This window comes from Rhodofomes roseus (genome assembly GCF_022264815.1).
Source record: "Rhodofomes roseus strain CIRM-BRFM 1785 chromosome Unknown C8Q71scaffold_40, whole genome shotgun sequence".
Taxonomy (NCBI): domain Eukaryota; kingdom Fungi; phylum Basidiomycota; class Agaricomycetes; order Polyporales; family Fomitopsidaceae; genus Rhodofomes; species Rhodofomes roseus.
The window spans coordinates 1-255,924 of record NW_025952996.1 but is presented as its reverse complement, the minus strand read 5'-3'; the positions used below and the strand labels follow the sequence as shown (position 1 = coordinate 255,924).

General features: G+C 54.1%; 56 protein-coding genes across 56 annotated transcripts; 26 read left to right on the top strand and 30 right to left on the bottom strand.

Moving 5' to 3' along the window:
- Nucleotides 1-2,357, top strand: C8Q71DRAFT_791042 (uncharacterized protein; the record flags this gene model as incomplete). Its single annotated transcript, XM_047925336.1, has 6 exons — nucleotides 1-248; nucleotides 282-486; nucleotides 533-721; nucleotides 768-890; nucleotides 946-1,689; nucleotides 1,744-2,357. Coding segments are annotated over 6 exons (1,881 nt in total), but the record flags the coding sequence as incomplete, so codon positions are not given.
- A 602-nt stretch (nucleotides 2,358-2,959) lies between these two features.
- Nucleotides 2,960-4,743, bottom strand: C8Q71DRAFT_791041 (uncharacterized protein). The gene is made up of 7 exons (XM_047925335.1): nucleotides 4,324-4,743; nucleotides 4,031-4,274; nucleotides 3,949-3,966; nucleotides 3,651-3,883; nucleotides 3,474-3,599; nucleotides 3,267-3,423; nucleotides 2,960-3,219 (listed from the first exon to the last, which is right to left on the bottom strand). The coding sequence occupies exons 1-7, from the start codon at nucleotides 4,552-4,554 to the stop codon at nucleotides 3,131-3,133; spliced, it is 1,098 nt and encodes a 365-aa protein (XP_047772817.1). The 5' UTR covers nucleotides 4,555-4,743; the 3' UTR covers nucleotides 2,960-3,130.
- Nucleotides 4,728-6,512, bottom strand: C8Q71DRAFT_791039 (uncharacterized protein). Its single transcript, XM_047925334.1, has 7 exons — nucleotides 6,104-6,512; nucleotides 5,808-6,051; nucleotides 5,735-5,752; nucleotides 5,447-5,676; nucleotides 5,268-5,393; nucleotides 5,023-5,217; nucleotides 4,728-4,967 (listed from the first exon to the last, which is right to left on the bottom strand). Exons 1-6 carry the CDS (start codon nucleotides 6,332-6,334, stop codon nucleotides 5,032-5,034), a joined length of 1,035 nt encoding a protein of 344 aa, XP_047772816.1. The 5' UTR covers nucleotides 6,335-6,512; the 3' UTR covers nucleotides 4,728-4,967; nucleotides 5,023-5,031.
- Nucleotides 6,513-6,579: 67 nt separating this feature from the next.
- On the top strand, nucleotides 6,580-7,475 carry C8Q71DRAFT_791036 (uncharacterized protein). Its single transcript, XM_047925333.1, has 4 exons — nucleotides 6,580-6,718; nucleotides 6,766-6,809; nucleotides 6,877-7,005; nucleotides 7,062-7,475. The coding sequence occupies exons 1-4, from the start codon at nucleotides 6,589-6,591 to the stop codon at nucleotides 7,422-7,424; spliced, it is 666 nt and encodes a 221-aa protein (XP_047772815.1). The 5' UTR covers nucleotides 6,580-6,588; the 3' UTR covers nucleotides 7,425-7,475.
- Nucleotides 7,476-8,186: 711 nt separating this feature from the next.
- Nucleotides 8,187-9,169, top strand: C8Q71DRAFT_791032 (uncharacterized protein). The gene is made up of 4 exons (XM_047925332.1): nucleotides 8,187-8,287; nucleotides 8,337-8,380; nucleotides 8,442-8,567; nucleotides 8,629-9,169. The coding sequence occupies exons 1-4, from the start codon at nucleotides 8,221-8,223 to the stop codon at nucleotides 9,019-9,021; spliced, it is 630 nt and encodes a 209-aa protein (XP_047772814.1). The 5' UTR covers nucleotides 8,187-8,220; the 3' UTR covers nucleotides 9,022-9,169.
- A 13,177-nt stretch (nucleotides 9,170-22,346) lies between these two features.
- C8Q71DRAFT_694333 (uncharacterized protein) lies at nucleotides 22,347-22,547 on the top strand (the record flags this gene model as incomplete). Its single annotated transcript, XM_047919898.1, has 1 exon — nucleotides 22,347-22,547. A coding segment is annotated over one exon (201 nt), but the record flags the coding sequence as incomplete, so codon positions are not given.
- Nucleotides 22,548-36,153: 13,606 nt separating this feature from the next.
- On the top strand, nucleotides 36,154-36,750 carry C8Q71DRAFT_728195 (uncharacterized protein; the record flags this gene model as incomplete). The annotated part of the gene is made up of 2 exons (XM_047921932.1): nucleotides 36,154-36,278; nucleotides 36,327-36,750. 2 exons carry the CDS (start codon nucleotides 36,154-36,156, stop codon nucleotides 36,748-36,750), a joined length of 549 nt encoding a protein of 182 aa, XP_047772812.1.
- A 3,784-nt stretch (nucleotides 36,751-40,534) lies between these two features.
- Nucleotides 40,535-42,282, bottom strand: C8Q71DRAFT_728193 (uncharacterized protein; the record flags this gene model as incomplete). The annotated part of the gene is made up of 5 exons (XM_047921931.1): nucleotides 40,535-40,720; nucleotides 40,822-41,585; nucleotides 41,609-41,916; nucleotides 41,963-42,073; nucleotides 42,161-42,282. The coding sequence occupies 5 exons, from the start codon at nucleotides 42,280-42,282 to the stop codon at nucleotides 40,535-40,537; spliced, it is 1,491 nt and encodes a 496-aa protein (XP_047772811.1).
- Nucleotides 42,283-43,498: 1,216 nt separating this feature from the next.
- C8Q71DRAFT_863397 (uncharacterized protein) lies at nucleotides 43,499-47,327 on the bottom strand (the record flags this gene model as incomplete). Its single annotated transcript, XM_047928169.1, has 12 exons — nucleotides 43,499-43,734; nucleotides 43,784-44,697; nucleotides 44,743-44,854; nucleotides 44,908-45,099; nucleotides 45,150-45,541; nucleotides 45,593-45,738; nucleotides 45,784-45,946; nucleotides 45,996-46,174; nucleotides 46,221-46,588; nucleotides 46,645-46,773; nucleotides 46,831-46,984; nucleotides 47,034-47,327. 12 exons carry the CDS (start codon nucleotides 47,325-47,327, stop codon nucleotides 43,499-43,501), a joined length of 3,279 nt encoding a protein of 1,092 aa, XP_047772810.1.
- Nucleotides 47,328-49,206: 1,879 nt separating this feature from the next.
- On the top strand, nucleotides 49,207-52,076 carry C8Q71DRAFT_863395 (uncharacterized protein; the record flags this gene model as incomplete). Its single annotated transcript, XM_047928168.1, has 6 exons — nucleotides 49,207-49,383; nucleotides 49,433-49,737; nucleotides 49,810-49,935; nucleotides 49,984-50,300; nucleotides 50,348-50,800; nucleotides 50,854-52,076. 6 exons carry the CDS (start codon nucleotides 49,207-49,209, stop codon nucleotides 52,074-52,076), a joined length of 2,601 nt encoding a protein of 866 aa, XP_047772809.1.
- Nucleotides 52,077-52,254: 178 nt separating this feature from the next.
- On the bottom strand, nucleotides 52,255-55,491 carry C8Q71DRAFT_728189 (uncharacterized protein; the record flags this gene model as incomplete). The annotated part of the gene is made up of 6 exons (XM_047921930.1): nucleotides 52,255-53,478; nucleotides 53,530-54,426; nucleotides 54,475-54,836; nucleotides 54,877-54,957; nucleotides 55,006-55,234; nucleotides 55,282-55,491. 6 exons carry the CDS (start codon nucleotides 55,489-55,491, stop codon nucleotides 52,255-52,257), a joined length of 3,003 nt encoding a protein of 1,000 aa, XP_047772808.1.
- Nucleotides 55,492-55,747: 256 nt separating this feature from the next.
- On the top strand, nucleotides 55,748-57,181 carry C8Q71DRAFT_863393 (uncharacterized protein; the record flags this gene model as incomplete). The annotated part of the gene is made up of 4 exons (XM_047928167.1): nucleotides 55,748-55,784; nucleotides 55,832-56,781; nucleotides 56,829-56,886; nucleotides 56,934-57,181. The coding sequence occupies 4 exons, from the start codon at nucleotides 55,748-55,750 to the stop codon at nucleotides 57,179-57,181; spliced, it is 1,293 nt and encodes a 430-aa protein (XP_047772807.1).
- Nucleotides 57,182-60,216: 3,035 nt separating this feature from the next.
- C8Q71DRAFT_863392 (uncharacterized protein) lies at nucleotides 60,217-62,838 on the bottom strand (the record flags this gene model as incomplete). The annotated part of the gene is made up of 8 exons (XM_047928166.1): nucleotides 60,217-60,741; nucleotides 60,802-60,898; nucleotides 60,973-61,145; nucleotides 61,205-61,340; nucleotides 61,408-61,636; nucleotides 61,700-61,904; nucleotides 62,040-62,494; nucleotides 62,571-62,838. The coding sequence occupies 8 exons, from the start codon at nucleotides 62,836-62,838 to the stop codon at nucleotides 60,217-60,219; spliced, it is 2,088 nt and encodes a 695-aa protein (XP_047772806.1).
- Nucleotides 62,839-64,784: 1,946 nt separating this feature from the next.
- On the top strand, nucleotides 64,785-65,272 carry C8Q71DRAFT_695855 (uncharacterized protein; the record flags this gene model as incomplete). Its single annotated transcript, XM_047919914.1, has 2 exons — nucleotides 64,785-65,003; nucleotides 65,084-65,272. Coding segments are annotated over 2 exons (408 nt in total), but the record flags the coding sequence as incomplete, so codon positions are not given.
- Nucleotides 65,273-66,604: 1,332 nt separating this feature from the next.
- Nucleotides 66,605-68,501, top strand: C8Q71DRAFT_718405 (uncharacterized protein; the record flags this gene model as incomplete). Its single annotated transcript, XM_047921225.1, has 5 exons — nucleotides 66,605-66,777; nucleotides 66,852-66,948; nucleotides 67,009-67,527; nucleotides 67,711-67,789; nucleotides 67,849-68,501. Coding segments are annotated over 5 exons (1,521 nt in total), but the record flags the coding sequence as incomplete, so codon positions are not given.
- Nucleotides 68,502-68,931: 430 nt separating this feature from the next.
- On the bottom strand, nucleotides 68,932-69,381 carry C8Q71DRAFT_718446 (uncharacterized protein; the record flags this gene model as incomplete). Its single annotated transcript, XM_047921232.1, has 1 exon — nucleotides 68,932-69,381. A coding segment is annotated over one exon (450 nt), but the record flags the coding sequence as incomplete, so codon positions are not given.
- A 4,099-nt stretch (nucleotides 69,382-73,480) lies between these two features.
- C8Q71DRAFT_718407 (uncharacterized protein) lies at nucleotides 73,481-74,198 on the bottom strand (the record flags this gene model as incomplete). Its single annotated transcript, XM_047921226.1, has 2 exons — nucleotides 73,481-73,825; nucleotides 73,953-74,198. The coding sequence occupies 2 exons, from the start codon at nucleotides 74,196-74,198 to the stop codon at nucleotides 73,481-73,483; spliced, it is 591 nt and encodes a 196-aa protein (XP_047772802.1).
- A 144-nt stretch (nucleotides 74,199-74,342) lies between these two features.
- Nucleotides 74,343-75,915, bottom strand: C8Q71DRAFT_718426 (uncharacterized protein; the record flags this gene model as incomplete). Its single annotated transcript, XM_047921229.1, has 4 exons — nucleotides 74,343-74,506; nucleotides 74,564-74,749; nucleotides 74,811-75,051; nucleotides 75,778-75,915. The coding sequence occupies 4 exons, from the start codon at nucleotides 75,913-75,915 to the stop codon at nucleotides 74,343-74,345; spliced, it is 729 nt and encodes a 242-aa protein (XP_047772801.1).
- A 256-nt stretch (nucleotides 75,916-76,171) lies between these two features.
- C8Q71DRAFT_791029 (uncharacterized protein) lies at nucleotides 76,172-77,122 on the top strand (the record flags this gene model as incomplete). The annotated part of the gene is made up of 2 exons (XM_047925331.1): nucleotides 76,172-76,591; nucleotides 76,797-77,122. Coding segments are annotated over exons 1-2 (341 nt in total), but the record flags the coding sequence as incomplete, so codon positions are not given.
- C8Q71DRAFT_891026 (uncharacterized protein) lies at nucleotides 76,939-77,610 on the bottom strand (the record flags this gene model as incomplete). The annotated part of the gene is made up of 2 exons (XM_047928663.1): nucleotides 76,939-77,100; nucleotides 77,187-77,610. The coding sequence occupies 2 exons, from the start codon at nucleotides 77,608-77,610 to the stop codon at nucleotides 77,060-77,062; spliced, it is 465 nt and encodes a 154-aa protein (XP_047772799.1). The 3' UTR covers nucleotides 76,939-77,059.
- A 2,401-nt stretch (nucleotides 77,611-80,011) lies between these two features.
- On the bottom strand, nucleotides 80,012-82,057 carry C8Q71DRAFT_718459 (uncharacterized protein; the record flags this gene model as incomplete). Its single annotated transcript, XM_047921234.1, has 1 exon — nucleotides 80,012-82,057. The coding sequence occupies one exon, from the start codon at nucleotides 82,055-82,057 to the stop codon at nucleotides 80,012-80,014; it is 2,046 nt and encodes a 681-aa protein (XP_047772798.1).
- Nucleotides 82,058-83,661: 1,604 nt separating this feature from the next.
- On the top strand, nucleotides 83,662-87,061 carry C8Q71DRAFT_863387 (uncharacterized protein; the record flags this gene model as incomplete). The annotated part of the gene is made up of 8 exons (XM_047928165.1): nucleotides 83,662-84,153; nucleotides 84,203-84,802; nucleotides 84,854-85,760; nucleotides 85,809-86,015; nucleotides 86,064-86,244; nucleotides 86,302-86,353; nucleotides 86,422-86,959; nucleotides 87,009-87,061. The coding sequence occupies 8 exons, from the start codon at nucleotides 83,662-83,664 to the stop codon at nucleotides 87,059-87,061; spliced, it is 3,030 nt and encodes a 1,009-aa protein (XP_047772797.1).
- A 1,583-nt stretch (nucleotides 87,062-88,644) lies between these two features.
- Nucleotides 88,645-89,399, top strand: C8Q71DRAFT_718429 (vesicular transporter; the record flags this gene model as incomplete). The annotated part of the gene is made up of 3 exons (XM_047921230.1): nucleotides 88,645-88,957; nucleotides 89,024-89,205; nucleotides 89,268-89,399. The coding sequence occupies 3 exons, from the start codon at nucleotides 88,645-88,647 to the stop codon at nucleotides 89,397-89,399; spliced, it is 627 nt and encodes a 208-aa protein (XP_047772796.1).
- A 1,285-nt stretch (nucleotides 89,400-90,684) lies between these two features.
- Nucleotides 90,685-91,897, bottom strand: C8Q71DRAFT_791022 (uncharacterized protein; the record flags this gene model as incomplete). The annotated part of the gene is made up of 7 exons (XM_047925330.1): nucleotides 90,685-90,795; nucleotides 90,834-90,857; nucleotides 90,908-91,046; nucleotides 91,135-91,240; nucleotides 91,291-91,353; nucleotides 91,410-91,506; nucleotides 91,562-91,897. Coding segments are annotated over 6 exons (762 nt in total), but the record flags the coding sequence as incomplete, so codon positions are not given.
- A 6,593-nt stretch (nucleotides 91,898-98,490) lies between these two features.
- On the top strand, nucleotides 98,491-99,891 carry C8Q71DRAFT_891021 (uncharacterized protein; the record flags this gene model as incomplete). Its single annotated transcript, XM_047928662.1, has 9 exons — nucleotides 98,491-98,610; nucleotides 98,660-98,736; nucleotides 98,757-98,987; nucleotides 99,009-99,086; nucleotides 99,175-99,207; nucleotides 99,228-99,609; nucleotides 99,639-99,704; nucleotides 99,731-99,760; nucleotides 99,802-99,891. The coding sequence occupies 9 exons, from the start codon at nucleotides 98,491-98,493 to the stop codon at nucleotides 99,889-99,891; spliced, it is 1,107 nt and encodes a 368-aa protein (XP_047772794.1).
- A 2,059-nt stretch (nucleotides 99,892-101,950) lies between these two features.
- Nucleotides 101,951-103,340, top strand: C8Q71DRAFT_728181 (uncharacterized protein; the record flags this gene model as incomplete). The annotated part of the gene is made up of 2 exons (XM_047921929.1): nucleotides 101,951-103,073; nucleotides 103,198-103,340. 2 exons carry the CDS (start codon nucleotides 101,951-101,953, stop codon nucleotides 103,338-103,340), a joined length of 1,266 nt encoding a protein of 421 aa, XP_047772793.1.
- Nucleotides 103,341-106,486: 3,146 nt separating this feature from the next.
- On the top strand, nucleotides 106,487-107,394 carry C8Q71DRAFT_891019 (uncharacterized protein; the record flags this gene model as incomplete). Its single annotated transcript, XM_047928661.1, has 2 exons — nucleotides 106,487-106,676; nucleotides 106,724-107,394. 2 exons carry the CDS (start codon nucleotides 106,487-106,489, stop codon nucleotides 107,392-107,394), a joined length of 861 nt encoding a protein of 286 aa, XP_047772792.1.
- Nucleotides 107,395-109,745: 2,351 nt separating this feature from the next.
- On the bottom strand, nucleotides 109,746-110,616 carry C8Q71DRAFT_728179 (uncharacterized protein; the record flags this gene model as incomplete). Its single annotated transcript, XM_047921928.1, has 3 exons — nucleotides 109,746-110,097; nucleotides 110,155-110,418; nucleotides 110,522-110,616. The coding sequence occupies 3 exons, from the start codon at nucleotides 110,614-110,616 to the stop codon at nucleotides 109,746-109,748; spliced, it is 711 nt and encodes a 236-aa protein (XP_047772791.1).
- A 2,084-nt stretch (nucleotides 110,617-112,700) lies between these two features.
- C8Q71DRAFT_694193 (uncharacterized protein) lies at nucleotides 112,701-113,003 on the bottom strand (the record flags this gene model as incomplete). Its single annotated transcript, XM_047919895.1, has 1 exon — nucleotides 112,701-113,003. A coding segment is annotated over one exon (303 nt), but the record flags the coding sequence as incomplete, so codon positions are not given.
- Nucleotides 113,004-113,731: 728 nt separating this feature from the next.
- On the bottom strand, nucleotides 113,732-115,726 carry C8Q71DRAFT_718418 (uncharacterized protein; the record flags this gene model as incomplete). The annotated part of the gene is made up of 4 exons (XM_047921227.1): nucleotides 113,732-114,052; nucleotides 114,115-114,214; nucleotides 114,272-114,593; nucleotides 114,691-115,726. The coding sequence occupies 4 exons, from the start codon at nucleotides 115,724-115,726 to the stop codon at nucleotides 113,732-113,734; spliced, it is 1,779 nt and encodes a 592-aa protein (XP_047772789.1).
- Nucleotides 115,727-117,893: 2,167 nt separating this feature from the next.
- On the bottom strand, nucleotides 117,894-118,993 carry C8Q71DRAFT_863379 (uncharacterized protein; the record flags this gene model as incomplete). Its single annotated transcript, XM_047928164.1, has 2 exons — nucleotides 117,894-118,154; nucleotides 118,940-118,993. The coding sequence occupies 2 exons, from the start codon at nucleotides 118,991-118,993 to the stop codon at nucleotides 117,894-117,896; spliced, it is 315 nt and encodes a 104-aa protein (XP_047772788.1).
- Nucleotides 118,994-122,392: 3,399 nt separating this feature from the next.
- C8Q71DRAFT_691565 (uncharacterized protein) lies at nucleotides 122,393-122,750 on the bottom strand (the record flags this gene model as incomplete). The annotated part of the gene is made up of 2 exons (XM_047919866.1): nucleotides 122,393-122,644; nucleotides 122,694-122,750. Coding segments are annotated over 2 exons (309 nt in total), but the record flags the coding sequence as incomplete, so codon positions are not given.
- Nucleotides 122,751-129,909: 7,159 nt separating this feature from the next.
- Nucleotides 129,910-131,786, bottom strand: C8Q71DRAFT_863376 (uncharacterized protein; the record flags this gene model as incomplete). The annotated part of the gene is made up of 4 exons (XM_047928163.1): nucleotides 129,910-130,203; nucleotides 130,263-130,620; nucleotides 130,902-131,340; nucleotides 131,651-131,786. The coding sequence occupies 4 exons, from the start codon at nucleotides 131,784-131,786 to the stop codon at nucleotides 129,910-129,912; spliced, it is 1,227 nt and encodes a 408-aa protein (XP_047772786.1).
- A 2,224-nt stretch (nucleotides 131,787-134,010) lies between these two features.
- Nucleotides 134,011-134,556, bottom strand: C8Q71DRAFT_863375 (uncharacterized protein; the record flags this gene model as incomplete). The annotated part of the gene is made up of 3 exons (XM_047928162.1): nucleotides 134,011-134,346; nucleotides 134,419-134,451; nucleotides 134,524-134,556. The coding sequence occupies 3 exons, from the start codon at nucleotides 134,554-134,556 to the stop codon at nucleotides 134,011-134,013; spliced, it is 402 nt and encodes a 133-aa protein (XP_047772785.1).
- A 5,191-nt stretch (nucleotides 134,557-139,747) lies between these two features.
- C8Q71DRAFT_863373 (uncharacterized protein) lies at nucleotides 139,748-141,181 on the bottom strand (the record flags this gene model as incomplete). Its single annotated transcript, XM_047928161.1, has 4 exons — nucleotides 139,748-139,995; nucleotides 140,043-140,100; nucleotides 140,148-141,097; nucleotides 141,145-141,181. The coding sequence occupies 4 exons, from the start codon at nucleotides 141,179-141,181 to the stop codon at nucleotides 139,748-139,750; spliced, it is 1,293 nt and encodes a 430-aa protein (XP_047772784.1).
- Nucleotides 141,182-141,437: 256 nt separating this feature from the next.
- C8Q71DRAFT_863372 (uncharacterized protein) lies at nucleotides 141,438-145,557 on the top strand (the record flags this gene model as incomplete). Its single annotated transcript, XM_047928160.1, has 6 exons — nucleotides 141,438-141,647; nucleotides 141,695-141,923; nucleotides 141,972-142,052; nucleotides 142,102-142,454; nucleotides 142,503-143,399; nucleotides 144,364-145,557. The coding sequence occupies 6 exons, from the start codon at nucleotides 141,438-141,440 to the stop codon at nucleotides 145,555-145,557; spliced, it is 2,964 nt and encodes a 987-aa protein (XP_047772783.1).
- A 178-nt stretch (nucleotides 145,558-145,735) lies between these two features.
- On the bottom strand, nucleotides 145,736-148,605 carry C8Q71DRAFT_863371 (uncharacterized protein; the record flags this gene model as incomplete). Its single annotated transcript, XM_047928159.1, has 6 exons — nucleotides 145,736-146,958; nucleotides 147,012-147,464; nucleotides 147,512-147,828; nucleotides 147,877-148,002; nucleotides 148,075-148,379; nucleotides 148,429-148,605. The coding sequence occupies 6 exons, from the start codon at nucleotides 148,603-148,605 to the stop codon at nucleotides 145,736-145,738; spliced, it is 2,601 nt and encodes an 866-aa protein (XP_047772782.1).
- Nucleotides 148,606-149,094: 489 nt separating this feature from the next.
- Nucleotides 149,095-149,504, bottom strand: C8Q71DRAFT_728173 (uncharacterized protein; the record flags this gene model as incomplete). Its single annotated transcript, XM_047921927.1, has 2 exons — nucleotides 149,095-149,314; nucleotides 149,371-149,504. 2 exons carry the CDS (start codon nucleotides 149,502-149,504, stop codon nucleotides 149,095-149,097), a joined length of 354 nt encoding a protein of 117 aa, XP_047772781.1.
- A 1,338-nt stretch (nucleotides 149,505-150,842) lies between these two features.
- C8Q71DRAFT_718422 (uncharacterized protein) lies at nucleotides 150,843-154,313 on the top strand (the record flags this gene model as incomplete). Its single annotated transcript, XM_047921228.1, has 11 exons — nucleotides 150,843-151,167; nucleotides 151,302-151,591; nucleotides 151,638-151,816; nucleotides 151,866-152,028; nucleotides 152,074-152,219; nucleotides 152,271-152,662; nucleotides 152,713-152,904; nucleotides 152,958-153,069; nucleotides 153,115-153,685; nucleotides 153,836-154,028; nucleotides 154,078-154,313. The coding sequence occupies 11 exons, from the start codon at nucleotides 150,843-150,845 to the stop codon at nucleotides 154,311-154,313; spliced, it is 2,799 nt and encodes a 932-aa protein (XP_047772780.1).
- A 1,216-nt stretch (nucleotides 154,314-155,529) lies between these two features.
- On the top strand, nucleotides 155,530-157,373 carry C8Q71DRAFT_728171 (uncharacterized protein; the record flags this gene model as incomplete). Its single annotated transcript, XM_047921926.1, has 5 exons — nucleotides 155,530-155,651; nucleotides 155,739-155,849; nucleotides 155,896-156,203; nucleotides 156,227-157,086; nucleotides 157,188-157,373. 5 exons carry the CDS (start codon nucleotides 155,530-155,532, stop codon nucleotides 157,371-157,373), a joined length of 1,587 nt encoding a protein of 528 aa, XP_047772779.1.
- Nucleotides 157,374-171,428: 14,055 nt separating this feature from the next.
- Nucleotides 171,429-172,383, top strand: C8Q71DRAFT_911935 (uncharacterized protein). Its single transcript, XM_047929160.1, has 2 exons — nucleotides 171,429-171,624; nucleotides 171,675-172,383. Exons 1-2 carry the CDS (start codon nucleotides 171,478-171,480, stop codon nucleotides 172,299-172,301), a joined length of 774 nt encoding a protein of 257 aa, XP_047772778.1. The 5' UTR covers nucleotides 171,429-171,477; the 3' UTR covers nucleotides 172,302-172,383.
- A 4,151-nt stretch (nucleotides 172,384-176,534) lies between these two features.
- C8Q71DRAFT_728168 (uncharacterized protein) lies at nucleotides 176,535-178,276 on the bottom strand (the record flags this gene model as incomplete). The annotated part of the gene is made up of 6 exons (XM_047921925.1): nucleotides 176,535-176,725; nucleotides 176,787-176,933; nucleotides 177,114-177,210; nucleotides 177,254-177,334; nucleotides 177,390-178,082; nucleotides 178,136-178,276. The coding sequence occupies 6 exons, from the start codon at nucleotides 178,274-178,276 to the stop codon at nucleotides 176,535-176,537; spliced, it is 1,350 nt and encodes a 449-aa protein (XP_047772777.1).
- Nucleotides 178,277-179,023: 747 nt separating this feature from the next.
- C8Q71DRAFT_728167 (uncharacterized protein) lies at nucleotides 179,024-179,509 on the top strand (the record flags this gene model as incomplete). Its single annotated transcript, XM_047921924.1, has 3 exons — nucleotides 179,024-179,230; nucleotides 179,283-179,303; nucleotides 179,351-179,509. The coding sequence occupies 3 exons, from the start codon at nucleotides 179,024-179,026 to the stop codon at nucleotides 179,507-179,509; spliced, it is 387 nt and encodes a 128-aa protein (XP_047772776.1).
- Nucleotides 179,510-180,498: 989 nt separating this feature from the next.
- On the top strand, nucleotides 180,499-181,476 carry C8Q71DRAFT_891002 (uncharacterized protein; the record flags this gene model as incomplete). The annotated part of the gene is made up of 3 exons (XM_047928660.1): nucleotides 180,499-181,027; nucleotides 181,082-181,212; nucleotides 181,262-181,476. The coding sequence occupies 3 exons, from the start codon at nucleotides 180,499-180,501 to the stop codon at nucleotides 181,352-181,354; spliced, it is 753 nt and encodes a 250-aa protein (XP_047772775.1). The 3' UTR covers nucleotides 181,355-181,476.
- Nucleotides 181,477-198,770: 17,294 nt separating this feature from the next.
- C8Q71DRAFT_718450 (uncharacterized protein) lies at nucleotides 198,771-202,103 on the bottom strand (the record flags this gene model as incomplete). Its single annotated transcript, XM_047921233.1, has 7 exons — nucleotides 198,771-199,688; nucleotides 199,904-200,019; nucleotides 200,070-200,261; nucleotides 200,314-200,854; nucleotides 200,918-201,080; nucleotides 201,130-201,311; nucleotides 201,372-202,103. The coding sequence occupies 7 exons, from the start codon at nucleotides 202,101-202,103 to the stop codon at nucleotides 198,771-198,773; spliced, it is 2,844 nt and encodes a 947-aa protein (XP_047772774.1).
- Nucleotides 202,104-205,930: 3,827 nt separating this feature from the next.
- C8Q71DRAFT_891001 (Cys/Met metabolism PLP-dependent enzyme-domain-containing protein) lies at nucleotides 205,931-207,563 on the top strand (the record flags this gene model as incomplete). Its single annotated transcript, XM_047928659.1, has 8 exons — nucleotides 205,931-206,055; nucleotides 206,120-206,144; nucleotides 206,213-206,312; nucleotides 206,367-206,443; nucleotides 206,675-206,824; nucleotides 206,884-206,938; nucleotides 207,111-207,186; nucleotides 207,281-207,563. 8 exons carry the CDS (start codon nucleotides 205,931-205,933, stop codon nucleotides 207,561-207,563), a joined length of 891 nt encoding a protein of 296 aa, XP_047772773.1.
- Nucleotides 207,564-209,883: 2,320 nt separating this feature from the next.
- On the bottom strand, nucleotides 209,884-212,964 carry C8Q71DRAFT_728162 (uncharacterized protein; the record flags this gene model as incomplete). The annotated part of the gene is made up of 14 exons (XM_047921923.1): nucleotides 209,884-210,163; nucleotides 210,214-210,508; nucleotides 210,554-210,715; nucleotides 210,768-210,955; nucleotides 211,018-211,136; nucleotides 211,189-211,349; nucleotides 211,527-211,594; nucleotides 211,644-211,726; nucleotides 211,779-211,941; nucleotides 212,046-212,225; nucleotides 212,305-212,422; nucleotides 212,576-212,619; nucleotides 212,808-212,823; nucleotides 212,865-212,964. The coding sequence occupies 14 exons, from the start codon at nucleotides 212,962-212,964 to the stop codon at nucleotides 209,884-209,886; spliced, it is 1,977 nt and encodes a 658-aa protein (XP_047772772.1).
- Nucleotides 212,965-213,184: 220 nt separating this feature from the next.
- On the top strand, nucleotides 213,185-215,016 carry C8Q71DRAFT_890998 (cytochrome P450; the record flags this gene model as incomplete). The annotated part of the gene is made up of 9 exons (XM_047928658.1): nucleotides 213,185-213,233; nucleotides 213,296-213,465; nucleotides 213,522-213,733; nucleotides 213,757-213,854; nucleotides 213,913-213,981; nucleotides 214,037-214,304; nucleotides 214,359-214,382; nucleotides 214,562-214,721; nucleotides 214,786-215,016. 9 exons carry the CDS (start codon nucleotides 213,185-213,187, stop codon nucleotides 215,014-215,016), a joined length of 1,281 nt encoding a protein of 426 aa, XP_047772771.1.
- A 411-nt stretch (nucleotides 215,017-215,427) lies between these two features.
- C8Q71DRAFT_863351 (uncharacterized protein) lies at nucleotides 215,428-216,696 on the top strand (the record flags this gene model as incomplete). Its single annotated transcript, XM_047928158.1, has 5 exons — nucleotides 215,428-215,443; nucleotides 215,495-215,813; nucleotides 215,868-216,060; nucleotides 216,116-216,388; nucleotides 216,475-216,696. 5 exons carry the CDS (start codon nucleotides 215,428-215,430, stop codon nucleotides 216,694-216,696), a joined length of 1,023 nt encoding a protein of 340 aa, XP_047772770.1.
- A 1,508-nt stretch (nucleotides 216,697-218,204) lies between these two features.
- On the bottom strand, nucleotides 218,205-220,745 carry C8Q71DRAFT_863350 (Gryzun, putative trafficking through golgi-domain-containing protein; the record flags this gene model as incomplete). Its single annotated transcript, XM_047928157.1, has 9 exons — nucleotides 218,205-218,330; nucleotides 218,381-218,845; nucleotides 219,157-219,559; nucleotides 219,628-219,643; nucleotides 219,690-219,753; nucleotides 219,814-219,857; nucleotides 220,142-220,345; nucleotides 220,397-220,492; nucleotides 220,547-220,745. The coding sequence occupies 9 exons, from the start codon at nucleotides 220,743-220,745 to the stop codon at nucleotides 218,205-218,207; spliced, it is 1,617 nt and encodes a 538-aa protein (XP_047772769.1).
- Nucleotides 220,746-222,304: 1,559 nt separating this feature from the next.
- C8Q71DRAFT_728158 (uncharacterized protein) lies at nucleotides 222,305-223,602 on the bottom strand (the record flags this gene model as incomplete). Its single annotated transcript, XM_047921922.1, has 5 exons — nucleotides 222,305-222,598; nucleotides 222,658-222,740; nucleotides 222,791-223,089; nucleotides 223,137-223,442; nucleotides 223,508-223,602. 5 exons carry the CDS (start codon nucleotides 223,600-223,602, stop codon nucleotides 222,305-222,307), a joined length of 1,077 nt encoding a protein of 358 aa, XP_047772768.1.
- A 2,195-nt stretch (nucleotides 223,603-225,797) lies between these two features.
- Nucleotides 225,798-227,562, top strand: C8Q71DRAFT_890996 (uncharacterized protein; the record flags this gene model as incomplete). The annotated part of the gene is made up of 8 exons (XM_047928657.1): nucleotides 225,798-225,907; nucleotides 225,980-226,064; nucleotides 226,117-226,188; nucleotides 226,242-226,444; nucleotides 226,509-226,537; nucleotides 226,591-226,694; nucleotides 227,434-227,482; nucleotides 227,540-227,562. The coding sequence occupies 8 exons, from the start codon at nucleotides 225,798-225,800 to the stop codon at nucleotides 227,560-227,562; spliced, it is 675 nt and encodes a 224-aa protein (XP_047772767.1).
- A 944-nt stretch (nucleotides 227,563-228,506) lies between these two features.
- Nucleotides 228,507-229,842, bottom strand: C8Q71DRAFT_799772 (uncharacterized protein; the record flags this gene model as incomplete). Its single annotated transcript, XM_047925913.1, has 3 exons — nucleotides 228,507-228,580; nucleotides 228,642-229,803; nucleotides 229,840-229,842. The coding sequence occupies 3 exons, from the start codon at nucleotides 229,840-229,842 to the stop codon at nucleotides 228,507-228,509; spliced, it is 1,239 nt and encodes a 412-aa protein (XP_047772766.1).
- A 3,309-nt stretch (nucleotides 229,843-233,151) lies between these two features.
- Nucleotides 233,152-234,297, bottom strand: C8Q71DRAFT_718439 (uncharacterized protein; the record flags this gene model as incomplete). The annotated part of the gene is made up of 1 exon (XM_047921231.1): nucleotides 233,152-234,297. A coding segment is annotated over one exon (1,146 nt), but the record flags the coding sequence as incomplete, so codon positions are not given.
- A 2,817-nt stretch (nucleotides 234,298-237,114) lies between these two features.
- On the top strand, nucleotides 237,115-239,669 carry C8Q71DRAFT_791018 (uncharacterized protein; the record flags this gene model as incomplete). The annotated part of the gene is made up of 6 exons (XM_047925329.1): nucleotides 237,115-237,266; nucleotides 237,315-237,448; nucleotides 237,504-237,680; nucleotides 237,735-238,775; nucleotides 238,832-239,010; nucleotides 239,062-239,669. Coding segments are annotated over 6 exons (2,217 nt in total), but the record flags the coding sequence as incomplete, so codon positions are not given.
- Nucleotides 239,670-249,947: 10,278 nt separating this feature from the next.
- On the bottom strand, nucleotides 249,948-253,546 carry C8Q71DRAFT_863345 (uncharacterized protein; the record flags this gene model as incomplete). The annotated part of the gene is made up of 10 exons (XM_047928156.1): nucleotides 249,948-250,143; nucleotides 250,191-250,289; nucleotides 250,341-250,411; nucleotides 251,573-251,614; nucleotides 251,665-251,901; nucleotides 251,951-252,337; nucleotides 252,387-252,646; nucleotides 252,695-252,955; nucleotides 253,008-253,166; nucleotides 253,219-253,546. 10 exons carry the CDS (start codon nucleotides 253,544-253,546, stop codon nucleotides 249,948-249,950), a joined length of 2,040 nt encoding a protein of 679 aa, XP_047772763.1.
- Nucleotides 253,547-255,924: the final 2,378 nt, after the last annotated feature.

Here is a 255,924-nt window from a genome sequence, read left to right as displayed (position 1 = left end):
GATGCGACGGGCGGTGACGCGCAGGTCGAGGACGCGCCGGGCGAGGATGCGGATGGGGCAAAGGACGCGCTGGGCGACGACGCGCAGGTCGAGGACGTGCTGGGCGACGACGCGCAGCTTGAGGATGCGACGGGCGGTGACGCGCTGGTCGAGGACGCGCCGGGGGAGACTGAACCGGGCGAGGACGGTGAGGACCGCGATGACCGCAACGACGACGACGAGGCGACCGGTGTAATACCTCGCACGACGTGCAAGCCCCGCCACGACTGACATCCATGCAGCCCGCCTGCAACACCACCCGTATGCGCAACGCGCAACGCGAAGGCCAACGAGGCGCGGGAGCGTGAAGACCGACCCGCCCTGCCCCATACGAAGGCGACGTCGCCTGTTGACGGCAAGGTCGAGGTCGAGGCGGCAGATGAGAGCGAGTTCGAGGTGGAGGAGGCAGATGAGAGCGAAGGTCGAGGTGGAGGAGGCGACGAGCTCGTCGACAGCGAGGACGACGATCGGCCGACCGGAACCAAGGGCCAAGGGGAAGGCCCGAGGGGGAAAACGCATCAGCAGCAATTCGGCGCGGAAGGCACGGGCAGCAGGCAAGGGCAAGGCGTCGGCCGTGCCCAAGCGTGAGGACCCGGAGGTGGACAACTCTGCGCCCAAGTGGGAAGGGCAGTGGACCCTTCTCATGCCCGCAACTGAGAAGAACGACAACGTGCACGCGAAGGTGAGTTTCTGTTACGACAACACGTACTTCGCTAACTCTCTTACAGTTCATGGGCAAGTGGCGATGTGCGCAGTGCAAGAAGAGAGGCGCCACCGAATGCGTCATCCGCGGCCTCGGACGCAGGTGCGTCGCCTGCATCACCGGGCATAGATCTCCATGCGACATTAAGGTAAGTACAAACCTCTCTGCAAAACCGTTTAGGACACTGATTAAAGACTATGAAGACCTACTACGAAGCAGAGGCCGTCTACGTGAACGACCAGAAACACGGTCGATACGCTGACCTTCCCCCCGCGCGCTCGACCACTGCCCCCACGACCTCAAAGATCAACCCGCGCAAGCGGATGGCGGTCTCTTCGAGCGAAGAAATGTCGGACAGCCCGGGCGAGGACGACATCGTAAGTCGCACTCCACAAAGCGGCAAGGCGAAGACGGCTGCGAAGCCCAAGACGAAGGTCGCCGCACCCGTCTCCAGGACGTCGGCGAAATCGGCGACGGCCACGCCGAACAAGCGCAAGAAAGTCGACGCCACGCCGGAGGCCAAGCCGTCATCGGCGAAGATATCGGCGCGCGCATCAAAGCCTGGGCCGTCCCAGAAGACGGCCGACAACAAGAGCACGCGCGCCGAGGCAAGGGAGACGATAACCATCGACTCTGACTCCGAGGATGACCAGCCCCTACGCGCCTTAGTTGCCGGTGCGGCGAGCAGCCCCGACGCTCCCGAAGACGCGATGGATATCGATGAGCCGCAGGTCGTCGACGGCAAAGGGAAGAGTAGGGCGGGCGACCTTGGGCAGCTGCCCGAGGCGGTCCAGAACGACAGCGAGCCAGACGACCACGGTTCCCCGTGGCACGGCGATCGGAACGCGGTAGTGACGATGGGCTGGCTCGGTACGCGGTGGAAGGAGCTGATGGAGCAGATCCGGGACCGCATCGAGGACGAGGTGGAGAGCGCGGTGGGCTACCACGTATGTATCCGCCTTGCACTCATTATCATTCCACTAACGATGCTCTCACACAAGATTGCGAAGATGCAAGCTGCGTCCAGCAAGCCGCAGGTCCCAGCTCACCAACCGCCCGAGGACCTGGTGCGCCGGCCGGGGTGGTACCCCAAATACGACGGGCCGAGGCCTACGCCCATTAACAACCTGAAGACCGAAATGCTCGCGTCGAGGACCTCGAACGCGGCTGCTCCCTCTTCCTCGAGCGGCGCTGCGCGGTCGTCCTCAAATCCCACAGTGTCGAGTTCTAGGAACGCCGCAGCGTCATCGTCAAAGGACGACATGGCCGCATTCGCGCCCGACACCCCGACCCCGAAGCAACGCGGCGGCGGCTCGACAGCTTCAGCGTCGCGCAAGACCACGGGTGCCAAAAAGGCGGTCCACAAGGACTAGGACAGCTCGCGATGTGTGATTGTACGGACAAGGTTGGTCTTGATAGTATGTACATACACAAACGCCGTGTCTTGCTGGGCTGCGTCCCATGTCTTCTGGTCTCTAACGCTATCGCACCGTGTCGCGTGTCGTCAGCGCATATCTTGTCATACTCGTATTGTTCTCGCTCGCTCGTCGTCGCTGCCGTGTACCCAGGTCGTACTGTATCATACTGTTGCAATGTCATAACGTGTACCATGTCAGCTGGCGTGCCCCGTGTATATGGATGTCAGGGGATCTCGCGCGGGTGCGCAGGATCCCCTGGAACGTCCTCAGTACATGGTGCGGCGCATACATACGGGTCTGAGGGGATCTCGCGCGGGTGCGCAGGATCCCCTGAGACGTCCTCAGTGCGTGGTGCGACATACAATATGGCTGTCAGGGGATCTCGCGCGGGTGCGCAGGATCCCCTGGAACGTCCTCAGTACATGGTGCGACACATACATATGGCTGTCAGGGGATCTCGCGCGGGTGCGCAGGATCCCCTGGAACGTCCTCAGTACATGGTGCGACACATACATATGGCTGTCAGGGGATCTCGCGCGGGTGCGCAGGATCCCCTGAGACGTCCTCAGTGCGTGGTGCAACATACACATATGACTGTCAGGGGATCTCGCGCGGGTGCGCAGGATCCCCTGTGACACCTTGCGTGCGTGGTAAGACATACAATATGTGTCTGAGGGGATCTCGCGCAGGTGCGCAGGATCCCCTGTGACGTCTTGCGTGTGTGGTGCGACACATACATATGACTGTCAGGGGATCTCGCGCGGGTGCGCAGGATCCCCTAGGACGTCCTCGGTACATGGTGCAACATACACATATGGCCGCCGTGGTACGCTGACGCGACACTGCATTGCGTTATGCGCGGTGCGGAGAAGTCCCTTCGATTGTGGTATACCAAACGCATCAGCCACTGCCCAAGATAGACGGATACTCTATGCTACATGTTCAAGACAATACTCTGTACTACAGTTGTCTACTTCCGAGCACGCTTCGCCTTCTTCTGCTTGTCTCGCGACCCTTGGGATTTGCGCTTGCGACCACCGGAAGGACCGGGCACGGAATCTACAAAGAGCTTGAGTTTGACAGCAGCTGCGGGGAGGACAACTTACCAGCAGACGCGTTCGTCAACGCCGCGGACTTGTTAGACTCAGAGACCACGCTTTCCGAGCCTGACCTTTGGGAACGCTGACTAGGGTCCGGTGTCGCCTCACGAGAGTCCGAGTCATCTTCTAGCGACTGTTTCTTGAGCGCATCCATAGTTTTGCCCTGTATGATTCTATGAGTACCCCGTAACCGTGCGAGGACAGGATGCGCACCTTATGCTCGCATCCAAGCTTGTGTACGCGGCATGCCACGCACCTAGGCTTTCCGCCATCTTGCGGGACACGGCACTCAAGGTAACGCTTTTTGATGCATTGCGCGCACATGCCGGGACCGCAAATCTGGCCGTCCAGCACATGAGCGTTGTAAGGAGCAGATCAAGAGAAACTCACCACAATGTCGCCCGCGGGCGGAGGCAGTTTTGCAGGCCGCGCAACCGACGCTCCAACTTGGAGCGGTTCATCCATCCTTTCAGGCGCCCAACCTCGCGCTTGCAGGTTCAGGTACAGCTCCTTCGATTGCGCTGCTGCAAGCCGCTCCGCGTCAGTGACAGCCTCATCCCTCACTCGGTACACGGTGAAGCCGGGGAAGTCCTTCTCCTCGCCGAATTGTACTGGGGTTGCCGCTTCAGGCAGGGGTGCGCCGTATGTCAACACAAAGCGGCAAAACAAACCGCAAGCATGCACGTACCGTGCAGTCGATCGTTTGCTGTGCAACAACAATGTACACCGAACGGTTAGCGGGCACACTAGTATACAACCCGGGGACTGACCCATCCAAATGTCGAGGAAAAGGTCCGCCGCCCGCTCCATGTCCTCGTCGGTGTGCGTGTCCGCCTCAAAGTAGAACGGCTCACACCTGCGCCATTTGACAAAGTAACGCCGCATGCTGAGATCCCGCGGCCATGCGCCCTCCTTTGGTGCGTCCCAGCAAGCCCAGTCAAGGACTAGCTGCACGAGGTGCGGAATCTGCTCGTCCTCGGGCAGCGCTTTGAGCGCATCAAGAACATCGTCCGTCTGAACAAGTCAGATCACACGTTCTGGTCAAAAGATCATGTAGACGTACGAGGATATGTTGCATGACGATCTTCTTGAAAGCGTCCCAGTTGAACGGCCCATTATACAGCACGCGCAACGTGCGGTTCAACTGTAAGAGCACCGGTAATGTCCAGTCGTCCGTGGACGGCAGCCGGTCGGTGAACTGTAACATATCCCGTCTACCGCTAAAACTGGGCCGACGCTTGACGGCCTCGCGATAGTACTTCCCCGTGTCTTCATAAGTCCATGGGCCAACCATGCTGGGCGGTGGGCGGCTCGTCCGACGTGGCAGATGTTGAGGTCGAGTGCAGGTACAAGGGCTGCAACGAGGAATGCGAGAGAGTGATATCGAAGCGAGGCCGCGTAGGCGAGAAACGGTCAAGAGCGAGGTAGAATCTGACCGACGGGATGCTAGCCAGGTCAAGCGCGCACGCCACACCGGCCGTCCGAATTAGACGCTGAGCGCGTCGCACAGATGGCTGGCCACGTCATATGACCGTGTTCCGCGGGCCGTGTTCCGAAGCCACTGTGGGCGCACCTGGTGGATGGTAAGGATGATGCGCACTCGAGACATGGTAAACGTTGAGACCGGAGGTGTGGATGCACGCGCATGGCATCAGGCAGCGGCGCCATGTCAATGTAATAGTCCGGGTATTTGCAAGAAACAGATTGCTAATTCCTCGCATTAAACGGAGTGCTACCACGATACTACAGTAGTGTCACGCACAAACGCCCTTCAAGACCGGGTATGCTTCACCTCCCTCTCCTCCTCAGACAACGTGTCTGCTGTGCGCTTCGCGCTGCCGGACGCGCCAGCAGACGACGACGGACCTGCACTGGAACCTTGAGAGACCGATGCCTTGGATAGCGCGCGGGGCGGGTTGAAGAAGGCTGGGTCCGCGCGCGGATCAACCAGCTCGGTCTATCTGTCCCGTGAGTCTGTTGTGCCAGAGATATCCTGTGCGCACGAACCTGATAGGCGCACTTGATCTTGCGCACACGGCACGACACGCACTTGGGTAATTCGGTATCGTTTGGAACACGGCATTCGAGGATGCAAGCCTTGACGCATTGTAGGCACATGTATGGCCCGCGAATCTGGTCACCTAGCGCATCAACAGCAAATGCAGAGCACAACCCTGTAAACTCACCACCGTGTCGTTCTCAGCCGGAGGCAGGTTCTCTGGCCTCTTGTACGACCTGACCTTGATCCAGGCCTTCATCTGCAACGGCGCACCGCACCGCCACTCCTGGTTCAGGTATGCCTCCAACGCCTCCGCCGCCTCGCGTCGCTGTTCGTCCGTGACATCTTGCATCCTCAACTTGTACTGCGTCACCCCAGGGACATCCTCCGCCTCGCGATACTGCACAGGTGTGTCCGCTGTACATGCGCGCCAATCGTCATACTCACACAACCGACCAAAGAGGAACAAACGCACCATACAGACGGTCATTGGCTGACCAGCGGGACACAGTGAGCGCACGCACACACGAACACGGTGATGCACTCACCGATCCACATATCCAGCAGAGCGTTGGCCGCCTGCTCCATGTCGACGTCGGTCGACGTGTCCGACTTGAAGTTCAGCGGCTCGCAGTGGCACCATTTCATGAAGTAGCGGCGCATGCTCAAGCCCGGCGGCCACGCTCCCTCCTCCGGCGGGTCCCAGCAGGCCCAGTCCAGGACGAGCCGCACAAGGTGAGGCAGCGCGACGTCTTTCGATAGATTCTTGAGCGAGTTCAAGAGGTCGTCCGTCTGACGCACGTTTGACTCATATCATCCGAGACACTGTGAGCATGCGACGCACCATGATGTACTTCATCAACAGGACCTCCGTCGTCTCCCAGTCAAAAGGCCCATTGTACACACCACGCAGGTTGCGGTTGAACTGCTCAAGCAGCTCAGCCGTCCACTCGTGCGTGGGCGGCACCTGGTCCGTAAACTCTAAATGTTTGCGCGTGCCGATGAAATCCACGCGTTTCTTCACCGCGGCCCGAAAGTACTTCTGCGTATGCTTCTCCGTCCATGTGCCGACCATGGTAGGTGTTGCGTGTAGAGATGCGATGGGCCCGCGGGCGTGGACAAGCGCGTGATGCGGTGTTGCCAAGATTGATGAACGCGGCGAGAGCAGGCAAAGATGCCGAAAGAAGCGACAACGGAACGATGAAGCGCGAAGTGGACCAACAAGCGCCTACCGCTGTACGCGTCAACAGATCATATGATCGCGTCCCCAGGGGCCGCCCAAGTGTCGCGCTCGCGTGCGTGTCTCACATGACCGTGTGTGGGCTACGCATGTTTGCCTTGCGCTCCAAGATGATACCGGGCGTCATCGTCGGTTTCAACTGTACCAACTTCACCATGTATGCATCACCGTTCATATATGGGTGGGGCAGTGCCGAATCAGGACTGCAACGCAACCGAGGTAAGACATTCCCCAAACGTCCGCGCCTCGCACTCATCCAAGCTCAGAAGGAGATACAAAACAGGCACCGGAACCGGTGTCGATTTCCAGCGTGCGAACTCGTCCTCTCTACATAACTGTTTCCGCCGCTGTGCCTACTGACATATGTTTGGTGGCAGTACATTACGGCTCACGAGAAATGCTCAGTTTGCACATGTCTTCAGCATGCTCGCTGTGATGTGCTTCCGGGCTCTATGAGCTGCTCCCAATGCGTTGACTTGGGCGTCCAGATACTGTGTACCGTGACCGTGGTGAGCATCGCATTTCTCAATGAACATAGCACCGACCAGGTGTGCTTGGGCAGCAACCATCGAGGGCACGCATGTGGCAGCGCGTCAAGAGTGAACCAGCCTACTACCTCAGCCACCACTTCATGGCCAATCTGCAATTGGTTTTACACGCATGGGAAGCCCAGCGCGCGCGCCATGCGCACGCTTATGAACACTTTCACCACACAGTATACCCGCGTCTTTCCAATCCGCTCTCGCCGCTCTACGAGAGCGATAAGACGGAGTATCTTGAGATTTACTATAGTTGGAGAGCGGTCAAAACAATGACGCTCATGCTATACGCATACGATGGAAGTTACAGGCGCTTGTTACAACGGCTCAGAGAGCAGCGCGCACGTCAGGAGGCACGTTCGAGACTTCGCGTATGGTCTTACTAGTAGAGTACATACTTCTTCTTGTGGAATCCAAATCAAGATCATGTGCGTCTATGTATGGATATGCGTGGCGCCCCGCGCACGTTCCCGCATCTGATCTATCAGATATGCTGCAGTGGCCGGCGGCACTTGTACTCATTGTTCGACTCCGATGACTGCGATAAACCTGCCGCAACACACCGGTAACTTGATGTCAGCTATGATATTGACCGGTTGCATTGACACGCCACATGCGCAGCAGAGAGTCGCATGCGACGGGAAGTGACGGTCGTGGTGCGTGGTGATGTCCCATGACAGACGCGTCCAAACTCACGGTTAGCATAGCGTCGTGCGAGCGAACGATGTATACAATGTCAGGCGTCAAACGCAACCTACTGCGCGGTGCGCGCACATGAGGTGATCTGCGCACGTTGCACTGATCATGCCGGTGATGATCCCTGCTCGTTCATGGTGAGCTTGCGCGTCCATGCATTCATGGATCTGCCATATCAATCAATGTTCCTCAGGCTCGGAACAACAATCCAAGGATGCGCACCGCATAGTACATACTACTGCGCATATTGCCACTTGTATAAATAGGCGCATTGGCGCAGGACTCTGCGCATGCGCAATACAACGTCGCGACATCAATGCGGATACCGGGGTGCAACCACTGATTTTACCGTGTGAATGCAATACTGCTCACTGTGGCCGAACGGAGGTTCGTACCGCAGGAAGCGCCCGCCGCCACACAACTCACATGACGCAAAACATAGCACTCGGTATGTCAGGTGCCGTCTTCTCTTCTCAAGTCGCTGCCATGTCCAGCTCCAACACTCCCCAAAGTGTGTCTGCCGGTGGTAGTGGAACGACGTGCGAAGCCAGCGGTGAGTACCGAGCATTTATATTCCAAGTAGCGGACTGACCATTCTCAAGCCGGTGAATACTTAGCGTGCCCGCGCCGTGAACAGCCAAAATCAGTACGGACCCCTGCTAGTTGTAGGTACTCAGTGGCGTCCAGGGCTGACTCGCTACCTACAGATGCATGGCGCCGACCGGTGTGCAATGTGCATCTTCCACCGCAGTGCCAATTGCGACGTACGTCCAAACTCGGAGACATGCGAGCAGTGCTTGACACGCGGATTGGGAATAATGTGCACGGTAGCGGTGAGTGTCCATCATGTCGGTATCTGGGTAACCCTCAGACTAACTGTGCCTGCACCGGCAGTCATCGTGGCCGCACAGGATGAGTGCCGCGTTTGACAATAACCCACACGAGTACATGTCGGCCGAGTTCATGGCCAAATTCATCAAATTTGCGGCTCCGTACGCGGGTAGGGTACTAGAGCTCATGGGCAAGCGCATGGCGTATACCTGTGAGGCTGACACTCAACTCGTGATACGCGTGGATCAAGTTTGGGACCCTAAGGCTCTGGAGCGTTACTTGGATGAGCGGCGCGCCCGCTTCGACGCGATCGTATGTGAGCAGAACCTCATGGATACGTTATGGCCAGTGATGGACCAGTACATGGGCTTGTACAAAAGGGAGGCAGAAGCGATCGCCCTTGCGGACATGTTAGAGATTGAATTGAACGCGGACTGGAATCGTTTCATGTCCTAGGCATCTTAGTATCTGTATCTCTGTCTAATTTTGAGCGGATCTGTCGTTTGTACATGGGACATCGGGGTGTGATCGGCAATTCCCAGATTAGCGATAGCCTTGTGTGTGTCTATGTACGGACATCTGTAGCGCTCAGAACCGATCACTTCATCACACACAATCGATCAGATTGATCTGACAGCTTGTTATCGTGTCTCAGATGCTGCGGCTGCAATGTGCATGCACACTGAGACCATGTGCGTGCATTATGTTCTCAAGCATTGGGAAGTGAGGTGATGCTGCGCGCTCGCGTGAATCCCAATAATGTATGTGCGCATACTACGAAACACAGTACTCCTCCAAGGGGATCTTGCGCGGGAGGGTGGGATCCCCTGTTACATGGTGCGCGCAGTACCGGAGACAATAGGTTACTTTGAGGAACCTAAGGCATGGTTCGCGATGCTGACATGTGCTTGAGGGGATCTCGCGCACGCGCGCGAGATCCCCTGGGAGACTGTGTGTACTACGTTTGAGTACACGGACGCGTCGTGCGCGCGTACCCTTTCTAGGGGATCTCGCGCGGGTGCGCAGGATCCCCTGAGACCCCATGTGCGTACGCTGTGCGGGTACATGGAGGTATCATACATGCATATACTTTGTAGGGGATCTCGCGCACCCCTGGGGACTGTGTGTACTATGTTTGAGTAAATGGATGTGTCATGCGCGCGTACCCTTTCCAGGGGATCTCGCGCGGGTGCGCAGGATCCCCTTGGAGCCCATGTGCGTACGCTGTGCGGGTACATGGAGGTATCATACATGCATACCCTTTCCAGGGGATCTCGCGCAGGTGCGCAGGATCCCCTGGGAGCCCATGTGCGTACGCTGTGTGGGTACATGGGGGTATCATACATGCATACCCTTTCTAGGGGATCTTGCGCGGGTGCGCAGTATCCCCTGGGAGACTGTATGTGTACAATGTTTGAGTACATGGATGTGTTGTGCGCGCGTACCCTTTCTAGGGGATCTCGCGCGGGTGCGCAGGATCCCCTAACACATGGTGCGTGGTGCGTGCATGGCACATGGGACTGGCATATGTCCCAGGGGATGTCGCGCCAGTGCACAGACCCCTGACATTCAGTACTGGATGTTGGTCTTGACGCAGTCCACATAACTGGTGTTGAGAGGTGCGCAGGGGATCTCGCGCGCCCGCGCGAGATCCCCTGAGACATGTAGGTGCGGCCCGAAGTCAGCACTTGCCTTATATGGTAATGGCCCAAAAAGGAATTACCATATAAGGCAAGCTGAGGGCACGCTGACCCCCCCTGGACTTAGGTGAAGGGGGTATAATAGTTTGATACAGGTCACATGCTGTATCAGTGGTTCATCAGTAAGCACTAAGTCCGAGGTTTTGGGGATATGAGTAAGCTGGTAAGCAGCATGAGTAAGCCAAAACTCGGAGTTTGATGTGGAGAGATATATGAAACGTGATGGAACATCAGGAATAATATGAGACATGATGGAACATCAAAGAGTAATATAAGACGTGATGGGACATCAAGGAATGATATGGAACGTCATGGAACATCAAGGAATGTCGTGGAATATCATGGAATGATCCAGACTAAAGTCACATGATGTGATCTAGGCAAAGTCCATCAAAGAACGTATGTAATCTGACATCGCAGAATATAAGTCCATATCCGTACATAACTGATAAGATAAGAACACTGAAAACTCGGAAGTTCAACACAAAACCCACCCCTGCCCGAACAGGTATACCAACACCTATCGACGCAGTACCCGATACGTGGAGTGCACCCCCGAGAACGCAAATCTCGAAGAAGAATCGGATTTCAGCGAAGAAGCAGCTGAATCCTCTCACACTCATATCCCTCCGGCGCAAGAAACAGCGCCCGCACCTCCCCAAACAGAAGCACCTCCCCCGCCAGTCAACGTCGACGACATGGCAAACGCAATGACCGGCGCCCAGATCTTGGAGATGATCCAAGGTCTCGCCCAAGGCCTGCAGCAGACGCAGACGACGCTCGGGCAGCTGACCACGCAGGTCGCTGCTCTCGCCAATAACTCGGGTCGGCCCTCCGACAACAAAAGCACGGTTCAGCGCCCGGCTACCTACTCCGGCAAGTCCAGCCCGGACGCCAGACGCTTCGTGGCTGCCTTCTCCCTCTACGCGCAAGAGATGGGCAGCAAACTCAACACACGCGTCGGTGATCTGTGGCAGCGCGATGATCAGCGCTGGGTACGGTCGGCTCTGTCGTTCCTGACAGATGAGGCAGCGGTCTGGGCTACGCCCTACATTGAGGCAATGGTGGCTGAGAAGCCTGCGTTCACGAACTGGGATGCCTTTGTCACGGCATTCAAGCTGCGGTTCGAGACCCAGGACGAGTTGGCGGACACGAAGAAGGCCCTTTGCGAGCTGTATCAGGGCAAGCTCTCGGTTCCGGAATATGCTGCGCGTTTCCGTGAGGTCATGGAACGGACTGGTTACTCGGACGGTGACCTGCGAGATCGCTTCTACGAGCATCTCAGCAACGACATCAAGGACCTCCTCCCGATGACCGAGCGCTCTACCAAGACGCTCGATGAACTCATGTTGGTCGCTGCGGACTTCGACACACGGCTGCGTCAACGCCGTGCCGAGAAGGCCCGCGAGGCGGGTAAAACGTCGAGTACCTCGTCAACAAGTGCCCCGGTCAGGACAACAGCGGCTCCGTTCGTGATTAGCAAAGATCCGAACGCGATGGACATCGACGCGACGCTGCAGGCGCCGAAAGGCGGTAACGGGAAGACCCGGGCGGACTTCCTCAAGGTCATGGGCGGTCGTTGCTTCGGTTGCGGCTCCAAGGATCACGTCAAGCGAGACGGTGGTCACGAGCGCGACGTCTGCGACTGGTGTGGTGGAACCGGGCACAAGACCCCGGTCTGCCAAAGACGGTTCCTCGGGTTGCCAAAGAAGGCAACGGCAGCTGCGACGTCTTCGACGTCCTCTACGGACAAGGAAGTGGATGAGATCTTCTCTCTGGAAACTTCCTCGTCAACAAGCGAGGAGAAGACAGTGGCGGCCACCTCGCAGATGACCGACATTGTGAACGCGATGCTCAAGCAGCAGGCTGAGCTCGCAGCGCAGATTGAAGCCCTCAAAAAGGCTTTTTAGATCGACCACACGCTACCGTGGCAGCGGTGTCGTGGTCGTGGGACAGGTATTGGCGTTTCTTCGGTTCTATTCGCATAGCTAGTTGTACTATACCAGAATCAGAGCTTCGAGATGTACATTTACGTATTGATGTATCGGTCTCCGGAAAACGTCGAGAAAAGCAAGTAGCTGCCATGATTGACTCAGGTGCTACGGGATTGTTCATTTCTTCTCGTTTTGTATTAGAAAATCATGTAACTACCGTTCCTATGAAACATCCGATCGTTTTGTATAACATCGATGGCAGTAAGAACAAAGCTGGTAGCATCACTCACTACGCTCGTCTTAGATTACAAGTAGGTAGCTTTGATGAGGTGTGCGATTTTTTAGTTACGAATCTGAACAAGGAAGATATGATACTGGGTATCCCGTGGCTAAGAGAGGTGAATCCTAGCATCAACTGGAAGGAGGGTACGGTCACGTTCGACGAGGAACCGCAGGAGCCGGTTTCATCTGAGAACGATGATCTCCCCTTTCAGAAGATCGCTGGGACGAGGAAACTCCGGCGCGAATGGAAGAAGCGCAGAGTTATAGATGACTTGGCCGATGAGCTCTGGTGCTGCGCAGGTGTAACGTACTCAACCACGCTGGCAGCCCAAGCCAATCAGCAGAAGTCCAAGAAGACCTTCGAGGAGATGGTGCCGGAGCACTATCGAGACTTCGCCAAAGTCTTCTCGGAGGCAGACTCGGAACGTCTTCCTGAGCACAAGCCGTGGGATCACACGATCGACCTAAAGCCAGATGCGCCCGAGACGCTACGGTCGAAAGTGTATCCAATGCCGGTAAACGAGCAAGCGGAACTAGACAAGTTCTTAGAAGAGAACCTCCGGAAAGGCTACATTGTGCCTTCCAAGTCACCGATCGCTTCGCCTGTCTTCTTCGTCAAAAAGAAGGACGGCAAGCTCCGGATGGTTCAAGACTATCGTAAGTTAAACGATGTCACGATCAAGAACCGATACCTGCTCCCGCTTGCTACCGACATAGTCAACCGGCTACGCCAAGCCAAGTACTTCACGAAGTTCGATGTCCGCTGGGGATACAACAATATCCGTATCAAAGAAGGTGACGAATGGAAAGCGGCGTTTGTAACCAACCGCGGACTGTTCGAGCCGAACGTCATGTTCTTCGGCCTCACCAATTCCCCAGCGACATTCCAAACACTCATGAATTCCATCTTCGTCGATCTCATCGCCGCTGGAAAAGTAGCTGTATATCTAGACGACATCCTAATATACAGTACTGACTTGGACAAACATCGCAAAGTAGTATGCGAAGTTCTCCGCCGGCTACAGGAACACGACTTGTTCCTGCGACCCGAGAAATGCGAATTCAAGCAGACGAGCGTCGAGTACCTAGGCTTGGTAATCTCGGAAGGAAAGGTCAGCATGGACCAAGTCAAGGTCCAGGCGATCACGAGTTGGCCGGACCCCCAGAACCTGAAGGCACTTCGAGGGTTCCTGGGCTTCGCCAACTTCTATCGCCGGTTCATCAAGGACTTCGCTAAGACAGCACGTCCTCTGAATGACCTGACCAAGAAAGACGTATCCTGGCATTGGGGGCCAGAGCAGAAAGAAGCATTCCAGACGCTTAAGGACGCGTTCACGTCGGAACCCGTTCTAGTCACATGGGAACCCGACCGTCCTACGCGCGTGGAAGTGGATGCTTCCGGGTTCGCGACCGGTGGAGTTATCCTGCAAAAGACGGCAGATAATCTCTGGCACCCGGTTGCGTTTAGGTCACAGTCGATGGCAGAAGCTGAGCGCAACTATGAGATCTACGACCGCGAGATGCTAGCTATCATCAGAGCTCTCGAGGACTGGAGGCACTATTTGGAAGGCCTTCCGGCCCCCTTCGAGATCATCTCCGATCATAAAAACCTAACGTTCTGGCGAACTTCGCAGAACTTAGGACGGAGACAAGCTCGCTGGTCGTTATGGTTGTCACACTTCGACTTCACGATGACGCATAAACCCGGAAAGACAAACACTCAGGCCGATCCCCTGTCACGTATCCCTTTGCTCCAAGTCATGGATGCGGAGGATAACCAGGGTCAGATCGTGTTGAAGCCTGAGCGGTTCGCGGAGATTTCTGCTACCCTCAACGAGCCAGAATCCCCACTAGAAGACCGCCTTCGACAGGTTAGCGAGCGCGAAGCTGAGGTGCTTACCGCGCTACGCGAGCTCCGTGAGCATGGCCCACGTTGATTGACGAACGGACTCTTCGAATGGGAAGAAGACAAGGGTATCATTTACTACAAAGGGAAAGTCTATGTCCCTGCCGACAATGGGCTGCGCACAGAAGTCTTACGTCAGTGCCACGATGCGCCCACGGCAGGACATCCCGGTAGAAATGGAACCCTTGAGCTGGTCAGCCGCCATTACTGGTGGCCAGGAATGGCCAAGTTTGTGGAGAAGTACGTCGCAGGATGTGACAGGTGTCAGCGCTACAAGCCAGCAGCTCATCCGCCGGCTCAGCTACACCCCCTGCCCGTGCCTAGAGGACCGTGGACTACGATGGGCGTTGATCTGATCACTGGATTGCCACTGTCCAACGGATTCAACGCCATAGCCACGTTCATTGATCTCTACGGCAAACAGGTGCACTTCATACCCACGACCTCCACAGTAGACGCTTCGGGTATCTCCGATTTGCATTATCGTGAGATATTCCGGCTGCATGGGATCCCCAACGAGATTGTGTCGGATCGCGGTCCGCAGTTTGCTGCTAAGCTAATGCGCGAACTGTACAAGCGGCTAGGAATCAACTCGAGTCTCACTACGGCCTACCACCCGCAGAGCAACAGACAGACAGTGCGCGCTAACCAGGAAGTCGAAAAGTACATTCGACTCTTCTGCGATAAATGCCAAGACGACTGGTCCCGGCTTCTCCCAACTGCCGAGTTCGTAATCAACTCGCGTGTGGCATCGGCTACGGGAAAGACTCCCTTTGAAGCCATGTATGGGTTTACACCGGACTTCACTGTCCCTGTGGGTAGGAAAACAAGTATTCCTGCACTCGACCAAAGATTGGCACTCCTTGCAGAAGCGCGCAAGGAGGTGGAAGCAGCACTTCGTCTAAGCAAAGTCGCGATGGCGGATCAGGGCAAAGTCAAAGCCCCGGTGTTCAAGGTTGGCGACAAAGTCTGGTTAGCCGCCAAGAACATCAAGATCCACCAAGCAAGTCAGAAGCTTGGGCCGTGACAACTCGGACCTTACGAAGTAACCAAAGTCCGAGAGAAAGACGACTACGTGCTTAACTTGCCGCCTGCGCTCAAGGTGCATCCCGTATTCCACGTGGATAGACTATCTCCCTACAAGGGTAATGACGTCAACGGACTCCTTCCTCAGCCACCCGAACCAGTAGTAATTGATGGTGAGGAAGAGTACGAAGTCGAGACCATCTTGGATTCCCAGTTCTTCAGACGCCAGCTTCAGTACCTAGTCCAATGGAAGGGCTACGGTGCGGGAGACAACAGCTGGGAACCCGCCAAGAATCTCGAACATGCCCAGAAGGAAGTAGCGGAGTTCCATCGGAAGCACCCCAATGCACCTCGCAAAATAAACGCCGCTCTTTTTGACAGAATCGTGTGGCGATCTCCGGAGAATATGATGGATGTCGTGCCCACAGACCTGGAATGGGAGACGGGGGGCGACGTGTTGGGATAGATTCGTCGGGACGACGAGTCTTAGGAGGGGTTGTACTAAGTAGAGTGCAATGTAACTAACTTGGAGTTGCTAGTCATTGCGTTCTACGCTGTCTAGACTGTTGTTGACCTCGGTCCAACACCTTGAGGTCAAGTGTTTCCGTTATTAGTTCTGTTTCTAGTTGCGTCAGACCTAGCTCCACGACAAGAGTGAATGAGCTCAAAGGGCTCTGTCGCTCTCAACGTAGATGGCGGAAATGCTTTGTTATGCATTTTCCCTTCCGCACATCCTGGGCATATAGGATCCTCCCTAGGGAACTCTATCGAAGATGGGAAACCCTCAGTGTGTTTCTGTGCTTGCCGTAGTACGTCCTTAGAAGGATGTCCTAGGCGGCAATGCATAGTGTGGTAATCGACGGAATAAACCGTCTGATGGATATTCATTGCGTCCTGTGAAGGCAAGGACTGTATTTCGAATATCGTTGAACCAGGGTGCCGCGGCTTGAACACATATAGTGGTTCACGCGCTCCTTGTTCATAGAGGTCGACGTGCTGCGCACCACCGCGCACTGTCATTCCTTCACGGAGGAACGTTCCCATGGATAGGAGACGTTGATGAGGACCTTGGAAGTAATAAACGGGGAATAATCTGGTCGTCGTATGACTACCATCGTCATTCTCGAAGTTCAAGAAGACAGTCCCACGCTTTGTGCATACGGCAGAGCCGTTTGCGGTCGACAAGACAATTGGCTCACTGAGGTCCTCAATCTCAGCAAAATCATCTAAATTGTTGGAAAAATGTAATGATGCTCCAGAGTCCAACATCCAGGAGTCTGACGACTCAACCGGCTCTGGTTCATGCCAAGCCTTAGCTTTTCCCTTACATTTGGTGCATGCAGCGAAATCGCGCAAATGCCGACAACCAACTGATTTGTGCAACGAACTACTGATACATTCATTCGTTACACTGCGACTACGACTGCGAATACTACGTCTCTTTAAAGTAGACCTAGTGCGTCTACTACTACATGCGGCTGTATTAAGCGCAGGGTTAGCAGGTCGCTTGGGAATAGAAGCTGAAGGGACTGACCCAGCATCAAAGTCCTCTCCTAAGCCGGCGGCGTTAGCCAGCTCGTCGTCGATGTGGTACTGACCGTCTGATCCCCAATCAAGTGGATCCTGAGTCGTAGGACCTTCGTCCTCGTTGTACGAGTTGTACATCCCGTCCATGATCGCGTCGATCGCATGGCCTACTTCAGAACCATGACGAGAGCGTTTGGACGCCCGAGACTCTGACTCCGAGTCGGAGAGGTACTCCTCAATCCGAGCGGAATTGTCAACAACCTCAGACAACGTCGTAAGACGCTGTGAGGTGCCAGAGACATCGATGTCTTTGGCGAGCTCGAGGGCACTCTTGAGCCACCGGTGAGCATTCTTGCTGTGGCCGGTTTTGGCGGGATGGGTGGTGATGGTGTGAGACTTGCTGCCCGAAGGCGCTATCTCGACGACTTTGGAGGTGGTAGGACCCGCTATCGACGCCTGCGAGGCGAAATGCGCATGGTCCGTATGATCTCCCTGGTTGGCGCGGGACTTAACTTGCTTGCCGCTGTGTTTACCGCGCTGCTTGCCTTTGCCCTTGCCTTGACCTTCCTTCGCACCACCGCTGCTGCTGCCATCCTGGCGCTGCTGCTGCTGGTTGAAGTTTGGTTCGCCGTGCTTACGCTTAACGGCGGAGATCTTCTTCGCGCTCTGCGAAGATGACGCCTGCTTGCCGCCTTGCTCATAGGCAATGACGACAGACTCCCGGATGTAGTCAATCTTCATCTCCGTAAGCTCTTTGGCTTGGAGGATCGTGGTGACGACGGTGTCGTACCGGGAGGGCAGCGCATTGAGCGCTATCATCGCCCGCAGTGGAGGGCCTTGCTGGTCGTCTTGTTCTTGACAGCCGCCTTGACATCAGGATTTCGTGCAATTCCTCTGACGGCCCTGTCAGGGGCTTCATAAGCGCTCAGAACGCTTCATTTTGCATCAGAACGGCTCATACGGTCCAACCTCAGAATCTCGGATTTCTACAAAATCTCTGTGTCAGACAGAATTGTCAGACAGACTCAGACAGCATCAGAATTGTCAGACAGACTCAGACAGCCTCAGAATTGTCAGATGCTGCATCAGACCCTCAGAGGTACTCGACATATGTTTAGCCCCCAGATGTATTGCTTGTAAACGTCACAATTGATTAACAGCTACGCTAGCATAGTACGTATATACAATTCAGTAGACTCGCGCGGTACACTACAAGGTGAGCCCATGCGCATCATGGCGGGGATTCTCCTCGTACTCGCCTCGGCACGTTGCGTGGCGTGCTCCTGTCCATTTGCTGGTCTCGCCGCGCTCGTCTGCGTCGTACTGCCTCCGTTGCGCCTAGCTCCGGGAAGATCATCACCAATACGAGATTGAGAATGAACAGCATGAGGTGTGCATTGCATATCTGCGAGGACAGCGGGTCTAGAACCCCGTCAATCGCGTTCGTCCGTGACTCCTGCGTAGGGCCTAGGGCCATCGCGAGCGGTGCTAGTTAACCCGACGAGCCTCGTCAGTAACTCGTTTGAAGTACATGCAACGACGCAAATATGACTAACCTGGAATGGCTGCAAGAAGCCTCCTTCCGGGGGCTGCTCTCATGAGTGCTTGCTCCTCCGGCATTGAATCGAGTGGAGGCGGCGCTCGCCAGCCTCCGGGGAACAGTGCCCTCCTCGCGCTCCGACGATGCCAGCGATCCTATCCGGCGACAACGCATGAGTGTACAGGAGGTAGGGGAGGAGCCGTGAGAGGAACGGGTCGAGCGCGGTGAGTGGTAAGGCGAATGTCGGGGCCAGTGCGTGCGCGGTGAGTGATGGAGGGAGGAGGGTTTGGACGAGGGGCAGAGACGGAGCGGTGTAGTTCGGCGGAGACAGAGACGTTGGGGCGGACACAGCGGAGGCGGCGGGCTCATGGAGCTGGCGGCGGGCATGTCGAGGTAGGTTATGCTCTCAGTGGCATCACTCTTTCCCGGGCTAGGATGTGGCGCACTCGTTCTCGGCGGGCCTCTACGCGTCAGTCTTGGGCCTACCGCGTTATTGCTCAATCCGTTCTGGCACGTTGCGCAGGTACCCAGCGGTGGAGACCGGTGGTCTTGTGATTGTCGTGCGGTCCTCCGCATCAGCGTACGGTGTATCCCTCGCTACATCTGTGCGTGTAGACGCGTGTCGCATCATTACTGCGTGCGGCAGGCTTGAATTTGCCGTGTCCGTACGCGGCGGCGGTGCGCTGAGGCTTGGCTGGTGCATGGCTACTGATTCAATGTTAAATGCACACACTGGGACCATTGCGCTGTGCTCGTTCTCCGAGTCGTTGGTAGTGAACGCACCGGTGTTGTCTCCCTTGTATTAATCTCTGGCGGGCCGTCTGCGGATCAGATTGATAAGCGGGGGCATACTCACCGGTGCTCAAGTTTCTAGCCCTGCAGGTCACCCGTCCTTTGCGAGCCTCCAGGACTGCTCGTGCTGGCACGCGAACTTGGGGGTGCACGGCGAGTCTAGACATGCACCCAGTCTCAGGCCGTTTCATGCGCACTGTCTTTCAGACAGGCATCCACTGTGCCACAGAGGTAGGCAGCAGGGAACGAAGGACGCGGCGGGGGGAGAGACAAGGAGGAAGGCGGGAGAGGGTAACAAAAGCGAGAGAAGTGGCAAGCGCCGGCACGTGTGGCATGTCGTGGCAGAGGCGCTTAGCACTTGAACTGCGCCTGCGAGTCGTGACTCACATGACGTTCACGTATGCACCTTGCCGCTCGCTTTCTCGCACCTCCACCCGTCGTTTGGCCACCTGGCCACCGATGTACCCGCTCCTCCGACCTCCAGTGCACTTCCCTGACCTTAACAGGCACGACCTTCCGACGAATGCGCGTGGATGAGCCTGTGCGGACGTCTTCAACGACCGCCGCCTCGGACTCTGCACCACACCTCGTAAGCCTGACAGGCCAAGACGACAGACGGCTGGCGCGCGCGGCTCCGGACGTGGATGCAGATAGAGAGCGAGCACAAGAGGGGGACGGGATGGTGCAGATGTTGGGGAGATGAAGCGCGAGACGAGGTGCGTGTACCTCCAAGATCCTGACACTGTTTATACCCGGCCGTCCGCCCTCCCGCCGCTCAACAGTCACAGTCCTTGACGATTCCACGCACAAACACGTCCGTTGATGCACTCAATGCGCCTTGGGTGAGGAGTCCCTGCGCTGATCGCGCCGTTGTGCTGGCTGGGGCACAAGACCACCGGGTGAGTTGCTACCCATTCTTTGGTCTGTGTCACTCTCCACACTCTCTCGTAGCGTGGCTGTGAACGCCCTCTGAGTTGCGTGCAAGAACCGCGTCCGTGTCGGGAACCAGCGCCGTGGCGGACCATGCACCCAAGATGTGCGCCGCCATACCTTCACCGCGCCAAACGCGCCTCAGTCAGGGATACAGCGCGGCGCCTTCCCCTCCTCCGAGCGACGGGCAGCTCTCAATGTATGCACGCTCTCAATGTATGTACCCCCTCCATCCAGTTATGTGCCTCCCATGCAACCTGTGTACCACGCCGATCCAACGAGCTCCCGACTCATTATAGCACACGTTCTGCTGAGCTAACCGTCAATTTCGAGCCTATTACCCAGAACCTTACCATGATTGCCCAAGACTACACTCGATTCGCAGACATTGTCATGCAGTGCAGCAAGAGCCATGTTCACAGGGTGAGTGCTGCCTCCTGCATCATTCCCTAGCTGTCCGCATGGCGTCTGTCCTCCGCGGCTCGACGTGCTCACTCCCTTAGGCTATGTCCCTTCACCTCCCTCACCTCTCCCTTGTCCAGACGGCCTCTCGACTTGTCAAGTCCCACCGCAGCGCTCAAGTCAACTGCGTGAGAGTATGACCTACTGTCTACACATCTCGCAGCTGCCGCCCTCCGCTGACGCGACTGGATCGTGACCCTCGCGTCCACTGAACGCAAGGATGGAGAAAACCTTGCCAACGCATCGTAAGAGCAACAAGGCCCTACGTACATGATATGTTCCGATGTGTAGGCATATATTATGAAGGTCGTAGTAGTCTTAATACATCACATTTGCCCCATTTTACATGCAGGAGAGGTTTCCTGACAAAATGCATGATTTCAGTGGTCTGATGTTCTGAGCTATCTGATACTGTCTGTCACTGTCTGGGGTCAACTGAAGTGATCTGATCATTTGTGACATCTGGAGTGCCCTGATGTCTCTGAAGGCCAGCTCTCAGACACACATACTGTCAGAGATTGCATGGTTTCCTGATGGACGGACGACGTCAGGCGAAGATGGATCGACCCCTGTGCCTTCTGATCGTGCTGCAGCCACTCGTAGTAGACTGAGGCATTCTCTGTGTCTAGTGTTGTCGTAGGCCAGGCTCGCAAGCCCAAGCCCGGCCCAGCCGAGCCCAGCCGAGCCCTGAAAAGCCTGGCCTAAGCCTCTTGAAGCCCGTTCAAAAGGCCCGGCTTTTAAGTTGTAAAGCCCAAGCCCGGCGGCTCAGGCCCGGGCTCATTACCAGATACGGTAACTACGAACTCACCGAGCGCGGGCGAGCAACTCGCTGACGGACCACCATCCGCCTCTGCCGCTAGCTTCCCGCCGCCCTCCCGCCGCTCCCTCCGTCTGACCAACACCCCGGCACCCTCGAAAATACCGCCTGTGGGCCCGTCCGCAAGAGACAGGCCCGTGATGACGCGCAAACATGTCCCTTTGTCTGGCCGGCGCGTGCTGGAAATTGCGCCTTAAGCGGCTGCGACGGCTCCCACGACGCTGCAAACGCGACTGGAGCCTTAGGGAGGAACCAGAAGTAGGAGGAGAGGGGGAGAGAGGCCAACATGGCCATAATGAGGTGAGTATCCTTCTCCACGAGCTGCAACCATCGACGGCCCGCGGGCGCAGGTCGAAGGAGCCCCCCCGCCCACTTGTCCTTTGCCTCAACGCGGTGCCCATGCTCCCGAACGACCGGGCCGCAAACGTCGCAGCGCTCCCGCCCACGCCGTCCACCGCGCACTCGTCCGCCGCGCCACCGGCGATGCCTACGATGCCCATGCCGCCTAGCTCGTCGGAAGTATGCAGAAAGCGGATGGCCCCACCCCTGCCCCGTGGCCGCCATTCACGACGCCCGCAACCCTCGTGCACGAGCACGCACGCACTCCCAGCCTGTCATGCCAATACCCGCCGCCCGATGTACACCAGCGCGCCCGGTGGCTCATTCACCCGCTCGCTGACCTTTGCCTATCCATCCAGCTGCCTGCTTACTCGGCCGCCCACTCACTCGGCCGCTCACGCTCTTCGACTCTCGCGTCCAGCCACTTTGAGCCTGACCCCAACGTGCCTCATCCTGACGCACCGCATCAACCTCATCCCGCGCCTTGGCCTGGTGCCTCGTCGAGCGCGTCTGCTGTGATGCCTGCAAGGGTGATGCATCACTGCACACTGGCCGGCTCACAGACCGGTCAGCGCTCGGGCTCGCCGCCGTGAACACGCTCAGCTCGAACGAGCTTGTGTCCAAGTCCAAGGTCGTCACGCACACGCACGCCGTGTTCTGGAAGGAGTCCGGCTGCCTCTTCAGGATCGACAGCACCAAGAACAGCTCCGGCGTACCCCTCAACCATCCATGGCACGACGCGCATGAGGGTACAGCGCCGCACCGAGCACAGCAGGCCCGAGTTCACTGCAGACGCAGTAGACAATGGGCACGACGCACACATCACCGCGACGTGCGCGATGCACACGGCATGACGGCTGATGAACAAGGAGTGTTGTGGCTAGCCTGAGGCAAGGCTACAAAAGAATACTACAGGAGCACAAAGAGCACTGTAGTAAAGGAGGACTTACAACAGATCTCTTAAGAGCTGAGAGGGAAGACTCAGAGGCGTTAAGACGAGAGGAGAGACCGTTACATTCTAGGGCGTATCCAGCCCGGTATATATACACATGAGAGAGCCATCACATGATCGTACAGTAAGCGTAACAGCGTAGAGTCATAACGGAGCGATATGGTGCAATGAGCGAATACACAAGGATGAGGCGATATTGCATCATGAATGGAATGTCATGGAAAGGACTGGAATAGCGATGTGCTTGATGATGCAATACGATGCAATCAAGGAATGTGCTGGAACATGCTGGAAAGCGGTGGAATGTTCCATCAAGGTCTAGATCTAATCATGTGCTACAGGTCTGGAACAAATCCGAAAAGAATGTATGTAATATGTAGCATAGTAGAACATAAGTCCATAACGGGTAAGAATAAGTCCTATCCCGTGTGATAACACCCAAAACAGTTGAAGTTCAACAACGGCGTGTGCGGCGAGCACAGCACGGTGGTACCAGTATGCACGACGGTCACGAGTGTCGAGCCCAAGCACAACTGGCGAATGGCTTCCCGGTGCGGGCATGGCACAGAGAGCAGGCACAAACATGGTGCAGATGAATGGACACCAGCGCAAAGGAGAGCGGGCATGGAGGACAGCCTGACCAGCAGAAGCAGTGGCGGGCGCGGACAAGCTGGAGCGGGAATGGGTGGGCGGCGACACACGCAAACAAATGGAAATGGACGCAGACCAGCAGGAGCGCACAGGTGTAGGCAAGCTTGCATGGGGCAGGGAACAAACGAGGGTGCGGGGATGAGGGCGATGGCACTACACCGCCCGTCGAACGTCGGCCAGTGATAGGGTATGAAGGTGAGCCCAAATCCGCGAGCAGTGCGCCCGCGGTACGGTGGCCTCCAGTGCCAGACTGTTTGTGTGCTATAAGCCCGGGCCCAAGCCCAAGCCCGGCCGGGGCCCAGCCTGAGCCCGCTCATCGGGCCCGGCTCCTCATTCACTGAGCCTGAGCCCGCCAAAGCCGGGCCCTTGCCCGGGCTTACAGGCCCAGCCCGGCCCCAACATCACTATCTGTGTCCAGAGTAGGCTGGGGCCAGGTCACATTGACAATGATCCAGACCTCCTGCGCCATGAGGAAGGCTGACATTGATTCAGCCCAGGCGCGGTAGTTGGAGCCGTCAAAGACGGGTGTTACGGATGCAGTAGAACACGTCAAGTCCGCGTACACTACTATCTACAAGAACACCTTCGGTAATCGCGAGCCGCACGTCTTCGTAGCACGTACATAACTACTGGACATTTAACTCCTGTATTCTACTCTGTAATTACTGTAAGCGCGCGCGTGCAGCCACTTCGCGCGCGCGCAACGAATAGACGCTAAGCATCTTATACTCCTACCACTTCGTCCGCGTGTGATACCCGCACCGTCCGAACTGGAGTTTGCTGTCGTCGAGAGTGCTCCTCGCTCCTCGACAAACCGAGCAGCTCCTCGCTGTCTCGTCTCTCGGGCTCCTCGCCGCGAGCACGCTCGTCTCGTTGGCTCCTCGCCAGCGCACGTCCACAATCCTCGCACCGGCTCCTCGCCAAGGCTCGATCGACTGTATCTCGCGGGCTCCTCGCCCTCGCACGTCGGCTTGCTCGTCTGAACGGCTCCTCGCCTTAGACTGACGACCAGCCTCTCGTTGGCTCCTCGCCGACGCACGTTAGCGTAACCCGTGCCGGCTCCTCGCCAAGGCTCGGCTACCCGCATCTCGTGGGCTCCTCGCCCACGCACGTCCGCTAGAGCGACTCGACGGCTCCTCGCCCTCTCTAGTCCTCTCAGCTCCTCGCGGCTCCTCGCCTGCGAACGACCTCACGACCTCTCACGACTCGGTCGCGTCGCGACCACCAACGTTCTCCCCGCTTAGACAGCCCGTTCCCTACCAGTGCGAGCTGACGAAACCAGCGTCTCTCACAACGGGGACAGTGGTGAAGAGGGTGTTGGAGGCCATTGGTAGAGGGTTTGAGGTGATAAACTCGGTAAATGGGGAATACTGACAACAATGTCGTCAGCCCTCTACTCAATGACTAATGCAGCCATAGAGGCGCAACCACCACTGTGGTGCATGTGCCGGGGATAGCAGCAACAGAGTTGCGCTAAGACTTGCAGCGATGTACGTGCATAGTCCCCCCCTGGCTTCTAGCCACTAAGGCGAAGCCGCAGGTAAGCTGGTGCGCACACTGAGACGCAGCCAGTGAGGCACAGTACTCAGGCAGTGACCAGGGCTCATAACCTGTTGAGCAGGCAGCTCCACGCAGTGGTGCGCCCTCACAACTTACCTGCAAGGTTGCTGATGCTTGATGCACACGCAAGTACTTCGACTGAAGGTACTGGGGATTGAGCTACGCTACTGGGGTCCTTATATACATGAGGAGACCGCTTATCTAAGCTACTGTATAGTACGTTCCCACGACATACAAGGTAAGTGGCGTAGCCATGTGATAACACACAAATGACATCATAGATGACATCATGGACCCGGAGCTTCCCATAGAACCGGTCCGGCCTGTGTTTGAACCCGGCAGCCCGGTAGGCGCCTTCCTAGTTCAACACAGTGTTTCCTTGGTCTACACATTCGTCAAGAACGTCTTGCACGTCGTATCTTCGTTGACCAGGAAGACTATATTCAGTCTGTTTTGGAGAGGTTCCAAATGTCCAACTGCAAGTCTGCAAGGACGCCTCTTCCCGCTGGAGCAGTATTAGAGAAGAACACTGACACTGCATCTGAAATTTTCCGAACCCGTTACCAGAGCATCATTGGCAGCATCATGTATGCTATGCTTGGTACTCGCCCAGACATCTCGTTCGCGGTCACGCGTCTGGCGAAGTTTTCTTCAAATCCGTCTAAAGAGCATATGAAGTTTGTGTAGTACTATGTCCTGAGATATTACGATCCCTGAGGTACGAAGGAATCATTCTTATGACTGGAGGGCATGAAACACCTTACAGTGGCGCCCGATATGGAAGGAGTCCACGTGACTTTTTGAGGCCCAGATAAGCAAAGATAAGTAACTGATACTGATGTCCTATTAGCGGGACCAAAAATTTGAAACTCCCAGACGACGTGACTTACACCAACAGATACAAATAAATGCTGTGGCTGGCTGCTCTGTCCTGGGGTGAGGGCCCATGAAACACCTTCCAGTGGCGCCCAATATGGCAACTGGCAGCTTTCATCATGTGACTTACAGGCTGGCTGGCTGCTGAGGCCTGCCAGCGCTCACACTGTATACAGTCAATTAGTAAGTAATCATAGTAGACATAGTATGCCCATCTGATAGCCATCCGTTCAAAGAGTATACAGTAATATTCCTAAGCACTTACAGTGGCTGGTTGGGCTGGAAAGTGCAAAACAAAAAAATCTACATGTGCCTCTGCATAAGTCAAAGCACCTCTGTCTGCTCCAGATACTCACTGAATTGTCAGGACAGTGACCTCATGCAGTAGAATGACTTTGTATGTGTCAGTTGCTTCTGTGATACAGCAAAGATGAGCAATATTGGGCAATTTGACCACTAGTGTGCATATAATTGCTTATGTGTCATGTCTATCACTGACTTGTGTCATTTATGATGACCAACTGTGCCTGTTTAGTTTCCTGATATATTATCAGGATTTTGTGCATTTTTACAAGCTCATAACAAGCCCATTTGCCCTGTATCAGCTGTGGTTTCCTTATTGGGCAGGTTGCCTGCTACTTATGGCAATACACAGAACAGCACACTCATAGACCTCATCTGGGCCCCTCTGACTAAACACTGCATGTATGATACATCTGTGGGAGTATGTGTGCCACACAGACAGTGACTAGAGCCTAATGTATTGCTTCTGTAAGCACTGGGCTGATGATACAGCAACCAATGTAGATGTATTGAAGGTGTAACATGAGATAGAGTCTTTCTTCTCAATTGGAGCCTTTCAATTCATTGTCTATGCTTTTGATAATATTCACTGATTTCTCCACATTTGTTTAGATCTGTACAAGCTAGTTTAAGAGAAGTAACAGGCTTACATCGCTTACTAAGCGCTCATTAAGCGCCCGTGTGCCGTTCGGAGTTGCATCCACCTGGAATTTCCTGGTGGATGCAACTCCGTGCGGCAGGGGAGCGATGCCGATTGGCTGATAAGCCAGTTTCCTTGCCCTATTAAGGCAGGCCTGCCGATGTTTGGGCTGAGTTTAAAATTCAGCCACAAGGCCATTAGTAGCACAGTCACTCTGCTACTATAGGCCAATAAAATCCGTAAAATCTTCAAAATATTATGCTTTGTAGCCCTCACACTATAGAGTCTATGGCTAGTCTTACCTTCTCATGCACTTCAATACTCAGGGCACAATTCACGAAATGAAAAAATCATACAAATGCCTCCGCGACATGCTTGTAGTCCTTTGCACCTGGTAAATGATCTCTAAGAATGCACTTGTATGCCTATAAGCACCTTTGTGTCTAGTAGTGTACATTACAATCTACTTGCTGTTGTTTCTGGTATGTGGATCCACCTTTGTAGATGCAGAGGCACATGTGAGTTTTTTTGTTTTGCATTTTGTGGCTTTGCTAGCCATTGTATATGCATAGCATTCACATTATATATCCTCTGAATGAAGGGCTTTCAGGAGGGTATAGTATGCTAGTAGTCCTCATACTATAGACTCTATAATGGGTATCAGTTTGCTGTAGTGTCCATTACTCATGCCACAATATACAAAACAAAAAGTGCACAAGTTGTCATGGTTTTCTTTACTTCGTGCACATGATTCAAATAAATAACACAGCATATCCACATTTTTAGACCCACTGGGTAGTGAAGTTGTATCATTGCTAGACTGCTGAATAAAAATGCAAAACTGGGAGATTGGATCCAGGGTAACTCTCATCAGACATACAGTTCATAAGGTTCCTTAGATAATATCTATGCAGGATAGCAATGACACTCCCTTAGCATACTGCTACTTTTGGTCAAAACTGCGCTTTTGAGTGTTACTGCTCTTCCATGGCCATGATAAAATCAAAAATACCCCAAAAATCCACAATGGTATGTGTCATATCATAGATGTGATCTTGGGTATCACACTACCATGTAGCCCCAGAGACTTCCGACTAAATTTGGTTTCTCTCCCACTTATCTGATTCATATAACCAAATAAAATACTCACAGACATTCCATCAAAGTATCTAGCTACTATATTGGGCAGAAGGATTTCCCTGTGAGTTGGTGGTTTGCTAGTTGATCTGAGCTCAATAATCATTACAAAATTAGGGGATGCTTGACAGTTGTTGTGGTGTTGCTTCACAACAGTGATAGCTTCTGTGCAAGTCATATGACTGCATTTGTGTTTGCAGCCCAATCCAATATTCAAGATGGCTACTACAGTGCTGCTCATGTGATTTCTGATCAAATATTGGTTGAAATGACTGACAATGGCTATATAGTGCTGTACCAATAGTGATAAGTTGAAACTTGTCAACTTCATGCTGCCCACATTTTTTGTTGTGGCAACACCTCTATGTAGCATCCAATGAAAACCATTGAGTGTTCACTGACTTCACTACAGGGATTCCAGCAGCTATCTGTGTTGTACTAGGCAAAATGAAGCATACTTACATGTTGGATCAATACTATATAGGTACTACCACCAGAATACATCTCCACATGCCTATATCACCACATAAAGGGTCACTCAGCATTGTGTACTTTATGCCAATGTGCATGCCATCACTCAAAATCAAAAAGAAATTAATGGGTAGAGATTCAATGAGAACACTGGCTCAATAGGGGAAGTCACAAATACATGTTCCTGAGGCAGATGGCCTTGGAGCTCATGGAAGGAAACCACATTGTTTTTTCATTAGCAAGTGGCTGTAACCCCCCTCCCTGCAGTTACTACAATACATCACTACGGACACTTAACTTACACAAATGTCATGGTTCCGCACACATACTCGTCACTGTTCCTTCACGTTACATAAGTGATTCCCTTCATGTTTGGATTCACACCTTCATTGTCCTTTAGTCTCTACTATTGCACAATGAAGGTATGTACTCCAGTACACCGCGATATGCTTGTACTTATGAGTCTCTACTATTGTGCAACGAAGACACTTGGTTCCTGTTCTTGTTCTGAGTGATTACCCGGTGTTAGGGATAGAGGCTTGATAGCCTCAGAGCGCACAGAAACTCGTTAGAAGTGTTTACTTACCGAGTGGCTGCATCAGTGAAGGTTTGTTATGTGCTTATCTTACTCTCCTTATCTTTCCTTTATTCCACTGAATGGACATCAATGTAGCACTTTCATTGTTTTATGACTGAGGTACTGATTACTGATGTTTTGATGCTTTAGAAGCACTTGTTACTGTATCTACTAAACAGACTATTACCGAGTTTCTAGTGTGTTCTTACTCATTATGACCAGATGCTTTCAGTACTGATACAAGAGCTAGTGTATGCTCGGTAAATGATGGTTATCACCAATCAATTACTGAGTCATAATGGTTTTGTATCGGCATAGAAAGGGATGGCTGTGCAACAATTACCAAGCCATTCCCAAAGCCATGTTGAATGGCTGTGCTATCATTAGGCTGTACACTGAAAATGCGGACTCTTGCATGCCTCGGTAATGCCTCGGGAATCATAGTCCTGAAACAGTGGCTGTACTGTGGCTGTACTAGGATGACTCGGTAACATAGCTTGCCTCGTTGGAAACAATGAAGTGTAAGGCTATGATCCTATTGTTCTCCTAGAATGGCCTCTGAAGCGGTGTAAATGAGCCAAGGACATGTACTATACACTTCTACAACACTCCTTGATTTTCTATATACTTCCATGTAGCTCCATTGGCTGTGTCCTCGGGAATGGCATAAAAGGGCATTCCCGAGCACAGTCAAGGACATCTATCTTCAATTCACCGTCTACTCCTCACCAAAACAGACCCTGTGTGCCACTCAAAGTCTTACTTTGTCCCGAGTGCTAAGTTAGCCATACTAGCCACTCAACCGCTCTCGCCGAGTTCTTACTGACGCACTCTAAGACCTGCAACAGTGAAACCTTACTTAGTACAGTCCTCGTGCTACTAGTAAGATTAAGTAACTCATTGACTGACTTCACCAGTTGGGTTCAGTAAGAGAAGGTGCTTAGTCATCATCTCATTCTGTAAACTTGTTTTTACCAACATCAATAGATCTCTGTATCAACTAGTTCCATACTAGCACGTCTCAGTGGCATTACTATAATTAAAGTGGTTAGCCTAACCAGCAACTCACTTGACACTAAAGCAAGCCTTATAGCCATCAGCTGGCTGAGGATTCATTGCCTTAGTGAGCTCCGCTTGAAGCACGGCCTTGCGCTACTACATTAGGGTTTTGTAACTTGCCATCGTCACTGTGCAGTCAAAGCTAGCTGTTCAGACTTCCATTCAACTTCTGTTGTGTGACTTCAAATCTGAAAAAGCCCATTCTTTGGAATCAACCTCTGGATACTAATCCTCTGTATTCAGACTTCATCCTCTATTCTAAAAAGCTCTAAACCTCGGCAATAATCCCCATTCATTGCCAACTCAAATCCATTCTTAGCTTACTCTTCCCAGTTGAAGAGCAGTACTGCATACTTGTATAGCAGCACTGACTAAAGTCCCACCCTCTTTTGTATTCGTTGTGGATCTGGTATCCTCATTACAGCTCAACTTTGCGCCATCTCGGTAATTGCATTGCCGAAGATTACCGAAGATTTTACCATTTGTTACCGCTTTGTATAGGCAATACAAATGTCTATTACTGAGGTTCCTATTCCTATTGACTCGGCAATAAACTCGGTAAGTAGCTGTCATTAAATCAAAAACAGAACCATAACACCCAATGTGTGGACAGCGGGCTTACAGTGGCTATATCTATTGAATGTTTTTGATGTGTATTCTGTCTGTTTATCTTTCCTGTCAAAAATTTAAAGGTCATCATTGTATGCTTTCATTGTACTATTACCAAGATATTTGGACACTGACATTTCAATGCTTTGAAGCACTTAACAATGCATATACTATCTGGGCTATTAGTGTGACTGTTTCCCAATTTCTGTTGTGTTCCTGCTCATTCCAGTTGTGATAAGATCCTTCAGTACTGATATAATTGCTGTTTTATGCTTGGTTAGTGATGATAATACTAATCAATTGCTAAGTTATAATGGTAGACTCTATTCTGGTAACCATGTCAAGCATTATCAGGGTTTTCACAACATCTTACCACTTTGAATAGCTCAAAGAGATCTATTTCACTGAGATTCAAATCCCTATTGACAGGGTGATTAACTCTGTGATCAGATGTCTAAAATTGAAGCAGAGATATGACAGATGGGAACTCAAACAGGGCAGAGAATATAAGAAAATATGTTCATTGACATCATCACTCACACTTGGCAGGTCTCTTATGACATCTGTTTGATCATCAATGGTTGATCGTAACATACATATATGAAAGCCATCAATTTGTTGATTGTACTGTAGCAATCACTGACTGATAAACACATCATAAGGCAACCTCCCTGTGCTCTAGATATGTCAGGCACACACCTCAATAATGAAACCATATGCCTGAGCCCAAGGGGCATTCATATGCAACTTAACTGTTCTGACACCACGTTGGCATGCCTATGCACCCTCTAAAATGTGATTATACATGTGACACCATCATAACTGTTCATGACACCAAGCAGCAATAGCATCTGCTAAAATGGAGTGACTACTTGCAATGAATGCTGGTAGATATATGACTGACTCACTTGTGCATTCATTACAATCATGTAATTCATTTTGGATAATACTTGCCAGCTACCATGCACCCAACAGCATCACAGGCACAGATTATAAAATGGACTGAGGACCAAAATTGTGCAATAATCAAAACAGAGGTTAGAGAACATATAAGCGGTGAGGAGTGAGAAATGAGCAATGTTCTAGCCATAGGCAAGGCATTTGAACTCACAATTCTGTGGATCCATGTAGATTAACTGATGGTTGATGGGCTCAATAGTTGTTGGTACGTAGATGGTACCATGTCTGTAGGGAAGTCTGGATATGTAAGTTCAATCATTGTGAAGGTCATGAAGAAGGATAGTGGGGTTATCAAGGCATGCACAAGTCAAAATCCAGAGTGGGAGATATGTAAGATTGAATGTCTGGAGCTGAGGAGGTAGTATTACAGATGTGACACTACTAGACATGTTGCCTGCTTGCTCTGAGATTTCAAACTGAAGGGATCGTATTGCCAGACATGGCCCGCTCCCCAGCAAGTCTTCAAGGGACAAAGGAACTTGCACTTTGCTACGATGGAGGCTCAAACTCTGGTCTGATTGCCTACTCAGACTCAGACTGGGCTGAAGACCGTGATGATAGGCACTCTACATCTGGCTTTGTTTTCCTCATGGCCAATTGTGTCGTTTCTTGGGTGTCAAGACGCCAACCAACGGTATCTTTGTCTTCAACCGAAGCAGAGTATAAGGCCAGCTCCGACTGCATCAGGAAAAACACCTCTGGTGAATTAGCAAGAACATCATGTTATTCCTCGGTATTGGTAGTATTAACGACTATTCTCTCTGTTCTCGTAAAACCAAACATTCCCTGGTCCCAGTGGGTTCAAATATGAATACTCTGTAATACGTGTAATTACAAAGCATTTGCTTGACATACCTATGTAATGAGCAATCTGTTCTACAGTATACCGTGAACATTCACAGTAGTCTAGCATCTCATTTCCATTCACACCAAATACTGAAGAGAACATTACGTGTATTGCACTGCATTCAAATATACTACTACACAAGGGCCTATCGAGCATCACACTACACAGATCCAGTGTCCAATAGTATGAGAGCGAAGGTAGTAAACGGAGAGAACAATCACGAGACGAACAAACGATAATAAGCAATAGCAACAGGACAAAATGGATTGTCCTCAACGACACTAGTATAGAACCTACCCACACTAGCCAGAGCAACAAGACAGGCGGCCTGTAGGGCGAGGCGGAAGAGATGGTTGACAGAAGAGAGCACAGATATCTAGACACAACAACCTTAGCGAGTTTTGCAGACTAGAATGCAGCTGGAAAGGTTGAGACTAAAGAGGGCGAAAGGTAGGGACGGGATAACGGCGGGATCACGACCATTGATTCTTGAGCACACGTACCTAGCCGTCAACACGACGATCCCTCGCATGAAACAAGGAACGTACTCACCCCACACGGATCCGAGTCTTGACGAGGTTCTGGCCCTTCTGCAAACTCACTGCCGCCGCACTTGGCTGCGTGTCATGAACGCGTTCACATTCGCGCATGGATACAGACAATTTCAGGTGCGAGATCATTCCCAGACAAGACCGGGAAAGACTCACTAAGCTGGCGTGACCAGTCCGACATGGGCAGCGAGGGTGCTTGGCTATGGCCTGACCTAGGTGAACACCGGTTGGGCGTTGTGTTCATGCGCGCACTTGTCACTGGACTGCGGGGCCCAGAGTGCCAGGGAACTTGAAGTGCGTGCGGGAAGTAAAGCCGGGAGGCGCGCAAGGTGCGACAGCAGACGAAGGGGAGGAGGTAGCAGAAGAGGGGCGAACATACCTGCGAAGTCGTGAGGCCGCGCGGGGGGGGGGGTACTAGGGCGTGTCTTGCGGGAAGGGCAGCGGGTATATCCGCGCGTTGGACCTGGGGAAGATGCATCAGATCAGCAGGCAAGCGGCGGAGATGAAGGGATGTACTGGAAGGAGAGATAGCATTGACCGGTGGAGTTGGTGTAGGTGGTGGAGTGGGTGAGGACGTGATTGTATGAGCCCATTCAGCGGAATTGCCTAAGCTCATAGATGGCCCGACATGTCCAAATTCTCAAGAGGATAGACTAGCCGACGAAGGCCGATGACTTTAACCTGCCTGAACATCGGGCGTCAGCTTCTCCAACGACCATGTGTCGGCCGACCGCTAACCATAAGCGGTGTGAACGGCCTGTAGAGGGTGCGAGCCTAGACGCCATGGGCGAGTCTCTGCCGGCTGCTCCAAAGGCCATTGGACGGCTGGAATCCCATCAGGCGATTAACCGGCCATAGGCTGAGGCATGCCGGCTAGTGCAATGTCCTTACGGCAAGCTCAGCTTGGCCGCGTGAATAGCTTTGGGTGGGCTGGTGGTCGTTGAAACAATGGCCATTCCCTGACCGATGTTGGTTGAGCCCATTCAGCATTCAGCAGAATTAGCCTCGGTAATGGGCTGGCTGTTAGGCTTGACATGTTAAGTGGGCAGTGAGTTGGTGCCGCCTATCGGCATTGGTCTCGGCCAAGGACGTAGCTAGTGCCGCTTGTCGTGCCTTGTGGGTGCATTGGCCAGCTAACTGGTGAGATGTCAGTATTGCCGGCTGTTTTGGAACGAATAGGCGGATGGATCGTCAGCCAGGCTGACGTTCATAGGCTCGGCCGGCGTACGACGGGGGCATGGTAGCGGTGGTGCTTATCTTCCCTGAGCGTATATGCATTGGTCAGCCGATGCTTGGCTGAGGCCTCAATTGGTCGTTGGTCGGAAACGAGATAGGCAGGCGCAGGGCTGGCCTGACAGATGGGGATGGGCTCGGCCGGGAGTACTGACTCAAGTGTTCGGTCGAGAGAGAGAGAAGCTCTTTGTAATCATACTGCGCGACAGGCGAACATAGCGCGCCAAAGCACGGTGTAACTATCTACAGTAAGTAAACACAATACGTGATGTGTATCATATCGAAGGTGTCCATTCTGGTCCGTATCTCTAAGAGATTGTATGAGTAGAGTATTATTGCGGTCGTGGGGTGTCGGCATCATAATACCCGACATCCCTTGTGGTAGGCCGCTTGTGGATATATATCCGCTTGTTGGCATCCACTTGTAGGGTTCCGCTTGTAGGGCTCCGCTTGTAGGTGTCCCGCTTGTAGGTGGCCTGCTTGTCGGGTGTCCCATGTCACCTGGAGACGTCAGAGCGGCGGAAAGACTGTTGTTGCACTCCACAACAGATGCCTTTGTTTCTTGATAGACAAACATCATTGGGCCGCGCCCGTTTGAATTGCACATAAGCGGACAAAGGTTCTTGATGTAGCACAATGGACATGTATTTCTATTGCCCGCAATTATCGTACAAGGGCTCGGCCCCATTTGCTTTGTTGCAAACCTACATGCACGCCATTCACCATCTGCTGCAAGCGAGTCGCTCAGACCCAAACAGTCGTCGCCTCGCGCGACAGCCACGTCCTTCCAAATCTCCCTGAAAGGTGCTTTCACTTTCAACTGTCCAAGTGCCTGCATGTTCAATACCGAGGTAGGGAAAACATATTGGCTCTCAATATGTTCCCCTTCCTCGGTATTGAATGTGAAGACACATGGCCAGCTACAGCCCTGGAGAGGGCAACACGTCGTTCCAAATCTCCCTGAACGGTGCATTCCCCTTCAACTGTCCAAGTGCCTGCGTTCAATACCGAGGTACAGAATATGTTCCCGTTCCTCGGCATAGAATGTGAAGACGCATGGCCAGCTACAGCCCTGGAGAGGGCAACACGTCGTTCCAAATCTCCCTGAACGGTGCTTTCACCTTCAACTGTCCAAGTGCCTGCATGTTCAGTACCGAGATATGGAAAACATATCGAGAGATCGACTCTCAATATGTTCCCATATCTCGGTATTGAATGTGAAGACGGATGGCCAGCTACAGCCCTGGAGAGGGAGCGGGGAAAGAGACGGCACACAAGGCATGTCGTTCGCAAATCTGTCGGCCCTTCTTATATACGCGAGACGATCCTCGCCTTTGTAAGCCTTTCTATATATACGCGAGGCGATCCTCGCCTTTGTAAGCCTTTCCATATATACGCGAGGCGATCCTCGCCTTTGTAAGCCTTTCTATATTTACCCGAGGCCAACCTCGCCTTTGCAAGCCATTTCATACATTGGACATTCTATAACCTTCGGCGACATAGGATGTAAATGAAGCTCTTGTTGGGTTCCGCTTGTAGGTGGCCCGCCCGTTGCTGGTCTCCCCGTTGCTGGCACGCTTGTTGCTGGCCCGCTCATTGCTGGTCCGCTTGTTGGCAGTCCGCGTGTTTCTGGTGCGCCGGTGCGCCATCTACATGGCGACTTGAAAGATCAAAGCAGCGTAAAGACCAGGCCACAGACTTTCGCTTCTTCACCTTTTGCTTCTTGACAGAACGCATCAGGCGGGTTGCTCGGGTTGCATCTCGATGCCGTCACTGACGTGCAGAGAAGCTGAGGCTATATGGTAATGGGTCTGCCATTGTACGGTCAAATTTATCTCAGTTTCAATTGCCTTGGGGTGGCACAAACCTTATGTACATGCATCTCAACAACGAACAACCAACCCACCATGTGCAACCGCGACTCCTATGTTTGGCACGACAACCTTTACGTGCTGTTCCAACTCCTCCAACTGTCAGTAGAAGCCATTCAGCCCTGGTTCAAGGGCTTTGACGAAGTGGAGGAAAATGATATGTAGGCAGTTCTATTGACTTGCATGCACAAACTGACATATCACTACAGCCTTGACCATAGGGTCATGCTCGTACATATGGTGGGCCAGCACGTGCTCCGAAAGGAAGTCATCACGAAGGACGGCAAGCGGCGCACGTGGACCCTCTACGCCCAGGCCTCTCCCGTCCAAGATGAATATGTCTTGCGTTGGCTTGTCGCCCTCGTGAACGACAATAAGTCTCAGCACGCCGATCCATCTGGAGACGAAAGGCTTGCCAGTGGCTCCATGCAGTGGCTTAGCGACCTCGTCAATGAAAATGACGATGAAGACGGTGCCAGCGGCAGTGAGGACGGTGAAGACAATGCCAGCGGTAGTGAGGGCTGCGGCTATGAAGCCTACGATGCTGGCAGCGGCTGGGATGCGGAGATGGAAGAGGCGGAGATGGAAGAGGCGGACATCGAAGAGGCGGACATCGAAGAGGCGGAGACATGATGAGCGGGTGGTCGGGAGCGCGGGTTCCGACATTGGCGACACCTAACAAGAGACAGATGACCGCTTATCGCATTGGATATTGTGCAGTACAGTTGGTTCAATGTGCCAGTAGACAGACGTCCTTCTGCCCCGCAACTTACTCTGATGACGTTGCTCGTATGAAATGGGGCGGTCTCTTAAAAATGCACAATGCTTGTTGATAGACGGATCTCATGATCATAGGTCCGCTTGTTCTGTGAAAGACTAAGTCGCGCATCTGCCTCCTTCCCACAGTGACCACCTGGCCAGACAAGCGGTACACTTCGGCTGCTGGGTCCGGTCGGCAAGCACTGCAACGTGTATAAGCATGATGTAGAACCTTTGCCGACCATGCGGTAGTACATGTGGTCCCAGCATGTGTGTCTGGGCAATTTTCCATTCTTTGTCTCAACGACCATGTCGCGTCGCAAATGGCACGCAGTGGGCCCGCCACCTTCAGCAGACTGCCTGCTCGGCACTATAAGCTTTTGAGACCCCACCCTCCACTCCCTTTTTAGGTCAAGCGGTTTCCTCCTCTAACGCCACTGCTCGGTTCAGATTTGTTAAAAGGAACGTCAAACCACTGGCGGCCAGGCCATATCATCCCCCCCTGATCTTCTGCTACAACCATGTTGAACCCAGCCCCTTCGCTAGACATCCACTCTTCAATTCTGTCTCTTCCACTAGCTGCGGAAAGTTACACCCGCATGGACATACGCTTCCTAACGAAATCTAAGGAGGATGTGGAAGGAGGATCCATTGTCACCATCATCGGACCCCCTCCATGCTGCATTCAGAGTGGCATGGAGGTCGCGTTAATCCCAGCCGCAGCGGAAGAGGTCAGACCATTTTGTGGAAAATTGGTTACAGCGGTGGCAGCTTCGAGCATCTGGGTGGCATTCGAGTTGAAGGGGGATGTGGGGCAAGACTGTATCTTGTTGATCGACCGCCAGAACGCCCGCCTTAGCTGGAAGGAGCGATGGCAAACCTTCAACGCTTCTGGAACTTGGCTAAACATTTTCCCCCCAATGATCGCCGCATACCATCCTCAGCCAATATCGTTCGGAGCAGTCGGCGAGCCTCTAATGATACCAGAACCAGTGAGTTGACAAAGTCAACAATAGGACACGCATTTACATAGTACAGGCTTGTCATAGCGCAGTCCGAGACACACCGTGGCCATGGACGAATTTCTTGAAACCGGGAGAGAGGCAGCCGGTTCATGAGCACCTGGCGCAGGTGCAGCGGGCAGCAACGGAGACTCAAGATACTCTCGCCAGAGTCGCCTGGGCCGCAGAGGGTGCACTATGTCTCTGAGGTGGCGCACCATGAAGAGAGGTACGCCGATAGTGTCTTTAAGCATTTCCTATCACCACGATGGGTTAATCAAGTATGCACCGCAGTGTAGCAATTGCAAGAATCGCGCCTTCCTTGATCAATTCTCCACATTTGTCAGTAGTACATACAATCATACATCCGTAGCGTTCACGAGTTTTGTGCTCGAGTACCCACCTCACCACACCCTTTCGTGGCCCATCCCGCCCTCGCGGCTGACTCGGGCCACCACAGGTCGCCATCGGACAACACGGGACTTGTGTCGGATCGCCGCGCCCTTCGGGCACAGGCTTTCGCCCAACCGCGGTCGTCTTCTTGTTTTCTTTCTTGTCCTTCTTGCGTTACGATCCCCAACATTCATTCAGTAGAATCCCATCACATGCGATTGAAAAGAGACTCACGTGTCAGATAGTATGTGTTCTGTAATGTCATTCGTGCTCGGATTGTTTACATTGAGAACTCCTCCCTTTGCGCAGAAGCGCAACAAGGGCATAGATGTCAGGCCACAGCCAGTTATGGAGGTGGCTGTGGTATGAGTTTCTCGAAGTCCGCTGACACCTGCGCATGCACCTCTATAACGTCTGGATCGAGACTAGCAGTTCGCAAACCAGTTTGTCATTGGGAATGACAGGCAATCGCGAAAGCTTATCGGGCCGATCAATCAGGCCAAGTGGCGTCTGGCCCGTTGATGACAACCTGCTCTCACCTCTTGCTCTTGTCCGTCACTGCTCCTCAGAAGCCCATCCAAGGATTCGAAATGGCCACGCTCCAAGGATTCGAAATGGCCACGCTGTCAGGTACGAAACTTGCCATGTCAAGCACGGCGGTTGACAGATTGTTGCATGCGCTCAGCCACTGACCTCGTGAGGGTTGTTGCGGCGGTCATGCATAGAGAGTTCGTGATTGCCTGTCGCAAGCTGCAGGCCGAAGGCGAGGACGATATCAAGATGCCGCCTCTTTTGCCCTCGACGGATTCATTTTATCGGCCTGATCTTATATCGGCCTCTCTTGTGGCGGACTGTGGGTACGCCGCTGCTCTCATAGCAAATGCCTTCAGTTCTGTCGGTAAGTGTCGACACCATCGCCCCAGCAGCAGCTCATTGGGGGCCAGTCATTGCCCGAGACATAGATGCAGATCGTTACTGCGCTCGTCTGCAGGAGTCCAAAGGAACTGCGGACCCCGCTATTGACCGCGAACTCCGCCGCTATGGACGCTGCTACGGCCGAAGTCAATCCGCCTATACCGCGCCTTGCACGGTGGTCGACAAGTTTGGGAATATACTCGCATGGTACCTTCCCAATATCCTCACGCATAAACGTCAGGTAAGCACATGATGTTTAGCAATTTGTTGCAACCTTAACGAGGCTATGGAGGCCGCGATGAAAACGGCCATGGCAGGTGCGCGCCAGCAGTTCAGTGCGAATAAGCCTATACCAGGCGAATCGAAGCCCAGCTGGCGACGCAATGAACAAAACTTCATTCAACCTCCTAACCCGGCTGCGCCTCTTGGTGCCCCGACGTTTGCTCCCGCCTGGTATCCAATAGGAAGCCCGGTATGTTTTGAACTATCTTCCTATGCACAATACTTAACGGTCAGCAGTCTGAAAAGCCTACCACTTCTGCAACGTTGAGCGGAGACAAGCGGGAGTCCGGGCTCCACTTCCTCGACGAGATGGCGGAGACGAATGCCCTGATGGCAGCCATCCTGTCTGTCATCCACCCAGAGCAGTTCCAGATAGGCGTACGGGCGCACCAAACCTTGGGGAATGCGGAACCACTCCGCGAGGTGCTCGCTCATTGGCCTTCCTGCTTCACGGCCCTGCAGGTGATCAACAACCGAGTGAGCCCGTTGCATACGGACCCCGGTGCGCCGTACCCTGCTTTCGATGTCATTGCTTCAATTGGCGATTACACCGGTGGCCACATCATTCTTCCCACTCTGCCGGTCGACTTCCAGCAACCGCCTGGCAGTGTGCTGGCGTTTTGCGCGCGTATGCTCCCGCACTCGGTTGAGAAGTTCGTAGGGGACCGCATCTCCTTCGCCTGGTTCATGAAGGACCGAGTGTGTGAGTATGCTGGGGCACCTAAGGTGTCTTGGTGCAATCAAGAGAATGTGAAGCGTCTGCTGGGAACGTACTAGGACATGTATTACCTCAAACCATCTCTTCTGCTATGTACATGTTAATGCATTCGCTGTCTCGAAATTCGTCTATTAAGTCACTTCTTGTTCTTACAAACATCCACGGCGGCCAAGAAGCGTCGGAAGATGGGAACGACTAATCAAGAAACCGCCAACCTCTACTTTATGAGACGGTGTTGCTGCACTGCTCTTCGACAGCCCTTCCGCTTCTCGGCCTCTTGAAATGTCGCGGTGGCGACGTGGCTGGGGCATCGTCCAGGAGCAGCCGCTTCTTTCCAGAGTGACGGACTTCATTGCCAGAGCGCACGGTCGATGACCCAGACGAACTTGAACTGACGGACTCCGCTGCAGCTCGCGGAAGCTGCACGGGCGGCGTAGAGGGGAACTGTGCCCAGGAAAACCCGGGCGGCGGCGCCCCACGAGGTCGGGGTGGAGAGGAGGGCGGCAAGGCGGCATCTCCCGACACGAAGGGGAACCTTGCGATCGACGACTCCAACGGGCACGGCGGGGTGGGCTGTTCCAGAGGGCGGTCTGCCATCAGCCGGCCATATGCACTGCTTCCATACGCCGCGCTCACCGCCTCTGCCTGTCCTTCAGCTGCCTGTCTTTCGGCCGCCTGTCTTTGCTGAACGATCCACGTTCTGGCCACCGCCGCCTGTCTCTCCGCCACCTCTCCTTCGTCTGCCTGTCTGTCGGCCGCCTGTCTTCGCTGACCAATCCACGTTCTGGCCGCCGCCTGTTCTTCGGCTGGCAGTCCTTCGACCGCCTGTTTCTCGGCCGCCTGTCTATGATCAGCAATCCACGTTCTGACCGCCGCCTGTTCTTCGGCCGCCTGTTCTTCGGCCGCCTGTCTCTCGGCCGCCTGTTCTTCGGCCGCCTGTTCGGCCGCCTGTTCTTCGGCCGCCTGCCTCTCGGCCGCCTGTTCTTCGGCTGCCTGTTCTTCGGCCGCCTGTTCTGCGGCCGCCTGTTCTTCGGCCGCCTGGTCTGCGGCCGCCTGTTCTTCGGCCACCTGTCTCTCGGCCTGTCTCTCGGCCTCTCTCCTCTGCGCGTCCCGTGTGGCCCACTCATCGTACATGGGAGGCTGCATGCCGTGCTTGGCATCAGATGCAAGCCACCCCGACATCCTAAATGCTCTCCCTTCGTTTTGTAACTGCCCCCAGTGCCGGATCAGTTGAATGCAGTGAGCCTTCTTGATACTATGCGGCTCATCGAATGTGACGAAGTCGGGCCATAAGCCGCCTTTGAGCCACAGGGACGTGCCGAGTGCCTTGGCGTGTTTCCAGGGGACATACCCCATTCTTCCATTAGAAGCAGCAGCTTGTCTCTTATTAGCGGTGCACGCTATCCAGGACATCGACGCTCACTGTGATGTTCAACGAGGAACTGGTAAACCATCGTCTGCCACTCTTGCGACGTCCTCGTTTCAAGCTTTTCGAGCTCTTCAGGCGGGGGAATTATTGGCAATCCTGTCGCCTCATCGGTGGCAAAGAGCCGACCGAAGTCTGCCCTCTGCTGCGCTACTCTCGCATCCAAAACAGACCGGGGCTTCTCTCCCAATAGATCAGTGGCGAACCTCTCCCAGTCAGACCAGAGGTTCGTCGAGTTCCACTTGGGGTCACGGGTCACATCCGAGAAGTTAGATGGTGCGCCAATTATGGCATTATGATCCACGCTGCGTATCATCAGCATGTGGCCGAAGGATGAAAGGGGAGACTGACAGGCTCACAACTGGTCCTATATCCGTTGTGTTGGCCGCAACCAGAAAGCAGACGCGGACCCCGTTTTCACGCCACATCTTCTTGGTAAATGTCGCGCACTTCTTTTTGAGACTGCGATTCAACGTCCTAGTTCACGGCAGCTTGTTAGACAGACAGGCATCCACCAAGAGGCCAGCCCCAGATAGGCGGATCACTCACTTTGACGGAAGCACGGGCCGAGACGGGGGCACATTGCCGGTGTTAATGTCCGCATCGACTGACTCTGAGCGCTGCAGTGTTGGGAGCTGCTCTGGCTCCCAGGGCACGATTTGGAGTGACATAGCGAGTTGAGGAGATATGCCACTTGCCAACACTTTCGGGCCAGTTCATGAAATATTCGTGGGCGGCGCCAACTGTTTCAAAGTGCCAGCCCAACGGGGTATCATCTTACGCCTTTTACAACCTTCCATGCAACAACCACCTTGAACGCTTCTTTCTACGTAACCGACTGCAAACACCAATGCCAATTGGGGGGTAGTACTGACCAAATGTGGGCAGCACGCGGCCGACTTAGCACCGCTTCTGTTGGAATCCTGCTGTTGAAACGCCATCCAATATTTCGAAGCACTGGTAGCCGCCAATAGCAGGCTTAGAGGCTTTGACACGGTGTTGGGAAGCCCGGTTAATCACCGGATGGCCAATGAGGGTGCTCTATCCTTGCCTGTTTTGTACCGGGAGAGCGTGGAGACGTGCATGTTGCATTTGCAATTACCCGACTCCGCAGATCGGCCGTCGAGCGGTGCGGATCACTATGTGAGGTGCGGAGCTGTGCAGTGCCACCGGCTATTCAGTTCAGACAACCTCGCAGCCTCACGTGCACGAACAATCATCCCGTCACTGCAACAGTCAAGCGTCAAGAGACTAAAACAAGCACCCAAAATGACATCATTATCAGGTACGAGGCTCGTCTTGTGAAGAGCAGCGGTTGACTTAGATTGCTGCATCCGCTCAGCCATTGAAAAGGCGTCGACAGAGATCGACAGCATGTTGGAGCACCCGGCGTGACCAGCACAACATTGAGATCGCGCCACCCGGCGTGCAGACATGCGCCACCCAGACCCCGACCTGGGTCGCGTTCTGAAGGTCTCTATCCACATGAGGAATATTGTCGCTGCGGTCATGCAAAGACAATGCACGATGGCCATCCGCAACCTGCAAGCTGAGGTGGATGGGGATGCCCAACCGCCGCCTCTTCTACCTGTGACTGACCCATTCTATCGACCGGACCTCATCACCGCCTCTCTTGCGTCGGAATGTGAGTCTACTCAAGATGCGGTGAAGCGTCTGCTTGACATAGCGTGATTTGTATTTACCGTCTCTCACCCATCGTTCCACCTGTCAAACAAGCTGCACTATGGAGGCAGGTACCTGAGTTTTCCCGCCTGTACGACAGTAGCTCTGCCTGTCCTGTCCGTCCGAACCGCAGACATTCAATAGTTGGTCGATGTAAAGCCTCGCGGTCAATGTACTGTACTGTAAAGACCCAAATGCAGATCTTCAAGTGGCCAGCTTTGTGTAGGCTGCACGGGCATCCGCTGCTAGACTGAGCCACAGCGCCGCTTGTCGCCGCGCATATGCTTGGTGTCCTGAACTCCCGTGACACCGCATCTTCCACTGACGGGCCTTGAACTCGAATGAGCGGGCCGTCTGTTGCATCTCCTCACCCACCAGGACCAGCTGCTCTCGCCAGCGGTCGCACTTGGCCTTCTCTCGCAGCCAGTTCACGCGGTGCACTGGGGGCCCATGAGCACGTTCCTCAGATCGGTAAGGCAAGACGCGCACGTTCTGTTAGCCACTCTGAGCTCTCCGTATCCCCTCCCACATCGACTGCCCATATCCACGATAGCTCTTTGTGACGGCTTTTCCGCTCTGTGTGGTCTAGCAAGTGTGTCGTCGTCTTGAGATCTTCTTTAGTCAGAGGTCGGTATCGCTGCAGCTGTGGTGGCAGCGTCTTCAGCCATTCACGAAACACTTGCTTGGCTTCCACCTGGGCACTGCTGTTCGGCTGCGATGGCTGCCCAGAGCTTCCCACCCCCTTTTGCTGTGATGAGTCCCGACCCATGGCCTTGTGATAGTCTTTGAACTGCTTCTCCATTTTGGCCGCTTCGGCGTCCCCCATCAGCACCCGTGTCATGCCCGTTCGAGCCAAGGTGTACAGGCGGGCGCACTCTGTGATGACCTTCGTCACTCCACTGACGTCCTTGTATGCTCTCGTCTTCGTCCTTTGGCTGTTAGCGAGGCGAACCTTTGTGCGGAATAGAACGGATTTCATGCCGAGGGCCATACGAAGTCGGTGGAGGGCATCGTTTGCCTGACCCTCCCTCAGGCGGAGCTCCCGACGACCCATCTCGACCTTCCCCAGCTCTTCCAACCTCACCTTCCCCAATGTCGATGGCAGCAGAAGTGAGATGGACTCCGGCAATATCTCATCTTCAGGTTCATCCATCACTATGCGATCCTCGCCCAAATCAGGTTCCTCTTCAAGATCCTCCCATTCCTCTCCGGCGTAGGCCCCAGGGTGTCGGGCCGCTTCATCGTCTGCCTCCTCATCATCTTCCTGCTTCCAGTAGCCAGCTGCTTTGCTCGAAAAGCGATCCACCGCTCGCTTCAATTTGTTGCGCTTCTCCACAAGCTGGAGTCTGTCCGCCAGTAAGGCGTGCTTCTTCAGCTTTCGTGCCAGCGCGCTTACAGCGAGCCTGTTCACATCAGCGCAATACCGACTCTCAGATTGCAGCACCCACTGTTGCTCCTGGATCAAAATTCCCTCCGCCAGCCATGACGTAGATCCGGGGCTGTCCTTCTGTTTGCCCTCCTCTTGTTCAAGCAGAAGCTGCATTTGCTTCTTACCAGGGGCTGCATCACTGTCAAGACTGCATCCCGGATATATCGATTCAACAAGCGCGCACCTTTCTCTTGGGTGACCTCATAGGACTCCATGACCGACAGATCTCGTCCTCTCTCCATCCGCGCTCTCATCTCAAGCTCCTTCCATTTGGCCAACAGTTCTGCATCACTAGACTCCTCGAGTTCCTGTAGCAGCTCTTGGCACAGCTCCTGTTGCTTCTCAGCCTGGATGAACCTCCGAGACAGCATCTTCACTGCATTTTGGGTAAGCGGGGGACTGACAGTGTCGGCAATGCAAACACACCCATGCCGATTGTCTTTCGCCAATTGGCGTCATTCATATGGTCGTCGATGACCTCTTTCCTATGAGATGTTGCCATGGCGCGTGTGCTGCCCGATATCCGATTGAGCGGGGCCCATAATGTCTCGATGATCTCGCCGTCTACCTGTCCAGCGCCAGGAATGAATGAAGGCGAGTACTTTGGTAAACAGTCGCGCTGGTGGCCATGGATGTGGAACAGGCCAATTCCCCAAAATATGTCAGCCGCCTCAGGCCAGCTGAGGTGCGCGCCCTGAGCAAACCTCGCCAGGACCTTCTTGCTGTACTGACATGCGATGTCGTACATGATAAGAAACGTTTGGATGCCTGTGTGGTGCCGTAGCGCCTGGGAAAGCGCATAATCCATGTTCATTTGTCTGGAGCCTTTAAGCTAGCCTCTTCAAGCAGACGACGGATGTTGTACTCACCGTTCCCCCTTCTGGAAATCCACCACCGCATGAGGGATGAAGCAACCATGTCGCCCACAGGCAACCGCGCCAATGCCTGTAGCTTCCATGTCATGGCGGTCGGCATTGGCTTGATTGACGGCACGATGAGCGTGACAGCTTGATTGCTAGAGTGCCATGAGCTTAAGAAACCGCCGAGCTGAGCTACCTACCTCTCGTTGTTCCAATGTGCCCTGGAGGTGATTCTTGTACGGTGCATCTGTCACCATGAAGCCATGCCCGTCACCGATGGCTACATCATCCGCGGGGCAGCGCATCTTCAGATGCTCGGCGCTGAAGTTGCCGTCCATGACAAACGTCTGCATAAACTTCCACCTGCAAAAGGCTTGTCTCCCGGACTGCAACGAACAAGCGGGGCGCTTACCGATCGGGATCCTGTTCCCAACCTGCCTTGAGGTTGACTCCGGGCATTGGACAGGCCACACATCCCAGCGCAAGCTCACCGGGACCCACTGGCCCTCGTTCGTGACCAAAGCCATTCCATTTGCGATATTTGAGGTTTCGCCACTGTCGGCTGACACGCAGAAGCTCGCGGTAGCGGTCCTGTAAACAGTCAGACAGCGCCATATTGAAAAGCTTCCGCTCTCACAGGCACGGCTTGAGGAAACGCGGGGTTCGACAGGCGGCGCAAACGCTGATAGTAGCTCTCGGCAGCACTCCCTGAGATCTTGTTGGCCAGCAAGAAGTCGTTGAGTACCCGGAACGTGAAAGCAGTCCGGGGTGCAAGGACAGAGGCGGGATAGAGCCCTATGGAGAGAAGCTGCATAGCCTCAGGCTCAGCAGTGTGGCATACACATGGAGAAACCCGTATGCTGTGCACGCCGGTGATGTCGACCACTGTAATCCGCTTACATGGTTGGGTGCCGCCATACATGGCGACTAGAGGGCACGACTGCCCAAAGTGACCCAAGAAGACTCGGATCCCGACATCATAGAGAGAGCTTGGTGCGTAATAACCTGAACCGGACGATATAAGACGGGCTCAAGAGACTGAGAAGAGGCGGCCGACTCACCCTCCTCTGATTCAATTGGGCCTTGCTGGATGGGGTCCGCCGCTTCACCGTCGTCGCTATTGTCGTTGCCGTCTGTGTCCGAGAAGAAGCGTACATTTGCCTCATCCGCCTCTTGAGCGATCCATTTCTCTATGGGATGCAAATAACTCGCTGCGTGTCGTCGGCGACAGCAGTCGGTGCACAAACTGGGTGAGCCGACGCATTCAATGCAGCGCCACGGGCTCCACTCTGCTCGGCAATCGGCACAATTCCGCTTCTCTCTTGGACCCTCAAGCTCGATTAGGCGCTCCAAGAACGATTCCCGTAAAGCCAACCATGCGTCCATGAAATCAGCCTGTGTCTGTCGGGCGCTTCAGGACAGGCACCCACAACTATAGATTAGCACCTACTGATCCCGAGTCTTTGGGTCGCTTAGGCAGTGGCCCATGGATGCCAACAAGGTCCGCAACATCGATGTGGTTCCTGGGGTCCATCGGATCCCGTGGATCGTGGCTCGGCAGATCGCCTATTGGGGGTGGATGAATCAGAGGCTGATTACCATCAGCCCTGGATATTTCCACCATCTTGTAGTCAACCCCTCTCCGCGTCTTTGTTGCCACAGGGCGGACAAATTTGAGTCTCTGGGTAGAGCCCAGGACCTGCCATTTGCGAGGAAGCTTGTGTGGCTTTCCTGACCCGGACATGGTGGTTTGGGTCAACAAGCAATTGTAGTGTCGCACGTGGCACGTGGACTCACACGTTACCAAACCGTTGTCAGTCCGCCTGCCTTTTGAGGAGTGCCAAGAAGCGTTGGTCACTTAAGCGCGCACTTCTCCAACAGAACAGTTACTCCATTCCCAAATTGGATCTCTCCATCGTTCCCGCTCAGAATCCCTTGCTCGGAGAGCAAGGCTCTCGCAGGTCGAAATGAACGCTACCCCTTTCGACTGTCGTTGTTTGTTGTTTGCATTCCTCGCCATACCAGTCTTAGTGTGCCTTGTGTCGTCATCATCGTCCAACCTGACACCTCACGCGACCTGCGTATATATTATACTGTTCGTACTTAGCTGCGCCCTGACCCCGCCTCAGGAGGAGGAGGGGCGTCCATTTAGCCACCGGTCGATAGCGCACGTGCGTCTCGACTTGACGGCGACCATGTACAGCCAGTCGAGCATCGTGCAAAAATGTACAAGTGAACGGTTGAACGTACGCGTTGAACGTTTGAACGTCCATACGTCCGAACCGTGAGAACTGGCGCGCCGCGACCGCCTCCTCTACGTTTATCTGCCAGACAGCTGAGTGCGGGCCTTGCGGGGGTGCGGATGCGGGCGGCTCCATAGTATGATGCACGGCCAATCTGCTTCAATCAGCCTAGTACTTGTGAACGCATTCAGCAAGACAAAAAAGAAGAACGAAATTTTGAAGACGCTCACGCAAAACGTCCGAGCAAGGCTGGCACGCCATCGCTGGCGGCATTTCGAGTATGGAGGTACCGTCTCTTAATCAGGACCGCCGTTTGACAAGCGGGTCCATCCTTGGATCTGTCCTGACATAAACGTGTCAAATCGTGCGATCTGTGCCCATATGTCACGTCTGTCGCTGAAGTGCATTCAGCTCAGTTTCAATCGCCTTGGAGTGGTGGAAACCTTAGTTCGTATATTCCCATCGTCAACCCAAACCCACCATGTTCGATGCTGGGTCTACCCTCCGCATCCGCGACACGCCGACGTTGCTCATAGGGATCTCCGCGCACCTAACGGCAATGGAGCCGCATCTCATGGGCATCCCTGGGACCCCAGAAAACTCCCACAATCGGTTGTGAGTGCTCCCAACTCCGCCATGAAATACTTACACTAGGTGATGTTTCACCACAGTACATATCTTGACACCAGCGTCGGGCATGACGACGGGCGGCACCTGGTGAAAAAGGAGCTTCGCACCCGCGACGGCAAGCGCTACACGTGGACCCTTCTAGTCCTCACCTGGGACGGGCAAGACGATGCGGTCGAGGTTCTCATCAACACCCTGGTGGAGCAGAATCGGCTAAAATATGTTGGGGACGGGTCCAAGGAATTGGGGCGCATGGGGGAATAGGCAGTCCTGACGGACGCCTCCCTTGCTAGGAGAGCAAGGCTCTTGCAGGTCAAAATGAACGCCGTCGTTGTTTGTTGTATGTGTTCCTCGCCATACCAGTCTTAGTGTGCCTTGTGTCGTCATCATCGTCCAACATGAGTTTTTCGAAGTCTGCTTGACAGCCACACCTCTATGACGTCTGGATTGAGACTAGCGAATTGCTACAGAAGGGCCACAACTCGGAAGAGGGGCCACAACTCGGGAGGGATGTGATCAATTGCACCGTTGCCTGTATTCAGTTGATACTTCCCTAGTGGCGTTGGCAGCTAGGCAAGGAGGACCATTGTCAATGGACAGGTGTCGCATGGAGCTGGTCAAAGGCGTAAAGATAATGCCCCGTCGGGCTGCCTCTGATTGCTGCTGTGCCATCGCCCACGCGAATGTCGGCCCATCGCAATGCATATGAGCTCACCCGATGGCAGTGGCAGGTGGTGTATCTCCCCACTCGTCATGAAGAAACTCACAGTTTGGGCGGACGATCAGCTCGCCACCATGGAGGCGTACACGGCGGCCTTTCGCCTGGCCGAAGAGCCAGCCAGGAGAAAGGTCGTCGACGATGTCCTGGGGCAACTCAAGACCATGCCGCTGCAGAGTTTGGAACAATTGACAGAGAAGCAACAGAAGGCGGTGAGGGAAGATGTCTCTGGATCATTGAACGTGCTGACCGCGTGTTTAGGCCGTCCTGAAATGGCTCGCACAGAACTGTAAGGAAGGGGGGAAGAAGAAGAAGCAGAAGACAGGGGTTTCCGGCACCACGCGCGGCTTGGACGTGTTCCGGCGCGAGAAGCGGGAGGAGATATATGAAGCGGCGTACGGTGGCAAGGAAAAGAAGCAGTTCGGGGCCTTTAGGGCGAAGACGTACGAGCTTTGGGCACTCGTACCTCCTGCGGAGAAAAAGGAATATGTGGCCCAGGGTAAGGAGATCCGCGGCTTGATCCATGGGAATATCGGCAACGTGGAGCCGCCCGTGCTTCCGTCAAAGTGAGTGATCCGCCTATCTGGGGTTGGCCTCTTGGTGGATGCCTGTTTGCTTAACAAGCTGCCGTGAACTAGGACGTTGAGTCGCAGTCTCCACACGAAGTGCGAGACATTTGCCAAGAAGTTGTGGATTGAAAACGGAGTCCGCGTCTGCTTCCTGTTTGCGGGCAACACAACGGATAAAGGACCAGTTGCGGGCCTGTACAGTGTTCCCTTTCATCCTTCGGACTGATGCTGATGATGCGGCAGCATGGATCATAATGCCAAATTTGGTGCACCATCTAACTTCTCGGACGTGGCCGATGACCCTGACTGGAATCCGACGAAGCTCTGGTCTGACTGGGAGGATTGGGCTACTGATTTATTGGGAAAGAAGGCGGAGTCCGTTTTGCGTTCGGGCAATGTGAGCAAAGCACAGAAGAGGACGGGATTTGGTCCGCTCTTGGCCACCGATGAGGCAACGGGATTGCCGAGGATTCCTCCACCTGAAGAGCTCGACACACTTCAAATGAAGACCGCGCAGGAGTGGCAGTTCATGGTTCGACAGTTCCTCAATGATCACCACAGTGAGCGTCGATGTCCTTGATAGCATGCGCCGCTAATAAGAGACTAGCCGCGGCTTCTAATGGAAAGAAGCGGAATATCCCCTGGAAACGCGCCAAGGCACTCGACACGTCCCTGTGGATCGAAGACGGCTCATGGCCGGACTTCGTAAAATTTGATGAGCCGTCCAAGATCCGGAAATCGCAGTGCATTGAACTGATCCGATACTGGGGGCAGTTACAAGACACGGACGAAGGGAGAGCATTTCGGATGTCGGGCTGGTTGCAGGATGACGGCGACACTGCTATTGACGATCCTGAGGATGTGCAGCCAGGAAGGTACGATGAATGGCTCGCACGGTGGATCAAGGACGCACCCAGGAGAGAAGCGGAGAGACAGCGCGAGGATGAGAGACAGGCGGAGGAGAGACAGGCGGTCGACAAACAAGCAGCCAGCACGCGGATGGCTCAGCAACCTGGAACCCAGACACAGGCAGGGGGGGCGAACATGGCATCTGGAAGCGGTGCGTATAGCTGGCCCGCGTCCAGTCAATCGTTGCTGACTGCACAATGGCAGGCCAATCTGGGAAACAGCTCGCTGCGCCGCACCTGTCTGCAAAAGCCTTAGGGAAGCAGAAAGCAAGGAAGGCCATACCGTCAGAGACCCCCTCTCCATCGTTGTCTCCCAGCTGGTCCTCACCGGAGCCCTCAGTGAATGACACTGAAGAGCAGGCAGGAGACGCCTCTGAGGGGTCGACTGCCGTGAAGCCCACAAGCACGCAAACGGCGACCGCCGAGCCCATCCCAGCAGAGCTGCCCTTTAATGGGATGGCCCCTTCAGCCGCTCGCCCGAGTATGCGCGTCAACTTCTTGCGATCCCTGTCGACCGACAGGCGGTACATGGTTCTGTGCAACGAATATGCTCGCGCGATTATCGCTGCGGCCAAGCCTGGACGCCAACCGCGACCCGCCTATACCCCCCCTGCCATTCCGGGCGTGCCTTGGGCGTCATGGAGTTGGGGTTCACAATCTCTTCCTCAGGAAGTCCACAAATCCTCCAGCGGGCTAGACCCACTTATCACGTATCTGCGCGCTACTGTATGGGTCTCCGAGGGGAAAGCAGCGCTGCGCAAAGTCGAACAGGTTCTCCTCGCTGTCGGACTTGCTCTCCGCGACATCGATAGCGCCCAGTTTGTCAATGACCCTGACGACCCACCTTCGGCAGGGATACCTCCTTTCGTTGTGGCGACGCAACTCGGCATTGCGTCGAGCAACATGCTGCTTGATCTTATTCAGCCTATTGCAAACGCCCGGATTGTGGACGTATTCGGTAAAGCCCCGGCACCCGCTGCGCCGCCTGCCATCACTCCCAACTTGCCTGCTGTTCCTAAGAGCCTGTCACCACGCCCTCTCTCGCCAATGCGTTCCATCTTGCCTCGTGCACCTCTGCCTGGTGCCGCTCTCTCTGCTGCGTCGTCGCCTTCGCCCGCCCCCAAAGCCCATGTGCAAGAAGCGGCCCTCGTTCCCGGTCAGGTTGAGACGCTGCGCCCATCTGACGGGCAGGCGATGGACTTGGAAGAGATGGCAAAGGTTCCTACCGCGTCTCGAAGCATTTCGCAGGGAGGATCAGCATCGAAGGCGCGCAGACGACCGTACGAAGATGGCCCTCAGGCCTACGAGGCAGAGTCTACATTGCGTCCCTCGAAGAAGCCTAGGAGCGGAACCGTTGTAGTGGCTCCCGAGGCCATGTCGCAGCGGCCTCATAGGGAGAGGCGGGCTCCACAGAAGTTGGACTTGTAGCGGGTCTGGTAAACTGGTACTCGCTTCTTGCACACGTCTCATCGAGCGCATGTTTCTTGGGAGCAGTAAATCTTGGTCATCAGTGTATATACGCATCAGGTTCAGTTGTTACAAGCGGCACAGTACGCAACAGAGAGAATGCAAGTACACAAGAAGAGACGGTAACTACGTGCTGACGCTATTTCGACAACTCGCCTTCCTCCATCACATGGGTCTCCGCCCGCGCCTTCGCTTTGCGGGGAAGCCCACGGCGCGGTGACTGGTGGCGAGCTGAGCCGTCCTCGACTTCAAGTGCCTGCCCAACCGCCTCTTCGCCAGTGCCCAGGTCATGGTTGGACCTGTCGGTGTCCGACTGCCGCATCGTTAGGAAGGAAGGTCCTTCAGAGAACGGCGATGACGAGAAGATGCCCCGACCATCGGGAGCAGGGGATGTCAGCGCAGGGTACGGGTTCGGGTTCCAGGCCTGCGGGGGAGTCCGGGGAGGCGGGGTCCGGGGAGGCGGGGTCCGGGGAGGCGGGGTCCGGGGAGGCGGAGGCGGGGTCGGAGTCCGGGGAGGAGGGGTCGGGACAGGGGGAGTCCGGGGAGGCGGGGTCGGGACAGGGGGAGTTCGGGGAGGCGGGGTCGGGACAGGGGGAGTTCGGGGAGGCGGGGTCGGGACAGGGGGAGTTCGGGGAGGCGGGCTCGGAGTGACGAGGTTGATGACCGTGTCCTCCCGCTTCTGCTCGTGCTTGGGAACAGGCGGTGGAGATGGGGCCGCCCGTCTCTTTTCCATGACCTCGTAACGGGACACCACGGCCTCGAGGCCTTGGTTGACAGACTGGACTTGCATCTGCCATCGCGCCTCCAGTTCTTCGCGGGCGTATGAGTCCTCCCGTACGCCATTGAGCTCGTCGCGCAGCCGCTTGAGCTCGTCCTCCAAATCTTGCAGGCGAGCGTCCTTAGCTTTCAGCTTCTCCTCGGCAGCGGCTAGCCGGTCCTCCAGATCCCCAGACGACTGTGTAAGCGTCTTTCCTCCGGCTACTTGCCGCAAGAGCCTCTCGAGCTCGTCCTGACGGTCCGCCTGTGTGTCGATCTTGGTCAGGAGCGCTTGGAAGATTCCAGCAAACTGTCCAGCGCACGGCGCATGCAGCTGAGCGGCTTCGATCTGCAGCTGCAAGGCCCTATCGCGCGAGGACGCCGGCGGCGGCAGTGGAGGTGCGGCGTGTGGAAGCGACGGGTGGGCGAAGGCAGTGTGCGCGGATGCCCCAGTGGAAGGCCCAGTGGAAGGCCCCGTGAACGTAAAGGCAAACGGCTGCTGCTTGTTTCTGCGCCGTGGGATTTCTTGCTCTGGAGACGGTGTCATGGTGGGGATGGTGAGGTGCCGCCGCTTTTTGCCATCTGCCGCACCAGCGGGCTTGTTGGCCTGTGCACATGAAGCGGTCAGTGGACATCTAACAGCCGCTGCAAGACTTACTGCTTGAGTTCCTGTTGCGTCCTGCATCTCGACGTCAGGCTGCTCTTGAGCCTCTTGCTCAGGCACCAACGGTTTCTGGGGCCCTTGTGCGGCCTCAGCAGCCGCCTCTTTGGCGGGCTTCTGCGTCTCTTTCGGCCGCCTCTCCGCCTCTGCAGGCCTCTTCGCCTCCTTCGGCCGCCTCTCCGCCTCTGCGGGCTTCTCCGCCTCTGCAGGCCTCTTCGCCTCCTTCGGCCGCCTCTCCGCCTCTGCGGGCTTCTCCGCCTCTGCAGGCCTCTCCGCCTCTGCAGGCCTCTTCGCCTCCTTCGGCCGCCTCTCCGCCACTGCAGGCTGCTCTGCCTCTGCAGGCTGCTCTGCCTCTGCAGGCTTCTTCGCCTCTGCAGGCTTCTTCGCCTCTGCAGGCTTCTTCGCCTCTGCAGGTTTCTTCGCCTCGGCAGGCTTCTTTGCCTCGGCAGACTTACCGCCGCCGGAGGGCTTCTTCCGCGCCGCCTGCATCTTGGGAGCGTCGTGCGCATTCTTGCCACGCCGGGCGATGAGGTGGACCTTGCCGCTTGCCTGAGCTAACAGGCGAGACTTCTGGTAGTCCTGGAGCTCCTCGTGCACCCAGGGCGACCGATTGTCCCAGGTGATGAGGTCTTCCATCCAGCACTCTCGCGTGTCGTCCCAAACTGCCAGATCCGGGACGGGAAGGTTGACCTTCTGCCTTGCCAGCGCCCACGCCCGCCAAGCCTGCGCTTTGGCCCCAGCTTGCTTGTTCTTGAAAGGCTGGTTCGTGCTCGCACTGCGGGGGGTCAGTGAGCACGCGTTTCCACCGCGGCATCGTTCGCAGCGGCCAGAGGGCTTCGCCGTCGAATACGTGCAGAGCTTCTCATCGCGGAGACAGCGGTCGCAGGGTATTGGCTAAGAGAGGTTTCAGTCTACCAACGAAGAGAAGTAAAGAGCACTTACCATGCGCTGCACGGCGCCCTTGCCCGCCAATGCATCTTCCTCTGCCTCGCCCTTGCCCGCCAATGCATCTTCCTCTGCCTCTTCCTCTTCCTCTTCATCAGACACATCCTCGTACTGCTTCGGCGTTTCGGCAGGCGCTTGTGGCTGTTTCCCTGCGCTCTTGTCGTGGAGGAACCGCGTCCTTGCGAGCGCATCTTCGTCCTCCGACGAGCTGCTGACGAGCGGCTTGGACTTTGGCTTGCTGTATCGCGGCCGCTTCTGTGCGGATCGGCCTTGCTGCTCGTCGCGGCCCTTCGTCTCTTCCTCTCTTGAATGCTTCTGCCCCGCTTTCTCGACTGGGAGCTGCTGGACGGCTGTTGGGGCTGTTATTTGACCGCGTGTTTGAACAGACGGGCTACGTACGGTTGGATACGCGGGCATCCCGCTTTTGCTCTCCCTTTTGCCCTGCCGGAGCCTGAGGCGGCTCCATATCCACATCCACCGCTTGTGTGGCGTCAGCACGAGCTAGAAGCGGAGATGAAATACACTTACCTTGCTTCCACCAATCCTTTTGCTCCGCCGCCTGTCTTCTGAAGTCCACACCCTTTTTGAGATGGGGCAGGGGAAGGGTCCGTCCCAGCGAAGGGTCATCCTCTCGGATGGCTGAGAGCTGGTATCGGCCCTGATAGGACCCCACTTGCTCTATTGCCGAGCCAAGGATTAGCGGCGCGTTCAGCTTTACCTTGCCCGCCAAGGCTTGGATCCATGGCCAGGAGTTGATCTGGGAGCTGCCTGTCAGTCGTGGAATGGTTTGATTGTGAGACTCACAATCTCATGTTGAAGTGCTGCCTTGGCCTCATCGTGGTCGGCGATCGACGCTTGGAGGACGGCCTTGACGCGCCCAGCCAGCTGCAGGATGCGCTCCGTGTCCTCTGGACTCGGAGATGAGGCCTTCGTGCGCGCAGGCTCACCAGCGCCTCTGCCGGAGGCGTGACCGAGTGGGCCAGAGCGTTCAGTGTCCCTGTTTGCTCTGTGCATATTGAAGGTTGAAACGTTGAGGAGCAGAAGCAGCAAGCAGCAAGGGGTAAGACGAGTGGGGATGAGAGAAGAAGTCGTCAATGTTGGACTTTGACGTTGACGCGGTTGAGTGTATCACGTGACTGAATCCCACGCGCGACGGCGTTCGCGTTCTCTCTGCGGACTTTGAAACCTTAAATCGTGGCCATTACTCGCAGCGAGCACGCTCCTGCACGCTCTCACTCGCCCTCCACACTCAACGATTCCATCAGCAGCAATGGTTTCAGTTCGAAGGCCCCGCCCTGTAGCACCAGGTAAGTGTACTGTCGGCCGGGGAGACCTCGCCTCACGTCGTTTCCAGCCGACGCATTGCCGAAGTTTCCTTATCCGCCGCCGTCTGGCCGCTTCTTGCCAAACAAACCGCCGGATGATCTGCTGCCTCAGGCGCAGATTCCTTCCCCTCCCGGCTTCTCTTCGGACTCGCCCGCGTCTTTCGACTCGCCTGCGCCCTCGTCCCGCCCGTTGCTGCCTCGGGCCCCATTCCCTCCCGGCTTCTCTTTTGACTCGCCTGCGCCCCCGTCCCCCCCGTTGCTGCCTCGGGCCCCATTCCCTCCCGGCTTCTCTTTTGACTCGCCCGCGCCCCCGTCCCCCCCGTTGCTGCCTCGGGCCCCATTCCCTCCCGGCTTCTCTTTTGACTCGCCCGCGCCCCCGTCCCCCCCACTGCTGCCTCGGGCCCCATTCCCTCCCGGCTTCTCTTTTGACTCGCCTGCGCCCCCGTCCCCCCCACTGCTGCCTCGGGCCCCATTCCCTCCCGGCTTCTCTTTTGACTCGCCCGCGCCCCCGTCCCCCCCGTTGCTGCCTCGGGCCCCATTCCCTCCTGGCTTCTCTTCGGACCCGCCCCCATCCCCGTCTGGCCCACTGCTGCCTGGAACCCCATTCCCTCCTGGCTTCTCTTCGGACCCGCCCCCGTCTGGCCCACTGCTGCCTGGAGCCCCATTCCCTCCCAGCATCGAGCATCCTAGGATATCGCCTTCACTGCCTCTCACTGCCCAACCACAGCGACAGCGTCAGGTTGCGCGGCGAAGACAAGTTCGGCGCGCCCGCTTCTTGTCACCCACTCCTGCATCTGGAGCGCATGCGCAGGGGGCTTCTTCCTCGCATGCAGGCCCATCGCATGGTGGCGGGATGGGCGGCTTCGACCTAGGCAGACGGGCGCCAATGGCCTTTGACCCGAGCCTAAGAGGCCGACCCATAGAAGCAGTTCGGCGGATGTTGAGTCTTCGCCCTCGCCCTCGCGTGTCCGTTCAAACGGTGAGAGCCAACAAGCGTCCAGTCACTTGCGACTGACATCCTCCCAGCTGGAGCAGAATGACGAGGTATACGAGGTGATGAGAGTGAGGCCAATGGACTTCCTGGGTACGTTGACTTCTTGTTCTATTGCATGTACTGACTTCTTGTTCAAGGGCCTTATGTTGTTCGCTCGCAGGCCTTCGAAGGTCCAGGGATGGCCTTCCCAGGGCCTGTCTTAGTGGTAAATGAGGAGGAATGGTACAGTGTCGAGAGGATCCTGGACCACAGGCACACGAACACGGGTGTGGAGTACCTCGTGCAGTGGGAAGGCTATCAGGACCCCAGCTGGACAGAAGCACACAAAGTGGAGGGCCTTCCGCTGGTCAGCGAGTATTGGAGCGCAAGGACGGCGCCGATGTAACAGTGTAACCTTCACAATACAAATATTCTATGCCATATTGAAAGAGCACCGCTTCTCAATTGCCTGCGGACTGCACTTGGGGCCTGATGGTCGGGTTGTTGGTCTCATTCTGCTTCTTCGCAGTACAGCAATGGGGGCTTAACGCCTCAACGTTTGACGTTTGACTGCCCCGTCTGAAGGCAATCTGTACCGCTTCTTATTTAATGCCGAGTGTGTGCGACTGCTCTCCTGATGGGCAACTGACAGGCACCGCTTCTACAACGGTTCTCGTGATTCTTCTTGGAGCACCCAACCATCGGCCGCCTTATTGCGATAGCCATCAGCTGCGGCCTATCTCAAGACACCTGCACTGCTTCTCATGCCATCGTCCGACCGCAAGCCTGCTAACAGGTCGTCAGCCCGCCGACAGTCGGCCGTCTCAAGATGTGCACTGCTTCATGTCGTCCAATTCTTCATGGAGCAGCCGACGATCAGCTGCCCTATGCCAATGGGCAGTGGACAAGCAGCCGGCCTGCCGACGTTTATGTGCCTCGCAAGGCCGCAGGCACCGCTTCTATTGCAACATGCGTCTGACTCTTCATGGAGCAGCCGACTATCAGCTACTCTATCATGATAGTCATTTGTAAGATGTCGGCCGCCGCCTGTCTGTGCAATAACATTGAGGGTTTTCACGTGTCGGTTCTCTTATATGTATAGGGTATCAGCGCTGCCTGGTGTGATTGTATTGGAAGGAGACGATGGGGTATGATAAGATGAAGCTGCGGTGGGAGCTGGCGAGGGAGGCGGCGGGGTACTTGACTCTGCTGTCGTACGAGAGAGAGGGTGATGAGACAGTAAGTAGGAGGGAGAGTTGGGAGTGCCTGACGTGGCGGTGGCATCGTGTCACGTGCTCTCCTCCGGTCGAGACGCGGGCGTTAATGACTTAGCGACTGAGAGCTACTGTCGTCTCGTCATCAACAACATCTCTGAGCCGGGCTCGCCGCTCACCAAAGGTGAGTAGTACTCGTCTCACCACGAGCTCGTTGACGAAGATTGGTAGGACCGGTGCCCATGCGTACTGAAGGTCTCGTCGTGGTCGTGCGCCACGCCCCTCGCCCCGCGCAGGCGCACACATACCCACCCTCTCCTCTCAACCGCCCACCTGCGCGATCGTACACCCGGCGCCCTCGCATGCATGCACACGGCACGCCTGCCCGCCGCCCGGTCGCGCCTCAAAGGCGAGCAAAGTCGCACCCAAGCGACCGAGCTGCCCGCGCAGGCGACACGCACGGCAACCACAAACGGGCACGGCAAATGCCCAGGGCGCAAGCACGGCCAGTGACCGGACACCACGCACACAAGGTCGCGAGCAAGCGAATGCCAGCAGGGACGGGTGGGGGCGAGGCCGAGAGCACGCAGGCAGGTGAGTAGACCGATGAGTGAATAGGAGGGCAGACAAATGATAGATGGGGAGGCAGGCCAGCAGGTGAGTGGACCGGCGGGCAACGGGTCAGCCTGCCCGCACAGGCAATGCAAGCGGCGACCAGCAGCGGGCGGGGCAAATGCCCCACACACAACAATGGCCGACGAGCGGGTGCCATGCGCGCAGCACGGGCTGCACGTACCCGGGATACGCACGGCAACTGGCAGCGGGCAGGGCCTACCCGTCCACTCATCTATCTACCCACTTGCTCCTCGCGCTTGCGATTTCCCGCACACATGCCCGCACGCCCACACCCTGCTTGCCCGCGCGATTGCGCGCGTCCTCGCACGCTCACTCGCCGTCCACCGCTCTCCTCGCCCGCTTGAGCCGTCGCCAATCCCGCACCCGCGCCAACCTGCGAGACCCGCGGCTGACACGTACCCGCCGGGCGGGTACCACCCTCGCAGGTACGGTACGGGTAAGCCTCCAGTACATTGGATGAGCAAGAATGTCCTCGATGAATGTACTATGTTCTATCATACCTACATCACTAGTACCAAAGCCTTTGACCTTGTATTAGTACCACTATGTTCGTTTGTCACTGGAATATAATGCTTATTTCTGTTTTGTATGCAAACCTGGCGCCTGACGCAGTGAATGACGTCAATGACGCGAATGTTACTTGGTATACAGAAACGGTTCATATCATACATAAGAATTTGCACTAGTATTGAGAATGTCACGAATGACTTTCACAATGTATAGTATTCACAAGTATTCGCAGTAATACTGTGAATGTTGCGGTGTTGATGCTAATTCCGAGGGGGGGATTTTCCTGATGTGCTGTCGTCAGATGGCTTGGCTGCGTCATTTTGGAGAAGAACTGGGAGACAACATGTCTCATCCAACTCCACTTTGTCTTGACAACCAAGGCAACATTTTCCTTGCGGTGAACCCCGCTGTGGATCGCCGCACCAAGCACATAGAAATCCGGTATCACTACAATCGAGAGTTCCACGAACATGGGGAGATGGACATCTATTTTGTCGCAAGTGAAGACCAACTTGCTGATGCCTTGACCAAGAATGTTCCCTTCAGTGGAATCGAGAAATTCAGGTCTTCGGTTGGCATGATGAGATACTCAACATCTTGAACAAGTGGGAGTGTTGAACTTCCGAGTTTTCAGTGTTCTTATCTTATCAGTTATGTATGGATATGGACTTTTGTTCTGCGATGTCAGATTACATACATTCTTTGATGGACTTTGCCTAGATTATGTCATGTGACTTTAGTCCAGATCATTCCATGATATTCCACAACATTCCTTGATGTTCCATGACGTTCCATATCATTCCTTGATGTCCCATCACGTCCTATATCACTCTTTGATGTTCCATCATGTTTCATGTATCTCTCCACATCAAACTCCGAGTTTTGGCTTACTCATGCTGCTTACCAGCTTACTCATATCCCCAAAACCTCGGACTTAGTGCTTACTGATGAACCACTGATACAGCATGTGACCTGTATCAAATGTGTATATATACTGGGCTGGTTTGCCCTGTAATGATAACGATCCTTCGTCCTCTCCTCTGCCTGCCAGCATAGGATCTTCCCTTTGGGACTGGTCTGTTCACTCACTCTTTAGTCCTTCACTGCCACTGGGCTTACTAAGCCTAAAACCTCTTTCTTCAACAATGGACGCAGTAAGAGCCTCGGAGAGACAGGTCCCGTCAAGCATGCCGCGCGCAGTGAAGTCGACACGTGCTGCAGCGAGCTTGTCGAGCCGCTGGTTCGTCAATAACATCTGGCCGAGCGCATGGTACCGGTTGGAGCGCCGCCAGGGTTCCTTCACAGCCTTGATATGCTTGCTCTCGGTAAGTGATGTACACAGGCCATACAAAGCGCCGAAATTCCAGGTGTGGCGGGGTGTGTGCCCATGTGAGTGCTGGCGTGGAATCGAGAAGCCGTCAGGCGGGACACCTGTATGACGGAGGTACTCGCGATGGCGATGATACTCGGCAAGGTGCGTCTCGCATTCGTCGAGCTTCTTGTCGGTCTGCACAGGGTGACGAATGCGATACGCGAACTCGAGGTATTCATGAGCCATGCGGACGAGCTCGCGCGGGACAAGACCTTTGATTGCGGCCAGCCAGACCTGTGATTCATCATGGTGAGCGCGTGTCCATGCCTAGCTGATACAAAGACAAAGACAGACCTTCATGAGGGCTCGGGAATCATCGCCCGTCCACTGCTTGAAGTTACGTCCCTGGTGGAAATGTCGTAGGCCCGCAAATGGCGGCATCGCGGCAATCCTATGATGATCGGCCGGCATCAAAGACGCAACTGTGAGGGTCTGTATCTGTGAGAGGATGATCCTCGCACTCACCGTCGGTCAATCTCATCTAGGATCTCTGCAGCTCTTGCCTCTCCATATGCGATTTTGAGGTATTCGATCGTCCAGTCCACGCCATGATCCTTGAAGGGCTTGATTATTTGATGTAGGAGGTCGCCAGACAGTATCTCATGGATGTCTGCGCGCAGAAAGTCGTTTGTGTACGGCTATATGCCACAGGTGAGTGAGATGGCTAGCCGCCAATGCACGACTCCGATCTGCTTACAATTACATTGGCTACTATGCCGTATTCATCCCACAAGAGTTTGGCATCGAACAGCCGGACGAGCTCCTCTGTGAGCTCTTGCGATCGACGTCCTTGTGCAAAGCCATCGTCGAGGTGATGGCAAGGCCCTGGACAGCTACAAGATTTGTCAGTACACAAGGCACACTCCGGTAAGCGTACACGTGGAACCAGGTAGTACTCACACCGGACACCATCCCTCGACGACGCAGGCGGCCAATGCTTGCTCGGGGTAGTCCATGAGGTTCGGTCCGATACCAAAGATTGCGCGGCGGAAGTGTGAATCAGGGCAGCGAACGACTTCTGGTATAGTCATGGCCGGCCGGAGAGGTTCGAGAACACTCGAGACGCTAGCGTGGTACAGCTGGCGTTTGAATGTACGGAAGGCGGCAGTGCCTTGGTGCTTCTTCTCACCTGGCGTTCCGACACGTAAGCTGATAGCCTGCATCAACTGAGTCGGAAAGTGCTTTCTCTTACACTTTGCGATAGCCAGGAAAGCAACCACGCGGACGGCATTACGGTGAGCACGTCTCACTTTATTTGAGACGTTACCGATGGAAATGTACAATGGATAATACTCGTTATGCCCAGTGGCGACTGACACGGTCGTCTTGTCACTTCCCACAATGAGCGGGACAAACATCGAGCCGTGCGTCGTAGGGTCCGCTGCGGCGATTTCGTCCTGTGAATGAGTCCGTAAGCCGCGGTACTTCCGGTGTGGGAGCTGAACCTTGATTGACAGATGACTCACTGCCTGCCTCCATGCCCAGTTGCCTGAAAAGACGTTTGTGAGTCACCTCCCTCCTTCTCCATTCACCTCCTGATACGGCACAAGGTCGAATTCATTCTCGCCGTTGTAGTCTTCACAGTCAATCAACGAGCGGGCCACGACACGAGTGTCGCGTTTCCAGATGACGTACTTCTCAGTCATCCATGACGGTACGTCGCCTTCCGGGATGGGTCCTTGGTAACTGAACTCGACTTTAGACCAGGGAGCATCCCCAAGGGGAATTGCATCGATCGTATCGAGGAGGTGCGCAGAGTTCTCGAACGGTGGTCTCCCTCCGTACTGAACCAGCGAGGCGGCGCATAGACCCATCAACGTGTTGATGTCCCTCTGCGACATCTGATTCTTCTGATACAAGAACTCCGCAACCTCAAACTCCAGGCGCGAGCCAAACGGTGCCCAATCGCCTTCCGCAGGCCTCTCTCGTTCTGGTGGTGGTGCTCCTGGGTCGAGATAGGAGCTCCCGTCTCTGGTACACGGCAAGGCTACAAATGTATGATGTGAGTCTTCGAGTCATTATGTTCTTGATCGATGCGATCCATGTTCAACGCCGTAGCTCACCATTGAGTGCAGTGTGGTATATCTGTCGCCATCGGATCGGTGCAGCTTCCAAAGGTTCGTGCTCCCTTTCGGGCCCAATGACCGCTGCTTCGTTCTCATGATGTTGATCGTCACGCAGTTCGGCCGGCTCGACTGGTGGTTGCTGAACAGCGGCGCGAGGTCGGGGATGTGCAGCATTGCGATGTTGGGTAAGTCCCGAGCGATTGGTGAACGTCTTGCGGCAAGTGTGACATTGGATAGGGATAGCAATACCGGACTGGAGATCCATTGCGGATGAATGGACGGAGGCTTGCGGTTGCTGCGTCAAGGATGACAGGAGGATGTAGGCGATGGAGGTGAGTCTCTAGCGGTGATTGTTTGACCAAGGCCGATAAGACTTGCACGCTCAGGCTGCTCGCGTGCTTGCGGCGCGGCAATGCCCAGGCGTCCGAGTCACCTAGCGGCAAAGTAGTCAGCCCGCCCTTGCTGAGCAGGCTGTCACCTCATTGGACGGGCACATCCGGGTGGTCCAGCCAATAGCACCCGTTCCCCAACCTTACAACGGCTGACTGATGCCACGTCGTATCACCTCTTCTCCTACCCTCAACCGTCTTACCATTCCCTGCACCATTTGAAACATATCCATTCGTTCAATTATCTCTCTTTCACTCCATTTTTCTCAATCACAGCTCAGGACTTCTCTAGTCCATCCTAATTCTCCTCATTCGAGATCATGCCAACGCCAGCCGCTGATGACGAGACCCCACAGCGTCGCACTCGTGCAGCCAACGCATTTGCGCACCCCGGCAATCGCGTCCTCGAGCAACAAGTCAAACGCCGTAGCAAAGACGAGATGGCTGTGGCTAAGAAGGCTAAGAAGGCTGCTGACGACGCGGCCAAACAGTCCCGTAGCGCTGCGATTCAAAGTGTGGCAGCTCTGCAGCACCAGATGAAGCAGCGCGACACAGATGAACAAGCCCAAGGGCGTGCACTCCCGCCGAAGTTTGCAGTCAAGGGTCGCCAGGCCAAGGCAGGAAAACATGACGGTGCCGTTCTAGTATTACATCACTCCCAGTGCTTCGCTGCTAATGCTCAATTAAAAGCTTCACCGCTCGCTACCAAAGAGCCGTCACAGACCAGCCTAGACACGGCCGCCAGCACTGCTGACAGTCTTCAAGGTACGTTACATACCAGTTTTTGTTGCATAGACTCACTCGAATCAAATGCTGACTACGGTCTTCATGTCGTTCACTCCCTACTGTACACAAAAGACGCTGCCCCCGCCGTTGGCACTGCCACTCCGAGAAAGAGCTCTCGACCAAAGAAGGTCACGCGTAAGGAGATCGATGCATTCCCACTGGTGCCAACCACAGCTGCTGCAGGCGCTCTGTCGAAGTCTTCTGCATCCCCTGCGTCTGCCGGACATCCGAGTCATCAGACTCCACGGGCTGTCTCTGGGAAGCGCAAGTCGGAGGCAGCGGCACCGTCTGAGTGAGTCTCTTCCCTGCTTATTTGTTCCACAATACCTAATAGTACGTTGTCATCATGACAAAACACCGTGATCTTATCCAGGCATGCTGAAGATGTTTCGCGCGCAAAGAAGGCTCGGCCGATGCACCCGTCAGGATTGTTGTCGACATGGAATACTACGACGGGATCTCCGTCTCCAGTACCATCCCAGAACTCAAAGACACGCAGTGCAAGTTCTGGCCGTGGACGGGCCCCTGCCACTGTCGTGCCACAGCCTGAGCCGTCAGGTAAAGTAGCATGTCCCCGTTTGTCTAGATTGAACCAACTACTTACTTTCAACTGGGGTCCCCGGGTCTAGTAGTCAACCGTGAGCCTTCGCCGCCGGCTGAACTGACCGGCAGTGACTCGGACACGCCAGACGTGGTTGACCACAACTCTCCGAATGCGATGGCCGACTTGGACACCCGTGACTTGCCAGTTCGTCGGACCAACACGGTATGATGTTTCCAATACATATCTCCCGGCTGGTGCTCCGTGCTCACTAGTGCACCTTTCTGGCTAATGCCGGCGCAGGGTATAGTCATTGCTGTTGACTCAGATTTGGAGGACTCGGACGAAGAGCTCATGCCGCAGCGCAAGCGCAAGCAACCGTCTGGGAAGGGTTTTGTTGGCATGGAGAGTGATTTTGGGCCTCGCATGCCATCAAAAGCGGGTCATGCTGACACTACAGCAACTGCAACCGCGGGCCCTGCCGAAGTTGCTACCCGTATTCGCGTGACAAACCAGGACCTGCCGAAAGGAACTAGGATGACGTTCAATAAGGTGTTTGTCCCTAAACTCATCGAAATCATCGCGCGTCTCTCGAATCCCTGGGAGTTGCAAGTCATCGATCTCGCCGCCGAACTGGAACGACTGTGGGATGAAGTGTTCCCCGATGTTGACCTCGGGTATGAAGTTGAGCAGCGATGTGACCTGTATATTTTGGTGAGCCATCGCTAACATTGTCTTGACTCCGAGTCGTAATGGCGTTGTTGGAGTGTTGCTTACCTCCCGTTACCATACAGTCTATGCAACGCATCTACAACTGGCGCTCCAGCTTTGGGACCAATGCGATCGCCGCCGTCAAAAGGTTTTGGCAGAACCAGGATATCGAGGACCCGCTTGATCGTGCAGAGTGCGCGAAGGTCGCGCTTGGAAAAGGAGTGCCATATCTGTTCGGACATGTTGACTTCTTGCCGGATGGGGTCACCGTAGCGGTAAAATCCCTACATATTGCACACCTTAACCATCACACTGATCTACGGTCTAACACTACAGAAACGTCAACACCGCTTCGAGAACGGAGCTATCTTGGACGTCTTTGGCGAGCATCTGTGCCTTGTCGATCCTGTGGTCAAAGAGCCGACTGCTTTCCCGCGGGGTGCACTGCTATTAGCATCTGCAGCGGTATGTGTACACTATAACCCTACACTGTCAATGCTATGCTAATGCAATCTCTGTTCCATGTAGGTCGAGAGGGCTTGGAAGCTCGCTTTGAAGGAAGGCGTGATCGCTCCTTCACGCACCGACGCATTCTCCGAGAAGTCTGTCGGTAGAAGCCTTCCATTCCTCAGTGATGCCATCGCGTCTCTCACCGCAGAGAAATGGGCTCGCATTCAATCAGGGGCCCGCGAGTTCGTGGCAACCAAGGATGCAAACACAAGATTCTTGGCTGCCGAAGCATTGATTGATGCCGCCGCCCACTACGATGACCTGTATTCCAACGAGGAGTCCGATGCAACGCCTGCAAAGGGGAACCATGCGGCTGAGGTATTTTCGGGTGATGTACGACCACTTCATTTCTATTGAATGCCTTTGCTGATTCCCCGTGTCCTGCAGATGGTGTAGGAGGCGTGTTTTGCTCCGGCGGCCTGTCATGCCAGCGTTCACATGGAAGTATACCCGGTCCCTGCGTTTCTGAGTCGAGCTTCACTTCACTATATACTACCTACACGTTTCTTCCGAAGCATTACTAATATCTCATAATTACAGTTTCTGTCGACCTCACAGCTCTTGCACTGCACTGCATGTAGTATTATCATGGACTACGTACTTAGCCTGATGAGTTGTGGCTCGAATATATGTTCTCTTTCAGTACTCCAGTGCCTGATCCGTCTAAGTGGTCTAGCTAGGTGGTGCTCTCATATGTCTAATGCCAGTCTAGCATTGTCTAGGATGTCTCATATTAGGCAGGAATCTACTAAATGAACCTCTACCGTCTGAATTCCCTGAATTGCCTATTTGTCTGTATAAGGCAAATTAGATGACCTTAGACTGTATCAGACAACTCGACGGATTTGCTGATGTGTACGCTTACCGGAGTGTGCCTTGTGTACTGACAAATCTTGTAGCTGTCCAGGGCCTTGCCATCACCTCGACGATGGCTTTGCACAAGGACGTCGATCGCAAGAGCTCACAGAGGAGCTCGTCCGGCTGTTCGATGCCAAACTCTTGTGGGATGAATACGGCATAGTAGCCAATGTAATTGTAAGCAGATCGGAGTCGTGCATTGGCGGCTAGCCATCTCACTCACCTGTGGCATATAGCCGTACACAAACGACTTTCTGCGCGCAGACATCCATGAGATACTGTCTGGCGACCTCCTACATCAAATAATCAAGCCCTTCAAGGATCATGGCGTGGACTGGACGATCGAATACCTCAAAATCGCATATGGAGAGGCAAGAGCTGCAGAGATCCTAGATGAGATTGACCGACGGTGAGTGCGAGGATCATCCTCTCACAGATACAGACCCTCACAGTTGCGTCTTTGATGCCGGCCGATCATCATAGGATTGCCGCGATGCCGCCATTTGCGGGCCTACGACATTTCCACCAGGGACGTAACTTCAAGCAGTGGACGGGCGATGATTCCCGAGCCCTCATGAAGGTCTGTCTTTGTCTTTGTATCAGCTAGGCATGGACACGCGCTCACCATGATGAATCACAGGTCTGGCTGGCCGCAATCAAAGGTCTTGTCCCGCGCGAGCTCGTCCGCATGGCTCATGAATACCTCGAGTTCGCGTATCGCATTCGTCACCCTGTGCAGACCGACAAGAAGCTCGACGAATGCGAGACGCACCTTGCCGAGTATCATCGCCATCGCGAGTACCTCCGTCATACAGGTGTCCCGCCTGACGGCTTCTCGATTCCACGCCAGCACTCACATGGGCACACACCCCGCCACACCTGGAATTTCGGCGCTTTGTATGGCCTGTGTACATCACTTACCGAGAGCAAGCATATCAAGGCTGTGAAGGAACCCTGGCGGCGCTCCAACCGGTACCATGCGCTCGGCCAGATGTTATTGACGAACCAGCGGCTCGACAAGCTCGCTGCAGCACGTGTCGACTTCACTGCGCGCGGCATGCTTGACGGGACCTGTCTCTCTGAGGCTCTTACTGCGTCCATGTCCCTCTCCCCGAGTCCTCCAAGCTCACCTCAGGTCGCAGGTGGTCCTCTTGACAATGTCGACGACCTTGATTTCCCGCTCCAAGGTCCTCCGTTGATCCCCGTGCCCATTCCTCAGGCGACCCGCCATGCCGCCGCAGGTCCTGCGGACCAAGCACCTAACGCGGCGGACAATGCCAATCGTGGCGTACCGATCATCGATGCCGACGCTGGCGATGAAGCGGATGGTGGTCCCGGCGAGCGTGACGATGAAGACGATGACGCGGGTGTAGTAGAAGGGCCTCCGATAGAGGCTTTTGTCGTTTTAGCGCGTCAACGAGGTACGTCCCGCGCATGCCTTCAATTCCGGCCAGTTACTGACGTGGCATTGCTTCACTAGCTAAAGGTTATCCAGGTACGCTGGCGGAACTGAGTACCCACATCGAACGTCCTCAACTTCAGGACTGTGTCGCTCAGTTCCTTGCCAAGCAGTTGGGCAAAGATCCCGACGACGACGCTGTACTCGCCGCCTACAGCATCCCGAACCTACGAATATCGGTCTTCCCATCTGCCATCGCAACATTCTACGCTCCGGCTGATCCATCGGGTGCTGGTGGTATGCGGCGCGAACACATCCGGGCGACACCATCTTGGCGTTCAAGCGGCGCGCGGTATGACTGTGCCTATGTCGAGAAGGACTCCACGCAGGACGGCTTTCGGGGATTGAGTGTCGTTCGGGTACACCTTCTTTTCTCATTCAAATTCAATGGTGTGCCGTATCCTTGTGCCCTTGTTGAGTGGTTCGAGCCCGTTGGTGATGAACCTGATGAGGACACAGGCATGTGGATAGTGGAGCCGGAGCTCGACATCGACGCGAAGCGACCGTGCGAGGTCATCCACTTAGATACAATATTTCGCGCCGCTCATTTATTACCAGTCTTCGGCGAGGATTTCATTCCCTTTGGTTTTCGTGCACAGGACTCACTTGATGCCTTCCGTGCATACTTAGTTAGCAAATTTGTAGACTATCATGCCCACGAACATGTGTTTTAGATAGTATGAGCTAGTATCTACATAATGTGTATTCGATTGGTACTACACGAGCGTCACGTATCATACTGAACAATGACCGCAGACATTTCTGACAGCCAAGACTGGGTCGAGACATTTGAGGTATTTCAGAATGCATTTAGGCCGCTGAGACCGGCTTAGAGGTCTTAGGGCGTGTGAGACAAATCACGGGTTTGCTGATGTCTGCGGAGAGCTGACATGGATCTTCCCGTGCATCCAGATATCCCCGCGCAAGATGAAGTGTGTGCAGGCAGAGGGCATGAAGGCGATTGCATGTGCGGCACCTGAGAAGGTCGCCGCACAGAACTTGGGCTCGATGTCTTTGCCGTCGGAACAGAATGTGCCTGTATTATTATATACATATGAATTGAATGTACAGGATTGATCGCGAGACACAGAACAGCACGGTAGCTCAGCAGGCCAACAATTCTTCGCGAGGTATAAGGTAAGGATGGTGTCCTTTCCGTTGCAACTCCGCAACCACCAAGCGATTATGGCGCTTCACCATCTCGTCCAAGAAGAAATTGTACCTATCAACCTGCATTTCCCGAGTAATCGCCTGGAAGCTTCCAAACCAAACGTTGGCCTGCTCCGCAGCTGAAGAATTGAAGCGCCACTTTCCCTCCTCCGTGCGCAGTTCATTCCATATGTACGGATTGCAGTGAGTACCACATATCACATCACCTTCTTTGTGCTTGCATTTGAAGTGAAACACATCAACGGGTAGTGCAGAGCCAGCAAAGAATTTCTGTGTCTCTTCGTCTGCGTTCCTGAGGAGACGCCAGAGGCGGCAATTCTGATCGTGCCATAAGACAGCAGGAAGTGATGCGCGCGTCGGGAACAGTTGTCGCCAGAATTGCTGAAGACATGGATGAGTAATGTGGATCTGTGTCGACAATAAAAGTACATACAAGTACACCGTTGATGGCCTCCGACCCAAAGAAGGTGGCACGTCCAAGTATTACACCGCACGATGCCACGGCCAGCTCCTCGTTGTGGGTGCGGCGTCACCCAAACTGTGCACGGATGCGCTGGTTGCCTGCAGGAGACTTGAGCCCAATGAGTGTACTTTTACGTTCCTAACGGTACACCCGGGCTGCATATTCCCCGTCGTCAACGGAAACCCGACGCCGGCCGGAGAAATGTGTCCGGAGGTTGCAAACCCACCGGCCGGTACCTGAGGTGCCCATTGTTAGCAGACTGGCCGGTCTTGTTTTGAACGGACCGGCCAATGACAGGGAAAATCAACAAGTGTTACTGGACAATGGTCCGGAATTTATTCTATGGTTGTAAATGGACCGGCCGGAGATCAGGCAACTACATTTATAACAGACCGGCCGGAGCTCATATACCCACATCATGGATGCACCGGCCGGAGCTCATACATTCACATTATCAATGCACCACCCAGAGCTCATATACCTTGACTTATAATGCACCGGCCGGAGTTCATGTACCTACATTTATAACATACCGGCCGGAGGTCATATACCTGCATTGCAAAAGGACCGGCCGGTCATAGTCTACCTACACCAAAAACAGACCGGCCAGGCATGACATACTTACACTACACATGGGCCGGACGGTCATAACAAACCTACATTAGAAACGAACCGGCCGATCATATGGAATCTGAATGATAATTGTGCCAAACATGCCAGAACGCATATTCAAAGATGCACTGAGGTTTATGGACCATAAACACACTGGACCTAGGTTTTTTGGGCTTGGAATACATTGACAAACATTCCCTTACATGCTCCCAATTTTATTAGGTACATACAAACCATGCCCATGCTTCAAAAGCACCATAAATGAGCTTTCTAGCCTGGAAACAGACCAGATCCAGGTTTTTCAGGCTGGAATTGCTTCAAAGGCTATTCTTGCACATGTGTTTAGCTCCCTAAATCATATTTACAACAGGTCTGAGCATTCTGCACAATCGCCGAGATTCCACAAAGTCCCGGCGCCGAGGATGCACCAAGTCCCGGCGCCGGGGGTGCACCAAGTCCCGGCGCCGGGGGTGCACCAAGTCCCGGCGCCGCAGGTGCACCAAGTTGCGGCGCCGCACCAAGCCTCGGCGCCGCACCGTCTCGTTAAGCGCCGAGAAACATCGCTCGGCGCCGGGACTTGGTGCACCTGCGGCGCCGCAACTTGGTGCACCTGCGGCGCCGCGACTTGGTGCATCCTCGGCGCCGAGTTGTGCTAAACCTGAGGAATAATGGAGTTTCTAACAATGATCACAAAAAGATTACTGATGTTTGTTACACCAATGACCTTTTGTAGCTCATCTTATAGGGAATGTTAGGTTCATTAGGAAATCTCCTAATGACACTACAAAGGTTTGTATATGGTTACTTATAAAAAGTGATGTTTGTGTCTCATTGTGTAGGGAATGGTCTGTTGATAAGTAAATCTTCTATTGACACTTCAAGGATTTTCAACGGTTAGGCCGGTACAGCTGCTTTTCCTGTTCCGGCTGGTAAGTAAACTCACTAATGACACTACAGTGTGTTGTATTTAATTAGTACATAATGAAATTAAGACAAAGGAACACTGTAGGAACAAGAGGTTGATTATCACAAAAGAATACATCATAGTTACAACCCTGCATCAAGGTTGAACTGTCTAGCATTTACAGAAAAGTCAGTGAGTTCCAAATGTAGGCTGTAGCAGAGCAATGTACCTAGGACCACATGTGTTAATTCTATAGAATGTCTCATATTCATCTGGGATTGGTTTCTACATACAGATATATATGTAGGGTGTGGCCATCATGATCATAGCAGAATGTATGAGGATAAATGAAACATGTATCAGCAACCCATCCATACATGACTTGATGAATGTACTTGTTCATCTGGACACATGTTGGCACAAAAGTTGTACATAAAGGCAACAACTTATCACTTCAGAGACATATCACTAATTGTGCATGTCCCTGCTCCCTTCTTACTCTCCTCACCATGGCAGTATACTTCTTTGCCCACATTAGGTTAGTGGCTATAATGTATGTTCATACAGCCAGCAGCACATATGCCAAATCTCATAGCTTAATCTTCCAAGCTGTAAGTGCTACCAACTTTAGTGTGGGCGCTAGATCAGCCAGAAGTTGTCATAGTACTACACATTTGTAATGTAGTGTTCTGTCTACTGTACAATAACAACAACATGAGATGTACACATCCTTGTAGTCTCATCATAATAGTTGCTTATCAACCTAATGTTCCCCACAAGATGAGATACAAATATGTGTAGTGCTATCAATAAGCTTACTTACTGGCTGAACAAGAAAAGCTGCTGTACTGGCCTAAGCATTGAAAATCCTTGAAGTGTCAATAGAAGATTTACTTATCAATAGACTATTCCCTACACAATGAGATATAAACCTCACTTTTTATAAGTAACCACATACAAACCCTTGTGATGTCATTAGAAGATTTACTAATGAACCTAATATTTCCTATAAGATGAGCTACAAATGTACAAATTGAATACAACATACTGTAGTGTCATCAGTAAGTTTACTTACCAGCCAGACAAGAAAAGCAGCTGTACCGGCCTGACCATTGGAAATCCTTGAAGTGTCAATAGAAGATTTACTTATCAACAGACCATTCCCTACACAATGAGACACAAACATCACTTTTTATAAGTAACCACATACAAATCTTTGTAGTGTCATTAGGAGATTTCCTAATGAACCTAACATTCCCTATAAGATGAGCTACAAAAGGTCATTGGTGTAACAAACATCAGTAATCTTTTTGTGATCATTGTTAGAAACACCATTATTCCTCAGGTTTAGCACAACTCGGCGCCGAGGTAGTACCAAGTTGCGGCGCCGCAGGTGCACCAAGTTGCGGCGCCGCAGGTGCACCAAGTCTCGGCGCCGAAGCAAGTGCACCCCTCGGCGCCGAGCGATGTTTCTCGGCGCTTAACGAGACGGTGCGGCGCCGAGGCTTGGTGCACCTGCGGCGCCGCAACTTGGAGCACTTGCGGCGCCGCAACTTGGTGCACCCCCGGCGCCGGGACTTGGTGCATCCTCGGCGCCGGGACTTTGTGGAATCTCGGCAATTGTGTAAAATACTCGGACTTGGTGTATAAGGCTCAGAGCTGTTGTAAATGTGGATTGGGAGGCTCAATAAATGTGTTCTGATGCATTTCCAGCCCAGAAAGGCTGGTTTTGGTCTATTTTCAGCCCAGAAAGCTCAATTTTGATGATTCTAAAGCTCTGGAATGGTTTGCATGTGCCTGGAAAATTGGGAGCATCTATGGGGATGCTAAAAATGTATTCAAAGCCCAAAAAACCTGGGTCCAGTGCATTTATGGTCCAGAAAACTCAGTGCATCAATGAATATGTTTCCAGGATGGTGGGAGCAATTGATATTCAGGCTCCATATGACCGGCCGGTTCATTTCTAATATAGGCATGCTATGCCTGGCCGGTCAATGTGTAGTGAAACTATGTCATGGCCGGCCGGTTTGTTTTGTGCATGGGTACATTATGACCGGCCGGTTCTTTCTCAATGTAGGTATATCACCTCTGGCCGGTGTGTTATTAATTTAGATATATTACCTTCGGCCGGTACATCATAAACAAAGGTATATGACCTTCGGCCGGACCATTTGAAACCATAGGGATGCATTCCGGCCGGACTATTTCCAAACACAGGGATGAAATCCTGCTGGAGTGTTATAAATGTGGTTGCCACTCTCCGGCCGGTCCATTTACAACCATAGATTAAATTCCGGACCATTGTTCAGTAACACTTGTTGATTTTCCCTGCCATCGGCCGGTCCGTTCAAAACAAGACCGGCCAGTCTGCTAACAATGGGCACCTCAGGTGCCGGCCGGTGGGTTTGCAACCTCCGGACACATTTCTCCGGCCGGCGTCGGGTTTCCGTTGACAATGGGGAATATGCAGCCCGGGTGTACCGTTAGGAATGGGTATGGTCCGCTCATGAATGTGGAGACTTCTCTTCACATTCGATGTCGATGAGCTCGTCATCGTTATCATCGTCCGCTGTGAGTTCCATGCTCTCCGAGGCTAGAAAAGCATCAAGTTCGAACCCCTCCAGAGTGGCTGGTCCGGAGCTCCGTGACGTGGCAGCGTGCGATGTACGCAGACGATCCAAGCGTTGTTTGAGTCGGAACATTGCACAATTCTCTAGCCGCTTGAAGTCCTCGAGAGCGCGATGAGCAGTCGTCCCACAGGTCTGGAAACCTGACTCGGCTGGAGAATCGCACGATAAAATGACACACTTGGTCTCCTTTGCTGCGTGTGACCAACAGTAACGAACACCCTTACGCGGAATGAGAGGTTCAGTACAGTCATGCACAGCACAGCAAGGATGGCCAACAGTCACGCCGTCGGTGACGACCGACCTAATCGCACCTAGTCATGTTATGTCAGCGTAACAATACAATGACGGATGGCTGCAACGTACATACACGCCCCTCGTCATTTTCTGACAGTGAGCAACAGAGATCGCAAGCATGGCTCCACTGCTCTTGTCCTGGTCCAGCCATCAGTCGATTCCGTGCATCCAAGGCAGGACGAAGGCGGTCTGATTGGCGGGTTACATCATGTTCCAGTTCGAGGAAAGTACCTCGTTCCTCATGGTCTTGCAGAATTGAGTACAAGAAGAAAGCATCCCAGACATACTCAACCGTCATATTGAGTGTTGGCCCCCATTGGGCAGGAAGTTGACCCGTAAGATCAGCCTTTCGTAGACTCAAATTGTAGAAGTGTGCGCAATTTGTTGCTGATGTCCTGTACGTATACATGAATGCCGATATGCGGCAGGACAGTCAACTGACTTACCATGAGACGCACATGAGGCTGGCAAACATCTCACAGACTTCGTCCTCGACGAAGAAGTGCTCCGCAATCTGGAGGAACTTCGGTGTTTGTTTATGATAGTAGGTCCGGGTCGTAGCTTGAGCATGGACGTAGTAATTCGGATAATAGCGAGTATGGCAGCCTGCGAAGTCACACCAAGAGTCAGACCAATATAGTACACGGCATATGGCTCACCCACGGCGGCAGTAGAATGATGTAGAGCGAGCCGGAATGGGCCCCAATGCCCTCGTGAAAGCCGTGGCATTGAAGCTGGATGGCTCGCCGAGTTCATGCGCCTGTAGTTGGGTGTGATCGGTGCCCCGCGCTGAATGCGCGCATTGGGGATCAAGACATGTGCGGGTAGGTGGCCGGAAGTGATACAGCACTGGCGGTATCGGGCAACAGTTGATCAGTCGCGGCCCACAGCACACGGACCAATTACTCACTTATATTATGTGGATAGCCGTGCTGGAGAAAGAGTTCGACCAGGGCCTGAACACGGCGCTTAACCGCACTCTCGTGGCCGAGTTGGAGATTCCATGCCACATCCTTGAGCGAGGCCCATAAGATCTTGGTCAATTCGTCCGTGATACCGAGTGCACTCATGAGAAAATTACAGAAAGTCGGAACCACGGGGACATTCGTCCCGGGGACGAGGGACGCGAGACGCGAGACGTCACAGTCAGTCTCAGCACCGTGAGTGGCCGGCCACCATCATCGCTTTACCTCCCATTTTGACCAGCTTTGACATTGACATTATTGAGGGCCAGAAAGACAATTCACCGGTCAGCTAGGTGTCTAGATATACATATCGACTGACTTAGTCACTTACTGACTGAGATTTACGAAGGCGTCACGGAGGCCAGGCATAGTGGCGCGCAGCGCGCTACGTGACGGAGATGATTATGTAAGCATACCACAGGCACTACTCATAGGCTCTTGTATATAGTTTTACCTTGAACGACACCCATTGTTTTGAAACCGTGAGGCTAGATTAGATGGTGTAATTACTCAATACACAACGATCGTTGTACACAGAAACGGGGAGTACATAAGTTATTGGAGGACTTCCTGAAATAGTAGCCCCTGTTACTCAAGTCAGTCAGTGTGACAGCGTCCCGCGGGACGTCCCGCAGAGCGTCCCCGGGACGTATGTCCCAGTCGTTCAGACGTTCTCGAAAATTATGAACGTGGATAGGAAGAGCCTGTTGGAGCACGCGATCGTGGCGAGCTCGCAAGCTCGGCCGCGATAGTACCTGACCGAAATGGATAGGGGGGAGGGGTATATAAACCGTTGATTTTCGTGTATCTACCTCACGCGATTGCCCTTCGGGCATCGCCCACGCCCGGGACACTCGCGCTCGACGTACCATTTATTGCTTGTTCTCACAGAGCCTCGGGAGGCGTTCGAACATGGGGCGGCTGGACCGAACTAATCTCGTCCTTCATCCAACAGACGAGGTCCGCAAACTTGATGATAACCTCAAAATCGAGTGTAGTAGCGATCTCTGGTGCCGCGGTGATGGCCTGATGCACATGCGAGAGCAGCATAGTAGGAGCGGAGTCGACGAGTGGCACGAATAGTAGTGTTTGAGTGCGAGAAACTGCGGTGAGAGCAGAAGTGGGTATGTCAGGGCCACACACAAGCCTTTGGCCAACCTTTATTCATGGTAACTATGGGCTACGAGGGGCGAACAGTGGACACAAAGCGGGTCGACCGATCACCGTGCCACTCGTCATACTTATAGTACTACACAGTGGAGACGGCAAAGCGTTGCCACACGCTTTGTCCACAACGGCCCTGTCACATCAGGAAATAACCCACCTGGGAATTACCGTAAACACTGAAGAATCATCAAGCTTTCGCGGTAATATTGAGTTTTACCTCGTTTCTGATAAACCACAGAAATAGCCATGTCCAGCCTCGTCGAGTCAGAATTACGAGGTTTCTCAGGCAGTAGCTGGACATTACTTGGTGTTTCTGCATACAATGCAGGTACTATTCAGCTCTCCTGACCATATTCACAGCACGGATTCATATGCACACGATAATTGGTAAGATAAATGATATTGACAACCATCTATTACAGTAGCTACAGTATCAGGTATCTACATTCTGCGTAGTATCTTCCAGCCATGACCCTCGCGAACACCGCATCCGCACGCCCCACCCGTCCAGCCACGCCCATCTGTCTAGTGTTGTCCTTCTTCTCGCCGACCTCAGTGTCAGCATGACCACCGACCTTGATGGCTGCGATACTACTATGAGGCTTCACGAGACACAGCTGGGACTTGAGACTGACGTACCTCATGAAGACGGCAAGGTCCCCGACAATGAGCCTGGTGCGGACGGCAGAGGCGTGTTTATGACCGAGCTTGCAAACGAGGATATCTCATCAGTGCATGCCTCGGTAGGGGCGGCTGTGCGCTGACACACCGTGTGCCCGAAGGATACATTTCTTCAAGCCTCTCCCTCACCGCATCCCAGAACGCCGCCAACCTGTTCTGGCGTTCGCATGACTCGGGGTCCGGCACGGTCAGGCCAGCGCGCCGCCACCCCTCCACGATGGAGAAATCCTTCACGAGCGTAAACCCGCCCGCCGCCAGGCTCGCCGACGTGCGCCTGAAGCTTCCCGATCGCTACCGTGCCATCGTCGGCGAGCGTCCCGCCTGCGAGGGTGATGAGCCACGCGAGTCATGCGGCGAGGTGCAGGTCTGCGAGAGAGAGCTGGTCGCCTATCAATCACGCGGAAGGAGAAATGTCATTGAGTGCTCATGTCCTCCATGTAGACGAGGGGAGGGTGAGAGAATGACGTGCTTACCGAGAGTGTACGGGACAATGATCTCCTGGTTGAGCTGCGCGAGCACATCGCGCACGCGCGCCCACGCCTCGCTCGCGTCACTCATGTGCTCACGCGCCTTGTCATCGAGCTTCTCCGCGGGCATGTCCGCCTCGTCGTACACGTCGATGAACCTCTCCGTTGCGACGTTCTTGACCTCCCAGAAGACGCGCGTCTTCGCGGCCTCGTTGTCTGTGAGGAGCTGCGCGAGCGCGAGCGCGGCGCATGGCGAACTTGGGGTGCTCGGTACGGCGAGCGCGCGTTCATTTACTTGAGCGCGTTTGGGTCCGCCGCGGGTGAGTAGCGAGGAGGAGGGTCGCGCAGTAAGGGCGGAATGTGAGTGGGAAGGTTCAAGGCATGACGTGGCGCCGGGCGCCCAGTCGCCGGATCCCTGGCAAAGAGTCATGTGACACGGCAACCCGCTGGCACGCAACTCAAGTCCCCGGCTTAGTACTGCTTCGGTCAACCACTACTTACTGCAACTCCCAGGTTTCCCTCACCGCTGCCGTCCTCCCACCAACCTCGCCGCCGCCACCGACGCCAGCACCCGCCGGTGCCGTCGCCCATCAGCACATGCCCGCCATCGCCTGCCAGCACACACCCACCGCCGCTGCCGCCGTACTGCCACTGGTAGTGTCGACGATTTCTTTTGCGCCTCAACGTCGCCCCTCCGCCCACGACTTTCATCCGACGGATAACCCACCCGGCCAAAATGGACTCGGATGAATAGAGGTGACGCCTCCGCGTGGCTGTACAACGACCGTCGACCTGCAAGATGACGGGGTGATCCACTACGGTCTGCTGGTCCTCACAGGTGCTCCCAAGGTATGTTTGTTCGTAGACACCGTTACATAAATACATAATGGATATCTGGGACGCTCCAGGAGCTCTCCTCGCAGGGCGCATCGGGCGTGCCGGGCTCATCCCGCTGGAAGCGAAGACCAGTATGTACGCTCCCTCCCGCACTCCCCTCAGTCACGTACTGGACGGACGGTGGTTGAGTTGGGCGCAGGGTGTGCGCTGCCATCGCTCCTCGCGTCCACCCTCGCTCTCCCGCCTTCCCTCGTCGTTCTTACGGACTACCCCGACGTGCTGATCCTCGCCAACCTCACGCGAATTCTTGAGCGGAATGTGTCCCGCATCTCACGGGGATGCACCGTGCACAGCCGCGGGCACGAACGGGGCCAGGACCCCCGTCCACTCCTGTACGTCAGCCCCACACTGGGGCCCGGCGTGACTGACAGTGACAGGAAAGCTTGAAATTTGAATCGTGGATTCGGACGCGCCCACGGACTGCGCACTCCGTGCTAGTGATGGGCTCGGTGGTGGAGTTGAGCATGTAGGCTATTGTTAGATAGGCAGACAAGAGGTGCACGCGATGTACAGTAACTTATCATCGCAATTGATGTCTTACATACCTTTCGAACTTTGCATGGTGGGGCCCAATACATACTACCCATGTATCGACTCATGGTAGTGAATGACGCTGTGACTCGGATGTGCCATTCCACGCTTTCGGCGATATATCACTCGTCCACACTTGCACTAGTATCAGGACAGAATTACTTAATAATTACTGACTCGTTCTCACAAGGTGTACACTGTGCTGAGAATTCTTGCTATGAGTCTCGGAATGACAGGCGATTACTGACCTTCTGAGTATTCCCGAGAATATCGACCATTGCCCGGGAATTCTCAGGGGGGTATTTTCCTGATGCACTCTCTGTGACACGCTTGCCCAGTGCGTCCCGCAGGCCGTCCCGCGACACGTCCCGGGGACGCATGTCCCAGTCGTTCAGACGTTCTCGATAGGCCTGTACTGTACGACAGGCGTGCATGTATCACGGCTGTACTCTAATGACAAGGGTGTATGTATCACTCTGCCAGCTCCAGGTGGACGCTCCACGCCTCTGGGTCCTCCTGTTGCAAACGGGTTATCGTCAGCGTGTAGGCATTATTGGCTGCAGCCTGCCACTCGCTGCTCGATCCGCCTTCTTTGCGGACGGCCTTGATTGCCTCATCTCTGATCTCAGTGTGAGCTTTCACAAAGAAGTCCCTAGCGCTCTTCCCGCGTTCCTGCGACTCTTCCTCTGCAGGTGGTGCTGGCACCTCAAGTAGCCGGGGCGTGGTCTGCTTGAGCTCGTCGAAGTGTGGCTTGTTGTTATTGAGATACTTAGCGATGCTCTATGGTGCTGACGTTAGCGACACAGAACATCCATGCGCAGTAGACCAGACTTACAATCTCTCGGTGTTGGATTCGCTTCTGATGTTCAGCCGGGGTTTCCAATCTCGTCTTGCCACCCTTCTTCACGAGCCCAACGACGTCGGGCGAGAATTCCTTCTCGAAATCCTTAGCAACTTTCTTGACGATCTCGTTGAAGCTGTCCCCTGGAGCGGGCGCCCCCTATGCTCTGTCCATAGTCTTGATCAACCATCCCCGCTGATCAACCTTCGTCACCGAGTCCACGACACATTTTCGACATAGACGGAACCGGTCGAGATAGCTCATAAGGATCGACCAGGAGAGACAGAGTGGGAGATAGGTGTGACGCGCAGAAGTAGGGGAGAACGAGCGGCGCGTGCAGCGTGCTTTTATGCAACGCGGGCCACACCATGGCCACAGACCTGAAACGAATGAGGCGTCAGCGAATTCGGCTGAGAGAACTAGCGTTCGCCACTTAGCCTTCAACGGTATTGTGCGCCACCCGACCGGATACCCAGTCAAAGCGAACACGAGGCGGACTTCATAAGCGTGGGGCAGGAACCAGTTACATTGTTAGAGCTCTATACAAACACGATCGTTTCTACTACGTAGCGCGGGAGCGAAGTTGTACAGGAGGGGACGGAAGGCGGTGGAACTGCCCGACGAAGCTGTCGACGTAGAAATGGATAGCACAAGACTCGACCTGGTTGAAGAGCCACTCGTCCTCGCAGTCGAGGATAGTTGAAGTATTGGTACGGAGGAATTCTGGGGCCTTGGGCCATGCGCTGACGATGTGCAAGAAGTGGCGCAAGTTGGCGCGTCTGTTCTTCCAATCGTGTTTTCCGGCTGGCGTCCACACGAAGGTAGGCGAAGACGCGTCGAGGGCGGAGTGCGCAGACTCAACCTCCCCCGTGCGCCATACGTTTGCAATGACTTGATCGCGCTCCCACCGGCGAAAGGCGTCCTCACGCTGGCCAACCAAACGATCATCGAGGGCGCGAAGCTCGCATCGCCAATTCATCTCAAACAGCTCCCAGACGACCAAGGCCCGGAGGTGGTCATCCGCTTTGGCCATATCAACGTTGACCTGCAGCCCGCGATACTTCCAGACACCTGTCTCGTCATATGACGCGAGACCTCCGCACTTGGCGAACAGCTCTCGTACAGCCTGGGCACGATCATATTGGACACTCCGTGTGCGGTCTCCCTGTACTTGCGCGGAGGTACTCCCTGAAGCTGAGGTTGCATGAACGTCGTCGTGCACATCCAGACGATAGTCTCCGTACAGGGCGTGGCGCCAGTCGACAATACGCAGCGGGGACCCATTGATTGCGCCGTCCACGAGGCGCTGTTTGCAGAAGAGGCGTATGCGTGTGTAATTGTGTATGTAGCGGGCCCGATGCGTAGATGCATTGAGGATGAGGAATGGTGGCGGCAAGAAGTAAACAGACGCAACAGGGGGCGGGGAAGGAAGCGGTGACACTCGGCTCAAAGCAGCATGCCAGTTCGGCGATACTTCGACGAGATCCGATGGTGCAGGATCAAAGGTCGTTGAAGGATGTGGGTCTCTGGCTTTGGCCCCTGCGCGTGCCCCTCGCGACCGCGTGCCCCTTTTCTTGGCATTGCGTTGCGTCGAATCGGGCTTGGCGGTGCTAGACAATAGGGGTCGCGAAGCGTCGTCGCCCTTGAACCGTTTGGCCTCGCGTTCAGCGCCCTCGGACCGGATGACGCTCCGTAGTTCAGGCAAAGACGACGAGCAAACTAGGTTGCATACGAAGACCACTGTGGGATGTGTCCACCGGCCGGGGTCCTGATGAGTGCCATCTGGATCATACCATGACTTTGGAATACGAGGCGAAGCGGGCGTCGCGCTGAGTTCTCGCGACCACGGCCGAGTTTGGACGACCTTCTGAATGATGAGAGCCGGCGACCACGGCTGAATGTACCAGTATGGGAGCCCTATACGGTGGAACAGCTGGGCTGTGGATGCGTTGCGGACGAAAGCCCCGAGTACTTTGAGGACCATATGGCCGAGCGGGCTCACATTGGCCATACGCGGCGCCACGACGTTGTAATACACCGTTAAACCCGACAACTCGAGAATGAGTCGATGGGCCATTCTACCGGTGACGAGCGCATGTGCCTGTGTTGTCGGCAGTAGCCTGAGACGATCGAGGGCATTCCTGAGGAGTACGCAAAGTGTTTTCCCGAGACGCTCCTGGGCACTGGACCGATGGGTGGTAGACACCTCACGGGCCCTGGCGTCGTACAAGGCCTGCTCAAATCTGCGTATGACGCGGGTTGCTGTGGTAGACAGCTCGTCCAGAATCATCTTTTTCAAGAACCCAAAACCCGTCACCGGATGCGTGGGTGACTCTTCCCATGGCTGGAAACCGAATCCTTCATAAACTTGAATACCTGGAGAGTCATCCGAGCCGTATCGCGGGATACATGCGTGATGTATACAAGCTTCATTGTACATTTGGGGCCATCGCGTGTACTCCTGCGGTCCCCATAGCCCATCCTCGTACGTGACAATCTCCTGCCCGTGGATGCGCGGAAACTCTGGAATATGATTTTCTGTCGGGGTCGTGAAGACATTGCGACCGTCCTGCGCATCGGCAGCGCACCGAGCATCAAAGGGTGACATCGGGAATCGCCATTCTAGACGTGTGTCTGTAGGTGAGACATCGGACGTCGATAGGTATCAATACGACTCACGCAACGGCGGGGTCTCGGAGAGCACAAAGGTGGAGATTTGGACCGGGAGATGCAAATTCGCGTCGGCCATCTGCTATTCCAGTTAGGCAGAGTTGTACGCTAGAGCTGCGCTACGTACCTGAAGAACGGGAGAGTACGAGAGCTGTGTTTGCGGGCTCGAGACGAGGCTGGCTGGATACATGTTTAGCAAAGAACAACGCAATGAGGTCTCGCATACCTACCTTTCTGTACAGTGTGACTGCTCTTGAGAACGTTCTTCGAGCACAAGAAATCAAACTAGGAGTCTTGGAACTATTGACGGGCAGCCCACGCGAACGCCTCCACTCAGTTAAAGAGTTGACCGAAAGGGATGGTACAGACATACGCGTGTGTGATGTTGAGAGATGCAGATCTCCAGAGAAGCGTTGGCTCCGCAGTGGGACTTGCTTGGCCAAGCTGGTCGGAATTGAGGCCTTGCGCAACTTGAGGACCGGAGACGACCAGAGGAGGTGCAAGGCAGCAGTTACACTGCGCCAAGCCAGATTCGCGCAGGATGATCAGAATCGTCCTGAGTCGCAGAATCTGCCTCTGTGCGTCCGTTGAGTGACCAGAATAAGCAGAGCGATAGGGTGAAGAGTGCCGCCTGGGAGGATACACGAGACGCGGAGGCATCTACGGTACCGTCAACGCCACTTGGGTTAGGTTTGCGAGTGGCTGCTCCGTCCTGCCCAAGTCCCGCCACGAACACAAGTCCCTTCAACGCCCGCCCCGCACTCATCACCCTCTTCACTCTGTCTTCTCGCGTTCACATCTCGGCGACTTCGACCTCTACGTCGACACTGCGGCCCGCTCCCCTATATGCTCCGGTCGGTAACTCAGGCGTCCGCGTTGGTTTCGACCATGCGTCGATGTCTGAGCGGGTAAGCTCCTGCTCGCGATGAGCAGTAGAGCGAACCCTACCGGCCATCATGGAGATCCCCCTCTCGACGCTCGCATGGCCGATACCCTCGATATCTCTCAACAATCAAGAGCAAAATGTGCGCAAACTCGAACCTCGGTGACGCCGTCCTCGAATGTCCCCGGTGAACCGCCCTCTCCAGGATACAACTACGAGTCGACGCGGTACAACGACATCTCACTCGCCTTCATGGTTATCTCTCGCCCACCGGTCCAACGAGGTTGTGTCTCTCAGGTGCGTCGCTACTCATCGCGCGAGCTCTTCGTCCTCACGCGTCTGTCTGTATGGCACACATAGGTCATTGGTGCAGCAATACTATGTGCTCTGTCAAGCTGTGCGCCTTGTACAGCACTGTACGCCTTATTCCGTACTGTACATGTCGATCCCGCCCTGTACTGTACGCCTTGTCCCGCCCTGTACGCCTCGACCTGCGATCTATGCCTCGTCCCGCGATGCTATGTTACCTCAGTATCTCTGCTCGCACTCTGTATGATCGAGTTCCTACCGTCCCCGGACTACAGCGCCCCGCGTATCCACACCTGAGCGACGTTCTACTACAGTGTGTCCTTGTACAATAGTCAAATGCCAAGCCATCTATGCCGTCGAACGATCGCTTTGTCCTCGCACTGCCAAGGGCGTCGCGTGTTCGCTTTGTCCTTGCGGCAGGACCACATCCTCTAGCCACCCGATCTTGGACCTATAGCGCGCCACACCCCACCTTCGTCTGTCTCCCTACGTTCATCTCCGCCAACCTCGCGTTCCTCCCCACTCTACACCCTCAAACGTCCTCCGCAGTGGCTAAGGGGAAGCGCAAGAAGACCAATGCATATGTCTACGTAGACACGGGCTGCGAGGTCATACCCGACGGCCCGGCCACCATCTTGGTTGACGAACATGGAAAAGAGACCGTCCAGTACTGGTCTCCAGGTCGACGTGTGGAGAAGCGACCTACGGACGCGACTATCCCGTCGACTAGCCGTCTTCCATCTCTCCTAGACACCCTCGGAGATCTAGTTGATGAGCCACCTGTTGTGTCGAGTGGCGTCGCGCAGGGAGAGACACGAGAGCATACCACGAAGTCGAACACTGTGAGCAAACAATGTAACTATCCCAGAGCCAGGCTGACTTGTCGCTCAGACCCCACATTCGATCATGCTCACCTTCCTCGAGAAGTGGGCCCAGAAGTTCCTCAACGTCTTTCGCTCCCGCGAGACGGACGCCCACCTGGGCAAACCCTGCTACAAGTGCATGAGCCCCGCTGCGCCGTTTCGCTGCACGGATTGCTTCAATGGACCGATGCTCTGCCAGTCGTGTATGGTCCAACAGCATGCCTTCAGTCCCCTCCACCGTGTACAGCATTGGAATGGGACCTATCTCAAGCGCAAGCAACTCAGTGACTTAGGGCTTGTCTTCTCTGTGGACCACCACGGACGCTCGTGTCCGTCCTCATCATCAGCGCGGACCAGCAACCTCACGGTCGTCCACACTACGGGCATACAGACTGTCACTGTCCAATACTGCGAATGCCGCCGAACCGCCGAACGTCCCCCCGAACGTCCCGTCCAGTTGTGCCAGGCAGGTTTGTGGCCCGCATCGTTCTCCAGGCCACAAACCGCACTCACTATCCACGTCCTCGGCTTCTTTACCCAACTCACATACCAAGCAAAGACCTCCGCGCACGATTTCTATGGTACGCTGCGGAGATTGACGTCGAACGCCTTCTTCGAAGACGTCAAAGTGAGTACGATCTTGGCTGCACGAGCACCCATTCTCATAGTCATTGTCTAGGACCGCTACCGCGAGTTCATGACAGCTCACAGGCAGTTCAACTATCTACAAACCCTGAAACGCTTTGCGACCGACGCCAAGCGCAAACTCGACCCGGGCTCCTTGGCGCTGCGCTGTCCAGCCTGCCCGCACCCGCACATCAACATGGACCCAACATGGAAGGAGCGTCCTAAAGAGGAATGGTACAAGGATGCGCTCCATTTCGCTAAGGACGGCAACTTCAGTCTCAGCCAGCACGACAAGAAAATGGACGCGCACGACTTCCCACTGATGGACGGTGCAGCATACTACGTCGACAGCAACAAGTACCGAGAGTACAAGATGGACGTCTACGAGGATGTACAGGACGAGACGACCACCTGCAGCAACTTCAGTGCGCTTGCAGGTCGTTACAAAGGCAAGATAAAGTCCGGTCAAGTTGGCCTCTCCTGCACACGCCACGGGTTCGTAATACCCTGCGGTACCGTTGACTTGCACATTGGGGAACGCTACGCCAACGTGGACTACGCCACACTCTCCGGAATTCAATGGTTCTTGCCCCTCCGCCTCTTCATCAGCTCCTACGACGTCAACTGCAAATACGGAATCCACTGGTGGGAGAGGCTTCGGAAGATCGCCGCCGTCTTGCCGACTCTCCCTGGAGTTTCGTTGCTTAGAGAAGCGTGGCCGATCATTCTACGCTGCGTCCCCAAGTGGCACCTTTCGGCACACACCGGTCTATGTCGATACTTCTGCTCTTTTTACTACATGCCTGGCGTTGGGAATACTGATGGCAAGTCACTCGAGCGGCGTTGGGCCGCCTTGAATGCAATCGGGCGGTCGGTTCGCGAGATGGGTCCAGGTCATCGGCAAGACGTCATCGACGCGCACAACTCGGACTTCAACGTGCAAAAGACCTTCAAGATAGGTGCGTTGTGTTCATCTCGGCCGAACACCGTGCTGACATTCCTTTCAGGGCGCCATCTACAGGCGAAACTGAAGGACGCCGAGTCATGCTACGCGGACAAAAGCACAGAGCTAGACAGTCTCGAGGCAACACTGCTGTTGAGCAATCGACCCCTTGCGCAGTGGAAACAAGCCGAGGCTGCGTATATAGCGCAGATGAATCGAGGCAATGTCGAGGGTCACACGGAGAATCCCTATCAGCCAGCCGCTGACGAAGGTGCGTAGACTGGACACATCCACATGCCTGAATACTGATGTTTCCTAGCACCGACAACACATGACGTTCTTGCTCAGCTCAAGCAGGACGATCCCGCTAAGCGCAAAGGCAACACAGGCCAAGGCACGAAACGGAAAGCGAGTGCTCTGGAGGACGTCTCGGGCGCCACTCCAGATAGGCGCGGGTTGGGCGACCTCCTGATGGCTGCATTCGATCTAGAGCGGCAACAGTGAGTTGCTTTCTTTATATGCTATTCAATCACTGAGCTCGCGGTACATCTCTCTAGAGAGGGCTTGAAAGCAAAAGTGCAAGAGCACGCGAAGGAGCCGTCGTCAGCTGTTTTCAATCAAATCGAGAAGGAGCGTGGCCAAATGGAGAATAAGCTAAAGCATGGCTGCTGTGGCAGCAAAGGGTTATGGGCTCCGAACTCCTGGCCCTCGAAGACGAACGGGAGGACATCGAGTGGCCGTCCAGTGTGGCGGCCGAACCGGAAGAGGCAACAATCTTGGTACCTTCGGCATACCCTATGGTTGTTCAGAAGCATCCACGCTTTGCAAAGTTCGTGTCCGCTGAGCGACGCCTGCGCAAGGCTCATGCACACGACCTACTCAAGAAAGTGCGCCAGAAGCTTCACTTCGAGGCGTTTTATAGGAATGACAATGCGGGTACCTTCGGTCAGCAAGCACGCACAAGACATGCGAAGCTGAGATCAACTGAGAGGGCGAAGATCGGCATTCTGCGTCGTGAATACGAGTTCACACGTCTGAAGGCCGTTGGACTAACACACATAGGATCGCCTTGTTCGCTGCAGCCACTGCTAGAGGACGACTGCATACCACCCGCGATTGACGAGGAAACTGTCGGTAGGAGGCGTGAAAAGGTGTCGTGGATCTGGCGTGACAAGACGTTTCATGGGTCGGGGCTCCAAAAGTGGGCGTTGAAAGGTACGTGTACACCCAGTAGCGTAGATAATGAATCTCACTACCTTGGCAGCGCAACGAGTAGACTGGTTCCGGGCCAGTGCGCGCGTGGCGAGATGGCGATAGGAAGTCGAGATCGTCAAGGAGGAGATGCGACGGGTGCAACGCTTCTTCAAACACTCAACGGAGGAATGGGCACAGCGCGCGAACGTACCGTCCAACAATCTCGTGAACCGAGGGGCGGCAGCGTATGCAGCGAGGTAAGCAACACAACCTAGCGTGTCAATTGCAGCAACTCACCTTGAGATGTTCTATCAGACAGGCAGCGATGTATTCGCGCCTATTGCATGACGCACGAGCTAGATTCCCGGCCACGGAACACATCGAGCTACCGGCCAACCTTTCGGCCCCACTCGAGGCGAGCGTAGCAGATGTGGCGGACAAAGCGAGTGAAAGCATCGTTGCCATACCTGTCGCATGATGTAACCACAGTATTGTATGACCCGATCCTGCGTAGCAGCCGCTTTCTCTCGCGCGTCCAACCACTTCTGTGCCGCCGCCGCCGCCGCCGCTTTCGCTCGCACCCACCTCTATCCCTTCACCCGCCGCTTTGTCTCGCGACCACCTCACCTGCACTCGCCCCTTTCTCTCTCGCACCCAACACTTCTGTGCCGCAACCACTCCGCCGTCAAACTCTCTCGCGTCCATCTCAATCCCTCCCACCCGCGTCATGAATCGCCTTCTTCGCTCTCGACCCTTCATAGTCCAGTACTGTCCCCTCGACAAACGGTTCGCGATCGACTCTGGCGGCAAGGATCCGGCGCGCAAGCGAAGGCCTTGCCTAGTCACGGATGTCTTAGATGGCATGGTGATTCTTGCGCCTTTTTTAACGGCGCAGGCGAACAGCAGGGTATGACGACTTCATCCTCCTCTGTCCTCGATCAAAAGGACTTGTACGAAGATGGTTCGCTCGTCTTGGACCATTGTAGATTACGGCATTCACGGTCCACCGCACCCTGACGAAGATCACACCGCTTCCACCGCCTTCTACCTGCCGCTGCGCCCCGGCCCTCAATACGGCTGGACGCCCACGCCATGCCACGTCTGGACTCGCGACAGAGGGGAATCGCTCCCCATCAATGCATTGAACGCGCTGATCGCGAGCAAACTCGTGCGCGTGTTGGACGGCGACTTCGCGCTGGGTGGGAGGCAAATGGCAGGGGTGCGGTGCCGGCATCTATGTCTTTGTAAGTTTTCACTACGTGTTGCTCTGCCGTTGCTGATTTACGCATAGCAGGAGGCCGCGTAAGCTCGGAATGACGGAAAGCGAACGGGAATTCTACGGAAATGCTACTACTTTTGTATATCGACTCTTGTTGAGGTGAATATCAAGTAGGAGGTAGTGTCGTCCTCTACCTCTCCCTCATCACTCGCTCCCATGCCCCTCCTCCACGCTCAAGCACATCCCCGCGGTGATCATCGGGCGGGACGCGTTCGTTCACTACCTCAACGAGTACCTCGTCTTCCTGCACCAGGCCGGCAACCACGTCTTCTGCTCCCTCCCGGACTTCGACGACGACCGCTACCGCCTCACAATCGACTACTCCCTCATGGGTGGCACAGTCCTCGAGGTCGACGACATTCACGGCGTCAGCGTCGACAAGATCAACGCGTACCTGTCGTCCGTCTGGCTGAAGGCTGCCATGCTCATGGGCGGCGAGCTTGACGACTGGAAGTCGCTCTGCCTTGCTGAGTACCGCAGCACCTGGCGGCCGCCCCCGGTCTGGGATGGCCTCGGTGCCCATCGTGTCAAGTCCGTTTGCTCCCGGGAGGCTATCATCTACTTCAGCGTGGATGAGGTCCTCTCGGGAATATTCTGCTACACACCGTTAGGCGGGGCTTTTGCGGGTGCTGTTTGTCTGAGGGATCTATTGAGGATGCATTACGGCTTGGGTGTGGGTCCACCGCGTCCGCCGCCGCCGATGGGCGGAGCAGGGAGGGCTGCGGACCCGATGGACCTCGGTGGGTGACTCGTTTGCACGGTCGACGCGGTGTCGTACGCAAGCGACTGACAGATACTTGTTGCAGATTTGTCGGCCTTTGACGTGAAGGCGTTGTACGAGCAGTTGATCATGACGAGCTCGCTGCCCACGCTGCTCAAGCGCGAGAACGACCTCCTCTCCGAGATCCGCCAGCTCGACAGCGCGCACCAGAGCCTCGTGTACAACCACCACCACGAGCTCATTGCCGCGAGCGACACTGTTGCCGCAGTACGTCTTTGGGCTCTTGTCCTTCCGCCACTTACGCGGCCGGTGTACTGACGGAGGTGTAGATGACATCGCGTGCGGATCACTTAGATGTGGACCTCGACCTGCTGAGGGCGGCATTCACAGAGATACTGTGTTTGTCGACGGAGAACACCGTGCCCGGGTGCTTAATAGCGTTGCTGACTCTTGTGCTGTAGTAGTAAGAGGGCGATCCTTACCAATCGACCCAACCAGCTGCGAAGGCGCCATACGCGCCATGTTCGTCATGGAATATGTTGCTCTCAGCGTCATTCAAGGTCAGGACCTCCGCGAACCGCCTCACACTGTAATTGATATGACTGCCCATTCACAGGCATCATTGTGTTGCGTATATGGTACATGTTCGGGGAGAGGCCCATCGCACGTCTGCTAGTCGTCTGCGTGTACCTCACGGTCATCATGGCTACAGCTGCAGAGATAGGCTTTCTCTACCCAAGCATCATACCCATAGTGTACAACATACCAGGCGTCGTCAACCACCACTGTACGGCGCCGCCTGTGGGGAAGATCTGGCGAGTATACCTGCCCAACCTGATTTACACACGATTCTCTTTGCGGCAACGTCATGGCCAATACTTCAACAACGAAGTTCTACTTCGCCACTGATGATTCGCGTTGTCAGAGAGTGAGTAGGTTGCATATGTATTGATGGGCCGCCCTCTGACCAGAGTCCAACCAACAGCGGGGGTATCTTCCACGTCGCTGTATTCGGTATGTCGAGGCACCCCCTTACTTACTAGTTACGTGACTGACGGTGTGCAGCCGCCTCAGCGTTTACGACCATTGGGTCTTTACGGCCAAATGATCCCGCGGTACGTATCCCGCTCCCTGCGAAGAGGCCTTGTCAGCTAAAGCTGAGTCCCCTTAGGTCATTATTCCCGCCGTGTTCTCCAAGTAAGTGATCTGTCCACTCGCGCCGTCCAGTCTGACGAACCGTCCACACAGCGTCATGCTCACCGTCTCCTGCGTCTCCGTCTCGCGGCTGATGTTCAGCATCCGCTCGCTCGCCGCGGCGCTCTCGATGGACTCCATCACGCTGCTCAGCACCGCGGAGCTCAGCCGCATCCGCTGGACGCACGGCGCGCACGACGGCGAGCTCATCGTCGAGATCGATACCGTCGAGGACGAGCACGAGATGGGCGACCTCTACAGCCCGCCGCAAATCCCGCACGCGTCGCGCCCATACACGACCAGGGTCGGCGTCTACAATGACGAGCTGCTGCCGGGGTTCCATAAGCTGGCCTCGGAGAAGACGAGGAAAAACAGGTCGTCGAGGGCGGCCCGGGTAGCTTCTGCGATAGGTGCGTGGTTTTCGTGGCCTTGAGGACGCCCACCTATTGATGTATTCTGAAACAGCCCCCTAGCATACTGCTCAGCGGTGATCAGCTGTACATTAGCGATAGTCTCCGGCTGCATCGCGCGGAGAGCCAGCTATGCGCCGCTAGCGTGTTCGATGGGAAGAGGACTGCGGCATGTAAAACAGCTATAACACTATAATACACGTACGATACGACGCATAGCAGCGTATGGTTGGCAACAAGATGACCGCGTATGAAGTAGGATGAGGGGAGCATGAGGAAGGTCCATACGGCTGTTCACTTCCTCGCGAACGTGATCTGCAAGACATCGTTAGACACGCGGTAGCATGGGACGAGCAGCGACGCACCTTGATTTTGTTCTCGCCATCGAGCTTGTAATTGTGTAGCGCGTCCTTCGGCATCGTCGCACTGCTCTCGTCCATGTACTCCACGAACGCGATGTCCTTCTTTGTTCGGATGAGACGCACTTCGTGCAGGTTCGGATATCTGCCTCGAGCACGTCAGAAGTCGTCGTCAAGTACGAGAGCATGGAGATGCACTGTGAGAAGAGGGCCATGAGTTGGTCCTTGGTGACGCTCTCGGGCACGTTCTGCAGGAAGAGATCTTGTTTGGTGGGAGGTACTCATCGGGCATCTGGACGTTTAGCCGCTTGGATACGGGGACGGCTCCCGTTCCGTCCACTGCAAGACGTCAGACAAAAAATAGCGACGGATGATGCGCATATACGCACTCTCCATGGCCTGCTTGCATGCCTTGTACTTCCGCTTCAAGGGGTTGGTGTAACGAATAGCCTCTGCAGCCAGTAGCTTCAGCATGCATCCACTATACGAGCAAGGGAGTTGCACGCACTCTTGTGTTCCAATCTCCGCATTTTGTGCTCCTCATAGTGCGCAGCATCTATCTTCTTCACCACCGCATCCGACCGTGTCCTCGCAAAGGATATTTGCTGCCTATGGGTAAGCACGAACGCCTGGGGCATGGTAAAAGGAAAAGGCACACACCATCGGTTTTGAGTACAACGGGAACCCTCGCACCTCCTTCAACGCCTTCTTCGCGATCTTCGCGGACTCGAACGACACGAACGCCTGCCCGCGCATGCGCAGATTGCTATGTGCGACGACGTCAAGGGCCTCTCCATACGCCTTGAACAGACTCCGGAGGGACGCCTTGAGCACTGCGGCGCATACAGTCAGCACAACGTCGCTTTGAGCCATTGGTAAAGACGGGCTCACCGGGTATCTTGATCTTCTCGTTGAGGTTTTGGATGTACAGCGTCTCCGGCTCTGCTGAGGGTGCGGGCGCGGCGGGTGCTGCAGCAGATGGGACGGCCAAGGCTCCTGAGACGGGGGCGGGCGCAGTCGATCGTTCACATCGACTGCAATGGCGAGGGTTGTTTGACAGGGTGTGCATTACACTGGGCTTTCCGCCCAATATCGATCGTTTATTCAGGTTACATAAGGCAGTCGCACGGGCCCGTGACTGTGTCCATCACGTCGCGTCGCGCGACGCGCATACAGCCTCTGACCTCGTGCATACAAATACGACCTGTACCACTACCATCCCTGTGGCGTGGCCACACTGTCTTCCTCAGATCCTCACAATAAGATCTACTGCTCTGCTCTTTGACACCATGCCGATATCCACACGTCTGACCATACAACCGATGCAGCCGCTGCGGCCAAGACCCTTCGCGCGAAACTCTTGCGCATGTAAGCTCGAATGAACTCAAGACTCACCGGGATGGTACTTATATGCGCAGGAATCCAGCACAGAGGCTGAGTTACGCGATGAATATTGAGGCTTGGTATGTCTAAGCGACTGTTTCGATGAAACTGATGATCAGGACTCCCATATCACGGCGCAGACACGCCACGAGGAGGTGTTCTCATTCACCAACGGCCGCTGTCGCTCTCTGTCATGGTTACCATGCTCGACTCTCGAGCATAGAACCCTCTTGTAATGGCACGGGGCGAACAAGCAGGAGGAGCATGAAGGCTCGAAGATTAAAGGTACGCTCTCACCGGATGTACCCACTCCCTCGCCGCCGCCACCGCTCCATCTGCAAGTGTCCACGCCTATACGCGTATCGACGAACACAGTTCGTCGTGCATGCAATTGACCACGAACATCGTAGGTACACGCCCCGGTACGGCCTACAGGTCGTACCTGGTGTCTTGCACGGCGGCATGGCGGCATGCACGGCGGCGCCTCCGACGTGCCCATTCTAACCTCGACTGACCGTTGCGCCGCGCCTACATCTAGCTCATCGCTCGACGTGCCCAGTGCTGATGATCGCCACTCTGGCACCCACCACAACTGCCCGGGCCCACGGCCGGGTCCTCACTGCATCTGGTTTGTGGCGGTTCCTTTCATTGTCTCTTGCATCGCTCCTCATACCCCGCCGTCGCTCTCTGTTCTGGATACCATGCTCAAACATAGGACCCTCTTGCCCTTGCTGCATCCGGTTCGTGGCATTTCCTTATGTCGTTAGACAACTTCGCTGATACCATATCAAGACGAGGACGCTTCGGTGGCTCCGGGCGCTCTGCCTCCGTTCCCTGCAGATTCTTCGACCCATTTCGGTCAGGGACTGAGACGGTCAGCCGGAACAGCAAGACGATGGGGGCGAGCGCAAGTGTAGTGTTTGTAACATTGGTGCGGTGAACTTTTCTCATGGCTCGTTCAGAACAGCACAACATTCTGATACAATTTCTCCCTTGGTCCCTCACAAGTCGAATTCAAGCAATGAATCATCTCGAAGTCCCAGTCTGGGCATCACCACGCGGTGCGTGGACACTTGCAGAATACTAATAGTAGACTTGACTCTTCGATTTCAGTAACTCGGCTTCCGAGTCCGCGCGCAGTATTGAGCAGCTGCCAAGCTCCATCTCGGAGACCGGGAGACGTGTATTGAGCTTGATGACCACACTTGTGCCGTACCCTGTAGCAAACACTGTTCACTACATCGAAATGATCCATGTATTGTTCGCAGCGATCCTCCCGGAACGGCGAGTGAGCGCTAGTGGAGGCTGACAGCGGCGTGCAGATATCCCGGGGTGCGTGCGGATACCGCGGAAAGCGGTAGCAAAGGCGTCAGAAAGGCGTTGGAAAACGACGCTTTCCTACTGATCTCCTCCCATTTTCCGCTGCGGATACTTGGTGACTATACGTTGGATATCCGATCTTTCCTCCAGACATCCGGCGTGGAAATTCGCCTTGACGCGCGGTGATTTGCGTCCGCTGCAGAGCGCATGAGTGGCGGAGATGATATTCGGGGGCTAACTTACGCAGATACCAATCAAGTACGGTTCGTACGCTCTTGGTAGTAGGTACGCGCGTAACCGTTCGTTGGTTGAGTATATTGATCTCCTTGATTTTACGTAAGCATTCCTCGTGTGCTCGCGAGGCCGGCGCCGTCCCATTGATTCCCTTGATTCCCTTGCTTTCCTTGATTCCCTTGATTCCCTTGACATGCATCTAAATCTGGGTGGTCTTCGAGGCGGCGTCGGTGACATGCCCCGTCACGCCTTGTCTTCCGCTGTCTATCATACGCCCCACATTCATTTCATTCCACATGGAGTCTTATCGAGTACTCGTCCTAGGAGGTATTTCATTCCTGCACACTGTTGCTCTGCCGTCTCAATCAAGTCTCAATAGCCAGTGGTGTCGGTAAGACTGCTTTGATCAGTCGACTCTGTTATGATGTGTTCAGTCATCTTTACCTGCCTACGATACATGGTAGAGTTCGCTGCACTTGCATCTTGTTACAGGTATGCTGACAGATGTTAGATACGTACACACACCAACTGCACATCAATCCCAGTGTTGTTAAGGTCTGTGACTGGCTTCATGCTGTGTATGCATTGTGTTCAATGACATGATCAGTTGGAAGTAGTTGATACACCTGGCATAGATGGCCTCAAGGACATAGATGAGGACCAAATCAGGGTATGGCATCATGAATAGCACCTCTGCATCATTCTGACTGTTATTCTATAGGATGCGCATGGCTTCATCCTGGTTTTTGAGTAAGACCAAGCTTCTTTCAGCTCAGTGTCTTCTTTCCTCACTGCCTTACTATTCTAGTGTCACCCTTGAGCAATCACTACATGATGTAGTCAACCTCAAAGAATACATTATGACTTTAAAGGGTCCACAAAATGTGAGTGATTCCGAGTCCCTATTGTTGATGTGCTTGGTTCATGAGTAATGTCCAGCAGGAGGTTGCGATTGCTGTTGCAGCCGCCAAGAGAGATCTAGTCAGCACCCCTTTATCCATCTTGTCCCTCACTGACATACCCCTTACTCAGGAGCGGGAGCGTGTCATTTCTCGCGATACTATCCGTCAGTATGCACGGCAATTGGACGTGGAGATAACGGAAACCTCCGCAAAACGGGGGTGGGGTGTTTACGACACATTTGTCAATATCGTGAAGGAAATGAGGCGGTGCCAACTCAAGTGTGGCCCGTTGGGTACTGATGTCATCAGAAGCCGCACTACCCATGACTCTGCTACCGCAAGTGAGCAACAAGTATGCTGTTGCATCACTTGAGATTACTTGTGTCCGTAATTGGTATCCTGTCCACTGTGCTTATGCTGATGTGCGTTTCGCAGATGCTTCACTCTGACCATCACTGTTCCTCGCTATTGTTGTGGCTTGCCGTCATGCATTCTTCTTATGCTGTGTCTTGCTATCACGTGTCTTTTGCTTTGACTTGGACTCTGGATAGTTTCTCCTCACGCTATCCTTGTTTGTTTGTTTGTTTCGTCCCTTTAGGGTCACTGAGGGCGGAGCCCTATGTAGACCTAGGTACATCCTGAGCTCGACCGTCCCGTACCTCCCTCTCCCCCTCTGTCCCTGCGCATGCTGTTCACGCTATCCTAGTTATCCCTCACTAGCTCCTTTCTGTGTTTTGACGTGCACTGTGCATGAAGAATGACAAAGTGCACCATTTACAAGCCCGTTTGTACCAACCGCCATCAGCAATGGTGTGCTTAGCTTCAAAGTTCTGCCTTTCGTACCCATACTTGTCAATATGGATCATACCAGCTCCCTCAACCCCTCTTCCTCCTCCAGACACTTCTTCGATGGACATTGACCCATGAGTCCAGGTGCGGCGCGAGGTCATTGCTTCACATGCCATGTGGTAAGTTACTGATTTACTGCCCAATAGCACTTCGACTCACAACTTATGCGTTACCTGCGTCTAGAGCTGCGCAGGCCGGGTACCGACCCGTTTGAGCGGGTGGTTACGACCGGTCAAACGGGTTACGGCCGGTCAAACGGGTTACGGCCGGTCAAACGGGTTACGGCCGGTCAAGCGGGCTACGGCCGGTCAAGGGGGTCGGGCTGCTGCTCAATACACCCTGGCATTCACAATCTCTACTACTGGGCAAACACGTAGCACTCGACACGGGACACCTACTACTTCGTGTACAACGGCCACCTAGACATCTTCGCGTCGCGTCGCGGACTCGTCGAGACATCTTCACATCGCATGGCGTCGTAGGTTACAGGGCCAACTACTGCCAGACAGTCACGAGTACAAGGACCGAGTGAGACAAATGAGAGCAACTCACCGCTGCGTGCTGTACGACAGCTTGGGAACGCGTACGACTACGCTGGTCTGATGGCCCGCCTAGAATTGAAAGTGCTGGCCGCAGGTGGTCATTTTGTGTGACAATCAGCCGTGAATAGTGTCCACGACATGTACTCGAGCGTGCCACAGTGCGGATATGTCTAATAGAGAGACGCGTCAGTGAACGACAGAGAGACCGCACGTACCACAGTTCGGCATATATAATATGGGTGCCGAGCGGCGTCGAGGTTCGAGTGGTGGTACAATGTGTTCAGCCACGCGGAATGCACGGCGGCGGGCGCGCACACGGCTATACACAAGGCGTCGACGTTGGGTGAGCGAAGGTCACTAGCACTACTTCGCAAGGGGAAAGCGATCGGCAGGCCGCAGAGGACTTCGAAGTAAGCATGGCACGTGATCCTTCCGCCAGACATCAAAGCGCGTTGCTCGCAGCTCAATGCTCTCGTTCCAACTTCCAGCTTGCCTTGTTAATAACATTGTTAAACCTTGATGACCCAATCTAGTGAGTATCAACTGTCGTATCTTGCATATCATTCGCTCGCCACATCGACACATAGGACAGCGGCAGCCTTAGCACCACCGGGCCCGGCAGCGCTCCATCTCGCCTTCTGGCAGGTCAGTGTCCGCATACATCGCTTAATCATACATTCTGACTGTTCTTGCTCCCCCAGGGGCCAGAGGCCACGCATCCTGTGAGCATCGCCCTCGAAGATGCAGCGCTCGTCACGATCGGCGTCCTCCTCGCGGCTCACCTCCTGTCCTCCTTCCTCTCCTCGTGCCAAGAACTCCTCGAGGAGCGTTGCGCGGCCATGAAGACGCCGGATATCAAGAACGTGCGCATGAATGCGATGTTTCTGGGGCCCAGGCGAGATGCGTGCGACGCGGAACTGCGCGGGCGAGCCGGTGAGCCGGCACTTGAGTGAATGGGAGTGCAACAGGAAAGAGGTTCAGCGGGACAGCGGTCAAACGAGCATGCAGGCGAACTTATGAGAGGGAGAGCACTGGGCCACACCATTCAATGAGAGCCGTCTCTGCGACGACTTGCAAAGTAGCGTCCCGACACCATTTCTCACCCGCGCTGAGAAGGAACAAGAGGAGCTCTTGCACGAACTTGCGTCCGAGTCCCTATAGCTGGATCACAACCATTGGCACGCTACGCAAGAGGCTAGCCAAAAGCATGCGGCCTCGCAAGACCTTAGTTCCGAACTTCCGACGGTTCTGCGAACATCTCGCGGACACAAGAGATGCTGCGGGTGAAGGGCCCATCGGTAGTGGGCGAGGTGCGGCATGGTGAAATTCTCTCCGTGAGTCCGTCGTTGACATCCGGCGTGCAGACGCTTGCTGACACGCCGTAAGAGGATGTGATGCCCTCTATCGTAATGTCCAAAACTCCTGTATAACGACTCTTAACTACCTACTCTCGCACACCGCAATGGCGACCCATCATACCAGACCGCCGACACTCCATGCCACCGCGCTCCCCAGCCTCACCCGGCCTCAGGACGCCGCCTTCGTCCTCCTTGTACACACTAGTAACGAATTTCCGGGCCCTCGACGCCGGGCGCGGCGCGTCCTCTGAGCCCTCATTCTCGACAGCGAGCGACGACAGTGTCCGCGAACTGCAAACACGAGCGAACCGACTGACAGACTCGGACGTCTTCCCACCCCAGGATGTTGTCCTTGTCCACTGGCATCCTTGATTGGACACTTTCACCGCCTCGCAGCCTCGCTCCGCGTCTATATTGACGCGTGTTGCCTCCTAGTGCAGTGGTACGCCCTCCAATACTGCAGCAGACCCAGTCGCCGCCCTGCGCCGCGAATTGAGGGATCTGCAGCTCGCCCGAGACACTAGTACGTCGACCTCGCGCGTGGTGTCTCCTGTGCGGCTGGTAGCGTCTGGGCACAGATGATTGAAGAACTCGAGGGATTTTGTCACTATGTCGGTCGCGAACAAGTCACCCTCCTCCCGAGCAGCCTCCAGACTACGAAGCTGCGTGGTACGACGTCCACCTGGAAGGCGAAGGTCTTCCGCAGTACGAAGCCGGATTGCCTGAAGGCGAGCAATTCTTAAGCTTCCATCGCGGACACCTCCAGCATCTTGGAGCGCGGAAGCTCGGCGGCCCTTAGCGAGAAAATGCGGATGGACCTCGAAGCCGTCACCCTGGCGTTTGACCGTCTCTACCTCGTCGCGCCGCAGCTGCATAATCAGTGAGTAGACCTGAGGAAGAGCACAGTCGAGGAGCTTGAGAAGGCGAGTCATGGAGGGGCGTTGGCGCGCAGGGGGGAGCAGCGCGCGAGGGAACCCAGCGCCGCTCAGGAGCTGGAGAGCATGGTGAATCTCATCGGGAGAGCATCTGAGAGGCGAATCACAGACCAGGCAGTCATTCTGGAGGGCGGGCTGCAGAGGAAGCCCGAGCAGGCGAGGCAGCGGGATCTCCGAGTCGAGAACGTACGTGGTGCATTGCACGTTGGGTGACCAAAGTTGACATGTGCAACAGCGAGACGCGTTCGTCGAATCACTCCTGCGGCATGCCGCTGCGGGAAGACTACATTCACAAGATACCATCCTCACACCGTCCGTGAGCATGCCGTGAGTGAAGGTAAAGCACCCAGAAGTGCTCTTGACGCTTCCAGATTTCATGCGCGAGGCCGTCCCCGAGCAAAAATGCAGATGGAGAACCTGACTGCTCTGCTCGCTCTACCGGAGTTCTTGAAGGAGCCTATCCCGAGGGAGCTAGAGCCGTTGCCCGTTCCTGTGCCTCCGGAGAGGAAGGACTCGCTGGGTAAGAGCGTGCGGAGTAGTAGTATGTCAGCACCGCCGCTGGCGTGATTGTTGTCCTCGTCGAGGTCATCTTCGCCTACGACGGGTTCTCCGACGACGGTGTCGAAGATGTCAAGAGCGTCGAGGATGCAGAGGGTCAGTTCGTTAGTGGCGATCATGCCTACGTTGCAAAGTGAGTCTACGCTAGCCACTGGTGTTGCACTTGACTGAGGGTTTGCAGCCAATCTGGAGGATGTACGTTGCGGAGTACGACGAGACACTGCAGTATTCTTGACCATAGCTAGCATGTTACCTGGTGCGACATTGGAAGCAGAGGTCCTACCTGCAGCGCAAATTCCGGGGAAGACGAGCGATAGGTATGAATGTCTCATACTCAAGTGTGGGCTCAGCACGTCACCGTTCCTTCGCCTCCCCACGCGCGTCACACCAGGGAAGAAGGAAGTGCGACCTGCAGGACAACACTTACACGTTCAGCTCTCCGTCTCAGGCGGCCCTGCCAACGGGAATGGCCCTTCAACCTCCGTGCATAGCACGCTCATGTATGCGCCGCGCCTCTCCGCGATGCGTGCGACAGGCTACATCTGCGCGTTGTGCTCGTTGCTCCTCGTCCACGTGTCGCAGGCCCAGGACTACCCCGGTTCGTCCTCCGAGCACTGGGCGGAGCTCGTCAGCGCGTGTATGTGCCATTCGGACAGAAGCTGCACGAAAATGTCAAGAAGCACTCTACGCAGGGCATCTGGCCGATGGAAGGACACGCGCTCGTGGGAGCTATATCTTGTTCGAGCAGTCGGCGATGTCTGCGTACAATCTGTACGCGGTTGATCCTGTGGGTGAGACCATAGTAAGCACGCTCTCTAGACTCCTTTCCGTTGTAGCGTACGGGAAGGACAGAAAGAAGGCCGACGTTGGGCTACCTACCAATGGCTGCCGTGCTCGTGCGTTGACTAATGTCTCATGCGTCGGTCGAAGCCCTCGTACGTTTTGACTGTGCGCCGGGGTGTCGGGTCAGCGTATGGGTCGGTGGCATGATACGTCCTTTGGCTGATACAAAATGTCTGAGATGAATGGCGTACAACACGCCGGTCACTTGCTGAACAAACTCGTGTGACTAGGTCTACGTCTCGGGAGCTACACGCGAGGGCGTATGCTTACAACGTTCTTTTCCGCCTGATCTCTGTCTTCTCTCTCTCTCTTTTTGTTAAGATTGAAATGTCTTCACAGCATGATGATCGGGAGCGGGTACGTTGTATATGCGGATCCGTCGTCGGACGACACCGTGAACATGGACCCTCTGGAGGGGCACCCTACTTGGTGTATAGGCATACAGGCTAGCGAAGTATGCCGTACGACAGGTCTTCAGTGTCGGACTTCCCTTTCATCCTGTCCGCAATAGTTACTAATTCGAGTCATTCCGACACGCGAACAATAGTGGAGCCAGGCGGGAGTCGTGGGCCCGGGACTGCACAAACTGGTATCACAATTGGTAGGCATGCATTGTATTATTGTACCTGGCCGCGGCCGGTTGTACAGGTTGCTGCTCGCGATCGTGAAACAGCTTGAAACACTTCGTGATCCGGCGGTGGCAAATACATATGACCTCATGATCATGAACAATGCCAATCAACGGTTTCAAGGTGCTCGAAGGGACTACAATGCATTGCTGGCACACGCAACATTTTCGTGGTGTTGCCTGCACCTAGGCCTCAATCAACCTTCGACCAATCAGAATGCCTCTTCCTTGCACGCGTACGAGCGCCTCCTCCCTACATGGAATGCGCCGCTTTTCACCCTTGTCTTCCGCTTCTGGCAGTGTCATTGTCCTACCAGGCACAACTGGCTTCCGAATGCTGCCACACCGCCTTCGTCCTGTCGTTGCTTAGACGACGGGGATAGTCTGCGATTCTTTCTGGATGACCAAAGATGTCGGCGCGGCACAGCCTCTAGCTATGCCTTCAGCTTCGCTCAGTCGCTAGGGCCTTATAAAGGTCTCTCGCTTCGAACGCTGTCTCTCGCCAGCATAACATGTCTTACAAACTTTTGGCTACATTCTCCTCCACAGCGACTCGGTGAATTGCCTGGCTTCCTCCCCTAGTAGCACCTACTTGGCAAGGGGTTCTGACGATTCATCATATGTAACGAACTACTAGACCATTCCCGAAGGGATTACGTTCCCAACCAGTGCCGACAGTCCGATCGAATGGATTACGTATGTTACCGCCTGGCAGTGGCAGTCTGTACAGCCCGTGAAGTGAAGTTATGGCTTCGGCGCGAAGTTTGTACGTACATGTCTACCACGCTCTCCTTACCGTCCTTGATTACGCCCATCCCACAGATTGCTGGATATTCCTATGCACGCTACCACATCCAAGCCAAGCGGAAACCGTTTCTGCGAACGCCTCCGATGACATATCACCACGTTCCGCTCATTGACTGGACTCGGGGATGCGTCTGTTGGTGTGTTATATGGTCCGCGGCGTCGTGTACGTGTTGTGCCACCTCTATGTCTCGATGCAGACGTTCATGCATATTGTTGGCCTTAGCTGCTGGGATGTCAAAAGGCATGCGGTGGTGTGGAGACTGCCACTAAGGAAGCATTGAGTGTACGCCGTTGCGATTCATTTTTGAATATTATTAACCGTCGGGGTCCTTTCGCAACAGTGGCAGAGCGTCGTTATCCCCAGACCGACAACTGCTTGTCGTACGAGTCGACCGAGAACCACCACCACCACCATCACTATCCCATCCTCCCCGTCTTCACCCCGGAAGCGACGGGTAGACCCCCCTCAACGAACTCGGCGACCCGGAACGTGCACACCACACGTCCCAGTCCCACAACTGGAGCCCACCGCGAGGGGGTGTAATCTTCACCTCTTCGCTTCCTCCACTTCGCCTCCGACTTTGCTTCATCGCGAACGGGCTACGGCGCAGTGGTTCGCAATTTATCATCAACATATTCATTATTCACTATCTACGAGGACAGCAGAGTCCCGAGAGCTACGACGCGACCATGGACGCGAGACTTACGGCCGCGATAACCTCTCCTCTGCGACCCTGTCAAACCCCCTCCCTGCGGAGCTTCTTCGACTCGATGAACCGTCTTTCGATACATGCGAAGGATAGGCGACCGGTGACTGGCGAGAGGACGATCTTCACGAGCGGTGCGTTCATGGAGGCCATGGAGTATGTTAGCGAGACGAGCGGCGAGCACGGCGGGATTGGCAGGCTTAGGACGAGGCCACCGGTGGCGATGTTCCCACTTTCTCAGACTTCTGCGACCAAGACGGTGCATGAGTTCGTCGGGGCGATGTACGCGGTTTCAGCGCACGGGCGAGTCGGGCCAGCCGGGAACCAAGAATCTAGACCAGGGCGGACACCGACAGCTCGCGGGCTTATTGGCATCAAGGCTGGGCGGATGGAACAACCATTGGCGAGGGGAATGGACGACGCAAGATCTGAGGAGACGAGCCGGGAGGACGGAGCGCGAGGGTGCGAGGGCGAGACGACGTGCGAGAACAAGGCGAGGAGTGGGGTAGCGAGCCAGGGTGAGGCGGGACTCGAGGGGAAGGTGACGACGGTGGGCGGAAGGAAGATCACAGCGGTCAGCCAGCGTCGAGGCGGCTACGCGCTCACCGACTTCTTGCAGGCGATGAGGAGGACGGTGGCGATGGGTCCGAGGCGTCCTGCGGTCGAGAGTCCACAAGCAACGGTCACGGACGAGAGGATAGACGAGCGAGTCGTGGAACGTCCCTGGGAAGGAGACCCCGAGGCGACTACCAGCCCTGCAGATACACAGAAGACGGTTCGACCTGGCTTCGCGGAGTCCGCCGCGGCGCAGCTATCATCGAGCTCGAAGCCTGGGAGCCTGCTTGGAGTCGCAGCCGGCGCCGTAGGGCCGCGGATATCCATGTTGTTCAAGAATCATTGCCTCGACTATTCACTGTATCGCCGCTTCAAGGCCGTGGTTCCTCTAACGTCGCGCTACTGGTCAACTACGCGCCTGGGAGTGCTGCCTGGAGGCGAGGACGGTCATGAATGCGGGGTTGCCAATGTGGTGGACGCTTTCGAGGCAGCGGCTACTCAGCGTGAGCGTGCGATGCGGGCTACGAACGGGAGTATGACGATAGCGGCCAGTACGCGCACGCGGAACGACAACAGGAATCGCCGCTCTCTGAGCATTCGACGGGCGAGTCGCATAGCGGGCGGAGCAACAGCATGCAACGAGCATCGAGTCTCGCGTGTCACGGTGTACCGGAGAACGACTGCTGGAGCGCGGTGCGAACACTTGCCGGAAGGAACAGATGGAGGTCGCGTGGTTTTGGCAGCAAGTTGGTCAAGCGTTGGAGGGCGGGATGCGTCGTGCCGGTGCTGGGATCGATCGACTTAGACGAATTTTGTAGGAGCATCATTGACGTGTCCTGGTACGGGAGATCGTCTGGCGACGCCTGATGGCGATGCACAGGTAATGCGAAGGCACGGAATACAACGGGCGAGTCAGACTGGCATGGAAGACTCGGATGCGGCTTGTGGTCTGCGAATTGTGATGCATTACGGGACCGGTGGTCCTCAGGCAGGGCTTCATATCCATAACCGATCCACCGAACAACATCGGAGAGCGGTACTTATGTAGGTGACGGCTGTGAGCCTTCAAATAGGCAAATAGCAATAGCATAATCCCAGGACAACGGCGCAACGAGCGCGCCGTACTGACATAGACAGTTGACGTCGACGCCTCAAAAGGTGACGTGCACGCGTCAGGCACAGCACTACGCGATGCGAATAGACGTTCTTCAATTTGCACGGAGACAACGTCTGAGGGCAGAAGCTGTCAGCGACACCATAACGATATCAGCGTCTCCAGGAGCAAAACAACACCGACAGTTGGAAGAAGTTCCCGAAGCACATCGCGTTGACAAGGTGAACCTCCGTTTCATCTCTGACAGCTTCAGGGGATAAACTGCAAGGTCCAGGGGCAGCGCCAAACAACGCTCGCGCAGAAGGTCTTGAGTTCCACCGTGATGCATGAGGGCCGATGAAATCACCATTTCCATTTGCCATCGGTTCGCGAGTTCTATGAAGAAAGCGGCGGGTAAAGCCCATTACCTCTGACGGCGTGCTTCTTCATTGCTATTGCTTGATGAACGCGCTCTTCGACGAGGCACCGCGTCACGGTCTGCATTGGCAATTAGACAGGTACGCAGATGAATATGGAAATAGCACCAGCTGCATGTACTCACTGGGAACTGGTAAACATGGAGACGAGCTAGGTAAATACAGCCCGCGAGACAGCAGAACAAACGCGGTGCCGAGAGCAGTGCGCAAGTAACCTACCCACACGAAACCGCTATCGCATCGTGATCACCCACCACGCACACGCACACCCGTCACGTCAGGCCCTCCTCCAACAGAAAAAGGAAGGACAACTCACCCATCCCGAGACGCCTTCGCGAAGTCGTCCTGCAAATCTACCAATCTACCACTCAAGCTTCAGAGCTTGACGCCCGGCAGGCTCGGGCGGACGGACAGATGGCTAGCGCTATGTCGCTAACTTGAAGCAACACAGCGGTCGTGCGGTGCCCAGTTCCGCGACCGCTCGCGAGCTATCGATGCTCGAGATCAGTTCTAGGCGTGGAGGACCACGGCTGGGATGGGAACGCCGGGGACTTATAAGGTAGGTTTAGACACCGGCGGCCCACGCGCACGCGCATCTGCGTCCGCATGTGCTGTCAACGTCTATCTGGCGTGCGCATGCGGAGGGGGTGTGGATGGTGTGGATCGCTAGGACTTTTGCCTGCGGCGAGGTGGCCTTACCGCGTTGAGACGGCTCGGAGGAGGAAGCGCGCTTGGTATTGGTATGAGGGAGGATGACGCCTGGTGGACGCTGTAGAAGAGCTCGACGCGAAGTGGGTTTGATATCCGGGGCCGGGTCCGGAGCTCGAGCGACTGAGTTGCATGTCGTCGAGTCGACGACTGAATGAAGAACGTCGTATGGCAGCTCAGACGCAAGCTTCGGAATGCATGCATCGTGCTCCGTCGATCAGAAGCGGTCTCGAGCCACTCGTACGCTGTCGCGACCCCACTCGAGGGAACAGGCTACTTGGTGCTGAGCCTAGAGTGCGACGGTACTTGTAGAGCACGGATGAGTGAACGCGAAAGGGCCTGGGTGTGGATCAATAGTCGCCGGAGGTACTTGCAGATGATCAGTCGGCGTGCGTCCGGGCAGTCGGAGAGTGGCTGGGGCAGTAGGCAGAGGAGGGAGTCGATCTGTCGATGCTCCGTCGGAGACCGAAGAGGGTAGTTGGGCGTATGCGACGAGTGGCATGGTGGCAGGCCACGCAGCGATGCAGTCAAGTCAGTGGAAGAGATGGACGTCGGATTACCTGTCGACTCATACAAAGCCCAGCACGTCGCACATCAGCGCGTCAGCCGCGAAGCGTGCAGCAAGCAGAAGCAGCGCGCACACGAGGCGCGTAATTTGCAGCGGAGCAAGCGAGTGCGTATCCCCGCCCATTCAGCTCTAGACGGCACATGGTCACCCGCTCTCCGCTCTCGGGAGACTCTTTGACGTTGCACGAGTCGCACCTTCCCTCGCCGGTACATGGACGCAGCGCACCCGCAGACACAGAGTTCACCCGTACACAGCTCCTGCCTGCGAAGAAGACCGTCCCTGTCAAGAGACGAGACGACATACGGCATGTCAATGGGCGTGACACGTACAACTGCCCCCGCGACGCTCACGCTCTCCTGCAGGGTCGCCCCCCTCCGAGTGTCCACCGCGACTGACGTGCTCCTCGGCGGCGGCCTGCGCCATGACAATACTGACGATTTCTGCCCAACTGGAAGTCCACCACGCTCGCTCCCAGCCACTGACTCATCGTGCAGACGCGCGAGTTACGTGACGGCCGAGTGGGACGGTGGCGAGTCCGCGCAGGCCGGTGTGCTAGTATTTGGCTGGCGGTTCACGGTGACCCGCATCGTCCTGTGGTACGTACACAGAATGCGTATCAGCTGGCGGATGCGGCAAGAGGGGCCCCAGGGGCGAGGGAGACGCGGTGTCGATGAGATAGTACGACAAAAGGACGTGCCAATGCCACGGGCTCAAGAAGGCATAGCTTGTGGACTGGGAAGGCTGGCGAGTGGGAATGGAGCGGGCGGAGAAGGGCTCGTGGGCGGACTGCAGCTGCTCGCTTCGGAGGAGAGTCGCTGGCAACTCCCACTGGCAGGAGCGCGCGGGGAGGTGTCATGGCCGGATATGTATCTGGGATCGCGATCTGGCGAAGGCGGCGCGTGCAGACGGAAGACACCGATCAGTTGCCGCACCCGCTGCAGCCCGCCGCTGCTCGCTCTGCAGCCACGATGCGCGATCGCACACCAAGAACGACCGCGACCCTCAGGCCTCAAGGCCTCAGGCCTCAGGGTCGCTTCCTCTCCCAATCTGCGTCCGCCGCCCGCCCCCGCGCTCATATAAGGCCCCCGCCTGCCCGAGTCCCCCTCCCCCACCCCTGCCGCCCGCCCTGATCGTCCCTCCTCCGCGCAGGTGTCCCCGATGACCACCGCCAAGTACCACCTCCGCCCCATCGCCCCCGTCCACATGGGCGAGCCGCCCCTCTCACCCTCCATGACCGCCTCGACCGGCAGCGAGCGCAGCCCGACCTCCGGCCCCTCCAAACGCGCTTTCCTCCCACCCGCGCCCTCAGCGTCCCGCCAATACCGACCCATTTCGCCCACACTTCGAGGTACGTATCCCCCTCCCTCGCACAACCCCCTCGCTGACCGCTGGCAGAGCTGGAACTCTCCCCGGTCGACGCCTCCGCCTCGCCCATGCCGCGCCGCGGCGGCTTCCCTGCGCCCCCGACGGGCCACGAGCTCATGGCGCTCTTCCCCCTGCCGCCGCCGAACGCCGCCATCGGCCCGACGTCCGGCTTCTTCTTCGAGCAGGAGCGCGCCTTCTTCGCCCGCAAGGGCAAGGAGATCGTCGCCGTGCAGATCGAGGTCGACATGCACCCGCACCCGCAGTCGCACCCTGCGCACCCGCAGCAGGTCCCCGTGAGCTTCGGCGAGCACCCGGCCCGCCAGGCGTCGGGCTCCCCGCATGGACATGCCCTTGCGCCGCCGCCCCAGGGCACGTCCCCGCCGATCATCCCTGTCCTTGCACAGTCTACGTCGGCGCCCTCGCCGTACCCCCCACACCCGCATTCTGTGCCGCCGCCACAAGCACACGCACACGCACGGACGACACCGCCGCATGCCCCTACGGACGTCCAGATGCAGCCCCCGATGCACCCACCTGCGCCGCCTCCGCCCGCGGGCGAGCATGGAAGCAAGCAGCAACAGCAGCAGCAGCAGGGGGAGGGGTACCCGGAGGAGGACGATGAGGCGTGGAGGAGGCCGATGCCGCACAATGAGCGGAGACGAGCGGGGAAGCATACGAAGCGGGTGATCGTCGTGAAATGAAGTGAAGTGAAGTGAGTCGTCGCTGGACTCGATTGTCGTCTGTCTGTATGTTCTTGGGGTTGGTGGTTGCTCTCTGGCGGCTGGGTGTTGTACGCTACGATTTACTATACTTTCTCTGTTTCTGTTCTGATTACTGCTGTCGAATGTCCGTCTGTTACACATCACCATCATCAAGCTAGAAGCTAGCTAGTTGTCGTACTACTATCGCATTGCAATTCGAGTGCTCTCGTTGTGATTAGCCTCTCAGTGTTTATCTTCCGACTTCACGCCATGACGTCACGGCATTACAGTAGTCGCTTGAGGTAGTGCAAACGAGAGGACAAATAATGTTGTAGAAGAGCGGTGCGATGGAGTCAGTGCCGCCCTCCTCCAACTTCCCGAAGCGCGGAGCGCTTAGTCATCATATGTCGCGCGCGTTCGCGGTGACTATCGTTCTGCAAACAGCTGTAAGGCCACTGACGCGGCGGGGCCTCAGACGTCCGTAAAGAGGCATCTCAATGCCATCTTGCAGGTGCGTAATCATTCTTCGCAAGAAACCGGTCAAGTGAATATGACTACCCTGTAGGAGGTTCAACGCTTGGCTGCTCAAGTCCACGGACAGAAACAAGCCACCGCGGAAGCGCAGGTCCGTACTACTACCCATCTACTCCTGTTCTATCTCTTATACCTGAGGATTGTGTCGTAGCTGGTCTGTGTAGTATATGAGCCACAAGCCTTGATCGCTCTGATAAAATCTTAGCAAATCCAAGTCCTGAAGGCCGAAGCTCGAGAGCAAAGCAAGCGCTCAGCAGATGCCAAAGTACGTTTGTTCTACGATTTCGGGTGTGCGTAACACAGGTTTGACGACCCATGCTTAGTTGGTCTGTACTTTCATGCAGTATACTGGTATTGACCTTCGTTTTACGCGATGTACAGGAGACAGAGAGCTTGAGATCGCAGCTCCGCTCCACAGAAGATCGTTGTGTTGCTCGCGCACAGGAAAGTACTACCATATGCATTATGAATGCTACTCAACGATTCCTTAACATCAGGAGCTGGATAATTTGAAGCTCAAATTACGTGTACAGGAGAAATGTGCCGCCGATTCAAGAGTGCGTTGATATTCCCCTGCTTTACTGACTACTCCTTTGACGCGCCCTGGTCCAGCTGGTTCGCGCTCAATTAGCGATTGGTCTGCAAAGTTCCTGATGCATCCCGTACAAACCTTCAGGACATCGATAGGCTGCGTCACGAACTCTCGAATCGAGACCACAATGCTTTGGATCTGAACGTTAGTACGCCGATCATGATACACAGTAAACTCACACTAATCATGACATAGATGGTCTGTATGTTATTCTATTCTGACGGATACTGTCTCACCCGTAGCAGGAAGTCGAGCGCTGGATGGCTGAGGGGCAAGCGAGAGAGAATCTCGTAGGGCAATTACAGGTACGGTTACTAGCCGTCTTTGTCATCTGCATGCTTCACAAGTGACACATCGTGTAGGCTTGCATATCCGACTTAACACACAACCTAACGTGTACAATCTGTGGCACACTACTCTTCAACCCTCACGTGTTCGTATCGTGTCCACTTATGACTAGAAAGCGTTGCCTGACATTGTGTTACAGATTAGCCTGCGGACACGTATTCTGCGAATCCTGTCTGGAACAATGGCTCAGCACTACGTTGACCGAACATCTCGAAATCCACCCGGAGCCACTGGATTTACGAGAGTACCGTAACGCTTTGGGTGACCCCCGAGTTGACGATCAGCTACGAAACCAAATCTCGGCGGCCATTCAAGCATTCGAGGAGACTCGGCCACAACCGGAATACAGATGCCCATCTTGTCGGTTCACAATCGCAAGGAGGCCGACGAGGCAGCTGTTCATGATAGTCAATGTACTCGACAGAATTCTCCAGGTACCCGGTCATGCTGGGGTGGCTGAAGAGCGACCACCTCACCGTGGTGATCACATCTGGGACACGTCTTTCCGGGGATAATTGTGTACTACTAGAGACAGTCATTCTACACAAACAGCAGCTCAATTGTCAATATAGTATATATTCGTATGTACTAACTTACGAACAGGGGGGCTGCATGCAGAGCTCGTCCGTGCCCACGCCCGCTCGGAGCAGATCTTGCGCTGCGCTTGCCCTCGCTCCTCTGCTCATCCGCGCCCACACTCGCGCTCACTTGTCCCTGCAGGCACCCGTTCATCCGTGTCGTCCGCGTCCGCACTCATTGCTCGCCTGCTCCCGCTCCCACTGGTCCTTGTCCATCCACGCGTTGGTGTACTCGTCAGCTGCGTTTACGTGTCGGGTGTCCGTCCTGCTCATGGTCGGCGTGCCTGCTCGTCCGTGCATCAATCCGCGCCTTCGTGTCCGCGACCTCCGCAGGGCGTGGTCTTGTTCGGGCCCATGGTGCGCTCGTGGTCGCCATGCGTGTCGTCGCGTGTGTGCGCCCGCCCACCGTTCGCCATACCCGCGGCCGGTGTGGTTTGTCGCGTGCTTATCTGCCCCATACTTGCCCCTGACGTCCCATTCCATCCCCTGCTCCCCTCCGCAGAACTCCGTTGCCCGAGGCATGCGCGCCCGACCGTCAACCGCGTCAGCACGCTCAGTACGCTCTGCGGCTTGGGCCGATCTCGCACGTCGAAGTGGTGGAGCACCGTCGGATGGGGTTGACCGACAAGCTCTTCGAGAGATCCACCCTCCCTCCATCGAAAAAGCAGTTGATCAGCAGTATGATCTTATGTGGATAGTGGAGCCGACCGACCATTGCTCGAGCTCGGCGACAGCGTACCCTTCGCAATAGGCCCCACTCCTGGCGGCGTCCCGCCCGCTTGGTGCAGCACATTCTTGTGCTTCTGCCTGACTGGACTCGCGCTCCTCGTGTGGTGCGGCCGGTCCTTGTCCATCGGCTTCGTCGGCGGGCCTGATCTGCTAGGGCTCGCGTGTCCGTGGTTCATCAGAGGGAGGCTCATGCTGATCGGGCGCGGACGACGGCGAGTAGCTTCGCGCTTCAGGTCGACGCGTCTCTAATGAGTGCGACGTTGGTTGCTGACGGAAGGGAATAGGCGAGAGGTGGGAAGGGACAGGAGAAGGTTGAACACCGGAGCTAGACTGAGGGGAGACGTACCTGCCGTTACCGTTGCAGGTGACGTCGCGGTCATCGGAGCCGGGGCTGAGTGAACGCTTCTGACCAGCTGTCGGAGGTGACGCGCGAGAGGACATTGACGGACGGCGGTCGTGATGCAGCATCGTCGGCGAATGACCTGGTCTAGAGCGGCGAACACCTGGTCTGCTTGCAAGACCAAAGCTGCGCGGGTCGGATCCACGGTAGGGTGCATTTGAACCAGACGCAAGACCCATGAGAGCCTCCGCGTGCTCAAGGATGGTGGGTAGGCGGCCATTGGAGAGACGTGTCGATGACCGACGGCGCGCGGAAGCTTAAGCCTCCCGTCGCGGGCGCATGGTGCTTCGCAAGCGCAGGCGGGGTTGCCGAGGCTATAGGAAGGTGATACTGATAGGACGCGAACCGTACACTTTCGAACATCGTAGACTGACTGGCGCCTAAGGGCTTATGTAAGCCGATAGCCAGATTCGGCGTAGCCGTGACAATGCATCGTCTTTTCGCACCTGCATTATTTCTGTTCTTTGTGCCCGGCGGGCTACTCGCTTTCACGCGCTGACCGGCTTCGTCGCTCGCCCGTGCTGTACATAGGCTCGTCTTGCTCGCGAGTCGTCTCTCCCGAGCTACGTACGTCCCTCTGTAGGCGCCCGGCCGAGGTCTCTCGACCAGTCAGCCTCCACGAGCCGCGTTCCTTCCGGAGCCCGTCTCTCTGTCTTCTCTTCCTTCCGCAGCGTAGCTGCTCTCCCTGTCACGCCCCTTCACCGAACCCTCGTTCGGCGGGCACCCCGGTGAGCTCCGATCCGCCCTGATCCTTACACCTGCACTCACCAGAACTTTGAGCCTGATACGGCGGTTTCCGAGGCGACACTCAATCTCAACTACATCGCATGTCGCAAGCCCACCGTTAGTGTGGCCGCGAGGTGAGGCCAAGGTCGCCTCGAGGTGCCGCACTGTCCAGCTCGCGCAACCTCGAGGCGGAGCGAGGTCACCTCGAGGTCAGCTCGGGATTTGCCGTAGGTGGCTGAACGGAATCTAGCCAATCAGAGCAGCTCTCGAAGCTCTCTGAGCCGTTGCTCCTCAGGCTGCCTCCACCGAGGCGAAGCATTGATAGTAGACAAGATAAGAATTGAATTTTATATAGCATTTGGTGTCTATCGAGTGGTCGAGCCGTCGTGCATGAGCGTGAAAATATCGCCATACAGGCCCTCCGTGAACAAACGGTTCACCTCGTCTCGTGTTGCTCGGGTACTAGCATCATCCTCCGGATCCGTGAGCGGACGAGATGCCGTCCAACCGTCTGTGAAGTTCAGCCGCCCTTCGCGAAGGGCATACTTCAAAACCTGCAACATCTCCATGAGCTCGACACTGAGTCACCCGAGGTGGCTTCGACGGTCAGTGTCAGTCTCTTTGCTTGCGGAGAAGGCTCGCTCGCATGGTACAGCTGATGCTTGCACTGGTAGCACGTCAAGGGCCACCTTGAAAAGCGTCGGATAAACGTCTTCGTGCAACTGTATGAATTCCGTGAGATAGCCAGTTCCCGTGGCAGAAGTAGTGCACACACCTCCCAATATTTCAACAGGTCGAAATTGGAATTCTCGTCGACAAGACCCTTCGAGATGTATGCAGTAAGCTTGTCATCAACAATCTTCTCATCCTCCTCACGCTCCTTCGCTGCGCGCTCTTCGTCACTCAACGTCGGCTGTGACTCATTATCCGCAGTGGGCGATCCGTCCGCGAAGTCTGAGCCGCTGCGCTCCGCGAGGCTCTCGGCAGATAGAGATCGCATCCACGCGTTGATGTTTGCAAATCCAACGTTCTGCGCTCTTGCTGCAGATGCTGACGGTGTGTAGTCGTACGGAGTGGAAGACACTGGGCTGTCATGGGAGCTTGTGCTTGCTATCGGGGGTGCTTCCTGGGCGAGACCGTCGGGGGCTTGAGCTTGGTCGTGACATTTGCGACGCATGGCAGCACGGAAATCAAGCATCTGTACAATGATATATGAGTACATATGGAGCATATGTGCAGCCCAAGCCACCATACCGTGTTCCGTATACACATACGGGCCCTGGCTGCCTCGGCCGAGCCCCAGTGCTCCGTGAGCCACTGTAACTTCATAGTTGGGTTGATGACTAAGTATGGTTCAAATGCGTCAGTAGTTCCAAGAATTGAAGAGTACCTATGTCGACTCACCCATAGCGACCATGTAGATGTCCGTCTGACGTGCCTTTCCGAGGTACTCTTCGAGCTTCACAATCGACGCCTCGATGGCATGAGAAATCCGCCAGAGCTTCTTCTTCAACAGGCGCAACAGGATGATGAGCTTTTCATAACCCGGAAGCGCCATGCTGAGCGTCGGCGTTCGTTGTGCAGATAAGACTTCTTGAACCATGTGCGGCGCGTGCAGAAATTCGCGGATGTCCCGAAGTAACTCAAGTGTAGTCTGAGGTAAGCGGTGATGCTGAATGCTCTCCTGATTTGGCCGTTTGAGGACTGACAAAATATAGGGTGAGCAAACAGGAGATTTACATATCCAAAACAAGTTCGCACCAAAGACGACACCCGACCCACGGTACAGACTTGGGTGGACGTTCAGTAAGCAACTTCTCGTCGCTCGGACCATCGGTCAACTTCGCATTACTACTGAGCTCGCGCATGAAGTACCATACGTCCGTAGCTGCCCCGCCATGTGACTGCTTTGGTTGGCGCATCAGCGAGCCAAATGAACGGACCGCGTCAGGTCGCTCGGGTAGTATGGGGAGGAGGCTCTGAGCCTGTGCCGCAGCCTGCACTCGAGCATGAGACGGCCGACCTGCAGCCTGAGCAACGTGATTCGGTGGTAGCGGAAGCGATGGTCCTATGCCTGGGACCGTAGTAGCTGAGCCCAGAGCTGTACCTGGGCCCTGGGACGATGACGCGACTGGGCCGGGGGCTGCATTTGCGGCAACATTCGAATCCGCAACATTTGTAGCGTTACTGCGGGCTTGACCTCTCCCGCGTCGCGATCCTCCACGACCCGAACCGCGAGGTGCTGCTGTAGTAGTACCTGCGCGCGCTTGCTTTCGAGCTGGCCCAAGTACAGCCTGAGCGTTTTCAGCCTCCTCACGCGCACGGCGGGTGCCCTGACTCGGGTCTGGCGCCCAAACGCCCGGGCCAGCAAAAGTAACTGTAAGTGGTACTACATATCAGTCGATGAGTCATCAGTTAGATGCTCAAAGTTCACGTACATTGTCCATGGCCCTGGAAGCCGGGAAAGCCCGTCGGAAACGTACCATTGAATGGTGGCGTATGGGCGTGCGGATAGGGAGCTGCACCAGCGGGTGGAGGGTAGAGATACGGCGCCTGACCTTCGTAGCGGCGAAGGGACGCCATCAGATAGGCAATGTCCCTGTCAAGGTTGGGTGTGGTGTGCTTCGTCCCCTGCTTCGCGCCCGGGGTGGTGTTGATCTCGGTCGCGAGGCGGCGCAGAATGTCGATGCAGGGGGAGATCATCGCTAGCCACTCCCATGAAGCTGCGGGGCCGTGTGCCTTGTATATGGTCTATAATGATCATTACATAGATGACTACCACTTCGCGTGAGTCACTGATGTGCAGAATTGACCTTGATCCAGAAGTTGAAATGCTCCTGCATCAGGTCGACCTCGACCCAAGCATTGGGCTTGCCTGTCGGATTCACTAACCAATTTTGAAGAACGACTTTCCTGTGGAAACATGTAAGACGGCGGCGGTTACCAGCAAGCAGACAAACCGGACTGTACCGTAGTGGCTCAGGCCATACATGTATGATGTTGTGTAGGACAAACAATACCTCCTGCGCGTATTTCGTGCGCCCGCAGCCGCGGTAGTAGAGTGCAAGGATCTTGAACACGAGGACCAGCCGGCCTGAGTCGCCACATTTGACGGTATCCGTGAGGAGGCGCAGGATCAACGCGTCACGGAAGAGAAGGATGGCGTTTTCGAAGACCATATCACCCTCGGTGAGCTGACGCGACGAAGGATTTGGGATGTCCGTGTCAGATTGATGCTGCGGAGCGCTCTGTTCGTGATGCCACGGTGTGAGTGAGTGAAAGAAGTGGGGTGCTCTGGAATACATGACGCACTTGAGCCTCTATGGCGGTGTTCCCTCCGCTCGCCGATCGCATCAGCTCTGGCCGCGGATTGTCCGGCCCCATGGAACGCAGCTCAGCGGCGCGGGCAGTGCGCATGCGATCAACACGTTTGCCATCAGCGAACTGCGTGACGATCTCCCCAGCATGGAACTTCAGCTGCTCAAAGGTGACATTGGCAGCATAGTCGGCGAGATCTTCGCAGCGGCTGACGAGTTCGAGACAATGCAAGACGCGCGCATACAGTGAGACGAATATGAGATTGCGGGACTCACGGAAGGGCGGCATGGAGGAAATGGTGATCGGGGTGCGATCGAGAACGTTGTTGTGGAAGGCGAGTGAACCAGGGTTGCGGGGACTAGGATCGGAGCCATAGAACAGCTCCATGAAGCCGTGGGTTGCAGCCATCTTGTAGTGGAAGATACCCGGGATGACGACAACCCAGAGATAGGAATTGGAGAAGGTGTCATGGCCTGCACGATTTCTCGTGAGTGCGCGTAGACGGGCAATTGATAGCTGGTCGCCAGCAATGAGTTTCACCGACTCCTGGAAATCGTCCGAACCCATCTCTAGGCCAACTTCGGAGAAGATCGTCTCGGTGACCTCTGCATTACCGATAATGGTGGACTCATCTATTTTCATCGTCGGCAAAGGGAAGATCTCAGTGCGATGAAGCGGGATTCTTTGGTCGTATGCGCCAGGTGCCATATCTTCAACTTGCTTGCGGAACCGTGAGAAGCCCGGACCACCGTAGTTGATGATGATGGAGAGAACGGTGCGCTGGAGGAGGTCCGCGAAAGCAAGGTTTTCGGTACGCGTCATGAGGATGTCGTTTCGTGTGAGGTTTGGTGCGCGGGCGAGGGAGGCGATGTAGTCAGATGTTAGCAGCTCTTCAGGATGTGCATCGAAAAGCTCAAAGGCGGTAGCGCACGTCCCATTCTGAAGCGTAGACTTGTCACCGAGAGTGGGCTCCGCAAGACGAAAGAACATGTTTATGTTGTCGTACACAAACGCAAGGACACGCGTCGATGCGTTTACGCGTGCCGCGTGTCGACACGCGTCTGAGAGGCGACGACCGCTCACGACAACAATGCCAGTCGTCGTCATTATGTCTCCTCCAAATACCTTTGCATCTCTTGTGATGTAATGTCCGACAGAGTCGGGACGAACTGCCACGGTGCGGCCCTGAGGCGTCTCAGACGCCTTCACACGAGAGCCACCTCCCGGCCCAATCGACTGCACATCCGCCATGGAGAAGTTCGTGCGCACGCCTCCTGCTTCAATGAACGACGCTACCTGTCGTAGGAACCCAGACGGAAGAAGCACGCCCACACCGGTAGTTGTACCGCCGACGTCGGCAACAATGATCGACTTGCGTTGTTGTCCTGTCCGTTTTTCATCAGGGCCAGCCAGGAACACGGCACCCTGCATTGAGTTCGTTGGTCCTGACGCAAACGTACGGATGGGTAGTCGCGCAGCAGATGCTGCGGAGGTGAGGGTGCCGTCGTTCTGCGTAAGGAATAGAGGACACGTGAGGTTGAGAACCTTCATGGCAGCCTGGGAAGCCGAGGATAGTTCTTTGGGCGAACGTCAAGATGGAAGCGTTCAGAATGGACGCATTTTCGCGCTCTAGGAATCCGACTTGACCAACTGCGATGGACGATGTCAATAATGATGCAGTAGCGAAGAAGATTGCTTTGACCATTTCGCGAGCAGACAACGTTGACCCTGTCACCTGAGACTCGTCGGATGATCTTGGCAGCAGCTTGCTCTTGTTTTCCGTCGTTAGCGAGCGGAGAAAACACGCCGCAAATGACGACCTGACAAGGTTTAGCTTTCTCGGAGGCCCTGAGGAAAATGTAATGAACCCCTACATCCCGCAGACCCTTCCAACTCAGCACGGTTTCCTACGTCGCGGTGAAGCATCCGCGCGCCCGGTACCACGCAAACTGCATCACCATCGGACAGCCGAGCTACATGGGGGCAAGGGAGACGGATGAGCCTCCTTTGCGACGAAGACAGTACAAGAAGCGACGACATACCGTCTTTGTTGATGCACTCCACGCCGTAGCCCGCGAAGCATAGAAGTTCACTGTCCGTGATCTCCACTATGATCTTCATCTGCTTCTCCACCTCGTCGCACTTGTTCGATTCAATTGTGAGCGGAGGATCTCGGCGGCGACAGCGGGTGGGGGTGCGGACTGATGGTGCAGGTCGGCGGCGTTGTCTTGGGGTGCTACGGGGATAGGTGCATCAGTAGTGGCGGTCGTGTCCTGAAGACGTCGACATAAGCGAGGCCATTGGGGACTAGGTTAGTGATCGGCTACGGGCACGCAAATGCGTCAAGGGCTGCATTGTGAGCGTCGAGACTCGGGACGTACGTGGATACCATGTCTGGGAAGATACATGATGACCTTCTCTCCGTTCCCCGCAGGGCTTTCAGTGGGATGTCACTCTCTGCCCCCACGTCCCAAAACCAGGGTACGTCTACCGCACGCACATCTGGCGCGCCCACCAGAGCGACGCCGCACCTCCACTCGTCCGCGACGCCCCTTGGCCTCACCGGCTCCATGTGCGACCCCACGCCCGCGAACTGTTCCGCCCGCCGCTTCGGAAGCCACGCGTCCTGGATGAAATACCGTTTGCTGTCGACCGGGGGGCGGAGCCTGAACGTCGACCTCGAGGATGACCTCGCGCATGTGCCGCTGGCCGGCGAGAACGTATGAGGATCCGAATGATCCCGGTTCTTGGGTCAGTCCTGAATTGCGAAGCGGACGGGATGTAAGGCATGCGCCATTCGCCAACGAAGCACAGAGCACACTTACTGCCAATGAATGAGGTGATCTCATATCTCATGTCGAGTTCCTCCAGAGTTGACGTGGTTTCTAAAACCAGGTACGAGGATCGTAGAGTCGTCAGGTTCTAAGGCATGTGAAGGGCTCCTGCTATTGAGCTCGAGACCATCATCTGCCGTGATTATCGTCGGTGAATCCGGCCTCGACAACGGCTGTTTCGCTGCAGGAGGTTCTGACTGGACAATATTGCTATCCGGCCTCAGCGCTACATCCTCCGCCCGCGAGCGTGTACTGTTATCCCGGCTCAGCGGAGGCATAAGCGGTGCCTTAGCAGCGACGCTCGTCCCTGGCGGGCCCGGGAAATTGCTCAGTAATAGGTCACTGGTCAGTGTGCTCCTCGTCGCGCGCGTGTCATTGCTCCTATCGCGCCTTTCCGTCAAGAACGGCGGGCGGTTGCTGAACATCATCGACGTCGAAAACTACATCGGGCACGAGTCGCCCGAGTCGTTGCTGCCTGCGGGCGAGAACAGTCGGAGGGCGACGATCGACTTGTCGAGCTCCTCCTGTTGCTGGATGAGCTCCGAGATGCGGGAGGAGCATGCGGAGCGGATAAGACCTGAAGGCAGCCGGAGGCCACCCTCATCGTAGCCCTCGATGATCTCGTCGATCCCAGAGAGCGCCGAGCCGATTGCTGGGTGTGGGGACTCCTCGTGGATGGCGAAGGTCGCATCATCGACACTCTGGTCAATGGTGGCGGATAGGGAATGGTAAGTGGAGGGACTGTCAGCTCGGGTGTGTCCGGTGAGAACGCGCGACTGAGGACGCCACTCTCGCGGGCGTCGAGCGCAACGGATGAGGCTGCTCGGTCACCACCATAATATTTGAGCATCGCATCGGGGGACGCCGACTTGATGGAGGTCGAGGGCCATTAGTAGCACCGAGGTGTATACCGGGTCCTGCCAAAGACTTTGTCTGAGGACGAGGAAGAAGCCTCAGCGACTGCGAGTTTGCGACGCAGATCGCGATGGACGCGGAGCTGCAGGTACTCTGCAGCAGGAAGCTTGGGCCCAAGGGTGCGCCGGGCGACCCAGTGGTGGAGCGATACGACCTTGAGCGCCAGAAACAGCCCGCGGTGGAGAGGGCGAGCGAATCCAGGGTGTTGTGGAGCAGCCAGAGGAACATAGCTTCATTCACTTTCTCGATGAACAGTCCTTGCAGATCTGCATAGTATACCCTGTGGAGGCAACGGTAATCAGTCCGGTGGCACTGTATCCTCCAACATCGGTGATGAAAAGAAGAGGGATTGTAAAACTGGCGCCGCCCGCTCACGACGTGCAAGGAGACTTGCCTGCAGACCGCGGATGCATCACCCAGGCCGATCCCCAACACGGACATTGATGCAGGTCTGTAGTGTGCAAAGTGTCCGTGGACACTTGCGAGCGGGCGACGTAGAAGAATAGGGAGGGGTATGTGGGTAGCATAGTCGACGGCCACCCACGCCAAACGAAGCAAGCCAGAAACATACCTGGGTTGAATTCCCTATGATCTCCTGCATCGTCTCCACTCGGGGGATGGGCATTTCGTGGTCTTCGGGTTCGCGCGCCGTTGGTCCAGCTCCAATGGGAACTCGCGAGAGTTGACGAGTAGATGACTTCGGAAAACTATGGGGTGGTAGGGGGTGGTGAACTGCCTTGAGCCGATGAAGTCGTCCAATCGGATTGGAAGGTCTGCGGTAGCGACATACTTGACGCACCGCGCGGTCAACGTTAAAGCACTGTTGCGAAAATTGCACGCCAAGCAGTATGTCGCAGACCTAGTTAAAGACAGCAGGGCAATGAGACGAGGATCTTGGATGAGGGCTGAGCTGCTTACGGTGCCAATGTCTGCGCTGTCGCCTCACCTTCCTGTCTTGCAGCGGCACCGCAATGATCAGCCGCCGCCCGTTCCACATGACGCCCGCTGTGCCCACACACAAACGAGCTCGTGAGCAAGACCATCCGGGATGTATGCTACGGCGTACCTAACGGTGCCGCCCATGTCCGACCATTCCGCGCGCTGCGTGGTTGTTCCCGCTGTCCGCGTCATCTCCAAGCGAGGTGACCGCAGGCCCGTTGTGCCGCGCGTTCAAGGCTCGAGAACGATTAGGCAACGGTCAGGTGGCAAAAAGGCAAGAACGGTCACTCGTGGATGGTTCTTGCTGACTGACCAGCACCTTGCAGTGTCGGAAGACGAGCACACCAGCCAGCCTATCGCGCTCTGCAAGTGCACCAGCGCAGGCGACCAGAGGCACCCAACAGACACCTCTGGCGCGCGGAGGGTGTGCATGAAGCTGACCTAGCAGCTGTTGACATGATGTGAGTACTGGACACTGGTCAACCAGCTGGTCATATTTGCGCGAGATTGTCGCCTTGGAGGACAAGGGCAGGTTCGTGCGCTGCAACACGGGTGCAGTCGATGACTGGACGGGCTGTCCCAGCGTGACCACATCGTCTCCACATTCGTGGCCGCAAGCCTGTCGTGCAGCGCACCCAGCGAGGGATGAGCAGACAGCAGACTGAGGTGGCAAGAAGGTATCTGTACGGCCTTGACCATGAGTGAGTACCCTGCCATCATCCACATCAATGCCGACCAACCTGCTACGAGGAACGAGGAACCCTCAACGAGCACTGTACGCATCTGATTCGTCCCTCGCACCGAGGCGCAAATGTCGTCCCGCCCTCCTCGACATTGCTTCCTCCTTCCACGCCCCGACCTCTGTCACCGCCGTCAACACTCCGATTGATATGTCAACACCACCTTACTCACCTTCATCGCCGCATTTGATGCCCCCTCCCTCGCTGGTCGTGGCATCGTCACACGGGCTAGTTGTGCTTGCTGGAATCTGACGTGTGGCGTCTCTGTCGTTGGACTACGGCAGCGAGCAGCACTCTTCTGGACATGTTGCTTCCTGTGTGTCACGTCACTTGATCCTCCAGGAGTTGGTTTGCCTGGCGACGAGATGTAGTGTCTTCACCAGTGGCAGGTGACAGCAAAAAAAATGCCGCACAGGGACATGCTGTGTGCGGAGTTGCCCATGCTTCCACACCCTGCTCAAGACACGCCTGCCCGCTGCCGAAGCAACCAAACCGTGGCAGTCCTGAGCGACACCTTTTTAACAGTGTTTTGATGTCTCGACATGGGACTAACTCGCATCAGCTTGCCCTGCCCACCATCTGGGCTGGTACCCTTCTCGTCCGAGCCGGCATCCTGGATCGCAAAGTTGGGCACGAGCTCCTTGAAGCCACTGCAGACGACGGCAACGCGATACATAAATACGCAACCCAGTCAAGCACAAAGACAATATACGCACAGTAATGGCCAGCGGCTGCAGCTCGTGGCGAACCGGAGGAGCTTCCTGCGCTGCTGATGGTCGAGAACATTGACGACTCTCCAGAACGCCTGAATCGTCGACTTTTGGTCGCCGACCGCCGTAGTTCGTGTTCTGCCAGAAATCGTCCAGGCGCGTTCACGCCGCCGAGCAGGATCTAGAGCTCCTGCTGGTTGAACATCCGCAACCACCGCGGCGTGATCATCTCCGAGAGGCCCTCGAAGAACGCCTCGCTCTGCTCCTTGATCTGCTTTGTCAGTCGGTAGTGGCTCACGAGGAAGATGTACTGCAGCCGGTTCTCGGGCGTGATGACGATGTTGCTCCCGTTCGGGATGAGGTCGACTGTGCGTGCGACGTCGAACTCTTGCACCACAACGGTGAAGTTGAGCGAGAGCTCTTCGGGATCGCCAGTGTTAATGCTTGAGGAAAATGAGTCCCTGATGGAGCTCTGGATCGAGCCAGGCCAGGAAGGACTGCTGGCCGAGCCACTGGGATGCGAATGAGTCTCCCGATCGAACGACGACGTCGAGCCGTGTACTCACCTTTGCAAGAAAGAACCCGGCAAACGCCACGTCGACTATAATCCCATCGTACAACGCCTTCCCCAGTATCCGCCCAATGAAGCGATACCAGGTCAAGCTATGCGCTACATACCACACAATCAGCGTCCACCCACACCTTTTCAAGGGACCAAACACTCACCCTCCGTCGCATACGAATGCGGGTTCGAATACAGCCCATTCTTCTTATTCGCCGACCACAGTCCGCGGCCCGTATGGACCACCTCCTGACACAGACTCGTCAAGAACTCCTTAAAAGACCCCCTCCGTCGATCCCCGCCTCCCCGTTCCTGAGCTGATCGACAAGCGTGATCGCGACGGGCGCGTGCAAGTCGATGTCGCCTAGGTGTTCGAACCCGCCCTGTGCGACGCTCTCCCGGCGCACGATCACCCGTGTTTTGGGATACAATGCGTGCCGCCTCGAGGTGGAGAGCAGCCCGCGCGCGACAAGGTCCGATGCGACGAACTGCCGGAAGATGGACACGCGCACTTCGAACGGAATCGCGAACGGGATATCGTTCAGCACCCCGAGGCGCGGGCTCATGTATGCGACTTGCCACTTCGTGGGCGTGCGCGCGTTGGATGACTGTTCGAGGTTCCGTTCTTCGAGGCTACGATGATGGAAGGTAAGAGTCAGCATACGAAGTGGTGGTTGCAGGACGTACATGGCAGCCTGGATGAACGGGATCACGTCGACCTGAGAGGTGACAAGCCAATGATCGGGCAGCTTGAACGGCCGGCGAGTCGCCGAGAGCTGCATCGCGAGGGGCGTGAGCACCTTGTACAGCGAGTTGTCAGGGTGCTTCGAGTCGCACACCGCGGACTTGGGGGGTGTCCGCCTTCACCTGCACGTCCTTCACCGTGAACGGCTGTTGCTGCCGAGCAGCACGTCAGGGAAAGCGTGCCCGATCATGTTGAGGAAGCTGGTCTTGCCGGGGAATTGTCATGTTGACGAACCTGCCTCCTTCGCCTGCTGTGCCAGCACCCGCATACACCATCGCAGACACTATCAGCCAAACACGCGCCTTCAAGATGAAGCATAGGCTACGCACCGCCTCGCCGCCAGGATCATCTGCGCCTTCCGCTCGCGCAAGCTCGCCTCCCGCTTCTCCGCGTTGTCCTCCCAATCCGCGCGCCCAGCGACCTCCTCGGGCGTCCGCGCCTCCACGACCTCGGACGACACCGCGACGCGGCCCTCGAGGTGGATGAGGTTCGCGGATTTGGACTGACTTAAGATCGAGGGCGCGGCGGGGGCTGTTGAGTCGAGGGCGCGCGGGTAGAGCGTGTAGTACGCGGATGGTGGCTGTGGGGTGTGAGCGTTGTAGCAGATCGGGATGGGTGGACAGACGTACTGCGGGGAGGAAGCCGCGCTCGAGGATGGTGTTGATGGATGTCTGCACGTATCCCGTTCATAGGAGGTCGTTCCGACTCGTATCGTATATTATCGCTGTCCGTGCCGCCACTTGTCAGCCGCTCTATCTGCAGAGCTCTGGGGTACAACGTACCTCGGTATTACTCCCCACTGACCGTCCAAGAGGTCTTCTTTAAGGTCTGCCTAGGGGAGACTACCTCGGTATGTCAGGAAACATAGCAATCCATCCACCGGGCTGTGGCGCGGACGCGCGGGCCGGTGTAACGGCCCGGCCTTCGCCACCTTCCTTTTCCGTCCACTCGTCCCTCGGCTAGACCGGTTACCTTTCCCGTGGCTTGTAGTGCCCAGGCCGGTCCTCACGGTTTTCCTTAATCACGGACTTTGACTCGTATTCATGTATAAAAGGTCGCTCTCGATGAGCGACTCAGCAGCGTTCATTCGTTGGGAATCCAGCCTTATAACCTGTCTTTCCTTTCGTGTGACACTCTTCTCCCGTGTGGCGCCAGTGCTTGCCTTTTAAGGCTCACGAGCATCACAGCCGGGTGGCACGAGCGGTCGGAATCCGAAATCCGAGCGCGACCGTGGCCAGCGGTCAAGGTTGTGGAGGTGGCGGCGGCCAAGAGCAGCGCGTTGGGCGCCGCTCGGCCCGCTCAATCTCAATGCAGGCTCGTGACGCTCGACGCCCTTGGGGTCGAGCGCGTCGTCGGCCACGTCGAGCACGTCATTTGGCGCCGATGACATATATTTGTAGTCGCGGCGCATGTGCGAGCACGCCACACTAGTACTTGGGTTTACGAGGTTCGGCTCGGACTCGCGGTACACGACGTATGGTCGTGTACCAACACCCTCACGATCACGGACACGAATGTGCTCGTTCAACTCGGGCGCAGGCTTGCCGATGGTGCATCCGACTTCGACGCGTCCGCTGCCACTCTTCCGAGTGGCCGCAAACTTCGTATCCGGGACTCTCGGTGGGTCTGAGCAAGCTCGGCGGTAATCTCCGGCCGTTCAGTGCGCGTTGCTCGTTTGACCTTACGAGCCAACGTAGCTCGTGTGGTCAATAATTGATGCTTCTTGATGCGTACACTAGTGTTGCACCCTCCCCCCTCCTCCATCTCCTCAGACAGTGATGGAAATGTGCGGAGTAGTACACTGGGTTGTACGACACATGCTGCATTATGAAAGCTGCTATTACATACGTCGAGCGATGTGCTCGGCATGCTGTAGTGTGTACTATACTCACCATGATTGAGCTTGATGAAACCTACGTCAGATGCTAATGTTGACGTAGTGTCCCTGGTGCTCAGTGAGCCAGACTTGAAGCGAATCGCGGCGAGCACGTTGAGGCGTGTATCACGCGCGACGAAACAGTAATGAATAGGAGCTACATTGAATGCCAAGCTCGGCATAGCGTCCACCATACAGGAGTCACGGAAGTTGACCATGCGTATGCCGAGCGATATGCTCGGCGTATCCACTGTGTGCATTACTAGAACAAGGGTATAATAATCAGCGGCGAACACGTTAGTGCGCGCGCTGCCAATTTCAATGGTATATACATCGAGCGATGTGCTCGGTGTACCCGTGATGCGTCGTGTGATTGCGGAGAGATTGGACATGTCAAGTTCAGTACAGCGAGTACTGTGCTGAACGCAAAGATCGGTGGAATCAAGTAGCGGTGGTACCCAATAGCCCTCTTCGCAAATTCTGCAGAACTGTCATCCGCAACCACACGGCCTCGCCGCGCGCCGGGTATATTCGCGCGTATACCGGCGACGCCAGAAGCAGTGCGTACATTGCACTTCGATCTCGGCAAACGCACTGCATGAAGTGCGTTCATTGAGAGACAGCACGGGGACATTCCCGGGTCATCGCGAACGAACTGTGCACCGAATATGTTCGAGCGCATACGGAACACACCACAACGTTTGGCGGCAGCATGCGTGTCGAGCAATAGGCTCGGCACACACTGCGCGATGCGTGTCGCCGCGCACAGTGCGGGAGACGACAGATAATCCTTCTTGCAGGGCTAAGGATCTCTATCCATGGTCAGCAACGCGCACAACGAACGTTGCGTTCGTCGGTACGCCTGCGGAAGTGGGCCTGTAGTGTCGGGACACACCGAACGCGTGGCCATACTTGTTCGGCGTGCAGCTGTGCACGAGTACGAACTAGGTCGTCCCCGGGCACGGAGATGTGAGACCCGCGGTGAGCAGTGTGCACAACGAGCTCCGCGCTTGTCGGTACATCTGTCCGCGTGGACATGGGAAGAGACAGGGAGTGGACCGACACGCCCGATGAGGACGTACCTGCGATAGTCGAGCGGTCGCGCTCATTTTCCTGGTCTCCGCGGCGGCCGTCTTCCATCTCTTCCTCTGCCTCTACGCAGTCCTCTCCCTCCTTCTCCTTCATCTCTCCCTCCATTCCTGCTTGCTCCACGCATATCGCGTCCTGGCTGCTCCTGTCGCCCATGCCACAAAGATTCGGTCCCAGGGCGCCAGAGTCAAGCGAGAACCCTCTCGAGCCAAGGGAAGAAGGATCGGAGCGTGGACGAGGCGCCGCAGAGGAAGGATAGGGCGATCTTGTACCGCTAATCAGGTCGCGCTCCGCTAACTGAACTGAGTGTAGTTCGGCTAGCCAAGGGCGGAGGCGGGCTCGCTCGTCCTTTGGGACGGCGCGTGCATCTGGGTCGCCAGGCGGGCGCTCGTGTCGGTTGCCCGTAGAGGTCGTGGTCGAGCGCAAGGCGCTGGGCGCCATCACTCGGAGCACTCGTCGTCGGCACGGGCTCGTGACGCTCGACGCCTCCGGGGTTGAGCGTAACGTCGGCCACGTCGGGCGTGTTGGTTGGCGCGAATTCAATGTGTTTCATGCCGCGTGTGTGGTCCACCGTGCGCACGACGAGCGATGTGCTCGTTGGTATGCCGGGTAGCGTGGATCCCGTGCGGATATGCATATCTTTCATATCAGTGTGCCTAGTGCCGAGTACGACCTGTAGGTCGTCCCCGGGCACGAAACTGGATCTTCCACGAATCGCACACACGACGAGCCCCGCGCTCGTTGGTACCCATGTCCGTACGGACATGGAGAGACATTGAGGCGACACGCCCGATGAGGACGTATCTGCGATGTTCGAGCAGTCGCGCTCGTCCTCCTTGTCCCCGCGGCCGGTCTCCGTCTTCTCTTTCCCTGTGTAGCCCTCGTCCTCCTCCTCCTTCCTTTCCGCAGTCTCCTTGCTGCCTCCTCCCTGCGCGTGCATTGCATGCTGCGCATTCCCGGCCTGTTCGCCCGACACGGGATTGGTGCGCTCGTCGCGCGAGTGCTGGGCCGCGCGGCCGGTTTGCGCATCGCCAGGGCCGCAAAGGTTCGGTTCGAGAGCGCCAGACTCAAGAAGGGAGTTCTAGAGTCATGGCACGGGACGCTAGAGGGAAGGTGAGGAGCCGGGAAGGAAGGTGGTCGTGGTCGAAGGCTCTGTGGTGGCGGTCGAGTGCAGCGCGTTGTGCGCTGACGCCCGGAGCGCCCACCCTCGACGCGGGCTCGTGACGCTCAACGCCCTTCGGGTCAAGCGCGTCGTTCGTCGCGAAGGAAATCTATTTTGTGTCACGGCTCGTTTGCGAGCGCGCCGCGACATTCATCTTTGCGAGACCCGGCTTGGTCTCGTAGTAAACGACATCAGAGCCAGATGCGAACTCGGAGGGGGCAGAAGCATGACCACCTCGACAGAGGCGGTTAGTTGCAACAGGAAGCTGTCACGTACCAAAGGCTCAGTCACATGTCCGCAAGAACAAGGGCGGGCGCAAATCAAGGCCTGAGACGGATATTGAGATCAGACTATGGCTCCTGCATGCGGAACGACCAACGGAAATCGTGCCTCAGCGACGCGAGCGTCCGGCGAGCAAGTTCTGGCGACTTCGAAAGGCACTCATGAACGTGGGGCGAATGAGACGAGCGTTGCAGTGGACGGATCGACCAGGGATGTTGCCCCCACGCGAAGCAGCGAGGATACCACCTACTTGACGGCCTGCATCGACCTCAGGCTCAGAAGGAGCAAGAGTGGGGCGAGGACGGCAAGCCTTCTGAACGAGCTGAGTCGCGGCGGAGGGAAGGCGGGCATCATCGAATTCTGGATCGCAGTGGCGGGGCACCTCGGGCATGAACAGCGGGCGCGGCTGCTTCCGTATGGATCGAATATTGACGAATATGAGCTGTTGGGACGAGCGAATACAAGTCCACTCGCCAAGAGCACAGACCCGACTGACCATGTCGTGCAGCCCAACTCGTCTCAGGCTGTCCAGACCGTTGAAGCCAGTCTGAAGCGCGGAGCGCGAGCCTGCAAGTCTCCTCCGTGCGCGTTGGAACTGAGGGGCGAGCCTTCGGATGTCTCGCGAAGTGTGGGACGCGCGCACGAAGTTCCGCCAAGCCTGTTATCTAGCCACCTGAAGGAAGATACGGCGTACATCTACCAAGCTACCGACACAATCCATGCACCAGTCACGACAGCGCTTCACGAGCAAGTTTTGGCGAACTCGGAAGGCATGGATGAGTGCAGAATACATAGGCCTGGTGATGCAGCGAGAGAAGAACTTGGGCGGGATGAAGAAGGTGCGGGTGGGGGGAAGGACAGCAAGGACAAGCGGCGTGTGCGGCGAGGCGGAGCGTGTTGTTCAGCCGGGATAGGCGGGAGTGTGGAACGAAGGGTGGTCCTGAACGCTACGGACGGGGCGGACTTGGGCGGAAGGCAGAAAGCGTTCGTCAACGAGCTTCTGAAACGACTACGTCAGCTGTGCGCGGCGTGCAATGGACAGGGGGAGCGGCTTCGGAGTGGGGGCAACAGAACATACCGAGAAGATTCAACCCCAGCTCTGCGAGAGTTCGCGAGGTATCTCCCGATTTCTAGGGTGACCTTGAAGCCGGGGTGCGAAAGCGTACAAGACACCTTCCGATAGCGCGAGGAGGCGTAAGCAGCTGCAGCGGGGTGATGGGTCGATCAACCTGGGGGGCTGCTGTAAAGCGGGGCGGACGTACCTGACGGGCTGCAGCGACCTCGGGACGAGTGATCGGAAGGTGGAGTCTTCGAGCCTGGCGAGCGACTTGGGTGCGAGAGGAAGGCTAGTACTTGCACACTTCAGCAAATTCTGTAATGCAGTGATTCGTTTTCAGCAGCTACATTGCGGGCAAGAGCAGTGCGCGGTCGAGCCCTCAGAACGAGCGGATACAAGCTCACTCACCACGACGGTCGACCGGAGAACCTATTGCGTCTGGAAGCCTCGCCTCTCCCTGCCCGACCACCGTCATTTCGAGGGCTCGCCGAGCGTCGGAATGGGCTTGAAGACTATATTTCGGCCTAGCGTGTTCCCTCCGAATGTGTCGAAGAGTGCGGAGAAGACTTGCCACATCGTGAAATGTGCAGCGCAAGCGTACGCGTCACTGCATGGCGCGCCGGCGAATGGACCTAAGGCAGCCAGTTGTGAGGATAGCAGCGAGACGGGTGCAGCGAGACGGGTGCTAGAAGGAGCGACGAGACTGTCGCAGAGGCAGGGACACAGATTCCGCGAGCGCGTGAAGTGCCGGCCGTGACCGGCGCCAGCATATCGAACGACCTCCAGAGGCTCGAGAACGGTCTCCGAAGCATTCCGCTGAGCTCAGCACGATCATTGAGACTTATTACTCCAGGACTCGGTTCTCTCGGTACTAGGCACATGTTTAGGAAGAACGCGATTGGCTCGCGAGAGCATCGTCGAGATGGCACGCAGGCAGGAGTGGTCGCTGGTCGCTGGTGCTGCGACACGACTCTTTTGTCTGAACACGCGGAAGCAGGGCGCACGGCTGGCGACGACAAATGGAGGCCAAGTACATTCGCGCATGGTCCTAGCTACGAACTGTGCGGATACGGGTCTACGCATCGCAAGCGCGGTTGGATCATCATCCGTGCAAACCAGGCAAGAGCGTGCAAGAAGTGGGATGCGGCAGCATGTGAAGACTGTCACAGAACGAACAGGTGCCCGGGACGAGACTATCAAGCAGAGCAAGGGGGAGCGCCGAGATGGCCATAGGCTGCACGACCCGGAAGGAGCTGCCGGGAGGGACGGCCGAGACGAGGAGTCCGAGTCGAACAAGGGGAGAGGTTGTGAAGACGGCGACCTTACCAGGGAATCGACAAGCTCAAGCGAACCAGGGGCAAGGGAGACCCGAAGGCCGACCGAGTGCTGGAGCGGGTTTGGGGCGAGATCGCGAGTTGCTCGAGGGACCTTAACGGATCGAATGCATGGCGAGCAAGGGAAAGGTCTGCTAGATATGAGTCGGGCCACGATTATCGCGGGGAGAAGTGCGGCGCGCGTTCAAGAAGGTTGTGACGCATCCAAGGACTAGGTATTGAACGCGTCGAAAGGTGCGCTCTCCGAGAAGCTGTATGAGCGAGCAGCGGCCGGTGCGTTTGTCGAACGATGGAGTGAAGCTGCAACGGGACAGCCGATGGCGTAAGGGTTACGCGCGACAAGTCAGAACCGCGAGCATCGGAAGAGCCCGGTTCGCACGCAACTCGAGCGGCGGTGGCCGACCAAGGCATATGTGGCGAGCTCGAGCATGACCTTTCGCGTGCGAGCAATTTGACAGCGATCGTCATGAACAGAGGTGTGGTGCGCGGTCAGGAGTACACTGTGGACAAACGCGACGTGTCAAGTGATGAGCATTCAGTGGTGGAAGGAGAGATCCTCGATGAACCGTACGAGCAAGCAACGGCCAGGTCGTCACTAGAGAACCCAACCGGCAGGGTGGAATCGCAAGAGTCGCGCAGGGCCTGCCTACGAGCCAGTCGAGCAACGGTCAAAGATTGGGGATGCGGGAAGCTCGATCACCGACACGCGCACGCGAGTCAACCGGCGGCGACTATTGCGGAAGCAAGGGAGGCGTGTGGTCAGGAGCTCACCGTGGGCCATTGGGACGCATCCAAGAACAGCGAGCCGACCGTGGAAGGAGTAAACGCCGAGAAGATGGGCAAGCAGGGCCGGCGCGAGCTAGCTGAGAGGCAGTCAAGTGAGGGTGAGGGAGCGGAGCGTGGTCAAGACTACAGGCACGCGCCGACGGACGAGCACCTCAAGAACGAGGCCGCAGTTCGTCGGCGACCCGGGAGTAAAGAGCATGCAAGTAACCCAAGCGACGCGCCTTAATGATAGCTTGCCGATGTCAGAACCCCAAGAAGGTCACACAGAATGAGACTGCCTTACCTGCCAACCCGTAACAATCGCGAAATCCATGGGAGCCTGGATGCGCTCGGTCTCGACAGTCTTGAAGGTTTCACCCTCGTTGCCGACAGCCGCGCAGAACGTCTCAATCGTCACCTCGGGGCCAGCGAAAGTCTTGCGGATGTTGATCTCCAGCAGCACCTCGCTGTCGCCAAACCAGAGGCGCCAGTAGAAGTCCTTGATACACTTGTTACGACCCTCAGCGACCTCGTGGATCGGGGCATAGCCCATATTCCGAGGCTTGTAGGGGAACTTGAAGTACAGAGGAACGAGGTGCCGCGGCGGTCCTCGAAGAGCATGACATCGATGACCTGCGATGCCTGATCGAACTTGATCTCGACGGCCTTGAAGTCAGGTTCGTGCTGGCCGTACGAGCGAGCTCCGCCGTAGAGAGCGACGAGCGTTGGCGCGTCACCTTGCTGGCCCCGACGAGGAGCGAAGAGACGGCGCATGGGGTTGTCGGTGTACAATGTGCCCTGGACAATAGTCGTCGATGTGAGGAGGGCCCTGAGCCAGTGCTGGCTGGGCCCAGCGAGGGTCTCGAGCCATTCCTCATCCTTCACCGTCTGCGCGTCGTACAACTCAGCGATACCCTTCGCCTTATCTCCCGCGACGATGACGCAGACGCCGCAACCATTGAGGTTGCGTGCGGTCATGGGACCGACGCCGCTGAGACCATGCGGACCAAAGTCGATAGCGTGAGTAGCCGTTTCAAGGAACTTCGTCCGGCCGCTTGCAGGGCATCCACGTCGACCTACCGGAATCCTGGAAGTGCTCCCCGGAGTCAAATACACGCTGTCACGGTAGCATCGACGGCACGGATAATCGGGCCATGCGCGCGTGTATATGCGAAGGTCAATGGGCTTGTGCGAGGCGAGCAGGTGAGAAGCGGCTAAGTGATGAGAATAGGTAGCTGTTGACCATGGAATATGACATGACGGCGTACCGACCGGGCAGGCGTGTTGCCGTCGCCTGTGTTCTGGGCCGCGAGGCCGGTTTGCGTGTCGCCCGTGCCACAAAGATTCAGTCCCGGGGTGCCAGAGTCAAGCGAGGACCCTCTTGAGCCAAGGGAAAGGGAATTGGAGCGTGGACGAGGCGCCGCAGAGGAAGGGTAGAATGGTCTTGTACCGCTAATCAGGTCGCGCGCCACTAATTGAACTGAGTGTAGTTCAGCTAGCCAAGGGTGGAGGCGGGCTCGCACGTCCTTTGGGACGGCGCGTGCATCTGGGTCGCCAGGCGGGCGCTCGTACCGGTTGCCCGTAGAGAGGTCGTGGTCGAGGGCGCCGTGGTGGTCGAGCGCAAGACGCTGGGCGCTATCTCTCGGGGCACTCGTCGTCGGCACTGGTTCGTGACGCTCGACGCCTCCGGGGTCGAGCGTAACGTCGGCCGCTTCGGGCGTGTTGGTTGGCGCGAATTCAATGTGTTTCATGCCGCGTGTGTGGTCCACCGTGCGCACAACGTGCTTGTTGGTACGCCGGGTAGCGTGGATTCGCGGCGTTGGGACACACTGAACGTGCGGATATGCATATCTTTCATATCGGTGTGCCTAGTGCCGAGTACGACCTGTAGGTTGTCCCCGGCACGAAACTGGATCTTCCACGAATCGCACACACGGCGAGCCCCGCGCTCGTTGGTACCCATGTCCGTGCGGACATGGAGAGACATTGAGGAGAATTCGACATGCCCGATCAGGACGTACCTGCGATGTTCGAGCATTCGCGCTCGTCCTCCTTGTTCCCGCGGCCGGTCTCCGTCTTCTCTTTCCTTAAGTAGCCCTCGTCTTCCTCCTCCTTCCTCTTCGTAGTCTCCTTGCTGCGTCCTCGCTGCGCGAGCATTGTATGCTGTGCATTCCCGGCCTGTTCGCGCGACACGGGATTTGTGCGCTCGTCGCGTGAGTGCTGGGCCGCACGGCCAGTTTGCGCATCGCCAGGGCCGCAAAGGTTCGATTCGAGGGCGCCAGACTCAAGAAGGGAGTCTCCAGAGTCACGGTGCGGGACACTAGAGGGAAGGTGAGGAACCGGGAAGGAAGGAGAGCGCGCTCTTGTACCGCTATTCAGGTCGCTCGCCGCTAGTTGGACTGGTTGTAGTGCAGCTAGACGGGAGCGGATGCCAGTCCGCGCGTCCTTTGGGACAGCGCGTGCGTCCAAGTCGCTAGACGGGGGCGCTCACGCCTGTGGTCGTGGTCGAAGGCTCTGTGGTGGCGGTCGAGTGTAGCGCGTTGTGCGGACGCCCGGAGCGCCCAGTTGTGGCTAAATGGACCCGTCTCCTTACCCTCCTCCTCCGCCAAAGGTGAAGTTGAGACAGACTGTCGTTGGTCACGGACGCTCGCATCTCATTCAGTAGCAATGCTGCATTCTGCACAAGGAAGGACCCCTCTCGAGGTTCTCGAAGCTCCACAAACACTGGGACCACCCGAAATCGAGCAGATGATTTGGCAGGAGGTGAGATGGCATGCTTCTTTGGAAAATTTCGTTTCAAACCAGTTATTAGGTCTTTCCCTCTTTACCACCTCCACCTCAAGCCAACTTAATGGACAGTTATCCCAAGACAGTGATGCTTCCATCAGAAGCAAAGTCACGATTGCCCTGTGCCTCCACCTTTCTGGGAGCTTTCGACGTTGCTGGACGTCAATTATACACCAACATGGTCTTCATTTCGGTTGATGCACTGCAATCGTTTCTGGAGTATCGGAACTTCAAAGATCATGATGTTCAGGTAGCTACCTGCAGATGTATTGGGTTCCATGCATACAATTGACCCCCCTGCTCAGGGCAAAACCTTGCTCAGATCCTGCAAGTGGGTGCAAACTGTTGATATCCTTCTTCCTGGAAGCTTGGAGGGTGGAAGATTCTCAGAGGATGCCTTCAAGGCATCCAGTGTGGCCTGGTCCAAGCTCACCAATCTCACCACTCTCACCATAAGCTACCATCAGAAGGAACCTGCTCCACTGCTGTCCTACCTGCATATTGCTCCTCATCTTCCTCCCACTCTACAAGTCCTCAGACTCAGGCCACACAATGTGTGTGAATGTGTATGTCTTCATCATGGCTTGAACCAAACTTCAACTGAATATGTACAGCCCACTTTGGTCCACCCACTCCAAGGTTTCTGGACAAGTAGATCCTCGTGGTCCACGCAAATAGCTGCATTCAAGAATGTCCCAGTTTTTCACTTCCATGCCAACTTCTATCTGATATGGCCTCCGTATTCCACTAAAGTCAATGCCAAGACATGTAAAGCTTGGACCACTGATCTACCAGGTAAGACTGTCTACACCTACCCAGGATTGTCTCAGTTGGCTGATTGGCATTGCATAGATGGAAATATGTCCCGTATAGTGGTCAGCATTCAGACAGACCTAGATGAGGAATACCGAAGTCAGGTTATTGAGGAGCTACAACACCTCACTCACCAAGAATTGATCCAAAAGGGCTACCTGGAGCATGATGCAGATTTGAACGATAGCTGTGATAGTATGGCCTTCACACAAGCATACACTTGGGAAAGGGGGGACTCTGGACATTGGGATGCAGCCATGAGGCCCATGGATTGGGAAGAGGAGGTTGTCACATATATGACATCTAGCCAACATATGGCAGCTGCATTGGATTGGAGGGTGTAGAATATAATCACAGAACTTGCACTGAGTACACATAGCTGTTATCTCTGCTTGTGAGTGAACATAATCACCAAAATTGTTGTAAGCGGTGAAAAGCGCTATAGCGCTAGCGGATGACACAAGCTCAATACAAGGCCTTGCACGCGTCCTCGGCAGCTCGCCGCCCACGGAGCGGGACACCCTCTGCCGGTGGCTCGCATCAGGCGGCGGGGACATCAGGAGCGCAGCGCCATGCACAAGCGGGCTCGTGCTGGAGATGCGGCGCGTGTTCGCAGGGGTGGCCATGTCGGGGGATGGACATGTCGGGGGATGGGCGTGTGCGAGCGAGTATATTACTACTTCGAGTTGCGCATCAAGGTGGGCTGAACGGTGAGAGGGACATTGTTGACGGTGGTCTGTGGACGGGGCTGGCAAGGGCTGGTCGGCGGCGCAGATAATCGTCATGGCTGAGCTTGCGAGTAATGAAGATGCTTTGACTGGGCAATGGCAGTCCCGTACGCCAGCCCATCGACCTGGCACATCGTGCCCGCCATCCCTCCGCTCTTGACGCTGCATTGGATGAGCAGTTCCCGGTCGGAGTACGCACTCTTGTGCATGCCGTGGGACATCCGGAGGTCGTAATAGAACATCAGCAGGTAGAATGTATACCCAAATGCGATGACCCATTCGATCACCGCGCCGACGTATGCAGTTGTGTAGAGCGTGAGTGCGAACACGACCGCGAGGATGATGTGTACGGACGCGATGATGCCCTTGCCGATGTACACGATACGGCGCTAGCCATCGTAGTCCTGGTTGATCCAGCAGTGGTCGATGATGGTGAAGATCGCATGGAGCCCGACTCCGACCATGAGGACGAGCAGGAAGATGCGGTGCAGGCTCTGATGTCACACAGTGTCGAAGATGGAGAGGAGAATGAGCCCCACTCCGCAGATTCATGACCCGAGAATGACCACCGTTGAGAACACTCGCTCGCGGCGACGCATGTTCGGATGCAGCCTACAAGACGCTTCTCTTAGTACCATGTGGACAGTATCCGGGTTGATTTGACGCACCTTCCAGAATGCCACAGCTACTTCTCAACTACTAGTCTGAGGAAGAACGACACGCCCGTTACGCAACAGCGCTCATGTCCTCGGACGCAGGATGAAGTTTTCCAGCAGCTCGTCGGCGTCCTGCTTGAGCACAATGAGGCGCGCGGTCACGATGATGTTGCGCGAGTCCTAGATAGGCATCTGGCCGTCGGGGCTCAGTCGGTTCGTTTCCATGTGCGTTCTCGTAATCGGCTGCTGTCTAAGGCCAGCCTGCCACTTGCGAATTGACTGGCTCACCGGCCGTTCCCTCATCCGCCCGCCTACTCGCGATTTCGACTGCTCTTGCTCGATCGCCGTTCACCGTCGCTGCCACCCTCTCCGTCAACGCGCGTGGCTCTTGTTGAAGAAAGAGGTTTTAGGCTTAGTAAGCCTAGTGGCAGTGAAGGACTAAAGAGTGAGTGAACAGACCAGTCCCAAAGGGAAGATCCTATGCTGGCAGGCAGAGGAGAGGACAAAGGATTGTTATCATTACAGGGCAAACCAGCCCAGTATATACACATTTGATACAGGTCACATGCTGTATCAGTGGTTCATCAGTAAGTACTAAGTCCGAGGTTTTGGGGATATGAGTAAGCTGGTAAGCAGCATGAGTAAGCCAAAACTCGGAGTTTGATGTGGAGAGATATATGAAACGTGATGGAACATCAGGAATAATATGAGACATGATGGAACATCGAAGAGTAATATAAGACGTGATGGGACATCAAGGAATGATATGGAACGTCATGGAATGTCGTGGAATATCATGGAATGATCCGGACTAAAGTCACATGACATAATCTAGGCAAAGTCCATCAAAGAATGTATGTAATCTGACATCACAGAACATAAGTCCATATCTGTACATAACTGATAAGATAAGAACACTGAAAACTCGGAAGTTCAACACTCCCACTTGTTCAAGATGTTGAGTATCTCATCATGCCAACCGAAGACCTGAATTTCTCGATTCCGCTGAAGGGAACATTCTTGGTCAAGGCATCAGCAAGTTGGTCTTCACTTGCGACAAAATAGATGTCCATCTCCCCACGTTCGTAGAACTCTCAAATGTAGTGATACCGGATTTCTATGTGCTTGGTGCGGCGATCCACGGCGGGGTTCACCGCAAGGAAAATGTTGCCTTGGTTGTCAAGACAAAGTGGAGTTGGATAAGACATGTTGTCTCCCAGTTCTTCTCCAAAATGACGCAGCCAAGCCATCTGACGACAGCAGTCGGAGCTGGCCTTATACTCTGCTTCAGTTGAAGACAAAGATACTGTTGGTTGCCATCTTGACACCCAAGAAACGACACAATTGGCCATGAGGAAAACAAAGCCAGATGTAGAGTGCCTATCATCACGGTCTTCAGCCCAGTCTGAGTCTGAGTAGGCGATCAGACCAGAGTTTGAGCCTCCATCGTAGCAAAGTGCAAGTTCCTTTGTCCCTTGAAGATATCTCAGGACATAGTACGCAAACTTCATATGCTCTTTATGTTGAACTAGGAAGGCGCCTACCGGGCTGCCGGGTTCAATCACAGGCCGGACCGGTTCTATGGGAAGCTCCGGGTCCGTGATGTCATCTATGATGTCATCTGTGTGTTATCACATGGCTACGCCACTTACCTTGTATGTCGTGGGAACGTACTATACAGTAGCTTAGATAAGCGGTCTCCTCATGTATATAAGGACCCCAGTAGCGTAGCTCAATCCCTAGTACCTTCAGTCGAAGTACTTGCGTGTGCATCAAGCATCAGCAACCTTGCAGGTAAGTTGTGAGGGCGCACCACTGCGTGGAGCTGCCTGCTCAACAGGTTATGAGCCCTGGTCACTGCCTGAGTACTGCGCCTCACTGGCTGCGTCTCAGTGTGCGCACCAGCTTACCTGTGGCTTCGCCTTAGTGGCTTGAAGCCAGGGGGGGACTATGCGCGTACATCACTGCAGGTCTTAGCGCAACTCTGTTGCTGCTATCCCCAGCACATGCACCATAGCGGTGGTTGCGCCTCTAAGGCTGCACTTGTCATTGAGTAGAGGGCTGACGACATTGTTGTCAGTATTCCCCATTTACCAAGTTTATCACTTCAAACCCTCTACCAATGGCCTCCAACACCCTCTTCACCGCTGTCCCCATCCTCGATGGCTCCAACTACCGCGCCTGGGCTGAATCCATGTCAGCCTTCCTCATGGCGCAGGAGGTCTGGATCATTGTCAATTCGACCTGGCCCCAGCCTACTCTGGACACAGAGAATCCCTCAGTCTACTACGAGTGGCTGCAGCGCGATCAGAAGGCACAGGGGTCGATCCGTCTTCGCCTGACGTCGTCCGTCAAGGCGGCCGTCAAGAACAAGACGACCAGCAAGGCCCTCTGGGACGAGCTGAAGGCGCTCTATGACAAGCAGACCCCCGCCGGTGTTTACAAGGAGTTTAGGACAGCGATCAATGCTCGGATCCCTCCGAACGAGCACCCAAACCCGACATTCGCTAACATCGCAGCAGCGTTTGACAAGCTTGCGGGCGAAGGGATCGACATCCCCGCTTCACTGCGGGCGATGATAGCGCTCAATGCGCTGCCCTCCCGGTACGACACCGTCGTCACCACAATCCTCCAAGCCAAAGAGCTTACGGAGATGAAGATCGACTACGTCCGGGAGTCTGTCGTCATTGCCTACGAGCAAGGCGGCAAGCAGGCGTCATCTTTGCAGAGCGCGAAGAAGAAGATCTCCGCCGTTAAGCGTAAGCACGGCGAACCAAACTTCAATCAGCAGCAGCAGCGCCAGGATGGCAGCAGCAGCGGCGGTGCGAAGGAAGGTCAAGGCAAGGGCAAAGGCAAGCAGCGCGGTAAACACAGCGGCAAGCAAGTTAAGTCCCGCGCCAACCAAGGAGATCATACGAACCATGCGCATCTCGCCTCGCAGGCGTCAATAGCGGGTCCTACCACCTCCAAAGTCGTCGAGATAGCGCCTTCGGGCAGCAAGTCTCACACCGTCACCACCCGTCCCGCCAAAACCGGCCACAGCAAGAATGCTCACTGGTGGCTCAAGAGTGCCCTCGAGCTCGCCAAAGACATCGACGTCTCTGGCACCTCACAGCGTCTCACAACGTTGTCTGAGGTCGTTGACAATTCCACTCGGATTGAGGAGTACCTCTCCGATTCGGAGTCAGAGTCTCGGGCGTCCAAACGCTCTCGTCATGGTTCTGAAGTAGGCCATGCGATCGACGCGATCATGGACGGGACGTACAGCTCGTACGACGAGGACGAAGGTCCTACGACTCAAGATCCACTTGATTGGGGATTAGACGGTCAGTACGACATCGACGACGAGCTGGCTAACGCCGCCGGCTTAGGAGAGGACTTTGATGCTGGGTCAGTCCCTTCAGCTTCTATTCCCAAGCGACCTACTAACCCTGCGCTTCATACAGCCGCATGTAGTAGTAGACGCACTAGGTCTACTTTAAAGAGACGTAGTATTCGCAGTCGTAGTCGCAGTGTAACGAATGAATATATCAGTAGTTCGTTGCACAAATCAGTTGGTTGTCGGCATTCGCGCAATTTCGCTGCGTGCACCAAATGTAAGGGAAAAGCTAAGGCTTGGCATGAACCAGAGCCGGTTGAGTCGTCAGACTCCTGGATGTTGGACTCTGGAGCATCATTACATTTTTCCAACAATTTAGATGATTTTGCTGAGATTGAGGACCTCAGTGAGCCAATTGTCTTGTCGACCGCAAACGGCTCTGCCGTATGCACAAAGCGTGGGACAGTCTTCTTGAACTTCGAGAATGACGATGGTAGTCATACGACGACCAGATTATTCCCCGTTTATTACTTCCAAGGTCTTCATCAACGTCTCCTATCCATGGGAACGTTCCTCCGTGAAGGAATGACAGTGCGCGGTGGTGCGCAGCACGTCAACCTCTATGAACAAGGAGCGCGTGAACCACTATATGTGTTCAAGCCGCGGCACCCTAGTTCGACGATATTCGAAATACAGTCCTTGCCTTCACAGGATGCAATGAATATCCATCAGACAGTTTATTCTGTCGATTACCACACTATGCATCACTGCCTAGGACATCCTTCCAAGGACGTACTACGGCAAGCACAGAAACACACCGAGGGCTTCCCATCTTCGATAGAGTTCCCTAGGGAGGATCCTATATGCCCAGGATGCGCGGAAGGGAAAATGCACAACAAAGCATTTCCGCCACACCAGGCAGCGTCTCTACCCTATGACCTTGGGGTAGCTGACATGGCAGAATAGCCTATGGCTTAGGGCCAGCTGATGCCGGCCGACGTGACCTGTGGGCGCTATACCCGCTGCTCAGATGAGCGTAGGCGGCGATGCTAGTGGACAGGTGGTGGTTGTCACCACTTGCATTGCGCCTGCAGATGCACACCAGGCAGCGCTGATACCCTATACATATAAGAGAACCGACACGTGAAAACCCTCAATGTTATTGCACAGACAGGCGGCGGCCGACATCTTACAAATGACTATCATGATAGAGTAGCTGATAGTCGGCTGCTCCATGAAGAGTCAGACGCATGTTGCAATAGAAGCGGTGCCTGCGGCCTTGCGAGGCACATAAACGTCGGCAGGCCGGCTGCTTGTCCACTGCCCATTGGCATAGGGCAGCTGATCGTCGGCTGCTCCATGAAGAATTGGACGACATGAAGCAGTGCACATCTTGAGACGGCCGACTGTCGGCGGGCTGACGACCTGTTAGCAGGCTTGCGGTCGGACGATGGCATGAGAAGCAGTGCAGGTGTCTTGAGATAGGCCGCAGCTGATGGCTATCGCAATAAGGCGGCCGATGGTTGGGTGCTCCAAGAAGAATCACGAGAACCGTTGTAGAAGCGGTGCCTGTCAGTTGCCCATCAGGAGAGCAGTCGCACACACTCGGCATTAAATAAGAAGCGGTACAGATTGCCTTCAGACGGGGCAGTCAAACGTCAAACGTTGAGGCGTTAAGCCCCCATTGCTGTACTGCGAAGAAGCAGAATGAGACCAACAACCCGACCATCAGGCCCCAAGTGCAGTCCGCAGGCAATTGAGAAGCGGTGCTCTTTCAATATGGCATAGAATATTTGTATTGTGAAGGTTACACTGTTACATCGGCGCCGTCCTTGCGCTCCAATACTCGCTGACCAGCGGAAGGCCCTCCACTTTGTGTGCTTCTGTCCAGCTGGGGTCCTGATAGCCTTCCCACTGCACGAGGTACTCCACACCCGTGTTCGTGTGCCTGTGGTCCAGGATCCTCTCGACACTGTACCATTCCTCCTCATTTACCACTAAGACAGGCCCTGGGAAGGCCATCCCTGGACCTTCGAAGGCCTGCGAGCGAACAACATAAGGCCCTTGAACAAGAAGTCAGTACATGCAATAGAACAAGAAGTCAACGTACCCAGGAAGTCCATTGGCCTCACTCTCATCACCTCGTATACCTCGTCATTCTGCTCCAGCTGGGAGGATGTCAGTCGCAAGTGACTGGACGCTTGTTGGCTCTCACCGTTTGAACGGACACGCGAGGGCGAGGGCGAAGACTCAACATCCGCCGAACTGCTTCTATGGGTCGGCCTCTTAGGCTCGGGTCAAAGGCCATTGGCGCCCGTCTGCCTAGGTCGAAGCCGCCCATCCCGCCACCATGCGATGGGCCTGCATGCGAGGAAGAAGCCCCCTGCGCATGCGCTCCAGATGCAGGAGTGGGTGACAAGAAGCGGGCGCGCCGAACTTGTCTTCGCCGCGCAACCTGACGCTGTCGCTGTGGTTGGGCAGTGAGAGGCAGTGAAGGCGATATCCTAGGATGCTCGATGCTGGGAGGGAATGGGGCTCCAGGCAGCAGTGGGCCAGACGGGGGCGGGTCCGAAGAGAAGCCAGGAGGGAATGGGGTTCCAGGCAGCAGTGGGCCAGACGGGGATGGGGGCGGGTCCGAAGAGAAGCCAGGAGGGAATGGGGCCCGAGGCAGCAACGGGGGGGACGGGGGCGCGGGCGAGTCAAAAGAGAAGCCAGGAGGGAATGGGGCCCGAGGCAGCAGTGGGGGGGACGGGGGCGCAGGCGAGTCAAAAGAGAAGCCGGGAGGGAATGGGGCCCGAGGCAGCAACGGGGGGGACGGGGGCGCGGGCGAGTCAAAAGAGAAGCCGGGAGGGAATGGGGCCCGAGGCAGCAACGGGGGGGACGGGGGCGCAGGCGAGTCAAAAGAGAAGCCGGGAGGGAATGGGGCCCGAGGCAGCAGTGGGGGGGACGGGGGCGCAGGCGAGTCAAAAGAGAAGCCGGGAGGGAATGGGGCCCGAGGCAGCAGTGGGGGGGACGGGGGCGCAGGCGAGTCGAAAGACGCGGGCGAGTCCGAAGAGAAGCCGGGAGGGGAAGGAATCTGCGCCTGAGGCAGCAGATCATCCGGCGGTTTGTTTGGCAAGAAGCGGCCAGACGGCGGCGGATAAGGAAACTTCGGCAATGCGTCGGCTGGAAACGACGTGAGGCGAGGTCTCCCCGGCCGACAGTACACTTACCTGGTGCTACAGGGCGGGGCCTTCGAACTGAAACCATTGCTGCTGATGGAATCGTTGAGTGTGGAGGGCGAGTGAGAGCGTGCAGGAGCGTGCTCGCTGCGAGTAATGGCCACGATTTAAGGTTTCAAAGTCCGCAGAGAGAACGCGAACGCCGTCGCGCGTGGGATTCAGTCACGTGATACACTCAACCGCGTCAACGTCAAAGTCCAACATTGACGACTTCTTCTCTCATCCCCACTCGTCTTACCCCTTGCTGCTTGCTGCTTCTGCTCCTCAACGTTTCAACCTTCAATATGCACAGAGCAAACAGGGACACTGAACGCTCTGGCCCACTCGGTCACGCCTCCGGCAGAGGCGCTGGTGAGCCTGCGCGCACGAAGGCCTCATCTCCGAGTCCAGAGGACACGGAGCGCATCCTGCAGCTGGCTGGGCGCGTCAAGGCCGTCCTCCAAGCGTCGATCGCCGACCACGATGAGGCCAAGGCAGCACTTCAACATGAGATTGTGAGTCTCACAATCAAACCATTCCACGACTGACAGGCAGCTCCCAGATCAACTCCTGGCCATGGATCCAAGCCTTGGCGGGCAAGGTAAAGCTGAACGCGCCGCTAATCCTTGGCTCGGCAATAGAGCAAGTGGGGTCCTATCAGGGCCGATACCAGCTCTCAGCCATCCGAGAGGATGACCCTTCGCTGGGACGGACCCTTCCCCTGCCCCATCTCAAAAAGGGTGTGGACTTCAGAAGACAGGCGGCGGAGCAAAAGGATTGGTGGAAGCAAGGTAAGTGTATTTCATCTCCGCTTCTAGCTCGTGCTGACGCCACACAAGCGGTGGATGTGGATATGGAGCCGCCTCAGGCTCCGGCAGGGCAAAAGGGAGAGCAAAAGCGGGATGCCCGCGTATCCAACCGTACGTAGCCCGTCTGTTCAAACACGCGGTCAAATAACAGCCCCAACAGCCGTCCAGCAGCTCCCAGTCGAGAAAGCGGGGCAGAAGCATTCAAGAGAGGAAGAGACGAAGGGCCGCGACGAGCAGCAAGGCCGATCCGCACAGAAGCGGCCGCGATACAGCAAGCCAAAGTCCAAGCCGCTCGTCAGCAGCTCGTCGGAGGACGAAGATGCGCTCGCAAGGACGCGGTTCCTCCACGACAAGAGCGCAGGGAAACAGCCACAAGCGCCTGCCGAAACGCCGAAGCAGTACGAGGATGTGTCTGATGAAGAGGAAGAGGAAGAGGCAGAGGAAGATGCATTGGCGGGCAAGGGCGAGGCAGAGGAAGATGCATTGGCGGGCAAGGGCGCCGTGCAGCGCATGGTAAGTGCTCTTTACTTCTCTTCGTTGGTAGACTGAAACCTCTCTTAGCCAATACCCTGCGACCGCTGTCTCCGCGATGAGAAGCTCTGCACGTATTCGACGGCGAAGCCCTCTGGCCGCTGCGAACGATGCCGCGGTGGAAACGCGTGCTCACTGACCCCCCGCAGTGCGAGCACGAACCAGCCTTTCAAGAACAAGCAAGCTGGGGCCAAAGCGCAGGCTTGGCGGGCGTGGGCGCTGGCAAGGCAGAAGGTCAACCTTCCCGTCCCGGATCTGGCAGTTTGGGACGACACGCGAGAGTGCTGGATGGAAGACCTCATCACCTGGGACAATCGGTCGCCCTGGGTGCACGAGGAGCTCCAGGACTACCAGAAGTCTCGCCTGTTAGCTCAGGCAAGCGGCAAGGTCCACCTCATCGCCCGGCGTGGCAAGAATGCGCACGACGCTCCCAAGATGCAGGCGGCGCGGAAGAAGCCCTCCGGCGGCGGTAAGTCTGCCGAGGCAAAGAAGCCTGCCGAGGCGAAGAAACCTGCAGAGGCGAAGAAGCCTGCAGAGGCGAAGAAGCCTGCAGAGGCGAAGAAGCCTGCAGAGGCAGAGCAGCCTGCAGAGGCAGAGCAGCCTGCAGTGGCGGAGAGGCGGCCGAAGGAGGCGAAGAGGCCTGCAGAGGCGGAGAGGCCTGCAGAGGCGGAGAAGCCCGCAGAGGCGGAGAGGCGGCCGAAGGAGGCGAAGAGGCCTGCAGAGGCGGAGAAGCCCGCAGAGGCGGAGAGGCGGCCGAAGGAGGCGAAGAGGCCTGCAGAGGCGGAGAGGCGGCCGAAAGAGACGCAGAAGCCCGCCAAAGAGGCGGCTGCTGAGGCCGCACAAGGGCCCCAGAAACCGTTGGTGCCTGAGCAAGAGGCTCAAGAGCAGCCTGACGTCGAGATGCAGGACGCAACAGGAACTCAAGCAGTAAGTCTTGCAGCGGCTGTTAGATGTCCACTGACCGCTTCATGTGCACCATCAGGAAAAAACATTCTGTCTTAAGTGGTCTTGTGGAGAGCAATAAGTGTCATTATGTGTCATTATGTGCCACAAGTGCTTAAGGTAAGTCGATTTCTTCATTTGTCTTAATTAAGTTCCATTAAGTAACCAAAGTAAACACTCATTCCAAGCAAGAATAATGTTTTTTCATCCTTACTGGGGTGACTTCTCTCATGATTCTGCTGTGTTTGTGCATATGCTGTCATAACAGGCATCCCAGATGCAAAAATGTTGCCCAAAATAATCTGCCATTTCCCGGAATTGAACCCCTGACCTGCTACACTAATTTCTCACACTCTCAGCACAAACTTCTGACCACTACACCATAGGTCCCTGTGCTTGTTCCCTTGCACAATAACCTATATTGACTATCTTTCTGGACTTAGAGAAATCTGCCATTGCTGCCCCCTGTTAGCCCAGCCCCTGTGCATCCCTGGGCTCTCAGACTGGCCTCATTTCTTCTTGGCACTATCTGTTGCCTTGCAGACCTTGTGTAGACTCACAATTTGCTCAAGGCCAGGCTTCTTGTCTCACTTTGTATGCTTAAATGTTCTTTTTCTGTCTTTCGCCCTTAACAGGCCAAATATGTCCAAATCCTTGACAATATGACTTTGACCACATTGAGCAATCTGACATCTCATCATGCATATTTATTAGTTAAGAGGTCATTTGTCAACTAATGTCTACTTATGCATCTTAATCTGTAGTACTGAAGTTGCATATCCTCCAACTTGGGGAAAAGACAAATTTCTCAAAGGTGCTATAGTTCACTTAAGCGGTCTTCATGCACATAGTGCACTTAATTGAGGAACACAAGTTATGAAAGATTGAATAAGATTAGGTGCTCTTCATTCAAGACTGCTGAAGTTAGAAGTGTTTTTCCTGATGACAGGCCAACAAGCCCGCTGGTGCGGCAGATGGCAAAAAGCGGCGGCACCTCACCATCCCCACCATGACACCGTCTCCAGAGCAAGAAATCCCACGGCGCAGAAACAAGCAGCAGCCGTTTGCCTTTACGTTCACGGGGCCTTCCACTGGGCCTTCCACTGGGGCATCCGCGCACACTGCCTTCGCCCACCCGTCGCTTCCACACGCCGCACCTCCACTGCCGCCGCCGGCGTCCTCGCGCGATAGGGCCTTGCAGCTGCAGATCGAAGCCGCTCAGCTGCATGCGCCGTGCGCTGGACAGTTTGCTGGAATCTTCCAAGCGCTCCTGACCAAGATCGACACACAGGCGGACCGTCAGGACGAGCTCGAGAGGCTCTTGCGGCAAGTAGCCGGAGGAAAGACGCTTACACAGTCGTCTGGGGATCTGGAGGACCGGCTAGCCGCTGCCGAGGAGAAGCTGAAAGCTAAGGACGCTCGCCTGCAAGATTTGGAGGACGAGCTCAAGCGGCTGCGCGACGAGCTCAATGGCGTACGGGAGGACTCATACGCCCGCGAAGAACTGGAGGCGCGATGGCAGATGCAAGTCCAGTCTGTCAACCAAGGCCTCGAGGCCGTGGTGTCCCGTTACGAGGTCATGGAAAAGAGACGGGCGGCCCCATCTCCACCGCCTGTTCCCAAGCACGAGCAGAAGCGGGAGGACACGGTCATCAACCTCGTCACTCCGAGCCCGCCTCCCCGAACTCCCCCTGTCCCGACCCCGCCTCCCCGAACTCCCCCTGTCCCGACCCCGCCTCCCCGGACTCCCCCTGTCCCGACCCCTCCTCCCCGGACTCCGACCCCGCCTCCGCCTCCCCGGACCCCGCCTCCCCGGACCCCGCCTCCCCGGACCCCGCCTCCCCGGACTCCCCCGCAGGCCTGGAACCCGAACCCGTACCCTGCGCTGACATCCCCTGCTCCCGATGGTCGGGGCATCTTCTCGTCATCGCCGTTCTCTGAAGGACCTTCCTTCCTAACGATGCGGCAGTCGGACACCGACAGGTCCAACCATGACCTGGGCACTGGCGAAGAGGCGGTTGGGCAGGCACTTGAAGTCGAGGACGGCTCAGCTCGCCACCAGTCACCGCGCCGTGGGCTTCCCCGCAAAGCGAAGGCGCGGGCGGAGACCCATGTGATGGAGGAAGGCGAGTTGTCGAAATAGCGTCAGCACGTAGTTACCGTCTCTTCTTGTGTACTTGCATTCTCTCTGTTGCGTACTGTGCCGCTTGTAACAACTGAACCTGATGCGTATATACACTGATGACCAAGATTTACTGCTCCCAAGAAACATGCGCTCGATGAGACGTGTGCAAGAAGCGAGTACCAGTTTACCAGACCCGCTACAAGTCCAACTTCTGTGGAGCCCGCCTCTCCCTATGAGGCTGCTGCGACATGGCCTCGGGAGCCACTACAACGGTTCCGCTCCTAGGCTTCTTCGAGGGACGCAATGTAGACTCTGCCTCGTAGGCCTGAGGGCCATCTTCGTACGGTCGTCTGCGCGCCTTCGATGCTGATCCTCCCTGCGAAATGCTTCGAGACGCGGTAGGAACCTTTGCCATCTCTTCCAAGTCCATCGCCTGCCCGTCAGATGGGCGCAGCGTCTCAACCTGACCGGGAACGAGGGCCGCTTCTTGCACATGGGCTTTGGGGGCGGGCGAAGGCGACGACGCAGCAGAGAGAGCGGCACCAGGCAGAGGTGCACGAGGCAAGATGGAACGCATTGGCGAGAGAGGGCGTGGTGACAGGCTCTTAGGAACAGCAGGCAAGTTGGGAGTGATGGCAGGCGGCGCAGCGGGTGCCGGGGCTTTACCGAATACGTCCACAATCCGGGCGTTTGCAATAGGCTGAATAAGATCAAGCAGCATGTTGCTCGACGCAATGCCGAGTTGCGTCGCCACAACGAAAGGAGGTATCCCTGCCGAAGGTGGGTCGTCAGGGTCATTGACAAACTGGGCGCTATCGATGTCGCGGAGAGCAAGTCCGACAGCGAGGAGAACCTGTTCGACTTTGCGCAGCGCTGCTTTCCCCTCGGAGACCCATACAGTAGCGCGCAGATACGTGATAAGTGGGTCTAGCCCGCTGGAGGATTTGTGGACTTCCTGAGGAAGAGATTGTGAACCCCAACTCCATGACGCCCAAGGCACGCCCGGAATGGCAGGGGGGGTATAGGCGGGTCGCGGTTGGCGTCCAGGCTTGGCCGCAGCGATAATCGCGCGAGCATATTCGTTGCACAGAACCATGTACCGCCTGTCGGTCGACAGGGATCGCAAGAAGTTGACGCGCATACTCGGGCGAGCGGCTGAAGGGGCCATCCCATTAAAGGGCAGCTCTGCTGGGATGGGCTCGGCGGTCGCCGTTTGCGTGCTTGTGGGCTTCACGGCAGTCGACCCCTCAGAGGCGTCTCCTGCCTGCTCTTCAGTGTCATTCACTGAGGGCTCCGGTGAGGACCAGCTGGGAGACAACGATGGAGAGGGGGTCTCTGACGGTATGGCCTTCCTTGCTTTCTGCTTCCCTAAGGCTTTTGCAGACAGGTGCGGCGCAGCGAGCTGTTTCCCAGATTGGCCTGCCATTGTGCAGTCAGCAACGATTGACTGGACGCGGGCCAGCTATACGCACCGCTTCCAGATGCCATGTTCGCCCCCCCTGCCTGTGTCTGGGTTCCAGGTTGCTGAGCCATCCGCGTGCTGGCTGCTTGTTTGTCGACCGCCTGTCTCTCCTCCGCCTGTCTCTCATCCTCGCGCTGTCTCTCCGCTTCTCTCCTGGGTGCGTCCTTGATCCACCGTGCGAGCCATTCATCGTACCTTCCTGGCTGCACATCCTCAGGATCGTCAATAGCAGTGTCGCCGTCATCCTGCAACCAGCCCGACATCCGAAATGCTCTCCCTTCGTCCGTGTCTTGTAACTGCCCCCAGTATCGGATCAGTTCAATGCACTGCGATTTCCGGATCTTGGACGGCTCATCAAATTTTACGAAGTCCGGCCATGAGCCGTCTTCAATCCACAGGGACGTGTCGAGTGCCTTGGCGCGTTTCCAGGGGATATTCCGCTTCTTTCCATTAGAAGCCGCGGCTAGTCTCTTATTAGCGGCGCATGCTATCAAGGACATCGACGCTCACTGTGGTGATCATTGAGGAACTGTCGAACCATGAACTGCCACTCCTGCGCGGTCTTCATTTGAAGTGTGTCGAGCTCTTCAGGTGGAGGAATCCTCGGCAATCCCGTTGCCTCATCGGTGGCCAAGAGCGGACCAAATCCCGTCCTCTTCTGTGCTTTGCTCACATTGCCCGAACGCAAAACGGACTCCGCCTTCTTTCCCAATAAATCAGTAGCCCAATCCTCCCAGTCAGACCAGAGCTTCGTCGGATTCCAGTCAGGGTCATCGGCCACGTCCGAGAAGTTAGATGGTGCACCAAATTTGGCATTATGATCCATGCTGCCGCATCATCAGCATCAGTCCGAAGGATGAAAGGGAACACTGTACAGGCCCGCAACTGGTCCTTTATCCGTTGTGTTGCCCGCAAACAGGAAGCAGACGCGGACTCCGTTTTCAATCCACAACTTCTTGGCAAATGTCTCGCACTTCGTGTGGAGACTGCGACTCAACGTCCTAGTTCACGGCAGCTTGTTAAGCAAACAGGCATCCACCAAGAGGCCAACCCCAGATAGGCGGATCACTCACTTTGACGGAAGCACGGGCGGCTCCACGTTGCCGATATTCCCATGGATCAAGCCGCGGATCTCCTTACCCTGGGCCACATATTCCTTTTTCTCCGCAGGAGGTACGAGTGCCCAAAGCTCGTACGTCTTCGCCCTAAAGGCCCCGAACTGCTTCTTTTCCTTGCCACCGTACGCCGCTTCATATATCTCCTCCCGCTTCTCGCGCCGGAACACGTCCAAGCCGCGCGTGGTGCCGGAAACCCCTGTCTTCTGCTTCTTCTTCTTCCCCCCTTCCTTACAGTTCTGTGCGAGCCATTTCAGGACGGCCTAAACACGCGGTCAGCACGTTCAATGATCCAGAGACATCTTCCCTCACCGCCTTCTGTTGCTTCTCTGTCAATTGTTCCAAACTCTGCAGCGGCATGGTCTTGAGTTGCCCCAGGACATCGTCGACGACCTTTCTCCTGGCTGGCTCTTCGGCCAGGCGAAAGGCCGCCGTGTACGCCTCCATGGTGGCGAGCTGATCGTCCGCCCAAACTGTGAGTTTCTTCATGACGAGTGGGGAGATACACCACCTGCCACTGCCATCGGGTGAGCTCATATGCATTGCGATGGGCCGACATTCGCGTGGGCGATGGCACAGCAGCAATCAGAGGCAGCCCGACGGGGCATTATCTTTACGCCTTTGACCAGCTCCATGCGACACCTGTCCATTGACAATGGTCCTCCTTGCCTAGCTGCCAACGCCACTAGGGAAGTATCAACTGAATACAGGCAACGGTGCAATTGATCACATCCCTCCCGAGTTGTGGCCCCTCTTCCGAGTTGTGGCCCTTCTGTAGCAATTCGCTAGTCTCAATCCAGACGTCATAGAGGTGTGGCTGTCAAGCAGACTTCGAAAAACTCATGTTGGACGATGATGACGACACAAGGCACACTAAGACTGGTATGGCGAGGAACACATACAACAAACAACGACGGCGTTCATTTTGACCTGCAAGAGCCTTGCTCTCCTAGCAAGGGAGGCGTCCGTCAGGACTGCCTATTCCCCCATGCGCCCCAATTCCTTGGACCCGTCCCCAACATATTTTAGCCAATTCTGCTCCACCAGGGTGTTGATGAGAACCTCGACCGCATCGTCTTGCCCGTCCCAGGTGAGGACTAGAAGGGTCCACGTGTAGCGCTTGCCGTCGCGGGTGCGAAGCTCCTTTTTCACCAGGTGCCGCCCGTCGTCATGCCCGACGCTGGTGTCAAGATATGTACTGTGGTGAAACATCACCTAGTGTAAGTATTTCATGGCGGAGTTGGGAGCACTCACAACCGATTGTGGGAGTTTTCTGGGGTCCCAGGGATGCCCATGAGATGCGGCTCCATTGCCGTTAGGTGCGCGGAGATCCCTATGAGCAACGTCGGCGTGTCGCGGATGCGGAGGGTAGACCCAGCATCGAACATGGTGGGTTTGGGTTGACGATGGGAATATACGAACTAAGGTTTCCACCACTCCAAGGCGATTGAAACTGAGCTGAATGCACTTCAGCGACAGACGTGACATATGGGCACAGATCGCACGATTTGACACGTTTATGTCAGGACAGATCCAAGGATGGACCCGCTTGTCAAACGGCGGTCCTGATTAAGAGACGGTACCTCCATACTCGAAATGCCGCCAGCGATGGCGTGCCAGCCTTGCTCGGACGTTTTGCGTGAGCGTCTTCAAAATTTCGTTCTTCTTTTTTGTCTTGCTGAATGCGTTCACAAGTACTAGGCTGATTGAAGCAGATTGGCCGTGCATCATACTATGGAGCCGCCCGCATCCGCACCCCCGCAAGGCCCGCACTCAGCTGTCTGGCAGATAAACGTAGAGGAGGCGGTCGCGGCGCGCCAGTTCTCACGGTTCGGACGTATGGACGTTCAAACGTTCAACGCGTACGTTCAACCGTTCACTTGTACATTTTTGCACGATGCTCGACTGGCTGTACATGGTCGCCGTCAAGTCGAGACGCACGTGCGCTATCGACCGGTGGCTAAATGGACGCCCCTCCTCCTCCTGAGGCGGGGTCAGGGCGCAGCTAAGTACGAACAGTATAATATATACGCAGGTCGCGTGAGGTGTCAGGTTGGACGATGATGACGACACAAGGCACACTAAGACTGGTATGGCGAGGAATGCAAACAACAAACAACGACAGTCGAAAGGGGTAGCGTTCATTTCGACCTGCGAGAGCCTTGCTCTCCGAGCAAGGGATTCTGAGCGGGAACGATGGAGAGATCCAATTTGGGAATGGAGTAACTGTTCTGTTGGAGAAGTGCGCGCTTAAGTGACCAACGCTTCTTGGCACTCCTCAAAAGGCAGGCGGACTGACAACGGTTTGGTAACGTGTGAGTCCACGTGCCACGTGCGACACTAAAATTGCTTGTTGACCCAAACCACCATGTCCGGGTCAGGAAAGCCACACAAGCTTCCTCGCAAATGGCAGGTCCTGGGCTCTACCCAGAGACTCAAATTTGTCCGCCCTGTGGCAACAAAGACGCGGAGAGGGGTTGACTACAAGATGGTGGAAATATCCAGGGCTGATGGTAATCAGCCTCTGATTCATCCACCCCCAATAGGCGATCTGCCGAGCCACGATCCACGGGATCCGATGGACCCCAGGAACCACATCGACGTTGCGGACCTTGTTGGCATCCATGGGCCACTGCCTAAGCGACCCAAAGACTCGGGATCAGTAGGTGCTAATCTATAGTTGTGGGTGCCTGTCCTGAAGCGCCCGACAGACACAGGCTGATTTCATGGACGCATGGTTGGCTTTACGGGAATCGTTCTTGGAGCGCCTAATCGAGCTTGAGGGTCCAAGAGAGAAGCGGAATTGTGCCGATTGCCGAGCAGAGTGGAGCCCGTGGCGCTGCATTGAATGCGTCGGCTCACCCAGTTTGTGCACCGACTGCTGTCGCCGACGACACGCAGCGAGTTATTTGCATCCCATAGAGAAATGGATCGCTCAAGAGGCGGATGAGGCAAATGTACGCTTCTTCTCGGACACAGACGGCAACGACAATAGCGACGACGGTGAAGCGGCGGACCCCATCCAGCAAGGCCCAATTGAATCAGAGGAGGGTGAGTCGGCCGCCTCTTCTCAGTCTCTTGAGCCCGTCTTATATCGTCCGGTTCAGGTTATTACGCACCAAGCTCTCTCTATGATGTCGGGATCCGAGTCTTCTTGGGTCACTTTGGGCAGTCGTGCCCTCTAGTCGCCATGTATGGCGGCACCCAACCATGTAAGCGGATTACAGTGGTCGACATCACCGGCGTGCACAGCATACGGGTTTCTCCATGTGTATGCCACACTGCTGAGCCTGAGGCTATGCAGCTTCTCTCCATAGGGCTCTATCCCGCCTCTGTCCTTGCACCCCGGACTGCTTTCACGTTCCGGGTACTCAACGACTTCTTGCTGGCCAACAAGATCTCAGGGAGTGCTGCCGAGAGCTACTATCAGCGTTTGCGCCGCCTGTCGAACCCCGCGTTTCCTCAAGCCGTGCCTGTGAGAGCGGAAGCTTTTCAATATGGCGCTGTCTGACTGTTTACAGGACCGCTACCGCGAGCTTCTGCGTGTCAGCCGACAGTGGCGAAACCTCAAATATCGCAAATGGAATGGCTTTGGTCACGAACGAGGGCCAGTGGGTCCCGGTGAGCTTGCGCTGGGATGTGTGGCCTGTCCAATGCCCGGAGTCAACCTCAAGGCAGGTTGGGAACAGGATCCCGATCGGTAAGCGCCCCGCTTGTTCGTTGCAGTCCGGGAGACAAGCCTTTTGCAGGTGGAAGTTTATGCAGACGTTTGTCATGGACGGCAACTTCAGCGCCGAGCATCTGAAGATGCGCTGCCCCGCGGATGATGTAGCCATCGGTGACGGGCATGGCTTCATGGTGACAGATGCACCGTACAAGAATCACCTCCAGGGCACATTGGAACAACGAGAGGTAGGTAGCTCAGCTCGGCGGTTTCTTAAGCTCATGGCACTCTAGCAATCAAGCTGTCACGCTCATCGTGCCGTCAATCAAGCCAATGCCGACCGCCATGACATGGAAGCTACAGGCATTGGCGCAGTTGCCTGTGGGCGACATGGTTGCTTCATCCCTCATGCGGTGGTGGATTTCCAGAAGGGGGAACGGTGAGTACAACATCCGTCGTCTGCTTGAAGAGGCTAGCTTAAAGGCTCCAGACAAATGAACATGGATTATGCGCTTTCCCAGGCGCTACGGCACCACACAGGCATCCAAACGTTTCTTATCATGTACGACATCGCATGTCAGTACAGCAAGAAGGTCCTGGCGAGGTTTGCTCAGGGCGCGCACCTCAGCTGGCCTGAGGCGGCTGACATATTTTGGGGAATTGGCCTGTTCCACATCCATGGCCACCAGCGCGACTGTTTACCAAAGTACTCGCCTTCATTCATTCCTGGCGCTGGACAGGTAGACGGCGAGATCATCGAGACATTATGGGCCCCGCTCAATCGGATATCGGGCAGCACACGCGCCATGGCAACATCTCATAGGAAAGAGGTCATCGACGACCATATGAATGACGCCAATTGGCGAAAGACAATCGGCATGGGTGTGTTTGCATTGCCGACACTGTCAGTCCCCCGCTTACCCAAAATGCAGTGAAGATGCTGTCTCGGAGGTTCATCCAGGCTGAGAAGCAACAGGAGCTGTGCCAAGAGCTGCTACAGGAACTCGAGGAGTCTAGTGACGCAGAACTGTTGGCCAAATGGAAGGAGCTTGAGATGAGAGCGCGGATGGAGAGAGGACGAGATCTGTCGGTCATGGAGTCCTATGAGGTCACCCAAGAGAAAGGTGCGCGCTTGTTGAATCGATATATCCGGGATGCAGTCTTGACAGTGATGCAGCCCCTGGTAAGAAGCAAATGCAGCTTCTGCTTGAACAAGAGGAGGGCAAACAGAAGGACAGCCCCGGATCTACGTCATGGCTGGCGGAGGGAATTTTGATCCAGGAGCAACAGTGGGTGCTGCAATCTGAGAGTCGGTATTGCGCTGATGTGAACAGGCTCGCTGTAAGCGCGCTGGCACGAAAGCTGAAGAAGCACGCCTTACTGGCGGACAGACTCCAGCTTGTGGAGAAGCGCAACAAATTGAAGCGAGCGGTGGATCGCTTTTCGAGCAAAGCAGCTGGCTACTGGAAGCAGGAAGATGATGAGGAGGCAGACGATGAAGCGGCCCGACACCCTGGGGCCTACGCCGGAGAGGAATGGGAGGATCTTGAAGAGGAACCTGATTTGGGCGAGGATCGCATAGTGATGGATGAACCTGAAGATGAGATATTGCCGGAGTCCATCTCACTTCTGCTGCCATCGACATTGGGGAAGGTGAGGTTGGAAGAGCTGGGGAAGGTCGAGATGGGTCGTCGGGAGCTCCGCCTGAGGGAGGGTCAGGCAAACGATGCCCTCCACCGACTTCGTATGGCCCTCGGCATGAAATCCGTTCTATTCCGCACAAAGGTTCGCCTCGCTAACAGCCAAAGGACGAAGACGAGAGCATACAAGGACGTCAGTGGAGTGACGAAGGTCATCACAGAGTGCGCCCGCCTGTACACCTTGGCTCGAACGGGCATGACACGGGTGCTGATGGGGGACGCCGAAGCGGCCAAAATGGAGAAGCAGTTCAAAGACTATCACAAGGCCATGGGTCGGGACTCATCACAGCAAAAGGGGGTGGGAAGCTCTGGGCAGCCATCGCAGCCGAACAGCAGTGCCCAGGTGGAAGCCAAGCAAGTGTTTCGTGAATGGCTGAAGACGCTGCCACCACAGCTGCAGCGATACCGACCTCTGACTAAAGAAGATCTCAAGACGACGACACACTTGCTAGACCACACAGAGCGGAAAAGCCGTCACAAAGAGCTATCGTGGATATGGGCAGTCGATGTGGGAGGGGATACGGAGAGCTCAGAGTGGCTAACAGAACGTGCGCGTCTTGCCTTACCGATCTGAGGAACGTGCTCATGGGCCCCCAGTGCACCGCGTGAACTGGCTGCGAGAGAAGGCCAAGTGCGACCGCTGGCGAGAGCAGCTGGTCCTGGTGGGTGAGGAGATGCAACAGACGGCCCGCTCATTCGAGTTCAAGGCCCGTCAGTGGAAGATGCGGTGTCACGGGAGTTCAGGACACCAAGCATATGCGCGGCGACAAGCGGCGCTGTGGCTCAGTCTAGCAGCGGATGCCCGTGCAGCCTACACAAAGCTGGCCACTTGAAGATCTGCATTTGGGTCTTTACAGTACAGTACATTGACCGCGAGGCTTTACATCGACCAACTATTGAATGTCTGCGGTTCGGACGGACAGGACAGGCAGAGCTACTGTCGTACAGGCGGGAAAACTCAGGTACCTGCCTCCATAGTGCAGCTTGTTTGACAGGTGGAACGATGGGTGAGAGACGGTAAATACAAATCACGCTATGTCAAGCAGACGCTTCACCGCATCTTGAGTAGACTCACATTCCGACGCAAGAGAGGCGGTGATGAGGTCCGGTCGATAGAATGGGTCAGTCACAGGTAGAAGAGGCGGCGGTTGGGCATCCCCATCCACCTCAGCTTGCAGGTTGCGGATGGCCATCGTGCATTGTCTTTGCATGACCGCAGCGACAATATTCCTCATGTGGATAGAGACCTTCAGAACGCGACCCAGGTCGGGGTCTGGGTGGCGCATGTCTGCACGCCGGGTGGCGCGATCTCAATGTTGTGCTGGTCACGCCGGGTGCTCCAACATGCTGTCGATCTCTGTCGACGCCTTTTCAATGGCTGAGCGGATGCAGCAATCTAAGTCAACCGCTGCTCTTCACAAGACGAGCCTCGTACCTGATAATGATGTCATTTTGGGTGCTTGTTTTAGTCTCTTGACGCTTGACTGTTGCAGTGACGGGATGATTGTTCGTGCACGTGAGGCTGCGAGGTTGTCTGAACTGAATAGCCGGTGGCACTGCACAGCTCCGCACCTCACATAGTGATCCGCACCGCTCGACGGCCGATCTGCGGAGTCGGGTAATTGCAAATGCAACATGCACGTCTCCACGCTCTCCCGGTACAAAACAGGCAAGGATAGAGCACCCTCATTGGCCATCCGGTGATTAACCGGGCTTCCCAACACCGTGTCAAAGCCTCTAAGCCTGCTATTGGCGGCTACCAGTGCTTCGAAATATTGGATGGCGTTTCAACAGCAGGATTCCAACAGAAGCGGTGCTAAGTCGGCCGCGTGCTGCCCACATTTGGTCAGTACTACCCCCCAATTGGCATTGGTGTTTGCAGTCGGTTACGTAGAAAGAAGCGTTCAAGGTGGTTGTTGCATGGAAGGTTGTAAAAGGCGTAAGATGATACCCCGTTGGGCTGGCACTTTGAAACAGTTGGCGCCGCCCACGAATATTTCATGAACTGGCCCGAAAGTGTTGGCAAGTGGCATATCTCCTCAACTCGCTATGTCACTCCAAATCGTGCCCTGGGAGCCAGAGCAGCTCCCAACACTGCAGCGCTCAGAGTCAGTCGATGCGGACATTAACACCGGCAATGTGCCCCCGTCTCGGCCCGTGCTTCCGTCAAAGTGAGTGATCCGCCTATCTGGGGCTGGCCTCTTGGTGGATGCCTGTCTGTCTAACAAGCTGCCGTGAACTAGGATGTTGAATCGCAGTCTCAAAAAGAAGTGCGCGACATTTACCAAGAAGATGTGGCGTGAAAACGGGGTCCGCGTCTGCTTTCTGGTTGCGGCCAACACAACGGATATAGGACCAGTTGTGAGCCTGTCAGTCTCCCCTTTCATCCTTCGGCCACATGCTGATGATACGCAGCGTGGATCATAATGCCATAATTGGCGCACCATCTAACTTCTCGGATGTGACCCGTGACCCCAAGTGGAACTCGACGAACCTCTGGTCTGACTGGGAGAGGTTCGCCACTGATCTATTGGGAGAGAAGCCCCGGTCTGTTTTGGATGCGAGAGTAGCGCAGCAGAGGGCAGACTTCGGTCGGCTCTTTGCCACCGATGAGGCGACAGGATTGCCAATAATTCCCCCGCCTGAAGAGCTCGAAAAGCTTGAAACGAGGACGTCGCAAGAGTGGCAGACGATGGTTTACCAGTTCCTCGTTGAACATCACAGTGAGCGTCGATGTCCTGGATAGCGTGCACCGCTAATAAGAGACAAGCTGCTGCTTCTAATGGAAGAATGGGGTATGTCCCCTGGAAACACGCCAAGGCACTCGGCACGTCCCTGTGGCTCAAAGGCGGCTTATGGCCCGACTTCGTCACATTCGATGAGCCGCATAGTATCAAGAAGGCTCACTGCATTCAACTGATCCGGCACTGGGGGCAGTTACAAAACGAAGGGAGAGCATTTAGGATGTCGGGGTGGCTTGCATCTGATGCCAAGCACGGCATGCAGCCTCCCATGTACGATGAGTGGGCCACACGGGACGCGCAGAGGAGAGAGGCCGAGAGACAGGCCGAGAGACAGGTGGCCGAAGAACAGGCGGCCGCAGACCAGGCGGCCGAAGAACAGGCGGCCGCAGAACAGGCGGCCGAAGAACAGGCAGCCGAAGAACAGGCGGCCGAGAGGCAGGCGGCCGAAGAACAGGCGGCCGAACAGGCGGCCGAAGAACAGGCGGCCGAGAGACAGGCGGCCGAAGAACAGGCGGCCGAAGAACAGGCGGCGGTCAGAACGTGGATTGCTGATCATAGACAGGCGGCCGAGAAACAGGCGGTCGAAGGACTGCCAGCCGAAGAACAGGCGGCGGCCAGAACGTGGATTGGTCAGCGAAGACAGGCGGCCGACAGACAGGCAGACGAAGGAGAGGTGGCGGAGAGACAGGCGGCGGTGGCCAGAACGTGGATCGCTCATCAAAGACAGGCGGCCGAGAGACAGGCTGTCGAAGGATTGCCTGCCGAAAGACAGGCGGCGGCCAGACAGACGGCGGTCAGAACGTGGATCGTTCAGCAAAGACAGGCGGCCGAAAGACAGGCAGCTGAAGGACAGGCAGAGGTGGTGAGCGCGGCGTATGGAAGCAGTGCATATGGCCGGCTGATGGCAGACCGCCCTCTGGAACAGCCCACCCCGCCGTGCCCGTTGGAGTTGTCGATCGCAAGGTTCCCCTTCGTGTCGGGAGATGCCGCCTTGCCGCCCTCCTCTCCACCCCGACCTCGTGGGGCGCCGCCGCCCGGGTTTTCCTGGGCACAGTTCCCCTCTACGCCGCCCGTGCAGCTTCCGCGAGCTGCAGCGGAGTCCGTCAGTTCAAGTTCGTCTGGGTCATCGACCGTGCGCTCTGGCAATGAAGTCCGTCACTCTGGAAAGAAGCGGCTGCTCCTGGACGATGCCCCAGCCACGTCGCCACCGCGACATTTCAAGAGGCCGAGAAGCGGAAGGGCTGTCGAAGAGCAGTGCAGCAACACCGTCTCATAAAGTAGAGGTTGGCGGTTTCTTGATTAGTCGTTCCCATCTTCCGACGCTTCTTGGCCGCCGTGGATGTTTGTAAGAACAAGAAGTGACTTAATAGACGAATTTCGAGACAGCGAATGCATTAACATGTACATAGCAGAAGAGATGGTTTGAGGTAATACATGTCCTAGTACGTTCCCAGCAGACGCTTCACATTCTCTTGATTGCACCAAGACACCTTAGGTGCCCCAGCATACTCACACACTCGGTCCTTCATGAACCAGGCGAAGGAGATGCGGTCCCCTACGAACTTCTCAACCGAGTGCGGGAGCATACGCGCGCAAAACGCCAGCACACTGCCAGGCGGTTGCTGGAAGTCGACCGGCAGAGTGGGAAGAATGATGTGGCCACCGGTGTAATCGCCAATTGAAGCAATGACATCGAAAGCAGGGTACGGCGCACCGGGGTCCGTATGCAACGGGCTCACTCGGTTGTTGATCACCTGCAGGGCCGTGAAGCAGGAAGGCCAATGAGCGAGCACCTCGCGGAGTGGTTCCGCATTCCCCAAGGTTTGGTGCGCCCGTACGCCTATCTGGAACTGCTCTGGGTGGATGACAGACAGGATGGCTGCCATCAGGGCATTCGTCTCCGCCATCTCGTCGAGGAAGTGGAGCCCGGACTCCCGCTTGTCTCCGCTCAACGTTGCAGAAGTGGTAGGCTTTTCAGACTGCTGACCGTTAAGTATTGTGCATAGGAAGATAGTTCAAAACATACCGGGCTTCCTATTGGATACCAGGCGGGAGCAAACGTCGGGGCACCAAGAGGCGCAGCCGGGTTAGGAGGTTGAATGAAGTTTTGTTCATTGCGTCGCCAGCTGGGCTTCGATTCGCCTGGTATAGGCTTATTCGCACTGAACTGCTGGCGCGCACCTGCCATGGCCGTTTTCATCGCGGCCTCCATAGCCTCGTTAAGGTTGCAACAAATTGCTAAACATCATGTGCTTACCTGACGTTTATGCGTGAGGATATTGGGAAGGTACCATGCGAGTATATTCCCAAACTTGTCGACCACCGTGCAAGGCGCGGTATAGGCGGATTGACTTCGGCCGTAGCAGCGTCCATAGCGGCGGAGTTCGCGGTCAATAGCGGGGTCCGCAGTTCCTTTGGACTCCTGCAGACGAGCGCAGTAACGATCTGCATCTATGTCTCGGGCAATGACTGGCCCCCAATGAGCTGCTGCTGGGGCGATGGTGTCGACACTTACCGACAGAACTGAAGGCATTTGCTATGAGAGCAGCGGCGTACCCACAGTCCGCCACAAGAGAGGCCGATATAAGATCAGGCCGATAAAATGAATCCGTCGAGGGCAAAAGAGGCGGCATCTTGATATCGTCCTCGCCTTCGGCCTGCAGCTTGCGACAGGCAATCACGAACTCTCTATGCATGACCGCCGCAACAACCCTCACGAGGTCAGTGGCTGAGCGCATGCAACAATCTGTCAACCGCCGTGCTTGACATGGCAAGTTTCGTACCTGACAGCGTGGCCATTTCGAATCCTTGGAGCGTGGCCATTTCGAATCCTTGGATGGGCTTCTGAGGAGCAGTGACGGACAAGAGCAAGAGGTGAGAGCAGGTTGTCATCAACGGGCCAGACGCCACTTGGCCTGATTGATCGGCCCGATAAGCTTTCGCGATTGCCTGTCATTCCCAATGACAAACTGGTTTGCGAACTGCTAGTCTCGATCCAGACGTTATAGAGGTGCATGCGCAGGTGTCAGCGGACTTCGAGAAACTCATACCACAGCCACCTCCATAACTGGCTGTGGCCTGACATCTATGCCCTTGTTGCGCTTCTGCGCAAAGGGAGGAGTTCTCAATGTAAACAATCCGAGCACGAATGACATTACAGAACACATACTATCTGACACGTGAGTCTCTTTTCAATCGCATGTGATGGGATTCTACTGAATGAATGTTGGGGATCGTAACGCAAGAAGGACAAGAAAGAAAACAAGAAGACGACCGCGGTTGGGCGAAAGCCTGTGCCCGAAGGGCGCGGCGATCCGACACAAGTCCCGTGTTGTCCGATGGCGACCTGTGGTGGCCCGAGTCAGCCGCGAGGGCGGGATGGGCCACGAAAGGGTGTGGTGAGGTGGGTACTCGAGCACAAAACTCGTGAACGCTACGGATGTATGATTGTATGTACTACTGACAAATGTGGAGAATTGATCAAGGAAGGCGCGATTCTTGCAATTGCTACACTGCGGTGCATACTTGATTAACCCATCGTGGTGATAGGAAATGCTTAAAGACACTATCGGCGTACCTCTCTTCATGGTGCGCCACCTCAGAGACATAGTGCACCCTCTGCGGCCCAGGCGACTCTGGCGAGAGTATCTTGAGTCTCCGTTGCTGCCCGCTGCACCTGCGCCAGGTGCTCATGAACCGGCTGCCTCTCTCCCGGTTTCAAGAAATTCGTCCATGGCCACGGTGTGTCTCGGACTGCGCTATGACAAGCCTGTACTATGTAAATGCGTGTCCTATTGTTGACTTTGTCAACTCACTGGTTCTGGTATCATTAGAGGCTCGCCGACTGCTCCGAACGATATTGGCTGAGGATGGTATGCGGCGATCATTGGGGGGAAAATGTTTAGCCAAGTTCCAGAAGCGTTGAAGGTTTGCCATCGCTCCTTCCAGCTAAGGCGGGCGTTCTGGCGGTCGATCAACAAGATACAGTCTTGCCCCACATCCCCCTTCAACTCGAATGCCACCCAGATGCTCGAAGCTGCCACCGCTGTAACCAATTTTCCACAAAATGGTCTGACCTCTTCCGCTGCGGCTGGGATTAACGCGACCTCCATGCCACTCTGAATGCAGCATGGAGGGGGTCCGATGATGGTGACGATGGATCCTCCTTCCACATCCTCCTTAGATTTCGTTAGGAAGCGTATGTCCATGCGGGTGTAACTTTCCGCAGCTAGTGGAAGAGACAGAATTGAAGAGTGGATGTCTAGCGAAGGGGCTGGGTTCAACATGGTTGTAGCAGAAGATCAGGGGGGGATGATATGGCCTGGCCGCCAGTGGTTTGACGTTCCTTTTAACAAATCTGAACCGAGCAGTGGCGTTAGAGGAGGAAACCGCTTGACCTAAAAAGGGAGTGGAGGGTGGGGTCTCAAAAGCTTATAGTGCCGAGCAGGCAGTCTGCTGAAGGTGGCGGGCCCACTGCGTGCCATTTGCGACGCGACATGGTCGTTGAGACAAAGAATGGAAAATTGCCCAGACACACATGCTGGGACCACATGTACTACCGCATGGTCGGCAAAGGTTCTACATCATGCTTATACACGTTGCAGTGCTTGCCGACCGGACCCAGCAGCCGAAGTGTACCGCTTGTCTGGCCAGGTGGTCACTGTGGGAAGGAGGCAGATGCGCGACTTAGTCTTTCACAGAACAAGCGGACCTATGATCATGAGATCCGTCTATCAACAAGCATTGTGCATTTTTAAGAGACCGCCCCATTTCATACGAGCAACGTCATCAGAGTAAGTTGCGGGGCAGAAGGACGTCTGTCTACTGGCACATTGAACCAACTGTACTGCACAATATCCAATGCGATAAGCGGTCATCTGTCTCTTGTTAGGTGTCGCCAATGTCGGAACCCGCGCTCCCGACCACCCGCTCATCATGTCTCCGCCTCTTCGATGTCCGCCTCTTCGATGTCCGCCTCTTCCATCTCCGCCTCTTCCATCTCCGCATCCCAGCCGCTGCCAGCATCGTAGGCTTCATAGCCGCAGCCCTCACTACCGCTGGCATTGTCTTCACCGTCCTCACTGCCGCTGGCACCGTCTTCATCGTCATTTTCATTGACGAGGTCGCTAAGCCACTGCATGGAGCCACTGGCAAGCCTTTCGTCTCCAGATGGATCGGCGTGCTGAGACTTATTGTCGTTCACGAGGGCGACAAGCCAACGCAAGACATATTCATCTTGGACGGGAGAGGCCTGGGCGTAGAGGGTCCACGTGCGCCGCTTGCCGTCCTTCGTGATGACTTCCTTTCGGAGCACGTGCTGGCCCACCATATGTACGAGCATGACCCTATGGTCAAGGCTGTAGTGATATGTCAGTTTGTGCATGCAAGTCAATAGAACTGCCTACATATCATTTTCCTCCACTTCGTCAAAGCCCTTGAACCAGGGCTGAATGGCTTCTACTGACAGTTGGAGGAGTTGGAACAGCACGTAAAGGTTGTCGTGCCAAACATAGGAGTCGCGGTTGCACATGGTGGGTTGGTTGTTCGTTGTTGAGATGCATGTACATAAGGTTTGTGCCACCCCAAGGCAATTGAAACTGAGATAAATTTGACCGTACAATGGCAGACCCATTACCATATAGCCTCAGCTTCTCTGCACGTCAGTGACGGCATCGAGATGCAACCCGAGCAACCCGCCTGATGCGTTCTGTCAAGAAGCAAAAGGTGAAGAAGCGAAAGTCTGTGGCCTGGTCTTTACGCTGCTTTGATCTTTCAAGTCGCCATGTAGATGGCGCACCGGCGCACCAGAAACACGCGGACTGCCAACAAGCGGACCAGCAATGAGCGGGCCAGCAACAAGCGTGCCAGCAACGGGGAGACCAGCAACGGGCGGGCCACCTACAAGCGGAACCCAACAAGAGCTTCATTTACATCCTATGTCGCCGAAGGTTATAGAATGTCCAATGTATGAAATGGCTTGCAAAGGCGAGGTTGGCCTCGGGTAAATATAGAAAGGCTTACAAAGGCGAGGATCGCCTCGCGTATATATGGAAAGGCTTACAAAGGCGAGGATCGCCTCGCGTATATATAGAAAGGCTTACAAAGGCGAGGATCGTCTCGCGTATATAAGAAGGGCCGACAGATTTGCGAACGACATGCCTTGTGTGCCGTCTCTTTCCCCGCTCCCTCTCCAGGGCTGTAGCTGGCCATCCGTCTTCACATTCAATACCGAGATATGGGAACATATTGAGAGTCGATCTCTCGATATGTTTTCCATATCTCGGTACTGAACATGCAGGCACTTGGACAGTTGAAGGTGAAAGCACCGTTCAGGGAGATTTGGAACGACGTGTTGCCCTCTCCAGGGCTGTAGCTGGCCATGCGTCTTCACATTCTATGCCGAGGAACGGGAACATATTCTGTACCTCGGTATTGAACGCAGGCACTTGGACAGTTGAAGGGGAATGCACCGTTCAGGGAGATTTGGAACGACGTGTTGCCCTCTCCAGGGCTGTAGCTGGCCATGTGTCTTCACATTCAATACCGAGGAAGGGGAACATATTGAGAGCCAATATGTTTTCCCTACCTCGGTATTGAACATGCAGGCACTTGGACAGTTGAAGGTGAAAGCACCTTTCAGGGAGATTTGGAAGGACGTGGCTGTCGCGCGAGGCGACGACTGTTTGGGTCTGAGCGACTCGCTTGCAGCAGATGGTGAATGGCGTGCATGTAGGTTTGCAACAAAGCAAATGGGGCCGAGCCCTTGTACGATAATTGCGGGCAATAGAAATACATGTCCATTGTGCTACATCAAGAACCTTTGTCCGCTTATGTGCAATTCAAACGGGCGCGGCCCAATGATGTTTGTCTATCAAGAAACAAAGGCATCTGTTGTGGAGTGCAACAACAGTCTTTCCGCCGCTCTGACGTCTCCAGGTGACATGGGACACCCGACAAGCAGGCCACCTACAAGCGGGACACCTACAAGCGGAGCCCTACAAGCGGAACCCTACAAGTGGATGCCAACAAGCGGATATATATCCACAAGCGGCCTACCACAAGGGATGTCGGGTATTATGATGCCGACACCCCACGACCGCAATAATACTCTACTCATACAATCTCTTAGAGATACGGACCAGAATGGACACCTTCGATATGATACACATCACGTATTGTGTTTACTTACTGTAGATAGTTACACCGTGCTTTGGCGCGCTATGTTCGCCTGTCGCGCAGTATGATTACAAAGAGCTTCTCTCTCTCTCGACCGAACACTTGAGTCAGTACTCCCGGCCGAGCCCATCCCCATCTGTCAGGCCAGCCCTGCGCCTGCCTATCTCGTTTCCGACCAACGACCAATTGAGGCCTCAGCCAAGCATCGGCTGACCAATGCATATACGCTCAGGGAAGATAAGCACCACCGCTACCATGCCCCCGTCGTACGCCGGCCGAGCCTATGAACGTCAGCCTGGCTGACGATCCATCCGCCTATTCGTTCCAAAACAGCCGGCAATACTGACATCTCACCAGTTAGCTGGCCAATGCACCCACAAGGCACGACAAGCGGCACTAGCTACGTCCTTGGCCGAGACCAATGCCGATAGGCGGCACCAACTCACTGCCCACTTAACATGTCAAGCCTAACAGCCAGCCCATTACCGAGGCTAATTCTGCTGAATGCTGAATGGGCTCAACCAACATCGGTCAGGGAATGGCCATTGTTTCAACGACCACCAGCCCACCCAAAGCTATTCACGCGGCCAAGCTGAGCTTGCCGTAAGGACATTGCACTAGCCGGCATGCCTCAGCCTATGGCCGGTTAATCGCCTGATGGGATTCCAGCCGTCCAATGGCCTTTGGAGCAGCCGGCAGAGACTCGCCCATGGCGTCTAGGCTCGCACCCTCTACAGGCCGTTCACACCGCTTATGGTTAGCGGTCGGCCGACACATGGTCGTTGGAGAAGCTGACGCCCGATGTTCAGGCAGGTTAAAGTCATCGGCCTTCGTCGGCTAGTCTATCCTCTTGAGAATTTGGACATGTCGGGCCATCTATGAGCTTAGGCAATTCCGCTGAATGGGCTCGCAGATGTTAGCTGAAAGGCTATACTCATGGCAAATAGGTGAAGTTGTGGGTGAGTATAAGGACAAGAGTGGGAGAGTCAAAATGCGGAAAAGCAAAATAAGCGGAACAGCAAAGAAGCGGAACAGCAAAGAAGCGGAACAGCAAAGAAGCGGAAAAGCGGACAGTGTATAACAGTCGAAGAGTGGAAGAGCAAACAAGCGGACAAGTGAGAAAGCGGAATCAGTGGAAATGTAGAATAAGCGGAGGTGCAGGATAAGCAAAAATGCGGAATAAGCGGAGGTGTAGAATAAGCGGAGGTGCAGAATAAGCGAAAATGCGGAATAAGCGGAGATGCGGAATAAGCGAAAATGCGGAATAAGCGGAGGTGTAGAAGAAGCGAAAATGCAGAATAAGCGAAAATGCGGAATAAGCGAAAATGCGGAATAAGCGGAGGTGTAGAATAAGCGAAAATGTGGAATAAGCGGAGGTGTAGAATAAGCGGAGGTGCAGAATAAGCGGAAATGCAGAATAAGCAAACAACACATAGGCAACTTCGCAAGCAAGCAAAAGGATAGGAGAAGTTGAACAATTTTCACTTATTCCGCCCGCTCATTCCGCCTGCTTATTCCGCATTTTCGCTTATTCTACATTTTCTGCACCTCCGCTTATTCTACACCTCCGCTTATTCCGCATTTTCGCTTATTCTGCATTTTCGCTTATTCCACATTTTCGCTTATTCTGCACCTCCACTTATTCTACACCTCCGCTTATTCTGCATTTTCGCTTATTCTACACCTCCGCTTATTCCACCTTTCTACTTCCTTGCTGTCCCGCTGATCAACTCTTTCACTCTCTTGTCCTTTTGCCCACTTGCCAAGGTGCTTATCTGTTTTCCTCTTCTTTGCTGCTGCACTTTTCCGCTTTTTTGCTTGTCCGCTTTCTTCATTCTCCTGCTCTTCTACTCACTCTTATGTTGTTTTGCTTACTGACCCTTCATCAATACCTGAACCTGCAGAGACCTGTAAGAGCTGCAGATGACCCATACCTGCTGGGTACGTGGCCCTGAATGGTGAGGCTACTAATTGGAAGGCCACAGTGTGTATTACAGTACATGCCTCATGCATTGTGCAATGTACAAGAGTCAATCAAACAGGGCTGCTGCTGCTGTTCCTGGAAGAAACATGCCAGTGTTGTATCACAAACACAGACAGCTAGCATATGATCACACAAGGCTGGCCAGTGACAAGCAGCATGCTACTTGGTGCTAGGTGATCTATTACCCTGCTGCATACACCTACTTGGCAAGACAAACAGATTGAAGGACAGACAGATCACTGACACACAGATTGGTACTGAGAAACAGATGTACAGAGACATGGATGTATCACAATGTCAGATAAATGGATTGATCAACACACAGATTGCTGACAATGTGAGAACAAGCAAAATATAATCCACAAGTGCAAGTGTCCCAGGTGTGGATGATGTCCAAAGGGCAATTGCGTGAGGTAATTACATCGAAAACATCTGTATATATACCCCCTCCCCCCTATCCATCCCAACCAGGCACTATTGCATCCAAGCTTGCAAGCTTGCCACAATTGCATGCTCCAACAGACAAGTGCCAGTGGTTGTACAGAGAAGCAAGTTGCCAGCATGTAGATCACCAATAAGCAGACATATAAAGAAACAAAGTTGATGGATAAGCAGATGTCAATGGAGAAGCAGATTGAAAGACAAGTGGATCACTAACAAGCAGATGCCACAGAGAAATGAGTTGCTGACAAGCAGATTGCCAACAAGCAAACATACAAAGAAGCAAATGTACGAAATTTAAGAAGCAGACATACAACAAAGTGGACCACTAACAAGTGGATCACTGACAAGCAGACATATGTACAGAGAGATGGACATCAGAGAAGCAGATGAGTCAGACAAGCAGATTCAAAGGCAAGCAGATCACTGACAAGCAGATATACAGAGATGTGGGTCACTAACAAGTGGACCAGCATAAAAAGAAGTGAATGTACTGCAAAGAAGCAAATGTAGTACAAAGAAGTGGACATACAAAGAGGTGGATGTACAACTTGAAAGAAGCAGATGTACAAGGAGCAGACATACAAAAAAGCAAGTGTAGTACAGAGAAGCGGTCAGGTAAAGAAGCAGTCATTAGAATAAGTGGATGTACAAAGACACAGATATACAAAGAGGCAGATGTCAAAAGAAGTGGAAATACAGAGAAGCGGACATACAGAGAAGCGGACATACAGAGAAGCGGACATACAGAGAAGCGGACATACAGAGAAGCGGACATACAGAGAAGCGGACATACAGAGAAGCGGACATACAGAGAAGCGGACATACAGAGAAGCGGACATACAAAAGGGCGGACATACAAAGAGCTGGGTGTAGTACAGAGAAGCAGACATGAAAAGAAGCAGATGTATGAAGAAGCGGATGTATGAAGAAGCGGACATGAAGAAGCGGACATGAAGAAGCGGACATGAAGAAGCGGACATGAAGAAGCAGATGTATGAAGAAGCAGACATGTAAAGAAGCGGACATGTAAAGAAGCGGACATGTAAAGAAGTGGACAAAAAAGCGGACATACAAAGGAGTGGCTGTTCAAAGAAGCGGATGCCATACAAGCAGATTGAAAGAAAGCAGTCACTGAAAAGCGGGTGTACAAAGAAGTGGATTGCCGGACAAGTGGATGTACAGAGAAGCTCAGACAAGTCAGCCAATGACCATTGGCAGAACTGGCATCTGTTGACCCAAGACCAGCCTCAGTAGGCACACCAGCCGAGGTCAGCTTGCCCATGGTCATTGGCGAAGCCAATGCTCCGCCCACCCATCGTTTGGCAGCTGTTATGGGTGCCCCAACTGACATTGATTCGCCCATGGTCATTGGCAAAGCCAACAATCCGCCCACCCATCATTTGTCAGACCAGGTGCCCCCGTGGTATCAACTGGGCATTGGTTCGCCCATGGTCATTGGCAAAGCCAACGGTCTGCTGGCCCATGGTCATTGGCGAAGCCAACGGTCCGCTGGCCCATGGCCAATGCCACCCGACAATAAAAGACACTCGCTCTTAAAGGCACTTGCTCTTAAAGGCACTTGCTCTTAAAGGCACTTGCTCTTACGTGCTCGGCCGACTACATGGCCATTGGTCAGGCCAACCATCCGACCGCCTATCCCAACAATGCGCTGCAAAAAGAAACGGCACCCTGCTACCGTTTATCGCCCGGTCATCCGCCCATCACCAACCCAAGGCGCCTATTCGCCCATCCCGTTAATGAAAACGCCCCGCTCGGCCGACGTCAGCTCGCCGAATACATTGGGGTTTTTCACGCATCCGCTACCCTAACAGCATCGGCCATTCCGCTGAATGGGCTCTTTCCGCCATCTACGTTGAGAGCGACAGAGCCCTTCGAGCTCATTCACTCTGATGTGAAGTCGTTTCCCATCGACTCCTACCATAAGTATAGGTACTACATCCTGTACTATGACGACTACACTTCCAATGCGTGGACAGTGAATCTGCGCAACAAGAGTGCTGCGATCACGGCCACGCGCCAATTCTTAGCCATGGCCAAAAACCAGTACGGCAAGAAGGTTAAGAAGTGGATGTCAGATGCTGGGGGAGAATACAAGTCTGAAGCGTTCGACAAAATGCTGAAAGACGAGGGTATCCAGATCCTGCAAAGTTCGCCGCACACTCCTCAGGAGAATGGCAGAGCGGAGCGACTCAACAGGACGATAATGGACAAAGCTGAGGCCATGCGCCATGAAGCGTGTCTACCTGAATCCTGGTGGGAATTTGCGGTTGAGCACGCTGTTCATCTCTACAACAGGACATCTGTCCGACGTCTCAAATGGCGTACCCCCTATGAGATGTTAAATGGCGAGGCTCCCAGCATCAAGCACCTAAGAATATTTGGGTGTGGCGCATATGTATTCATACCGAAAGACGTGCGCCAGAATACACTATCTCGGAAATCTGAGTTAATGGTGTACCTCGGAGTTGCCCCTGGTGGGCATGGGGCGCGATTCATGCGCAGCCCTAATAATGTGCTTTACACTTCATCGAACGCTCTGTTTGATGAACTCATGTTCCCAAAATGCCCGGACATGAAACGGCGAGGCAACACTAGGTTGCAATCTGCACCTAGACCTGACCAAGCGGGTCGCCAACCCACTTCTCAGGAGAATTATGATGACGATGACAACGATCATCCCTCTCATCACCTTCCAAAGGGAGCGGACAATGAGCGTGACGATGCTCAGGAGCAGCCTAGGGCGCCCAGTCCAGTTCCGCCGCCTCAACCTCCGGAAGAGCCAGCGCGCGATGATGCGCCGCGGCGCTCAGGGAGAGAGCGGAAGCCAGTAACCCGCCCAGGGAATGTCTATGGGGAGAAACGGACTCCCGTAGAAATATACAAAGAGATCGAAAAGAAGGGGCAATGGAAAAAGATTGTTGGAGAAGAACTGGGTAGCTCCCGCTCTCAACCACAATCAAGGCAGCAACCGGTTCCCGGACCTAGTTCTGCGCCTGATCCACAGCCAGACCAACCTTCTGGATCTTCCTCGGGCTCTGACGACGACGAAGTCGAGGAGTTACTCATGGCACAACTATGCCGGGAAGGGGGAGTAGGATTGGTTAACATGCTGCTTGCAAAAGCGCTACCACTAGTTGACCAAGATTCTCCGAAGTCCAGCGTATGCGAATGGACATTCCGTGATATCTCGAAGCTACCTAAAGAGGAGCAAAAGAAGTGGAAAGCTGCGTGTCGCGAAGAGTTAGAGGCTCTGCGCAAGCGCGGTGTTTATGAGTTGGTTGACCGTCCTAAGGGACGTAGGGTTACCAAAAACCGCTGGGTCTTCGACGTCAAAACTGACGGTCGAAAGAAGGCTAGACTAGTCGCAAAAGGCTACTCCCAGATTGAAGGCCTCGATTACAATCAGGTTTTCTCTCCAGTCGTTTGCTTTGAGACCGTGCGCCTTATACTCGCGCTAGCTGCGCTCGAGGGCATGCACATCTCCGGACTCGATGTCCGTAATGCGTACCTCTATGGTAAACTCGACGAGGAGATTTATATGGAGCAGCCTGAAGGCTTTAAAGTCAAAGGCCAAGAGCACAGAGTCCTCCGGCTATTGCGTGCTCTCTATGGACTCAAACAGGCAGGGTTAGCGTGGTGGCGCACCCTTAATGAGTCTCTCAAGGAACTCGGCTTTACACGCCTTGTATCCGACGCCGGAATTTTCATCTATAAGACAAAAGACGGACATTTCGTCCTAGTCATAGTCTATGTGGATGATGCCCTATTTTGTGGCAAAGACAAGGCCCTTGTAGCCAAACTCAAGAACCGCTTCATGAAGAAGTGGGAGTGTCGCGACCTAGGCAACGTCAAGGAGTTCTTGCGTATGCGCATTACTCGGAAAGGCGACGAGATTCATCTTGACCAAACTGCCTACCTTGAGACTGTGCTGCAGCGCTGTGGCATGCAGAATGCAAAGTCTGCGCCTACTCCACTCCCTGCGGGTTACAAACCTGAGTCGCACACTGGCCCGGTTGATCCTGCACTTCGAAGCCGGTATCAGACCGTCATCGGCTCCTTGCTATATATCATGCTCGGAACTCGACCTGACATCTGCTTTGCCGTGACTAAACTCGCGCAACAAGCTGCGAATCCGTCACAGGACCACTTGGACAAAGCGCTATATATCTGCCGCTACCTCGTGGGTACCAAGTCCTATGTGCTTGTATACAGCGGCAAATCTGGACAAGGTGTCTCGGCATGCACAGACTCTGACTGGGCCAATGACCCAGAAATGAGACGGTCTCAGAGTGGCTACTTTATGAAGTTGGCGAATGGAGTGTTCAGTTGGCTGTCTCGACGGCAAAAGACGGTTGCACTGTCTTCAACTGAGGCTGAATACATGTCGCTCAGCGACTGTAGCCGCCAAGTCATCTGGGTTAAGATGCTCCTCAAGGAGATCAGTTACCTACTTGGCGCACTCCCTATCTGCTTGGATAACCAAGGAGCGATATTCATCGGCTCCAACCCTGTAACTGAGAGGCGGTCGAAGCACATTGACATACGCTACCATTACATCAGGGAACTGATTGAGGAGAAGCAAGTCGAGCTCTTCTACATCAGTACGGATGAAAATCCAGCAGACCTGTTCACCAAGAACTTAGGCCGTGTCAAATTCCTTAAGTTTAGAGGAATGCTCGGACTTAGATTCTATGAATCGTCCTAGAGCACCATTGGCAGCGTTATGCGCCTAGTACGCTTATGTGAGTCTACGACGCACTAAGCAAGGGGGAGTGTTGAACTAGGAAGGCGCCTACCGGGCTGCCGGGTTCAATCACAGGCCGGACCGGTTCTATGGGAAGCTCCGGGTCCGTGATGTCATCTATGATGTCATCTGTGTGTTATCACATGGCTACGCCACTTACCTTGTATGTCGTGGGAACGTACTATACAGTAGCTTAGATAAGCGGTCTCCTCATGTATATAAGGACCCCAGTAGCGTAGCTCAATCCCTAGTACCTTCAGTCGAAGTACTTGCGTGTGCATCAAGCATCAGCAACCTTGCAGGTAAGTTGTGAGGGCGCACCACTGCGTGGAGCTGCCTGCTCAACACTTTAGACAGATTTGAAGAAAACTTCGCCAGACGCGTGACCGCTGTGTAGGTTGCGAGTCTCCCGGGGCCGTATGAGGTGGCAGGGAGCAGGGGTCGATAGTCGGTAGAAACGACGGGTTTCGTTGTCGGACGATGTCGACGTAACTATTGGTAGTCACGGAAGGAAGGGGGAAGAGAAGTGGTTAGGCTACGCTGCCCGATGGAACCGCTGTTCCCGCAAAGACACGCAAATACGCAGAGTTTGCTGTACGCACGCTCGCCGCTGTCGCCGCAGATCCGCAAGAGAGAGAGAGATTTATACTCCGCTAAGAAAACAGAGCTGTCCTGGTTCGCAGGAGTTACCTCTAACCGTCCGCTCTCGAGGTGGTGGTGTTAAGTAAGTCCTCCTCCCCTCGCGCCAGCACGCCATGTCCTTCCCCTCCCAACTTCCCACGCCCTCAAACCTTCCCGACTCTCCCCGTTCTCTCCCCTACTCCCCCTTCCTTCCGGTTGGTCAGTGAAGCCCCAGCCTCCTTCCCTCACCGTCTCCGCCCACCATGTCACTCCCTGGGCAGTCCCCATACGTCGTCCGCTTCTACCGTCTCCTCGAGCTCCTTCGACACAAACGCGACCTGGAACCCCGTCTCCTCCCCCACGATCCGACTGCCTGGCTGGCCTGGGCCCATGGAAGCCGTTGGCTATTGGTGTGCCCTTTTCCTAGGGCTCGTCGTCTCCCACGCTGACTGTACTCCAGCGCATGCTGTTCGAGTCTCGTAGCATCGCCGTAGCCTCCGGGGATATCTCTCTCCCTTCCGTCCGCCAGACACCATCCGTGCACGCCCTGATAGTGTACCTCGACACCATCTTCGTAACCCTTCCTTCCGAGCACGCGTCGTCTCTTCCCGAGCCATACCCCGTCATTGCCTGGTCGCCTAACCGCGTCCTCGCCGAGCAGAGCATTGCTGAGGAAGGTGCTCCACTCCCGGCCATTTCCTATCGCAACAGTCCGCTCGCTTTATCGAACCAGCGCGCTTCTTCCGTCGGATGGGACGTTGTCACCGACCAGCTGGAAGCTCTTAGTGATGCTCAGTGTTCGACCACCGACGCCCTTGACCAGCTCGATGGTGGGCTAGCCACACTCTCCGCCGCGGTCCAAGGTATTCAAGACCAGCTGTCACACGGGCTGTACCTTCCGGATGATTATTCCGGAATTCCTCGTCGTTTAGTCTTCGCCACGTCTAGGGGTTCGATGGCTCTTAATCCACGCCCCATGGGCTTCACGCGTAGCGTTGCTGATGCTGCTGCTGACCGAGAGGCTGGAGGGTCTGGAAGGAACAGGGACGGAGGGAACGTTCGTAACGCAAGCCCTTCGCTCAACTGACCCCATGTAGTCGTCCGTAGCACCTTCTGTAACCGTGTGCTTGGCTTAGTTGGAATGTATTTGGCCTGTTCGTGTTGTGTTCCCCAAGTCCGTACTTCTCGGAGATGCCTTGCACCATATTGCCGTCCCATTTCTTGCCCTGACGCGTTCGTATGTTGTCGATTCCGTGCGTAGACCGTGGGCCATGCCCACACCGCGAACAAGATGTCTGGGCGAGTACCAAGCATAGCATACATGATGCTGCCAATGATGCTCTGGTAATGGGTTCGGAAAATTTCAGATGCAGTGTCGGTGTTCTTCTCTAATACTGCTCCAGCGGGAAGAGGTGTCCTTGCAGACTTGCAGTTGGACATTTGGAACCTTTCCAAAACAGACTGAATATAGTCTTCCTGGTCAACAAAGATACAACGTGCAAGACGTTCTCGACGAATGTGTAGACCAAGGAAACACTGGACAGCTCCCAGATCAGTCATCTGGTATTCCAAAGACAGTCTCTGCTTGATGTTGTCGATGAACAATTTCGAGTCGCCCATGAGGAGCAAGTTGTCGACATACAAAATGATTAAGCAGGTGTGTCCTTCAGATTCACGAGAGAAAACATAAATTCCGGCATCCAAATACGTCCGTTTAAACCCTAAGTCGAGGAGAGACTTGTGGATCTTAGCGTTCCATTGACGAGATGCTTGCTTCAAGCCATAAATGGCCTTCTTGAGCAGACAGACCCAGTTCTCCTTCCCAGGTACAGCCCATCCTTCGGGCTGTTCCATGTAGATTTCCTCGTCAAGGTCACCGTTAAGGAATGCCGTCTTGACATCCATAGACTCAATCTCCCAATCTTCAAGTGCTGCATGCGCCAATAGATAGCGTACGGATTCAAACCGTGCAACAGGAGAAAAAGTCTCGGTATAGTCTTGACCCCATACTTGGGTAAATCCCTTTGCAACAACACGTGCTTTGTAGCGACCATCGTGTTTAATTGCATAAACCCACCGGCACTTGATAACCTTTCGGTTTTTAGGCCGTGGAACTAGAACCCAAGTCTTGTTGTCCATAAGCAACTTGTATTCAGAACCTTCAGATGCGTGCCATTTAGCCTTGTCTTGAGACTCCATAGCTTCCCTGTGACTCTGGGGAATGCCATGGTTTGCTTCTGCTAGCATCCGCACAAACATGAGAGTTTCAGCCTCAGATTGTTGACGGCCTTGAGCATCGGTACGACGATCAATATTTGCAGGTGGCTCGTCACCATAGGCATTGTCCTTGTTCCTCTTAGGATTTTGTCCAGCACCTTGACAACGTGGACGTTCGTACTGAGGTTGCGGAGGAGGTACAGGATCAGGTTGCGGTTGTGGAATGTCTCCCACTGGCTCTGGATGGTCTTCAGGTTCAGGTTCATGTTCCGGGATAGGAACGGGAATAGGTAAATCCTCAGAATCAGAATCCTCCGAGTTCGCATCCTCAGGAGGTTCATCAAACGGCTTATCCAGGGATTTCGGATTATTGCGTAAATCTTTACGTGCAGGAAATGTCTCTTCATCGAAGGTCACATCACGAGACACAACGATACTTCGAGTGGCCGGGTTCCAGAAACAATACCCTTTGGAACCTAACTCATAGCCAACAAAGATCATCTCGACAGCCTTCTTGTCGAGCTTCCCAGCTCTTTGTTCCTTCTGCACATGCACATATGCCTTGCACCCAAATACCCTAAAATACGAAATGTCTGGGACTGTGCTATCCCAGAGGGTAATGGGGCATTGCCAGTTGAGGCGTCGCATTGTGTTGAGCAGGCAGCTCCACGCAGTGGTGCGCCCTCACAACTTACCTGCAAGGTTGCTGATGCTTGATGCACACGCAAGTACTTCAACTGAAGGTACTAGGGATTGAGCTACGCTACTGGGGTCCTTATATACATGAGGAGACCGCTTATCTAAGCTACTGTATAGTATGTTCCCATGACATACAAGGTAAGTGGCGTAGCCATGTGATAACACACAGATGACATCATAGATGACATCACGGACCCGGAGCTTCCCATAGAACCGGTCCGGCCTGTGATTGAACCCGGCAGCCCGGTAGGCGCCTTCCTAGTTCAACACTCCCCCTTGCTTAGTGCGTCGTAGACTCACATAAGCGTACTAGGCGCATAACGCTGCCAATGGTGCTCTAGGACGATTCATAGAATCTAAGTCCGAGCATTCCTCTAAACTTAAGGAATTTGACACGGCCTAAGTTCTTGGTGAACAGGTCTGCTGGATTTTCATCCGTACTGATGTAGAAGAGCTCGACTTGCTTCTCCTCAATCAGTTCCCTGATGTAATGGTAGCGTATGTCAATGTGCTTCGACCGCCTCTCAGTTACAGGGTTGGAGCCGATGAATATCGCTCCTTGGTTATCCAAGCAGATAGGGAGTGCGCCAAGTAGGTAACTGATCTCCTTGAGGAGCATCTTAACCCAGATGACTTGGCGGCTACAGTCGCTGAGCGACATGTATTCAGCCTCAGTTGAAGACAGTGCAACCGTCTTTTGCCGTCGAGACAGCCAACTGAACACTCCGTTCGCCAACTTCATAAAGTAGCCACTCTGAGACCGTCTCATCTCTGGGTCATTGGCCCAGTCAGAGTCTGTGCATGCCGAGACACATTCATGAGCGGACCATACCCGTTCCTAACGGTACACCCGGGCTGCATATTGCCCGTCGTCAACGGAAACCCGACGGCGGCCGGCGTAACGGGTTTTGACAACATCAGCCTGTCGGCCGACGTCTAGCCGGATTCATTGGAAATGCACTGGCCGACGGAGACGACAATGTCGCAGACCCACACATAACCACAGCCAGTGTCGCCCCATATTTGTTCGTCAACGGGCCGGTGATGTGGCCCAATATTGTCAATGCACTGGCCGGTGAAGTGTCCCAACGTTGCTAATGCACCGGCCGGTCCTGACACATGTGTATACAAATCACACCGGGCCCTCGGAACATGCATGTCATACTATCATTTCCCTATAAATGATTGCGACTTTTACCACGTTCCGGCCGGTGATGGCAACCTGACTAACACAACATGTCGGCCGGCGAGACACATCAAGGTCCTAAATCATCCGGTGGGCGGAAGCCTTGTACATGTAGAGCACTTTGACCACTGACCACCATATATAGTTGCATAACCATCGGCCGCTCGGAAGACCCATGTGTCATTCAAGCAAGGGCCGATCATTGAAATGACCATCGAATTATCATCGGCTGATGGTGCCAAGTGCCGTTGAGCAAGTGAGTCCGGCACGTAATCACCGAAGTGGCCACCCCATGTGTAACCAACCGGCCGGGCATGTTACCCTCCCATAAGTTACCGACTGACCAAACGTGAGTGAACCCAATGAGAACCGCTCGGCCGGGCTTTACCAAGTGGTTTGTTATGGCGCTGAATGCCAAGCAGCCGGCCGGCCATGCATGTAACGGGGCGGCCGCCCGTTCTCGCAAACAACAGACCGGCCGACTAGTGTGACAGCACCATGATAGACCTGTTATCATCCTGTATTTGGGACAATATCAAGGACTAGGCTCAGAAGCTATCATAGCCAAACCTCCAGTATCAACATGGAAATTCACAGATGGAACAATACTCAGGCAATGAAGATATGAGCATTGAATACATATGGATCAGCACACGGTAAGCTCAGTCACGTTTCACAAAACATTGTGAAGGATTATTGGCAAACGTGAGTGCAACAATATACACAATGAACATCATCAGAAAACTTGGACCCAATTGAAATGACCACAATCATATCCATCACTACTATGGCTGCAACTATTTAAGAATATTCTATTTAAGAATATAAATATACCACCTATATGGTATACAGTATACTGTATGATGTATGTATACATATGATAGTTCTTTCAATCTGAAGGCATTAACCAGTTCAAACAATGTAATTCCACTCCCTAGTTGCTGGCATAGACACACATATTCTATGAACACAGGCTGATATTGAAGATAAGTTGTGAGTACCATATCATTCCATGGTCTCCTCATTTTCAGCAGATATTTCCCTTAAGAGATCATTATTCTATAGCAGTCTCACTTATCCTGTTCTCACAACTTTGCCAATAGAGCACCTAGACCCTACATAGCCTGGATGTAATACATCTAAATACAGGCTACATGGACAGATATAGAGTCAAGTGTAATATATGTGCATCACATGTATCAAATGCTGGAGTTTTGATCACTGCTGAGGTGCCTGAGGCCACTCAGCGCAATTGTAATATGCCAGAACCCAGCCTACTGTTCTTGCATTGAGGGCATTGGAACGTCGCAGCTGCTCCAAGGATTCAATCCGGGATTCCAGTATCGTCCGCTGATGAAGAAGATCCGAAAAAGCCGTAGGAGCTTGGCCACTGTAAGACGGTCCGATTACTGTAATAACAATGAAATGCCATGAGTCGGCGCAAGCACAAGAGAAAGAAAAATGGCATACCGGTGCGAGGCCATTGGAGAGGCGTCCCACTGTCCCTGGTCCAGAGATTGTGAAAGGGATCCAGGGGAGCGGTGGCCTCAGCTGGAGATGTGTACATCCTGCCCATCGGTGCAGACTCCATGCTCGAGACAACACGGTCTGCTAAATCTGCAGAGATGACCAAATGTAAATGAACATGGTGCGCCCACTGTAACACGATCTAGGCTACACGCGACAGCATTGCACAGAACTCAGGTTTGGACTCCAAGCACTGGCCAACCCTCGGCGCCGCAGAGTGGCCAACCCTCGGCGCCGCGCACTGACCAACTGTCGGCGCCGCACACTGACCAACGCGCGGCGCCGCAAAGTGGCCAACCCTCGGCGCCGCATACTGACCAACGCGCGGCGCCGAGGGCTGGCGAGTGTTCGGCGGCGAACCAAGGACCTGGGTCATGGGTGGAGACGGTAACATAGCTTCACAAACTTACCGTGCTGTAAGATATGAAAGTGATTTGCTGCGATCCCATCTTCAGGAATGGCGCTTGAGTGATTCGGTGACAATGTGATGTCTTCAGGCTGGAACATATGAGCTCAGGACACCGAATCAAAGCACATGTCACTCACTTTTGCGACCAGTCCACCGCCCCCCACCAATGGCTCCCAGTCATCTGGCGCCAGTGCCAGCGGGGCCCCCGCAGGTATGAGGTCCTCGGGCAGCTCGCCTTCCTGAAACAGGTAAGGCAACCTGGTCCAGTTCTGCTGGCCCTCGGAGACTATAACCTGCTGAAGGGGAGGTTGCACACTGTCCGGGAAGTGAGGAATGCGATCGGTGCTTTCGTCAGAAGTGCTACTGCAGGATATCATTTCAGGGGATGGTTCGAACAGCAATCCAGTCTCGCCGAAAGCTGTCCTGTCAGGCTCTGAGTCTGATATAATGATCGGAGAGGGGGCCCGGGACCCATGCCGTGGCTTCCGATAAACGAGCTTGTTCATTGGGGACTCGATGACCTCAATGTCAGAATCACCGGATGGATCCGCTTCGGTGCAGAGTGTTTCCGACAAGGAGAAACTGTTGTTGTCGGCCGGTCCTGTGCTCGGGGAACCCATGGTGACATCCTCTTCGATTGCCTTAGCTTTTGGTGGACTGGGAGCTGGTGTGCTGGTTTCGGCAGATATGATCCGATCCGCCGGGACCTTGACAAGCTGGGATATCGCGGGAATAATGGGTGAGGCCGAAGAAGGGGGGGTAGGATGCTCGGCTTTGGCCGGAATCTGGGGCGGATCATGTCCAGTTCCATCCCTCGTAATGCATTGTGTCTATGGCCATGTTAAAAAGAAATGCATACCTCGGCAGGCGGCAAACTGCTTACCTGTCGCTGCCCGGGTGCATGTACCAATGGCATCGTGAATTCACGGGGGTTCCATTTCCGACTGGTCACTTTGTGCTCAGTCAGAGCAGCCAAGGCCAGGTCATGCTTGAACAATCGGTCCGCATTTAATATGTAAGTCATGTTTCCACGATGCATGTCACATACCTGACTAGACAATAGCTCAGCCTGTTTACCTTCCCTATCCTCCGGATTTTTACGTCCAGCTGTGTCCGCGTCCGGACTGAAATGGACATGACCGGATGGGCGGCCCCTTGGCTTGACCACTTCCCGGGCCTTCAAATGTACCGCACCGACAAATGGACAGGTCAACAGGTTGGTCGCAAGTTACCGGAGGACATGCACACCATTAAATCTAAATGGGATGCTACATCCACGCCTTGCTCGGAGTCTGGATGCGCCAATGACTGCACGACAACGGTCAGTGTCTATAGATGGTAAGAGAAGTGTAATGGTACCTTCGCCGGCGCTTCTGTTCCCGGCGCAACCGAGGGTAGGCGGAACTTGTGACCCCTTGTACAGGGACGTTCGCCGCCGGGAATCGAACTCCCGACATTGTCAGCTACGGGGATGGCAACATGTGAGATCCACAGACGGGTAGCTGTAGTAGAACACTGCACTTACGTTGACACGTCATGACGTTAGACTTTAGAGATTAAGGTTCGAGGAAGAACCGCGGCAATAGCGACGTTGCAAGCGCCAGCAATGATCGCCGGGGGTTCGGCTCCCGCGCACGCTCCGTTGGGTCACATGCTCTGTCGCGTCGCGTAACGGGCGGCGCGCACAACATCAACGTCTTCGGTCCCCAACACCACAAGTCTCCTCGCAAACTTCTGCTGCCCAGCTCACCTCACCTCAGGCCTGCTTCAAATGTCTTCCGCCGCTGCCGCGTCACGCTCGCCGACCCGCCAAGGAGGAGACACCGGCTCAGACGATGAAGACGCGCATGAGTTCGTTCCGGTCAAGCGGACGGATATGCCGGAGTACATCACAACAGTCGAGCAGGAGATAGTTGGCTTAATGGGAGGGCCTTCTGTGACAGAGGAGCAGGATAAAAAAATCGACGACAAAACGCGGGTGAGTGACTCAGTGTACAATTGCGTCCGCCGCTAACACCCATGGTATCCAGGACCAATTCAGAGTCAAAGTGGTGAGTGATCCGCTTTTAACATGGTATCTTTACTTCATATTGTACAGGGTTTGTTTGGGCATAACATCGTCCACCACTTCACGGAGGGCCGGTACTTTGCGGTGTCCCGGTTCCTTGCATCAGCCTTGACTGAGCTAGCCCACGCCAACCAACACATCAGGAAAAACGTTCGTGTCTTAAGTGGTCTTGTGGAGAGCCAAAAGTGACATTATGTGTCACTATGTGCCACAAGAGCCTTAAGGTAAGTCGATTTCTTAAATTGTCTTACTTAAGTTCCATTAAGTAACCAAAGTAAACACTCATTCCAAGCAAGAATGATGTTTTTTCATCATTACTGGGGTGACTTCTGTCATGATTCTGCTGTGTTTGTGCATATGCTGTCATAACAGGCATCCCAGATGCAAAAATGTCGCCCAAAATAATCTGCCATTTCCCAGAATTGAACCCCTGACCTGCTAAACTAAGTTCCCACACTCTCAGCACAAACTTGTGACCACTACACCATAGGTCCCTGTGCTTGTTCCCTTCTACAATAACCTATATTGACTATCTTTCTGGACTTAGAGAAATCTGCAATTGCTGCCCCCTGTTAGCCCAGCCCCTGTGCATCCCTGGGCTCTCAGACTGGCCTCATTTCTTCTTGGCACTATCTGTTGCCTTGCAGACCTTGTGTAGACTCATGATTTGCTCAAGGGCAGGCTTCTTGTCTCACTTTGCATGCTTAAGTGTTCTTTTGCTGTCTCTCAACCTTAACAGGTCAAATATGTCCAAATCCCTGACAATATGACTTTGACCACAGCATCTGTTGTAAGTAGGGTAATATACTCATAATCACAGGGAAAAACAAATAATCTTTATTTGTACCCCATTACTGTTGCCAGATATAGTATGTGTTAACTTGTCAGGTGAAATCTTGGTGAAGTCTTCATATTGAGCAATCTGACATCTCATCATGCATATTTTCTAGTTAGGAGGTCATTTTCCAACTAATGTGTACTTATGTGTCTTAATCTGCAGAACTAAAGTTGCATATCTTCCAACTTGGGCACAAGACAAATTTCTCAAAGGTACTATAATTAACTTCAGCAGTCTTCATGCACATGGTGCACTTAATTGAGGAACACAAGTTGTGAAAGATTGAATAAGATCAGGTGTTCTTCATTCAAGACTGCTGAAGTTAGAAGTGTTTTTCCTGATGCACGGCATTCCGATCCAATTCTCCCGGGTTTCTGAAATTGACGAGCGCATTGCGCACCACTGGCTTCTTTTCCCCCCTAATCACCCGCGGCACCACTTCCACCTCCAGATGCGCGAGCACCAGGAAGCAGCGGAGAAGAGAGCAACAGCCGAGCGCGGTGCGAAGATCCTCGAGGAGAGCGAAGCGCGGAAGGAGGCTACCCGGGCTGCCCAGGAAAAGAAGACTGGCCTCAAGGGTCCAAAAGGTGCGCCGCCTGGAAAGCGGTTCAGGGAGCTCGACGGTGACTCCAACGAGGAGGATGGCGGTGAGGTGGATCAGCTGGATGACGACCACGACGAGGAGATGGTGAGAAAGACGCTGCAGCTGAAGAAGGGGAAGGGTAAGGCGCGCGAGGTCCCACCAACACCACCAGCCAACGAAGATGAAGGTCCGAGTGGAGGGAACCCTGCGGCGATTCAGGAAGGTGGCCAGGATGTGGACAACGAGGAGGAGGAGGAGGAGCAGGAGGAGGAGGAGCAGGAGGAAGGTAAGAAACTTTGATCATTTAGCACGTATGGAGCGTCTGACAATGCTTGCTTAGGAAAATCGAAGGGCGTTCTGAAGAACAAGCAGAAGCCCATGCCGAAGAAGACGAAGGCGAAGCCTGCACGGGAGGGCTGGGTGATGCCAACAAACCGCGCATCCCGCAGACCGGATCTCACGAGACCGAGCGTAAGTCCTCAATACACACAGTAGGCAGCTCACCTGATTTTGCTTGCAGGAGTGGCCGTGCACAGCGTGCAAGGGCAACATTCGCTGCACCATTTCCAAAGTCACGAAGAAGCCAGCCAAGGGCAAGGGAAGGGGCTGTTGAACAAGGAGTGAAAAGGGAGTGGCAAGTGTGAAGGCAACACTTAACAGACTACAAGACCAGTTAAGGACAGCAGTCAATGGAGGGCTTGCAAGGTCTCAAGAGACTGAGAGGGAAGACTCAGCAGGCGTAAGACAAGAGGAGAGACCGATGCATTACAGGGGCATCCAGCCCAGTATATATACACATGAGAGAGTCATCACATGATCGTACAGTAAGCGTAAGTAAGCGTTATGTGTAAGCCTGTAGCAGGATGAGTAAGGTGTACACACGTTGTGTCATGATGATGCAATATAGTGCAATGAGCGAATACATCAGGATGATGCGATATGGCACTATAGATAGAACATGCTGGAAGGCACTGGAGCCTATTCAGCGGACTTTCACGTTATTAACGGTACAGCCGAGATGCATTTCCGCCGTCATTAACGGAAACCCGACGTCGGCCGACGGAATGAGTCTGGAGGTTGCAAACCCACCGGCCAGTGCCGGAGGTGCCCTTTTTTAGCGGACCGGCCGGTCTTGTTTTGAACGGATCGGCCGACAATGGGGAGCACCCGGAGGTGTCACTAACAAGGGGCCTGTGTTCACCCATATGCTTATAAACAAACCGGCCGGTGATTGCACATATGGTTGTAAATGGACCGGCCGGAGATTGGCAACCACATTTATAACACTCCAGCCGGATTTCATCCCTGTGTTTGGAAATGGTCCGGCCGGAATGCATCCCTATGGTTTCAAATGGTCCGGCCGGAAGTCATATACCTTTGTTTATGATGTACTGGCCGAAGGTAATATATCTAAATTAATAACACACCGGCCGGAGGTGATATACCTACATTGAGAAAGAACCGGCCGGTCATAATGTACCCACACACAAAACAAACCGGCCGGCCATGACATAGTTTCACTACACATTGACCAGCCAGGCATAGCATGCCTATATTAGAAATGAACCGGCCGGTCATATGGAGCCTGAATATCAATTGCTCCCACCATCCTGGAAAACATATTCATTGATGCACTGAGTTTTCTGGACCATTAATGCACTGGACCCAGGTTTTTTGGGCTTTGAATACATTTTTAGCATCCCCATAGATGCTCCCAATTTTCTAGGCACATGCAAACCATTCCAGAACTTTAGAATCATCAAAATTGAGCTTTCTAGGCTGAAAATAGACCAAAACCAGCCTTTCTGGGCTGGAAATGCATCAGAACACATTTATTGAGCCTCCCAATCCACATTTACAACAGCTCTGAGCCTTATACATCAGGTCCGAGTATTTTACACAATCGCCGAGATTCCACAAAGTCCCGGCGCCGAGGGTGCACCAAGTCTCGGCGCCGCAGGTGCACCAAGCCTCGGCGCCGCACCAAGCCTCGGCGCCGCACCGTCTCGTTAAGCGCCGAGAAACATCGCTCGGCGCCGAGGGGTGCACTTGCTTCGGCGCCGAGACTTGGTGCACCTGCGGCGCCGGGACTTGGTACTACCTCGGCGCCGAGTTGTGCTAAACCTGAGGAATAATGGTGTTTCTAACAATGATCACAAAAAGATTACTGATGTTTGTTACACCAATGACCTCTTGTAGCTCATCTTATAGGGAATGTTAGGTTCATTAGGAAATCTCCTAATGACACTACAAAGGTTTGTATGTGGTTACTTATAAAAAGTGATGTTTGTGTCTCATTGTGTAGGGAATGGTCTGTTGATAAGTAAATCTTCTATTGACACTTCAAGGATTCTCAACGGTTAGGCCGGTACAGCTGCTTTTCCTGTTCCGGCTGGTAAGTAAACTCACTAATGACACTACAGTGTGTTGTATTTAATTAGTACATAATGAAATTAAGACAAAGGAACACTGTAGGAACAAGAGGTTGATTATCACAAAAGAATACATCATAGTTACAACCCTGCATCAAGGTTGAACTGTCTAGCATTTACAGAAAAGTCAGTGAGTTCCAAATGTAGGCTGTAGCAGAGCAATGTACCTAGGACCACATGTGTTAATTCTATAGAATGTCTCATATTCATCTGGGATTGGTTTCTACATACAGATATATATGTAGGGTGTGGCCATCATGATCATAGCAGAATGTATGAGGATAAATGAAACATGTATCAGCAACCCATCCATACATGACTTGATGAATGTACTTGTTCATCTGGACACATGTTGGCACAAAAGTTGTACATAAAGGCAACAACTTATCACTTCAGAGACATATCACTAATTGTGCATGTCCCTGCTCCCTTCTTACTCTCCTCACCATGGCAGTATACTTTCTTTGCCCACATTAGGTTAGTGGCTATAATGTATGTTCATACAGCCAGCAGCACATATGCCAAATCTCATAGCTTAATCTTCCAAGCTGTAAGTGCTACCAACTTTAGTGTGGGCGCTAGATCAGCCAGAAGTTGTCATAGTACTACACATTTGTAATGTAGTGTTCTGTCTACTGTACAATAACAACAACATGAGATGTACACATCCTTGTAGTCTCATCATAATAGTTGCTTATCAACCTAATGTTCCCCACAAGATGAGATACAAATATGTGTAGTGCTATCAATAAGCTTACTTACTGGCTGAACAAGAAAAGCTGCTGTACTGGCCTAAGCATTGAAAATCCTTGAAGTGTCAATAGAAGATTTACTTATCAATAGACTATTCCCTACACAATGAGATATAAACCTCACTTTTTATAAGTAACCACATACAAACCCTTGTGATGTCATTAGAAGATTTACTAATGAACCTAATATTTCCTATAAGATGAGCTACAAATGTACAAATTGAATACAACATACTGTAGTGTCATCAGTAAGTTTACTTACCAGCCAGACAAGAAAAGCAGCTGTACCGGCCTGACCATTGGAAATCCTTGAAGTGTCAATAGAAGATTTACTTATCAACAGACCATTCCCTACACAATGAGACACAAACATCACTTTTTATAAGTAACCACATACAAACCTTTGTAGTGTCATTAGGAGATTTCCTGATGAACCTAACATTCCCTATAAGATGAGCTACAAAAGGTCATTGGTGTAACAAACATCAGTAATCTTTTTGTGATCATTGTTAGAAACACCATTATTCCTCAGTTTTAGCACAACTCGGCGCCGAGGTAGTACCAAGTCCCAGCGCCGCAGATGCACCAAGCCTCGGCGCCGCAGGTGCACCAAGTCTCGGCGCCGAAGCAAGTGCACCCCTCGGCGCCGAGCGATGTTTCTCGGCGCTTAACGAGACGGTGCGGCGCCGAGGCTTGGTGCGGCGCCGAGGCTTGGTGCGGCGCCGAGGCTTGGTGCGGCGCCGAGGCTTGGTGCGGCGCCGAGGCTTGGTGCGGCGCCGAGGCTTGGTGCGGCGCCGAGGCTTGGTGCACCTGCGGCGCCGAGACTTGGTGCACCCTCGGCGCCGGGACTTTGTGGAATCTCGGCGATTGTGTAAAATACTCGGACCTGATGTATAAGGCTCAGAGCTGTTGTAAATGTGGATTGGGAGGCTCAATAAATGTGTTCTGATGCATTTCCAGCCCAGAAAGGCTGGTTTTGGTCTATTTTCAGCCTAGAAAGCTCAATTTTGATGATTCTAAAGTTCTGGAATGGTTTGCATGTGCCTAGAAAATTGGGAGCATCTATGGGGATGCTAAAAATGTATTCAAAGCCCAAAAAACCTGGGTCCAGTGCATTAATGGTCCAGAAAACTCAGTGCATCAATGAATATGTTTTCCAGGATGGTGGGAGCAATTGATATTCAGGCTCCATATGACCGGCCGGTTCATTTCTAATATAGGCATGCTATGCCTGGCTGGTCAATGTGTAGTGAAACTATGTCATGGCCGGCCGGTTTGTTTTGTGTGTGGGTACATTATGACCGGCCGGTTCTTTCTCAATGTAGGTATATCACCTCCGGCCGGTGTGTTATTAATTTAGATATATTACCTTCGGCCAGTACATCATAAACAAAGGTATATGACTTCCGGCCGGACCATTTGAAACCATAGGGATGCATTCCGGCCGGACCATTTCCAAACACAGGGATGAAATCCGGCTGGAGTGTTATAAATGTGGTTGCCAATCTCCGGCTGGTCCATTTACAACCATATGTGCAATCACCGGCCGGTTTGTTTATAAGCATATGGGTGAACACAGGCCCCTTGTTAGTGACACCTCCGGGTGCTCCCCATTGTCGGCCGATCCGTTCAAAACAAGACCGGCCGGTCCGCTAAAAAAGGGCACCTCCGGCACTGGCCGGTGGGTTTGCAACCTCCAGACTCATTCCGTCGGCCGACGTCGGGTTTCCGTTAATGACGGCGGAAATGCATCTCGGCTGTACCGTTAATAACGTGAAAGTCCGCTGATATATGTGGGCACTGGAAAGGACTGGACAGGCCTAGATCAATGATGTGATCAATGATGCGAAGTGATGTGATCAAGGAATGTGATGGAACATCAAGGAATGATCTGGAATATGATGGAACCATGTGGAATGTTCCATAAAGGTCTAGAACAAGTCATGTGCTACAGGTCTGGATCAAGTCCATCAAGAATGTACGTAATATGTAGCAATGAAGAACATAAGTCCATAACGGGTAAGGATAAGTCCTATCCCGTGTGATAACACCTGAAATAGTCGAAGTTCAACAGGGGCAAGGTCAAGCGGTCCGCCTGCGACTGGTGCTTCTTCAAGAAGCGCAAATGCGTGCCCATCGACCCGAGGGCGCCAGTTCTCGCAGCGGACGATGAAGACGAGGACGACGAGGGGGCGGACGAAGAGGAACAACGTGGACGGCGCCGGGGTAGGTCACCGCCCGTGGAACATCGCGAAAGCAACGAGGGCGGAGCTGCGGGCCCATCCGGTACTCGCAAAAGCAGCCGCGCGCGCCGTACCCCAAGCCGTGGCCCGGAGACAATCACGAAGCAGCCGGAGCCGTCGCGCGCGCGGTCAAGGTCTCGCGGACCGGCACCTCCCTCCAAGCGAGCACGCTCAAAGTCAGCCTCTCGTGCACCGTCGCCTCCGGCAAAGCGACACCGAGCAAAGTCCAAAACCCCGGGGGCTGCTCCCGAGGATGCGGTGCAGTCGCAGCCGAGCAGTGCAACGCCGAATGTCCAGACGCAGGCCCTTGCTCCCGATATCAGTTAGTGCACTGGTATCTTTCACGTGGTCTTTTGTACTGACACCAGGTGTAGGTCGCTTCTACCCCATTGTGCCCAGGCAAGCAGGACTCGTGAACCCAGTCGCACTGGCCAACCCCGGGGAGCTTGCAGGACAGGTGTCGGAACTCCAACGTCGCAACGGGGCACTGGCGCAACGTCTTGGTGCAGCAGAGCACCGGAGCCTCAGGCTGCACGAGAGGGTCGAGACCTTGGAGGACATCGTGGAGTCGTTAACGTCTTTCCTGACGATCAATGGTGCGTAGCAAACCGCTCTGCATTTACTTCGGTTCTAACCCTGAACAGGCTTTCATCTTCCACCGGTTCAATACCGCCGACGTCCAGCCGAGGCTCCCAGAGCTTCGGATGGTCAACCTGAGGCAGGACCATCTGGCCTGCCCGCGCCGCAGCTCCCCGCGGCAGGACGTCCCGGTCGTGGGCCCTCACCAGTGAGTCGACCTGCAAGCGAAATTGTCGCGTGATGTTAACAAGGTATTTTCATTGCAGCCGCGCTCTGGCCTCATCATGCAGCCAGGCAATCAAAGCACTGAGCCACTGACCGATGACCCCACAAATGTTGGGCCGAACGCTGAGGGTGCTTTGACGCGCAACGAGCGTGATCACCCTGCCACGACTCCGGCTACTCATGCAGCGTCCGGAAACGATGGTGCGCCACCTGTTGCGGAACCATCGAACACGGATGCTGTTGGAGAGCCGGACACGGACATTGTGATGGCGGGTGCGGAGCAGGATATCATACCGGACTCGCAGGAGGTCCCGGTGCACCCGGAGCAGGAGCCGGCACAGGTGAAGTCCACAGGCAATGGCTCATCTGCATCTGTGGAGACAGACACTGTCCGCCCGGACGTCGAGATGAAGGAAGCACAGGAAGATAGCCAGCATTCGCAGGTCCCCGCCGCGGCGCCCATGCCCTCGGAGCACGCCCAGGTGAACTCCAGGGGACAGAGTCCGTCCGAACGTCACGACAAGCAACAGGCTGGGCCGGTCCTTGAGCCGACGCCCGGAGGGAGAGACATCAATAGACGGTCTCCCTCTCCTCCCGGCCATGCTGATGTGCCAACGTCGGAGCCTCCTCAACTGTTCGAGGGCTCCGTCACGCCTGCACAGCAACTCGACCCTGCGGTACGTATGCCACACATCCACCCACTCACCAACAAATACTCACCACCAATGCAGGGCAAATCATCTGAGAGCGCTGGGGAATTGTCAACAGGCATATCTGCGACGGTCGAGTCCGGGATGAACCCATCCACGCATATCAGTGAGGCAGCGTCACTGCAGCTTGTGACGGAGCAGTCAAATAAACCGCTCGCAGCCACGCCAAATGGTTTGGAAGACCCCCCACTGAACGTTGCGCAGATGGGATTGCAGCAGGCTGTAGCGGGTGGTGATGGTTGCCAAACGGGTCACTCGGGTGTGCTGGACCCAGGCATGGATACCGCCGGACAGCCAACAGAGAGCCGTAATGTCCGCTTCGCGTAATGTTGTACACAATTGCATGTATAGTAACAGCCAACACGATAACAATGTCACCGTGCTCAGTTTTCAATGGCCTGAGATAGACAGGAATACAGCGCTTAACGTTCTATTAGGCACCGGGTGTCAGGTACTTCCTTGGTGCCCACTGTGTTGACTTGTGTTTCGCGCCAAGGGTTGCTATGTGCCTCGCACCGAATCTTGATTTTCCTTCTATGCTGACGGTTGGTATGTGCTCGCCGCCGAAGACAATCCACCCCTCGCCGCCGAGGGTTGGCCACTCTGCGGCGCCGAGGATTACACAGTCTGCAGCGCCGAGGGTTGGTCAGTGTGCGGCGCCGAGGGTTGGCCATTCTGCGGCGCCGAGGGTTGGTCAGTGCACGGCGCCGAGGGTTGGCCACTCTGCGGCGCCGAGTATTACAGAGTCTGCGGCGCCGAGGATTACACGGTCTGCGGCGCCGAGGGTTGGCCACTTTGCGGCGCTGCGCGTTGGTCAGTGTGCGGCGCCGAGGGTTGGCCACTCTGCGGCGCCGAGCGTTGGTCAGTGCTTGGCGCCGAGGGTTACACAGTCTGCGGCGCCGAGAGTTGGAATGTGCTCGGCGCCGAGATTTACGTAGTCTGCAGCGCCGACGGTTGACCTATCTTCGGCGCCGACTGTCAATATGTGCCCGGGACCCAGAGCTCCCATCCTGTCAGTGCCGAGTGTCTAGTGATCTTCAGGGCAGCGTACGTGCCTGGATTGTGCGCTGAGAGTTGCCACATATGTTGGGAGGGGCGCATTGGTTCATGGTCACCACGTGGACCCCACACGTGCAATCATGTGACTGAGGCTGATGGACAAGATGGGCTGGTACAGTTTAGATGCGTTCAGGATCCACTTTCTGGTAAATAGCCACAGTGAGCTGGCTCTTAGTTATTTCCAGTGAAACCCGAGAGCATACCGATTATGAGCACCCCCTCCTCTGCTGTCTTTGTCGAAGCCTACAATCATATATTCCGACCCGAGGTTGACGCGGCGATCCATGAACTAGGTGTTGAACAGTCAAGGGAGGCTGGCGGCGAGAAGCTTGTCACAGCGATGGTGCGCGATACGGTTGTTCATTCAGGTTCACAGTTCACCTACATCAATCCAGGCGATGTATGCAATGATGTTGGGATTTAGCCAGCTGTGCGATCCTGCTGTTATAATGGAACACGGGATGACAAACACCATGCCTCAATTCTGGGGTATTCTACTGGACAACAGCAACGATCCCCGCAATGCGGTACTGCGGCTGTCAATGCGGGTTCATAGCCTCTCCCTCCGAGATTCAAATGCCGCGGACCTCACACAGCTTCTTGATCGCAATGGGCATTCAACTCAGGATGTCAATCGTGGCCCATCAACGTCTGGTATGTGGCTCGTGGTTCCGGGCCTCTTACTGACTCAATGGTACTGGGATTAGTGCAATCCACAGCTGTGAGACAGAGTCAATCGGTGTTGTCCCACAGTGAAGACAGCATTCGACTCATGGCCGCCCGGAATGTTGCTGTGAATCAAGCAATTGCCGAGCAGATCAAGGAAGGCGAATTGCAGCTGCGGCGTGTGAAGGAGGAGTTACAAATGCCGCATGCCCGGGTACGTACAATTAGTGGTATCTATCAACCATTCCTCTTATTCGATGATTGTGTCAGGAAAATGCTCACGCAGCCGCAACTCTCAAACTGGGACTATTACCGCAAATCCCCGAACCACGATTCATTCATCCCTCCGCCATGCCGCCCCATCTCAACCACGCAATGCTCCTACTTCTAAACCAATTGTTGCTCTCATTCGAGGCCATGGACGAGTATCTAGATGCGGAGCTAACATTCTGGAAGGGTGCACTGGAGGTGAATGCAATGGAGGTCGACGCGTGGTATTGGTCAGTTGCCCAACATCCGGTAGTAACAAATACAGTACACTTCCGCGACATATGGGGCGCCGAGGAGGACAGACGGCGACACGAGGGACCATCTTCGTCAAATGCTCCACCGAACCTCCAAAACAGCTGATATCTGTACGCAATATTGGTACACAACGTGTCCAACCTCTGTAGTACAAGGAATTGCTTCACCTAATGTAACACTCTGAGCCGAACAGTGGACATGCGTGAGATATTCCTTCAGCGCTCAAGACCACATGTTCAAACCTTCTCAAAAGTACGTATATTTTGACGGGTGAGAGGCGCAATTGTGCGGGAGAATCCTGTTCACCCCCCCCTCAACTGCTACACTCCCGGGTGAAAAAGAACTGGAGGAGACCATGTTTTTTGTAAGTTGCAATGTGTAGATCACATTGATTTCCTTCTGATTAGCGGTGACGTGATGCAGCGTGGGAAACACCGTACACTATCACAACTTAGTGGACTCATCGGGTTCCTTCGAGGGGAATCGTCGTGGGTACAATTTGCTTTAAATGCAACCCACATGTGCTGACCAATCGCCGTCATTCATACAGCACCATCGTGGTCTCAATTCATAATGCCGATTCGTACTCTCTGGGCTTCCATGTCGCCGACCAGCTGGTCCTGACAATCACGGAAGTCGTACGGGAGGAAACAACTATGTTATCAATGGCTGACCGCTTTGAGAACCTCATGGCGAGGTTTGACGCAGTTGAAGCGAGTATGGAAGGGCGTTTGGCGAATACGGTATAGTGGGGTTTGAGGGACTAGACATTTGTTATGTAACTATGGCGTCCGTTTGAAAATTGCCATAGTATTGCCATACATGGTGTCAACGGTATATTCCCCAACACCGACAATACAGCCTACATGCCGAGCAGAAGCCATCAGATTAGACACACAAACGACACCTTTCACGTACGCCAATTGCCTCATGTCTGTATAAATTGATCCAAGCTGATTACTGGGTGTGCACCCGCCGCATAATGTCACCGGAGGATCGCAGCGCCTGGCAGTACAATCGCGCGAGGTCTCCCAAGCCTTGGCACCAACTGGTCCTCAACCTGGCCCCTCCCACCCATGCCTTTCCACTCCTTCAGCTCACGCCGGACCCGGCCAATACCACTGAAGTTGTTGTCGGAGGACGTCCTGGGAAGAGCCTGGGTAATGGGCCAATCTGGACTGTGATGGAACGCCCTGCGGTCCACATTGGAAGTGGACACCTTATCACGTTGAAAGCGGATGGCGGTCAGTCCGGGGTCGGCCGACTCTGATGAACAAGGAGTGTTGTGGCTAGCCTGAGGCAAGGCTACAAAAGAATACTACAGAAGCACACAGAGCACTGTAGTAAAGGAGGACTTACAACAGATCTCTTAAGAGCTGAGAGGGAAGACTCAGAGGCGTTAAGACGAGAGGAGAGACCGTTACATTCTAGGGCGTATCCAGCCCAGTATATATACACATGAGAGAGCCATCACATGATTGTACAGTAAGCGTAACAGCGTAGAGTCATAACAGAGCGATATGGTGCAATGAGCGAATACACAAGGATGAGGCGATATTGCACCATGAATGGAATGTCATGGAAAGGACTGGAACAGCGATGTGCTCGATGATGCAATATGATGCAATCAAGGAATGTGCTGGAACATGCTGGAAAGCGGTGGAATGTTCCATCAAGGTCTAGATCTAATCATGTGCTACAGGTCTGGAACAAATCCAAAAAGAATGTACGTAATATGTAGCATAGTAGAACATAAGTCCATAACGGGTAAGGATAAGTCCTATCCCGTGTGATAACACCTAAAACAGTTGAAGTTCAACACTCCCACTTGTTCAAGATGCTACAAGCATGCCAGAAGACGACCTGAACTTCTCAATAGCTTTGAGAGGAACGTTCTTGGTCAAACAGTCTGCAAGCTGGTCTTCGCTCGCGACGAAATGAATAGATTTCAGTTTCACCACGCTCGTAGAATTCGCGTATATAGTGATATCTGATCTCTATGTGCTTGGTTCGGCGGTCCACAACAGGATTCACCGAAAGGAAGATACTTCCTTGGTTGTCTAGACATAGAGGAGTAGGATTTGACATGTTGTCTCCAAGCTCCTCGCCGAAATGACGAAGCCAAGCCATCTGACGACAAGTGTCTGAGGCGGCTTTATATTCTGCTTCAGTAGAAGACAGAGAAACAGTCGGCTGACGTCTTGACGCCCAGGAAATGACACAATTGGCCATCATGAAGATGAAGCCACTTGTCGAATGCCTATCGTCGCGGTCTTCGGCCCAATCTGAGTCTGAGTAGGCAATCAGACCAGAGTTACTGCCGCCATCATAACAGAGTGCAAAATGCTTCGTTCCTTGCAAGTAGCGCAGAACGTAGAAAGCAAAACGCATATGCTCCTTAGACGGGTTTGAAGAAAACTTGGCCAATCGCGTGACCGCAAAAGCGATATCTGGCCTAGTACCTAGCATGGCGTACATGATACTGCCAATAATGCTCTGGTACTTCGTCCTAAACTCTTCGGTAGCAGTCTCAGTACTGCTCAGCAAGTTTGCGCCTGCTGGCAATGGTGTACGAGCTTCTTTGCAGTTGCTCATGCCAAAACGTTCTAGGACAGTCTCCAAATAGTCTTCCTGGTCCACGAAGAGCTTGCGCGTAGAACGCTCTCGACGTATTCTAAGACCTAGGAAACGTTGGACTGCTCCTAAATCCGTCATCTGGTATTCACGCGACAAGCACTCTTTGACCGAGTCAATGAAGAGCTTAGAGTCGCCCAAGAGCAACAAGTCGTCGACATATAGAATGACGACACAAGTGTGATCTCCAGATTCACGGGTATAAACGTATACACCTGCATCCGAATAGGTGCGCGTAAAACCAAGCCCTAGGAGAGACGTATGGATCTTAGCATTCCATTGGTGTGAAGCCTGCTTAAGTCCGTAAATCGCCTTCAAGAGAAGACAAACGTGGTCCTCCTTGCCTGGTACAACCCAGCCTTCAGGTTGTTCCATGTAGATCTCCTCATCAAGATCACCGTTGAGAAACGCCGTCTTGACGTCCATCGACTCAATCTCCCAATCCTCAAGGGCTGCGTGCGCGAGTAAGTATCGCACCGACTCAAATCGTGCAACCGGGGAGAAGGTCTCGTGGTAATCCTGACCCCAAACTTGGGTGAAACCCTTGGCTACTACACGAGCCTTATAACGACCATCGTGCTTGATCGTATAAACCCAACGATTCTTAATGACCTTTCTGTTCTTAGGTCGCGGAACCAGAATCCATGTCTTGTTCTCGATCAGAGAGTCGTACTCAGACTTCTCCGCACCGTGCCATTTGTGTTTGTCAGGAGACTTCATGGCTTCAGAATGACTCTGAGGTACACCATGGTTCGCTTCCGCAATAGCGCGTGCCATCATCAAAACTTCTGCTTCATGACGCTGATTCCCTTGGGTATCTGTGCGTTGGTCAATCGAAGCTGGAGGTTCATCTCCATAAACGTTGTCTCTGTTCCTAGCGGGATTTCTCCCAGCACCATCTCTCCGAGGCCTTTGATACTGAGGCTGAGGAGGAGGAACAGGATCAGGATGCGGCTGCTCAGGCGGATTTACTCCCACTGGCTCAGGTTGATCTTCTGGTTCTTCAGGTTCGTCGTCTGCGGGTACAGGTACAGGTAGAGGTTTGTCTACATCCTCCGGTTCCAAATCCGAAGGATCAAACTGCGGCGGACCCAGGGACTTCGGGTCATGGCCTAAATCTTTCCGTGCTGGAAACGTCTCTTCATCGAAGGTCACATCACGAGACACAACGATCCCTCGAGTGGCTGGGTTCCAAAAACAATAGCCCTTTGAACCCTGCTCATAGCCAACAAAGATCATCTCGACTGCCTTCTTGTCGAGCTTCCCAGATCTCTGTTCTTTCGGCACATGCACAAACGCCTTGCACCCAAAAACTCTAAAGTAGGAAACATCCGGGATTGTGCCGTCCCAGAGAGTAATGGGGCATTGCCACTTCAAGCGGCGCATAGGCTGGCGATTATAAATATGAACCGCGGTGTCGACTGCCAATTGCCAAAAACCATGACTTAGTCCAGCTTGGTGTAGCATAGACATAGCCTTCTCAACGATGGTGCGATTCCAACGTTCAGCTCTCCCATTTTGCTGAGGTGAGCCGGCAACCGTCTTCTGGTGTTCAATACCATATGACTTAAGACGGGCCGTGAAAGTGTCAGAAGTGTATTCCCCCCCACGATCCGAGCGTACTACTTTAATCTTCTCCTTGGTAACATTCTCAGCCCATGCCCTGAAATCCTCAAACGCTCAGAGCGATTCAGACTTCTGCTTAAGATAATAGGCACGTCCAAGACTGCTATAGTCGTCCAAGAAAGATATGAAACCATTCGGCACAGAGGCCGTACGCATAGGACCATCTTCATCGGTGTGAACAAGTTCAAGAGGCCTGGAAGCTCTCTTGTCCGATGGAGGGAACGAGGCACGATGTGATTTACCCCACTGACAGCCTTCCCACGGAGACTTGTCCTCGTCTCCAATTGAATCAACACCTTTGGTATGGCTAGGCAGTTTCTCAAGAGCTTCCTTAGAAGGATGCCCTAAACGTCGATGCCAGAGTTTCCAATCTGACGATGAAACAGTCCTTGCAGACTTGCGGCTCAAAATCTCCAAGAACAGCAGATACAAATTGTTCACCGGCATATAGTCCGCCTGCAAGATGGCGTTGCCGATGTTCTGCGTCTTTTGCCCATGTTCAAACTTGCGGTCATAGATGACCATCCGTCCTGATCCTTGAACCAAACAATAGTTTGTCCTTTCAATACATCCGGTTGAAAACAAACGACCGGACGCATATGGAATATAGGCGACGTTCGTAATCGTCGTTGGAACTCGCCTTCCGTTAACCAAACAAACTCCCTTAATGGTACCTTCTCCAAGTGCTTTGATGGTAGCAGCTCCGGCCGTCTTAAAAACGATAGGGACACGATACTCGTGGTAGTCCCAGAAATCAGACAGATCATTTGTGATTGTCATAGACGCACCAGAATCCATTATCCAGTCAGTCATCTTTCCCTCAGTCTCAGCGGAGTGATCCGCAACATAGAAAGAAGAAGTCAATTGAGCGGAGCCCGCAGAGCTCGCATCTACTTGTACAACATTCGACGACTGTCCAGAAGAAGCACCATCCGACGTAGATACCGTATGTGAAGAAAGTCCATTCAAGTCTGATTTACCCTTGCCCTTGCCTTTGCCTTTGCCCTTTCCCCCCGACTTATTGCCCTTGGGGCGCAGATGAGGGTACTTGGTCCAACAGTTCTCCTCGCCGTGAGGACCTCCACAAGTCGGACAGGGAACCTTCGACTTGCGCTTAATCTGCAAAGATTTAGACGCGGATTGTCCCATGCCGGACCGTCGAAGAGATTCCTCGGCCAAGATCTTGTTGACAACCGTCTCGATCTTCAGATCGGTCAACTTCGTGGTCGCCATGAGCGCAGAGACCATGGTCTGGTAGGTCTCTGGCACCTTGGACAGGAGAATCAGAGCCTGCGTCGACTCGTCGAGCTTGATCCCTCCAGCAATGACTTCCTTCAGACGAGTAACAATGTTGTTCGTCTGGTCGTGAAGGGGCTTAGAGTCCGACATCTCAGGCGACTTGATGAGCGAGCAAAACAGCAACCAGGAATAGGCTGCATCCGGAGTACCAAATGCCGTTTTAAGGGTGTCCCACATCTCCTTCGCAGTCTTCAGGGTTTCCCCATCTTCCTTCAGGAGGTGGTGATGAATGTTCCTCTCCGTGCGCATCAGTAGGACACCTTGAGCACGGGAGTTCATCTTGCCATAATTGGCATCCGTGGTGGTACCCGGAGCAATAGCAGGCCAGGCTTCTATAAACGTGAGGTAGCCGCGCATGGCAGCTGACCAATTAGCGTACTGAGACGCTTGGGCAAGCACGGGAATAGCGTCAGGCTTGACGTCTCCCATGGTGGTCGTCAGAAGAATAAACTCGTTAAATTCTTCGGACTCAAAAACGATTGGCTCTAGAGGAGCCTCAAACGAAACTTCAGAGAGGGGAGTGAGAGGAGAGTAAACGGTGCTGCTTGGCGACGGTAGCCTTGCAACGTGTTCAGGACCAGGAGGAGAAGATGCCTCCGAAAACGAGTTAGCGAATATAAAATCTTCCTGCCAGGAAGCAACCGGTATGCCACCCCAAGTGTTACCTGGTGGTGTGTAATCAGGAACGTCGTAACGATGAGGACAGTGGTTTTCGTCGCAAGCGTTCCACTCAGCTTCCTCAGGACGATAGTGATAGTCGTAGACTTCCTGATAATCGAATAGATGATGATGACCGGTACAATCGTAGGGTGTTTCACCACTACTATGTTCGCTGATGTCCGAGTGATGCTCAGACGAAGCCACAATGTGATGCTTAACAAACTAATATTCCAGGTATTTAAACGTATTGGTACGCCGACCAAAGTTCTACAAAACGATCCAGTCCAGATATCCGCCGTCAGAGACTAGCGTAAGCTCCCTGGCTACATTGCGGTACCTACGAGCGAGCGACTCTGTATCCGTCAAAAACTCGACGCGCCCAACCTGCTTGCAAGCCCACGAAATTCTCTCGCGCTGCTCCTTCGACCAGGTAGAGACCTTGTCGATGTTGTCGTCGACCCAATTGAGTTGGTCAGCGAGACGATGAAGAGCCTTCTGAGAATCGCTGTCAAGACGATCAAAGAGGTGTTTCTTGTCGAAGATCGCTTGGAAACGATCGGCGGTGGCGTGTACCTTCTTGAGAAGGATACCCTTGGCGTCTTCAGCGGACTTTCGCTTGAAGTCAGGGAGAGGACGAGGCGCAGAGAGACGTTCAGCCAAAGGCTTAGGTGCAGAGGTGGAGGTAGAGGTGGGGCGAACTGGGAGCGGATGGGACTGGGATCAAGAAAACGTTAGATCCGAAGATCAGAGGTAGATAGTGTCGGCGTCGGACCAACCTTTCTCTCAGGTTTGGCCGGAGGATAAACTTTAAAATCGCTCTTTTGAGCTACCCTGGAGAGACGCTCTGACAAGGCCTTGGGCACTGTGTCCTTGAGACGTCAAACTCAGTCCAAAAGGACAGCAAACGGTGCCTAACTTACTCCTTGAAGAAGTAGGACTTTAAACAACAGTAGTGCGCACTGTACAGGGAGCTGGTCAGTGACCAGGGCTCATAACCTGATGAACAAGGAGTGTTGTGGCTAGCCTGAGGCAAGGCTACAAAAGAATACTACAGAAGCACACAGAGCACTGTAGTAAAGGAGGACTTACAACAGATCTCTTAAGAGCTGAGAGGGAAGACTCAGAGGCGTTAAGACGAGAGGAGAGACCGTTACATTCTAGGGCATATCCAGCCCGGTATATATACACATGAGAGAGCCATCACATGATTGTACAGTAAGTGTAACAGCGTAGAGTCATAATGGAGCGATATGGTGCAATGAGCGAATACACAAGGATGAGGCGATATTGCACCATGAATGGAATGTCATGGAAAGGACTGGAACAGCGATGTGCTCGATGATGCAATATGATGCAATCAAGGAATGTGCTGGAACATGCTGGAAAGTGGTGGAATGTTCCATCAAGGTCTAGATCTAATCATGTGCTACAGGTCTGGAACAAATCCAAAAAGAATGTACGTAATATGTAGCATAGTAGAACATAAGTCCATAACGGGTAAGGATAAGTCCTATCCCGTGTGATAACACCTAAAACAGTTGAAGTTCAACAGACTCACGGTCATGACAGACCTTCGTCGTCACTGGATCACATGGAAAATAGAAGGCGGACCTACCACTTGTAACCTGCGGGTCCCAATCCCATGGGCCAGATTGTCCAGCTCCGAAAGTGATAGACACACCCAGGAATACCGCTTGCTCAAGAGCCTTCCCCCGCCTCACTACTCCTTTATCATCGACCCGGATATCCTCTACCCGAATGAGAGTCCGTACGAGTTTGAGGGTGGCGATGATGTCTTGTTGCCCCCGGAATCGAACAAGGAGAGTGAGGCTTGCGACACCAACGATTCAAGTGAACAGGGAGGTTTTTGAAGGTCTGTCCTCGCTACAGCTATCGATTCATCCGTTTTTACAACTTTGGGTCAAGGCTTGTTCGTGGTGTGATCACCGCACGGCACAACCATGGTGCTGGGTGCGTAGGATGGTGTACTCCGCGCCGCGGAACGCATCACAACATTTTTCCCCGGCGACGTAGCCCAACTCTGCACCGGAGGTAGTCAGATAACTTGATAAGGCTCATTGTCCCGGATGTATGACGTGCCTGTCTTCATGTAACTAAACATCGCCACCGCGTATCAAATGTATGCACAGTGCCAGGACTCTTCCTAAAGCCACCAACATCTGGATGTCAAGCGCTTTGGAAGACGCACATGCAAAGTTCGAAGGTGTACTTATTTCTCTGATATATACACGTGGCGTTGAGCGCACGTGAAACCTCGGCGCCGGGGATTCGAATGAGTGCGGCGCCGAGGGTTGGGTTGGGTGCGGCGCCGGGGATTCGAATGAGTGCGGTGCCGAGGGTTGAGTTGAGTGCGGCGCCGGGGATTCGAATGAGTGCGGCGCCGAGGGTTGGGTTGGGTGCGGCGCCGGGGGTTGCAATGTTCTCGGCGCCGAACTTTCATGTGTGGTCATCGTTTCCTTCAAGCCAGACTTTTTGTGGAAACGTGTCACAACTACATGCCCTCTGGCTGAGAGTAAATTCCCTTCAAGCTGGTCTACGCCTCAAACAAACAGGCACAGGGGCATACAAATTGACACGTCACAGCCTCCTGCGCAGTAATCACTCCAGGGGGTTCTGCTCAACATAGAGCTCTGTATAGGACGACTGTGCGTCTGCAGCAAGTGATGCATAAGTGTTGGCAGTTTGACGACAGTGCTCAGCGTATCCAGGCCATGCTTCGCCTGGACCAGTGGTAGCCATGGCAAGCCAACGATCCTGCTCGTAATCGAAGTACAATTTTGTTGATTGCAACTCGCGCTTGAGAATCGCCGACTCTTCCATTGCCCGGTCAAGCCGTGACCGAGCTCGGAACCAATGAACCCGGTGGACTATTGGAGGGATTGAGCACACAATGTTGCACAAGCGATGGGCAGACGCACCGAAGAGCATGTGCTCATTGTCATCCATGTCTTGTTGAACATTGACTGTCCAGATCCACGGCAGGGTGGCATGCCGTTGGCCGCGTGCATTTGGTTCGGCAATTGCGGTGCTGACCTTGAGATCGGCGGGTCTGAGACGTTTGTATATCTTGCATGCTTCCCTGCTCATATTGAGCCGCACCAATGCTGACCTTGCACTGCGATACACCGCGCCATACCGTTGAATCTCCCTTGTAATTTTCTCAAGTCCGGCATAGGCCCGTGTCTTTCGCTGCTGTGATCCACGAGATGGACGGATACGGTGGCGGAAATGAAAGGACTTTTCGCTGAGCAATACCCGCAGTCGGTGCAGAGCATCATTCGCTTGGCCCCGGCGTAGAGTTCGCTTGCGACGGGCCAACCGCCTCAGGCTTCGGTCATTTGTCATCATCTCTGGAGATGCATTCGAGGGCAGATTTAGGACCACGTGCTCGGACGCATCAGGTGCAAATGGTCCTCGTAGCCTCCGACCAGCAAGGGGATTCGGTCGGTCGCCTATTGGTGTTGCACGCGAAGACCCATCATCAGCATCTACGTCCTCCCATTCGTCTTCCGGTGCCTCATGCCGAATAACGTCCCAGTTGAATGCGCGCGCAATGCGGTTGGCTCGGGAATTGAAACGGGCGATGCTCTTTTCCAGGGCCTTACGACGTTTTGCTAGTTTAATCTTGGTAGCGCTCGTCGCATTTGTTCCATGCCGCATGGTATCCTGCCGCAAGAAAATCCTGTATAAAACAGTCAGTCCTTTCTGGCATGGCCATCACGCCGTTGTACGTACTGCGCTTCCTCAATTTTTAGGCCGTCCGCGAGCCAATCTGCGGTTCCAATTGGAGTGCCATCATTTCCTTCCGCAGTGGTCAGCCTTAGCTGCAGACTGGCCTTCGACGGAGCTGCGCATAAATAAGCTTACAGGCTCTGGACTACAAAATAACCTGCTAACCTGTCTGCTCGGGAATCATGAAAATGTCCATGGCCCGGACATCTTGCAATCTCTGCTCCTGGGCCCCGCGAAGCACCCGGTGCCATTGTACAAGTACATCAGTGCTTATTCCTGATTCCTGGGCATCCAAAGCTTCTCGCATCTTCAGCAACAGCGGTCGATTTGCCTGTATGCGCCTCCGTAGTAGGGCCACTACAACAGACAGTCAAAAGTGTAACACATCTGTACAGCGTGGGATGCTCACCCATAGTTATCATCTTCTTGTAGTTCCAGTCATTCATGTGCCGGTCTAGTGTCTCCTGGCGATTGGATGACGACATTGATCGAGTAGTTCCTGAAATACGATTCAGGGACACCCACATCGTCTCCAGAATCTCGCCGTCAACATTTCCAGCACCAGCCATGAATGTGGGCGAATACCGGACCTCGCAGGTGTCCTGGTGACCATGAACATGGAACAGGCCTATTCCTTTCCACAGCGTCAGGTCGTGTGGCATTGAGATATGCGGGCTGTCAGTGAATCGCTTCCGAATGTGAACGCCGTATTGACACATAATGTCATACAGCACAACCACCGGCTGTTTCTCGTGTGCCCTGTACTTCATCGCATTGGACAATGAGTAGTCCATGTTCATTTGCCGTTCACCTTTCTGGAAATTCACAACCGAATGGGGTACGAAACACCCGTGGCGCGAGCAGGCAGTTGCACCAATACCGGTGACCGCCAGCTTGTGTCGATTGGCGTTTGCTTGTGAGACTGCCTTGTGGTCATTACATGTGGACCGCTGTTGACAGCAGATTTATCGCTTTTGGTCCAAGCTGCGATGTGTCATGGATTGCCTGCTTACCATTTTGATATCCTTTGCCACCTTGAGATGCTCTTGGTACGGCCCGTCGTTTACCAGAAACATCTTGCCCGGCATCATTGGTACGTCATTTGCAGGTCGTCGCATTTTCATTTGCTCCGCTGAGAAGTTACCATCCATGACATAGCTCCGAGCGTATAAGTACCTGATCACCGTCAGTGCATGCGCTATCAGTATGCCAATGCCAAACACACGTCTTTGGATCTTCTTGCCACTGCCCATCGATATTTATCCCGGGCTGTGGACATGCAACACAGAAGTAGCCGAGGTCACCGTCACCGGGTGTGCCGCGACCTTCCGGGCCAAATCCAAATGTCTTTTTTGCTTGGAGGAGCGCCCATTCACGCGTGACACGCATGAACTTGAGATATCGGTCCTTAAACGGTTCGCGTGAATACAAAGGGGTCTTTCAACAACGCACTCGGCGAGTACGCACCGGCACTAGATGTGGAAACGCCGGATTCGTTAATCGACGCAGCCGTCGATAATAGTTCATTGCGTTTGTATTGCACTCGACATTGGTCATCAAGTAGTCGTCCAGTACGCGGAACGTGAAACACGACTTCGGTGCACGCTGACTTGCAGGGAAGAGACCCGCTGCTAGTAGCTGCGCTTTCCACCCCTGCCGAGAAGGGCACCCGCACCACCTGACAGGTAGGAAGTGAACGCCGGACGTGTCTACAATTGTCATCATGGCATGAGGAGGCTTTGGCGGACTGTCAGCAGCACGAAGGGGATCGTCGCCGGCCCCGCCATTTCGCTCCTCATCCTCCCAGGTGTCCTCTGTGTCATCTACCTCCTCATCATCATTGTCATCGTCAAGAATGTCGTGGATATCCGCCGGCGGCCGCCCAGATGGTACCGGACACCGCCCACCATGATGTCCCAGCTCGACGCAAACGCCAACGTCTCGCAGCCAAGAACTTGTCCAGCAGCCCTTCGTGTCCCACACCTCAATACGATGGAAAGGGTCTCGGCTGTGTCTGTCGAGGCAGCACGATGTGCAGTACACCGGTGACCCAAGACAACCAGTGCACTTCCAATGCCCTCCGCTGCCGTGGCACTCCATGCATTGGTATGAGCCGTCGGCAGTCGTGGTTGGCAGCACCGAGGAGGCGTAAATGCTTCTCAGGTACTCGGTCTGATATGGTAGCCATTCACGAAGCATTTCGGGTTGTGTCTATGTGGATGTCACGCATATATCAGCGGACTTTCACGTTATTAACGGTACAGCCGAGATGCATTTCCGCCGTCATTAACGGAAACCCGACGTCGGCCGACGGAATGAGTCTGGAGGTTGCAAACCCACCGGCCAGTGCCGGAGGTGCCCTTTTTTAGCGGACCGGCCGGTCTTGTTTTGAACGGATCGGCCGACAATGGGGAGCACCCGGAGGTGTCACTAACAAGGGGCCTGTGTTCACCCATATGCTTATAAACAAACCGGCCGGTGATTGCACATATGGTTGTAAATGGACCAGCCGGAGATTGGCAACCACATTTATAACACTCCAGCCGGATTTCATCCCTGTGTTTGGAAATGGTCCGGCCGGAATGCATCCCTATGGTTTCAAATGGTCCGGCCGGAAGTCATATACCTTTGTTTATGATGTACTGGCCGAAGGTAATATATCTAAATTAATAACACACCGGCCGGAGGTGATATACCTACATTGAGAAAGAACCGGCCGGTCATAATGTACCCACACACAAAACAAACCGGCCGGCCATGACATAGTTTCACTACACATTGACCAGCCAGGCATAGCATGCCTATATTAGAAATGAACCGGCCGGTCATATGGAGCCTGAATATCAATTGCTCCCACCATCCTGGAAAACATATTCATTGATGCACTGAGTTTTCTGGACCATTAATGCACTGGACCCAGGTTTTTTGGGCTTTGAATACATTTTTAGCATCCCCATAGATGCTCCCAATTTTCTAGGCACATGCAAACCATTCCAGAACTTTAGAATCATCAAAATTGAGCTTTCTAGGCTGAAAATAGACCAAAACCAGCCTTTCTGGGCTGGAAATGCATCAGAACACATTTATTGAGCCTCCCAATCCACATTTACAACAGCTCTGAGCCTTATACATCAGGTCCGAGTATTTTACACAATCGCCGAGATTCCACAAAGTCCCGGCGCCGAGGGTGCACCAAGTCTCGGCGCCGCAGGTGCACCAAGCCTCGGCGCCGCACCAAGCCTCGGCGCCGCACCAAGCCTCGGCGCCGCACCGTCTCGTTAAGCGCCGAGAAACATCGCTCGGCGCCGAGGGGTGCACTTGCTTCGGCGCCGAGACTTGGTGCACCTGCGGCGCCGAGGCTTGGTGCATCTGCGGCGCTGGGACTTGGTACTACCTCGGCGCCGAGTTGTGCTAAAACTGAGGAATAATGGTGTTTCTAACAATGATCACAAAAAGATTACTGATGTTTGTTACACCAATGACCTTTTGTAGCTCATCTTATAGGGAATGTTAGGTTCATCAGGAAATCTCCTAATGACACTACAAAGGTTTGTATGTGGTTACTTATAAAAAGTGATGTTTGTGTCTCATTGTGTAGGGAATGGTCTGTTGATAAGTAAATCTTCTATTGACACTTCAAGGATTTCCAATGGTCAGGCCGGTACAGCTGCTTTTCTTGTCTGGCTGGTAAGTAAACTTACTGATGACACTACAGTATGTTGTATTCAATTTGTACATTTGTAGCTCATCTTATAGGAAATATTAGGTTCATTAGTAAATCTTCTAATGACATCACAAGGGTTTGTATGTGGTTACTTATAAAAAGTGAGGTTTATATCTCATTGTGTAGGGAATAGTCTATTGATAAGTAAATCTTCTATTGACACTTCAAGGATTTTCAATGCTTAGGCCAGTACAGCAGCTTTTCTTGTTCAGCCAGTAAGTAAGCTTATTGATAGCACTACACATATTTGTATCTCATCTTGTGGGGAACATTAGGTTGATAAGCAACTATTATGATGAGACTACAAGGATGTGTACATCTCATGTTGTTGTTATTGTACAGTAGACAGAACACTACATTACAAATGTGTAGTACTATGACAACTTCTGGCTGATCTAGCGCCCACACTAAAGTTGGTAGCACTTACAGCTTGGAAGATTAAGCTATGAGATTTGGCATATGTGCTGCTGGCTGTATGAACATACATTATAGCCACTAACCTAATGTGGGCAAAGAAAGTATACTGCCATGGTGAGGAGAGTAAGAAGGGAGCAGGGACATGCACAATTAGTGATATGTCTCTGAAGTGATAAGTTGTTGCCTTTATGTACAACTTTTGTGCCAACATGTGTCCAGATGAACAAGTACATTCATCAAGTCATGTATGGATGGGTTGCTGATACATGTTTCATTTATCCTCATACATTCTGCTATGATCATGATGGCCACACCCTACATATATATCTGTATGTAGAAACCAATCCCAGATGAATATGAGACATTCTATAGAATTAACACATGTGGTCCTAGGTACATTGCTCTGCTACAGCCTACATTTGGAACTCACTGACTTTTCTGTAAATGCTAGACAGTTCAACCTTGATGCAGGGTTGTAACTATGATGTATTCTTTTGTGATAATCAACCTCTTGTTCCTACAGTGTTCCTTTGTCTTAATTTCATTATGTACTAATTAAATACAACACACTGTAGTGTCATTAGTGAGTTTACTTACCAGCCGGAACAGGAAAAGCAGCTGTACCGGCCTAACCGTTGAGAATCCTTGAAGTGTCAATAGAAGATTTACTTATCAACAGACCATTCCCTACACAATGAGACACAAACATCACTTTTTATAAGTAACCACATACAAACCTTTGTAGTGTCATTAGGAGATTTCCTAATGAACCTAACATTCCCTATAAGATGAGCTACAAGAGGTCATTGGTGTAACAAACATCAGTAATCTTTTTGTGATCATTGTTAGAAACACCATTATTCCTCAGGTTTAGCACAACTCGGCGCCGAGGTAGTACCAAGTCCCGGCGCCGCAGGTGCACCAAGTCTCGGCGCCGAAGCAAGTGCACCCCTCGGCGCCGAGCGATGTTTCTCGGCGCTTAACGAGACGGTGCGGCGCCGAGGCTTGGTGCGGCGCCGAGGCTTGGTGCGGCGCCGAGGCTTGGTGCACCCTCGGCGCCGGGACTTTGTGGAATCTCGGCGATTGTGTAAAATACTCGGACCTGATGTATAAGGCTCAGAGCTGTTGTAAATGTGGATTGGGAGGCTCAATAAATGTGTTCTGATGCATTTCCAGCCCAGAAAGGCTGGTTTTGGTCTATTTTCAGCCTAGAAAGCTCAATTTTGATGATTCTAAAGTTCTGGAATGGTTTGCATGTGCCTAGAAAATTGGGAGCATCTATGGGGATGCTAAAAATGTATTCAAAGCCCAAAAAACCTGGGTCCAGTGCATTAATGGTCCAGAAAACTCAGTGCATCAATGAATATGTTTTCCAGGATGGTGGGAGCAATTGATATTCAGGCTCCATATGACCGGCCGGTTCATTTCTAATATAGGCATGCTATGCCTGGCTGGTCAATGTGTAGTGAACTTGTCTTATTCGCCGCTGCTGCGCCCGGCAGGGTCCGATATGCCGCTGATAGTCCTTACCATGTGCGCCGTGCGTCGCTCACGAACTCTTTGATGACAACGTTTGAGCACAGTTTCTTGAACCACACTAGCGAGGTTGACCTGCGCTATACATCGACGAACAGTGCTCCTTGTGACTGCCTCGCATCCGCAAACGAGCTAGCCGCTCACGTAGCTCTCAGCCACAGTTCGTCCCTTCCTCCGCCGCCCATGTCCGCCCGCCCGCAGTCCGCTCCACCCGTATGCCGCTGAGTTGCGTCTGGAGGAGTGAATGATCCACCTCGTGTGCGTGCAATGATGAACGGGTATATGGACGAATAGATATCCGAAGCAACAGCGACTACTCGCGCGCTGAAGAAGGCTTCCGTCGCAGGACATGCTCTTCTGTCCGTCTCCCATATTTTCATCTATCCACGAGTTCGACGTCATCCTCATCGACCTGTCCTCCTCTTCCTCATTCATGGGTCGACCTGCAAGAGCTGCCCATACACACGCTCCCCGGTGAAGCACGGCAAGTTACACACTCATGCTCGCCACGTGGTTCTATACTGAACGTCCTGATCAGAGACATCAAGTATTATGCCTCAAAAGTACGGACTTTGAGCACCGGCCAAAGGTGGTACCTCGGACTAGTGCTGATCTTGTCTGACATTCGCAGGCACATGCTGTTGGCGCAAAAATGCTAGTGGATTCGACGTTCGCCCCACCTCCCTTGCAGTACCCATTCAAATGGGGCGAGGACATGGTTATGCACAGTGGTAGGTTGCAAACTTGCTTGGGATCCACTAACATGGCTGAGATTGATCCCCCAGGAACGAAGTACTTTGGCGGACACTCGGATCTGCTATGTGGTGTTCTCGTCGTGCCAACCGAGGCTGAATGGAAAACGGTGAGTTCGATTTACGTGATGCGATCGATCACGCTGCCGGGCATTCGCCCTGGCTTCCATCGCACGGAGGATTATCCTCGTCGTCGCCCGGATTATGTTGGTACTGTATCGACAACTAGGGCTAACGTGATCGAAGCTTCTTTGAGTGCGCCCGTATGCAACGTCGCGCGCATCGTATCTTTGGCCCGTCTGCGTAAGACATCCCGCTGACATGCCTTATTATGTCGACAGTTATGGACGCAGCGCACCTCACTTGGGTCCATGATGGGGTCTCTCGAGTTGTGGCTGCTCCTGCGCTCCCTCGGTACGCTGCACTTCCGCGTACCGCGCCAGTCGGAGAATGCTAAGGGGCTCGCTCGCTGGTTGAGCCAGGCTGCTGGTGTTAGTCATCTCGTGCGCACGCTGGAACCGAGATCTCTGACGTCTTTCTCTGGTCATAGGGCAGAGCTTTTAAATGGATCCGTGCCCGTGTCATCGACGCTGTTTGGCACTCGAGTCTGCAGGCAATGTCAACCGAGGATTTGAGCCGAGTGCTGAGTTGGAAGGCACGTTGAGCTTCAGTTGAAGAATCCAGAGTATGCTTGTTTACTTCCACATTCATTGGAATTCTTCGTCGTAAGTGTATACAACCCATGAGGTGTGTGGCTCACACTAATAGCCTCGACAGCCTGCGACAAGTCTAGGATGATCCTGGAGCGGCCCCTAGATTGGTCCGTATCAGCTGCGGCGTCGAAGACATTGAGGTACGTATACACATATAGCCATCAGCTGTATGCGCTCGTCGACCGCGGATACCAGGATATGAAGAGCGCGCTAATACAAGACCGTGTTCGCCAGCTTTGCCGCTGCACTCATTGGCATGATACTCATCTTCCTCGACACCGTCAAGGCGCCCGGCCTCGCGCCCATCTGCGCGAAGATCCGGCGGTATGGCACCGGCGCACTGTGGTGCGGCGCGTGGGCGACGGCGGCAGCGACGTTTGTCGGACATTATCAGTGGTTCGGCACGTACAACTGGCTGGACGAGGTGCTCCCGCCACCAGATTATGATCCTGGTGATGGTCTCGAAATGGGTGGATGCCAGACTACCGGGAGCCACGCGATCACCGGGATGCCTTAGATATGCATCATGGTGCCGTTCGACGACTCTGAGCAGGTGAGGGTCAACCCGCGCGCTCTACGTACGCGTTGTCTCACTCCCACAAGGCCGTCTGAGGTACTAATCCATAGATGTCTCATACACGAGTGGGGAACAAGTTATCTACCTCTTTGTTGTAGTCAAATGTAGTGGTAGCTCCAGCCTTTGCTGCTTCCTTCAATGTCATATGTCCTGTCTCCGATGTTTGAAGCATGGTAGCCATGTTGAACCAGACCATTGATCCACGACCACATTCATCTCCTTCCATGGTCTCACAGTTCTCCCTTGTAGGCACACTACCATCAGTGTGTACAAACTTGAGATCTGCATAAGTTAGATCAGAACATGATAAGTATGGAGTTGTGAAAGGTGTACTTGCCATGGATATCAATATTGAAGTGCAGAAAGAGGGAGGAAGGATATATGACAGGGGTCCAGGGTGGCAGCTCAACAACAATCCCAGCTTCCCATACCACAAGCCAGGAGCGGTGCTTTGAATTGAACTTGGCTAGATTAAAGTATTTCATTTGTAAGAGATGTAGAATGTGGCTGATAACTCACAGTTAGGAAGGACATAAACCATCAGAACACATATCCCAACAGGATTCTTAGCATCTGTATGAGGCATGCAATGAACACGGGGCTCATTGGGAAAGCTTCCATTGAGACAGAAGTCCCAGAAACCACCAAAGAGTGGGGATAAGCCAGTGTGCAATGCATGCCACTCTGCAGACTTTTTGAACCTTTGATAAACAGCTGGAAAGACAGCCTCTACTGTGCTTTCAATAGGGCAGTTCAAAGTAGCCGCAACGAAAATGAAAACGAAAGTGAAAGTGGAAGTGTTAGTCACGTGTATGTCCGAACGCGGTAGTGTGACATTATGTAATCAAGCCAGCGTCGCGCGCGCGCCACGCTGCTGCCTGTACCGCCCTCTGTACCTTCCGTCTGCACACTGCTAGCTCCCATGCCGCCCAGAAATCTCCATGACGAGGTTGTCGAAGCTTACATGGCCACTATGGCCGTTCAAATTTCCACATTACCCCCAGACTCGAGCCAGAACCTCCTCCGCCAACTCCAGCATGACTGTGCAGCTCTCCACACCATCATGACGACCCGGTATCTCAACCCCCGACCGCCTGTCCCAAAGGCGGGAAACATACATCTTGCATGGGAGTACGCCAAGGACCCAGCTCATCACCACCGCTTCGTTGATATGCTACGTGTTTCCCCGAATGTCTTCGAGACAATTCTCCGGCTCATCGAGGATCACCCCGTCTTCCATAACGAATCAAACAATGAGCAGACACCGGTGCGCACACAGTTAGCTGTTACGCTGTACAGAATGGGGCACTATGGCAATGGTGCCTCTGTTCAGGACGTGGCGAGGATGGCGGGCTGCTCGGAGGGTGCAGTCGAGCTTTATACGGATCGCTGCCAGGAGGCAATCATGTCTCTACACGAGATGTTTGTCCGGCCGTTGACGGATGAAGAGAAGGAGGTGGAGAAGGCATGGATTGAGAAGCATCTGGGATTCACCGGATCCTCGTGGCGGGAAGGGTGGATCATGTATGATGGCACAATCATTGTGCTGTACGCCCGCCCAGGCCTTGATGGTGACGCGTATTACACACGCAAGTGTAACTATGGTCTGAATGCACAGGTTTGATTTCAGCACAGCTGTTAAAGCATTGACTAACTTATACTGCAGATAGGGAATGCCCCATCTAATCTCCGCATTGTCGATTATGCCTGCGGATGCACAGGTGCAGCCCACGACTCTGTGGCATTCGACCATACTGCTGCAGCAAAGTATCCCGACTGGTTCTTCAAAGGTCGCGAGTTTGCCTGGGGCGACTCGGCGTACACGGTGAATCAGCGCACCATATCAGTCCACAAGAAACCCGCATCACTTGAACCCGACAATGCGCTGTTTGATCGCTTTGTGGCATCCCTACGTGTTCGCTCGGAACATTGCATGGGGGCGCTCAAGGGCAGGTGGCAATCCCTGCGAGGCCTACGTATTCGGATCAATCGGAAGCAGGACCACTACCGGGCATGCCGTTGGGTCTCATGCTGCATTATCCTTCATAATGCAGTGCTGGACATTGACGGATGGGTAGGAGGGGCCGAGTTCATACCATTGCACACCCGAGATCACGAGGAGGATGACCGTGGGGAGCACGATGAACCTTTGGAGGATGAGGATGACCTCGATGATGAGGCGAGGCGAAGGGGTCTTATTGCAGAAATTGTGGCAGCAAAGGAAATGGGCATCATAAACTAGAGGAATCAACTATTCTAGCTACGCTTTAGCCTTTTCCTTGATCTCTTTGATCTCCTCCTGTAGATCAGCAATTTCCGCATCCATCTGTTTGTCAACCCTGTCCACCTCACGCAAATAGAGCTCCTGTGAGAGCATGCCATTGGTGAACTGCCTCAAAAGCCGATCGTGCTTTGCAGAGGCTGCTGCGCGGAGGCTTCGGATCTCCTCCCGCAAATCTTTTATCTCGTCCCAGTCACGTTGGGCTGCAGCATCAGCAGCCCGTTGTGCCCGATCCAACTTCGCATCCTCTGTATGCAACCTTTGTACAGCAAATCAGTACCAGATAATGAGCTGAACTGCAATACGTACTGAGTGACCTCACGAAGAACATCTCCTATTCCGCTGCTAGGCTTGGGCGCTGCCTTGAAGTTGCTTGTGATATCGCGGTACTTCTCAGGACTGATGTGACTTGGAACAGGTGCAGGCTGCGATGCGGATGAGGATGCTGTCGGAGCACGAGACGCAGACGGTGAAGGCGGGGCTGAGCCAGACTCTGATGGCACTGCAGGCTCTTGGTCAGGAAGGTGCGGCTGTTCAGCATCAGGCCCCTCTGGCGCAAACGGTTGGTTGTTACCGTCTGCCACCTCTGTGTGCGGTAATGAGCCTAAGTTCCGCAACACAGGGTCAATGAGTTCATCAGAGACAGTACCTGGTTCCTCTCGCTCAGCATCATCATCCTTCGGCTGGTAGTAAGCAGTCTTACGCCCATGCGGCCCAATGCCAGTCGTAACCGAAGGTGGGTTGATGCTCGCTTTTGATGCAAGCAAGCGGTGAAGACGTGGAAAGGGCGGAAATTCCTTCTCGATGCGCTCTAGTAATGCATGTATTAGTACAGACCATAGTCGGAGCGAGCAGAATCATACCCCAGATGTTCTTGTACGTCTCGGGGGTGCTCCCATCAGGACCTTCTGCTGTGATGTAACAGCGCAGGCGTTGTTCGGGGCCATTCTCATCATCAGAGTCACCGTGCCCATCACCGGACTCGTTATCTGAAAGCCCGCCGCCAGTTACTTTGATCGCTTTCACCTTCTTTGCATACAGTGCCTTCAGGCTGACGAGATACATACATGTCAGCGAATTGGGCAGAAGATAGCCCTGAGCAGCACGACGTACGCATTGATCTTGTTCAGAACCTTTTTTCCCCACTCCGGTACCTCCTGTTCGGCCAGATTAGGCCAAAGAACGCGTGCTATCGCATTTGACACAGCGACTTTCGTGTCACCTGACGATTTCTGACAGCTGGCATGTTGAAAATGGCACAAAGACAGTTAAACGGTGACGTACCTCGCCCTTTTTGCGGCCAATCAAGACCTTCCGATGCTCCTTCTTCTCGAGCTGCTCAATCAGCTTCCAACAGCGTGCATTAGGGTTCTTGTTGGTACCCCACGACGCGCCATCCTTGTTCTCCGCTGTGTCGCCGTCACGGGGCTTCTTTCCCGCGTTGTCTGCAGGAACGTCGGATAGCCCGCGGGAGCGCTTCGGCGGCATGAGAGCAGAAACGCAGCGAGAATGCGAGAGCCGTTGTGCGTCGAGAACGGAGGACACGCCGCGAACAGCGAGACTGTGGGGCGCCGAGACGCGTCCGGTCACACCGGGTCACAGCGCGGAGCCCTGCACGTGACCTTCACTTTCACTTTCACTTTCGTTTTCATTTTCCTTGCGGCTACTCTGAACTGCCCTAATGAACTGACTGGTGGAAAACATGAGGTTATGAGGTGTCAAGACAAGGTAGAACTCACTTTAGGAGTTTGAACAAAGGATCACACAAAACAGCCTGAACCTTCTGTTCATTGTTTCTGTGCCACCTGGTCTTGGTGATCTTCTGTGGAGAAGTCAATAATGATAGAAATTGGTATACATGAAGGAGAACATACAGGAGATGATTGGCGCCAATGACCTATAATACAGGCCATGTGTTTGCCTCTTGGGCCTTTGGCAGATTGCTTCTGCTCAGCGGTATCATGAAGAGCTTCACCAATGAGCATATCGGGGATGTGAGCGAAAGCCTCTGGGTTGAGAAAGGACGCAGGGAAACCCCTGTAGAAAAAAAGGCGATTACAAATATCCACAACTCTGAGAGCAGATTGGGGGCTGCACTTTGTATGAGATAATATACAGGATAGCATGTGTCAAGTACTCACCCATTCCCTTCGTAGGGTAAGGGAAGGAAGTTGGCTACCACCTCTTTGATGCTTCCATCCAGCCAGCGAGCGGTTATGTCCTGAAGGGAGAGCTCAGGAGCATGTTTACCCTGCCACCCAGTGGCCGTGACGTTGACATCGGTCTTGAGATCAAAGGAGTGAATAGTGACCGTTGTGCCACTAGATGCGACACGAGCTTGCAGTCGGGCCATTTGCCTCCGTTTCTCCTTTCAGTTCTCGCGTAGACGCTGCTTGTAACGTTCGGTAGAAGCCTTTCCAGCTCGACTGTGTTTCGTGTTGCTGGTAGAGGATGCAAGATCCGTAGGGTTTGTTGACGTGGGCAACACAGGGCCCGCTGTTGCCCTGCATGAAAGACACTGTTAGTGCATGTTGAAGATCAAATAAAGAACGCACACTGTATAGAGCGGAGCGTCTGCGTTTAGCACCAGCTGATTGTCCTTCTTCGTGTGATAAATGAAGCCTACGTGTTGTCAGCTATGGGTTAACAGCGCAGTATGCCATGAACGAACCGGCGGAATCCTTCTTGTCATGAGAAACAAGGCCTAGGACTTTGCTGTGAGTTATGGAATGGTAGTGCAGTACATCAAGAAACAAACTGGTGGAACTGCTTGATGTCGAGCGGTGTATGACAGGAGAGTCGTCGTCGTCGTCAGTTATTTCGCCCTCTTCCTTTTCACTCGCTGACGGAAGCATTTCATCTTCCGGGGTATCTGATTCGGGCGAGTCCATTCGTTGGTCTACCAGATGGTGGCACTGCCTTGAGATGTACAAGCAGGTAGTTACTAACACCAGACTTACCTAGGTCATTGTGGCCGAGCGGGATTCCCATCCCATCGCCTACCCCCAAAGCCGCGCAGTCGAGGGCTATGGATATGGGATCGGACAGGTAAGGCTGCATATCGACCTCAAACTCATTGGACGCAAGGAATTTTTGAACCAGTGCTCCTACGTCGCACTGTGTGGTTACAGTCTGGCAGCATATCGGTCAGCCTTTTTAGTACGTTTTAACGGGACACATTAGACCAACCAATCCGCAGTCGGACGACGGAAGGAAGGAAATGGTCTTGTTTGAAGACGCAGACGATGTCATGTTGAACGAGGAACTTGAACGTGTCAAGATGAGGCGTGATGAGCGAGGACGACCTAGCTCGGGTGTCACGCTGCTCGGTCCGTCTGCGCACGCGCCGACATCTTGCACCAACGACCACTGGGCAGCTCACCCGCGCTAGACGATGACGGCCTCTATCTGGTCGCCCGCGAGCCTCTCGCCGCCTTGCCGTCCAACACTCGCCATGCTTCTTCTGACGGTCTCAACGCAATGGCGGATAGTGCCAATGCACTCGTCGCCGCGCTCGCGCCTATTCAAGATGGCCTGCTCGCCGACGCTGGGTTAGCATTGGTCAGTAGCCTGCCATATTGCCCGGTCGACGAGTGTACAACTCACAATAATACTAGCATACCCATGTGTGGTTCAAGAGATACGAGCCGACAGACCTCGTTTCGCTTGGGATACTGCTTGGTGTGCTGCCTGCGGTACCTGTGGCCTTGCTCCGCGTCCCCCTAGCCTCGACACCGCTCGCCATCCTGGTTGGCAATGCTTCTTTCTACGCTTTCCTCTTCTTCTCCATCACCGCCTACCGCCTTTCGCCATTCCATTCGCTCTACAAGTATCCGGCCCGCTCCTCGGCAGGCTCACGAACTTCCGCGGGATGTTCATTGCAGCTGGAGGCAAGCAGCATCTCTATTTCAAGGAGATGCATGCCAAGTATGGCCCGATCGTGCGCCTCGGTGAGCTGTCTTCGGTGCGCGCGGCTCCCTGAAACCCGTAGCTGACATGTATCGGTAGGCCCCAATGTGTTGTCCATAGTGGACACCGACTTGCTTCCCTCCATACTCAATATGCCACGCGGCCCCAGTACGTCACGTCGACCCACTTCACCTGTGTACGCTGAATCAACGGTTTACTTTAGTGTGGGATGGGCGCCGCATCTCGGGCAAGCGGGGTCAGGGCACTGCCGGGATCCAGAAGGGCAACCTCATGGGCTCGCGCAACATGCAGGTGCATGGGGAGGCGCGCAAAGTCTGGAACCGCACGTTCACCACCGCCTCCGTGAAGAAGTACGAGCCGATTGTGATTCGGCGGGTGTCCCAGTTGGTCGACGAGCTAAAGGGGCGCTGTGCCGCGAACCCTTCGAAGGCTGTGGGGGTGGACATTGCGTACTGGATAGACTGTTTCTCGTGAGTGTTCGCTGTTAGGGCCCAGAGCACCGTCGCTGATGGCTCGTTCGGTAGGTTCGACTTCATGGGAGATTTCGCGTGAGTCGCGCTCAGTTGAAAGGCATCGCTGAGGTTTACCTGACGTTTCGGTGGCCCTTTTGATCTCCTTCGCGACGGTGAGAAGATCGGGGTACTGAAGATGATGGAAGACAGTCTCTTGTACGTAGCCAGGTAGACTCCTACGCCATCGTCCTAGCCATACTTATGCATGCGAGCAGCGTTCCAAACTTGTCCGGGTATGTGCCAAGGACCATCGAGGCCGTCGTGTGGCTCCCGTTCCTCCCCAAGGGAGCAAAGAATCTCGGCGAGTTTGCCTTCCAGCAGGTCCTCAGGAGGCTCAAGGAGGGTGCGGTGCACGATGACCTGTTCTACCATCTCGTGCGTACCTCCTGCGCAATTCTGCTAATGCCATGAACTAACCCTCAGCGACCGGTGCTGGCAGAACGCCGAGGCGAAGATCGACAACGACCCGCCCCCGCTCCCAGTCTTGGTCTCCAATGCCGTCACGGCTATCGTCGCAGGCTCGGACACCACGGCCGTCTCCCTGACGCACGCCCTGTATCTGCTCATGGGCCACCCGACGTGCTACAAGCGCTTGCAAGCAGAGCTGGACGCTGTGTTCCCGCATTGGCATCGTGTCATCGGTGGGGACTTGTTCGGTTTTGGTTGCTAAGCCCAGTCGGTTCTACAATCGGCCTACATTGACGACTCCGGTCATCCGGGTTGAGGAAGTAAACGTCGGCCGCATATCCTTCCTGGCATTGACTTACCATAATGGGTATTCCCGCCATTAGCACCCGCTCCATCGCACCCGGCCAATGCGTCGGCCCGCACTATGTCAACCCGACAACGTTATGTGGCGGAGTGTTTCCAGACATCCGCTGCTCCACAGTAGTGCGGAAGACCATTTTTGGGACATGAAGATTGGTTTGCAGGCAGCGATTGGCTGCGCACTCCTCTACACAACACCGAGCACCATGTGAGCTTCAATTTCTCAGCGGCCGTCTCCGATGAAAATTAGGTGGTATAAGAAGCTATATAGGTCGAGACCGGACAGCAGCCAGCGTCGCTCCATTCGCGAACAATGTCTCTGCTCCTCAGTGCGTCTGCTATCTTTTGGCTGTAACCCTATGCTCATCTAACTATTCTAGCTCCCAACGGGACGCTGCTGCGTGAGCAGTGGCCTGAGGGCCTCGGACAAACTGTCACCGACACGGCAACCGTTGATAACCCGCGGCCGTGGCAGACTGTACCAGTCTCATTCGACGATCTTAGCAAGTGGGCGGACGTGGAAATCGACACGACGCAGCCACGTTCGATGGACATGGGATCTCCCCGCACGCACTATACGTTGCTGTGGTCGCCGACTTTGTTTGCAGAGGCAGGCCATGGAATTAGACGCCGTGCACTCATACGGCTTCATGGAGTGTTAGGTGGGTTTTGTGTTAGTCCTCTAGGAAATTGGTCAGGGTGCGTACTACTTGACTTTTCCATCGCCTGCATTCCGTTAAATCATCTCTGCAGATCTCCAGATGACGCCAAAAAAGCAGTGCAGTTCGTAACGTTGCTCGGGCATGACCATCCGGCTGTGTTTGACCCACAAGTCCAAACGTTGAGCGCCATTGACGATCTCGTGTTTCGATCGCTCCGCGCGCCGCAGACTCCCGTTGAGCGCAAATGTGGCGTCATTAACCTGAGGTGGAGGGTCTTCTCCAGGGTAAGTGATTATTGTCACCCCTTCGTCGTTCACCACCAGACTTTTCTACGCACAGGTCACCCCCAAGTCGCCTGCTACGCCACTACCGCAGTTGCTGGCGGAGGCCGATAAACTCTCATTGAGATCCGTGGAGGGACAGTGGAACGTTAAGCATACGTTGTCACTTGCGATGCAGACCCGCGATGGCCAGGTGCGGCGAGTGAAAGATATAGTGTTCGCAAAGGGTGACTTCGTCGAGGTTGCCGTGTATGTCGACATAGTGTCCTTCTGGGACAGGAAGACTCGTCAACGGAAGATCGACATTCAGTTTGCTCCACAGGAGATAGTCGTCTGTGGTCTGCTAGAGACGCAAAGGTATGGACTCTAGTTCGTCATAAAACACATATGATTGCAAGTTGACGAACGTCTATATAGGCAAAGTTGGCAGCTGCTCAATTGCCTCCCGTGCCTGCCAATACAGGCGATCAGCCTATCATCTCGCTCGGCACGTCATACCATATTCTGGAGCAGGAGAACAACGAAGGGGATGTTAATATGCACTACAATCCACCCAATGTTCCCGCTGACGGTGTCCCTGCAATCATTCCGCAGCAGGGTCAACAGAGACGACACTCATTCTCGTTTGCGTATGTGTAATGTGCAAATGTTACAATGCTGTACTGCTTTTCATTCTGCGATATTATTCTGTTTGTGACACTGCGCTATCACGGTCCTACTAGTCCGCCACAGACAAAAATTCCGCCATGGCGATGCAAAGAGTGCTCTTGACTGTATCCCGGCAGCATCGACGACCCGTCTGGTTCGAGCTGTCATACGTCGGATATCTGCCACGCGTCGGCGTGGGCGTCTGCGGGTACTGTTACTGCTGCTGCTGTTGCGCACCGACGCCTGCGCACCATAAGGGTACCCGCCCATGAGCAGGCGCTGCATATGGGCGGGGAGCGTTGATGGCGCGCTCCCCGTGGCATATCCACGCACAAACGGGTTTGTGGGCGGCGGCGAGCATGTTGAAGAGTCGCTTATCCAGTGCGACGGAGAAAGGAATGAGAGGATCGCCGGTATTGCTTTCGCCGACCCCGGCAGCCTGTGTCGTGTGAGTACGGTACTGAGGCACGAACCAACAAACCGCACCATTTGTTCTTTGCATACAGTCCCTCTCGCTCAGATTGCCGAGGTACGTGACGAGCTTGGCCGTGAGAAGCTGCAAACCATTCACTACATCGATCTGTGAATACATTCAGTTAACAATGCATTCGTTCAAAGCGGACGAAATTGAGAACTGATAGAGATTATTCTCATGGGCATAATGGGGCGTTACTCCCGCCTTGACGAGCTGGGTTATCGAGCTTACTGCTCTTTATCATCACTTGAGCAGTTCACGTGCATACACGTCACGCGCCTCGCATGACGGTATGGGAGCACGGTGCCACGCCTGCACAGACGGCATACACTCACCTCCTTGTTTTGAGGCGGTACAGTGATGATACGACCGAGCCAGTCGTACACCGAGTCTTGCCATCCTTTGGATGAATGCCGGAGGAAGCGGGCGTCGAAGCGGCGATAATCCAGCAGAGGTGGAGGTCGGGCCAACGAGATAGCGCAGCATGATATACGATAGGACGGCGACAAATCAGCAACGCGAATGCGGGGAGCAAAAGCGCACGGGACCGACCTTGAGCCAATGAAGTTCGAACAACCCAATCCATCAGTACGTGGTCTGACAAATGCCACACATTGTGAGGGTTAAATCAAATGAAGATGGCGGTACTTCAAACGCACCTCAGACCCTTGCCAGCCGAGGAAAGCACGCAGCTAACTAGCTTCTGAATGATCCTTGAATGCATTACCACGTGAGTGTATGTACTAGTTCGCCGGAACCAGTCTCTGAGACGGTCGTAGCTGAGGCTCTACCCACGACGCCTCATGTGTACAAGTAGTCAGCAGAGATTCCCACCGCGCGATTGGAACAGAGACCAGCGCACCTTCATCTTGACCTGTTCCACGCCATCCCTGTCCACCTCCTTCCGCACCGAACCCTCATCTACGCTCGGACTGTTCACAAACCGCGCCACGCTCTCCAGCTTGTCCACATTGATCCCGTATCGGCTAGCGAGCTTTTCTAGCTCCTCCCGGGTCGAAGCGTACTAGCGCTCCTCCAAGAGCTCATAGAGCGTGCCCGCAAGCATGCGGTTCCGTGTGGGCGTAAGCGAGTGCGCATCTTCTTCCGACCGCTGGCGAGCCTGAAAGACGCGTTGGACCTGATCTGCGCCCTGCTGGGCCTGTCAATGGCAACAGGTAGATTATGGGCGCGATTAAGTACGGGGCGGACGGTCTGCATATGGTGGTCGACCTTGACCGGCCCCAGCTTGCTCAGCATCGCCATGAACTGTGGGTCTTTTGCATCTCGCTCGATAACTTGAGGAACCGCGCGTGAATGAGCCTTGTATTCAAGCAAAAGTTCTGCGACATACATTCGTTCTTCGTTTCGCTCGCGCGTAGAGGCGCAGGCCTGCTGGGGCCCGCCGACGCGCTCGGCTCGTCCGGACGCGGTGTCCGTGCGCCAGCCCATGTCGGTGGCGGCTTCGGGGTCTTTGGGAAGTGACGGACTGGCTTTGAGTATGCTCCTCCTATACTTTGCAACCAGGTTGAACCTCAATTCGAGGGGAGGAGGACGATGAGGAGGACGAGCAAGGGGAGTGACGCAGGCGACGCCGGTACTTCCGGCTTTCTCGGAGTGCCCACTGGTGTACGCTAGCCAAGTCAAGCTCCCAGCGTCGACGGAAGGCTGAAAGCGCTTTTACTTTGTGACCGGGCAGAGAATAACTATGTAGCCGTTAACGATCTCAAGCTTAAGGTTTACTAGACCTGTTGCAGTTCGACTCTCAAGCTAAAGCGAGCCTCTAAGTATAGTCACTGAGGGTCATTTGCGGACCTCAAGCAGGTAAACATACATATTCTAGCACGGATGTAATCATCCTGGTACCAAGGGTTACTGGAACAAGAGCTTATCACGGCAGAACAAGGATGACGGGCTCCGCCAGCTGCGGTCCCTCCTCAACCGTGCTATCCTCCTTCCCTCCTCTCGTCCGCACGCACGTCGACGATCCTCACGATGCGCTCCTGCAGCTCGCCCTCCGTGCCGGGATCCGTCCTCCAATCGGCCACCCTGATCCTCGGGATGCGCACGAACCCGCACTCGACGGGGACGAGCCGCCAGAGGACGGTCTCCTCCGCGCCGGGCAGAAGGATCGGCAGGCGGCCGTTGCGCAGGCCCGCGGCGATGAATGCGTCGCTGTTGTCCGTCTCGAGGTGGACGACGACGTTCGCGGACCGCGTCGGCTGCCGGTTGCGGACGACGAGCCGGAGCGTGAGGGGTGTGTGCAGCTGCGCGGTGGGCGGCACGTCGAGCAACGCGATGAGGCCGTCGCGCGGGGGCCGAAGCGTTGGCAGGGAGAAGCGGGTCGTTGCAGGCGTGCTGTAACCGCCTTCTGGGAGGATCCTGACGGCCGTGTTACACGATGTCAGCCGTTGGGTCGTGCTGCAGTGTGCGAAACGCATCTTCTCCACGTGAGCTTGTAAGAACCTGGTGGAGGTATGTAATGAACATCTTGTAAGATGAGAAGCAGTACCTGTGAGGAAGTCGTCCATGACTTGATCAAGCGCGCTGTCCACTATCTTCGCATGCCGACCGTCCTAGCACATCAGCGTGAGCGAGATATTGTGACGCTGCGTGCGGTGAGGGGGGTGACATACCTGTTTGGTGAGCGCAATGGAGTCGACGATGATCCCCGACGGCGCTGTGCAAGTGATCGTTGTTGTAACAATTGCCTCACCCACATCCCCATCATCCCAATAACTGTCTTCGTACGTGGTGAGGTCAGCGAGGCCAGGCTGGCATTTCAGTGATCTCATGTACACTGCGTGCTGCTCGATACTGATGGGTTGAACCGAGGGCACAACCAGCGTCCGGATCGTTTCGTGTCGGTCTACCCTTGACTGGGTGGGTTTAAGTGTCAGTGTCCGGCATAAGGTCGTTGCGTGTGGATGAAGGCTGGGGCTGGGGTAGAGCTCTCCCGTGTACCGTCCGCGGCGTATATGTCGTCCGTGTTTTGCTTGGTGAGTGCGCGCTCGAGCGCGATGGGCAACGAGACGGTGAGCCGCGCCAGGCGGATGGTCAGGCAGGAGCGCCGGCGGATGTCGAAGTAGGAGAGGTCGTGGAAGGCACGCTGCACCTCGAGCAGGTGGGTAAGCTCGTGGTGGAGGGCGAGGATGCAGGTCCAGCAGGCTGCGCGGTCGTCAGGAGTCATGTGGTGGGAAGGGATGGATGGAGACTCACTAAGGGCGCGTTCGCGGATGGCTTGGAGGGAGACGAGGACAGAGTTGATGCCCTCTTCGCCTATTCGAAGCGAGGGATTGAGATTGTTGACCGTTCCTGGTAGATGAAAGCATGAGCCTTCTTTCATGGACGAGCTAGACCGTAACGTACTAAGAAGTGACCGGACCATGCCCATTACAGTGGAGGGGAGCACACGTGCGTACACGTTGGCAAACACGATCACATGGTCCACGCGTTCCAGTTTGTTTAACACAAGCACGTGTTGTGGGGTACCGGTGCGGTGGCGGTATAAAAGGCCGGGGCAGAGCGTAGGGTCGAACACCCCGCGCCATCGTACCAGGAGAGACATTCTACACGATGGTTGCGGCCTTCTTCTCATCCGTATTCCAACCGACTGCCGTGCGCGCTTTCTCGGATGGCCTTGCGATCCACAAGTAACAATCTATTGTCAAACGTCACATGAGATTGCAGTAAGCGTTACTGCCTACCGCACTAGCTATTTGAATGTCACACGGCGCGTCCATGGCCTCTTTGACCATACGCTGGTCAGAGCGGTAGTGGGCCGCTTCACTGACGAACATGGGCTGAACGCGGTGGGAAGCGCGTCGACACGTCAGCCCCACTACACGTGACTTTGCGGGCGATGGCGTGACGCGGTTCACACAGTTCGAGAGAGACTCAGAGAGGTATGCCCACAGACTATGCAGCCCCATGCAGCCGCCATCCTGGACGTCGCGGACAAGCCGGAAATTTGGACGACGAGCAGCGCCGCAGGTCCATCACCTCCGCTATGATAGTGCGTCCTCGCGCCGAGTGTCCTGCACCGCACCGCCCTACATGGACTCTCCCCACCCCCCACCGCCTCTGCAACCCGGAGATGCCATGTTCTTCGAAGCTTATGTGTTCATGGGAAGTTCGGCCGATGACACCAGGCCCCTAACGCACTCTCAGGTCAGGCTCGTCGACGATATCGCGCTGACGTATGTGGCACACAGTTCCTGTCGTCCAACCTAGTATTGGGGCACACGGCGACGCAGCCCGCGACGACCCGATGCCCCTGTTTATGCACGGAGGAGACTAGTGAGTGTATGCACGCTTCGTGTCGTGGAGAAGCTTACCCGGCAACGGCAATGCATGACGTTGTATCGACAACAGAACCAGCTTATGAGTGCTGCGGTTCAGGCACTTGTTGCCTCCATCCAAAGCTCTGCTGCTGTGTTCGTGGAGTGTATGCGCAGTCATTGGTTATATGCATTCACCGTATACATATATTACTGCTAGAGGTGTGGCAGACGTGCTTCTCACCGTCTGTTGCACCACAGCTCTTTCTGCTAGCAGTGCGGCAGACATCTAGTATGGGGTTGTCTATGCTGTGACAGTTTGTGCGGTGCGCTGACAGGGCACAGATGACCCAGACCGCGAGCAGTCCCTATGGTCATGGCCCAGCTTTCCAGCGTGCCAAGGACCCTGCCCTTGTTGGTGTTTGCGTCCATTTGAGCACGGGCATTCATGTGAAGCATGCCAGCTCTACCGACGCCAGCGAGCTAGGTCCAACTGCCACCACTGATTCCGTGCCGGCTCCTACTGACACTGATGTCAGCTCTACGGACTCTAGCCAGCCTGGTCACATGGACTCGGTGGACAGTTAGAGCACACCGTCCGCCGTTGTTGACTACACAAACCAGGTCGTAGCAGTGATCTGGCGACTTGAAGCCGTTGACCTCGAACAGTGTTATATCATATCAATCCTATTGATACTCGTAGAATTCCTGGTCTCAGACTGAAACTTGTGCTAGCGGTGGATCACTATGGGTAATTATGCCGTGTTGAACACTTTTCTTATTATATTCGGAATGAGAGCACATCAGACCCGGAGGTGTTGAACCTCTACAAATTTGCCATACAAAACTAGAATTCGAAGTTCTCGCTGCCGCCCGGTCCATGTGCGTCTGGCACAGGCTCATCTGGGCCAATAAACAGCATTGATGCCGCGCACAGCTCAAAGCCTACGCGGTGAAACTTGGAATCCTTCCACTCCCCTTTGTACTTCCCTTTCCCGTCCTCCTCACACATCCAGCGAGTGAGGTGGACTTCTAGCAGGACAACGTCATTGGCTCCCACGCTGGAAGTAGGCCACTTTTCCATGCTGCTGTAAGTCTTAAAGGACGCTGTAGCATCGTAGAAGTCGTTGAACGGGGCGACCTAAGAAATCGAGTGAGCGCTCAGTGCGGCGTTTTAGTAAATGCAGCAGATATGCCTACCGAACGTTGTGACTTCGTCCAATAAGTCATCTGCTTTCGGGCAATGAGCGTGCCCTTCGGCTCCGGGTAAGCTGAAGACTGGACTATGTAATTAAAGTGAGATTCGGTAGCAGCAAATGGAGGCACGATTTACCTTCAACGCCCCCAAAGGCTTTCATGAACGCCTCCCATTTGTCATATTCGCCGATATGGATGGGGCGTATGCGAATGGCAATGCCGCTGGGAAGTTGTCCATTCTTACCAATGAGCCATGTACCCGTGCGGACCACCTCCCCAACAATCCAGAACCGTAAAGGTTCGTTGTTGATCCCAAGGTGCTGCGTGTATGTGTCTTTCCCAAGAGACACCCAAGCCATACCTTCGGTAGGCATGGCCGAAATGTTGTAGCGCATCTTAAGTTCATCAGAGGATGTGACGATTTTCTTCATTTGTCTGGACAACATCAGCATGGCACTTGTCTCATTATACGTGGGACTTACTCCCGAAGACTCAGCGGCCATTCTGCGTTGCACTGACTGCTGAGCAGGACGCCACTGCTGACATTCCTATCAAGGGGGGGAACCTGAACGGTGTCTGGAGCAGCCCCAGAAGGGGCATCGCTTGCAGTATCCAAACTGCCAGTCGACGAGGAGGTGCTGATTGGTGTGTCTGCAGTTGACGGGATCTCCGTAGTGCTGTTTTCCCAGATAGGAGAGGAGGGTGCAATGGGAGACGAAGGTGGAGGTGTAAGAACTCCATGGTCACTGCGTCCGGCTTTGTCTGCGCTGTCACTGGCCGACTTCACCCTGAAGAAATGGGGTGGACAAACAGTGAACAGACGCAGGAAAAGTATTGTAGTAGTAGTACGTACTTCTTGTTCGGCGATCCAGGAAGCGCCATATCCGTGCCGTCATCATGCAACCTCTTGGTGCCGAAGCGCGTGTTGCGTTTTGGGTCGGAAGGCATGGTTGTGCAAGTACCTAGATGACCACATTGTGAGGCTCTATATATGTCAACGGAATGAAGAACAGCTCCGCTTTTCGGGTGAGGATGAAAATATCCGACGCAGGGGAGGTGGCTGTGTCCGGATACTTTTGCCTATTGCGGATTCTTGCGGCCGGCGCGCATATGTGGCGTATGCGATCGGCGGAGCAGAATGACAGGGAGTGAAAAGTATATTTGACATCTGACCAACTGAAAGTCACACTAATATCAGGCCAGGCAGTGATGGAATCCGTTCTCTGGAGTGTGCGGCCCAGTGCGCCATCTGCAGCTCATGCTTGGTGGGCGTATCTCAGGGAAGCAGGCTAGATGGAAGGGGGTATCGGAAAAGGCATGTGGCGCAGTGGCCGGATTCTAGAATTGAAGTGTGGATGTAATCGGTGAACGTGATCGGCGGATGTGATCGACGGATGTGGAGCAGAAGACAGTCGGGAATAGTAGGCTACCGACGCTGAGAAGCCAAGGCTGGGCAAATGCTCCCCAGAACCATGAGTCTTGGCGAGACTTGTAAGATTGAACGAACACATTGCAACAAGAATTACAGTGTTTATGCGTCTATGCCGTTAACCAGAGCTAGCTCTGCAAGACCATTTGTAAGCAGACTGGGGTGCGTTTGCTTCAGCATACGTTGTGGCTCTTTACCCCATGGCGGAAACTCACCGGTGAAGCACAATTTTGGATGCGGAGTCATCGCCTTGGCGCATGTCCACAAAACGATCATGCAATGAGCATGCGCAGCGGAAGATGACAAAGTGCCCATTCCACTGTAAGTCAGGGAAACTGGCGGCCACGGCAAGGTTCGGCTCCACCTCTCCCCCTTGAGAGTAGTAAGCTCGGTAACGAACCGAGGGGTACATGCCACGGTTGCGTTGGACCGTTACATCCGCATAGTGAACGGTAGCTTCGTCCAACGTTGCCCATGGGAGGAGAGCGACATCCAGCCCACGATTGATGGGGTATCTATGAACGGGTACCCTGCAAAAGTGCTGCTGACCGCTTATGCTGAATGAATAAGCGCGGACCGTTGTTGACTAAACAGGCATGTGAGGCAGGTCAACCGTCAGGTGAAGAGATCCTCTCACCTTGTACAGGATGCAATGCCTTCCTCCTCCTACCGAAGTCTGGCGTCGAATGCGTGCTAGGAAACCGAAAACAACCAACGCTGCAATGACCACAGCGGGCAGGAGACAGAGGTGCATGTTGTAGCAAAAGAGCATGAGGAGCGGGACGTCACGGAGGTCTCATGTACCAGCCGGGAGCGGAATCAAATTGAAAAAAAACCCTTAATCAGCGGCCAGAACTGGAATCATCCAAGGACGGATGTAAGTTACGACGATTGGGTGGTTCATATGTGGCCAAAACTTGATGGCCCTCTGCCGAATTGTTGAAAAGGTTAGCTTTCACACTTCAAATGGCATGAAGGCAGACGTACACTGCATCCCATCCCCATCGAACGCGCCACGCATGCACATTGACATACCGATTGTCATGCTTAGGCCGACTGAACGGCAGTGCAGCAGCTACTTAGTCTGGTCCGCCTAGCCTTCCTCCTAGACGGACACATACACATTGTTGTAGCCAAGGATGGCTGCAACCGGGAAGAGCGTTGGGAACAGGTCCGGGATGGTGTTGAACGAGTTGTAGAGGTTGATTGCGAATAAGTACTTGTGCATGTAGGGAGTCAGGCTCCGCTGCGTGGGCGGAATGTAGTTGCAGAGCCCAGCCCGAGTCCCAGCATGTCCAGCCCGGACAAGCAGGTGGGTGACTCGTGTCGCATGAGCGATGAATACCGCTCCTTGGCCTGCTCCTTGTACATTGGTTGTGTTTTCCGTGTGCACTCCCTGGTGTAGAACGGGGAGAGTGAAGTGAGTAGCTGGAGCACCGGGAACCTCTGCTCTAAGGAACACAGGCTGGAGGCGCCGGGCAAGGGACGGTGGCTGGTTGCGCACGACGCGTCTGTGGCGGGATTGCTCAAATCGTGCTTATCGCATCCACCTGTTGCATCGTTGCTAAATTCCCTTCCTACCAATGCTCTCTGTGATTAGCTTGAGAACAAGAAGACCCCGAACTTCAAGGGCTACAACCCCGTTTGGAGCAGCTGCAACAACCCTCTGCGCAACGGGGACATGCACAAAGGCTTTGACTTTGGCTGAGAGGCCATGGAGGCGGACGACTACGACAGGCGGCAGGCAAAAGATGGGACAGTGGCTGGCGCGAACGTCTGGCTGCAAGAGCCAGCGAGGTTTCGCGAGGCTGCCCTCACCTATTAGTGAGCATCCACCGAACTTGTGGCTGCTCGTTCTCAATGACGCTAGGCAACCAATGCTCACTTGGAGCGTAGCCATGCTGCGGAGGAACTTGGCAAGAAACTCTTCCGGCTCTTTGCTCTGGCATTGGAGATACTGGAGGACTACTTCGACGATAAGGTATGCTACACCCCTCCATTCATGCCAGCAGCTCACAGTTGTATACTCTTAGACGAAGAACTCGGCTGCGCTCATGCCAGTCCTCCACTATCCACCGCAGACAGGACCCGTGGACGACAGAGTCGTTGGCATTGGTGCGCACACAGAGTATAGCTCATTCCTCTGATACCTGTCCAGAGGTTGACAACCGTCACTCCTAACGCGCAGCTGGGAGGTCAGTGCGGTCGTGATGCGCCTTCGTATCTGCTCATCGACGTCATCTACGCATTACAGTGTTTCACTATCCTCTGGCAAGAGCCGGCTACCCAAGGGCTACAAGTCCTGAACAAGGAGAAGCAGTGGATCGACGCGCCGCCGCTCCAAGGAACGCTAGTCATCAAGTGAGATACCTCCACTTATCGCGGGCTGTACATGCTGATCAGATTCACCGCTACCCTCTACTAGTCTGGGAGACCAATTCGCGCGGTGGATGAGTGCGTCGCTCTACCTGATCACTCCTCTACATTGCTGATTCACAACGACCCAGATGAGGTGTTCAAGTCCACCGTGCATCGTGCCATCAACAGGAGCGGCGTCCGGCGGTATTCGATCCCTCTCTTCTTTGGGACGGACTACGACGTGAAGCTAGAGGTGAGTTCGTCTGCTGTCATCAGGCGCGATTGTGTAGTTTCACGTCATAGCACGCTCCTCTCTCAGTGTTGCTCATGGTATGCGCGCGGTCATGTATGGTCTTACCGTCTGCTAAACCAGTACAGCATAGATGGCATGAGTAAGCCGTGAGCCCATAGCAACGCTCAGATCAGTTCCAGGAACCTCTCTCAGGCATGCATTGCCAGTGAGCGCACCGTCATGGTACCAGATGTTGTTGTCTAAATCGATGTAACGAGATGTGAAATGATTGGAGCCCAGGTAAACGAGGCCTACCAGCTTCCATTCCATCAAATGTTGACCACTATGATATGACACCAATGGGCTTAAAGCTATATGTCCTCCAGTAGGCTGATTGTTATTATATTCAGGCAGGATCTCAAACGCAATGTACGGGGGATGTCATGGTATGACACGGAGGCCCCGTATTTTTGCTTTGTTTTATCCTATTTTTGCTCATTTTCTATGGACTTGTACGATACGCTGTACGGTAGACTTCGCCTGGAACAGCTTTCTGACTAGTCACGTGACACATCACGTGCTAGGGTTTGTCTTGTGACTTGTTCATCATGTGGCCTTGCTTATGTAACTTATCATGTGCCCTGCGGCAGCGCCTAGCCACCTGACTCGTTCTAACTCGTTCTGACTCATACGTACACATGACCTCAGTTCTCGGATCCAGCGTAGGTAGACCTGCCCTCAACTTAGCCAGTATATATAGGGTCCTGTACGCTGCCTAGCACTCCAGCTCGTCCTCTTGGAGTTGCTAGGTAAGCACTTCACATTGTACTAAGTAGAGTGCAATGTAACTAACTTGGAGTTGCTAGTCATTGCGTTCTACGCTGTCTAGACTGTTGTTGACCTCGGTCCAACACCTTGAGGTCAAGTATTTCTGTTATCAGTTCTGTTTCTAGTCGCGTCAGACCTAGCTCCGCGACAGGGGAGGGGAAAACAGTGCCTGAGAAGTAGTGATTGACAAATCGCACCGAGAACATCTGCGTGTCGATTGCTGCCCATTCGTGAAGGATTGTAGCAAGTTATCGGTAGTGACTGCAGAACCGGCCACTCCGGAGCAACTGTCAAATAGAGACCTAGTTATGCAGATGTTCAAGTTATGGATTGCATGTTCCCGAGAGATGTGCAGGCAGCCCGGGCAACGCGAGATAGTGCGACCAATAGGTAAGCTCCGCTCTAAAGTGATTTCCAAAATATCTGACACCGATGCCAGAGATTGACCTAGAGGGAATGAGGCCTGATTATGTAGCCGTAATTCAGTCCGGAATTGATTTCTGGCACGTTCCCAAGGTATGTTTTCGTATCCAATAATAGAGAACCCTAACAAGGTAGCCAGTGGGCCACTATGCAGGGCGACAGAGTCATCATCGCCATGGGGAAGACGTCGATCTACCAGCGAATTAAGAAAGACACACACAATCGCGTCATACGCACAGCTCCAATTTATATTGTCCCATCGGGGACCTTTCCTTGACCTAGACAATGAAGGCTGGGCAGGCCCGGGAGTGATCGGAGTACATGACTGAACAGTGACGCCCTGTATTGTACTAGGAACCGACGGCAGCTTAACCTTTTCATCAACACCTGGGTGAGTGGGCCCAGGCATTACAGGAGGCTCTTGCTTTGTTCGCTTACAAGCACGCGCATGGTTAGGACCCGCGCTAGATTCCATCGCTTTGCGTTTGGATTTCGAGGCCGGTACTGTCGAAGCGGGGGGGCTGCTATTATTAGGGGTGGTATGCAGCGGCTTCAAATCAGCAGCAGCATCTTTACTCCAATTTATAGCCGCATGAACGCCAGCCGGAACATAGTGGGCTCCCTTCCACTCCTGCCACTGTTTGATAAGGCCAGCCCTATTGTCACCGGTTACGGTAGAAGGCAAGCTACCTCTGACACGCATAAGCGTCAATTGACTTAGTATCTCCAGCTCGCGGAATTTGCGCCTGAGTGGCCCAATACGTCCTCCAGTAATCTTTGAATGATCGAGGGAGCCTATGATTAAAGTACCTTGTAGGGAAGAGCTCCTAGACAAGCAAGTGTATATAGATTGGTGTGTACGACAGTTCATCAGATGACAGGGGTTGAATGGTCGTGTTCTGCCCTGAGAGCCAAAGTCTGTCATAGCGAAATTCAGCAGAACGGAAATCTGTTCTCTATCCCACTTGATGGAGCGGCCCGACTTGCCACTTGTCCAAGCAAGTCTGACTCTACGGCGGGTCAAGGGAATTACATTTGGTGGAAGCGATGGTAGGTTAACAGGGCGAGCGGGTGCCTTCAAAAGAACAAACAAAACATCAAGCACATGGCGGCCACTCCTTGTGTGTGATGTCCAACCAACAACCGTAGCCTCTGCTCCATTAGTTGCACACAGCTCGGTTGCTTCATTAACCTTTAATAAAACCGGCATGCCGATACAGAGCGGTAAAATTCCAGCATGGTTAGACGTGCAATGCGGAGGTAATGTCCACAAGAACTGCTGAGTAGCGTCGGCAATGGCGGTGGCGTTATCTGGCTGTAGGATGGAATGATCCCATTGCGATTGACGCAGTGAAGTCGACTCACTAGAGGCAGAGGGCCACTGATCTATGGAATGGAAATGATGTAATACGCGGTGATGTTCACGAGCAAACCTTTCCGCTCCTTCTTCATTCATGGCATCTCGGTCAAGGTTATAAGAAGTAATGATGGATATCTCTCGAAAGTTAGCATCCAGCAAGCTAGGTGCCAAACACGAGGAACCAGCAATCCGACTTTCCAGAACAGCAATGTCTTGTGGTGTGCATGCACGATACCGCATGTTCTCCAGCGCGGACCGGAATTGTTGATCTTCTTCGGAAATGCCTCGCTGTCGCATATTTTGACGGAGGATCACAACTGTGGTGAATTGCTGCCACAATGCCTTTCCCATAATAGAAGTAGCTTGGTATGGTTTCACGCCCGATGTCATAGTGCCAACGCTATCTGAGTACAGGGGATATTGGCCCCTACCAGGCGGTGGGAGCTGAGCAAAGTCTCCTGACAAGATAACACTCTTGCCGCCAAAGGACACACCGGCGTCGCCAAATATCTTAGTGAGCTAGGTACTGATGTGATGCAATTCCGAACAAGATACCATAGAAATCTCATCAATGAAGATAAGATCAATGCCATCTAAAGTACCCCGGAGCTTTGACAGTGCTGTTCGTTTGGGATTCAAATCATCAGAGCCTGAGCGGCGGATGCCAAGAGCAGAATGATAAGTTTGGCCATCAATGTTGCAAGCTGCTGTCCCAGTTGGGGCCAAGACTAAGAATCGGTAGGACTCATGTCGTTTGTTCAGGAATGATATCAGCGAGCGAACGACCGTTGATTTGCCCGTGCCTCCGATTCCACCCAGATACATCCTTAGCGGTGCTTTATCTCGGCGATGAAGATGCCCAGAAACCAAACCAAAAGCTAAAAGCTGCTCCTCATTTAGACTGAATTCAGCTGCAACGTCATGCATGAGACTAACCGTGGGATCCTGAAGGGAGACGGGCACGGGTGTAATGTGCGTAGCATCGCCCTTCCCATACAGTGAGTCCTTAGTGACGATGGACACAAGATTAGCCGGGACAGTTGAAACAGGCAACTGTTTAAACGGTAATTCATATGTCTGTATAGATGGAGTACAAAACATTGGTTGAGGTCGCTGCCGGCGTGCCTGATTTATAGTCTCCTTCTCCTGCCGGACTAGGTCATTCCACTGCGATGGAGAGCGCAACATATCCGGCTTTATTCCCCCATCACCATCAGTTGCTGGGGGCGTTAAGATGTTACTGTAGGCAGTCTTAATACTGAGACGCATTCGCTGCATTTTGGCATTCATTAGAGTCATACCAGACAGTTCTGCCCCGGTGGGATCTTCTAACGCCCTAGCTATAGCATCATCGGTGCCAGATGTGTCAGGAATGTTGTTAAACTCGGTAAGTGAAAGACCATCTACAGAGAATTCGGTGTCATGTCCAATCCCATGTTCTGGAGCAGATACAAGGGCCGACTCTTGTAGGCGGCGGATTGCTGAGTAGTCATCACGGGCATCCAAACATTCATAAAGGACATTCATGTTCTGCATAATTTTAATGTGTTCTTCCGCAAATGTGGTACTATCAAATGCTTCCTCCCAAGAGGAATGGGAGCCGAGCAAATGTTGCCCATCACGCCGGCCAGACGGGTTGAAAAAGACCAGCATTGTCCTACAATACAATTCCCGAACGCCTACGTCCTTCCTGGGCAACATCGGTCCAACAAAATTCAGCACATACATCTTGTCAAGGCGCACATCGTGGACGGCATGTGTAGCGAACGATGGATGTTGTGGTTGAAAACTGAATCCAACGGAGCTGGAGCAACCATCGGCGGCATCAATGGTGTCATCATCATTGTCAACACCTACTGCGTCTTGGACAGCTTTGTCTATGTCACCATGGTTCTCATTCTGTGGGGAAGGATCCCGGGGAGAACCACGATGTTTGCGGACAATGGTCGCCGTGAGATACGAGTATAGGCTCATGTTTTCATACTTAGTTGGGCGGAACACATAGTCGTTCACCTTGTAGTATGGTACCACATGACTGTCCGCCTTGGAGAGAATAATGCGATCTGTGGAGCCATCCTCACTAGTATGGTCATTATCATCTCCAGCCAATGAAATGTCTGATGTACGTGCCACATAAGAAACATATGATGTCCAGTAAAACGTTTTGAATATCTGATCGGTGTAATGATCCGGATGTCCCAGTAAATAAGCGCAAGCTGCCGGCCCCCCAACTTGTTGCATGGAAGACAGCGCATTCACAATCTTCATAATAACAGAACGTGCAGCATCATGATGCCCAGACACATTAGCCATAATCTCATCACGACGCTCAATGACGGATTTGACCGCTGCAAACACTGACTCGGTTTTGAAGGCCCCCTTAGTAATGTAGTCAGTGACATATGCAATCACTGCTCGGACTTGGGTGCCGGACAGTAAACAAGTCACGTCGGAATTGCATCTCAGCAAGTAAGACAGCACTGGATTATAGGTATTGATCCAAGCCTCTGATTTCTTGAATCGTATGGCACCCGAGTCTGGATCAACCGTTGTTGTGGGAAATAATTCACGAGGGTACCTTGCACGACAAGGACTAGACGGTGTGCGTTTACATCCTCGACTATGCTGCTGGCTGTGTTGATTAGAGCGGAAGACTATGTCGTCGCTTTCGGCTAACAAAGACGCATGCCAACTGTCCAGACTACCAGAATCAGATAGGACAGACAGGTTAGGTCTCACTGGCAGTTCCATAGTAGGATCACCGTATTCTTGGCCGGTGCTCTTAACTTCTGTTGATGACGAATGAATAGAGTTGGACGAATTAGGCAAAGAATGCTTGTCACTGGCCTGGGACAGCTTAATGCGTTCTTGAACATCTGCAAGAGTTCCTTGACTGAAATCGCCCGTATGACACTGTTCCAACCACTGCAGGAGGCCCACTCAAAAGGATACACTGTCTAGTATGCGCTCCCTGATTTCTTTCGGGCTGAGAGAGCACATGATCCAAAGGAGTAAATGTAAATGAAGGCTGAGCCGGTGTTGAGACTCCACTGTACCATAATATGCTCTGGTACGTCCAAACAGCCCTGAAAGACCAGAACCGCTCCTTAAGATGTGTTTCACAAACAGGGTAACAAGGAGATTAAAGAATCGGGCACACGCTACAGGATTGGATGCTATTGCACGCATACGGTCAAGATGGCTAGCCATCACGGGACGTTGGGACAGTAAGTCAATTTTCTCACCGCAGTAGAGCATACAGAGCGGGTTCTTGAATTCTACTGGCGCAAAAGTAATAAAAAACACAGGGACGCCTATAGTCATGATGAGCGACTTCAGTTCTGTCCTCTGGTATTTACGCTGAGTGGGAGACGCAGGAACGTGAGCGGCAACATGATCTACAATGGACAGCAGCTGGAAGCATTGTTCCTCTTCTGTCGTCTGAGGTTTAACGTATTGCCCATTCCCAGAGCGATCAATCAAATTTTGGAGTGCGGTCTTATCCACACTCAATATGGTGTCCACAACATTTGCGAAGTTCTTACGCTCTGTTAGCAGATAACCACCGCGAGTGCTTCCTCTGATCTGTTCCTGATTGAAGACAATGAAGGGAAAGTACTCATCGGTCTGGAAACGCCGATCAGCATACATAAGCAAATGCCTGACATGTCCAATGCGGTCAATACGGGTACTAATGTGGTTGTTCTCAAACCCTCCCAGGCCATAAGGAAAGAGCCAGGGGAAAAGACCCGGATACAGAGCCGGATTATGATACATGGACGCAGGCGTATCATCATGACCTATAGCTAGCATGCCATGGCCGTCAGTGAAGTGCTTAACTGCGGCAGCCAGCCGGGCGTCATAAGACATATCAACTAACTGATCTGCAGATAGACTCTGGACGACAAACTCACAAGGGCCACTGTCTGCACCCAATTCACCATCCTGATCGTACACAGACATACCCTCTGCAGGGCGTAGCCCGTCGGTGGTCTTGTGTAACACACTGACCGGTGGCTCGCTTTCAAGATACTGCGATAGATTGGTGTAAGAAATCTCCACGTCTGAGTAAAGTGAGTGATTGGATATAAGCCAATTTAAGGCCTCAACAATAACGCGATGTCTCACCAACAAAGGTGTCCGACGGTAATCAGGCTCCGAAGGGACACAGGGGCCAATGAATAGGATAGCCAATACTTCATCTAAGTCTTCACGAGGCGGCGGCAACACAGTATAAACGTTTCCAATGGGCTGCGGGAAGATAATGGCATTAGCACGCATCTTGCGCTGCCCAGGAACACCTTTACCTTGGTTAACCTCAACGACACAAGCGTTGTGACGATACTTAGAGATTACCAATTTCTCCACAAAAGTCAAGCTCTGAAGACAAAGTGGAACATCACCGACCCACAAACCATTAGCGAGAGCACGCCTTGGCAGAAGATGGTGCCGTAAACCGTTGAGACATGTGGAGCAAACATCTAAGAAACACAATCCATCACGGACATGTACCGCAGGAGGGTAAAGTATGGGCTCCTGAGCAAGCCCGGCGGAGACGCCTCTGCGAACCAGAGGGGATAAGTCAAGGCCATCGCGAAGAACGGTTGACACGGATGTCCCAAGAACAAGCTCACCACACACTGCGCACGGACACTCAATCAATGAAGAGCCATTGATCGAGTCACACCAGTCGGCAACGATATGTGCGACATCTTCCTTTCCAAGAGGGGGAGGAGGGAAGCAGCCCGTGTCGGATGGAGAAACAACGGGAATTGTAGCAGGTGTCGGATTACTGGTGCTTTCAGAAAGAGGCAGGGCAGTGGGTACATATATGGCGGTGGAGACAAATACAGCATAGCGGATGCCGCAGCTAGAAGAGCATGTGTGAGAGAGTAGCAGACGAACGACAGAGAGACGACTGCGAGTTCCAACCGATAGAGCAACGCGATGCGTATGAGCTAGCTGCTTCAAGTTGCGATAATTCAAAAGCGGAACCAAAGCCGCGACACCCATACTCACAGCAAATGCGTTGCTATTCTGTAGATGAATAGACGCATCAGCAATGCCGAGATGGCCCACATATTCGACGTCGCCTTCGGGTGGTGGAGGGCGAGATCCATCCATAACCGAAAATGACTGAAGCGAGGTAACAGGTACCGTCAGCGACGACACAATCGCTATATCTCCCGCCGAGTCCCGCACATCAGTAGGACTGAAGTGCGGCATGAAACGCACTGAGGGCACTGCGGGCACTGTGGAAGGCAACCAAAAGACAGAAGCGAAAGACAGACAAGAGCCAGCACAGACATGGAGAAGTAACACCGTACACACGTTTGTCGCCGTGCGTGCAGTGCGCGGTATACAAACTCCATGAAATTGTGCTAGACGCATGAGCTGAGGCACTGGCAAATGTTCAACTAGATATTGGTAAGGAACACGAATTGCACACTGACTGTCACCATGAACGGGACTGACCGAGCTCTCAGTGTCAATGACACTATGCCATTCAACGGTACCTGACACAGGCAGAGCAGAGTACAGGTCAAGCGCATCGAACGACCTCAGTGCAAGCACATTAAACTTAACGGAACGCTGCATTCAATAACACGTACGGAAGCCGGTTCAAAATGTCTCCACGAGCTACACAAAGTCCACACGTTTCCACACGTCTCCACGGGAGCAACACGTTGAAGTCCCACACGTCCACAGAGGTGGAGAATTTGATAGCCCAGAAATGATACCATAAACCGCAGGCAACGCCTCAGCAATCGCAGGAGTAAGTCGGTGAGCGGTGAAGAAGAGACGGTGGGCAAATTTAAAAGAGGGAAGAGACGATTAGTAATTACAAGATGATGTAAGCTGGCCAATGAGAGTGTCCAATGTTGCGATTTTCCTAACGCGGTGCTGACTAAGCGAGGGCTCGGATGGTGCGGAAAAGACCCGATATTAGCATATCGGAAACTATGTAATGGCCGGCCGGTTTGTTTTGTGTGTGGGTACATTATGACCGGCCGGTTCTTTCTCAATGTAGGTATATCACCTCCGGCCGGTGTGTTATTAATTTAGATATATTACCTTCGGCCAGTACATCATAAACAAAGGTATATGACTTCCGGCCGGACCATTTGAAACCATAGGGATGCATTCCGGCCGGACCATTTCCAAACACAGGGATGAAATCCGGCTGGAGTGTTATAAATGTGGTTGCCAATCTCCGGCCGGTCCATTTACAACCATATGTGCAATCACCGGCCGGTTTGTTTATAAGCATATGGGTGAACACAGGCCCCTTGTTAGTGACACCTCCGGGTGCTCCCCATTGTCGGCCGATCCGTTCAAAACAAGACCGGCCGGTCCGCTAAAAAAGGGCACCTCCGGCACTGGCCGGTGGGTTTGCAACCTCCAGACTCATTCCGTCGGCCGACGTCGGGTTTCCGTTAATGATGGCGGAAATGCATCTCGGCTGTACCGTTAATAACGTGAAAGTCCGCTGAATAGGCTCGATGTCAACCGTCATATCCCAAGGATCGTCACGAAACACACCTTCGGCGCCGGTATCTGAAGTGATTCAAGGGCATCAACTGACAGTAGGTCAATCACGGGTGGTGCATCCTCCGAACGGTTCGGGGGATGGGTCGGTTTGGAGGACGGCTGCGGCGCGCGTCTGGGCGTGCTAGGAGGTGTATCAGACCTCTCCCAATGCACAGACACCAGTCGGCCCCTTGTCCCTCTCGTCATGACCGATCGTTTGATGATAACCTCGGCCACTTTTGGAGAGCTTGTGTGCAGTTTAATGCGCGCCATGTTTGCTTTGTGTCGAGTGTGCTTTCGAAGCGGGAGGTAACTGTGCTGCACCGTCGTCGACGAGCTGTACACACTACAACTGCCCGGGCAACTCCATCCGACTGCACCGGTATCACCACGAGCCGGAGGCCACTTTGTGTCGGAGTTCCCTGATCCATCTCATGCGGTTTCATACCGTGCTTGGCACCGGGCTCCATACTGAAGGGGGCCGTAGGCAAACACACCTCGTTGAGGTTTCAGGCCAATCATGACATGAGGCTAGATTGCCGGGGTACGCAGCCGAATTATCCGTCGTACCCGTACCATTCCAGACAAGCCACCCGTCGCCTGATCAAAACGGAAGAATTCTGTGAAGGATAAAAGTGACTGCGCTGATGGTAAAGAAGGTGTGATGTAGTGAAATGTGAATAGATGCCAATGCGACAGCTGGCCAGCAATCTAGCTTGGTTGGCACGTCCTTGCCTTCAGCTCCCACATTGTTGTTGTATCTCTGGGCGGCCGGCACGCTCTTATTGGTCACCATCGACCATGGCACGTCCCAAGAAGGATCGCTGGAGGAAAGCGGACAGCCGGATTCTTAGGTCCCACTTGGAGGCCTGGAGGGATGCTGTGGATGACCAGGAGACAAGGGATGAAGAGGTGGCAGCTGCGGTGAGAGAGCTGGAACGGGAAAAAGGGATAGTCTTTGACGAAGCATGGAAAGAGGTGCGAGTGATGTTCCTCGATTACATTTTTGCTGAGAATGCAGGGCCAGCGAGTCCGGAAGTGGTTTTACGAGCGACATCCGGATGGCGAGAAACGCAAGAAGCCAATGTTTAAGGTTGGTAAGAGGGTGACGTGGCAGATGGTGCTGGCTCGGGAGGAGAAGGAGGCTCTGGAGGCACGGATTTCTGAGATTGGGGATGGAATGGAACGTGATCGTAAGCAGTATCCTGCCATTTACCAGAAAGCACTTTCGGCGCTGTCCCGAGATTTTTGGAGGAGGACCGTGCTCGGTACGAGCAAATTGCGGAGAAGTGGAACAAGAAGGGCAGTCCCCGGGACGTACAGCTGAAGAACATTGCCAACAAACTCGACGGGTGGATGGAAGACTTTGAGAGGCAGATATGGAAGCTCACCGGGGTGAGACTATTTGTATTCGCCGCGTTCATGGGATCTGAAAAGCCGACCGTGACATGGTGCGTCGGGCTGAAATTGGAGCATCACCGTGTACTAACAAATTCCAGCTTTGATCACAACGACAAGTTTGGTGCGGAGGCTCGAACAGGCGAACCGTGCATGCGCTTTGTGGACCGTCATCCAAAGTTCAAGGAAGGTCACACCTACGACTTCTTTGTGGAGTATGCCGAGTATGCGTTTGGTGAATACGTTCGGGCTGTATTGATGTGTTCCGATGCTAAATGCTTATGGATCAGACACTAAACCGCTCGAAGCAGACGAGGCAGCCTCAGAGGAAGAGGCGGTGCCGGGCGAGCCGGAACTGGCCTTTGATGACGAGAATTATCCGCTGCTGCCAGATCCCGGGGACCCGTGCTTTGCAAAATTGGGTCAACGGCGACGGTTTATCAAGCAGTTTGTGCGGGTTACCTATGGTAGGCCCACCGTTATCCCAGGACATTATAAATCACTCACAAACGGCGTTTCAGAACGATATGTTGGCCGCTCGGCCAGGGTTCCGTGGCTTGCGCTCGCTACCAACTCCAACGACTACATCGACCCAGTATATCTCCCCGAAGACATCATCCTTCGTGATCCCGAGAAGCTACGGCAGGACGAGATTGGGGCCCTCATCCGTCATTGGCGCACGCGGCAGCAGGACGAAATTCCGGTGTTTCGCTTTAGGGCGTACCGAAACGGCGAGGGCATCGCTCAGGAACGCATCATCCTCCCTCCTCCGCCGCCAAGTCCGCCACGGCCTCAGCGACGCCGGGAACGAGCAGAGCCCAGCCCACCTGTCGCCAGCCCTTCCCGAGTCCCGAGACAGCAGCACCAGTCCAAAACGGGTCCATCCGGGCAGCGGTTGGAATCGTCAACCTCTGGGAGTGAATCTTCCGAGCCCCGGCACGCTGTCCAAATGACTCGACTCCAAAAACAGGACCGGTCCAGCAGTTCGAGTAGCAGTGAATCACGCACCAGCAATGGGTCCGAATCGAGCAGTGATACCAGCAAGTTAAATGATGACGACGCCGACAACGATGACAATGGAGACACGACTGGGCCTGAGGACGGGGATGATCATGATGAAGATGAGGATCGTCCGTCGTCCCGTTCTCTGATTCCTGCCCGAGAAAAGGGTAAGGGTAAGGCCGAGGACGACGATGATGAGGAGGAGAATGATTCATCGCCCCGCCGTCGGATTCCTGCTAAGAAGAAGGGCAAACACAGGGACGAGGAAGAGGATGATGGGGAGCAGGATCCTCCAGCTTCCAGTCGGCGCATCAACGCGCGGAAGAAGGGGAAGGGCAGGGCTGAGGAAGAGGAAGATGACGATGAGGATGCCCAGTCGTCCTCTGGTCGAACTTCGGCGAAGAAGCGCGGAAAAGGGAAGGCCGCCGACGCACCTCCTCTTCGTACCTACGCCACCAGGGAGAAGCCGGGTCCGGCTGGTATCGTGCGCCGCAAGGAGACTGGTAGTGCGATGACTGGCACCTCAGACGGTCAATCTAGGGCTGTAGGCCGGAGCAATCGTACGTATCTCGTCTCCAGTGTAGCTTTGCCTGGCCGTTCTGACTTCATAAAACAGGACAGGAACAGAGGTCTGTCGCGGGAACATCCAACCGCTCGAATCAACGCAGGCCCAGAACACCGGATAATTGGAGCCCGGCAGAGGTGGGAGCGACTTTTGAGGCGCGACAGGCGTTTCTGCTCGAGCTAAGCAGACATCCAACTTTCAAACAGATGGTTGCTGCAATCCCGAACTTGGTACGTCCTGATCCATCTCTCGTTTCAACTCTAATTTGCTTTCAATGCCAGCTGGAAGTTGGATCCTGGAAGTCGGCGCCGAAGTTCGAATGGGCAACGTGGTCATACCCAGAGGCTTACTGCAACAGGGCCATTCATCAAGAGAAGGTGCTGCTGAAGGTCTTTCGGGGGTGGCTCACAAGACACCGGACAAATCTCGATACCAACACCATGGGCCGGGAAGACGCACAGGCCATGGCGTTGGCGATTGGCATGCTAGCTAGAGATGTTGAGGAGCACTACGACGCGAGGGTACAGCTCAGATACGAGGCAGACCACGTGAAGACCACGAAGCTGCCGGAAACCTTTGTCAAGACGGACCTCATCCCACGGTGTGCTGACATACTCCAGCGGTGGCAGGACGTGGCCGCTATGAATGAAAACGGAAAACGAACGCGGACCGAGACAGCAATGGAGAATGCACCAGCAACCGGCTCGCAGCGCCGGAAATTGAACACCGAGAATACGGGCGCCGAGACCAGGGAGGTTAAGAAGCCGGTAAAGAGGGTGCCGAAGGGATCTCATCGTGGCAAGAAGAGGGGCTAGATGTTGATACATGTACTATTGACACCGCACGAATTGAACTTCGCACCTCCCGCGCAATTAATGATTTCCACACATTTCGTGCCTAAACTTTGGAGGCTGGCCGGCTGCACAGGGCTTACCATCAGTGCATGATCAGGGCATCAGGGAGGCGATGACCCTGCGAGCGTCATACGAAGACAGCCATGATAAATTGTCAACAAAGACAAGCCAGTGCCCACACTGTCTGTACATTTGCACCTCGGCGCCGCACTCAACCAAACCCTCGGCGCCGCACTCATTCGAATCCCCGGCGCCGCACCCAACCCAACCCTCGGCGCCGCACTCATTCGAATCCCCGGCGCCGCACTCAACTCAACCCTCGGCGCCGAGCATGCAGCAACCCTCGGCGCCGGACACTCACCAACCTTCGGCGCCGAGACGTAATAATTAGTCGGCCCTGCTTCAACATCTATACTTTGTTACCATGCCCAATGAGTTGACTGCCATAGCGTATATAGATGGCGGAATGTATTACAAAGAAATGTCATAGCTGACGCCACGTAAGCGGCGGTGCTTCGGCCCAAGTCAAAACATCCCGGCGAGCATAATACATGACGCAGACCCGTTCACTCCTGCTAAGGGGAACTTGATGGGGAAGTACGGCTCCGGAAAATGCCATTACTGTGCCGCCACTGTAACGGAACGAGGTCCTGATTGTTGGAACGTGCAGTAGAAGGTCTGTATCGCCCCGGAGGGTCAACAGGACATCGTAACCCTCCTTTGGGGAGAGGGAATCTCTGTGGAATGGAGTAGCCCGATTGGTGATAACCGATAGAGCATTGAATGGGATGTTCCAGTTGCGGAGGACAGGCGCACAGTCGCCGATCGCATGGAGCTTGTACGTTGATAAGAAGCCGCTTTGATAGAGGACGGGATTCATGATCTGTGTCATAGCGGAGATGACCAGGTGCGGTTCACGCAGCGAGCGGAGCCACTGGTGCCCTGTCGACTGAGCTGATTTGAGCGTCATCGACACCTCCGGCATCCTGCCCCCACCCTGCAGTATGTTCAGCACATCGTGGGGATCATACAATGCAGCATGCATGTTGAACTTCCGAGTTTTCAGTGTTCTTATCTTATCAGTTATGTACGGATATGGACTTATGTTCTGCGATGTCAGATTACATACGTTCTTTGATGGACTTTGCCTAGATTATGTCATGTGACTTTAGTCTGGATCATTCCATGATATTCCACGACATTCCTTGATGTTCCATGACGTTCCATATCATTCCTTGATGTCCCATCACGTCCTATATCACTCTTTGATGTTCCATCATGTCTCATATTATTCCTGATGTTCCATCACGTTTCATATATCTCTCCACATCAAACTCCGAGTTTTGGCTTACTCATGCTGCTTACCAGCTTACTCATATCCCCAAAACCTCGGACTTAGTGCTTACTGATGAACCACTGATACAGCATGTGACCTGTATCAAATGTGTATATATACTGGGCTGGTTTGCCCTGTAATGATAACAATCCTTCGTCCTCTCCTCTGCCTGCCAGCATAGGATCTTCCCTTTGGGACTGGTCTGTTCACTCACTCTTTAGTCCTTCACTGCCACTGGGCTTACTAAGCCTAAAACCTCTTTCTTCAACAATGCATACCGTCTGTCCCCGCTGAAACCATCCCGGCGACATGGAGATACACCCCGGATGCAGACTGTGATCAGGCTGTTGTGGTAGAAAGTTCCGGGCCTGGTTTCTCCACGACGTTCCCAGCCTAGGATTTGGGGGATTGGCCCGGAACAGATTATTTATGCCCGCCGTCTCGTTCCACATGAGGTCCTGGGTGAGACCATCAGTCTTGAGTCATTCAATGACCACAACATATTACCTCGTATTCGGTGCTCAGCACATTGGGCAGGTACCAGAGAATTATATGGCCGGCACTGTCCACTACAATCGCCGGCGCGGTTTGAATTCTCATGGGAGTGCTCCAGTCTTCCACACGAACCGGCGGGCACGTCGCGTCCCAGGGAGCCACAACTTGTCAACAATGAGCAAACATGATTAACAAAAGTGAATTGGTGATTGGCCCACTCTGGTTACACCGGGCCTCTGCCAATCTTTTTCCAGCAACTCTCGCTTGATGTGACAGCGCCCGCGGGATGCGGGGATTGATAAGCGGCGGCATTGAGTTCATATCCTGCCTAGCATTGACGTGGTAGTGATAGGTGCGGCTGACATAGTCGTTGACCTCATCAAAATTGGACATGATGGTTGCTGTGAAAGGTGTCACCGTGTACAGTCATTCTCACTTCTGGGAGCCTCATGTAGAACTGTACAGTTCCACTAACACGATCAAACATGAACATGTGGACACCATGAGAATACCTGCAGGCAGCCATGTGTTCTCTAGCTGATGGTTATGGTTAGGGCCTAATTTTATGGCTTCAATGGGAGCAGCACATTAGCATATGCATTACATGACATTACTGCCATGATAGTGCAGTACCACTTGCACAGGGTGAAGCAGCTCTATTTTCCTTCATTTGAACGAATCAAAGACAACTGCCAAATAGGCTTCATCAGTGGGCTAGGCGTTGGCCGTGCCATCAAGAACAACAAGAAGTAAGCACCAGCCGGTCCTGTTGAACTTCCGAGTTTTCAGTGTTCTTATCTTATCAGTTATGTACGGATATGGACTTATGTTCTGCGATGTCAGATTACATACGTTCTTTGATGGACTTTGCCTAGATTACGTCATGTGACTTTAGTCCAGATCATTCCATGATATTCCACGACATTCCTTGATGTTCCATAACGTTCCATATCATTCCTTGATGTCCCATCACGTCCTATATCACTCTTTGATGTTCCATCATGTCTCATATTATTCCTGATGTTCCATCATGTTTCATATATCTCTCCACATCAAACTCCGAGTTTTGGCTTACTCATGCTGCTTACCAGCTTACTCATATCCCCAAAACCTCGGACTTAGTGCTTACTGATGAACCACTGATACAGCATGTGACCTGTATCAAATGTGTATATATACTGGGCTGGTTTGCCCTGTAATGATAACAATCCTTCGTCCTCTCCTCTGCCTGCCAGCATAGGATCTTCCCTTTGGGACTGGTCTGTTCACTCACTCTTTAGTCCTTCACTGCCACTGGGCTTACTAAGCCTAAAACCTCTTTCTTCAACAGGTTATGAGCCCTGCGCTCTGATTCTTTGATCACCTGCACCCCTCTTTGCGCGCTCCAAAGCCCAACTCTTGAAAGAGTGAGTTGGCAATTTTTGTCCTTTGTTGGACTATTTTTAAGTCGCTGCGTGACATAGTGCCGAAGGCCTTGTCTGAGCGCATCTCTAGGGCAGCCCGAAAAGGCAATTACGAAATTTATCATCCGTCTCGTCGTGAGAGAAACGACGTTGACGAAGACAACTCTAACGTCATCGCCGTACGTCATCGGCATTTGTACGGTCATCTACCCGTCCGTCGCCAGATCGACATCATCCTTGCTCCTACCCCTCGTCGCCGCCGCCAAGCCTCTGGCCGCGTAGACACGTCCATTCCTCCCAAGGAGTCCTGCCGCACCTTGCCGGAGCAGCACCTCTTGTATTTGCAGAAGAAAGCGGACGTTGCTGAAGCTCTCGCCGAGACTCGCCGAGCCGAACTCGCTGCTGCTCGTGCCGCTAGTGCCGCTGCTGCCGAGACCAAGGCTTCGCTCATTGAGCGTCTTAGCGGAGAAACTCCCATCGTTCCCACGGCTCTAAAGCCTATCTTCCTGTCCGACTTCCGCAAGAAGTCAACCGCTGACAAAGTCGAGATCCTGTGCAAGCGTCTCCTTGCCGTCCAGAAGCGCCTTCAGCCCCTCTATCGCCACCGTAACCGCCTCTACGCCCGTCTTCCCTTGTTGGATAACTTGGACGATTTTGGCAGGCGTTTCAACTGGGTGCTGACGAATATCGAGGAGGAAGGAACCACGTGGTCTGCAGTCGAATTGAACGACATCTGTTCTGTCTGCGAGCTGATTGCGAAGATTTCCTTCATAAATCTTAGCCAGAATTTCGGCCGCATTATCAAGGACGTAGGGGACTTGTACAAGAACAACTACTTGTACTGGGTAGATAAGCAATTGTAGTCGCATTTTTTCTGTATATCTTCGTCCCTAGAATTTAAGCATCACACTGTGGCTTCGTCTCAAGAAGAGACATTTGACCGAGACTCAAATAGTGAAGCATCGAACGGAGTAATTCCACCGTACGATTGCACCGACCATCATCATCTCTACGACTACGAGGAGAACTTCGATTATCATTTCGACGTCGAAGAAGATCAGTGGATCAACTGCGACGACGCTAGTTGCCCACATCGCTACGATCAACCTCTAGGTCCAGTTCCAGAAGGTTTTTCAACTGGAATATCGGTCGCTCCTTGGCAGGAGAATTTCCTATTTGCTAGTGAATTTTCGGAGTTACCTCCATATCCTGAACACCTAGTCCCGCTCCCTGAGTCGAGACCTCAATCTCCATTCTTCGAGGAATTACCCTTCGAAGTTTTTACCCCAGAACTACCATCCGTCTCACAAGACGAATTTATCCTCCTATCTGCAACCATGGGTGACGTCAAGCCTGACAATGTCCCCAAGCTTTCCTCAGCGTCCCAATACGCTGATTGGTCAGCCGCCATGCGCGGCTATTTGGTTTTTATCCAAGCCTGGCCCGCCGTTACTGCAACTGGCACACCCGCAGCGGACTTCGCCACTCAGAATGCCCGTGCCCAGGGTGTTCTATTTATGAGAACCGATCGCTCGATGCATCATCTGCTCGAGAAAGACACCGGTGATCTCAAGGATGCGAAGGACATGTGGAACTCGCTCAAAACCGCTTTTGGCACCCCCGACACGGCATACGTCTGGTCTCTCTTCCAGTCGTTAATCAAATCTCCGGAAATGTCTGACTCCAAGCCAATGCAGGATCAGATCAACAAACTGGTTACCCGGCTTAAGGAGATTAGTGGTGGCGGAATTACGCTCGGTGACTCGACTCAGGCTCTTCTCCTTCTGTCGAAGCTGCCAGAGTCATACCAGTTGATGATCTCTGCGCTCCTGGCGACGCAGACCCTCAAAGATCTAAAGGTCGACTCGGTCCAGAGCAAAATTCTCGCCGAGGAATCACTTCGCCGGTCCGGTATGGGACAGTCTGCGTCTAAGACGTCCCAGGTCAAGCATAAATCCAAGGACCCCTGCGATCACTGCGGTGGGGCCCATGGTAGCGAGAATTGTTGGACCAAGTACCCGCATCTCCGCCCTCAGAATAAAGGTGGCGGAAAGGGGAAGAACAACAAGGGCAAGGGCAAGGGCAAAGGAAAGGGAAAGAACGGAGGAAATGGTCAATCTAGTTCTGGTACTTCTAACACTGCATCTGCGTCGGACTCTTCGAATGTTGTAACTGTAGAATCCTCCTCATCGTCTGCGAATACTATGACTGCTTCTTGGTATACTGCGGCTCACACCGCGTCAGGAAGAACGACTGATTGGATTATGGATTCTGGTGCATCCAAAACGATCACCAACGACATGGCTGATTTCTGGGATTACACTCCTTACGAGGAGCCCATGGTTTTTAGCACAGCCGGCAAGAGTAAGATTGCAGCTTACGGTGAAGGCACTATCAAAGGCGTTGTGCATGTTGAAGGGAAACATATTGTGTCGACTATCACCAATGTCGCATATATCCCTGCCGCGTCTAGTCGCCTATTTTCAACTGGAGTTATTGAACGTTCAGGTTTCACCCTTGTTCAAGGTGGAGGCCGTATGGTCATTTTTGACCAACCTATTTTGCATGGTTCTGACCGAATCCGTGGTAACAAGATCATGGAGGCGCATCACACGCCCTTCAACAATCTCTATATGTTGCACATGGAAATTATGAAACCGCAATTGGCTAAGTCTGCGGACAAGTCAAATTTTCGCCTTTGGCATCAACGCTTCGGACATTCGTCTGAAGAAGTTATCCGTCAACTACCCAAGCACACCAAGGGTGTGGATTCTATCGGTGACAAGGACAAGTCTCCTTGTGCAGGTTGTCAATGGGGCAAGTCTCATCGTGCTCCATTTCCCGCGTCGGACAAGAGAGCTTCAAAACCTCTTGAAATTGTTCATACCGACGAAGATGGTCCTATGCGTACCACCGCTATTGGTGGATGGCGCTACTTCATCAGCTTTCTCGACGACTACTCCGGTCTTGGCCGCGCCTATTTCCTCAAACATAAGAATGATTCGACCCAAGCGTTCGATGATTTCAAGGCATGGGCTGAGAACCAAACTGACGAGAAAATCAAAGCTGTACGCTCGGATCGAGGGGGAGAATATACCTCTGCAGAATTTACCGAACATTTGCGCAAATTTGGCATTGAACATCAGAAGACGATGCCATACTCTCCTCAACAGAATGGGAGAGCTGAGCGCTGGAATCGGACCATTGTCGAGAAGGCTATGTCTATGCTTCATCATGCTGGACTAAGCCATGGTTTCTGGCAATTGGCTGTTGATGCTGCGGTTCACATTTATAATCGGCAACCAATGCGACGCCTTAACTGGCAATGCCCCATTACCCTCTGGGATAGCACAGTCCCGGACATTTTGTATTTTAGGGTATTTGGGTGCAAGGCATATGTGCATGTGCAGAAGGAACAAAGAGCTGGGAAGCTCGACAAGAAGGCTGTTGAGATGATCTTTGTTGGCTATGAGTTAGGTTCCAAAGGGTATCGTTTCTGGAACCCGGCCACTCGAAGTATCGTTGTGTCTCGTGATGTGACCTTCGATGAAGAGACATTTCCTGCACGTAAAGATTTAGGCAATAATCCGAAATCCCTGGATAAGCCGTTTGATGAACCTCCTGAGGATGCGAACTCGGAGGATTCTGATTCTGAGGATTTACCTATTCCCATTCCTATCCCGGAACATGAACCTGAACCTGAAGACCATCCAGAGCCAGTGGGAGACATTCCACAACCGCAACCTGATCCTGTACCTCCTCCGCAACCTCAGTACGAACGTCCACGTCGTCAAGGTGCTGGACAAAATCCTAAGAGAAACAAGGACAATGCCTATGGTGACGAGCCACCTGCGAATATTGATCGTCGTACCGATGCTCAAGGCCGTCAACAATCTGAGGCTGAAACTCTCATGTTTGTGCGGATGCTAGCAGAAGCAAACCATGGTGTTCCCCAGAGTCACAGGGAAGCTATGGAGTCTCAAGACAAGGCTAAATGGCATGCATCTGAAGGTTCTGAATACAAGTCACTTATGGACAACAAGACTTGGGTTCTAGTTCCACGGCCTAAAAACCGAAAGGTTATCAAGTGCCGGTGGGTTTATGCGATTAAACACGATGGTCGCTACAAAGCGCGTGTTGTTGCAAAGGGATTTACCCAAGTATGGGGTCAAGACTATACCGAGACTTTTTCTCCTGTTGCACGGTTTGAATCCGTACGCTATCTATTGGCGCATGCAGCACTTGAAGATTGGGAGATTGAGTCTATGGATGTCAAGACGGCATTCCTTAACGGTGACCTTGACGAGGAAATCTACATGGAACAGCCCGAAGGATGGGCTGTACCTGGGAAGGAGAACTGGGTCTGTCTGCTCAAGAAGGCCATTTATGGCTTGAAGCAAGCATCTCGTCAATGGAACGCTAAGATCCACAAGTCTCTCCTTGACTTAGGGTTTAAACGGACGTATTCGGATGCCGGAATTTATGTCTTCTCTCGTGAATCTGAAGGACACACCTGCTTAATCATATTGTATGTCGACGACTTGCTCCTCATGGGCAACTCGAAATTGTTCATCGACAACATCAAGCAGAGACTGTCTTTGGAATACCAGATGACTGATCTGGGAGCTGTCCAGCGTTTCCTTGGTCTACACATTCGTCGAGAACGTCTTGCACGTCGTATCTTTGTTGACCAGGAAGACTATATTCAGTCTGTTTTGGAGAGGTTCCAAATGTCCAACTGCAAGTCTGCAAGGACGCCTCTTCCCGCTGGAGCAGTATTAGAGAAGAACACCGACACTGCATCTGAAATTTTCCGAACCCGTTACCAGAGCATCATTGGCAGCATCATGTATGCTATGCTTGGTACTCGCCCAGACATCTCGTTCGCGGTCACGCGTCTGGCGAAGTTTTCTTCAAATCCGTCTAAAGAGCATATGAAGTTTGCGTACTATGTCCTGAGATATCTTCAAGGGACAAAGGAACTTGCACTTTGCTACGATGGAGGCTCAAACTCTGGTCTGATCGCCTACTCAGACTCAGACTGGGCTGAAGACCGTGATGATAGGCACTCTACATCTGGCTTTGTTTTCCTCATGGCCAATTGTGTCGTTTCTTGGGTGTCAAGACACCAACCAACGGTATCTTTGTCTTCAACCGAAGCAGAGTATAAGGCCAGCTCCGACTGCTGTCGTCAGATGGCTTGGCTGCGTCATTTTGGAGAAGAACTGGGAGACAACATGTCTCATCCAACTCCACTTTGTCTTGACAACCAAGGCAACATTTTCCTTGCGGTGAACCCTGCTGTGGATCGCCGCACCAAGCACATAGAAATCCGGTATCACTACATTCGAGAGTTCTACGAACGTGGGGAGATGGACATCTATTTTGTCGCAAGTGAAGACCAACTTGCTGATGCCTTGACCAAGAATGTTCCCTTCAGTGGAATCGAGAAATTCAGGTCTTCGGTTGGCATGATGAGATACTCGACATCTTGAACAAGTGGGAGTGTTGAACTTCCGAGTTTTCAGTGTTCTTATCTTATCAGTTATGTACGGATATGGACTTATGTTCTGCGATGTCAGATTACATACGTTCTTTGATGGACTTTGCCTAGATTATGTCATGTGACTTTAGTCTGGATCATTCCATGATATTCCACGACATTCCTTGATGTTCCATGACGTTCCATATCATTCCTTGATGTCCCATCACGTCCTATATCACTCTTTGATGTTCCATCATGTCTCATATTATTCCTGATGTTCCATCACGTTTCATATATCTCTCCACATCAAACTCCGAGTTTTGGCTTACTCATGCTGCTTACCAGCTTACTCATATCCCCAAAACCTCGGACTTAGTGCTTACTGATGAACCACTGATACAGCATGTGACCTGTATCAAATGTGTATATATACTGGGCTGGTTTGCCCTGTAATGATAACAATCCTTCGTCCTCTCCTCTGCCTGCCAGCATAGGATCTTCCCTTTGGGACTGGTCTGTTCACTCACTCTTTAGTCCTTCACTGCCACTGGGCTTACTAAGCCTAAAACCTCTTTCTTCAACAGGTCCTATTCCTATGAGATCTAACGTCGCCGGCCGGTTCCATTTCAGTCATGTGTAGTGGGACCGGCCGCAGCGTTGTGGATAAGTGGGGCTACGGCCCGGCCGGTCGTGCCAGAGCCTTGAAAAACACATTTGATTGTATTGTTTCCAAAGCTGCAATATACATTCGGCCGGATGGATTTAGTGGGGTACAACGGCATCAGGGAAAACCGCCCATGTTCCCAAACATATTCCAACGTATTTTAACATAAAATAATCGGTTTCAACATGTTAGGCCTGCCGCAACATACTCAACAAAGGTACCCATGTTATAAGAGACGCTTGCTCAATGCAACATGTTTACGCGTTGTTTAATCAGTTCAGACATGTTATTGTGAATCCTTCAAACCGGTGAGGGGCTGTTGGGGCTTTTGGTTAAATTGTTTCAAGGGTGGTTCATTGGCACTTTAAGTCTGTTTCCCCTTGGTTGGTTGCCGTTCTAATAGTGTCTTAATGTGTTTTAACCGGTTGAGAGTTGATTCGGCCCCATTTTGTTGTTCTTGGGTTGTCTCTGGGTTGGTCAATAATCGATCAAAATGTTTGCCCATCCGCTCCTGGTTGCTCCCAGTGGCTCTGAATTTGTCTCAACCAGTCAAATATACTGACGGCTTCCCCGGCTCGGCCCGTTGGTGCATATGCGTGGAATGATTCATGAATATAATGCGCGTGACGTGACGATAAGGGATACAGCAGATGGCAAAGATACAGTACGGACGGTGCGGATGCGGCGACCAAAGAAAGTAACTGGGGCATCATGGAAGAGGGCAACTCGGTGTACCATTTGGTATGAAGAGAGGGGGACACGACAGAGTACAACAACCTTAAGTCCGGTCAACGAGATACTATCCTACAAGCCCGAGAACGCGGTTGTGTGCCCGGGGTGCAGCCTGACAATGATGTCAGTTGAGAGACCGATAGCCCAGATTCAGTCCATGCCTTTGCGTCACAAACAGAGGTGGCCACAGACTCCGACCTAGTCTTTGTCCCCACTACCAGCGTTCGACGGCCCAGCCTCAGCAGCACGCTGCGACGCAGCTGGGGTAGCGTTACTGGCGGCTCGCCGCCGCCATTTCGCCTTCAACATCCCAGTGTTGAAACCCGGGTCTTCGGCTACGGCCTTCTTGGCTTTGACGTTCTTGCCATCATCGCGCTTGAGGTTAGCATACACCCTGTTGAGCCGTGTGAGCATGCTTCTTGGAGAAAATAACCAACTTACTTGATGTGATCCTTCAGCGTCTTGTTCATGGAGTTGGCCAGTTCAACCAAGTCCTCGTCGCGTCGGATTACATCCACACCAATCTTCAACTTATCGTATCTGTCACTGATGTCAGAGGCTACATCGCATACAGCAGCGTAAAGGGCATACACGGCTGCATACACCTTCTGTTGAAAGTGAACGGATGTGGCATCCAACACATCGTCGAAGGCGGCCAAGATCTGCAAGTTGTTCGTCTGTTAGACAGCACCGTCACGGACAATGATCTGATCACTTACGGCGCAGCAGGCAAGTGTGTTATGGATGTATTGACAATCCGAAGTCCGCTATATATGCCCTGGAAACACTTCTATTGTTAGACTCCGCCATTGAAGGGTCCTTCATTACGTAAGCACAATGAGGGACTTGACAATTACTTCAAGACACTTTTTGGTAATGTCCGGTCTTTCACGGGAATTGCCGAAACCCCGATTACGACTTCAATACCGACGGAGGGAAGGACCGAGTCTCCGAGGTCTATTGACAATCGGTATTGGAAACGCCGAAGGATCACCGAGGACTATTGACCGTCGGTATTGGGAACACCGAAGGATCACCGAGGAAAGGCTGCGCTGATACTTCGGACTTGGCACGGAGAGGACTTGTGCTGTGGATTCAGACACGTCTCAAGTAAAGTACATGGGATAGCCTTGGACTGCTCGTAGTGTACAGGTTTGAGGACTCGGAAATGTATATAAGACGAGACGAAAGACTGCAGGAATATCATCTACACTCTTTACCGAAATTCACCTTGTGTGCCACACGAAGACTTGCTTCGCCCCGAGTGCTAAGTTAGCCATACTAGCCACTCGACCACTCTCACTGAGTTCTTACCGACGCGCTCTAAGACCTGTGATTGTGAGACCTTACTTAGTACAGTCCTCGCGCTACTAGTAAGGTCTAAGTAACTTCAACTGACTACAAGAGTCGGGTTCATCGGAGAAGGTTCATCATACTGATCAACATTCTAACATCGCTTCTCGGTAATCATTTATTACCGACACTTCGGTAACTGCTCTACTGGACTTAAGCATTACCGACGCTTCCTTCTGAGTTACCGAGTATTGAATACCTCGGTAATCTATTCATTTAATCATACAACTTCGTTACTATTCCTCTGTAACGAAGGAGACATCCTCTACTCTATTGCTCGACTTCAAGTAACTGGTTACATTGAAGTAAGTATTATACTAATCCTAACCCAGACTCCAACAAAGTGCTATCATGTTGCTTGGGATGATTTTGCACTGCCCTTCCAGGTCGTACTTCTCCCTGCAGCCCGGCCGGAAGGCGTCTGGATTTTTTCCTGTGTACCACATACCGGCAATGACTTCTGCGATCACATGGTTGTGGAACGGCATGTCCAGCTCCGGCTCGTCCCACAGCTAGCTCGAGTCAGTAACCGTCCAGAATATGCGCAATAGCAACAACCCACTTCAGGTTCAACGTCAGGCGGGGGCAGTTTGATTTGCCCGTAGTGGAAGGTGTTGTTGGCCTTCAGCCATCGGATGCGCTTCTTCTGGGCCTCTTTCAGCCTTTCGTTGAGCTCTTCCGCATCTTCATCCTGATCTTCAGAACCGCGTGGCAGCTCCGCAAAGAGGAACACCCTATTGACGACCAGCCTGGCCTTCTGTTTGATCTCTTGACGAACCTGAGGGGCCATCTTGTTGACCTGCACGCAGCAACTTTAGCATTGGATGGCAATCATGCACCTCACATACTCTGGAGACGATCTTAGCTTTAGTCCTGTCCAGATTCCATTTCGGCTCAAACAGCTCCTGGAATTCCTTCGTCTGGTATCGGCTGTGGGAGCGTATGAGCCGCTCAATGATATCAGCAGGCACTTGCTGCTTCTCGTTCACGCCATCCCTCATGCGCGGCCATGCGTTTTCCAGAGATACGTATGCCTTGAACTCTTGCTGCGCTTTGTCAATGAGGCTCTTGACCCTCTCGTCCTCCATGAACGTTTCGAACGCGCCCACGGCCTCCTTGTTGGACTCAGACGTCTTCTCGTTGGACTTGGACGTCTTCTCGTTGGACTTGGACTTCTTTCTCAACTTCCGCCCCTTGGGAGCTGTGTCCCCTTCGCTCTCCGACTTGATGATCATCTACGAGCAAACAGTTTAGTAGATAGGTTTAACTATAGTGAGAGATTACCTTGTCATCGCCGTCATCTTCGCTGTCATGCTCTTGCTCACTACCCTCTGGCTTGTAGGGCGGGCTGTCTTTGTTGTCCTTCTCCTCGTCGCTCCCCTTCTCCTCGTCGCTCCCCTTCGCCTCGTCGCTCCCCTTCGCCTCGTCGCTCCCCTTCTCCTCATCGCTGCCCTTCCCCTTGTTGTCTCTCTTTGCCTCGTCGCTCCCCATGTCGTTGTCACTGTCCACCACAACTCGAGCCGTCGCCTTTGGGCCCCTCGCACCTGATGAAGTATCAAGCGTCATCGTTAACTCGGAGCGAATGTACTCACCAAGACGTGCAGTGAGACTGTCCTCGTCCTGGGATGGCACAGATTGTGCACGCATCTTCTTGGCACGCTCTGGGGAAATTGGAATCATGACTTCCATCTGACGCTTCGAGTTTGGCGGCCCCGTTGGAACGACATATCTCTTCACTTTCTTCTGTCCACGCTTCGTCAAGTCAGACCCGCCATTGCTACCCTCGTCGTCGGAAGAATCGGCGGCCTTCCTTTTTCCTCGCAGCGGGGTAGATGGTGGCTTCGCAGGCGGCCCTGAGACAGCCTCAGAGCAACGATCACAATAACACTGAATTGAGTTACATACCCGCTTTCTTTTTCCCCTTGTCGCGAGCAGCGGGCTCATCTGGCTCGACCTCATGTTCATCGCGGGGGTCGGCTTCCTTGTCGCTAGGCTCCAGCTCATCGACTTCCCCACCAGTCGACCCCTCGTTGTTCATCATGGCAGCCATCTTCTCCTGTATGTCTGGGTTCCATAGAATATATTGAGTATCATTATGCTATGGACATCGGCTCACCTTCCTGACGCTCCTTCTCCCCTGAGCCCCTCTTCTTGACCTCCTGAGCCACGGCGTCCCTCGCTACCTTGTCCAGCTCTTTCTCTGGCAAATTGAGTACCGTCCTCATATGTTTCTTTACTTCCTTAAGCCTGGCATGATAGCTCATGGGAGCGGGGGCGGGGACGACAGGTTCAGCATCATCGTTGTGGGACGAAGACTGGGGCTTGGGCTTTGCCGTCTTCGTGACCTTGGGCTTCTCTACCGCCGGCGTCGCTGTCGCGGCCTGGGGCTTGTCCTTGGCGCCCTTAGTTGCTTTGGCGGTTGAGCGTGTTGCGCGAGGGGGCATGGTTCAAAGGGACTAAGTGCAGAGAGTTGGGACAAAAGAGTGATCAAACGCACAATACACCCGAGATGTGCAATCTCTTCAGAGAGGTCGGAGTGGCGGGGACGCACGGAACCCGGATCCGTGTGCTCCGAAAGACTGACGAAGGCGAAATAATCTTACCCACTTGGGGTTAATGTCCCAGCGAGTTTGCAGGGCATTTCAAACCCCGCTGTGGCGGCTGTGGCGTGATCGCCCCGAACGTCTCTAAGTCTCGTCGCGCCCCATTACAACGTGCATTAAAAGGGTTCTTACAGTATTAAGTAATGTACATTAGACAGCAGTTACAAAAGTTGATTAGCCAAGTCAATGTAATTTTGTTACTGACGACCTTTGCGCGCCGGCACCCCGCCAAGGTGCAGCACAGGGGCTATTGCCCATCTCCTGCTCTACGTCTCAACACTGGCTATCCTGCTCTTAGCTCATGGCAACGAAAAGATGCAAGGATTGTCATAACACTTACCTTGAATCTGATTTCCCCGCCCGTGTCAAGGACTCTGTGACCGGCAAGAAGGGGGAACCTACAACGGCATGTCGCTCCTGTATGGACAAGGCGAATGAATGCAGGCAGAACAAGGGGAAGAAGCGGCAGCAGCCACGCGACAATGACTCGGACGAGAACGAGCACTCACTGGACCCTATGGCTCTCACGGATTTCCTCGAGGGCGCCGTAGAGGGCATGGAAGTACCAAACTTCGAGATGAAGGCGCGCATTGATCCCGGAAACATCGCCCCGCTACATCTGGATGCACGGAAGCGAGCCGACATGATTGCGGAGATAGCAGGGGAGCGTATGATGCTACATTGGACGTGAGTACAGCAATGTTGACCATAGATGAGAATATTGTAGTACTCACAAGTCACTGACCGCGCGGAGCAGTTACGAGGCAAAGCGGCACCGTGTCCGCACCAAGGACACAGTGTACAGCTTCAGCTGTGCGCAGTCAAGTGAGCGAGAGCAGAAGAAAAAGGAACCTAAGACGTTGAAGCCACGCACCGCACGTCGTATGGACCGCTTCCCTTGTGACGGATGGCTGCACATCACAGTGGCTGGCGAGACGTCTGAGATGACTGTGTCAGTTAAGCACACAGTACAGCACCTCGCATACGTTGACATCGATCTCCCGGAGCACTGGAAGGAATACATCAGCAAGCATGCACGGCACCAAACTCCTGGTGAAGTACGTACAAATTTGGATCCTTAACCTCAGGCTGTGTGACACTTATGTATGTCAACCCTTCAGATCTGGCGCCATATTGTACGGGAGGAGCTAGAGGGACAGGCTGTCACAGAGGTCAATTTGCCATACCGATCAAAGGCTGTGTACTATTACTGGCATATAGTCAGCAGAGGCGAGTGGAAACTCGCAGATAATCCACTTGAGTCGGCGAGGATGTACGTTCAGCAAGCTGGGGACCATCATGTTTCCCCCCTGGACGTGAAGGCCGAGCCGGGAACCGATGTTGTTGCATTCCAAGTCGTCGATTTTGTGCGAGAGTGGGCAGCAAATACCCAGGAACTAGCAATGGATTCGACGTGTGAGTCTGTCAGGATTATCCCCAAACGGAAGTAAATCTTAACTTTAGATCTGATCAGGGAACACCAACGGAACCAATTTCGAACTCTTCGCAGCGGTTGCTGATGCAAAGGGGTCAGGCATCCCACTAGCGTTCCTGCTTGTCTCGACTAGAAAGGAAGCAGACAAGGGAGCAAAAGAAGCAATACTTACGAGGTTTCTGGGCCAGCTGAAGAAGGCTGGCGTGAACCCTGAGTATACGCTTACGGATAAGGATTGGTCGGAGATCAACGCCATGCGCACCACATGGCCAAGATCGAAGCATCAGCTCTGTTTTTGGCACGCGCTCCGAGCACTGAAGCAGCGCCTAGCCAAGAACAAGGATACTCCTGCTCACTACGATGTTGATAATGCACGTCGCGAGTTTGAGTTCATCAGGCGTGACTTTCTTCCATATATGCAGCAGTCTGCCACCATACGAGTGCGTCAGAATAATGACAGAAGGAGAATAATGGAACACTCACCGCTGTGTTTGTACAGGTCCCAGATCCGCCGGAGAAACCGCTGAGACGTGTATGACTCCTCATCAATGGCCGGCCGTCTGTGATCACCCCCGCTCTACCCAGGATCATTCTACCGCCCTCTCAGGCCCAACCTCGCATGTATACAACACACGCCAACATGTCCGAGTCGGAGGCCTTTGATGTCGAAGCAAGCATTGGGCAGGGCCTCCGTCCATCAGAGCATGTTGGTGGTCACAGCTTGGAGGACGATGAACGCAGCGATGAAGGTATGTACTGGGCAGATCGGGCTGAGCAGCAGGCA

What these genes read in the sequence shown, in the direction of transcription:
- C8Q71DRAFT_911935 (XM_047929160.1), top strand. Translation starts at nt 171,478, where the DNA reads ATGTCACTCCCTGGGCAGTCCCCATACGTCGTCCGCTTCTACCGTCTC. An exon ending in ATGGAAGCCGTTGGCTATTG is followed by an intron (nt 171,625 to 171,674) that starts GTGTGCCCTTTT and finishes ACTGTACTCCAG; the next exon opens with CGCATGCTGTTCGAGTCTCG.
- C8Q71DRAFT_791032 (XM_047925332.1), top strand. Translation starts at nt 8,221, where the DNA reads ATGTCCAGCTCCAACACTCCCCAAAGTGTGTCTGCCGGTGGTAGTGGA. An exon ending in AACGACGTGCGAAGCCAGCG is followed by an intron (nt 8,288 to 8,336) that starts GTGAGTACCGAG and finishes ACCATTCTCAAG; the next exon opens with CCGGTGAATACTTAGCGTGC. An exon ending in GCCGTGAACAGCCAAAATCA is followed by an intron (nt 8,381 to 8,441) that starts GTACGGACCCCT and finishes CGCTACCTACAG; the next exon opens with ATGCATGGCGCCGACCGGTG.
- C8Q71DRAFT_791041 (XM_047925335.1), bottom strand. Translation starts at nt 4,554, where the DNA reads ATGGTTGGCCCATGGACTTATGAAGACACGGGGAAGTACTATCGCGAG. An exon ending in TCGTCATGCAACATATCCTC is followed by an intron (nt 4,275 to 4,323) that starts GTACGTCTACAT and finishes TGACTTGTTCAG; the next exon opens with ACGGACGATGTTCTTGATGC. An exon ending in CGCCCGCGGGCGACATTGTG is followed by an intron (nt 3,600 to 3,650) that starts GTGAGTTTCTCT and finishes CTGGACGGCCAG; the next exon opens with ATTTGCGGTCCCGGCATGTG.
- C8Q71DRAFT_791039 (XM_047925334.1), bottom strand. Translation starts at nt 6,334, where the DNA reads ATGGTCGGCACATGGACGGAGAAGCATACGCAGAAGTACTTTCGGGCC. An exon ending in CGGCTGAGAACGACACGGTG is followed by an intron (nt 5,394 to 5,446) that starts GTGAGTTTACAG and finishes CTAGGTGACCAG; the next exon opens with ATTCGCGGGCCATACATGTG. An exon ending in AGATCAAGTGCGCCTATCAG is followed by an intron (nt 5,218 to 5,267) that starts GTTCGTGCGCAC and finishes CGGGACAGATAG; the next exon opens with ACCGAGCTGGTTGATCCGCG.
- C8Q71DRAFT_791036 (XM_047925333.1), top strand. Translation starts at nt 6,589, where the DNA reads ATGTTTGCCTTGCGCTCCAAGATGATACCGGGCGTCATCGTCGGTTTC. An exon ending in AGGACTGCAACGCAACCGAG is followed by an intron (nt 6,719 to 6,765) that starts GTAAGACATTCC and finishes ATCCAAGCTCAG; the next exon opens with AAGGAGATACAAAACAGGCA. An exon ending in AACCGGTGTCGATTTCCAGC is followed by an intron (nt 6,810 to 6,876) that starts GTGCGAACTCGT and finishes GTTTGGTGGCAG; the next exon opens with TACATTACGGCTCACGAGAA.